Source organism: Nuphar pumila, chromosome 5, assembly GCF_984573655.1.
Source record: "Nuphar pumila chromosome 5, dmNupPumi1.hap1.1, whole genome shotgun sequence".
In the NCBI taxonomy this organism is placed as follows: domain Eukaryota; kingdom Viridiplantae; phylum Streptophyta; class Magnoliopsida; order Nymphaeales; family Nymphaeaceae; genus Nuphar; species Nuphar pumila.
This window is the reverse complement of record NC_143253.1, coordinates 15,192,687-15,481,044: the sequence shown is the minus strand read 5'-3', so window position 1 is coordinate 15,481,044 and position 288,358 is coordinate 15,192,687. Positions and strand designations below refer to the sequence as shown.

Here is a 288,358-nt window from a genome sequence, read left to right as displayed (position 1 = left end):
TGACCAAGAGAATGGAACTTGGATTTAAAATGTCTTGGAGTGGCATGATAGTATGATCTAGTCTGACCCATCCTGTCTAAATTTATTTCCCTTTAGTATTACATCTTTTAGACGCCTATTTTATTTGGATCTTGGTGGGTTCTTGGTGCAAGTGCAAGCATACTAGATCTAGTGGTTCAGGACTACTGTCCTATACTCTTCTGATTTTTCTTTTTCATATGGAACCTGGTGTTCACTAGGGTGTGTTTTCATTACCTTTAATTGGTTTTGGGTGTGATGCCTTTTCCCTTTTGTCCTTTATGTATCAGGTAAGTTTTACACCAAGGTGCTAGGGTGTTGGAGCTTTCTGCACATTACGCGGATGTGTGAAGAGTATATTCTATTTTAAAAAGATTTAATCTCCCCTTGCAATGATCTAGGGTTTTCCCATGCATTGAGTTTTTTCTTTTTTTTTTTAAGAATTGCAGTTATCTTTTAGATGCTTTTGTATCTAATGATGGTCATCCAATTTCTGTCACATAGTGAATTTTGGACATTTTATTTTGTAGTGCACACTTGTTGGATCATATGGTTGGTGCTGAAAGCAAAGTGACAGTCTTGCACCAGAGAGGAGGATTATAATTTTATTCATTCTTTATGGGTTTTGTTTGTAATAGTCAGTGATTTCATTGTCATTCTTTGTAATGGTTTTTTTTGTTTGGAAGAGTTGATGATTTTTGCTGTTGGTCTTCTGAACAGGAAAATGGTTGCATTGCTCATTTATGATGGTTCGAAGCAAGACCTAATCTTACTTTCTCGGTTTACAGTGTTTTTTAATTTTTTTTGTTTTATTTACAATTTTATTTTTCCTTCCTGTTCCAATCCTTTAATCTTTTATTTGGATTGTATTTTTTAGTTGATCTTTAGAATATGTGGATATTGTGGTTATTCCGCTGAGGGGTTCATCTTTGATTTCCTTGCAGTTGGACAATAAATTATATTTGGTTGGTCATGGTGTGCCTCGTCTGTTGACCGCATTCAGTTAGTGGATGGCTACATTTATTTATTTCATTTTATTTATTTTTTTGTGAAATTTTGAGAATTTCTTGATGGCTAGTCCTGTTTGACCGGCTATTTATTTTGGTATTTTGTTAATTCTTGGCACCTGCACCTGCTTTTAGGGTAATTGGACATATTGCTGCTCGAGGAATCATTTAAAGCTTTCCTGGCTGTAAGGTCGACCCCGTCACATGGCGTGGTTGGTTCTTTGTTCTGGACCTCTGGTTTTGTAAATTGCAAGCTTTTCTTTTCAATCATTGATAAATGTCTTATAAAGAGATGTTGCTGGGCAAGGCATTGACCTTCATAAATCTCTTGTATGATGGTCTGGGGCTTTTATTATTTTGTTTAGTACCCCTTCTCTCTTTCTTGTTCCAGGATTACAATTTTCTTATTTTCCTTTTCAAGGAGTTCTCCTTGGCACTGTGGCTTTTCTCTCAACGTGAGTGTTGAAGGATGTGTTGCTGGCATCTGTTGTTCTAGCTATCTAGTTTTTGTCTGTGGTGGGTAGTGAATAGTGGTGATGCCTATCTGCGGGATATAATCATTTCCAGCGTTTTGGTTTATTGGTTAGGTCTTGCCCCCTGCTTTAGTACTATCTTATATTTTCCCTTCAACTTTGAAGGGTCATTCTGGTGGATGTGGTGTTGGATGGAAATCGATAGGATCTGTGCCATCGGTATAGTATATCTTCATTTATGGGTGTTACATATATATAGCTCTATGAGTTTGGAGATATCTAAAGCATTTTTGTAGGCTTGTATAAACTCACTCGTTATATAAAGTGGTGTAAATAAACTGTGAGAAAATACAATTATCTAACCATGTTTTATCAGAGGATGAAATGCAATTGTTGGATTAGCATTTTTTTTATCTTCTTGATCCCAGATCTTTCCTTGATATTACATCTTTTCTTGTATTTCGTTGAGATCAGAATATTTTGTTGTCAATTTTATTGCCTCCTTGTCTCTTAATTTAACATTTCCGTGTTCCCTGTTTAGTTTGCCGCATCACCGTCTGTGCTATCTTCATGGTTCATTTTCATCATCTTTATCTTGCTATTTCAAGGCTTCAATGCAGGTTTGCTTTTGTGTGTTTCTCTGAGTAGTGAAGGGGCTTCTTTAGTGGATCCTTGATAGGTGGTTGTCTTGAAGGGGTTGATTTAGTGGATCTAGGATGATCTCGGTGGTTGTGCTTGCAAGTGAAAGCTATGCTGTCCTGAAGTTGGTTCCATTGGTCTCTTATACATGCCTTTTCTCTATGTTTTTTTCATTGATACTATTGGTAGTATGTGCTTTGTCAACCCTTGTGGTTTGTGTGTTTCTTTTTACGTCTCTCGATCGGCTCTTTTAATGCAGTGTACACATGACAATTGATTATGGGGTTAGAGATTCATGAGTTCATTCTGCACTGATCTCAGGCGTGTTTTCCTAGCTTTCATGACCTTGTGTCCACGTTTTCCATATTTGGATTGATGGCTTGAAGTGTGCGACACATATGCCTAGGATTTGAAGGTCTGGAATTTGCTGGAGCAATTTTTTTTCCTTTTTTTGTGGTGAGTGTCGGCACAGTTGTGGAGCGATGTTTTGTTAAGCAGTGCCAGCAGATCGAAGGATGTTGATTTTGGAGTTTTGGTTAAGGATCTCTCGACTTGCAGGAGTTTTTCACGTGCAATGTTTGGATGCATGGGGTGCGTGTGGGTTAGGGCTAATTTTCTCAGGGATCACCTTAGCTGATTCCAACCAGTATGGTGACTCAAGGCTAGGCGAGTGAATGCCTAGGCACCAGTTTCTGTGTGGTGTTCTTCGGTATGGTGTTCAATCGTCAACTGGTCTTTGGATTAGGGTCCGCAAGGTTTTGTTCTAGCGTGCGCATGGAGTCTCAATACATTCTATGACACACAATGCTAATGCAAGTTTGCGCCCTTTTCAGAAGTGATAGCAGTTATGAGACAAGTATGCAGTAAGTGGGTATGGACTAGAAGATGCGTTTGATCTGCTTTCGCTAGGCAGCTGTGTACGAGGTGATGTGCAGGGCTAATGAAATGATTCAGCACATGGAAAAGTGTTGTGCGCGGCCTTTGGGCGTTAGGTTGGCGAGATTGAGCAGTTTGACCTGTCGCGGGTTTGCGAAAAATTCTATGCTCGTGGCGGTGATTCTGATGGGATGCATTTCATTTATGTTAAGGAATGTTAGGATCTGATCAGAATTTCAGGAGTTGCTTTCTACATACAGTTCAGTTTGGGTTTTGGCAGGTGTTGCCTTTAATGAACTGTGAAGTCCGTGTTTCTCCTGCTTTATGCGTCTATCTAGAGATTAGAAAGAATGGATTCGTGTACTGGGATCTGCTGGCTTGTGCCCGGCACTTTTATGGAGATGTTTGACCCTTGCCGTGGATTTCTCTTGAACAGTTGCTTCGTATTTCTAGCTTCTTGTTAGGCTCCTGTTTTGTTGCTTTTACCCTTGGTGGACTTGAGGGAGCTGAAGATTTGTGCTTTCTTTTGGGGCATTTGTGTGCCTTTTTCTGTTGGATGAATTATTGAGGAGCTGTCTGGGTCGAAATTTAAAACATTGTTAGTTGGGTTTCACATGCTGCTGATTTTGGGCTTTGATTTGGTTAAAACTCTCCTTCCACAATGGATTTTCTTTTTGTTGTAGTAGGGCTGAGGAGGAGCAGTAAGTGACTCCCGTTATGGCTCTCTTCTAATCACGTACATCCTGCCCTAGATCACAGCTTATGAGTTTTTAAGTGACCCCTGTTCGATAGGCATAGCGAAACTGCACCTATTCTTACAGAGATTGGGAGTTTTTCTGTCATCATTTGTTGTCTCCATTAATTTGGAATTGGGGCCTAACATCTTTAGTGTGGTATATTTCATTAATGTGGAATTGAGGCCTAACTTCTTTGGTGTACAATATCGTGACTAATAATTTTTAAGCGGAGAGGAAGATTCTTTTATGTTCAAGATCTGTTGCTTCTTTTGTGGTTGTCCACTTCGAGATTCTTTCATGTAGGACGTATAGTGGCATTACACTTCTGCTGGCCTTCTTTGTTGATTATGCTTATCGTCTATCAGTCTTGTGCAGCGGCGTCCAACTTCTTTTGGTCTTTTTTTTTCTGGATAGATAAGACTTACGATGTTCGTGGAGAATCTTTTTATCTTTGCCGGTTGCTAATGCAAGAATTGAAACCTGCGTTGCTCATTCTCATTTGATGTTATGCTATGCATTCAGAATGCTGTCTGAGAGCTGATTGGAATGCAAGAGCCAGCATGAGATTGGATCTGCTGAGCCATCTTTATTGGTCCCAGAAATAGTAGAGATACCTAAACTTTTAGGTATGGAGGCAAGTTGTTAATGGGGCGAATTTCTGCCAGTGATTGGACATCTTTGTTGGTTCCATGGATATCTCTATCATCAACCGACAGACTTTTTTGTTGCATTTTCGGCTTCTGGAGTTGCTTGTTAGGTTATATTTTCTATTGGTCTTTCTTTGGTTTCAGCTGTATTGGGGATATGCTGCTCTTGTTCTGACTTGGTTTTAGTGACCATGTATGTTTTATTTTCTATTGGTCTTTCTTTGGTTTCACCTATATTGGGGATACTGCTCTTGTTCTGACTTTATTTTAGTGACCTTATATGTTCTTTCGTGTTGTGTCCTCTTTTGATAGGTTTACTTTTGTCAGGTCGATACTAGTTCTTGATGTGAATTTCTGTTTATCATTTACATTGACATCTGATGATTTACCCCCGTCAAAATGAGGTTGATTTTTCAATTGTAGAGAAAAAATGTTTCGAGAGTTTACGATATGTACTGAATTTCCTGTGATTGAGATTGATCCTTGTCTCGTTAGAAAAAATGATTTTTTATCCTAGTTTGCATTTTGCAAGGCTTCGCATCTCAATAATGAATTCACTTTCATTTCAAGGGGTTAGTTTTCTCTTGATCGGTGATGCAATTATAGCTCCATTTGATTTCTAGTGGTGTAGCTTATTTATTGTTACAGCGGTCAATTCTGGATGTTAATGGTTTTGTTGGTAGGAAAATGTTTTACTGGAGTGTAAGCCTTGGTTTATCTTATATTTAAAAGACCATCTCGTTCCATATGGAAGATTAGCATCGCTACTGAAAAAACCATCTCATTCCATATGGAAGATAGCATGACTATTGAAAAGCAACTATATGAATGAAAATTAAAAAAAAAATTGCAGGTTTGAGGGCGTGGATAAAACCGACAATTTTTTAAGGTATATGGAAAAGGAAAAATAGAAAAGTATGTTGATAGTAATATGCACCATGTTTGGTACATGAATGTGTAGTTTAGATGCAAATCTAGTGGCGAGGGGATAGTGGGAGTTAAGAACAAAATTGCCGGTAACAACGGGAGATGCAAATCTAGTGAAAATGGGATCGTGGAATTAATGAATGTGTTTTTTGGTTTCTTTCGTGAAGATTTGTAATTTCAGAGCAACAATGATAGTACCATTGGGATTGTGAAGGCAAGAAAAAAATTTCCAGTGATGGTATCACAAGCACATCAAAGATGTGATAATTTTGTGGAAAAGAACATGCATTGCTCATTTCAAATGGCCCTTTTGTTGAAAACATGTATTGAGATATTTAGTTGGGTTCGTGAAAATATATATAATATAATGTAGGTGTGATGAGAGAATCGTTTACGGTGGTTTGGATATATTCGATGAAGGTCTAATGATGCTCTAGTTAGAAGGATGGAGAAATGGGAAAATATATTAGTTAAAAGAGGTCGGGGTAGGCCTAGGAAGACATGGATGGAGGTGATAAGAAAGGATATGAATGCTTTGAACCTCACCGAGGACATGGCATTGGATAGAAATGAATGGAGGAGAAGGATTCATGTGGAAGACCCATAATGATTTTCTTTGTTGGTTCATATCGCCGACCCCAATTGTTTTGGGATGAAGGTGTAGTTGTTTGTTGTAGGTGTGATACAATTCACTAATGCTAGTGCTTTGGGGAATGTGATTTATAAAATTTGAGAAATTGATTGAAGGTATCAAAATTACATCAAAGATGATGTAGGAAAGAATTTCTTGGTTGAAAATTTCTTGTGCATTGCTGCTTCTGATTGACACAATTTTGACTGACAAGCGTACAATTAAAATTAATGGAGTAGAAGGATTCATGTGGAAGACCCATAATGATTTTCTTTGTTGGTTCATATCGCCGACCCCAATTGTTTTGGGATGAAGGCGTAGTTGTTGTTTGTTGTAGGTGATACAATTCACTAATGCTAGTGCTTTGGGGAATGTGATTTATAAAATTTGAGAAATTGATTGAAGGTATCAAAATTACATCAAAGATGATGTAGGACCGAATTTCTTGGTTGAAAATTTCTTGTGCATTGCTGCTTCTGATTGACACAATTTTGACTGACAAGCGTATAATTAAAATTAATATTGTAAATTTGTTGCCAACGCTCAACTGTTTTTTCTGATGACCGGATGGTATGAGTTGTTGATACTGCACAGTTGAGTTTATAAACAAATTGTGGTAAATTAAAGTCATTGTCACAACATCTCATATAGTGAAGTTCATTGAAAGTATTGTATTACTAGGTGTGCACCCATTGAATGGAATTTTAAAAATATAATGCCACTCAATTGCGAACGTTGGTATTGCAAAACTTTGGCAACTATTCAGAAAAATGATACTGAGATTATTTTAACATAATTCTGTATATGGGACCTGCTTAAACTCTCAGTTATATTCGACAAAAAGAAAATTGTTGATTGGTAATAGACTGTACTGTGTTTATTGAAAAGTATCAATCTTGCTATTGATCTGAGGTGTGCTACGACATTAACTTTTAATAAACCACACCGTTTCTATTGATTAATATTTCTATTAATACCAGGGCCGCAATTGTATTGAAAACTGTTTTCAGATCTACAACTCAATTTGTGAGTAATGATACTTCAGATTCTTCAAACATAAATTGTTTTGTGAATCTAGCTTAGCCAATTACATTTGAGAAAAAGAAAAATGTTGAATGGCTGTTAATAAACTGTACCATGTTTATGGAATAATATTGATATTGATCCGGGGTGTGCTTCCTAATAAAATGTACTTTGTACTGGTTGGTCAACGAGAACTTGTTAAAAAAATGTTTTCCTTTCTCACGTCAATGACATTTTGGGCCAGTCTAGCTTGATCGATTGGTAACAAGCTGCAGTGGGTCTTCTACCTAATATATACACTTGTATTGGTTGGTAATAATCCTGAGGGCAAATCTTATCTTATTCTCGTGTCTTGAATAGCCATGAAGGGTTGCTATTTTGTTTGGATTTCTGTTTTAAAAAGTTTTATAGTGCATTAGGAGATGCATAAGCTGTGTATTAAGTAGTTTTGGGAGCACAGAAAATAATTTGATGCTAATCTGTGCTGTTGGTATTTTTCTAACCTTTTCTGTAAAAAGGCTTTATGCTTTTTGGCGAATCTGCTATAGATATGCTTTAGCCCCCTCCCCCCCCCCCCCCCCCCCCCGCATTCTCAACGTGTGTTGTGTCTTCTTTGGAGTAGTGTTGATTATTGGGTCTTGCAACAAATATTTCTGACCCTCCTATTCGTTCAAGTGCTCTTCTAAGAAATGTTATTGGTGGTATTAGAATGTAATATTATCTCATTAAAGTATTATTGATATTTAAAATGTTATATTCCTTCAAAAAGCTATTAAAAAGATTATAAAAATAAAAATATTAGGTAGAATATGTTAACTCCGCCATTGGTTGGGTTTTCTTTTACTCTATCAATGCCAGTCCCAAGCCTGGACAAAGGAGGAGGGCGTCCGATGTGTTCTCAGACAATATTTAATATTTTCATTGTGTTGTTGTCCAGGAATATGTTCACACAATATTTACGTTGGTGTCATAAAAAACATGCTCTTATGTTGGTGTTTACGGCTATAGTATTGTAAATGGCTAAAGAATATTATTGTTTTTAATTGTGGTGGCCATTTCGGATTTTACTTGGGGGTTATTGTCCAGGATCATTATGTCTTCATTGTCAACATGTTTATTCTTTCCGGTAAAATTGGTTATACGTGGAACTGTGGAAGTGTTGAAATCAGTGTTTGCATGTAGTAGGATGATGTCTTTGTAAACTCTGTCATAAGTGTTGGAACCGATTGTTGTGAAAATATTGAAATGAGTTTTTCATGTATAATGAATGGTTTTATTAGCGGTGAATAGTGCCCATTTTCCAATTTATCTGTAGGTTTTTCCTTGGTTTGTGTTTCCGCCTCCCCTCCCCCCTGTGTTCATCTTGAGCCGGGTTCAAACTCTCCTTTAGTGGTATCTGATATTAATGTTTGATGCTGATACAGTGGGACTGGCATTTTAAGTGGGTGCACCCATCTGGTGCTATAGATCCACATTTGTTCAGGTTTGGTTAGAGTATTTGCATCTTCTCAGAACCGTACAATTGTTATCCCATGCCCACTGCAATGGATTAATCTCAATGCACGTTCATCTGTTGGTCAGTGATTTTCGCTAACCTTGCCCGTGCTAGCATTATCCTAATTCTTTGCTATCTGGTGCATTTTGGCATGAATCTAGTGGTTGACTAGTTCCTACTTATGGGACTAAACCGTTTGGCATTCTCAGATGAAGTGCTCGACCTTTTATTAGGACTGTGACCAGATGCCCTTCTCCTCAACAGTGTTCCAAGACTTTTCTAGGGATGTGCTGTACATCCGCTGTAAGTATTGTCGTTGGGTTTTCATCACTGCCCAGTCAGTTTGCTGCCCTCACCAATTCATAGTTTCATTTGTCTCAGCTGGGATCGTGTTCTTGTTTTATTTAATGATAATATAGTGATTCTTTGTCTTGGGTGGATCTCTCACCTGGTTCATGTAACATCTTCAGTTATTGATTAAGATGAAGACGGATGTAGAACAAGTTTCTAACCCGAAGCAAGGCCATGATTTTTTTTTGGGGTAAAAGAAATCTGGCTGTAGAATCCAATAAAATTATGGCGTCTGTTGACGCTAAGTCTCTGGGAGCCATAGTTGTGATGGTCACGGTGATGGGGTTTTCACTGAGGTTTTCACTGAGTCTCACATCTCCATCCATTGGAGCCACCCCAGAGATGAGAGCGTGGAGGTGCTGTTATAATTGGTCAGATTTCAACGTCTTCCTTCTCTTCTTCAGGATGTTTAATCTGCCAATTTCATCACTGCTTCTCAAACAGAGACTAAATGTGTTTTATCACTAATTATTTGCATTTCAAGATGATTTAAACTTACGACCCTTTTATTTGAGATGATGTATCATGATCCTTAAACCTTAATTATCAAACAAGAAGCAAGAAGCACATGCAAGAACCAATATGCAAATGTTAAGCAAGAACTGAGAATTGAAATGTTCATTACACTAGTTTTGCTATACTATTAACAACACTTTTTACTCCCTACATTTTAGGGAAGGTAATCCTTCTATCCAAATCTTTTGGTATTGTTTTTTCTGATACTAGCTATCATCAAAGTATTTGTTCTTAGTTGGCTCATTAAAATTAAAGTATTGTCAAAACTTAAATACATCATATAATTAGTGTTTCAACGATTATACGTAATCAAATGTCATATCTTGTCACTCACACTGTTACATTTCATCTTATTGTATATGAAAATATGATTTCTTGTTGTCGATCACAACATCATGTACACATTGACATAATTTTTTAGATTATAGCTTGCCATATTTTTTATTTCACCATTGTAAAGTCATGTTATTTATCTTCTTATGCATGGTTTAGTCGCATATTGGCTGTCATCAAATTACTTTTCGAACACCATAGACTTAGCTTAATTCACTCTAAAATCTATATGCATCATATAGTTGGAGTTTCAAATATTATACGAAATTGAACATTGTATCTTGTCACTCACACTTTTACATTACATCTTGTTGATCATGATTATTAATGTTTCATTATCATTTTCTCTAATTTTATAAGGTAACCTTTAATAGTAGCTAGCGCTGAAAATCATATCTTGTCATTCATAGTTTCATACTTGTGTTTACTGAACACTGTAAAAGTATCTCCGACAAGATACTAAGATCAAGACTTTAATATTCTTGATAATAAACCCGGCATAAATGCACAATAAGAACACTTTAGAACACTTGTGCACAAAAGCACAACTCACAAAAACTCACAAATGCACAAAGGCATAAAAATAATGGAATCACTTTATTGAGCACTTGGGCTTTGACTCAAAGCCATGAAGAAATACGAAGGGGAGAACCCCTATTTATAACACAAAGGGGGCCTTGGAGGGGCTCCACTCATAGACGTTGGAGCCCCTCCAACGGTCACAAATGTGACCATTGGAGGGGCCCAACGTCTATGTGAGTGGCCCTCAAGGTACCTTTTGGTACTTTAAATAAAAGAAATAAAAAATGAAAAAGAAGAAAAAATGAAATAAATTTACAATCACATTCTTAAAGTGAATATGCGTAAAACAGAGGAAAAGACTAAAGTACCCCTATGGTTAAACAAATAGAAATATATATTTTATATATATAATAAGTAGATACATATACATATAAAATATATATATTACATTATATGATTAGGTACATAATTTAACACCCCCCTCAAACTTAGGGCAGGATGATCGAGAGTTTGCTAAGAAGGAAGTTGAAACGCGGAGCACACAAGGCTTTAGTGAAGAAATTCGCCAATTGATATTCGGACGTGACATATGGAGGGTCAATGATTCCTTTGAGGTACGCCTCCCGAACATAGTGACAATCATCTCTATGTGTTTGGTCCGCTCATGAAAAGTGTGATTTTTAGCAATATAAATCGCACTTTTGTTGTCACAGCATAGCTTGTTAGGTCCTTCAATTGTGATCCCCATGTCTTTCAGCAACTGATGAATCCAAACAATTTCCATGGTAGTAGTCGCCATGGCATGATATTCGGCTTCAGTTGATGATAGAGACACATTTTGCTGCTTCTTGCATCTCCATGAGATCAATGAGTCTCCTAAGAATACACAAAAACCAGTGGTGGAGTGACGATTATTTGGGTCACCTTCCCAATCAGAGTCAGTATAAGCAATTAATTTTAACTCAGAAGAGGAAGACAGAAAAACTCCCTTATTAAGAGTGTGCTTTAGGTATCTTACGACACGTAAGATAGCACCCATATGAACAGAAGTTGGTGCATGCTGAAACTGACTTGCCGTATACACAACATGTGAGATATCTGGTCTGATAATACTTAGGTACATCAACGATCCTACTAGTTGCCTGTAGGGAGTAGGATTGGAAAGAAGACCATCATCAATCTTCATTTTAGCTCCTATTATAGTAGGAATTTTATAAATTTTATCGTCTGTAATACCTGACCTGTCAATAATCTCAGATGCAATCTTAGTTTGAGACAAAAAATATCCTCTATGAGAGTATATTACCTCAATACCCAAAAAATAAGTTAAGAAACCCAAGTCAGACATTTCAAACTTATCATTTAAAATGAATTTTATGCTTTTAATTCCTTTAGAATCGCTTCCAGTTACAAGCATGTCATCCATATATAGTAGCAGAATAACAATCCCTGCATTAGATTTTCTAACAAACAAAGCAGGATGAAAAACCATTTTCTAACATTACGAAGTTAAACCTATCATACCAAGCCTTGGGGGCTTGTTTCAAACCATAAAGTGTTTTTCGAAGGCGAAACACTTTACCTTTAGGAGACTCCATTCCAGGAAGAGTATCCATATATACTTTTTCGTTTAGATCTTCGTTTAAAAAAGCATTCTTAACATCCATCTGATAGATGTTCCACTTATTGATTGAGGCAACAGTTATAAGACATCGGACGGTGACCATCCGAGCTACAGGGGCAAAGGTCTCCTCATAATCAATCTCATATTTTTTATCATATCCTTTTGCAATTAAACGGGCCTTGTATCTCTCAAGGGACCCATCACTCTTAGTCTTGACCTTGAACACCCATCTACACCCTATTGCTTTCTTGTCTTTAGGGAGGTCTTGAAACTCCCATGTCTTTGCTTTCCTTAGAGCTTCAAGTTCATTATTAATAGCGACTATCCATTCCAGACATTTTCGTGCTTCCTCGAAGTTCCTAGGTTCTATGTAAGAGTGAATGACGTTTAAGCAGACTCTATATTTAGGTGAAAAAGACTCATATGAGATTGAACCTAGAAGGGGGTTTTCTTTGTCTTTCGGTCCTACGAAGGTTTTCCTCACTCGAGGGAGTATTCACACTATTATCATATCTTTCGAGGGCACTTCTGAAAGTATTCCTATCTCTATGAGAGTAGGTTATGGGATCTCTGTGCGGTTCTTCGTTGATATGTTGATGAAGCATGGAGGGATCAGAATGAGTTTCATTATTACTTAGGTCATTTTGATTTGATTCGTCATCACTAGTATCATCATCTTCAGTCAATAAATCAAACAGAAAGGAATAGTCTATATTCTCGTCATTAAATTCAAGTTTTTCGAAACCACTAATATTTTTCAAGAAGCTTACATTTCTGAAAACATATAATTTATCACTTTTAATATCATAACAACGAAAGCCTTTTTGAGTTTCAGAATAACCAAGAAAGGCACAAGGAATGGCCTTAGGGGAGAGTTTGTCATTTTTATCAGTAAGGACAAAACATTTATATCCAAAGACCCTTAACCTGCTATAATCAGGTTCTTTTTCGTATAATTTTTCAAATGGGGACATCTTGTTCAAGTTTTTAGATGGAAGTCTATTTATGAGATAAACAAAGGGCTGCCTCAGCCCAAAGTTTTTTCGGAATATTTTGTGAAATGAGCAAAGTTCGTGTTGTTTCAATAATATGCCTATGTTTTTGTTCAGTCAACCTATTTTGTTGGGGAATTTTAGGACAAGACTTTTGATAAAGAATACCATGATTTTCAAGATAACTTTTGAATTCATTGGAAAGATATTCGCCACCCGAATCGGTTCTAAGAATTTTTAAATTTCCATTGAATTGATTTAAAACCATCATATAAAATGTTTTAAAAGTTGAGAAAACTTCATGTTTATGTTTAAGAAAGTATATCCAACTAAATCTAGTGAAATCGTCCACAAAGATAACATAGTATGAGAAACCTCCCTTAGATATCATGGGAGTCGGACCCCATACATCGGAGTGAATAATTTCAAAAGATTTTGTTGTAAATATGGATCTTTGAGAAAAATGAAGACTTTTCATTTTTTCAAGAATACATTCATTACAAACAAATTTTTTATTACAAAGATGCTTAATAAAAGGCAAATAAGAGATTTTAACAATGTTGGGATGACCCAATCTCTTATGCCATACATGAATATCTTTGTTTTGAGCAACATTACAAAATTGATTCTTGGGAATTTTGAGAAAATCAACATAGTAGAGGTCTCCTCTCCTAGGGCCTTTCCCAATCAACTTCCCGGACTGGCGATCCTGTATCCATCATTTATCAGAAGAGAATTTTATATCGCAATCATAGTTCGAGAGTTGAGAAACGGAAAGTAAATTTAAGTTTAGTTTTGGTATAAGACGAATTTTTGGAATAAAGAAGTCTTGTTTTTCAAAATTGCCCATTCCTTTGATTTCAAGGGGTGTTTCATCCACCGTTGGAGAAATTTTTTAGAATAATCATAAAGAAAACAAGGACTTGGAGTCATATGAAATAAAGCACCAGAATCTAAGAGCCAAGATGTCTTACTGAGAGAGGAGGAGGATGACATAGCGGCTCCAGAAATGCCTCCTTTGAGAAGAGGTTGAAGAGCATCCACAATTTGTTGAAGCGAAAGAGACTCATTTGATGAAGAAGGTCGTTCCTCTGGTTGGGATGCTAAAGCCGCGACAAGAAATTTCTTCCATTTGGGACAAATGAGTTTGATATGCCCCGGTTCTTTACAAAAATGACAATTTAATTTGCTATAGTCCCTTTTTCCATATCGATCATTTCCTCCTTGTCCTTGATTTTTGAAGTGGGGCGGTTTGTAGGTCTTCAAATTATTTTCGGGTCTTGACACAGCATTAACCGCTTCATAATCATTTTGAGAAGGTGTAGCAAGGATGCTCGGATTATTTTTACTAATCCCCATACGGGTTTCCTCACCACTTAGCTTGGTGATAACATCTTCAATAGAGGGAGATGTGAAGGCGGATAGAAGAGAGGACCAAATTTGCTCAAATTCGGGTCTAAGTCCATTTAGAAAGTTGAAGAATCGATCTTCCTCTAGTTGTTTGTGTCTTAATTCAATAGCTTCTCCGCTCTATTTTGGTTCGAGCATAGCAAGCTCGTCCCAAATAGATGATAGTTCGACAAAATATTCCCGAATAGACAAATCGTTTTGTTGAAGGGTCAAAGCTTTCTTTTGAAAATAATATTTGTGAGATAAGTCCCTTGAAGTATACATTTTCTCAAGGTACAACCAAGCTTCAAAGGTCCTTTTAAACTTAATGATGTTGGCATTGATCTTGGTTTCAACGGATGAAAAAATCCAAGACAAGATTTTGAAGTTCTTCATTTTCCACTCATCATGCCTTTTGAAATATTCTTCTAGGGCCTTTTGTCTATCTTCACCTTCAAGAATCTTAATATCCCCTTTCTCTATGATAGTAAGTTTGGGTTCGGGTTCCGATATGGAACCTTGAACGTATCCCCAAAGACCTTTCCCTTTGATATGGGCTTCCATATTGCCGGCCCAAACATGGTAATTCGAACCACTAAGTTTAAAACCAAGGGAGAAATGGGAGTCTTTTTCACCCATTAGAGAGGAGGGAAGATAAAAAATAATGTGTACCTTAAAGGATTTTCAAACCTTTCTTGACAAAAGTTGCTTCTAAAATATTGCCCGAAGGAAATGGTTAACTTCAAAACTTCACCGACTTGAGGGCACATTTTTCGAGGTACTTCACAAGTGAAGAGATGCACGATCCTCCTTCTTCAACGAAGCTCTGATACCATGTAAAAGTATCTCCGACAAGATACTAAGATCAAGACCTTAATATTCTTGATAATAAACCTGGCATAAATGCACAATAAGAATCACTTTAGAACACTTGTGCACAAAAGCACAACTCACAAATGCACAAAATCATAAAAATAATAAAATCACTTTATTGAGCACTTGGGCTTTGACTCAAAGCCATGAAAAAATACAAAGGGGAGAACCCCTATTTATAACAACACAAAGGGGGCCTTGGAGGGGCTCCACTCATAGACGTTGGAGCCCCTCCAACGGTCACAAATGTGACCGTTGGAGGGGCCCAACGTCTATGTGAGTGGGCCCCCCAAGGTACCTTTTGGTACTTTAAATAAAAGAAATAAAAAATGAAAAAGAAAGAAAAAATGAAATAAATTTACAATCACATTCTTAAAGTGAATGTGCGTAAAATAGAGGAAAAGACTAAAGTACCCCTACGGCTAAACAAATAGAAATATATATTTTATATATATAATAAGTAGATACATATACATATATATATATATTAATATATGTATATGTATTACCTTATATATATATAATATATATATATATATATATATATATATATATATATATATATATATATATATATTACATTATATGATTAAGTACATAATTTAACAAACACGGCACCTCGTATGCATAACATAGTTATCTTTTATAATGGTAATTTTATTTTTTTATCATCATTGTGCATGTTGTGATATTTATCTCTTTTTGCAGGTTTTTTTTTCATTTTAGATATCATAAAAGTACTTGTTGGAGATGAGAATCCAACTCAGTTTACTCATTAAATTTAAAGTAAGGTGAAAACGTGTGTTATGTTAAAGTTTCACGGATTATAAGTGATTGAGCATCGTATCTTATCACACTTTTACAATTCATCGTGTTGAAGATCACATTATCAATAACTTATTATTATTTTGTCACATATTTGTCACACTTTCACAATCTATCGTGACAAGTATTTGTTGGAGACGAAAGTTTATCTCACTTTACTCATTAAAATTTAAGCATGGGCAAAACCCACTTGTAATGTTGTTAGAGTTTCATGAATTATAGGTGATTGAGCATTTATTATTGTTTTATCATAATTTTTTTTTACGAATTAAGTATGGGCAAAACACACACTTTCATAATCCATCGATGGCATTTATTATTGTTTTATCATGGTTTTCTTTTTACCCCGCCATGATATAGTTTTCCATTTTCCCTCATTTCATTTGGTCAAACTTTAGCATTAGGCATCACCAACAAACTTGTAATTGAACATCATATCTTATTATTTATACTTTCACACTTGTTCTTGATGAACATGACATCATATACACAGTTTTTTATTTAGGGGTAGTTTTATCATTTTACCCCTCCATTGCGTAGTTATGTTTACTAGTTAGTACTTATTAATTTTTCAAGGATTATGCGTGTAACTGAACAACGTATTTTGCCATACTTTTTACATCCATTTTTTTGTAGATAGAACTATGAATGACTTGTTGTCGAATATGGTACCATGTACACATCGATATAGTTTTTTAAATTATAGGTAGCTTTGTTTTTTTAGCCTATGATTATGTAGTCATGCTATTTATCTCCTTGTTCATGGTTTAATTTCAAACTAGATGTCATCAAAGTAGTTCCTGAGACCCACTCATTTTGTTCATCAAAATTAAAGTATGTTTAAAACATATATCATATAGTTGTAAAGGTCATACAATTATGAATGCCTCATTGTCATCTTTTTCTCATTTTGTAGGGTCAAACTCTAATAGTAGCCATCACAAGAACACTAGTTGTTGGACATCACATCTTGTCATTCATACTTTTATAGTTGTTCTTGCTTAAAATGACACCCAGTATGCATCAACGTAGTTATCTATTTCAGTGGTAGTTTTGCTTTTTTACCCTGTCATTAGGTAGCCTTACGGTGAAAACTTGCATGTGTTGTGTCGTTAGAGTTGTAGGGATTATCGACCACTGAGCATCGTATCTTGTCACATTTTCACATTTCATAGTATTGAAGATAGCATCATGAATAATTTATTATTGTTTTTTTACATAAGGGTATTTTTACTCTGACAACATATAACTTTTTTTTTTCATTTCGTCTGGTTAAATTCAAACAATAACTATCATCAACTTTCTTGTTGAACATTATATTTTCTTATTCATACTTTCATAATTGTGGTGGTTGAACATGACATCATGTACACATCAATATGGTCTCTTATTTTAAGGTTTATTGTATCTTTTTACCTAACCATTGGATAGTCGTTCTATCCATATTCTTTTTACCAGACTCATATTTTATCGTGTTGAAGATGACATTATGACTGTTTTCTTATATATGGGTATGTTTGTCTTTTTATCTTGACATCATATAGTTTTTTTATTTTTTGTTATTTTTGTTCGGTCAAACTCAAACAATAGTCATCACCAACGTACTTGTTAAACATCATACATTATCATTCATACTTTCACACTTGTTCTTGTAGAACATGGTACCATATAAGCATGGTTTCTTATTTTTAAGAATAATTTTTTTTTATCATTACTTAGTCGTTTTATCCATATTTTTCTTACTATACTTTTGCATTATTGTCGAACACAACAATTACATATACTTATCTTTTTACTCCACCAATTTGTAGTCCTATTTTTTCTTTTTTTTAGCATTAATTTGCTAATGTTATTGATCCCTGGAGTACTTCTTGAGCATTGGAGGCCCACTTAGTTTGCTCATTAAAACTCAAGCATAGTCAAAATCCACATGCACTATTTTATTAAAAGTTAAAATACTATAACTAAATAAACATCATGTTTTCACTCTTCTTCCGTTGAAGACGGTATTATGTATATCTTAGTATTATTTCTTTTTATAAGGATAGTTTTGTCTTTTTACTATTTTTATGCATACCAACTATTTCTCTCTTTTCGTAGGCATCTTTCAGTCTACGAACCATTGTGACATAGGTCATAACTACAAGTGTTTGTGGACGTGCATCCACACACACACACACACACACACAATCTCATTTGAACTGCATGTCAATCGCCTTTGCAAGTCACGTTTCTCTATTGTTTTCTTTCCCACCTCTATCAATCTACAATCTTACATCCTTTATTGCTTTTCTTCAAGTTTTCAATAACCTTTCTATTTCCCATTCATGTACTTGCATCATATCAAACTCTTTTTTTGCAGATGTTTTTTACCAGACGTCCAAATCATCTTGAACAATATTCTCTTCATAAGCAACATTAGTATTCTCAAGTATCATTAATATATGCATTCTACTTTGGATCAGTGCATTTGGTTGGATCTAATACAGATCCAACTTCTTTTGTCTTTTCAAGTGTGAAGAGCTTTGTTTTTATTGTTTTTTACTAGATATTTTGGATGAGGATTCAACTGCACCACATGGGATCCAACAATTTTATATTGTACATTTCAATTGGGATTCTAACATGATCTACTCTTACCAAATCCATTTTCAGCTACAAACTGATCTCCTTTTGTTATTTTATATATGCATAAACAAGGTACACAAAAAAGCTGTGACCTGTGAGTTTTGTTGGCTTTAGCTCACATGGCCAGCTTCAAAACTGTTATCTACATGTAAGTTGGATCGGGCCAACACAAAATTGAGCCAAATTTCCAGAGTTCACCTGTGCCTGACCCATATCCGAACACATTGAGCCCTTGACAAACACGAGAAATCAGAATGCTTCAAGGTCCACCAAAGAGAGGAAGTTATGAGAATTTAATAAGCACCACACATGCATGGATGCATCCAATAAATGAGACGCACCAACTGAGCACTGTCCAGCGTGTCTCATATTGTCCAGTAGTTGTGTGCCATTAAATTCTATTTATGGCATATCCATTGGGCATCATGGTCCATGAGGAGAATTGAACTAAGCCATAATGACAAGAAGAAGAAGAAGATTTAAGGGCCCGGTTGATTCATCCCCATTGCAGGGAAAAGCCTTTCATGAGAAAGGGCATGGATAAAAAAAAAATTGCCACCTCATGGAATGCTTTCAATGGGGGTGGAGGAGAGGTATGGAACACCGTCACCAATATCGGTGATATTTTGAAAATATCATGAGAAATGCCGTTATTTTATGGTAGCCTATATTAACGACAATATCTCATGATATTATCAAGATAATATTGTGATATTTTTGAGAAAAACTCCTTTTTTTAACTTGTATTTTTTATTTTTTATTTTATATTTTAAAACCTTTAAAACATAAATTTTATAATTTTGAAAGAAAAATAATGCAAAACTTATTATTTTCTTAGCTTTTTTATTGTTATTTTATATATATTTTTTAATTTTTAAACTCAAAGAGTTTTTTGAGATATTCTCAAGATTCATCAACTTTTGATAATCTATCGGAAAAATACCCTCACCGAGAAATTACTAAAGAATCTGTAAATAAAAAGTGGTAGGTGTTGGAAAAAGTGATAAATTAAGATCAATTAAGCTATGTTTAAGAGCTTTGCAACGATATGAAAACATGGTTTCACTGTGTTGCCAAAATATTGTTTGGCTAATGTGTGATGTTGAGAGATGGAGTGAAAAAAACATCCTCTCAGGAAAGGTTTTTAAATATCCAACACCAATCCCAATGCATTGTTTCGGCAACGCCCCTACTCCCAAACAACACCAGAGTATGAGAGTATGGTGGAAACCACAACACAACCTCTAAAAAAACGCTCCCAAACATAGCCTAATAATATGTATGGTCAAAATAAATTTCCACTATTTATTTATATAATTTTGGTATAATTTTAAATGGATCATAACATTTAAAAATAATGTTTGATTTAGTATGAACCGTACATGTCACAATGTAGTCATCCGGTATGCACACATTAAAGTGACACACTATGGATAATAGAAATATCTTTCCATGTTTTCAATAAAGATATGTGCATGGTTTATCATAAAAAGAATTACAAGCACATGATGATAGTAAAATAAAATAATAAACTTGTAACGGTGGAACATGATTCAATTAGTGATCAAGAGATTATTCCATTCAATGAAACTAAGTACATGAAAATTGTAAGGTGCCTCTTAACATAGGTCATGTATTGCCTACCTCATAATCATATTATGTATAAAGTACATCCTAACTTATTCAGCCACAAGGATTTATGTAAGGTAACTTCACCAATGTTCTCAGTATAGATGCGTATAGTATAGGCCAACACGTATGGTATAGTCAGAAAATCGATACGCATCGCTTCTGAATCGATTTATTTTTTAATAAATATAAAAACACTAAAAATTATTTTTCATTATATTTTAATGGTTCTAACATGTGTCATGTTTTGATTGACAGGTAATGTTTTTTTAATATTTTTTAGCTGATACAGAACGATTAAGTCTTTAATTTAATAAACATAAAAACATGAGGCTATTATGAAGTTAGAAAAATACAATAATGACAGCAACATTGTTCAAAATAAATAAACATTATACATGCTAATAAATAGGGCTGACATACGGTTTACACCGTGCCCACATATGAATCAATTAGTCTATACACCACCACAGGCTTAAACATGGTTTTACCATGACCACAAAAAAAAAAACATTTTATTTATAATAAATCTATCAAAACATCTAAGACCTCTACCAATGACAAACAAGAACATAAAAAAAAAACTCACAAAAGACAAAAAAACTAACTTACTTTTACCTCAAGCCACCGTCAAGAATTGAATTGAGCTCAAGGTATTGTAGCAAACCAAATGAGGCTGACCTTGAGCTTACTTCTTGGCTTAATTGCATTAGACTAATGTTATTTGGTCAGCAGAATTTTGAGGCTGATTTAGCTATTTTTATAAATATAAAAATACAAAAAACTATTTTTATAATATTATTTTTAAATTATTTTAATAGTTTTAACACGTCATATGACTAACACATATTAATTGTTTATTATTTTGAGCCGATACACTATTCAACTGAGTATCAGTATCGACCAATGCAGCTGAATCGGCAGCCTAACGATTTAGGGTTGATACCGATTCTGACAACATTGCATTAGATTACACAAAAAGATTTTCAATGTTCCCCCAAGGGTGACACCCCTATTTATGGTAGTGGGGATCCCTCTAGTTAAGACAAGAATCTCAGTTAGCTTGAACTCCAACCATACGTTTTAAAACCAAGACAAACTCCCATTAAATAATATTAATTAATAAAATGAGACTCCTTTAAAAAAAATTATAGAGAATTTGGGGATACCAAAATAATAACTAACAATTGCCATTTTTACAAATATGCTTTCAAAAACATGATTTATATTAAAACTTGTTTTTTAAATCACCATCTTGACTCACTATAATTATTATTATATATTAATATAAGTCACATTAAAAAATGTACTAAGGTTCGACTTGTATGTGCTCACCTGGGGTATCTTAATAAATATTGGAACCCTGCTTACCCACAGACATACAAACAAGTAATTGTCACATTAATTGTCCACAACCAAAGTTCATTTAGCTAACTCTAAATCGAAAGTCTCCAGGAGTGTGGTTGTTCATCGTCATCTCTTCAGAAGGCTACTTGCCCTTCGCACACCAAAATGTCTAATAAAGATAAAGAGAAAATGAAGGTCCCTTGCAAGCATGTGTGTTGCATGCTCTATGGTTTTTTATTGGGTCCTTGAGTGATTTCAGATTGCATCACCCTAACTCATTGAGATATGTGATACATCAAAAGCAGTGAAAAAAATTCTAAGCTTGCTGTTTTCACATGTCAAAATTGATAAAAAAAAATCATATTTAATTATATCCTACAAACAATCGGTTAGTACGATAATATAATCTTGCACAAGTCATAATTGCATGTAATAATACAAAATTATTCAAGAATAAAATATAATTTTATTCATTTAAATATCCATAAATTTTATTAAAAGATTTTGCTAGGCCATGCAAAATTCCAATGATAAATGATATAAAAACGGGGGCCTAACTTGTGCGAACATGACCATGATTATTTGATGTTTGTTTCACTTATGATGGGAAAGGAAGGAGAAAAAGGGGGTGTTTGAACACTGGATTTTTGGGAGATCTGCATACAGGCAGATCAAGGGGTGTGCTCCCTAATTTGATCTGCCTCCCTCTGAAATGTGAGGAACTGTTTCAACTGGAACAACATTAGGAATATTAGATCACAAGTGGGGGAGATTGATATTTTTGAGTCCCTTGTAGGCGTGTATGCTACGTATGGATGGGCACGATCATGCTCGCTCCGAATCCAAAATCTGAAATATGCATAATAGAATTGAATCCAGGCCTGGATCCAAATGATACCGGAAGGTGGAAGGGGAGGACCAAATTAAGTTTTCAGCTGATGGGCCATCCCCACTAATAGCACGGGGATACACATCCCTTGAATTGAGTCTGGATCCAAAATGTAGATGCTAATACTGGGTCATAAAAAAAGAGTGAAAGCGAGCAATTTACATGTAAAAGGTATGGAAGTCTTGGATTTGAACCAGAACTGAACACTGGTTCGACAGAGTACTAATATGAATCCAAAAACAGTCTGATCAAATGAATCCGATTCTGATCTTAATACAAATTTGGATCTTATGTAACGGTCCGTATCCAAAAATAAAGTGTCAGATCAAATATCTGACCAAGCTCAATCGTTTTGCACCCCTAACCCTTCTGGTGCAGAGCCTTGGGTCGATTTGAGTCAAGAACTAAGTATCAATTTGGATACATCAACTTTATCGGATCCAAACCACAATCTAAATTGAAATTCTCAGACTTGGTTACATTCGTATCAACTGAAGACTCAAAACACATAAGTGAAAGCAGATCCACTTAGAGACGGGACAGGTTTGGGCAGCATGTGCAGTCCGAAACCCGATTGAAGTCGGGCTTAAGCCAGCCCAACTAGCCAGCAGGTTGGATTCAGGCATAGATGAAAAGTTATGTCTATGGAGCCTGCCCAACCTCGCCGAATAATAGTTGGGCATGAAAGGGCCGAACCCGATGCGACCTGACACTATAGCTTGATGAAACCCGGACTGAACCCGAGTCCAACAACAATCAAGTCCAGTTTCCACCGTGTTAGAGAATGGGTCGAATCTGTTGGGCCATAGCTGGCATTAGGCTGGGCCCGGTTGCTCAAGCCCAATGTTCACCTCTAATAGTACGGGACCACTAGGTTTGGGTTTTCACTTCTGAAATTGATATAAGAATTTCATGAGTCACTTGCCGAAAGGTTGAAGCTAGCTGGGTTTACTCCTGGTGAGCAAGGGAGGACCTGGGGTTTATACACCAATGGCGTCCATGAGTGATGTGGTTTTCCCCATTATGAAAAAAAAATCATCAGTGATGTAGGAGTGGAGCAGAAGACCCGGGTTTATAAGAATCTATTTGGATCCAATTTATATTTTAGATTTTTTTATCATTTGGACCATTTTTTAGTATTTGAATCATTTTGTAATGGATCTTAATATGATATTCAGATTTTATTAAATTAGAATAATTAAAAAGAGTTAAAAAAAAAACACAGATTAAACTGGGAACGCCCAATTTAAGAGAAAATTATACCAAACTACGAAATTATCTAAGAAAGCAGTAAATTGCAAGAAATAAACTATAAAACAAGTAAATTGCATGAAATTTAATTGAAAAACAAGAATAATCAAGCATCCAAAAGCTTTCATCTTTTTTATAGATGAGGTCTCCCAAATCTCAATCCAAGTTAACAAACTCTTAAAAATATAAAACTCTTCTTAATTATCTTAATCTAACAAAATCTGAATATCAGATTTAAAATCTATTATAAAATAATCCAAATACTAAAAATGACCCAAATGATAAAAAAAAGTTTAAAATATAAATTTGATCCAAATAAATTCTTATGAACCCGCCATCTGCTTTGCACATGCACTGGGTTACTTACATTTAGATTCAGCTAAGGGTCTCAACCAAATACAGGTCTGGCAATGTTCAAACCATATTAGGCCAATCTGATTAATTGGTATCACAAATCTCATTTTCAGGTTTTTCTTTGGCATGTAAAAAAACTTAGGAGTTAAAAAAATAACTTTTGGGTGAAAAATAAAAAAATACAACTGTATAAATCTACAAATGAGGATATAATATATATAGAGAGAGGGTGTTAAAGTTGGCTACAATTGTTTGTATGTACAAATTACTTAGCAAACTCTATTTTTCTTTTTTCTTTTTTATTCTTTTGGTCCAAATGGCCCCATGAATGTGATCTACGTGCTGTTTTTAATGAAAACAACTTTTGAATTGCCAAAATCCTATGTCATGTATAGGATTCGCTGGTGATTCAAAATTCTATGATTGTACATGCACTGATTTTTTTCGTCTTTGTCACACAAACATGATTCAAGGGATCTTTAGATCAAGTCAAAATAACAAGAGTCTAAATTGTGCATGTAACTACAATTGAATATATATATATATATATATATATATATATATATATATAGAGAGAGAGAGAGAGAGAGAGAGAGAGAGAGAGAGAGTACACTACAAGAAAATTGTTAATTAGCGACAGATTAGCTAGAGATAGAATCTGTCGCTAATTCGCGACGGATTAGCGAGGAAACGACTTTTATCGCTAATCTGTCACTACTTAGCGACGGATTAGCGACTGCATTTTTTTGTCGCTACTTTTTATTACAAGAACACCATTTTAGCGATGGATTTAGAGAGGGAACTCTGTCGTCGCTAATCCGTCGCTAATTAGCGACGGCGTAGCGACAGAATATATTCCGTCACTTTTTTGGTATTTTGGTTTAGCGACGGCTTAGCGACGGAAACATTCCGTCGCTAAATGTCGCGTAAACCCCTAATCCCATCCCTCTTTCTCTTTTCCCTGTTTCGCTGTATTGCTCCCTCCCGCCGCCCGTCGGCTCTCGCCACCGTCCGGCCGCCGCCGCTCGCCAACCGCCGCTCCCCGTCCACCGCTCGCCAGCTGCCGCTCCCCGTCAACCTCCCGCCACCGTCCGGCGACGCGCAGGTAATCACTTGCATCTTCTTCTTCTTCTTCTTCTTCACGCTGTACGCCCCTTCCCTGCCGGAAACGCAGGGGGTTTAACCCCCTGTCGTGCTTTCCGGCAGGGGGGGTCGACCCCCCCTGCCGTAAAGGCACGGCAGGGGGTCAACCCCCATGCCGAAACTGCCTTTCCGGCAGTGGGTTTAACCCCCTTCCCTGCCGGAAAGGCAGGGGGTTTAACCCCCTGCCGGAAAGGCAGGGGGTTTAACCCCCTGCCGTGCTTTCCGGCATGGGGGGTTGACCCCCTGCCGGAAAGGCATGGGGGGTACCCTTCCTGCCGGAAACGCAGGGGGTTAAACCCCCTGCCTTTCCGGCAGGGAAGGGGGTTAAACCCCTTGCCGTAAAGGCACGGGGGGTTGACCCCCTGCCGTGCTTTCCGGCAGGGGGTTAAACCCTCTGCCTTTCCAGCAAGGGGTCGACCCCCCGTGCCTTTACGACAGGGGGTTCGGCAGGGGGGGTCGACCCCCTGCCGTGCCGTTGCCGTAAAGGGATGACGGCACGGCAGGGGGTTTAAACCCCCCTGCCTTTCCGGCAGGGGGTCGACCCCCCATGCCTTTACGGCAGGGTGTTTAACCCCCTCCCTTTACGGCACGGCAGGGGGTTTAACCCCCTGCGTTTCCGGCAGGGGGGGTCGACCCCCTGTCTGAAACGCAGGTGGTTTAACCCCTGCCTTTCCGGCAGGGGGTTAACCCCATGCCGGAACAGGCAGGGGAGTCGACCCTCTACCGGAACAGCAGGGGAGTCGACCCCTTGCCGGAACAACTGCCTTTTTTTTGTGGCGAGTTTTTTTTAAAAATGCATTTTTTTATGCAGATTTTTCAACGGAATCAACTCGTGCTCGGCCACTTGTGGTAAGTAAATGACAAAAACAATGCAAATCGGGTAAATACCCGTGGTGAGTAAGTGATTCAAACGTATCACATGTTATTTAATTTATTGAATGCAACACTTTATTGTTCACACACTCACTTAGTTGTTGATATCTAGGACTGCTTTGTTGGAGTTCGGAGATCATGCTGAGCATGATTTTAATGTAGGAATATGGAAGTGTTCTTATTTTTGGAGTACGGAGTCCATGCTAAGCATGGTAGTAGTTAGTGAGATATTGAAGTGTGTTTGCTGCAGATACATGTTTGCCATTTATTTGATATGAATGATTATGATGTATTGCAATGTTTGATGTAATTGTATCCATGCTTGCATGTAGTTACTTTCAATTTGATTTTGACTTCCATGTGAAATTTTATAATAAAAGCATGCTTCAAATGATTGTATCGTGTCATTAATAGTTTGCACATGAAAATATTAAGTTATCAATGCATGCATCAAAATTCTTTTTATTGTTTGACATAGTATATTGCATGATAAATTTGATATTTTCTTCATCGTAGCATTCTGATTGTTTTTTCTTAATTCGTTAGGATACTATTCGTAACATCATACGACAGAATGACTGCAAACCGTGAATGGATGTACCGTAGGATAGTGAACAATGAGTTATCGCATGAATATATGGATGGTGTTGACAGTTTTATTGAATTTGCAACGGCGAGTGTCAGTACAGTAGATCCCACAGGTCGGATTAGGTGTCCCTGCAAGATTTATAAGAATAATCGATTTGTAGAACCTCATGGCGTTAGACATCACCTATACATGAAGGGTTTTGTGAGTGATTATCAGAACTGGACGTTTCATGGAGAAGAATTTAGAAACGATTTTGATGCACGGGTGAATGTGGTACACGATAATCTATATACGAATTTGATATTTGATGCTGCAGGAACAGAACTGGGTTCTGCTATGAGTTCTAGTGATGTAAGAACTGCCGTAGATGAAGAATCACCAAACGATGCAGTTAGTAGATTTTATGATTTACTTAAAGATGCTGATGAGCCACTTTAGAACGGTTGTGAGAGTCACACTATCTTGTCTGCAGTTCTTCAACTAATGAATTTGAAGTCCGAGTATAATTTGAGTCAATCATGTTTTGACCGTTTGTGCATGATTGTGAAGAGTATGTTGCCTAAAGATGAGAAATTGTATTGTAACTCACATCAAACTAGTGACGATGAAGAATTCTCAAGCTAGTGAGCAAAATCTTATACTACAAACCTCTATTTAAATGCATTGTAATACTTGATGTGAGTTGTATTGCAATACTTGGTGTGAATGATCATAAATTTTATTTGAATGTATTGTAATACTTGATACGAATGATTCGAATGCATTGTAATACTTGATGTGAATGATTTCAATTATCTGAATGTATTATAATTTATACAATTAACGAATGATTTGAATTAGTGCAATACTTGATGCCAATGATTTGAATTATTTGAATGCATTGTAATGCTTGATGTGAATGACTTGATTGCATTGTAATACTTGATGTGAATTATTTGAATTATCTAAATGTATTATAATTTATGCAATTAACGAATGATTTGAATTAGTGCAATACTTGATGCCAATGATTTGAATGATTTGAATGCATTGCAATGCTTGATGTGAATGACTTGATTGCATTGTAATACTTGATGTGAATTATTTGAATTATCTGAATGTATTATAATTTATGCAATTAACGAATGATTTGAATTAGTGCAATACTTGATGCCAATGATTTGAATTATTTGAATGCATTGCAATGCTTGATGTGAATGACTTGATTGCATTGTAATACTTGATGTGAATTATTTGAATTATCTAAATGTATTATAATTTATGCAATTAACGAATGATTTGAATTAGTGCAATACTTGATGCCAATGATTTGAATTATTTGAATGCATTGCAATGCTTGATGTGAATGACTTGATTACATTGTAATACTTGATGTGAATTATTTGAATTATCTGAATGTATTATAATTTATACAATTAACGAATGATTTGAATTAGTGCAATACTTGATGCCAATGATTTGAATTATTTGAATGCATTGCAATGCTTGATGTGAATGACTTGATTGCATTGTAATACTTGATGTGAATTATTTGAATGTATTGTATGACATATGTTATTTGTTAGAATATGGTTCATGGAGGTTATAGTGGTCGCTCATCTAATAGTAGTCAGACTCAGCCTTCATCTTCACGGGCTCCTGTGATAGGTATATCATATAACTAATTAGATGCTTGATTAGTTCAAATGCACATTCTGAGAATTTCTAATGTATTTTTTTACAGATGATGTTGCGCCTGTACACGACCCACCTACACCAGTTGATCACACAAGTCAACAGGCAACACAGGAAATAGGGTCTTCTCGGCTGGCACAAGAAGACTCATTCGAATAGTGTATATCGATAATCGACCGTAAGTATTTTGTTTTAAATTATTGCATATCTTTTAAATATTTTATATTGATATTTATTGTGTAACAATTCATGTGCAGCACGAGGTTTGAGCCACAAGAAGTAGTACGTGAGATTATGAATTCACTTCTTCAACATCTACCAGGACCAGTTGCTCAATAGAAAGAGTACCCAAAGGAGGTGTTAGACAAATTGTGGTCCACATTCATGGTATACAGTTGTTCCTCATAGTTAATGTGTTTCATATTTAATTTATTTAAGCAATGTCTACTAACTTTCTGAAAATATTTGTAGGCTTCGAATCGCTTCGCAACTACGGTGGAAGAAAATGATGCAAGGAAGGTGTGGCAGAAGGTGGCTGCCAATCGATTTGCAGACATGCTGCACACTATGAAGACTGCAACAAAAAAAGCATCTGGCGTAGTAGATGATCCATTACTGTGGAAGGGCCATGGTCCTATTACTATCAGGAGAGATTACTGGGATGAAATGTGCGATAAGTGGGCGGGAGATGCATTTAAAAATCGCTCTGCGAAGGCTTCACAAAATCGATCGAAGATGCCCGAAGCCCATCTACACACAGGTGGATCTAAGACATTTGGGAGCCACCTAAAGAAAATGGTAACTCATTAATATATAATATTAATTTTATAAGTATTGTTGCAAACTTGTGTACTAAATCTTTTGTCATTTAACTTCGCAGGAAGCAGAAAAAGGAAGCAGTGTACCATATAAGGATGTGTTTGTAGAAACACATAAACGGAAGACCACGGGAGTCTTCGTATCAGAGAAGGCGAGAACGACAACGGTATGTATTAATTCTATTAATAATCATTGCAATATATATGCAAGTTATCATAATGTTATCATTAATTATTAATGAATACTTTAAACATTATTTTGTAGGAGGCATATGAGCAACAGATGGTAGAGCGATATGGCGAAGACGCTACTCAGCATCCATCATTTGATCCTACAGCATGGGTGACTGCAGCAGGTGAACCAAAAAAAGGTCGCGTGTTCGGGTTTGGGAGTAATATGAACACTTCACCAGTTATTGGTTCTTCCAGTTATGGATCACCGACTTCTTGCGCCGACATAAGCTCCAAGCAGCCGACTATTCTTTCTGGTGATGATGTACGCGAGATCATTAATGAATCACTGAATAACTACTTTCAATACATCGTCGCCCCCTTTCTCCGAAATGAGATCAAGGCCGCTGTTCAGGATAGAGGATCTTCGATTCCAGGTCCCTCTCAGGTATAATCACATATTCAGTTTTTTGACTGCCTTAGAGCACATATGAGCATGTTATATTCACATATTCAATTTTTTGACTGCCTTAGCACACATACGAGCATGATCGAATCACATATATAGTTTTTTGCCTGCCTTAAAGCACATCTGAGCATGGTAGAATCACATATAGAGTTTTTTTAAATGCCTTAGAACACATATGAACATGCTATAATCACATATTCAATTTTTTGACTGCCTTAGAACACATATGAATATGTTATATATCATTTATGATAGAATCACATATAAAATTTTTGGCTTTGCCTGCCTTAGAGCACATATGAGCATGCTATATTCACATATTCAATTTTTTTACTGCCTTAGCACACATATGAGCATGATAGAATCATATATATATATATATATATATATATATATATATATATATATATATATATATATATATATAACTTTTTGTCTGCCTTAGAGCACATATGAGCATGATAGAATCACATATAAAGTTTTTTTGACTGCATTATAACACATATGAGCATGCTATAATCACATATTCAGTTTTTTGACTGCCTAAGAACACATATGAGCATATTATAATCACATATTTAGTTTTTTGACTGCCTTAGCACACATATGAGCATGCTATAATAACATATAGAGTTTTTTTACTGCCTTAGAGCACATATGAGCATGCTATATTCACATATTCAATTTTTTTACTGCCTTAGCACACATACGAGCATGATCGAATCACATATATAGTTTTTTGCCTGCCTTAAAGCACATCTGAGCATGGTAGAATCACATATAGAGTTTTTTTAGATGCCTTAGAACACATATGAACATGCTATAATCACATATTCAATTTTTTGACTGCCTTAGAGCACATATGAGCATGATAGAATCACATATAGAGTTTTTTTATTGCCTTAGATCACACATGAGTACATGATAGAATCACATATAATGTGTAATTTATTTCATTATATTTTGTTTATCAATACTGACTGCTCTTTTCGTGTATAGGCTGCTAGCGATAATCAGGGTAGTGGAGCTGAAGGGACAGATAAAGACAATGAACAAGAAGACGCACAAAATCTTGGCGATGATTAGAGGACTGTGTTGAAGAAGTTCTATTTTTTTTATTTTTCCTAATTGTAATTGTTGAATTGTAAATAATTAAACTTCTTAATTTTAAGGTGGAACGATTAATTGTTGTAGATTCTTGTTATATGATTTTTTTTGTGTGGTTTGTTTTTTATTTACAGGAAATATAAATTATACAGGAAATAAAAATTGTACAGTTCCCGGTAATTAATTTTCAAATAATTTTTTGTTGATTTTTTTTTCGTGTTTGCGACGGAACCATCCGTCGCTATTCATATTAATCTAGCGACGGCGTAGCGACGGAATTAAATCCGTCGCCAAGCGGTGGTCGACGTTGAGTACCGGCGGATTGGCGACGGAATATAGCGCTCGTTATTCCGTCGCAATTAGCGTCGGATCTGGCGACGGAATAATTCCGTCGCCAGTTAGCGTCGAAATATTCGCGACGTAAGCATACTGTCGCCTCGTTGTCGCTAATCCGTCGCTAACCATGTTAGCGACGGATTAGCGACGGAATGTGGTCGTCGCTAATCTACTGCTTTGTTGTAGTGGTAATGGGTAGGTTCCAAATTATATGGGATAAATGAGTTTTTCAGGGGGTTTTCTTTTTATTTTTAAATTCTGGTCATACCGATGGGATATATTCATTTGATTTTATAGGGACCAGCTTGTGAAGTATTCGATTCTGACTAGGGGTGGCAATCGGGTTGGGTTGACGGGTCAGCATACCTCAATCCAAACCCGACCCGTTTATTAAACGGGTAACCCGACACGACCCGCCAACCCGTTTAATAACGGGTTGGGTCGGGTAAACGGGTTGGCAGGTCGGGTTGGTGGGCGGGTTGGCGGGTTGATCCGCCCGCCTAACCCGTTTATTAAACGGGTCAGCCGGGTTGGCGGGTTGGCATACCCCTAACACGAACCCGACCCGTTTAATAAACGGGTTAGGCGGGTCGACCCGTTTATTAAACAGGTTAGTTTAAGCCCAACCCAAACCCGTCTAAGAGGCGGGTTGGCGGGTCGTGTCAAGTTTTGCCACCCCTAATTCTGACACATGGGTGAATTTTTATAAAGTTTAAAAAATCAATGGTCCAGAATCTTTATAAAATTTTGAGGCTCTAAATATCATTTTTTTCATCGAAAACACATGATCTAGCTGTGGATTCCTTGTAAATCGACCATGCCCAAAACATTTATGGGGTCAAAACTGTGAAAAAAATACCCAAAGGGCAGAAAAACATATTTATCATGCATGTTTGAATTTCTCACCTACCCATTTCTCTCTCCCTCTCTCTCTCTATATATATACCTACCACTTTTTTAGACTACACCAACTTACCAGGCTTTTAAAGTTTTTTTTTTTATAAATCTGACCGTAGAGAAGTGATCTACATGCTTGATTTTATAAGAATTGACTCTTGGATCATCCCATTCCCATGTACAGGTGAGTTTTTATAAGATTAGAAATTATTTCCTAACAAATCAACCATGCCAAACACATTGCCAGGTCAGATTTGTGAAAAAACAACATGAAAACTCCTATTAGTTGGTGCCACTACCTCTCTCTCTCTCTCTCTATATATATATATATATATATATATATAGAGAGAGAGAGAGAATGGTGGTTCTGCACCATGATAAGATACGATGATACACACTCTTGGTTGCAATAGATTTAGCCACCAAATGGTAAATCTAGCCATCCCAACGTTTTTATTATGATTTATTTAATATATTAGAAAGTTCAATACACCATAAGACCTTGTTTTTGAGATGCTAAAAATCAAGGGCTCACAATTCATGAAATGAGGGTGGTTTAAAAAATGGCATAAAACATTGTATTTAAGTGAACTTTTAACACATGAAAAGAGAGAGAAAGGCGGTCGGTGTGGTTTCGTACTGCCTCCTTTCTGCCCTTTGAGAGAACAGGCGGTGGGTGGTTGGGTTAGTTTTGTACCCTTCTCTTTCTCTTTCTTCGAGAAATAGTGTCCCATTTTTTCTCCTTTTTGGATGAATAATATGGGTTGGATTTGAATTTTAGCTGAACAAGATGGGTGGGGCTTGGGCTAGTTTTCTTAAGAAGGCCCGACCCTAAGCAGCCTCAAACCTGACCCGACAAAATCACAAATTGGGTTGGGTCGGGTCGGCACAGGCCAGTCTGCGGGTTATATATATATATATATATATATATATATATATATATATATATATATATATTCAAATTGGGTCAAGTATGTGATTCAAAAAAATGAATCCATCTTGAATCCTGTCTAGTCCTTTTTTTTAATTTTCGTTAAAAGAACCTATAATTCAAGGACATGAATGAGAAATGTTGTAAATACATGATGACTTGCAACCCAGTCCGAATTAGGCTCATGGGCCTAACAGGTGGTCCATGGGTTTTCTATTAGACCTGTGCCCGACCCAGTTGGTCAAAGGGTTGGCCTTGCCAGGTCAAGCCTGTCCACTAAACATGCCAGCAGGCCTGACCCGCCCATTGTCCAGCCTTAATTTGAATTATTATCCAATCCAAACCCAACATATAAGTTTGGATTGGATTGTAATCCAAACCTCACGTACCCATAATTTTAGAAATCGACCAACTGGAGCTCCACTTGTCTGGCCGGAGAAGTTACTGGACGTTGCAAGTTCGAATCCAAATGGTATATGGCTGTATAACTGGTAGGGGTATTCCTAACCCAGCTTTCTCTGTCAAAAAAAGAAGAAGAAAGTTTTAGAAATTGCGGTGTGAGACAATCGTACCTATGTAACATAGCTCATGACAAATTGATACACGTACCTACGTGCAAAGGACATGCATGCATGTGACTTATTCACCTTTACCACGTCCTGTTTAGTAGTTAGTACCTGTTGACTTGCTTCAATTATCACAAGGAAAAAGAAAGGGAAAAGAGTGATAAATATCTTTTGGTAGCGACCATGACATTGGTGAAGTCATATGATCCCAACTGCCCACTTCATCTTACTTCCTTTCAGCTTTTTATGTGCATAAAAGACAAGGAATAAATGCCTATCAACTACTTATTGCACGTACTACATTGCATTTTAACCATTGGAGCTAGAGGTGTCAACGGGTTGGGTTGGGTTTGAAACCAAGTGGAATCAGACTTGGATCAGATTTTTTAGTATGGTATCGGGTCTAGACCCGGGTGTTATCGGGTCTAGTATAAAAAATCATACTCGAACCTGAGAAGAACTACATGAACCAAACCCAAACCATACACGGTAAGACCATATTTTTTTTTTATCATTTTTTACAATGAAAATTTATGGGTCTTAATCGGAACTTGGGTCGGGTCCGGGTCTGGTATAAAATTTCACAAACTATACCCGAGTCCATGTATTAATTGGACCTTTGGGTCCATACCCGGGTCTTAATCGGGTCTTCTTATTTATCACCATACCTGGACCCTATAGGGTTTGGTTCAGGTCGGATCTGGGTAAACTAAACCTGATGGCACCCCCTAATTGGAGTAGATCCAGTGATCTGTCCCGAGTACTAGTCTAGGAAAAACTCAAGCTGTACAAAACACATAAAATCGCTAATGACGAAGTGCCCTTGTGAGCAAACTTAGGTTTTGTTTGAGAGCCAACCTTCGGATATTCACCATCAAAGTGTGTCAAGGAAAATTGAGGATGTGGATATGAGTGTAAGATTGATACATCCAACTCCTTCAATCATCCAAATTAATCAGCAAGGAGTCGCTCCAAAGATATGGATGCTACACCTTAACAAGAATCGAATGAGATCAAAATTCCAAAAAAGATTGTAAATTATTCCAAACTCAAGGCAACTGTAAGGGAAGAGATAGAGAATGTAAACACCAAGGATTACTTAAAGGGAACCTCCTTACGTGAGTAAAGAGAAGAGAAAGACTGTGTTGGAATAAAATTTTAATTTTGAATGTTGTTTAAATGATGGATAAGGAAACAATTGGATATGAACATCGAGTTTTCAAGAAAGAAAAGCAAGGAGATATCTTCATATTGTGAAAGGTGGGATTGGATTCTCTCAACGAACTCACCCATTGTTGTATTTTGGATTCAGTTTTATCTTATTGTTGAAAGTTACCTAGTAGAGAGATGGGGCCTAGATCGTTTGGCAGGCAGTCTAGGTTCAAAACCCACGGGTGTCACCCCGTGTAAGCCAAAGTTTAGCGGCTCCCTGCGGTCGGGGTAGGCCCTCAGAGTTTTACACCGGCATGAACAATGACCATAAGTATGGCAAGCTCAGCCAGCGCAGCTAGGTTTTGGAGCCTGGAACGGTTTCTCCGAGTAAAAAACAAAAAAAAAAGAAAGTTACCTTAGTAGAAAATCACTACAAGAAAAATGTTAATTAGCGACGGAAATTTGCGACGGATTTTTTCCGTCGCCAATTAGCGACAGATTAGCTAGAGAAAACTTTCTTCATGAATCCGTCGCTAAGTAGCGACGGATTAGCGATAAAAGTTTTCTCTAGCTAATCTGTCGCTAATTAGCGACGGATTAACGACAACAATTGTTTCGTCGCTAATTCTCAATACTAGAAAAAAAATTTAGCGAGGGAATTTTTCTGTCGCTAATTAGCGACAGAAAAATTCCCTCGCTAAATCCCTCGCTAATTTTCGATTTAAACCGAGCGCGAAATTTTCCCTCTCTCCCTTTCGAAATTTAAATCGATCGCGCTCGATTTAAACCGACTTATTCGGAGGACGTCGGAGAGTGCATTGGAGAGCATGTACATGAGAGTGGAGGACGGCGATGCCGGAGGACGTCGGCGCCGGTTCACGGAGGACGGCGACGCTGGTTAATCACGGAGGATGACGGCAACGCTGGTTCACGGAAGATGACGACACCGGTTCATGGAGGACGGCGACGCCGGAGAGCACCGATTCACGGAGGAGGGTTCACGGAGGACGGTTCACGGAGGACGGCGACGCCGGAGGACGGTCGGCGATTGCTGGAGGATGTCGGCGCCAGTTCACGGAGGAGGACAACACCGGTTCACGGAGGGCGGCGACGCTGGTTCACGAAGGATGACGGCGACACTGGTTCACGGAAGATGATGGCGCCGGTTCATGGAGGACGGCGACGCCGGAGAGCATCGGTTCACGGAGGACGACAGTGACGCCGGTTCACGGAGGACGACGACGCCGGTTCACGGAGGACGACGATGCCTGTCGGGTGCGGTATAAGTCCGGCTTATTGCTGCCGGAATACCGCCCGACAGGGATCATTTTTTTTTATTTTTTTTTTAAATTTAGCGATGGATAATGTCCGTCGCTAATCTGTCGCAAATTAGCGACGGAATTAACGACAAATAAGGTTTTCCGCTAATTAGCGAGCAAAAATTCGCGATGGCCTCTATCCATCGCTAATCCGTCGCTAAACTGTTTAGCGACGGATTAACGATAGATATAAGCCGTCGCTAATCCATGATTTTCTTGTAGTGAATGTAACTATATAAGTTTGTTTTATTGCTGTAAATTAAGAGAAAGAAATCATGTTTTCCTATTCCTCTCTCTCTCTCTCTCTCCCCTTTAACATGGTATCAAAGCATAGAAAGATCCTGTATTCACAATATTGTTGCAGATCATACTTGATTTGTACTATATATTCTCCATCCTACTGGTCCGTGACAACGGTTGTTATTATTTTAGCATTCAGCATTGCAACTGATCCGGCCCAACTGCACATGTCATCCCTGATCATCTTGGTTCATCGACATTGATCATGTGATCAGTTCATGCAGTCTTTGTAATCTGTAGTGTATTCATTCTTTATCACCATGAGTGGAGGGAAACATGAACAACAAAAACACAACCGTAGGATCTGAAAACCAACTCAATTTAGAAGTGAGTATTGACAACCCTTTCTTTCTACATCATTCTGATATCCCAGGATAGGTCAGGTGCCGAGTCCTCTTGTTGAAGACAACTACGCGTTTTGGAGTGGAGCAATGACGGTAGTTCTTTTAGCCAAGAACAAAATGGGTTTTGTTAATGGATATGTTTCCAAACTAGATCCTAGTACTCCTAATTATGTTGTGTGGATTCAAAATAACAATATGGTATTCTCACGGCTCTTAAATTCATTGAACTGAGAGCTTTCTAAGAGTGTCATATATGGGGAGACTGCGGCAGATGTTTGGAAAGATCTTCTGGAGAGATTTTTTCAAACTAATGGGCCACGAATTTTCCAAATCCATCGTGCCATTGTGACCCTTCATCAAGAGAATCTCTCCATTTATGGGTATTATACCATTTACTAGAGGAGCACATTATTTTCTCACTGTAGTAGATGATTTTAGTAGGTCCACTTGGGTGTTTTCAATGAGATTCAAATTTCAAAAAAAAGAAAGAAAATTTACAAAATTTGATCATGATGATCAAAATTTGATTTCAAACCTAAGTTAAATGTGTTTAATCCAATAACAAAATCAATTTTTTCATGGGGTCTAGAGCTTTTAAATAAAAATGGGATCTCTCACCAACATAGTTGCTAGAGTTTTGCAATTTCAAGCAAATTTGCCTATAAAGTATTGGAGAGAGTGCATTCTTAGACAGTGTACCTCATTAATAGGGTTCTTACAACCATTTTATACAAAGAAATGATAAAACCCCTCATAAAGTCATGTATCGTTCAAAGCCTAAATATGAACATCAGAGAGTGTTTGGTTGCTTATGTTTTGCTCACAATGTGCATTATAAACATAAGTTTGACACCAGATCTTGCATATGCATATTTGTCGGATATCCTTTCAAGCAAAAAGTTTACAAAGTGTTTGATCTTGAAATTCAATCAATATTTGTCAATAGAGTTATTTTTCATGAGAAAGAGTTCCCTTTTCAAAACCCCATCAATCTTCAAGACAATGAGCTTATTTTTACCCATTCCCACATATGAGGACCAAACTCACCAAAATCAAGGTAAATCTCAACCAGATGAAAATCAAGGTGAATCTCAATGCCAAGAGACACATGATGAAAATGAAGGTGAATCTCAACCAGATGTTCAAATCGATCTTGGAACTTCACTTGAGACTAGAGAAAGACAATCCAATCAGGAAATTGTCCAACCTAAGACCTAACTTAGGAGATCCAATCAGATCAAAGTCCAAACCCATCCAATTGAATGATTGACATTGTGATTATGCTGCACTCTATGCCAATCCATCAACCTCCTAAATCAAGGGTACATCCCACGCTCTTTATAATTATTTAGCATTTTTTTAAATTCATTGCTAGCCATTAAGCTTTTCTTGTTTACATATCCTCTTATGATGAGCCAAGAAATTATCAATCTGCCATAAGATGATAAGTGGAGAACTACCATGAGAGTTGAAATTAAAGCTCTTGAAGATAACAATACTTGGACCATCACATATTTTCTCTTGATAAGAAGCCAATTGGCTCCAAATGAGTTTTAAAAGTTAATTATAGCTTCAATGATACTATAAAACTTTACAAAGCTAAATTGATTGCAAAAGGATACACACAAAAAGAATGACTTGATTATCATGACACATTCACACCAGTGACAAAAACTTGTATCTATGTGATGCTTGTCATCCCTTGCCGTGTGTTTCTAATGGTCATTGCATCAACTAAATGTTAATAATGTATTTCTCGACAATGATTTAGATGAAGAAATATATATGAAGTTGTCACCTAGTTAGTGTCATCTCAATAAATCATTATACCGTCTAAAACAACCTTCTAGGCAATAGTTTGCCAAGTTTTTTAATGCACTTGAGTAGGCTGGTTTCAACGCGTCATTGATAGACTATTCATTATTTTGCTTAATTTAAGTGGAAGGAAGAATATATGTTCTAGTCTATGTAGATGAAGTCATCACAATTGGAATTGATGACAATATGATAAGAAAGTTGAAAGAGTTCCTTAATAAATATTTTTGTATCAAGGATGTGGACAAACTTAAATATTTCTTGGGCATATAAGTTGTTTGGTTCAAACAAGATATATTGTTAAACCAAAGAAAGTCTACCCTAGAATTACTTAAAGATGTTGGGTACTTAAGATCCAAACCTTTTGAAATACCAATGGGGCAACAGCTCAAATTGGATCATTCATGAGAGATTCTCAAAGATCCAAGTTCTTATAAAAGATTAGTGGGTTATCTCATTTATTTGACCATCACAAGTCTTGACATAGTCTATTTAGTGCATATACTTAGCCAGTTCATGCAAGAATCAAGGCAACCACATTGAAAAGCAACCATGAAATTACTAAGATATCTAAAGTCCACTCCTGGGCAAGGGATTTTACTTAGCAACAACAATGCAGTTCAACTATCGTGTTATTCAAATTCAGACTGCACCAGTTGTCCAATCACAAGGCGATCCACTACATGATATTACATTTTTTTTTTTTGGGAAAAGTCCTATATCGTGGAAGACTAAGAACCAGACTACAACTTTCAAATCCTCAACTGAAGCCGAGTACAGGGCCTTAACTACAACCACCAGTGAAGTTGTTTGACTTACATATTTACTTCATGAATTGGGATTTTTACATACTCGGCCAGTTGATTTATATTGTGAAAATCTATCTGCATTGCACATTGTTGCAAATCTGTTTATAAGTGAAAAGTTGGAACAAGGGTTAATCTTGACTATATAAGTTCATTCCCAACAAACTTCAGAGCACATATGTATTCACCAAGGCTCTTTGGCATAGAGCAATTCAAATTCCTTATTGCAAGCTATGCATGATCAATCCACAAGCACTAGCTTGAGGGTGAGCTTTAGAATAAAATATGCTTTTTTTTAATGTTGGTTAAATGATGAATAAGGAAAGAGTTGGATATGCACATCGAATTGGAAGGAAAGAAAAACGAAAGGAAATCTCCATACCGTGAAATGTGGGATTGGATTCTCTCAACCAACTCACCTATTGTCTGTATTTTGAATTCAATTTTATCTTATTGTGGTAAAGTTATCTTAGTAGAAAGGTAACTATATAATTTTGTTTTATTGCTGTAAATTAATTAAGAAAAATAAATCTCATTTTTTCTATTTCATTCTCACACACTCTCTCTCTCTTTATCTATATATATATATATATATATATATATATGAAAACTAGAATATGTTTATCAACCAAATATATTTGTTGGTATGAATCAAGATTTTAATAGGGTTTTTTTTTTAAATCAAACCTAGCAAATGCATTCAGCGTGGTCCATTTGCTAGGAATCTGACTATTGAATCATTGTAATCGGATATAAATGTAATTCTTTACGCTTGAATATTTATGAAAATTCCAAGTCATTGATTTTCAACCCTTAAAAAAATCCTTCAAAATCCTTTTTATACATAGTAATTGGATGATCCAAGTTTCTATAAAACCAAGAATCTAGATCACTGTATGGTAAAATTATAGAAAAAAACTAAAAAAACTTATGAAAATCTTGATTCATACCACTAAACATATTCGGCTGATAAACATCCGTACCCTATATATATAACGTCTCGTGGGCGTGGGTCTCCAGAATGAACCATATCAATTAGGCTAATTTCTTGAAAGGGACGTACTGTTTACAGATATTCCAGGTCGTGGACCATTTTTTCTGAATTTTCTAAAGAGGACCCAAGTTTTTCTAACAATGGTCAAACAAGGACCTTGGCTTACACCCTCACGTAACCGTGGTAAACATTTTAAATTATTTTGAAGTTATGGCTTTACCCTTATTAAAGATACATGATGGCCCCCAACTACCCTGTTATCTAAGGATGTCAACCGGTCGGGTTTACCAAATCCTATAGGGTCCAGGTATGGTGATAAATAAGAAGACTCAATTAAGACCCGGATCTGGACCTGAAGGTCCAATTAATACATGAATCCGGGTATAGTTTGTAAAATTTTATATCATACCTGGGCCCGACCCAAGTTCCAATTAAGACCTGCAATTTTTCAATATAAAAATGATACAAAATATTATTTTACCAAATGTGGCACGGGTCTGATTCATTTAGTTCTTATCGGGTCTGGGTATTGTTTCTCTTATGGTGGGTCTGATTAGACCCATGTCTGAACTGGATACCATACCCGATAATCGGGGCCAGGCCTAGTTTCACCTGGGTCTGAACCAAACTGGACCCCTTGATACCTCTACTGTTATCTACTTATATCCACAACAATTTTTTTTTCAAGAAAATAAACTGCAAGAAGGCTGTACCAGAAAAGTCAGGTGAAGGTGAAGGATTTGGTAGACGATCGAATGCTCATATGGGTATGGAGGCAGTTCTAGTAGCTCTTCATGTGGCTATGGTGGAAGAATGGGGTCCATGGATATGGTGTATACGGATATGTGCTTGGGGTTGGTGGATATGGCTACAGGCTACTCTCATGATGCTTTCGGCTACCACCTAGCTCTGGTATCACCAGATTTATAAAAAATCTTGCGATAATATCAAGAGAAATTGCTTGAAAGTTTAAAACGGCAATTTCTTGTAAGATTTTCAAAGCAGGACAAATATAACAATATTTAAGGTTTTAACAGATATTTATCGTGAAAACGCTCAAGATTTTTATTTTTAAATGTATTTTATTTATATTTTCTTATAAAAAGTATTTTTTAATTTATTTTTTATTACTGAGATTTTGCTAAAAAAAATGCATGATTTATAAAAAATTTAAAAAACTCCCAAGTTTTTTTTACTTCCGAGATTTAGCTGTTTTTAACTTTTGACAAAGGAGTATAGATTGCAGCCTCCTCCTGAAGGAAGCATAAAAGCTATGTCACCATGATTCGTGGACTCGAGGACGCCAGGCTCAGATTGGGCAAGAAAGTTAAAAAAAAAAAATTCAAGTGTGATACGAGGACACAATTTTTAAATTTTAAATAGATAAAAATACTGAGATGGATGTGTGGAAATACAATAAAAGATAAGATTCAGAACGAGGAGATACGTAAGAAGGTAGGCGTTGCACCCATTGAAAATAAGATGAGAGAGAATCGTTTACGGTGGTTTGGACATATTCGACGAAGGCCTAATGATGCTCCAGTTAGAAGGATGGAGAAATGGGAAAATATATTAGTTAAAAGAGGTCGGGGTAGGCCTAGGAAGACATGGATGGAGGTGATAGGAAAGGATATGAATGCTTTGAACCTCACTGAGGACATGACATTGGATAGAAATGAATGGAGGAGAAGGATTCATGTGGAAGACCCAGAATGATGTTCTTTGTTGGTTCATATCGCCGACCCCAATTGTTTTGGGATGAAGGCGTAGTTGTTGTTGTTGTATAGATAAAAATAATTACTTGAATATTTTAACATTAAAAAATGGGATTTTATTGAAATAAAATTACAATATAATAAGATATCATTCAAAAATATTAAAATAATGTCAAAATGGTGTGTCTCTGTTAGATAGCATAAAAGTCTTCATTTATAGCCTTTGCTCCAATAAATGGCAGGTGTGATACGCAATTCATGATCACAATGGCGCATTTCTATCGCTTGGATGGATCTTTAGGGGAAAAGCATTCAAAGAATGATGAATGGTTGTTATGGTATGAAATTTTACATGCCTCAACACAAACCTACAATTCTTGAAGCTTCACGCATTGGTGGCTTTGTTATCCTTAATGGTGGGGATGGACAACGGGCCGGGCTGGGCTGGGCTGGACTGACCTGGTTTTTGGACAAGCTTGTTCAGCCCGTTGACAAGACAGGCCTGGTCAAGCTCAGACAGTGGAAGTGGTTTAAGCTCGATTTGAGTCACGCCCAGGCCATGGACTGTTTGTTTGTGCCCATGAGCCTAATCTAAACCCCGACAGTCAAATTGGATTTTTGGTATTTTTTTTCAAAATTCTGACCCTATAGATGTGTTCAGCATGATTTATTTACTAGATATCAACACTTGAATCGTGCATTTTGGGTGAAAAAAATGGTATTTAGAGCTTAAAAAAATTTACCAAAATTGTAGACCGTTGAATTTAAAACCTTATAAAAACCTATTGAACATCAGAATCAAATGCTCCATTTCTATAAAAGCAAGCCCCTGTGTGGTCAAAATTTTGAAAAAACACTAAAAATCCAATAACATGTTTCATTTAGTAAGGTGCCCATTTTTGTAGGTTTTAATTTCTCTCTCTCTCTCTCTCTCTGTATATATATATATATATATATTTATATTTGTGCAAAATATGACACGGTGCTAAATTAATCATTCAAGCAGATTCTTGGGGTTTTTTGGTGATCTTGACCCAAAGACGTGTTTGGCATTATCAATTTACTAGGAATCGGCACCTGGATCATGCATTTTGGATGAAAAAAATTATAATTAAAGCCTGAAAACTTATGAAAATGTAGACCATTAATTTTTTGAAACTTTACTTTATAAAAAACTAGATATGCATCAAAATTGAATGCCCCAAGAAACGATTCCTATAAAAACAAGCATAGATTACGTCCGTACTGTTGGAATCACAAGAAAACCTAGAGGATATGTAGCATACTTTATTTAGCACCGTGCCATATTTAGCACAAATGTTCTCTCTCTATCTATCTATCTATCTATATATATATATATATATATATATATATATATATATATATATATATATATAAAATCTAAAGGATCCGTGCTAAATATGGCACGAGCTACCCACGGGCCGCCGAACCTCTTGTCCAGCCCTACTCAATGGTATAGAGAGAGTATTGGAACTACCAAAGGACACCAAACAGCAGTACAACTAATAAATGCCACCCGATTTAATGAAGGAGAGATGTTAAGACAAAATATCAACCAACAAGCAATAAATGGGACACAATCAAATAAAATCTACTGAGCAAATAACCACTCTCCTCACCATAAGAAAACGACTACTTCCTACAAGGGGAGGGGGCAAAACCCAGTCTTCCGTTCAACAGATCAAACTCCCACAGGTATCGCTGCTGAAGTATGTTGCCGATCACAGACACGCCCGGCGAAGCCCCCGATACGATCCCCACGCACCTCACCTCCTTCGCCACGTCAACGACGTAGCTCTCGATATGTGGCACGAAGTTGGCCCCACCTACAAAATGCAACACCATTCGGGGCCCCACCTTCACCTTCTGCTCCCCTGTTAGCTCCGTTGTGTTGAAACACAACCCGAACGGCTGCAGCTCGAACGTGTTGAAATCCTTAAAATACCCTTTGAACGCGGCCATAATGACATCATAGGCCGGCCGGACGAACGACGTTAGGGTCATGCCCGAGTCGATTATGAGTCCTCCATTGACCGTGCCGTCAGAAAAGCTAAATTTCCATACCGAATCGGGTATCGGAAGCATCACGCCGTCCAGCGAGATCCCCTCGACGGCGAGTCCGTAGAACGGCTGGATCTCCGCGTCGAGGACGAGCTGCGCGAAACGGAAATCTGGTCGTTTCACGCGCGGATTGTCGCCAAAGACGAGGTAATTTTGCGCAGTCCTGCGGCTAAGATGGTCCACCAAACAGTAGGAGAATTTTCCACCGTAGATCGGTGCCACCTTAATTGTGAATGATGAGGCGCTCTGACCCAGCCCGAGTACCCCGTCCGACGTGTTATAGCTCGCGCCTTGGAACTCCGAGCTGCACCCGACAACGACGTCTCGGATCACCGAGTCTTTCCCGTTCGAGTCCGAGACGGTCACCGTATCGTTCCCGTAGACACCCTTCGTGAACGATCCGTCCACGTACCTGAAGTCGTACTGGCAAGGGCTCGCGGGCGTGGGGCATTCCGTGAGACTGAACGGCAGGCCCTTGCACGTATCGGACGAGCACTGTAACGGGAGAAACGACGGGGAGAGGGCGGCTCGGAAGACCTTCCTCCTCCTGGTGCTGACCGGTCCGGCAATCTGGCATTTCGTCCAGGTCAGATCGCTCGCCGTATCGGCGACGAGAAGGAACTCCCTCGCCGGAGTTCCCAGCCGGAGCTTGACGAAGTACTCTCCGGTTCCGACGAAAGCGCCCGAGGAGATCGGCGCCTGGAACGAGCCAGTTCCGCCGGAATCCGCGTCGAGCTCGGCCGTCCTCCGGCGTGAAGAGGACAGCGTCTCGGAGATCCTCTTCTGGCGGAGGAGGTCCCGTCTGGTGAGGTCGTTCAATCGGCGAAGGGCGTCGTCGTCTCCAGCGGCTGGCCAGAATTCGAGCTCGCTGCGGTGGAGGAGTCGGAAGTGCATTGTTTGCGGAACGGCCTGAGAGTCATCGGAGACGGCCGGAAGGGCGAGAAAGGCGGAGATCGTGCAGAGGGAGATCAGAGAGACGAGACGGAATCGAGAAGCTTCTTTGCCTCTCGAATCCATCGTGAGAGCGAAGCGAAGCGGGGAGATGAAGGAAGCGCGTGAAAGGCTAGGGTTTAGAGAGGGAGGAACGACGTTCGGGGGTCATCGTGGGGTGGGGAAGGTCGCTGGGTTTATGTTCCTCTGGATGGAGGGAAGAGAGAGCGTGAAAAAGGAAAGATTTGGCGCAAACTGGGAAAGGAAAATGGACGGTTTCCCGACGAATCTGTGTCAGGGAAACGGGCAAAATCTTTTTTTAACTTCTCAGGAATTGCTCATCCCTCGTTTGGAAAGTTGTTTCCCGCGAATTGTGCGCGACGTGTCCGGTTTGATATCGAGTCAAATTTTTTTCCTTATTTATTTTTTTGTTAAATAGGAAGGAAGAGATTTACCACAAATGTGGATTTGATTTGGGATAATTACATAAATGACCTTCGGCGAGCTTAGTTCAGTAAATCTTACTGGGTTCGGCTCGGTGTGGTTTGGTTGTAGGGTGCGTTTGAATGCCTTCATCTTGAACCTACCTAGCCAGGTGTACGGCACCCTTTGTGGGTTTGTTTAATCATTTTGATTGGGTCACAATGAGGGTAAAATACAAAATTAATTGCAAAATTCAATTAGGGAAGTAAATTAGTAATTAAGTAGGCTAAACATGGACTCATCTTGGCTCTGGATATATATCAACTTTTTCAAGCCATGGCTTAGTCTAGCATTTTGCTGGCGCAAGCCAACCACCGAAGAATCCTTCTAGTTCTGTTGGTACACATTAGGGGTGTCAACGGGTCTGGTTTGGTTTGGACCTAGCTGGATCTAGACTTGGACTATATTTTTGGGTATGGTATCAGGTCTGGACCCAGGTCTACTATAAGAGAAACCATACCTGGATCCAATCAAAACTACATGAAGCAGACCCAGTAAAATAATAATTTTTTTACCATTTTTACATTGAAAAATTGTGGGTCTTAATTGAAACTCGGGTCAGGTCCGAGTCTGGTATAAAATTTCACAAACTATACACGGGTCCATGTATTAATCGAACCTCCCGGGTCTTCTTATTTGTCAACATACCTCGACTCTATAGGGTTTGGTCTGGGTAAACCAGACCTATATATTGACACCCCTAGTACACATATATGTGAACCCGGGATCCATGATTTTTCTATCTTGAATCCAATCCTTATGAGTCATCACCGGCCAATAAACCCAGTTAGACTACCCATACTATAGAATGGCAAACACAATATGCTAAGGCTAGTTAATGAGCTGGAAAAAGCCAAAGAAAGGATTCGAACTTTCATTCTTGTAACACACAGCTGGATTCAATGTGAGCCGAGGTAAACCAGCCGAGCTCGAGTTAGCTTGTTAAAAATAAATACATTGAAAAATAAAAATTAAAGCTCATTGACAAAATAAGTACGTTATTTCAAAGCTCTTAGCAACAGGATTTAAATTCTACACTTATTGCTTGCAAGCCAAACTCTTCAACCATCTAAATTTGACGTTTCAAAAAATATACATAATATATTTATTACTAGTTAAGCCTATATAAGCCAAGCCGAGCCACTCATTAATCATTTTTTGGCTTGCCAAACTTATTTCGCGAGTTTAAACTAGGGGTGGCAATTTCTGACACGATCCGCCAACCCGACCCGCCAACCCGCCTCTTAGGCGGGTTCGGGTTGGGCTTAAGCCAACCCGTTTAATAAACGGGTCGACCCGCGTAACCCGTTTATTAAACAGGTCGGGTTCGGGTTGGGGGTATGCCAACCTGCCAACCCGGCTGACCCGTTTAATAAACGGGTTAGGCGGGTGGGTCAACCCGCCAACCCGTCTGCCCGACCCGTCAACCTGCCAACCCGACCCGCCAACCCGTCAACCCGACCCGCCAATCTGACCCGCGAACCTGAAAACCCGTTTACCCGACCCAACCCATTTATTAAATGGGTTGGCGGGTCGTGTCGGGTTACCCGTTTATTAAACGGGTCGGGTTCGTGTTTGCCACAGCTGACCCGTTTAATAAACGGGTCGGGTTCGGGTTGAGGTATGCTGACCCGCCAACCCGCCAACCCGACCCGATTGCCACCCCTAGTTTAAACGAGGTCCTTATGAGCCAAGCAAGAAAGGCTTATGCTTGTCTCCTAGCCCTTTAAGTTTCACATATGGGATTCTTGGCCAAGTTACAAGAGCTATGATATGGGCAAAGTTAATCAAGGGTCTTATTGTCATTTTACATGGAAAAATAAAATGCTCATCTTTGGTTGTTAGTACCTTGGTTGAGGGTTGACTTACAGCTTTCATTCCCACGTAATTTAACAATTTTAATAAGATCAACTTGAAGAAAAGCCTCATGTAGTGGAGGTTTTTAATTGTCTAGGAAATATGCCTGGCTGACATCCAACTACTTTTTTTTTTTTTGAGTCAAGTGGTGGTTGTAGGTTGCAGGGGAAGTATGTGATGGCCTATCCCTTGGCTGTTTATGTGGGGCTCGGTTCGTGACAGCTTGAGAATAGGGATGGCACTAGACTTGGGGAAAAATGGAGCCCCATCCTGCCTTGCCCCGTGAGGGCATGAAACGGGGATGAAAGTTAAAATCAAAACCAAGTGCGGGGATAGACTTACACTTTTTCCCACCGGCCCCGCCCCGTCTCCGAGCCCCGTTAGTAAAATGCTAAAATACTCTTTAGGGATGATAGTAGACCAAGGAAAAACGGGGTCCCGCCTCGCCTTGCCCTGTTTGGACAAGAGATGGAGGACATGAAGCAGGAATGAAGGCAGAAATGAAGGTTAAAATCAAAACCCATGCACAAATAGAAGCAAGGATGGAGGGCAGGATTTTGAGATGGAGCGGGGGGCGGAGACCTTGTCCCCCACCTCCGCACTGGTCCACTGCCATCCCTACTTGAGAAACAAGACCAAACACAACTTATATCATTTAAAGAGCGTTTAGAAAATGCTAATATTTGTTTATGTCATCGTCAGGTACAAACACTTATTTTTTTTTTATTCTGTTGTTTTTCATGAAAGCTTTTGGAGAAAAGCTTTTCATCGGCGGTGACCTTAATGGACATGTAGGCATTAGTAGGGATGAATTTGAGAGTATCCATGGACACTATGCTATAGGAGAAAGAAACGAAAGTGGAAAAAGGATTTTAGATTTTGGTTTGTCCTATGATATGATCTTAGCAAACACTTGGTTTAGGAAGAGGGAGTCTCACCTAGTAACATTTAAAAGTGGGGTTAATACGAGTCAGATAGATTTTTTCCTACTTAGAAAGAGAGATAGAGGTTGTTGTATCGATTGTAAGGTTATATCAGGAGAAAGTGTAGCTACACAACATAAAGTCTTAATTTTAGATCTTAGAATTAGACAATGCCGCAAAAGTGATAGACATAGGATAGATCCTAGAATTAAGTGGTGGGCACTGAAAGGAGCTGAACAAGGAATGTTTGTAGAGCAGGTAGTTAAGGAAGTTGATTGGTGTCTCGAGGAGGATTCAGAATCAATGTGGAATAAGATAGCGTGTGGCATGAGAAAGGTGGCTAAGGAGGTATTGGGTGAGTCTAAAGGCGGTGCAAACCCTAGATAAGGATACATCATGGTGGAACGAGGATGTCAAATTAGCTATTAAGGTTAAAAGCGAGTGTTATAGAAATCTAAGTAAGAGTCGTGATAATGAGAATTTGGAGAAGTATATGATAGCAAATAAGAAAGCTAAAAAAGTAGTTCGAAACGCGAGGGATAAGGTATATAAGAAGGTTTATGACAAGTTGGATACCAAAGAGGGCGAGAAAGATATTTATAGGCTTGCAAAGATGAGAGAAAATCGAGAGATCTGGGTACGGTTAGATGTATCAATGATGAAACACAAAGGGTTTTAGTCAAAGATGAGGAGATTAAGGAGAGATGAAAAGATTATTTTGATAAGCTATTTAATGGAAGTCATGCTCAAGATCTTGGTAACTTGTCCATTCCTTTTCATGAGATGAATCGTGACTTCATGCGTAAGATTCAAAAGAAAGAAATTGTAGAGGCTTTGAAGAATATGAAATCAAGAAGGGCAGTTGGCCCAGATGGTATACCTATCGAGACTTGGAAATGCTTGGAAGAGAAAGGTTTAGAATGGTTGACAAATTTTTTTAACAAGATTTGGCGGACAAATAAGATGCCTAATGAGTGGAGGAAGAGTACGTTGGTGCCTGTATATAAAAATAAGGGTGATATACAAGATTGCACAAACTATCGTGATATAAAACTCATAAGTCATACTATGAAACTTTGGAAGAGGGTGATTGAGTCTAGGTTGAGAAAGGTTGTCATGATATCGGAGAATCAATTTGGTTTTATGCCTGGAAGATCAACTATGGAAGCTATACATCTTCTTAGACAACTTATTGAGAAAAATAGAGAGAGGAACAAAGATTTGCATATGGTTTTTATTGATTTAGAGAAGGCATACGATAGAGTACCTAGGGACGTTCTCTGGTAAACATTGATGAAGAAAGGTGTTTCTCTCAAGTACATTAGTATAATTAAGGATATGTATAAAGGAGTAGTAACCAATGTTCGCACTTGTGGAGGGGTGACAACCAATTTTCCTATAACGGTTGAGTTACATCAAGGATCTGCTTTAAGCTCTTTCCTATTTGCTATAGTGATGGATGAGCTTACGAGATCAATTCAAGAAAATATGTCGTGGTGTATGTTGTTTGCTGATGATATTGTTTTGATTGATGAGTCTAGAGCTGGGGTTAATGCTCAGTTAGAATTATGGAGACAGACATTGGAAGCAAGAGGTTTTAAGTTGAGTAAGAGTAAGACATAATATATGGAATGCCGGTTTAGTAAGCAACAAAGTAGTGATGGGAGTGTAGTGAAGCCTGGTGAGCAAGAAATATCGGTGGATGATTGTTTCAAATATTTAGGATCTATCATTCAAAAGTATGAAGAAATTGATGAAGATGTAAATCATAGGATAAATGTTGGGTGGATGAAATGGAAAAGTGCAACTGGGGTGTTGTGCGATCGTAGAATGCCATTGCGGTTGAAGAGAAAATTTTATAGGACGACTATTAGGCCCGCTTTACTATATGATACGAAATGTTGGGCTGCCAAGAGACATCATATTCAAAAAATGAGTGTAGTTGAGATGCGTATGCTTAGATGGATGTGTGGAAAATACAAGAAAAGATAAGATTCGAAGCGAGAAGATACGTAAGAAGGTAGGCGTTGCACCCATTGAAAATAAGATGAGAGAGAATCGTTGACGGTGGTTTGGACATATTCGACAAAGGTCTAATGATGCTCCAATTAAAAGGATGGAGATATGGGAAAATATATTAGTTAAAAGAGGTCGGGGTAGGCCTAGGAAGACTTGGATGGAGATGAGAGGAAAGGATATAAATGCTTTGAACCTCACCTAGGTCATGGCATTGGATAGAAATGATTGGAGGAGAAGGATTCATGTGGAAGACCCAGAATGAATTTTTTTGTTGGTTAATATCGTCGACCCCAATTGTTTCGAGATGAAGGTGTAGTTATTGTTGTTGTTTTTCATGAAACTAACCTTACATATGCGATGTTCATTAAACTAACCTTACAACTGCGATATATATATATATATATATATTGCTTAGTGAGAATGGCTCTTGAATCATCAGTCAGATTATGACACATAGGCATATTGTTATAAGGTTTAAAAGTCAATAGCCTATAATGTGCAATATTTTCTTGATTCATAAAACCATATTGTTTCTTTAAAAAAACAAGATCCAGGAGCGGATCCCTAGCATTTGGAATATGTTTAATACATGTATAAAGCCCCATTGGTCAAAAACATGCACCTATGATTTCTAGGGGTAATATGACGTTATGGTGCCATTACCAAATAATTAACCCCTTTAAAAAATACATTTTTACTTGAAAATACAATATAAAATATAATTTAAAAAGCCTTTAAGATATACATACAATTTTACTTTATATATAAGGGGGTGTGCATAGTCATAATTTTCTATTTTTAGTGTTTTGTTAATGTGACATTACAGATGTAATTTACATGGTTTGTTTAGTATGGATAGGCTTTTTGAACGTCTAATTATGACATGTGAGCAAGTTTTTATAAAAGCTTTCATAATTGTTAACTCAAAAAATTTATGAATTTAAAGACAAAACTATAATTTTCAAAAATTCCTAACAAATGAAGCATACTAAAAACATCTGCATGGTCAGATTTACCAATCAGAGCCTAAAGTACAAAAAATCAACACTGTTCACACTTTATGGATGGTTAAGAGGAACACCTCTCTCTCTCTCTCTTTCTAGAAGTAAAGACCAAAGGTTTACTTCAGTCGATCATAGTTGTTCAATAGGTGTTGCAATTTTTGTTTTTGGATAATCCAAGTGAAAAATATTCTGTCTGCACATTGGCTGGCTTCCGGTTGGTAAAACCCTCGAGGTTCCCCCTGCGTCCCTCACGCACACCGGGGACTACGCCCAGTTTTGACCTTGCAGCAAGGAATGCCATCCGTGAGTACCAAAACTTAGGTATGTTTTTTATTAAAGTTTTAGGTGAATTTTTTAAAATAAAAACAATTGTCGTAGGGATAAATATGAGCTTTATACTAAGCAACTTAATAATTTGGTTAGTGATAACCCAAGTTAGATTGAGTGGGAGTGTGTTTCTAATTAACGGTGCCTAAACTTGGTGTGTCTTCTATTTTCAGGTATATTTCTTAAAATTTTCCTCCAAAATATCATGAGATTTTCCATTACCAAGAAATTCTTGGTAAAAGAAACTTTTGAAATTGGATCATATATGATTGGAGGACCTTGTTTGTTGGTGAAACATCAAATAATTAATTAGTTTTTTTTAATTAGTTGACCTCTAAATTATAAATAAATAAAATTAATAAACAATATATTGGCCCACTGAATTGATTCTCCTCGTAAAAATAAAAAAACAATCATTCATCCTCGTAAAAATAAAAAAATAAACGAATGGACTGTTGTAATTTGATTTGTAATTTAACTTGAGTTAAAGAACAATAATAAATGCAAACCCTTGTTGGGCAGTTTCCAGGAAAATAGAGTCTCCAAGTTAAAAATTCAGAAATGATATGCCAATATTTGAAATTAAGGGTAAAAGGTTGGCCCATATATAAAATTTTCCCTATATAAAAAAACTATCAAGTATAAATATAATTATAGTTTATCACCTAACTAATTCCTAAAAAATGATTATTATATGAATTATTTACGTCCAACTCTTCCTTTGGAAACACTCCTTTTTGTTGGCAAAAGTACTTTCACATACCATGCAGTTGTCCTTGCAGCAACTACGTTGTATGTTCTCTGATAGGGACCTGTCTAAACCCTGCTTGTCTGTTTTTTTTTCTTGTCTATTTAGCAATTTAGTAGATAATCCTTTACATAAGATTGAGATTTTTTAAACTCTCTCTCTCTCTCTTACTTGCATACCCTGTGAATAAGACTTTGATTGCATTCGCCAAGGCAAAAAGGCATGTTAGCTCTAAAATGTGAATCATGAGTACATGAATTTGATATTGGATCAAACATTTTGTTGATTCAAATAATTTAATGCTGCATCTAGTACATTTAAATGTGCATTTTTTTCCTTTTTTATTACGAGGAACCCTCGCCTAAGCGAGAAAAACCCCGGGTGGGACCCCACGGCTACCCTGCCTTACTATTTAAATGTGTATTTCATTCATCTTAAAATAAAAAACTTAGATTTTCAACTTATCATAGCATAAAACAAGCATGACAAACGAATCATATAGTGCAAAACAAACATAAGAATTGAATTGGCATGTAGGGTTCTAGATAATATGATTAATTCTCATACATGAAATGTTTTTCTTATACGAAAATGATTTCCCTTCTCTTGAGGTCCTCAAAAGAAAATGAATGATTAAACTTTGATGAACTTGCACTCTGGAAAATTCGAGTAAATTTGGTCCAATCCATGCCGAAGATCAAAGAGCAATAGAAGCGTTTTCGCCATCAAGAAAGGAAATCTTCCCAAAATAAAAATGTTGAATCCATCATCACAGTGGCGTTAGGCTCCCAAACATCAGAATGCACAGTAATCAGACCAACTGGGCCGGTGGAAGCCAATTAACTGTCACCTATGCCCCGGGAGCAGGGGTCCTAGCCTTGGAGTTTCACGCTTCCGGCACAAAGACAGTAAGTATGACAGGCTGAGTCAGCACAAACCTTTAATTTTTGAACAACTTCATATATAAACATCATACATGTATTTAGACCTTTTGTTTTTTCAGCTAGGCCAAGAGAAAACCACACACCTTGATCTTTTTCTTTTTTTACTAGGCCAATAGAAAACCACACACCATGGTAAAGCCACCAGTTGGTAAAACCCTTGGCGTCCCCAGGGTGTACATCCAGCTTGGACTTTTCGGCAAGGGATGCTCTACGTCAGTTTTGAACTCGTGATGTTTCGTCAACTTGGTAATGTGCTACTATATCAGACCTTTGTAGGCATGCTTGGCATGTATATATAGACTTTTAAATTTTAAATTTAACAGGAAAATTAAAAATTAAGTATATATGTGCGTGTGTGTATATATATAAGAATATAAGAACTGGAAATATGGTAACTCATGTGTGAATCAGGATTTTCATAGATTTTTTGTTCTTTTACTCTTGAATCTAACCGTACGGATGTAATCTACATGATTGGGTTTATAAGAACCTGCTCTTGAATGATCTTATTTTGATGCATAAAAAGAGAGTTTTTTAAGGCTTTAAAATCAATGGCTCATAATCTTCATAAATATTCAAGCATGCAAAAATTACATTTTTCATCGAAAATACATGATCCAATGGTTGATTCCTTGCAAATTCAACATGCCAAGCACATCCACATGGTTGAAAATGTCCATATTTCTAATTCTCATATTCTAGTGACTTTATATATATATATATTTAAGCTAAGGTAGGTACAAATGCACAATAATTTCCTGATTCACGTATATATAAAAAAAGGTAACAAACAGTGGCAGAATCAGGAATTTAAGCTAAGGTTGGTACAAATGCACAATAAAAAGAAAAAATAAATTTTATAACAATAAACTATACTAGCAAGTGCAAAAAAAGTTGAAGAACTACAGTGTTATATTTATAATTAGAAATTTTGATTGAAACTAAACAATATATTTTTATTAATAAAAGATTATTTAAGAACCACATAGTATCATAATAGCATTCACACAATTTAACTTTGTTTGATATAAAGACCAAAGAAAGTACCTATGAAAGCTCAAGTTTCGATCTTGAAATGCGTTCAGCAAGACATGACGAAGGAACACAAACATCCTACAAATAAATAGTTAATTAATTAATTTTAAAAAACAATAAAAGATATCATAATTATTTTATAAATAATTAGAAAAAATACAAACCACTCACAATGAAGAGGAATATCAAACATATTTAATAAAATTTATTTATTTCACCAATTTATCTTTATCATTAATTATATACTCACTTTCTAATAAAAAACATTAATTTGCATTTGTATATTAACATAGTTAAAATGTAACCTATTTAATTATTTCTCTAATCAAATCACTAACCTATTTAATTGAAACAAAAAAATAAATGCATGATAATTAAAACAAAAAAACCTAAAATTCTCATCTGCGTGAATTGAAACAAAAAAACTAAAATTCCATTTCTAACCAAAGTCAAGTATTAATTATTTATATTTTAATTCTAATTAAAAAATATATAAAACCTTAATAGCATAATCCAAAATTCATGTTATTTAAACAAATATAAAATTAAAACCTTAATTCTTACATCATCAATTATGCATTTATGTTAATCAAGCATGGAGAATCCTAATAAAAAAATGCAAAAATACCTAAATTAAATATTTATCTTATTTAAAAATAAAATAAAAATCTAAATCCAATTCAAAAAATACAAAAAATTCTAAAACCTAATTAAATATTCATGCTATTTAAAAAAAATACTAAATGAAAACCTTAATCCTAGCAAACATCATTCATAATTTTCACACATAAGCTAATTAAAATAAAAAATAACAAAACCTTCAAAGGTATAACTAAAATCAACCATGTGAATCATGTATAATATTGATTAAAAATACAAAAAAAAACTCATTTATATCAATCTCATTAAAAACCTAAATGCTAGTTGAAAAAAACACAAAAACTCTAAACCCTAGTTATTGAAATACAACTATTTAAAAAAAAGTAAATCAAAAACCTAAATCCTAATTTGACAAACAAAATAAATTTCATATATTAATTGAAAAAACGTGAAACCTAACCTTTTGATGACAATTAATTATAGTCATTTGATTTTTACTCATGTTTGTAAGGATTTTAAAAACCTAACATTGTGATTTTTACTTATGTTTGTCAAGATTTCAAAATCTCTCACGAGGTTCGGGAGAGCTGGGCTGTCAGGGAAGAGAATTAGGGATTGCGTAGAGTTTTTGGAAAAACGTATAGGAAGTGCAAAATAGTAATTTTAGATGATATTTAACTATGGTCAACATTTAACCATGGTCAGTTAGACTCCATCTTAACAGGACCGTTTTGCACGGTAAAATATGTGAGGACCCATTTTGCAAAACGCCACAAGGTGGGGACTGATTTTAAAATTGCTGAAAAGGCAAGGATCATTTTTGCAAAAAACCCTTACTATTTTCACGTGTTAAAGTATATGTCACAAAGACACGTGAACAAGAGGACACATGACACGAGTTCAATTCAAAAGTTCAAAAAAAAAATAGAAAATGCGGCAGAAGGGTTCAATTCAAAAGTAAAAAAAAAATTAGAAAATGCGACAAGAGGACACAGAATTTTCAAAAATTTTAATCAATAAAAAATATTATTATAATATTTTTAATGTTAAAATGTATTTTTTATTAAAAATAATACAATAATATAAATATATAGTATGAACGTGTCAGTGTCTATGTCCAGGTGTCGGAGTGCATCTGCTCATGTCACTAGAGACACTTCACCAAAATGTGGTGTCCCTATGATGGGTTTAAGTTGACATTTCTAAACCACTTTATTTTCATAAATTGTGAGCCATTGATTTTCACCATATCCAAAATGAATCTGATGGTGGATTAGATATGAAAGAACCTTATAACATATTAAATACATCATACTAAACACATCAATCAGGTTAGATTTACTATTTGGTGATTAGATCCATTTCTATTTCTCATATTCTAGTAACTATATATATATACATATATATATATATATATATACTCATATATTCGCTTCCGTTTGGCTCGTTGATCAGCAATATCAAGGTTGTTAAATGCGATGAGGCGAAGCGAGGCGTTGAGCCTGCGCTTCTCCTCTGAGGCGTACGCCTCAGGTACTGAGGCGTACGCCTCAGGTACTGAGGCGTACGCCTCTCACAACTGGAATGGAAGTGAAGCGGTGGGAGGGGAGGCAGTAAGAGAAGGACCACCCGCCCAGCTGGTACGGAAGCGAGGGATATGCCGGTCGTCCGGTGGTCGGAGAAGACTGAGCAGCAGCTGCAGCACAGCAACTCCGGTGGTCGGTGGTCACAATTGGTCGGAGGTTGATGAGGGGCGCATCACAGCAATGCCTCAGTACCTTGACCGTGCGCCTCGCCTCTGAGGTGTACGCTTCAGATACTGAGGCGTACGCCTCTCACAACACTGAGCAATATACACTCGTTTTTTAGAAATGCTAAGTATGCAAGAATAGGATCCAGAAGTAGATTCAATGGGGGATGGCTTAGTTGGATGGGGCAAGACTATTTGATGGCCAGCCTAGGTTCTAATTCCATGGGCATCACTCCCGGCATAAGCCAAAGCTTGGTGACTCGATCCCTGGGATCGAAGGGTAAGCCCTCGGAGTTTTACACCGACAAGACAGTGAACCTAAGTACAGCAAACTGAGCCAGCACGACTAGGTTTCTGCGCTTGGGGTGATTTCTCCGAAAATAATATCAAAAAATGTTAAACTGTTATTTTAAAGAGTCAACTGGAGTTAAGTGATAGAAAAAACAACTTAAGCTGGTCATATGAGCCATTTGTTGAAAAGATAGATGTCTATCTGAAAACTATTAAAATGTGGATAGTTAAATGTAATTTTCCACAAGTTAAGCCACTATGTGTAAATTTACAAAACAAAAGAATGGCAGGAGATTCTGATAATTTTAAAGAGTTAATTTTCTAAACGCGTCCAAGTCAAGAGATTCTTTGTATATTAGTTGGTCAAACCAAAACAAACTTTTCAAAGCCAATTGGAGTCCTTATAAAGAAAAACAATAAGTGAATTTAAAAAATAATCTGGTCTAAAATATTCCAAATAAGTTTTTCTGAATGATGTCTGCCACTGATGGTCTCTTTTTCATTAAAAATTTTCTTGTCTTCCAAAATTTCTTGTGCAATCCTATGCTTATGAGATCTTTTCTTTGTCTTGTTTAATACGAACAACTTTGTTCGGCAAGAGCCACACAAAGCTTAGGAGACCCTCGTGTAGGGATGGCAGTGGGGCGGGGCGGGGGACAAGGTTTCCACCCCCGCCCCACCTCAAAATTTTATCCTCCACCCCCGCCCCGCCTCCGCGGCGGGGATGGATTTTATCCTCCACCCCGCCTCCATCCCCGTTTCATACCTTCATCCCCGGTCCAAACGGGGATGAGGCGGGGCGGGGCGGGGATATTGCGGGGAAAAGTGGTCGGGGCGGGGGTTAGGCGGGGATCGTGGCGGGGCAGGGAAAAGTGCACGTCCACCCCCGCCCCGCCTCCGCGGCGGGGATGGATTTTATCCTCCACCCCCTCCTCCATCCCCGTTTCATACCCTTCATCCCCGGTCCAAACGGGGCGGGGCCCCGCTTTCCCCCGGTCCACTGCCATCCCTACCCTCGTGTAAAGCCACACATGTGCCTTGAGGTACAGAGCACACTCCGATGGCTGTCTGTCAAAATGACTGTGGGGGAAAAGGCTTTATGATTGTCAAGCTCTTTCAAAATTATTTTTTGTGTTTCAAAATAGATGGGTCTACTTTTTTGTTATCGACCAAATTTTCCACGCTCGACAACAAAGAAGGGCATTTGTAGATACTTCAATTTCTACCAATCATATCCTAAAGATTTTTGTCAAAATGACTGTTTTCTCAAAACATTATTGTCTTTTGTCTAAACTATTAGTAGATCTACTTCAAATACATTTTTTTGCCTAACAAATAATGTTTACAAGATTTTTTTATCGGAAAGAGAAGTTGAAGAGGACATTATAAGTTTTTCAATGCACCAAAAATCACTTCAATTTTACATCGATATCAAAAGTTATGGTCAAAAAAAGGTTTTTTATTTGTTTAGATCTATTCTTGAATACGAATCCATTCCAAATTGTCACTTGAACCCAATTACCGCCCTGCAGTTTCGTCCAAGCCTAATTGTGGCCCAATCTGTTTGGATCTGGATCCAACTTGTTGTCCTCAGTTGGATCTGAACCCAAGTTATCATTTGAACTGAACCAGATCTAGATCATATTCTGTTTAGTTGTTGCTCTTGCTATATGAATATGAATAAGATCCAAGCCAAGTTGTTGCCCAAGCTAGGTTGTAGCATGTGCTATTTGGATATAGATCAAATCCAATATGAGTTGGCGCCTGTGCAGCTTAAGTTGTTGTCCTCAAGTATAGATCAAGATTGAATCCAAACCCATTTTGTTTAGATGACAACCTAGATTATCTAGGGTGACACCTAAGCCAAAACATACCATTGTGGGCCTAGCTAGCACTTGCAATGTATTTTGGATATAAAATCTTGCCTCAAAACCACATCGGATCCGCATATTCACGTACCTTAAAACTCTAATTACATACATATTCATGTCCTTTAAAAAAACTCAAATCAATACCCAAAGTACTAAATAAAAAATATTAAATTTAAGATAATTAAAAAAATCCTAATATTCTAACTAAAATCAAGCATTTATAAGTTGCCTAATGCTAATTGAAAAAAAAAACAAAAACCTTAACTAAACATTCATAATATTAAAAAGAAAAAATGCTAAAAAACCTAAACCCTAATAATACATTAATCTAATTGAAAAAAACAAAACCCCGAAATCAAAATCCTATCAAGTTTTAAAAAAAAGTTTTGAAAGAAGAAAAAAAAAGGTGATTCATCACATCAACCACCAAGGCTAGAGCCATGTGCCAGAAAGTCCACCAGATGGTGGACGACACGGGATGCAGTCCGGCGAAGTTGAGAGAGAGAGAGGGGGGGAGGGGTCGGGGTGCCACCCTCACCCGGCCTTACAAAGAGTCAGGGTGAACACAATACCCACTCCACCCTGATCCGACCTTACACAGAGTCAAGGTGAACACCACACCCTGATGTGAACCCCCCATTGGAGAAAATTTTGGGTTAGGTGGCTCGGACCATGTAGGGTCCATTATAAGGCCACTAGAACAAAGTCAGAAGTAGTGGGTGGTGGTGGGCATAGTCCTGGACAATTCCTTGGTGATTGCCCTCATTGGCAAACCGTGATTAATCAGGATAAAAATCAGGGATGCAGGCTCCTTGCTAAATTGCGAATAAATGGTAAAATTGTAAATTGTGATTAATCATTAAAATTCCACATAAATGTTAATAACTATATCTTACATGGATTGAATTCCACATGCATGTTAAGGTTTTTTCCCAATGTTGTCAATATCGTATGGGCCTTTAATCATTTTGAAAACGATTCAGGTCAATTGAGCTTGTGACTCGGCTCGTGTTCATGTGAACAGAGCTGGGCTCGTGCTTGGCTTATCTCATTCTTGGCTCATCCCTGAATGAGATGAGCCAAACACGACCTAACTCGTGTAAAAATATTTCATATTATTTATACATGGAATATATATATTTTATATATTACACTTAATATTTTATATTCTTATGTATATATTTTTTATGCATCTTTTTTTGTATATTTATTTTATACATTTGTTTTTTATATATATAACACTTGAAATATATATTATATATAAATCTATATTTTTTACAAGCTCTCTTGAGCTGCTCATGTCTCAGTTTGCCAGCTATTAGAACCGACCATGAACGAGTTTGTGACCAGCCGAACCAAACCGAGTCATGAGCTGATCGGTTTGTTTACTAACTTATTCTTCCAGCTTGCCTATATTAAAAAAAATAAAAAATAGAATATAAGAAAGCTAAAAACTTTAGCAGTCAAGCTAGGGATGGGGGGCGGGAGCGGAGGACAAGGTCTCCAGCCCCACCCCCTCTCAAAATCCTACCCTCCATCACTGCCTCCATCCCCTCACGGGTTTTGATTTTAGCCTCCATCCCGTTTCATGTCCTCCATTCCTGGTTCAAAGGGGGCGAGGCGGGTGGGTCCCCGTTTTCCCTCGGTCCACTGCCATCTTTAAAGAAGGATGGGGGACGAGGCGGGATGGGGACGGTGTGGGGGAAAGCATAAGTCCATCTCCGCCTCCATTCTCACACGGGTTTTGATTTTAACCTCCATCCCCGATCCAAATTGGGCAAGGCGGGGCGGGGCTCCGTTTTCCCTCGGTCCACTGCCATCTTTAAAGAAGGATCGGGGACGAGGCGGGATGGGGACGGTGTGGGGGAAAGCATAAGTCCATCTCATCCTCCATCCTCACACGGGTTTTGATTTTAACCTCCATCCATGTTTCATGTCCTCCATCCCCGATCCAAATTGGGCAAGGCGGGACGGGAACCCATTCCCCCCTGGTCCACTGACATCCCTAGGTCAGGCCAGAGCTGTGCCTGATGAAACCTTGATCTTTAAATGGATATGCCCTTTTAGGCAAGAATTTGTGTTGAAGAAAGGAATCATAAGGGGAAAAAATATGAGATGCTGCCTTGCAGGCCCTCCATTGGATATAGGGGTCTCAATGGGTCGGACCTTGATTAGACCCGGTGGATCCCAACCTGGATCTAATTATGAGATGCCTGTATCGGTTCAAATCTAGGTCCAAGTGGCCCTGCCATAGGAAAAGTCAAGTGTGGGTCCTAAGGATAACATAAACCAGACGTGATCCGTACTTGGTAAAAGAATAATTTTTCAATGTTTTTACATAAAGAAAAAAGAGATTCAGATCTTAATTGGAACTTGAATTGTGCCTACTACCTAGGCCTGTGCGAATTCATAAACCATACCTGGATCCATATACTAACTGGATCCTATCGGTCTAACCTGGAATGTTACCAAACCCAGATCCTAACGGTTGACACCCTTAATTGGACTGTTTCACACCCTTGATCGGATCCTCTTTTGAGCATACTGAAAAAAAAAAGGTTATATAGTGCAAGAATAACAGCAGTTAACTTCAGGTGAGAAATTGAAAATTTTATTTTCTCCACACTTTTATCATCAAAATAAAAAAAATTACAAATTAGAAACACATAAAACTAAAAAAAATGTACACATAAAAAAAAACAACTGTTGTTGTCCATATCTATTAATGAAAACGTAAATATTTTGATAAATCACAACGTCTAAAAAAATCATCATAGTTCTAGTGTTTTAAACAATTGAGAAAACATCGTCCTATACTTTAGGAAATATACATTGCTTATGAGTCCACGAGCTTTCTCTAGGGCTGGTAAACAAGCTGAACAATCCGGGCGAGCTCCACTTTTATGGTTAAACCTGCTGCCAAGTAGATGAGAACATGGTCTAAAAAAAAAATTGCAAAACCACAGCAAGTGCGGGGACGACTCGACGTTCTCACTGCATAGGCAGCAAACACTAGGCAAGCAGAAACCCCTCTGTGACAGGTTCTCGTGAGTCAAAACGCTGTTGTTGATCACCAACCACACGAAAAACGTCGATCGGGGAGATGGCCCTTTGGACTAGACGCACTCCACCGGCAAGGGGTCAGCCCCAACTTCGTCAAACGCTAGGCAAAAGGAAACCACCGAGAATTCCCTTGGCGCCAAGTAAGACCATATGCTGACACCCCACCCGCTAACTGATGGGGCAAGCCCAGTTGCTAACCTGAGCCATACACTGCACCAATGCTGCCACAACTCGAAAATGGCTCGCCACCCCCACGTTTGAGGACCAGTCAAAGAGTGGGGCCTCGCCACCCATACTTTGAGCAAAAATACAATGTAAGGTCCCCTTCGTTGCAGCAAACAAACCACCACCATTTTGAAATCAATGCCTCTCAAGGGAGGGTGTTGTGTGTTCTCCCCTGAAGACGCATTGTTTGCTACCGTGCGTGTTCGAGAGTCCGAATGAGCGCCACGTATATAAGCATGTGGGGCTCTTAAACACAAAGCAAAGCGAAGCGACACCCTTCTGAACTTGTGCGACGTGTCATTCATATATAAAGGAAACGTCATTTCACCTACCGCCCATTTTTAAAAACCGCACACAAATTACTTGCATTGCGCATTAATTAAATAAAAAAATATTGTTTCATCTACCTTTTACATAACTAGTCAATGCGATAGGACGTATCAAGCAAATTGTCATAACACTTATCGTTACAGTGAAATCGATTTGCAACTAAGTCTCCAATTGTAGTTTACTAAGTCTAAACATTATGTTGATTTGTTTATTATTTTTCTTTCCTGCATTTTATGAATCTGTAATTATGTAAATCGCGATAGGATAAATCGTTCACATAGACAAAGCTCACCAATGCAAATCACGATAACATAAATCGATTCACAATTGTTACTTAAATCAGTATCAAGTTGTAAAACGATTTGTATTTATAAAGTTACCTCGATTTTACTTTATCTAGTCTGAACATTGTCTCGATTTGTTTATTGTTTTTCTTTTCTGCCATATATGAATCAGTCATTGTGTAAATCATGATAGAACATATCGTTCACATTGACAAAGCTCGTAACAGAAAATCGTAATAGGACAAATATTGTTAAATTATGAAACTTAAAGTATTTTGGTTGTAAGTCAATTTGTATTTATTAAGTTACCTAGATTTGTAGTTTATCAATAAACATCATGGTGATTTGTAAATCGATTTGTATTTATGAAGTTACCTCAATTTTTACTTTATCTAGTCTGAATAATGTCTCAATTTATGTGATGGGTTTAGGTGGAGGAGTGACCGGACCCGATCCGTTGTCCAGGTTTAAAACCCTAATCTATTGAACCTATCTTCCTCTTCTCTGTGGCAATGCGACTTTTTCTTTTTTTCTTTTTTCTTCTCTGCCTTCGTCTTCTTCTTCTATTCCTTCTTCTTCCTTGTATTTTTCTTTCTTCTTTGTTCTTTTGTATTCCTTCTACTTGTGCTTGATGGATGGAGGATTGATGCTGATACCGTAGTTGTTTCATGCCGTGAGAAAATATCTGTATAATCTTTGATGATGATTATAGTGGTTATCTTCTGTGGATACATCGATATATTCATGACACATGCAACTATGTCGTATTTGTCGTGAAGCATATCGAAGCTTACGCAAAATATAATGACCATAATCATCTTCAATCTTTGCCGCCATACTGAAGCAAGCACAAATATTCTGCATGATAGACAGGGAGATGCTGATGACCATCTATTTGATCTATTCCTACTGTCGGACCCTCCATCGTTCGCAAACCATACTTTGTAGTTAGAAAAATATCTACCTAATCTTCGATATACTTCATGACAAAAAAAACTTGTAAAGAGATAAGGACCTCCATTGGTAGATAGATTTGCCTTCTATCGTTCCCAGTGACTAGCGAAGGCCACTCAGTAAACTGAAGGTGTTGATGCTGATGATGATATTAATGATGTCTGTTTTAAAACACATCACTATTTGGACATGGGGTTGATGCTGCTGATGATGTTTGTTTTCTTTGATGATGATGGTCATATATTGTATCTAAGTCAAACCATTGGTCATGACGTATTATAACTAAATACTCATGTAAATGAATGTGGTTGTAATGTATCATTGAAGTTAACTCGATTTGTATTTATCAAGTTACCTAGATTAAGTTAACTTGATTTGTTCTTTACTAAGTATAAACATTATGTCGATTTGTTTATTTTTATTTTTCGCCATTTTTTAATGTCATTGTGTAAATAACGATGGAACGTATAGTTCGCTAGGACAAAACTCGTAAAGGAAAATCGCAATAGGCTATTCAAACAAATTTGGTTAGATTATTTGATGGGTTTAGGTGGGATGACTGTACATATCATGATAGAACACCTTCTATAAAAAATAAATCGTGATCTCTTATACAACTGGTTGCAAGCCAATCATGATCTCTTATAAAAAATAAATTGCGATCACTTTTATTTATGAAGGCCAAACATTACAACGATCTGTTCAGTGGCACTTGTGTGTTACACTTATTAAAAAAAGAATCAAACAATTAAAGAATGACACGTTATAAAAAAGAATTATAGAATTACAATAAAGAATTATAGAATTACAATAAAGAATTATAGAATTACAGCAAATAATTATCAGGATAAAAAAAATCGCTATTGTTTATTCAGTGGCACTTGACGACTCAAATGGACTATGACATATAAATTGTCTCTTTTTTTTTTTTGATGGACTCTCTATCCTCGGTGGCCTCTTGATTCCCTCAATCTTATTATAAACACTGATCATCATCTCTATCGGTGTATCATATTGTGACCACATTTGTCTCCCCAAATTCCTTACCTGCTTTCGTAAGTCCTTATTATCCTTCTCCAACATCTTTAACCTTATGGCAGAGACTACCTTCTTTTTTGTGAGTTGTGTTCGTTCCTCAACGTGTACTGCAACTGAGGTAATTGTTGTTGTAGCCGAAGGAAGACGATGAATGTGTTTTCTATGTTGGGATGCGACATGATGGGGGAGAGGAGGGAGGCATGGGTTCCCAATATTCTCAATCTGAAGATTTCGATGCATGGGTTCCCAATATTTTTGATAATAGTTGGGATCATATTGTCGTTCTTTATAATCATACACTATGGCATGAACACCTCCTTTGTTCCAACTATCCAATTGTTCCCTATAGCGTTCATGTCAATTCACGTTCCTGGCCCCACCACTATTCATCTTTCTTCTCACTTCCACAGGCTTCTTTGGGGTAAACTGTCCCAAGCCAGATTATAGAAGAACTTGACTACCATACTGCAACTCGACTTCATAATTGCTAAACAACCAAATATCACAGACAAACAGTCTTGCAGCCTCAGCAACTACCTCTTGGTTCTCGTCCTCCCCATCTACATACGATCTCCACACAACCTGTACATTAGAGCTTATGGTTTAGGTATAAAAAATTATTCATGCTAATGAATGCTAAATATTAAAATTAGTTATACTAATGAGTGCTAAATATCTTATAATGATTGTTACTAAGAATACTAACGATTGCAATGACTTACACTAACGAAAGTTAAATGCCCAAGGGATAATGGTTTGTACTAAGGAATACAAAATCCTGCAACGATCATTACTTAAGAATGCAAACGATTACAACGATTTACACTAATGAAAGTTAAATGCTAAAGCGATAACGATTTGTACTAAGGAATACAAAATCCTGCAATGACCATTACTTAAGAATGCTAACGATTACAATGACTTACACTAACGAAAGTTAAATGCTCAAGAGATAATGATTTATACTAAGGAATACAAAATCCTGCAACGATCATTACTTAAGAATGCAAATGATTACAACAATTTACAATACTGAAAGTTAAATGCTAAAGCAATAACGATTTGTACTAAGAAATACAAAATCCTACAACGATCATTACTTAAGAATGCAAACGATTACATTGATTTACAATACTGAAAGTTAAATGCTTAAGTGATAACAATTTATACTAAAGAATACAAAATCCTGCAACGATCATTACTTAAGAATGCAAACGATTATAACGATTTACAATACTGAAAGTTAAATGCTAAAGCGATAACAATTTGCACTAACGAAGACAAAATTCTGCAATGATGATTACTTAAGAATGCTAAAAATTTCAATGATTTGTACTAATGAATGATAAATGCTGAAGCGATTGTAAACGATTTTAAACCATTTACCTCATTTAATTGCAGACCATCTAAAATGAACTTAGCATTATCCTCCTTAACATTTATTCTAGCCCACTGACCGATCTTTGGAAAACCACAAATCACAGAGCCACAACGCGATAATATGCTCCTACGCCCAGGCCTACAAAATCAATATATTAGTAAGACTATAACCTTCAATGATCTTAGTCTACAACTACCAAATATGTAATAAACAATTACATGGATAAATGGTCAAAACCCTGCGATGATTTTTGTACCCTTACTCGCACGGTAAAGTTGACTGTATAAGTGTGAGAGCATAGCAACACTCCATGCATAATTGTCGACTTCATCAAAGTCTTCAAAAAATTGCAGCCACAAGTAACTTATTCTCGAACCAGACAAATCAGAAAATAAAGTAACTCCAAAAAAATAAAGAAGAAAGCCGCTCAACTCTTGGTCAGCTCTTTCATATGCACATGTAGCGGACCGACCTTCCCATTTATTACGAAAAGAAGAAACTTTCATTGATGTGAAATTGCTTCTACCAGAAATACATTGATCCCAGTCCTCTATCGACATTCTTAGAAGGGTCGTGCACTTGTCCCTTGCATTGTAGTTTAAATTCCGTAATAGAACAACACTTCCATGACACTTAAGACCCGTAATCTGTGCCACATCTTCTAGGGTCATGGTGATCTCAAAAGAATCAAACTAGAATATATTCATCTTATGATTCCACTTATTTACTAGGTGGGTCATGGTGTTCCAGCACGTTTCAAAATAATGTTGGTCCAGAAAGCTAGCGAAATGCATATTTTGTAATCGATTCTTCTGATATTCACTCAGTTGTCCATACCATGACAGAACTACAGACCACTGACACTGCCCTCTGAGCTTTTTACCTTGTGCTCTACTTCTCTTCTGACCTTCCCGTAACACAAAATAGTATATTATTCGTATCAATTATGAATTAGTCTCATTTGTACTTTTATACGTTATTGTACACAGTAATCGCTATAAATAATAATCGTTGCATACGCACTATCACAATAATCGCTATACATAGTAATCACTATCACAGTAATCACTATACAAAATTATACCTATAACAGTAAATCGTTCACAGTAATCGCTATCAAAATAATCGTTATACATAGTAATCACTATCAAAATAATCGCTATACATAATACTACCTATCACAGTAATCGCTATCACATTAATTGCTATACATAGTAACCACTATCACAATAATACCTATCATAGTAAATTATGACAGATAGGATCAATTTGCGTACCTGGTCACACTTTTCTCATCTTCATCCCCTCCTTCCATCCTCTACCTTTCTTATTGCTCCGTCGCCTCCCTATGCTTTTCTACTTCTTCTTTCCTTTGCTTCTTCGCCTCCCTTCTCTGCTTTTCAATTTCTTTGTTCATTTCCATTTCCTTCTCTTTCTCCTCCTGCTTTTTTCTTTCCCTTTCGTTCTCTTTCTCCTCCTGCTTCTTCCTTTCTCTTTCCTTATCTTCCTCGTCCTCCTCCTTTCTTTGCCTTTCCTTTTCTTTCTCGTCCTCCTTCTCCTTCCTTTCACTACAAGAAAATTGTTAATTAGCGACGGAAATTAGCGACGGATTTTTTCCGTCGCTAATTAGCGACAGATTAGCTAGAGATAGAATCTGTCGCTAATTCGCGACGGATTAGCGAAGAAACAAATTTTATCGCTAATCTGTCGCTACTTAGCGACAGATTAGCGACTAAATTTTTTGTCGCTACTTTTTATTACAAGAACACCATTTTAGCGATGGATTTAGAGAGGGAACTCTGTCGTCGCTAATCCGTCGCTAATTAGCGACGGATTAGCGACAGTATATATTTCGTCGCGGTTTTTGTATTTTGATTTAGCGACGGAATGTTTCCGTCGCTAAGCCGTCGCTAAATATCGCGTAAATCCCTAATCCCATCCCTCTTTCTCTTTTTCCTGTTTCGCTGTATTGCTCCCGCCCGCCGCCCTCTCTCTCCCGCCGCCCGTCGGCTCTCGCCACCGTCCGGCCGCCGCCGCCGCCGCCTCGCCGACGATCCTCGCTGCCGACCTCCCTGCTTGGCTAGCGGCTGCGCCAGGGACTCCGAGCACTGGCGACCCGCCGCCGACCTCTTCCTCCTCCCTGCTGTTCCTCTGTGGCTGCTGCCGGGAGGTGTTGTCTCCCCTTCGCCGGCGACTCGCAACCGGCGTCCTCAGCCGCCGACGACCGACGATCCTCCCTGCAGCCACCTCTTCGCCTCCGCTCTGAGTTCCGGCGACCCAGTGGCCCCCGAGCTTCGCTCCAGGTCTCCCCCTCTCTGCTGTCGACTGCGCCGGCCACCGGCGACCTCGCCAGCCGCCGCTCCCCGTGCTTTCCGGCAGGGGGGTCGACCCCCTGCGTTTCCGGCAGGGGGTGTCGACCCCCTGCCGGAAAGGCATGGGGGGTCGACCCCCTGCGTTTCTGGCAGGGGTGGTCGACCCCCTGCCGGAAAGGCATGGGTGGTCGACCCCCTGCCGAAAACGCAGGGGGTCGACCCCCCCTGCCGTAAAGGCACGACAGGGGGTCAACCCCCCATGCCGGAACTGCCTTTCCGGCAGGGGGTTTAACCCCCTTCCCTGCCGGAAAGGCAGGTGGTTTAACTGGCTAGGTTGAGATTTAAAATTCAAAAAAAAAATTAATTATAAAAAAAAAATTCAAATCGAAATCAACTGGCTAGGTTGAGATTTAATCAACTGTGGTTAGTTAGAGTATTTCATAAATTTTTATCAATTTGTTAGTTTGTTCTAGTTAGAGTAGTTCATAAATTTTTATCAATTTGTTAGTTTGTTAATGTCTACTGGTAGTTAGTTTTACTTCAATTTGTTTTCTTGAAATCTGGTTAGTTAGAGTATTTCAATCTATTAGTCTTTTATAATTATATTTTTCTTAGATAGATTGGTATTTAATGTTCTAACAATCAGTTAGTTAGATTAGGGCTATTTGAATTCTTTATGATAGTGGTGGTTAAACGGAGTTCACATCTTTTCTAGTAAACTAATTGATTGATTTACTATTCCTTTGCTAAGTAGTTCAGATTAGAAATTGTCTATGACTTTATGTTAGTCGACTGGTTCAACATGTTATAGCTGGTTTGTTAAATTAGCATCTTCTAGTTAGATTTGGCTTAACATATATACTATTTTTCTTTTCTCTTCTTTCAATTAGTTAGAGTTGTTTTAATTTGTTTTAATTTTTTTAGTTAGTGTTTCATCTTGTTTCATGATTAGTTAGTTTGTTACTTAATTTGTTTTGTTTTTGTGCAGATTTTTCAACGGAACCAACTCGTGCTCGGCCACCTGTGGTAAGTAAATGACAAAAACAATGCAAATCGGGTAAATACCCGTGGTGAGTAAGTGATGCAAACGTATCACATGTTATTTAATTTATTGAATGCAACACTTTATTGTTCACACACTCACTTAGTTGTTGATATCTAGGACTGCTTTGTTGGAGTTCGGAGATCATGCTGAGCATGATTTTAATGTAGAAATATGGAAGTGTTCTTATTTTTGGAGTACGGAGTCCATGCTAAGCATGGTAGTAGTTAGTGAGATATTGAAGTGTGTTTGCTGCAGGTACATGTTTGCCATTTATTTGATATGAATGATTATGATGTATTGCAATGTTTGATGTAATTGTATCCATGCTTGCATGTAGTTACTTTCAATTTGATTTTGACTTCCATGTGAAATTTTATAATAAAAGCATGCTTCAAATGATTGTATCATGTCATTAATAGTTTGCACATGAAAATATTAAGTTATCAATGCATGCATCAAAATTCTTGTTATTGTTTGACATAGTATATTGCATGATAAATTTGATATTTTCTTCATCGTCGCATTCTGATTGTTTTTTTCTTAATTCGTTAGGATACTATTCGTAACATCATACGACAGAATGACTGCAAACTGTGAATGGATGTACCGTAGGATAGTGGACAATGAGTTATCGCATGAATATATGGATGGTGTCGATAGTTTTATTGAATTTGCAACGGCGAGTGTCAGTACGGTAGATCCCACAGGTCGGATTAGGTGTCCCTGCAAGATTTGTAAGAATAATCGATTTGTAGAACCTCATGGCGTTAGACATCACCTATACAGGAAGGGTTTTGTGAGTGATTATCAGAACTGGGCGTTTCATGGAGAAGAATTTAGAAACGATTTTGATGCACGGGTGAATGTGGTGCACGATAATCCATATACGAATTTGATATTTGATGCTGCAGGAACAGAACTGGGTTCTGCTATGAGTTCTAGTGATGTAAGAACTGTCGTAGATGAAGAATCACCAAACGATGCAGCTAGTAGATTTTATGATTTACTTAAAGATGCTGATGAGCCACTTTGGAACGGTTGTGAGAGTCACACTATCTTGTCTGCAGTTCTTCAACTAATGAATTTGAAGTCCGAGTATAATTTGAGTCAATCATGTTTTGACCGTTTGTGCATGATTGTGAAGAGTATGTTGCCTAAAGATGAGAAATTGCCACAAAATTTCTATCGTGCGAAAGTTATGGTCAACGCTCTAGGTATGGGTTACAAAAAGATTGATGCTTGTCCAAATCACTGCATGTTGTATTTCAAGGAGCAGGAAAACGACATATCATGCCCGTCATGTGGGCATCCTCGGTTCAAGCCAAAGACAAGAGGCAATGGTAGCACGAGATCAAAGGAAGTTTCATACAAGTCACTCCGCTACTTTCCTATCACTCCTAGATTGCAGCGATTGTATATGTCTTCAAAGACAGCTAAACACATGAGATGGCATGCAAATAAAGTTCGACACGATGAAAACAAGATCACGCATCCTGTTGACGCTGAAGCTTGGAAGCACTTTGATCGTACTCATCAGAACTTCGCAATGGAAGTGCGAAATGTTAGACTCGGTCTATGTACAGATGGATTTAATCCATTTGGGGGTAGATCAACTCCATACTCATGCTGGCCAGTATTTGTAACTCCATACAACCTTCCACCAAGCTTGTGTATGAAACATCCAAATCTTTTCTTGTCTCTGTTGATCCCTGGTCCGACCTCACCTGGCCAAAATCTTGATGTATATCTAAGGCCATTGATTGATGAATTAAAAGTACTGTGGGATGACGGTGTTACCACGTATGATGCCCACAAAAAACAAAATTTCAACATGAAGGCCGCTGTTCTATGGACAATCAGTGACTTCCCTGCATATGGTATGTTATCTGGTTGGAGCACACATGGGAGGTTGGCCTGTCCGTACTGCATGGAGGATTCCAAAGCTTTTAGATTGAGGCATGGAAGGAAGCCTTGCTGGTTTGATTGCCATCGTCGATTTCTACCCAGCGATCATCCGTTCCGACGTCAAAAGAATGCATTTACAGCAGGCACAACTGAAATGGAAGGTCCATCCTCAAGATTGTCTGGCATAGAGATTTTAAGAAGATTGCGATACTTTCCAGATGTATTAACAGATGCCCGCAGTCCTACACCCTTCCGTGGATTTGGGAAGGAACACAATTGGACGAAAAAATCTATTTTTTGGGAACTACCGTATTGGCCGACCCTATTGATACGACATAATTTGGATGTGATGCATGTAGAGAAAAATGTGTTTGATAATGTGTTCAATACAGTAATGAATATTAAAGGAAAAATGAAGGATAATCCGAAGGCCCGTATGGATTTAAAATTAATATGTAAAAGACCAGAATTGGAACTCAAAGAGTATAATGGCAAAGTACTGAAACCAAAGGCGAAGTACGTGCTCGGACCTGATCAAATAAAACATGTATGTCAATGGTTGAGACAACTGAGATTTCTAGATGGATATGTCTCTAACATTGCTCGGGCTGTGAAGATTGACGATGGACAGTTATATGGGTTGAAGAGCCATGATTGTCATATCTTTATGCAACGATTGATACCCCTAGCATTCCATGATATGTTAGACAAACCTATATGGGGGGTATTGTCTGAGTTGAGCGGATTTTTCAGAACATTGTGCGCATCGGAGGTCATTGTATCAGATGTAAAGAATCTCGAGGACTCTGTCATCACCACTGTTTGTCTGTTAGAAAAGATATTTACGCCAGCATTTTTCGATGTTATGGAACATTTGATCATACATTTGCCATATGAACTAAGGGTTGGTGGCCCTGTGCAATATCGATGGATGTATCCATTTGAAAGGTATATGTTTTTTTATATTTGTCTCTTTAATGACAGATATTTAAAATTTGAAATGTATATTCTTGTCAGATGCATGTTCGACCTAAAAAAAAAGGTTCGTAATAAAGCAAGAGTAGAAGGCTCTATTTGTGAGGCGTACACTTTAGAAGAGATTTCAAATTTCTCATCTATGTACTTCGAACCTCATATTTCAACACGTTACACATGCCCGCCCCGTAACGATGATGGAGAACAAGTAACTGTAGCTGACAAGCTGTCGATATTTCAACGACTTGGGCATGCATTTGGTAGTTGTCGATCAAGGCTATTGACAGATCGAGAGCAAGATGCAGCACACATCTATATTCTTTTTAATTGTTCAGCGATCGACCCATACATCGAGTAAGTATATGTATATGCAACTCAATTATAAATCCGTTTATGTTCTATATGTGGATACATGGCTCGGTAATATAAGTATTTGTGGTTTGCAGACGATTTGATCTGGAGTTGCAAAGCAAAGTTTCACATCTCACTAATGCAGAAGTACAAAAAGAACGTGAAACTAAGTTTGTGGAGTGGTTGAAACAGTTGGTAAAGAAGCTAACATAAATTTTGTACTTATAAACAACACTAAGTTACTTAATTGATCGTGATCACAATAATTGTTTATGTCTGTGCGTAGGTTCGCCATGGTGATGTTAAAGATCAAGGAATATGTGATTTAGAAAATGGTCCGACCAAAGTTGTGCAATGCTACAACGGGTATATCGTAAATGGTTATCGATTCCATACAAAAGACTACGGTATAAACAAATCAACGATAAATAGTGGCGTGTGTGTCAAGGGTAGCAGCTACGGTGAAAATAAACATGATTACTACGGTGTTATAGAGGAAATAATGGAGTTGACTTACTTAGACATGAATAACAGGGTTACGGTATTCAAGTGTCATTGGTTTGATCCAACTGCAACAAGACTCGACAAAGCTTCAGGCATTGTGGAGGTGAATCATAAATCCAGGTTTGGAACATATGAACCATTCATATTAGCCTCGCAAGCTCAACAAGTTTATTATACTTCATATCCGAGTATAAAAAAGTCAGATAGAAATGAATGGTGGGCAGTTTGCAAGGTGAAATCCAAACTATACCCCGAGTATGATCAGTTACAAGAAGATGAGTTAGCTGAAGACAGTGATTACTATCAATCAGATGATGTCTGTGACTTCGCTTATGGTCACGATGTTGCGCATGATATGCATGTCATATCTCCATTGGCTGATGAAACATTCATAGAGGAATGTGATCCAAATGATGTACCAAGTGGATGGGCAAACAATGAAGAAGAAGAAGAAGAAGAAGAAGAAGAAAGTCAAACTAGTGACGAGGAAGAATTCTCAAGCTAGTGAGCAAAATCTTATACTACAAACCTCTATTTAAATGCATTGTAATACTTGATGTGAGTTGTATTGCAATACTTGGTGTGAATGATTAAAAATTTTATTTCAATGTATTGTAATACTTGATACGAATGATTCGAATGCATTGTAATACTTGATGTGAATGATTTCAATTATCTGAATGTATTATAATTTATGCAATTAACGAATGATTTGAATTAGTGCAATACTTGATGTCAATGATTTGAATTATTTGAATGCATTGCAATGCTTGATGTGAATGACTTGAATGCATTGTAATACTTGATGTGAATTATTTGAATGTATTGTATGACATATGTTATTTGTTAGAATATGGTTCGTGGAGGTTATAGTGGTCGCTCATCCAGTAGTAGCCAGGCTCAACCTTCATCTTCACGGGCTCCTGTGATAGGTATATCATATAACTAATTAGATGCTTGATTAGTTCAAATGCACATTCTGAGAACTTGGTGTGTATTTTTTTACAGATGATGTTGCGCCTGTACACGACCCACCTACACCAGTTGATCGCACAAGTCAACAGCCAACACAAGAAACAGGGTCTTCTCAGGCTGGCACAAGAAGACTCATTCGAATAGTGTATATCGATAATCGACCGTAAGTATTTTGTTTTCAATTATTGCATATCTTTTAAATATTTTATATTGATATTTACTGTGTAACAATTCATGTGCAGCACGAGGTTTGAGCCACAAGAAGTAGTACGGGAGATTAGGAATTCACTTCTTCAACATCTACCAGGACCAGTTGCTCAATGGAAAGAGTACCCAAAGGAGGTATTAGACAGATTGTGGTCCTCATTCATGGTATACAGTTGTTCCTCATAGTTAATGTGTTTCATATTTAATTTATTTAAGCAATGTCTACTAACTTTCTGAAAATATTTGTAGGCTTCGAATCGCTTTGCAACTACGGTGGAAGAAAATGATGCAAGGAAGGTGTGGCAGAAGGTGGCTGCCAATCGATTTGCAGACATGCTGCACACTATGAAGACTGCAGCAAAAAAAGCATCTGGCGTAGTAGATGATCCATTACTGTGGAAGGGCTATGGTCCTATTACTATCAGGAGAGATTACTGGGATGAAATATGCGATATGTGGGCGGGAGATGCATTTAAAAATCGCTCTGCGAAGGCTTCACAAAATCGATCGAAGATGCCCGAAGCCTATCTACACACAGGTGGATCTAAGACATTTGGGAGCCACCTAAAGAAAATGGTAACTCATCAATATATAATATTAATTTTATAAGTATTGTTGCAAATTTGTGTACTAAATCTTTTGTCATTTAACTTCGCAGGAAGCAGAAAAAGGAGGCAGTGTACCATATAAGGATGTATTTGTAGAAACACATAAACGGAAGACCACGGGAGTCTTCGTATCAGAGAAGGCGAGAATGACAACGGTATGTATTAATTCTATTAATAATCATTGCAATATATATGCAAGTCATCATAATGTTATCATTAATTATTAATGAATACTTTAAACATTATTTTGTAGGAGGCATATGAGCAACAAATGGTAGAGCGATATGGCGAAGACGCTACTCAGCATCCATCATTTGATCCTACAGCATGGGTGACTGCAGCAGGTGAACCCAAAAAAGGTCGCGTGTTCGGGTTTGGGAGTAATATGAACACTTCACCAGTTATTGGTTCTTCTAGTTACGGCTCACCAACTTCTTGCGCCGACATAAGCTCCAAGCAGCCGACTATTCTTTCCGGTGATGATGTACGCGAGATCATTAATGAATCACTCAATAACTACTTCCAATACACCGTCGCCCTCTTTCTCCGAAATGAGATCAAGGCCGCTGTTCAGGATAGGGGATCTTCGATTCCAGGTCCCTCTCAGGTATAATCACATATATAGTTTTTTTGACTGTCTTAAAGCACATCTGAGCATGGTAGAATCACATATAGAGTTTTTCTAGATGCCTTAGAACACATATGAACATGCTATAATCACATATTCAATTTTTTTACTGCCTTAGCACACATATGAGCATGATAGAATCACATATATATATATATATATATTTAACTTTTTGTCTGTCTTAGAGCACATATGAGCATGATAGAATCACATATAAAGTTTTTTTGATTGCATTAGAACACATAAGCATGCTATAATCACATATTCAGTTTTTTTACTGCCTAAGAACACATATGAGCATATTATAATCACATATTCTGTTTTTTGACTGCCTTAGCACACATATGAACATGCTATAATAACATATAGAGTTTTTTAACTGCCTTAGAACACATATGAACATGTTATATATCATTTATGATAGAATCACATATAAAATTTTTGGCTTTGCCTGCCTTAGAGCACATATGAGCATGCTATATTCACATATTCAATTTTTTTACTGCCTTAGCACACATACGAGCATGATCGAATCAGATATATAGTTTTTTGCCTGCCTTAAAGCACATCTGAGCATGGTAGAATCACATATAGAGTTTTTTTAGATGCCTTAGAACACATATGAACATGCTATAATCACATATTCAATTTTTTGACTGCCTTAGCACACATATGAGCATGATAGAATCACATATAGAGTTTTTTTATTGCCTTAGATCACACATGAGCACATGATAGAATCACATATAGTGTGTAATTTATTTCATTATATTTTGTTTATCAATACTGACTGTTCTTTTCTTGTGTAGGCTGCTAGCGATAATCAGGGTAGTGGAGCTGAAGGGACAGATAAAGACAATGAACAAGAAGACGCACAAAATCTTGGCGATGATTAGAGGACTGTGTTGAAGAAGTTCTATTTTTTTTATTTTTCCTAATTGTAATTGTTGAATTGTAAATAATTAAACTTCTTAGTTTTAAGGTGGAACGATTAATTATTATAGATACTTGTTATATGAATTTTTTTGTGTGGTTTGTTTTTTATTTACAGGAAATATAAATTGTACAGTTCTCGGTAATTAATTTTTAAATAATTTTTTTTTGATTTTTTTTCGTTTTTGCGACGGATTAGGGACAGATGATTCTGTCGCTATTCATATTAATCTAGCGACGGCTTAGCGACGAAATTAAATCCGTCGCCACGCCGTGGTCGCCGTTTAGTACCGGCGGATTGGCGACGGAATATAGCGCTCGTTATTCCGTCGCAATTAGCGACGGACTTGGCGACGAAATTATTCCGTCGCCAGTTAGCGTCGAAATATTCGCGACGTAAGCATACTGTCGCCGCGTTGTCGCTAATCCGTCGCTAACATGGTTAGCGACGGATTAGCGACGGAATGTGGTCGTCGCTAATCTACTGCTTTGTTGTAGTGTTTGCCTTTCCTTCTCTTTCTCATCCTGATGCTTCTTCATTTACCTTTTCTCTTCCATCTTCATCATTTGCCTTTCCTTCTCTTCTTCTTCCTCCTTCTTCTTCAATTGTCTTTCCCTCTCCTCCTCCTCTTCTTTATTCTTTTTTGCCTTTCCCTTTCATTTGCCTTATCTTTCTTTGCTTTTCAAAATATTCCTGCTTCATCATTTGCCTTTCATTCTCTTCCTCCTCCAGCTCCTTTTTCAATTGCCTTTCTCTCTCCTCCTTATTCTTTTTTTGCCTTTCCCTCTCCTACTCCTTTATTTGCCTTTTCTTCCTTTGCTTTTCATTATCCTTCTTCTTCCTTTGTCTTTCCCCCTCCTCCACCTTCTTCCTTTGCCTCTGCTTTTCATTCTCCTCCTCCTTCTTCCTTTGCTTTTTCTTATCTTCATTATTATTCTTCTTCTACTTCATCTTTAGTTCTTCCTCATTCTTTCTTTGCTCTTTAGCCTCACTATCTGATGGATAATCCTCTGCATAATACAATTCCTACACTTTGTTCATGTTTTTATCATTCTCAATCTTCATTATATTTTGGTACCTTTCATAACGCTCGTATAGATGGGACTGACGGATAACTTCTCTAATAATCATCCCATAGAACAATGGGGGATTTCTTGTCTGACGATCTTTAGACATAGCTAACATGCACAACACATAAATTTAACCGCATCATTATATGTTACAATCGCCTCCCCAAGTATATAATAATACAAATTATCCCATTCGTTAAACAATCACCAACATTACAAATCATCACAATATTTGGCTTCATAAGTAAACATTGTTATAAGATTTAGCAAACTTAAGTACAAATCGAAATCACTTCATAAATACATAATAAATCGTTGTTGCGTCAAACTTACAAATCATTGTATAAATCACAACCTTCATAAGTATATATCATTGTAACGTTTGGCTTTATACGTAAACATTATTGTGTGATTTATCAAACTTAAGTACAAATCGTGGTAGTTTCATTAAATCATTACTGTTTCAACCATATAAATCGTTGCTGCATCGAACGTACAAATCACTACTAATTTAAATGTATAAATCATTCATGCTTCAAACATACAAATCATTATAGAAATTTAGCCTTCATAAGTACATATAGTTGAAATATTTGGCCTTCATAAGAATAAATCGTGCTAACTGTTTTTCGACGCCAAGAAGGTGGATAGGTACAAATCGATTTGTTTCAGTATGAAAATGAGTGTTATTTAGCATAAAGATGACCACCCAGTTGTAAGATTTAACATTCAGATTTACAAATTGATTTATTTGCATAACAAAACCTTGATAATCCGACAATGGAGAAGAAACACTCAGAAGGTAGACGCAAACGATGGTGGCAATGATGCTGCCACTACGCTGATGACGACAAATGATGCTCCGACGGCAACAAACGATGACAAAGGGTGCTCTCGCGACAACAGACGATGGCAAAGGGTGCTCTGGCACAAACGATGGCAAAGGATGCTTCAACGACAGTAGGCGACAACAAAGGAGGGTCTGGTGGCATCAAATGACAGCAAAGGATGCTCTGACGGCAACAAACGACGACAAAGGAGGATCCGGTGGCAGCAGACAATGACAAAGGGTGCTTCGATGCAGATGACGACAAAGGATGCTCCGACGACAACAGACGATGACAAAGGAGGGTCCAGTGGCAGCGAACGACGACAAATGGTGCATCGTCAAAGGGAGCTACTGTTACAACAGATGGTGCAAAAGTTTACTGCTTAGGGACAAAAAAGAACGTTTGGACTTTGAAGAGTTAATATCATTCTCGAACCAACATTTCACTTTTCTAGATAGAGGATCTCAAACCGTCGTTTCCTTTTTTTGAATTAAGGACATTTTTGTCCTTTTCTCAAACCGTCGTTTCATGGCAAGAATGGCTCGAACTGGCATTTCGGTTTTCTAGATGGAGGATTTTGCACCGTCGTTTCATGGCAAAAATGACGAGAAAGGGTACTTAAGTCTTTGCAATCACATTGGATTCCGATGCTAAGGGATGCCGACACACACAGAGATACGAGCCCCATGAGCTTTTATATGTGGCGCTCATTGGAACCCCCAAACACGCACTGTAGCAAATTGTGCATCTTTGGGGGGGGACATATAACCAGCTTCGCTCAATAAGGGCGTGACCCCAGACCTCCCCTCTCGGTCAGCCTAGCAACCTGAGTCCAAGCTATTAGAGCTATTTTAGATCATTCGTTGTCACCACACCCATAGAAAATTATGCATGAGCCGCTCAACTTGCTTCTCGATACTTGCAAGCATCTTATACACCGACATGTAATGGTAAGGGAATAGTCTACACCATTGATTTGATCAAGGTCTTCTTACCAGCTTGGGATAAGTACTTAACTCGCCATGACTGCAATATTCTGGACTCCACTACCCGATCCAAGACCAGTGACTAGTGCGATGCTCTTACTAGCCCGTTGTTGAGATCAGGAAGGCCGAGGTAAGAAGTCGGAAGCTTGCCTACACGATATCCGAAAAGGTGGGAGGTTACCACTGTGATTAGAGGATCAATGTTGAAGACGAAGACCTCACTTTTTAGCATGAACTATGGCTTTCTCCCCTTGATGAATGCCTTCTGTGAGGGACTAATGATATTAAAAAATGACACCCTGCAACCGGCTTGCTAGGACCTTAGACAGAATGCGATAGGGCACGCCAATAATGGATATGGACCTAAATGATGAGATGTCCAACGCATCTACCACCTTCGGAAGAAAGTATGATCTCGGATCTGCCAAGCACCTTTAGCAAGTTTGCATTGTAGCAAAAGTTGACAAAGAATAAGAACACGTCAAATTGAACTAGATCCCAAAACAAAAAGGATGAAATCCATGTAGTACCCGTCAAGACCCAGCGACTTCAAGCAAGATAGGCTTTTGACAGCTTCTAGTATTTCTGATAGTTGGATTGGGGCGTCCAACAAAGATGACTGCACCTGGATGAGCCCACAATATAATGAAGCTGTCTCTGAACACCCGTGTCATCGAATAAATGAGAAAAGTAATGTGTCACCGCCGGTAGTAATTCAGGGGCCTCAACCACCTCACCCTCGATCGATCTGCATGAACTCGTACTTGTTGAAACACTTCCTGTCGTTGGTGTTTGCATCCACATCCTTTAGCCAACGCAATGTTATGAGGAATTCACTAATCACCAGCTGTGAATATCCTCCCGATAAATATTGCTAACTGGATCCTGATTCTGATTTGGATAAAAAAAGTTAGTATCCAACACGGATTTCAGATTTGGTTTGGATTGGACGTTGGACATCTAGAAACAATTGAAAATAAAATTACTTAAAAAAATTGATGATAAGAACGAAAAAAATCTCGAAATTTTCTCGTAACTTAGCTTTGAACTTCTTAATCTTTTTATATCTCTCATCTATTTATAGAATAAAGGGTTAAGTTATATAGACTCAAACTTTGTAAATTTGATAAACTTTTGGATAAAATATAGTTAACCTGGTTTTAAATATATATAAGATATATAAGTTCAATATCAAAATAAAAAGAATCCAAAATTCCAAACAGTAAAATGGATCCGAATGAGTTGAGAATGCATCCCGTCTTCTAAAATTAGAGAAAGACTTGCCCTCAAGCTTGCATCAAATTTAAATTCAATTATTAATTAACTATTATATTTATTATTAAATTTGAATTAAAATATGGATGTTTAGTAAAATGTCCGACCTAAACTTTTTTTTTCGATTTATTCTTTAAAAAAAATTGCATATGGGATCAAAGACCCAACCTGCCATATATACATACGGTTGTCAACCCAAAGGCATAAAACTCCGAGGTTAGGACCCATGCAGAGCCAATGCTAGGCATCAGCTTGTGCAAATAAGTGATGTCTGCAGGAATCGGACCTCGACGGCCGATCCAACAGAAACTTCAGACATTGACATTTCAACCTGCACAAGTGCCCTTGTTCCGACATGTATATATCACATCTAGGCCTGCTAATGAGTCAGGTTTGATCTTATACCAATCTGAGTCAGATCCAACATGGCGTAGGTTCAAATGGTTATTCAGGTCGGACTATAGGATGTTAAGAAGTATATGAACCCGTGTCTGATTTTTGAAAATTTAAATTAGACCCAAGTTTGACATAAGTTCCAACTTAGATCCACTAATTTCAATATATAAATTATAAAAGGATTATATTTTATGAAAAATGACTGCACTATATGGCTAATTTGATATGTTTTCTTAAAAATCCTATACTTTTCAATATTCTTATCATCTAAAATTACAAATATCTGAATTTAAAAAAATATTTTTACCCTTCGCACATGTGAACTTCCTCATATATATATATATATATATATATATATATATATATATATATATATATATATATATATATATATGCAATCTTCCTTCTAAATATGTGATTATTTTTTACAGAAAAACTTTTGTTCTTAGATTTGTTTTTATTTTTATAGTCGTTGGAAAGTTGAGAGATAGGCCTATAACTTTTATGTTTTGAGTCAGAATTGAAAATTCCTTTAAAGTTTCTGTTTATGAGTTTCAAAACTGGAATAGAAACATGCTTTGCAGACTAAAACAATCGAACAATCTTTCTTTCAGAAGACATTTCGATCCAGAAAAATATAAAATAAATAAATAAACTAGACAAAAATACATTTTCAATGATACATGATTCACTAAAAATGACAAAACAATGCTGAGATAAAGTCTCGACAATATTCCTAAAACAGAAGATGAACAAGAGTGACTGCACTTTTTCCATCTATCTTATACTATTTTCTTGCCACCTGCATCAGAAATTTGAAAAAACAGAAAAAAAAAATTGTTAGGGACGTTAGCTTTTCATTACTACCAAGATCACCTTGATCTAATGAGAAGTTGAAGATAAATGTCTTCTAGATGATAGATTGTTCCTCCTAAACATGCGAACAACAAACATATGCGAAGATGAGAAAGTCCACATAAAATGTATGCGAACTTGAGGAAGTTTGCGTGAAATATAAGCAGACTTCCTCATTTTGTTCGAGTTTAACAGGATATTCGCAAATATTATGTAAACTTTATAAAGTCCACAAAAAAATAAATGTGCAAACCTCATTTTAAGTTGGAGTATGCGACATCCGATGAATGAAGCGACATTGCGTGCAAACTTTGTGAGTTCCGCACATGCGAAGGATAAAAGAGATATTCCGAAGCTGACTATTTGTGATTTTGGACGAGGAGAATATTGAAAATTGTAAGGTTTTCAGGAAAATACATCAAATTACCATGCGGTATAGTCATTTTCCATACATTTTAGGTCTGTTGTATGTGATATGTATATGTACAAGGGCGTAGCTAGGGGGGGGGGGGGCAGGACTGGGCTGTAGCCCAGTCCTGCCTCCCGAAACAATTAATTTTTTTTTGTTTTTTTTTTTAAAAGCCCAGTCTTGATTCCATATGAAATAGATTTTTATCCATTTTTGTAGCCCAGTCCAGTCCTAGTCGAGCCCTGACTGCAGCAAATAGTTTGATTTGTCCATATGAAATAGATTTTTATTAATAATTGTAGCCATTTTTTATTTTATCTCAAAAAAAAATTTCGGGGGCGCTGCCCCCGAACCCCCGACTATCGCACAAATAAAAATTTTTTTTGCTACACACCTGTTTACCCCCCCCTCACATGAATCCTAGCTACGCCCCTGTATATGTACATGGATATGGATCTGCTTGTACAAGGTTGGATAGCAGTACCCTTATTTAAAAGCACAAACGCTGGTAGACTAGTAGATAGGGATGTAAACGGATTGGATTCGGGTTGGATCTTGGCATTACCAAGTTTGACTTAATCAGGTTTGGTCTAATAGAATTTGGATTCATATGAAAAAAGATAAAACCAAACTCAAATCGACTTGATTAAAACCTGGTATTTGCACATAATTGGGTCGGGTTTTTAGTCAAATTCAGGTTTTAATCATATTTGGGTTGGGTTTTGGTAGCCAATTCTAGATCTGATTAATAATCGGATCCTGGTTTGGTATTAAGTTTGCACCCAACCGTTTACATCCCTACTATTAGTGGTACCTCGAACCAGGAGTCTTCGCCCAACCGGATCCGGATCAAACCTGATCCATTGACAGGTCAGGATTCGTGTATCCAATTAGAAATAAGGGCATTTCCTCTTTCACCCCGCGGCGTTGCATTGTTTTGGTAAAAAAAGATGGGATCGCATCGGTAGAAGACAGAATCCTCACCCCCCCCCCCCACTCTCTCTCTCTCTCTCTCATTCACTTCTTCAGAAATCAGGAGAGAAAGAGGAACACTACTACACAAACTAGTTAATTTGGGGGGGGGGGGGGCAGCCATGATCCTCCTTCAACCGCGCTCGAGGTTTCTTATGCAGATCCTGCTCAATCGCGTCCAAAAGTTAGTATTCTTTCCTTTTTATTCTCTCTGGATTGGTGCCTTTTTTATTTTTTCTCCCCCTTCAATTATGCAGATACATGTTCGATTTCCTTGTTTGGTTCCCTTTTTTGGGTTGATCTGATCTACCATTATTTCCTTATGTTCTATTCCTTGCCAATTTCCCTTTCCTTTCAAGGTCTCTTGCCAGCCCACTGTTCATTTACCAAAAAGAAATTGTTGGGTTTTTCTTAATTTTAGCTAATGTGATCCTCGAAATATTGTTCTTTGAAAGAATTGTGCCTTTTCTCTGCAGCATGTTGCTGTATATTGCATAACGATTCAAGGATATACGACATAACCCCAAGAAAAATTTGTTGGGTGTTGGCTAAACCATGGTTTATTTTGTTCTTGGACATGTTATTTGCTTCGAAATATTGTATTTAAACAGCAGCTTATGAATATATGTTATACCCCAAGAAATAAAACCAAAATACTGCCAAACTTGTGTCGTAAACTCCTATTCATCACTATGTTTTGAAGAATGCAAAAGCTGACAGTAAAAACATATTGGGCCAAGCCTGGACATTGTTGAATGCTGCATAAGATTCACTCCTCTCCCTCTTTGCATTGGATGCTGCCTCACCCCAACCAATTGCAAGTGCCTAACTATAGAATTGAAATCTTCATAACATTTACAAGATAGAATTTTGCTTGAACTGTAAGTAAAAAGAGAGAAGATTCGAGTCTGTCATAACACATACAAAGCTGTGGTTCAATTCTTTATATGAATTAGCTTTTCACGGTCTACAGTTGCTAACTCAAGCAGAACACTGTCTCGTGTGTTTAGAAAAGATTAGCTTGCCTTATGTAAGAATTATATCTCATTGGTGCCACTAAGTGAAAAAGACAGAGGATTCAAGTATTCTAACACATAAAAGTTGAGGTGCAATTGTTTATATGAGTTAGTTTTCCTAATCTACTGTTGCTAACTCAAACAGATAACGTGATATTACGTGCTTGGATAAGATTAGCTTGCCTTCTGCAATAATTAGAGATCCTAGGTGCTAATAGTGGAACACAATCTGCTCTTCTGAATTGTTTTGACCTTAAAATTCCTAGCAACATTACCAACAGCAATCCGATACCAATTTTATCTGAGAGGTGCATCTGGTGCGGAAAGATTAATCCACCATATGCAACAGGCTGAACTATAAGGCCTTTGTTAGTGATCTAGTAAAGCCTTGTATTATAACAGATCATAGTTGGCAAACCCGGTGATCCTACTCGGGAATCGTCCGAGTCGGATCGGATCGCCCAATAACTGGGCCACCGATCCAGCCTAAACCTGTTAGCTAGGTTCGGGCGTGGATCAGCTAGGAATCGGCTGACTCGGGCCGAGTCAGACGATTCAATCCTGAATCGGTCGATTCAGGACTGAGATACGACTCAGTGAATCGACACAGATTCACCGAGTCTTCGCTTATTTTGAACCGGTTCGTTTCGATACGAACCAGTTCAATGCTTTAAAAGTAAGTTTTTTTTCGGCCCTTCTCGTTCTCTCTCACCTCTTCTGCAACTCCAACCCTAGGGCGACGGCTAGCAACCACCGACGACCATCGGCAATCACCATCCACCCCGCCGGCGGCAGCTAGGTGCTCTCTCTGTCTTTCTGTTCGAGGCGAGGCGAGCCCCCCCCCTCTCTCTCTCTCTCTACGAGGTGAGCCAATGCTCGCCGGTCCCCTCTCTCTCTCTCTCTCTGAGAGGCGAGAATCGAGCTCTTTGAGAGGCGAGCCTCTCAGACAGGCGATCCGAGCCCAAGTCATGGGTTTGCCAACTATGCAACAGATTACCCACCTGAACGATAAATCTAAGTTCCAATTACTTATGCATTTTATAAGGCCTATGCCAATGATCTTAAAATTCACCTGAACTGTAAAGCTAAGTTCCAACTACTAATGCATTTAGAAGGCCTGCGTCAATGATCTCAAAATTCACCTGAACTATAAAGATAAGTTCCAATTACTGATGCATTTTAGAAGGCCTGTGCCGATGATCTTAAATTTCATTTTCATTTTCATTAACTTGGAGACTGGTCGATGTAGAATGCTTTATATTTCAGCTAATTCAGCTTTTAATATTATGATATAAATTATTTGCGCTGCTCCTTGGCTTTGTCTTTCCTCAATAAACGCAACGGACATTGTTGAATGCTTTCACTGACTGTTTTTATCCCAAATACAATACAATCTTATAAACATGTTCTAGCTTGGTACCATCTTCTCAGTCACTTCCTTTTTCTTTAATTAGTAGAAAGAGAGAGGATGTATGTTAACTGCCATGTCCTATTAACATGTCCACCAGAAATTTATACTGCAAACAAATATAAAAATGATATGGTGGTTAAATGCATTAACTGTCACTTCTATACCTCTACAGGTATTTTAGTAATTTATAAAGAATAAATGTTACATTCATTAGCTGTACATGGAAATCCACAAGTATTTTTAATATGCTTTTCTCTAGGATTACTGAAGTGCCCATGGTGGTGGCAGTAAATGCATGAAATCACCATGTGATTATTGTATTTGTTAGTTTTGTAAATTTGTGGCAAAACTTGTTAACATCTACAAACTTCTGTGGAAGTTAACAATTCCCATATATATCTATGCATCAGTGTCACACATATTGCCGAATACAGTATGTAATGATATAATGAAAAATTATTAAAGAGAATGACCATTGTGCTATTACTGGATAATATGCAACAATAGTGAGATGACTACATTTCTTTTTTTTTTTACAAAAAATAAACTACCTTTTCTTGTCATTTTTTTTACAAAAAGTATTACTAAAACTATTTTATTATTTATTTATATTATAATAATTTTGAATGTCAAATTTTTCCTAAGACTTATCAGAACACCTCAGTATCTTGAGATTTTGTCTTGCTGAGATATAGCTGACACTGATACACACCACCATGATATGTACACAATACATAATTACATATTAATACTTAGATACATACATGACCATATCGTTTGAGTTCTGAAATTATTTATGTAAGAAAATTGTATATACTAAAATCTCTTGCTGATTAGTCCTGTTGCAACATTTGTCTTGCAGTCCAGAAAGAGTTGTTGAAATGGATTGCCATTCAGTTGAATTTGATGATGTCCGCTATCACATTCAGGTATTGTATACCTTTAGATGTAGGTGTTTTTTTCTTTTCTGTTTGTATATATTGTTATACTTATGGAAACCAAGAGTATACTTTCTAGGCATTTCATTATGAACTTTTGCTCTCTCTCTCTTTGGTCAGTGTTGTATCTGTTCCTTCTAGATCTAATTGATGCTATAAATTGAAATTTCCTGAACTGGCTTCACTTAATCCTGAAATTCTTTATTGCAGTTCTATATGAGGGATCCTCATTCAATTCTGCTATCAGTGTCATTGCCTGCTCCACCTCCAGAAACTGTTTTCTTTGGTGGGCTTCCTTTTGGTGCAATTGAAGCTATAAAAGCAGCATATGGTGGCGTTGTACAAATTCATGATCCTCCAAAGGATGGATATAACCTTACAATGAAACTAAATCTGTCAAAACTTCCGTCAGATGAAGGTCCAAGAAGTTTCTAACTCAAGGTTATAATGAGCTTGTTATGCTTTGTCTATGAGAAGATTATAGGCTTGATCCTTAAGACTCCTGATCTTGGACATTCTTTTTTGCTGTTTCAACTTCTAGACGATTATATGTCTTCATCTCGATGAGTGTTGTCTTTCCACAGCATTTCTGGCTTTGTATGTCACAGGAGATCCTAATCTTCTGGGATTCTCATGAGACCTTATTATTGCAGAATTTCCTTAGGGACATCTTGATCTGCCCCGAGAGATCCCAGAATAATGGCATCTTCAGATTTCCTATTAGATGTTGGATCTTGAAAGATCCCCAAAAGTCGAGATCTCTCCAGAGATGCCCTTAAAGCTCATTATTGAGTAAAGATACTTTAGCTTCTCTTTTTTTTTTCTTGGAAGACCCTTTCTACGGACACACGTTGTTTGGTATTATTTCGAGATCCTAGGATCTCAGATCTGACTGCATGATAAATAAGCTGCAATATTGTGAGAACACACATGAAAATCGGTTCAGACTGTATTTTACTGTTCATCACTGGAAAAACGACAATTCTGAGTTTATTGGGCGATTTTCCGGCCACCTGAGAACCGATCAGCATGATCCGACCATAGATCTGGGATCTACGGTATTCGGAGGTGTGGTTTGAACATTTGGAGCGCCATTGAAGTTGTTTTGGAATTTCGGTGATGGATTCCGGTCAACTCCAGCCGCCCCTGTGCATCTTAGACACACCGCAGCACACAGCGGCACATTGCCACTCTTTTCATCATTTTCCGGTAGACTTGCTCCACTTCCACTTGCAGACCTTCCAGATCCTTCCTGCCGATCACCATTGGAGGAATTCGTCGTCTGCCGCCGGAACGCCGATGACTCTCTCCTCAACCGCAGCAGCACCTGCACCTATCACAGGCGGTGATAGGCGCCAAAATCAAAGATGGTCGGCACTCGGGCCGACCGTTACCACTTCCGTTGGCAACGCCTCCACTTCCGTCGACAAACCCCCTGTGCTCCACCGTTTGGAGCCATCACCTCTAGAGGAATCATCTCCGGTGACCCTTAGCACCAGAGCCCACCCGTTCGGTCTGTGCACAGGCGCCGCAGGCCACCTGCGGCAGGATTGGCCGGGCCACTCCCAATGCATAGGCGGTGCACTCGGTCAACGCCAGCTCCGCTCGCGCACAACCAGTGTGCGTGCATAGCTTCCAGTTCGTCACAGGCAAGCATTGGACAGAGTCAGTGCAACAGGTGTGCACCTGCACACGGTGGACCACAGGCCCGGGATCGTGCAGTGAACTCGCTTAGTCGCAAACCCCTTTTTATTGTATTGTGAGTTTTCTTGATCGTGATCGAGGAGACACATTTAAGGGTTGTAACTAATCGGGTCTGCGTACCCTTGCTTGGCCTATAAGGCTTGTACACCAGTCTTGCACGATCGAGTATTTGTGCTTGTACTGTGGCCTTGTGTGAGCCAACACCCGACTCGCAACCCGTGTGATTGTTGTGGTTTTCTTGTGTGGTTTGGCCGAGGATCCCAGCTAGGTAAGGCTGGACCCGTATGTGATTGAGCGACGCAACCCACACACACGACTTTTAGACCACCGGGCGCTAGACTGATTCGATTTGCGCCTTGATTTTCACTTTGCACACCATAATTTTGACGAGCTTAGTAGCTGCTCTATGGAGCTTCCTAGAGGTTCGTGTGGGGTCCCACCAGATACTCGGCCTATGCGTATGCAGTGCATAAGGCCCATGTGACGTACACACTGTGAGGTCTCGGATCGAGATAAAGTGCAACAAGCCCTCAATGGACTTGGGCCATAATACAATGTCCTCTACATGACTTTAAGTTGTTTCCCTACATTACATCCTAAGCTACTTTTGTTTGAGATGAATTTATCTAGTGCAACAGAAAGTTCCTCAGTCGGAGCAAATAACCATAATGTTCTCATTTATGGAATGCAATACGAAAGAGGCCAAGGGGGTATGTGAGGAGGATGAGGACGTGAATGTGCAGGAAACCAGGGAGGTTGTGGACTTCTTCCTCTTTCAAACGTTCCACCATTAGCCAGTCAATGTAAAAAGATTCTGACCTGCTTTATCTGCAAAAAGCCAAGTCATATCAAGGCCAATTGTTAGTTCAAGGACGATTCGATATATAACACTGAGGTCAATGTGCAAGGAAAGCCTTCTAATAAATAAGGAGAATCAGGAGCATAGGCACAAGTGTTTGTAGATAAGCAACTTTTGCTTGCAGATCTTGCAGGGCTGAATCTGAAACAAAATGATCAGGGAGTTTGGTATGTGGAATCAGGAGCAACAAATCACATCACCGAGGATGAAGGTAAATTCAAGAACTTGATCCCTTATTTTGGAAAAGATAGAGTTATCACGAGAGATGACACTCGGCACCCCATCACACACATTGAAAAAGTTTCTATTCTCATGTCTAATTCTAGTCTTTAGTTATCCAATGTCTTTTTTGTTCCCAGCATTAAAAATTTTTGTCTTTGTTTCTAAGTTAGTTGATAATACCAATTCGTGCATCATTTACTCATGTTTATGTGAAGGATATTCACATGAAGAGGACGTTCGCTGAAAGAGAGAAACAAGAAAATATGTATCTTTTCAAAGAAGATCCATTAGAGTCCACTGAAGAGTCTAAGAGTCTTTCTTCTTCTTCTTGTTTTGTTAATGAGTCTGAGTCAAATAAGTCGCATGTCTGGCATAGTCGTCTTGCACATGGTAATAAATCTTTTATTAAAAAGCTTATTTCTAGTAATTTGATTCCAAATTCAAGTTTGAGTCAAGAGTCGGGCAGTCATGTTTGTCCAAGTTGTCAGATGTCCAAGAGTCATGTATTACCCTTTTCATTAATTAATAAAAGAGCTTCCAAGTTTTTTGAAATAGTTCATTCTGATATGTGGGGACCAACTCCCAATGGTTTTTTTTTTTTTTTTTTCTGGGAGTCAATATTATGTGACTTTTATTGATAACTACTCGCGGTATACTTGGATATTTTTCATGAAGCACAAGCATGAAGTAAACATTTTTTAAAATTTTCATGCTATGGTTAACAATCAATTCTCTTTTCCTATCCTAAAGTTTTAGTGTGATGGTGGGGGCGAATACTCTTCGAATGACTTTATTGAATATCTTAAGAAAAATGGGTTCAATCGGAGAGTGTCTTGTCTCCGGACACTTCAACAAAACAGCCTTGCTGAGAGAAAGCATAGCACATAGTTGAAAGTGCTTTAGCTATGATGCACGAGGGACATGTTCCTTTATTCTTTTGGACAAAGGCCTTTCATACCACAATCCACATCATTAATATGCTGCCTATTAAGATACTTCAGGATAAATCACCATAGTATGAATTATTTGGAAAGCATCTTGATTATCATTTCTTAAAGTCCTATGGATGTATTTGTTATGCTCACATTGATGTTCTTCTCCGTGGTGCAGCCCTGATTTACATAGGTATCATGCCTTATGGGCATATAGATCTACTTAAGTAGGAAATAAAAGTGTGACTTTATGCCTCAGCTGTCTATATATAGGCATAGTTCATTATATATATATATATATATATATATATATATATATATATATATATATATATATATGTGTGTGTGTGTGTGTGTGTGTGTGTGTGTGTGTGTGTGCGCGCGCGCTATACTTTTCAGTATAATACAGTAATGGAGTTAAATTTCATGCCTTTTAGATGTTAATAAGTTCACATCAAATTTATACTTACAAACAAAAATGGCAGTGGTTTCATGCATGATTTGTCTTCACCATGGGCCTTTGTACTTTGGAAATACACAATGACATTTAATATGTTGGGCTTCCAAGAGACATCATTTTCAAAAAATGAGTGTAACTGAGATGCGTATGCTTCGATGGATGTGTGGAAAGACACTAAAAGATAAGATTCGGAACGAGGAAATACGGAAGAAGGTAGGCGTTGCATCCATTGAAAATAAGATGAGTGAGAATCATTTACGATGGTTTGGGCATATTCGGCGAAGGCCTAATGATGCTCCGGTTAGAAGGATGGAGAAATGGGAAAATATATTAGCTAAAAGAGGTCGGGGTAGGCCTAAGAAGACTTGGATGGAGATGATAAGAAAGGATATGAATGCTTGGAACCTCACCGAGGACATGACATTGGATAGAAATGAGTGGAGGAGAAGGATTCATGTGGAGGACCCAAAATGATTTTCTTTTTGGTTCATATCGCCGACCCCAATTGTTTGGGATGAAGGCATTGTTGTTGTTGTTGTTGTTTGAAAAGCACAACTAAAGAATTCCCATGGCTGGTGACATCTAATGCATCAAATGACTAACATTTTAATTTGTTAGGGGTGTGTGATAAATGTGTTCACACCCACTAAAGGCTGTCATGGATGTTAACAGCTCCCTTAAAGATTAAAATTATAGCTATTTGACTATATGCTTGGGCTTTGGCTATTCTTCTTAAAATTGATCATGATATAAACACTACTGAATATCATAGAGAAAACTCATTTTGTTATTTATAAGGCTTTTGGATGGGGTTTACTCTAGCCCCTGCCTGTTCCACCAGAATGACTCTAGGGTTAATGCACAGGGTCATCAATTATCATTAGTAAAGAAGAAAAAGACTCCTGGCATGATAAGCAACGCCTCACCACCTTGTTGCTCATCTTGGTCCACTAAGTTGAGTAAGTCTGAGTCCTCGCCACCTTGCTCACCTTGGTCACGTAGGTTGACTAAGTCTTGACCTAGTTTTTCGCAACTAAGAGGGCATTGCCTAAGTTGTTGCCAGCTCCCAGGTTGCCTATGTTGGCTCAACTCATAACTTTAACTGCAGTCTATATGTCTACCCTTATCAAGCTAGCTGCCCTGATGCTTATTCAGCAACATTATGTACTTAAATTTCTCCTTCAGTTGTGATTAGATATTTTCAAATCTTAAAGGTTAGTCTCATTGGCATTGTGGGACATTGTTTTCCTGGTTATGTTTTTGCTTCTGTTAACAGAGCTCTTTGATGTTGCTTATATCATCTTTAATAGTCTTTGATGGGTATACTTTTTTCTTTTTGTTCTCATTTATGTTTTTGTTTCATAATTAAACAGAACAAAGATATGCCTTTTTGGTAAAGATTTCATCAGTAAGAGAAGTGGTACTAGGAGCTGCATTGAGATTGGTTCTGAAGCACCTAGCATCCAAGACTGTTGCTCCGGATGTTGATAGACTCGTGGCTCTTGTGCATAGGCCCAAAGAATCTTATTTCCTGATTCCTGAGGTGAAGATTTAACTTTTTCTACTGTGCATTAATGATGTGATTCTTCTTTCATATTATTGTGATGGCAATGTCTTTGAAATAACACCTATTTCTAAGATTGATGTATTTTTGTTTAAGAAAATATATTTGTAGCCATTGCTGGAGAAAATCTTCTTGAAGAAATCTTGTTCTGCATGTGTAATAGACCATGTTATCCCTTCAATACAAAAATGATTTGTTATTGCAGCAAATAGCAACAACAATCTCATCGGATTATGTGCAATTTTTTTCTTTTCCAATGATTTTTAAAAACTGTTGGCTATGTACCATGGAAAAAAAAAACTTTTGCTATGCGACTATGCACTAAAGAAGTTGTACTTCATTAGTAGCTTTACAAAGCACTTTTTTCTATTTTAGCTCTTATTTTTTCATTGTTATTAGTTCTTAAAAATCTCCTGCACATGAAAATTTAAGAGAACCAAATTGGTGATGATATCAAGAGGGGATATGTGTACTCATACAAGAGCATACATAAATAGGGATGGACATCTGGCTGCGTAGTATGATACTATGATGGGCTTGGTGGACAAAATCCAGTAGGCCCTTGGATTTCCAACCTGAGCCTGGCCAAGTTCATGCTTGCACACAAATATTCCAGGTTCTTAAAATAGGCATGTCCCAATTTAGTTAGTAATAAAAATAGAACATGGATTCTTTGATTAGATTTAAGTCAAAAGACTCAAAACTGATAGTCTCATGCCACTCCTCTATGTCACAGGGACTCGGCAAACCGGGTGCCGCACCCGCGTCGATGCGACACGGGTGCGCGTGCGGGTGCGGCACCCGGTGCGGTCAACCCGACCCTGGGTGCGTTGACCGCACCCAGGGTCATTTGTGTCCAATTTTTTGTACAACAACAACAACAACTACGCCTTCATCCCAAAACAATTGGGGTCGGCGATATGAACCAAAAAAGAAAATCATTCTGGGTCTTCCACATGAATCCTTCTCCTCCAATCATTTCTATCCAATGTCATGTCCTTGGTGAGGTTTAAAGCATTCATATCCTTTCCTATCATCTCCATCCAAGTCTTCTTAGGCCTACCCCAACCTCTTTTAACTAATATATTTCCCCATTTTTCCATCCTTCTAACTGAAGCATCATTAGGCCTTCGCCGAGTATATGTCCAAACCACCGTAAACGATTCTCTCTCATCTTATTTTCAATGGATGCAACGCCTACCTTCTTACGTATCTCCTCGTTTTGAATCTTATCTTTTATTGTATTTCCACACATCCATCTAAGCATACACATCTCAACTACACTCATTTTTTGAATATGATGTCTCTTGACAGCCCAACATTCCGTACTATATAGTAAAGCGGGCCTAATTGTCGTCTTATAAAACTTTTCCTTCAACCGCAATGGCATTCTACGATCGCACAACACTCCAGTTGCACTTTTCCATTTCATCCACCCAACCTTTATCCTATGATTTACATCTCCATCAATTTATCCATACTTTTGAATGATAGATCCCAAATTTTTTGTATTAAAAAAAAATTCTTCTGGGGCACGCTGCCCCCCTGGACCCCCGCCTGCTTTAAAGGTACCGGGGGGGGGGGGGGAAGTCCTTGGACCCTTTCTGCAAGGGTAAAAACTCTAAATCAGGCTCCACAACTCATCAGCTCGACCCCTTCCCTGCACAAAGAGGGCGCAGGGAGGGGGCTCGACCCTTCCCTTGCACAAATTATATATATATATATATATATATATATATATATATTTATTTATTTATTTATTTTTTTTTGCCGCACCCCCGCACCCAAGTTTTTTTAAAGTGCCACACCCCGCACCCGCACCCATGTGACATAGCCACTCCTCATGTTTCTCCGATATCAATGTCCTTACTTTGATAGTTTTAAAGATATTTTAGCAACAAAGGTGAGCATGGTCCATTTATATGGTTTGCTTTCAGCATGCTGAGTTAACCAAAACTTTTGATATACTATTCAATTCTTCTTCTATGCAAATGTTCGTGTATGGGGAGTCCATGTTAAAGCAACAATAGTCAATGGGGATTACCAAGATTGGATTTCTGCTGTAATTGTATTGATTGTTATGGGCATATTTGATGATGAAAGACATTGCTGTAGGGGTAATGTTAGTTTTAGTGTTTGATGAAAATGCCTCATGGAGTAAAAGAGGAAGTTTGTGCAATATAAGGGACTTACATTATCAGCAGCAAAAAAAAATTCAGATACCATCTTAATGTATGAGTTTTACACCTATAGGGCATTCTGTCCTTTACTGAGTTGGATCAAACATTATTACTTTCTTGTGTTGTGATTTACATTAATTGTAATACCCGTGATTTTTATCAGATAAATAAACTTAAAATTTATGTCCTTAAGCTGGTACAAAGATATTTTATTGTTTTAATTGTTTATTCGCAATTGGATCTCGGATATCCTATTTGGATCTTCAATGTTGGATCCTTAATACCTTGTTCAGAACTTCGATTTTTCATTCGGATCTTAGATAGTGGATCACGAACATTTTAATTTAATAGCAAATAAGGGATTTTAGGCAAATGGATCAGATCTCTAATATTGGATCCTCAATATCAGGGTCATATTGGACACTGGATCCAGGAAGAATTTAGGGGATCCGCGAAGTTTAAATTAAATGTTAATGAGAAAATTTCTATTTTTGTACCTATAACACTTTAGAGGGGTTCATAATAGCATATGTGATGGGTGGATCCACATTACTGCATTTGGATCCTGGACCTCGGAGATTTAAATGTAGTATGGATCCAATTAAAATTTTAATGTTGGATCTATAATAATTTGCTTGAATCCATGATTCGGATCCCGGACCCATATCAATTAGGGTTCATATATATAATATCATATACATATATTAGAAAAAAAGAAAGAAATAATAATAGTAATATAATAGTAAACACATTAAATATATATAAATAATTTTAATGAATCTACGGTTGGATCCATATGGATCCAACTTATGGATCCACATCGTGAGAGGGACGCGGATCCAACACGCGTTTGGATCACGTGTCTCGAACCCGGACCCGGGCTGCGCCCCCGTGTAAGGAGTTAAGTAAAAAAAAAACAGTGCTGTCCAATAAATTGGGCGTTAGGGTTCTGAGTGAACTCTAACGCGAGCTGATAGTGTAAGAGGTGAGGGGAGTGTGTAGCCACCGGGGAGGAGGGGGTAACTGCCTCCTTCCTTTTCGGGGGAGGGGACACCCTCCTACAAAACACCCTCCCACACCCCTCTTCCTCCTGAGCTCTCTCGTCCTCTTCCTCTTTCGATTTGCTGTCGGCGATCGAAGCCGCCCCGACGACCCTCCGCCATCGTCACTCTCTTTCCTCCTCTCTACCTCCCACTCTGCTAGCCTTGGCCGACGTCCCTGATGCAGCCCCAGTTGGCTCTGTCGCTCCTTCAGCTCGCCCTGCATCCGACCACCTACCGCCAGCAGCCCAACGACAATTCCCCTTTCCCGAGCACCTCCTTTGGTTTCGGTGCGGTTGAGGCCGGCAGACCCATCCACTCGCGGCAACAACCACCAAACGTCGGAAAAGGTAGGATTTTACTGTTTTGTTTCTCTGTTCGGTATGTTGTGGATTCAAGTAGGCGGTATGGGTTGCCGTAAACTCCAAATCGATAGATTTGGAGATTTCGGTTGTGATGAATCCCTAATCGTAGGTGTCTTTGTGATTTGAGCATATGCACTCATGTGCAAGCGTGCAGAGGGTTGTTGTAGAACCCAAATCAAAAAAATGGGGATTTAATGGGTTGTCGCAGAGTTACCAGTCGAGGAAGCGGGAGAGTTACCAGTCGAGGAAGCGGGAGCGGGAAGCGAGGCACTTTCAAAAATTTAGGAAGCGGGGAAGCGTGGGACCACTTAGAAGAAAATTCCGAACCGTCTCGGAAGCGACCTAGGAAGTGAACCGGAAGCGAGGGGGAAGCGAAAAAATGAAAAAATGGGGAAGCGAGGGGGAAATGTGGGGGAAGCGCGCTTCCCATAAATGGGAAGTGTGTTTCCCATAAAAGGGAAACACACTTCCCATAAAAGGGAAGCACGCTTCCCAAAAAAGGGAGATGCTTCCCCTCACGCTTCGGAAGTGCGACGTTTCGCGCTTTGGAAACGCGCTTTCCCTTTTACCTAAGCGCTTCCGGTAACTCTGGGTTGTCATAAACGCCAAATCGACAAATTTGGGGATTTTGGTTGCTTTGAATCCCTAATCGAAAAAACAAAGAACATAACGAGGGGATTTTGATTTGTTTTTGTCAAGAATGCAATGATACATTGTACTCTTTTTTTTTTTTTTGTGGCTGCTGAGTTAGGGACCGGATAGTGGTCCCCTCTTTGCCTCTGTGTATTTGTATGCAACCATCACATACCCTCATGTCTGCACATCACCTGTATTAGATGCACCATGAAACTCATTCGAATAGCTATTTGAAGAATTGGGGTTTTGTTTGCTAAATGATGAGTCAAATTCCTTTTGTTATTTGATTAATCAAGCATGTCGTTATAAGATTTATCCTAACATTATATTTTTCTCATTTGATTAAGTGGTGTTTCCTTGTATTTTTACTTTATGGACGTTACTGGTGCTCATCAATTCTTTAACTTTCTATCTTCTGTGTCTGCAATGCACTGTTCTGAGTATACCATTTGTTTAAGTTTAATAGTAAAGAATTAACAATTTCTGATTTGTTTTAAGACACCCTGACGCCAAATGCACCCATGCACACATGCAAAGCCAGTTCAGATATATTTGGTTGAACTATTTTCTGAACTTTAGTACAGTAAAATCATGGATTCCTGTTGATTTTAATGAACCCTTCACTTTTGCATGTAAGGATGGGTCTTAAGTATCTGTTGGTGACTATTCAGGGGAGAGCTCTTCTCGTGGTCCTACTGTTCCCCTCCACACCTTCCTTTACTTTGTCTATTATGTTACTATACATTGTGGATGCATAGTTCATTGCATTTTTGTTTGACAAATAATTTATGCTTTCCAATATGAGGTAGCAAACAAAGGGCTTAGCTTATATTGTTAGGGTCGACTTGGATAACCCGTCTAGTATACACTTAAGAAAATGGATATAGTGGTTCCTGTATAACCTGAGTTGTTGTATGTTTTTATATACACATGTTGTTTAGGGAATGCTTCGTAATGAATCTGTAGTCATTCTTATGGTGGGATTTATATAACTTGAACCGTGGGGAATAGTAGTTCATATGCACATTCTCTATGCATAATGGGAATTGCGTTTTGGTTGCTGCATAAACTCTGCGTTTTGTGCTGAAAATGAGTTGGTATTTTAGAACATCCTCGTGTTATTACCTATGTCACATGGGTGCGGGTGCGGGTGCGGGGATTCGGCACTTCCAAAAAACCCGGGTGCGGGGGTGCGACAGGGGCAAAAATGTAATATATATATATATATATATATATATATATATATATATATATATATATATATATATATATATATATAAAGGGGGTCGGCGGTTCCCTTTTTGCTGACAGCTGTTGTCTGTCAGCAGAATTTAAAAAAAAAAAAAATCGCAGCTGACAGACAACTGCTGTCTGTCAGCAGAATTTTTTTAAAAAAAAAAATCGCAGCCCTGACAGACAGCAGTCAACAGCTGCTGTCAGCAGAAGCAGCCCATTTCAGCCCTGACAGACAACAGCTGTCTGTAATTTTTTAAAAAAAAAAATTCGCAGCTCATGGACCTAAATGATCCTGGGTGCGGTCAACGCACCCAGGATCGGGTTGACCGCACCCGGTGCTGCACCCGCACCCGCACCCGCGTCGAGTCACGTCGACGCGGGTGCGGCACCCTGCTAGCCGAATCCCTGTGACATAGGTTATTACACATGAACTTCATCTTTAAACTCTACTTCTTGCAATTGAATGTAAGACACGTACTATGAATTACATTTGTAAATCTCATCACTTACAAACGAAAATAAGCAACAAGTGCCATGAATTTTACATAAGGTTGTACTTAAAATGATACTCCTTTTTCAGCATAGTGGTACAACATTAGGTGACTGCATTTATTGTTTGTATGTGCTTACTTCTTTCCATAATCATACACTATAAGGTGTTTATGAGTTTATAGTTTGCTTATACCATCTGGTTAATAATATTGATGACTTGGCAAAGATGACACTATTCTGTTGATACTATTAAGCTGCATATTCTTTTATGTTCAAATGCCTATTAAGCTGCTTATTCTCTATTGTGCAAATACCTGTTAAGTTGCCTATTTTTCTGAGGTGCAAAGGCCTAATAAACCACATATTTTCTGGAATTATCAAATGCCAACTAAGCAATATATCTTGTGGAATGTTCAAATGTGAACGTGTTTGGAGAAAAACATATAGTTGTATTACCAAGACATTGAGATTATACTGCATACTCTCTAAAGATACCGAGGCTTGTCTGCTTGACTGGTTTAAAGGCACCGAAGCACTCTGAATATGAGTTTGAGAAATCTTGCATAATGGGCAATACGGGTTGGGTACCTGATGCGGGTACTTGAGTTGATGAGCTTACACTCAATGTCAACAACACTAGTGAAAAACTTAAATTTAAATTTTGTGAGTCTGACTGGTTTAAAGGTACCGGGGCATCCGTGCTTGATTGGTTTAAAGGTACCGGAACACTCTGAGTAGGTCTGTGTAATCAAATAGACAAAAATTGGCTTGTATACCCTTGTAAGATCATAAAGGGTGGGGATCTACTACGATGGTAGTAAATGTTGGGGAAACGTCCTTGTACTTTAGGAAATTTAAATAAATGAAAAGATCAACCAACTCAGATTCGGGCTTACCTTGGAGAGGATAGGTGGTACAAAACTTTGGGAAAAATGACTCGTTGGTCCCCAGTTCTCGGAGTTGGGAACTCGGACTACCAAACTGTGTCCTAGGTGATAGCTCCACGTTTTTCTGCAGAAGTTAGGGATGCATCATGTTTTTTGTTGGGCCTTTGAGAGGTTTTCTCGGTCACTGACCGCTTCCTTAGGATTTACAGTTTCAGTTAGAATATTCGGGTAAATAAAACACCAATGAATAATAAACCCCTGAATATTCTCTTCTGAAATGGTTGCCTTGGCCCGCGTATACCCGTGGGATAATTAAAGATATACATTTGAATTAGATCATCTTAGGTATCACATCTGAGTAGGTAGTGTCAGATTTACAATTGTATACATAAACAGTTACTTTTGACATGTGGGCATTTATTTTTAAAATACAATGAAATATGTGATTATGAGAGATTTATATTTTGCTAATGTTGTTACCTGTTAGATACTTTTATAACTGTGGCTGTCGTAGTGTAGATTCTATACTTGTTCTTGTATTGCTGAAAATCATACACGGCACCCACATCATATACTTGACATATGATATACCTGCAAGAAAAATTACAGTATTTTCTACTTAGACAGTTGTAGTTTAATTCCTATAAATTTACCAATTTTCAGGTGAAAAATAGAGTTATGAGCAACTGTGGGATGGAGTGCTGACCGAGATGCTTGATTTATTGTGTTCTCAGGACAATCTCAGATTGAATTTCAATTTATTATTATTCCTGTTATTTGGAAACTCTGATGTCATTATTTATTTGATATAGAATGGTTGATATTGCTGTGATCACTCCTCTAATGCACCTGAATGCTTAACCCAACGAAGTATTCTGTTTTCGCTGTTATATATGTATATAAAAAAAATTCTCTAAATTTGGGTTAAAATTTTGGGGCATTACATTAATTGCAACATCTGGTGAAGCAGATGACATGATAAAGAGGCTTCCTGTTGATCCTGACTTGATTCATGTATGATGTCAGTGAAATACAGATAGTAGGTACCTGAGCCATCCTTTCCACCAGTGACACTATATATTTTGATAAGTTGTTGCCATAACATAGGAGATAAATGGGACTCGAAAGTTTTTCACTAGTGGTTTTGTCCTTGCAATTTGTTATAATTTACTTTGTCAATAATATGAAGAATCTGATTATTATTTCTAATTATCTGGATGAGGCTACAAGAGATGCATTGTTATACAAAAAAAATAAATTTTGTGCCGATTATTTTTTATGCTTTATCGTTATGATGATTTATATCTGTTTAGTGGATAGTATGTCAAGCCATTCAATAGCTATATCCAAAAATAAGTGTTAGAATGAGACATAAGAAGCATCTACTAGTGTATATAGTTATCTGTATGGTTTTTTCTTTCCATCTTTTTAAACATCTTTACAACTTTGAAGCATGAGTCCATCACCATGATCATAAAAGCTTGAAACCACTTAGAACTCTTACCACGTGAAATAGGAATGCAAGTAGCTAAACAATTTAAGGTTATCAGTTTAGTCTAAACTGCATTTTCACTGTACCTTCTCCTTTGAATCATTTATTTCACAAATGTATGCAGTTACATGTATCTGTGTAGATTCCATTGGTGTGATTTGGCTGATTTACATGGGTTAGATAACTTAGATTCAATTACCAGGAAAGCTGCTTTTGAAAATTTATGAAATTTAATTCTTTCTAGACTAAGATATGAAGGGAAAAAGTTAAGGCAAGAAGGTCAAAATTAAAGAAAAAGAATCGATCCAGAAATAGTTTTTTTTTTTTTTAGAATGCATGTTCCTCATTGTTTGTTACTCAAGAATCATGTATTTGCCAAATGTTTGTTGCTGTTGAGATGATTCATGACCCCTACTTTCTTATGGCAGCCGGAAAAGGTAACTGTTGTATTCCCAATGAGGTTTATAGATTCAGTTGACACACTTTTGGCGACATCCTTCTTGCGGGTAATGATTTAATGTTTTTCTTCAACTGCATCTCATAACAATATTCGAACTACAAATTCCCATTGGGGAAGTTTATATATCATACCATGCCATAAAGCGCTGACCTGGTTGACTCTCAACCATGTCCTGAATCCCTAGTCTGGTTATTTTCATTATTTGAAAGCAAAATGCTACTATGTACAAGTGAATCAATTTTTTTATCGAGAGATATATTTGTAGGAATTTGTGGAGGCACGCCGTGCAGCTGGACTTAATACTGCACCTTCCTGTTTATGGTCACCATCTCCTCCAATGGAGTTGAAAGGAGCTCCCGAACAAGCATTAGCTGCTAATGCAGGATTTGTTACTTTTGGTAACAATATTCCAATTTCCTCTGTGTTACTTTTCTTCTTCTTTGTTTTGTTATATAGAGTAACATTTCTCTATTTTCAGTTATTTTTCCTCGTCATGTGGAAGGCCGCAAGCTGGACAGAACTGTTTGGAGTCTATCTACCTTTCATGCCTATGTTAGCTACCATGTTAAGGTGAGTTTTCCTTTCAACCTGATTTGGAGTAAATACTTGCATGGTAAGAATGGGTCGGGTGTCGGTCAAGTCAAGTATTTGCGGCTGTATCCTTTATCTGCAAAGGTGGTCTATATCTGGAGCTGGATCTGACTCAAATCTGAGAGGACAGATTAAGAGTCCTGTCTAAACTTGTGACACTAATCAGGCAAGATAGAGTTAATCATGATTTGATCCATCTAAAAGGATCAGGCAGTTTAGTTTTGACTTGATTCCAGCTTGGGTCCTATTTACTTAATTTATCTAGATCTGGAGTCAGATCTGACAAGAACTGGTCATATATACACTTGGACCTGACTTGGACTTGGGAAAGGGCTTCCTGTATCTGAGAATATTGTTGGATACTTGGAGCTTGCCTGGGCTTGGGGCAGGGCTCTGAACCACTTGTATACTTAAACAATTGCCATTTATTTTTTTGAAGAATGAAGGGTATTTTTCAAGCATGCAGTTGAGGTCTCATTTTTTTTCGTATTTGTTTCTTCAGTGCTCCGAAGGTTTTATGCATACCAGAATGAGACGGTGTGTAGAGTCACTGATTCAGGTTATGTTGACTACAAAGTTTAGGGATATATTTTACATTTCTATTGTTTTGCCATGAATCCGAGTGTGTGTGGTTTAAAACAGTTTTCTGAAATGGATGGATAAATTGGGAAGGGGATCAAACATACTCTTTTTTGCAATACATAGTAAGAAAATGCATATTTATGGTTGGAAATTTTTAAAAAGCGTTGCAATTATTAAAATCTTAAAAGGAAAAGCTTGATTCCAGTGGCTATTGATTTATTCTTCAATCTTGAGCCTGAAATTAGTCTGTTCCATTAACTTGTAGTTCATGTCTTTCAGGGACCAAATTGTCAAACATATTTCATGGTCCTTTTTTTAAAGGAATTCGAAGAGTAGAGTCATCACACTGATGTACTCATGTTGTTTAATATGGAGGTAATAGAAATGCTAGAAATCGTCGGCTTGAAAGTTTTGACATGTCAATTTTTACAATGAACAAAATGTGAGTTACACTCTCATTTATGGTCCCTTCTTTTCTAGAGAAACCTCTCTCTCTCTCTCTCTCTCTTGTAAAGGGAACCAAAATAGTTGGGTTTGGAAGTTTAAAAGTTTAGAATTTGGTTTTTTCTTGGCTTTTATGTTTAAAGTGTTTTCAGCCATAATTTTAACAAGGCTCATCACCTTATGATCAGAAGAATTTATGAAGAGAAGTGATCTGGTGATTTCTCATGCAATTAGCAAATAGCTAGACTGAGTTCTGAAATAGAAGAATAATAACCTTCATATAATAATAATATGCATATGATCACCATGATTCAAAAGATAATGTGTTCTTGTACCAAAAAAAAGTGGGATCTTGATAAATGTCAAACTTGAAAGCTGAATTTAAAATTTGAACTTCATCTTGGATGTCCACCGAACTGAATAATTTGGTGTTTCATTCAGCTTTCTGTTTTATTTAATTTGTAAAATGTTGCATGAGTTGAAGTGATATGTGTAGGAGAAAGATTGATATTTTATGTCTACAAGAGACCAAATGGGTAGGTGAGAAAGCAAAAGTGATAGGACCTTGGGGATATAAGATTTGGTATACAGAAATAAATAGGAATAGGAATGGAGTAGGGATTGTTATGAGTCGTGAGTTTATAGATAATGTAGTTGAGGTCCGTAGGAAGGGTGATAGGATTTTACTTATTAAATTAGTATTAGGTACGGATATTATTAGTGTTTATGCACCTCAAGTAGGTTTAGACGATTCCATTAAGCGTCAATTTTGAGAAGATTTAGATGGAGTAGTACAAGAGATATCTTATGGAGAAAGGCTTTTCATCGACGGTGACCTTAATGGGCATGTAGGCATTAGTAGGGATGGATTTGAGAGTATTCATGGAGGCTATGGTATAGGAGAAAGAAACGAAAGTGGAGAAAGGATTTTAGATTTTGGTTTGTCCTATGATATGATCTTAGCAAACACTTGGTTTAGGAAGAGGGAGTCTCACCTAATAATATTTAAAAGTGGGGTTAATACGAGTCAGATAGATTTTTTCTTACTTAGAAAGAGAGATAGGGGTTGTTGCATCGATTGTAAGGTTATACCGGGAGAAAGTGTAGCTACACAACATAGAGTCTTAATTTTAGATCTTAGAATTAAATAATGCCGCAAAAGGGATAGACATAGGATAGATCCTAGAATTAAGTGGTGGGCACTGAAAGGAGCTAAACAAGGAATGTTTGTAGAGCGGGTAGTTAAGGAAGTTGATTGGTATCTCGAGGAGGATTCAGAATCTATGTGGAATAAGATAGCGGGTGGCATGAGAAAGGTGGCTAAGGAGGTATTGGGTGAGTCTAAAGGCGGTGCACCGCTAGGTAAGGATACATCGTGGTGGAACGAGGATGTCAAATTAGTTATTAAGGTTAAAAGAGAGTGTTATAGAAATCTAAGTAAAAGTCGTGATAATGAGAATTTGGAGAAGTATATGATAGCAAAGAAGGAAGCTAAAAAAGTAGTTCGGAACGCGAGAGATAAGGTATATAAGGAGCTTTATGACAAGTTGGATATCAAAGAGGGCGAGAAGGATATTTATAGGCTTGCAAAGATGAGAGATAGGAAATCGAGGGATCTGGGTATGGTTAGATGTATCAAAGATGAAACACAAAGGGTTTTAGTCAAAGATGAGGAGATTAAGGAGAGATGGAAAGATTATTTTGATAAGCTATTTAATGAAAGTCATGCTCAGGATCTTGGAGACTTGTCCATTCCTTTTCATGAGATGAATCGTGACTTCATGCGCAAGATTCAAAAGAAAGAAATTGCAGAGGCTTTGAAGAAAATGAAATCAATAAGGGCAGTTGGCCCAGATGGTATAGAATGGTTGACAAATCTTTTTAACAAGATTTGGCGGACAAATAAGATGCCTAATGAGTGGAGGAAGAGTACTTTGGTGCCTCTATATAAGAATAAGGGTGATATACAAGATTGCACAAACTATCGTGGTATAAAACTCATGAGTCATACTATGAAACTTTGGGAGAAGGTGATTGAGTCTAGGTTGAGGAAGGTTGTCATGATATTGGAGAATCAATTTGGTTTTATGCCTGGAAGATCAACTATGGAAGCTATACATCTTCTTAAACAACTTATTGAGAGAAATAGAGAGAGGAACAAAGATTTGCATATGGTTTTTATTGATTTGGAGAAAGCTTACGATAGAGTACCTAGGGACGTTCTCTGGTGGACAATGATGAAGAAAAGTGTTTCTCTCAAGTACATTAGTATAATTAAATATATGTATGAAGGAGTAGTAACCAATGTCCGCACTTGTGGAGGGGTGACAACCAATTTTCCTATAACGGTTGGGTTACATCAAGGATCTGCTTTAAGTCCTTTCCTATTTGCTATAGTGATGGATGAGCTTACGAGATCAATTCAAGAAAATGTGTCGTGGTGTATGTTGTTTGCTGATGATATTGTTTTGATTGATGAGTCGAGAGCTGGGGTTAATGCTAAGTTAGAGTTATGGAGACAAACATTGGAAGCAAGAGGTTTTACATGAAATGTCGATTTAGTAAGCAACGAAGTAGTGATGGGAGTGTAGTGAAGCTTGGTGAGCAAGAAATACCGGTGGATGATTGTTTCAAGTATTTGGGATCTATCATTCAAAAATATGGAGAAATTGATGGAGATGTAAATCATAGGATAAAGGTTGGGTGGATGAAATGAAAAAGTGCAACTGGAGTGTTGTGCGATCGTAAAATGCCATTGCGGTTGAAGGAAAAGTTTTATAAGACGATAATTAGGCCCGTTTTACTATATGGTACGGAATGTTGGGCTGCCAAGAGACATCATATTCAAAAAATGAGTGTAGCTGAGATGCGTATGCTGAGATGGATGTGTGGAAATACAATAAAAGATAAGATTCGGAACGAGGAGATACGTAAGAAGGTAGGCGTTGCACCCATTGAAAATAAGATGAGAGAGAATCGTTTACGGTGGTTTGGACATATTCGACAAAGGACTAATGATGCTCCAGTTAGAAGGATGGAGAAATGGAAAAATATATTAGTTAAAAGAGGTCGGGGTAGGCCTAGGAAGACATGGATGGAGGTGATAGGAAAGGATATGAATGCTTTGAACCTCACCGATGACATGGCATTGGATAGAAATGAATGGAGAAGGATTCATGTGGAAGACCCATAATGATTTTCTTTGTTGGTTCATATCGCCGACCCCAATTGTTTTGGGATGAAGTCGTAGTTGTTGTTGTTGTTGTTGTTGTTGTTGCATGAGTTGAAGATGGTAAGCCCAAAGTGTAACCTGGTGATAGAAATTCAGCTGTTTTTTAAGTCTATCTTTTCGTCACACACACGCACACAACCCTAATGGCCCCTCCTAGTAGTGTTAGAAATCAAAGGAAGGTGGTTTGATAATTGTACTGCCAGATATATTGTGATAAGTTTGTTTGATCACTTGGATTTTACAGTAAGCTCATAATTTTCAGATTAAAGTTGAATGCGTTCTGACTAACCCTACCTGTCAGGCTTTGGATCGAGCAAAACCAGACGTGGAGAAAACCAAGAAATCACAATCAAAGTCATTGAAGCGCCTAGGCTGATGTAATTTGATAATTTTAATGGTGCATTTCATTCTAGGCCTTTCACTTCTGATGCCATGCTAGCGGCACATACAATTTCAGATGCATTCAGATAGCCCCACATAAGATCATAACGACCATCGATGATGTTGATGGTGGCTTGGTAGCGAGGATTCATCATCATGGGCCTATGAATCGAAGAGGAAGACATTTTGTTTGACTTATTGCTATACATGAGTGTCTAATGTGGCTAAACTGAGCTTGGATAACCCTAGCTGTTCTGGCGTGATTGTATTTGGCAGGCCAGAATAAAAAACTACTGGTTTCTTTCATACCATTTTCAAGTCTTTGTCTATGTTGCACTCGTTAATTTATGCATCTTCATGGATGGATGGTCTTTATAGATATGTTTATTGGATGAATTTGAAGTGTTTCCAGGGCCCTTAGCAAGGTCAAGATTCAGGTGAATATTTCTAACAAGGCATGGTTGGGTCCGAGTTGGACAAGAAGTTTGGACTTGACAATCATCAATTCTTGGACCAGGTCCTGAGAATTGAGGCACGTGTGGAGCTCAAATTGGTCATTGTGAAACATCATTGCGGGAACAAATTGCATGAAATTGCAGAACCTATAAGCCTGTTACTTGTTTACATTTTAGGGCCTGCTTGATTCCTTGTCCAAGATTGGATAGAATAGTAGAACAGAACAGAACAGACAGAACAAATGTTGTTCTGTAACAACTGTATTTCGTTACACATTTGTTTAGACTTAAATCGGAAATCCTATTTTTTGATATAAAAATTTTAAGTATAGAAAGCCTAATCAAATCAAACTCATTCAAAAACCCCTAATTGAAAACCTAAATTGAAAAGCCTTGATTAGAAACTCTAAATCTAAAAGCCCTAATTAGAAAAAATCCCCTCCCTTTGGATTTTTTTTAACGGGTGAAAACACTGTTCTTTTTTTCCCTTGGGGCTATTGACTAATTTGACTTGGCGGTAATTTCTGATTACCAATCATAGCTCAATATATGTATAATCCTTCTGATGTAACTTGCCAAATTTGTAAAAATCCTATGGGTTTTGAAGAGGATCTTCTTAAGCTTCACTTTGATTCAAGGCTCAAGGTTAATAATATGTGCGGCTGACAATTACATTTAGAAAAATGACCATGGCAAAAAATGTAAATTTTTTAAAAATCCTACAATTTTAAAAAATCCATCAGTCCAAAATCATAACTTTTTATTATAAAAGGACCTTTTCACCACCATTCACTCATGCAAATTTCCTCCAGATACCCAAACTTTCCTCTCAAATATCCAAATACGCAAATTTTCTCTCAAATTATGAGAATATGTGAATGTCCTTTCAAAATATGCAAATATTGTATTTTGTGATTTCCCAAATATACACTTTTGAAGTGTTGCTAAAGGCTTTAGCAGCGCTTTTGAAGTGTCACTAAAAGCCCACCATGCTTTTGAAGCATTGCTGAAGCTTTAGTGATGCTTTTGAAGTGTCACTAAAGGTTCATTACGCTTTTGAAATGTCACTAAAGACCCATCACACTGTCAATTTTTTTTTAAAAAAATCCTGCCGTTACAAATCACATAAGGGGCACATGCAGGACATTCGCAAACGTGTGAGACTGAGAAGGTTAGGACATTCATAAATGTGAAAGCATGCATGAGAACATTTGCAAACTTAAGAAAAAATTTATAAATACAAGAGAAAATTTGCATATTTAGATATTTCAAAGAGGTCGCACGTGTGAAGGGTAAAAAGGTCATTTTACAGCAAAAAAAAGTATGATTTTGAAAATCACCAGATTTTAGAAAATTATAAAGTTTTTCGAGAAATCATTTTTGCCGTACAAATGTCATTAGGATACAAATAGAAGATTATACTGGTCTCTTCTAAATGTCAAGTTAAAAAAATGTTTCCAAGTTGATAAGAGCCCAAGGCAAGCGTCATCCCATTCGATCCTTTAGATCCCTAATTTACCTTGACAATTATGCCATTTGGCCTTCTAATAAAAATAGGATAATTGTTTCACTCATTCCAAAAGAGAAAGATCTCTGAGAGTTTTTTCACAGATCCTAAAGAGAGTAATTGGGTTCTCCCAATAACTAAAACTGTGCAGCGCAATGACGCATTTGATTTGAAGGCCTATTTGATGGCACCAAGAAAGTTGGATGAAAAAACTCTTCAAATCGTGTGGAGCTGCCGTTTTCTGTAAACTGTTACAAACATGCTTAATTGTCAAGGAGAATTCTCATATTGGAGAAGATTTTTGTACAATACATGAAGAAAAGATTACTAATTTTAGGAGGATATTTTGCATAGAAAATTTGATAGCTTTACAAATTACAGTGTGGGGCTTAGTTTCAAACTGTATTTGTCAACATATTTTGCTTCAATATTAAAATAGTCAGAACATGCAAAACTGTTTCTTTTAGGCACCGGTGGTCCGACACAGGGCCTAGCATGCAAAACTCATGCTCCAAACAGTTTTCCATGGAAGCATCTCGTCCAAAATATGCAAAATTGCAAGATTTGGTTGAATACAAGGCACCAAAAGCCAAAAACTGCTAATCAACTCAAAATCGTTCAGCTGTAATGACAAGCGGCTGTGCTTCATGTCGCTTGTTTCCAAGATAAGGCCCTCTCCTAACTGCTTCCTCCACCTGCACCAGTCACCATTCCATCATGCAACAAAGATCTCAAACCAAGTTTTAAAACAGGCACGGACAGATGCAACATACATACTGTAACAATATTCATAACAGGCGCAGACCGATTCAATAACAGAGTATATTAGGGTTGCAAACGGGTCGGAGTCAGGAAGCCAAATTTGCAAAATTTGGCAGTCCCAGATCCAAACCAATCCGAAATCCGATAGGTTGCAACCCTAGTGTGATATATATAAGTCAATGTTTAGCTTTGAGGACTTGGCTTTTGTAGAAATCAAGTGTGATCATTTAATTTTATTCTCATGATACTCTTAGGATTACTATTGTTCTAGTCTATGAAGATGACAATGCTATAATAGGTAGTAATGAGAAAAGAATTGAAAGCCTGAAGCAAGTTTTTCATCAAACATTTCGTATGAAACATTTAAGCTATTGCAATATTTCCTGGTAATACAGGCAGACCAGCAAGATGCTTTGGTATTGATACAAATGAAATATGCACAAGAATTCTGATATTGAAGTTGAATGACAAACTGTAAGTCGACCAAGACACCTTTGCCTCCTGACACAAAATTAGGAGAACAAGATGATGATCGACTCATAGAGAGGCCAAAAGAGTTAAGAAGTATTTTAGGCGTGCTACAGTATCTAACATTCAGTAGACCAGACATGGTATTTGTTATCCACGAAGTTTCTCAGTTCATACATGTATTAAAGACAAGCCACATAAAAACAATTAACAGAATCTTGAGATATGTGAAAGGAATGATTTGAGATGGGTTTCACTTACAAAGAACAAGAAAAACATATACAATATTTACATGATTAACATTGACATACTCAGATGTTGATTGAACAAGTGACTTATCCACCTGACGTGTCAGTTATTGGTTATGGTGTGTTTTCTGGACATCATCTTGTGTCTTAGTTTAGCAGGAGACAGAGAAGTATAGCCAAATAAAAGCATAAAAGCCGAATATTGAGCCATGGTTGGTGACAACATAAAATATTATAGATACCATATCTTCCTTTTTGCTTGCATCAATCCGTTCATAAATCAATGTTGTACTATGATAATGAGTGCCATAGACATAATCCAGTCCAGCATGGTGAAATAAAACATGTAGAGCTCGATCAAAAAATTTGTACATGAGAACTTTGAAGACAAAATGATGCAGACTTTAATTCATTTTTGGAGGGCCAAGTAGCCAACTTGTTCACAGAACCTTTATCTATGAACTGACATTAGTTTCTCAAAATGGTCATATCCCATGCACAGTTTGAGGGAGTGTGTTAAGGATAGATAAGATACATGTTTGCGAACGTTGACATCAAACCCTTAAAAATGCATGAGATAGGATGTCCCTCCCATTAAAGGTCCTCTCTCTCTCTCTCTCTCTCTCTCTCTCTCTGTTTAGTGCACATCCAAGGTCAACAATTATAGTAGAGCCTCTCAATTCCTGACAAGTACCTCCTTCTAGGCCACATTAAATATGCTTGAATGATAATTTCAACCCTAACATGCCTTAGGACAATCAACTTTGATCATAAGATAGGGTTTTAACTAGCACCAAACATAACTAGCTGGATGATGGTAATCAGACCCCTTAGCCACTGGAAAGCCTTTCAGATTGCCTACCATCCTCATATTAAGGTCCACAACAACTAGAAACTGTATTATCACCCACATTAAGATGGATTAGACTTCAATAAAACTAAGTTACTAACTGAAGAAAACCACTTCCTGGCAAAATTCTTTCAGGAATTGAAAGCAAATTATATCTTACCTTAGAAGCTATTCCAGAAAGTGATGCATCTGGACTGGATTGAGCTGCCAAAGCATCTCTTATAGCCAAACAACACTGGTGTCGAGCTTCCATACCTGGAAATCAGAATTGAATATGGTCAAGAGAAAGGAAAAGAAATGATGTAAGAGCCTAGCTTCTAACAAGATAACAGTTCAGTCCTCAACAGATTAACAAAAAATAAATAAATAAATAATAAAAAACAGAATCTAATGACTATACAACTCATAAAGCCCAAAAACATGCTAACCGCAGAAGCCTCCATATAAATATAACTCTTCTTACTTGCAGTACATCTAGGGTCCAAACCATATAGAAAACACCTTGTAATATGCTTGTTGGGCATATATCTTGGAAATGATCAACTTCAAACAAAACAAATAGATGCACAAATGGATTATGTAACTAAAATGGTTCTGGTATGGATTTCCTAAGAGATGGAAATGCAAAAATGACAAGCAACTGCTCTAAGAAAGAAGGAAAGGTGAACAGAGTTCAGACGAAAAGAAAGAAATGCATCTGATTCTATTTCTTCATCCTGTCATTCTGTTTCTGCCTATCACCCTAAATGTTTTGAGAGATCAAGTCACCTGATGAAGAATGAAAAGCAGTTTTATCTTTTTCAGGGACACTACAGAATTATAAAAAAAAATAAGTTAGAATTCAAGAACAAAAAAGTGTAAGCAAGATGTAAGTAGGATTAACATAATCTCCAGATCTCCTCACAGAAACAAGAAACAGAAAAACAAATAAAAAGGGAAAAAACCATGGCCATCATGAAATGGTTATTCCATAAAATGATGGAAGGTACTTGAATATACCATATATCCCGTGTGATCAAGAATTCTGTAATTTCATTCTAGTGCTACAAATGCAACAATCATGAGACTAGAGTCTGAATGGAAGGGAGGAACTATGGCCACCTTTCAGTCCTTGTCAACAAGGGAAACTGCTTGATTGTGTTGTTACATAGACATGGACATGTATGGGATACAACATGCACAAGATTGGCGCAACACCATAGTTTTTTAAAACTAGAACCTAGGGCGGTTAGTTATGTACATTGAACATTCTTAAGCTAAAGCAATAAAGCTATGTTATATGGAGCGGGCACAAAGGGTGCAACATGTCAATTTCAAGAAACTAGGGTGTGAGGGTGAGGCTATAAATACATAAATAAATAGATAAATAAATATATATATATATATATGGATTAAATATTTTGTGCTATTGAAGGCATGGAACTCTTGAGCTGGAACTCATAGCTTCAAGTTTTTAAGTCATGAAATTTTAGTACATTGTGGGCCATTGATTTTTGAAGCCCTTAAAAAATCTGCTACATGTCACAATCACATGATTTAAAACTCATTTTATACAAAACAAATCTTGTAGATCACATCCATAAGGTTAGACGTACAAAAAAAATCCAAAAAATATGAGATGATTTATACTCAATAATTTTGTGCCTCCAATAGCACCAAATATCAAACCTGTATATATAGATAAATATGATTCATTTATTTATTTATATTTATGAATGCATTTATAATTATGTAATTATACTTTTTTAAAGTTTTTCCTTTTAACTTGGACAATTTTGGACCTATGTTCCGCAAGTGTGGGTGTGACATAGGTGCTCTGGGGTGCAGAAGCACCCATATCACCTAGTAATAAAGCATGAAAATCTTATTAAGTGCAAATTATTGAATGAATTCTAAAGTACCATGATTTATAAACCATCAATCACAAATCCAAGTTAAAAATTGAAGTGTACATTATCAACCGTCTACATGAAGTGTCATGATGTTCCTATTGTTAAAACAGATCAAACTGATTACTATTGAAATGACTGTTTCACATACCCATCCAGTACCTTGTGTTGGCATAGGACATGCACGCTAGGTGTCCACATGATTACGCTGATTGGAAGAAATGGAGTCATGATGTCACAGTTTTGGCATTTCACAGTCCACTATGAAAATATTTCTCATTTTTCAGGAAATATGAAAACATGAACCAATACCAAGATTGAGATAAAACAAAAAGAGAATACAATGAACAGATGGAAATTATAAAACAATACTTTCTACAAGTGATAACAATAGAGTCCATATAAAGGCAAACCATATTTAGTTGTCTCAGAGAACGCATCAGTGACAATGTCGATAATTTCCTGCTTCAAGCAGACCTCCAAAAGACACCATTGCCGAACAAGAAGTCCAGCAATCACTCTATAGGCCTGTAACCAACATTACACATTTAAAATTTGGTAAATCTTTTGATAGAGAATATATATAAGCAGTGTATTTTATGTCGTGTTATGTATCAGTTTTGGGCATGCTTATAATTTTTACAGTCAACCTGCCAAACAGCTAGTCAACCTGGTCAAAAAATAAAAATTACAACCACCTATATACGAAATATATTTGAATATATATATATATATATACTGTCAAGCATATATGTATGTACAAAAAATGACTTAAAATTCTAACATGCACCTGTTGCTAGGATGACCACAGTTAGAACCGTAATAGCCCTTGCCTCTGTGAAGAAATGACCTATATATCAAATGGATGTTAAGAATGTGTTTTTCAATGATAAATTGGCTAAAGAAGTCTATATACCGTCTGGTATAGATATTCTTAAAGGAAAAACTCTTCGTTTAGATAAGGCTTTGTATGACCTTAAACAAGCTCTAAAGGCTTGGTATGACATGTTTAGTCAAGTTATATTTGGTGTTGGATTTCAATCTTGTTTAACTGATACAATCATGTTTGTTAAGATTTTTGATGCAGGTATTCTTCTTCTTCTTCTTCTTCTTTATGTGGACGATATGACCATCACAGAAGGCGACAAACAGAGAGTTGAAAACATTAAAAGGCTTCTCAAAACACATTTTGAAATGACTGATTTGGGGTTTTTAAAGTATTTTCTTTATATAAAAGTTTTTTCTTGAGGCTATTTGCTTACTCAATCTAAATTTGCGTTCGATATTGTTGTCAGGTCTAGCATCTCATATGATAAGAAGGTTGACACTCCCAAAGTTGTAAATGTCAAAATGAAGATTGATGATGGGGAACCATATGAAAATCTAACATCATACAAACAACTTGTCGGGGCACTATCATATCTTTAAATTACGAGATCTGACATTGCGCATGCAGTTCACACAACAAGCTAGTTTCATCATGCTCCCACCACTGTTCATATGAGAGCAGTTTTGAGCATTATTAGATATATTAAAACTTCTGATTTTATGAGTGTTAAGATAAGTCGACCTCTTAAAGTTTTATTTATACTTAAGGCTGTTTTGGTATTTTCTAAATAATGAGGGACCCATATGTAAATTTATTCTTTTGGCTAATCTCTATTTAAACTAGAGGAGATTAGACCTAAATATGATTAAGACGCCTCTCTCTCTCTCTCTTTCTACATGGTATCAGAGTCATCGACCTTGGGAGCGTGACTTCGAGGTCTGCGCCAAAGCTTGTGTGAAGGGTACTAGATCGCGTGAAGGGGATCAGACCTAAGGTGTGTCAGGTAAATATTTTTTTTGGAACCAAGTGGTACAGATCTGATAACAGATCTGTAGTCTGAAAAAAGTCATGACTCAAATATGTAATCAGATCTAAAAGTCGTGGTGGAAATATGGGTTTCGGTCGACCAAATCTAGTGGATACAGGTACGGGTGCAGTAATGTCGTCGTGAAGTGGGTGACAACCAGATTTGTCATGGGTCAGAATTTTTTTATGTTCTGGTTGTCGAAAAAAAAGGGATTCTTATATCATCGTGGATCTGCATATTCTTTTGGATCTGATTGTATGTTTAGGTTGCTGTGAAGATTAAAAATCTTATATCGACATTTTTTTTCTGTATGTTCTGGTTATCGAGAAAAAAAAGGGATTCTTATATAGTCGTGGATCTGCATATTCTTTTGGATTTGATCGTATGTTCAGGTTGCTGTGAAGATTAAAAAGCTTATATCGTCGGGTTTTTTTTTTATCATATGTACCGTGGATCTACATATGGTTTTTATCTTATGTCCTGGTTGATTCAGATCTGATCACAGATTTGGGTGTCGTGGTGAAGGCAAATAACCATAGTGGATCTGTATATTGTGGAGCAGATCATTTACGAACTGTGACTAAACGTGGACATCTATTGCAGCAACGATATTGGTTGTGGCTCCTTGGTTCGTGTTATTCATTATGGGTGAAGTTCAATTACAATACGACTAAACAGATGTGGGACACTCTTCGAGATACATACTCTCAAGAGACTAATGTGAGTCGTATTCTCCAAGTTGAACATGAAATATATAATTTGCAGTAAGGTGATCAATCCTTGGCCCAGTACTATGCCTCTGTTAAGGCTGCCTTTGAAAGACTGAATGTTCATAGGCCTCTGTGTTGCTTAAAACAAAAGGATCATCAATAACAAACTATGGTTGCTCGGTTCCTCTCAGGCCTATCGTCAGATTTCTCAGTTGCAAAAGTCCAAATGTTGACCGGGTCTGATGTTCCTACTCTTGCCGATGCATACAATCGATTGAGTAGACTTGCCATCTCTCTTCCACAATCTCAACCTGCATCTCAGTCATCTGCTTTAGCTGTACCATCTAGTTATGGACGAGAAAATAATATGAATGTTAGAGGCAGAGGTCGTGGAAGAGGTATGGGAGGTAGAGGTAAACTCCAATGTACCTATTGTAGAAAATCAGGACATTTAGAAGATCATTGCTGGGATAAACATAGACGGCCTACATTTTCTCCATTGAAGCCAAATGTTCCAAAAGCTAATGCTACAAAACTAGAGGTGGAGCATGAAACCAATTCTCCTAGTGAATCTATCACTCTTAGTCGTGCAGAATATGAGGAGCTGGTCTCTCATCGTCCTTAAGTTCCTCTTCTCCTGTAGCTGGTGTGGCCTACTCTATTGGAGACCATCTTTCTCCCCATGATAGTAAGTGGATTATTGACTCTGGTGCATCTAGACATCTATGTAGAAACTCTAAAAAAAATTCAAATCTAAAGGCTATTACTGCACATCAGGGAGTCTCATTAGCTGATGGGAGTTCCTCCCCGGTTATTGGTCAGGGAAATGTCTCTATATCCTCTTTCTTGCAGTTGAAAAATGTCCTTCATTCTCCTTCATTTCCTCAAAGTTTACTCTGAGTGAGTTGCCTTAGAAAAGAGCTAAATTGTAGAGTGATATTTGATCCTGTGTGTTGTCATTTTCAGGATTTGCTGACGGGGAAGAAGATTGGTGGAGGCTATGAAGAAAATGGAGTCTACTATCTACATCACCCTGTGAGAAACATTTATGCTGCAGTCGATTCTTCATTGTCGAAGCTTCGTCGTGTCATTCCTCAAATTTTGTCTACTACATCATTCCAATGTGAAGCATGTCAGTTGGGCAAGCATCATCGGAGTTCGTTTTCTTCTAATCAGAGTCAGTCCAGTCATAAGGTCTTTTAACTTCTTCATGCGGATGTATGGGGTCCTAGTAAGATTCCTACCATGACTCAATGTCGTTATTATCTTGTTATTGTGGATGATTTTTCTAAATTTTATCGAGACCATGGCATTCAACCTCAAACCTCTTGTGCCTATACTTCTCAACAAAATGGGGTGGCTAAGCGAAAACACAGGCACCTCCTTGATATAGCCCACACCCTTATGATTCAATCCAATGTTCATGCTTCATATTGGGGTGATGCGGTTATCACAGCTTGTTATTTGATTAACCGCATGCCTTGGAAGACCAAATTCCTTTGCAAATCCTATATCCTAATGTACCTCTCTTCTCTCTTTCGCCCAAAGTATTTGTGTGCGTTTGTTTTGTGCACAGACTCTGACCTGACCGTGATAAATTAGCCACTAAGTGTATGTTTATAGGCTATCCAAAAAATCAAAAGAGGTATCGATGTTATGATCTGATTTCCCGTCGGGAGTATGTCAGTGCAGATGTATCCTTCTTGGAGTCTCTTCCATATTATTCCAGTACTGGTGCTCAGTTGCAAGCGGATCAAGATGACTCCTTTCCTCTTCCTGTTCCTTTTCCTTTGGAATCAGTGCCCCCATTACCGAATCCAACTCCACCTACCTCACGGTTTCACAATTCTCCATTGGTGTATGTGCATAGAGCTCCACCTCCTCCAGTGTCTCCATCTTCTTCTTCTCTTGAGGTAAGTGCTTCTGATAGCAATGACATTCATGTTGATGATAACAGGTCAATAGCTCTACGAAAGGGGACACGGCAATGTACCTTATATCCTATGTCTCAGTTTGTGTTAGATGCTAGAATTGGTAATCAGATGAAAGCATTTGTTTCAACCTTATCTGCTGAAACTATTCCTCTGAGTTATCAAACAGCAGTACTCGATAGCAAGTAGAAGCAGGCTATGCAAGATGAAATGGATGCTTTACTATCTCAATAGACATGAGACCTTGTTGATCCCCTAGTGGATGCAGACATTGTTGGATACAAATGGGTATATACCATTAAGTACAACTCAGATGGTTCAATTGAAAGACACAAGGCCAGGTTAATAGCAAAAGGTTATACTCAGACATATGGTGTTGATTTCTTTGAGACATTTTCTCCTGTCGCACGAACGGGCACCATCCGTCTTGTTCTCTCAGTAGTTGTTCACCATGGATGGAGTTTGTGTCAACTAGATGTGAAAAATGCATTCCTATATGGGGATCTGTCTAAGGCAGTATACATGCAACAACCTCCTGCGTTCGAGGTTAAGAGGGAGTGTCAGAAGGTGTGCAAATTAAGAAAGGCGATATATGGTCTGAAGCAAAGTCCTCGTGCATGGTTTCAAAAGTTGTTTGATGTGATGTCAAAGTTTGGTTTTAATAGGTCAGCGTCAGACTGCACATTATTTATTAAGAAAACTAACTCAGGCCTAGTCGTTATGGTGGTATATGTGGATGACATAATCTTTACAGGAGATAACATGAAAGATATTGCAGCTACAAAGGTTCATCTTCAAAAACTTTTTGTTACAAAAGACCTTGGTCTACTTAGATACTTTATGGGCATAGAAGTGGCCAGGAGCAGTGAGGGCGTGGTTTTGTCTCAACGGAAGTATGTTCTTGATTTATTAAAAGAGACAGGAATGTTGAAAGCTAAACCAACAAATATTCTCATAGATCACAAAGTTCATTTATTGGATAAGGGGTCAAAACCTGTTGATAGCAGGAGCTATCGCCCATTGTTAGGGAAGTTACTATATGTGACAGTGATTAGACCTGATATTGCTTTGGTTGTAAGCAAGGTTAACCAATTCATGGACAAACCAACTGAGGTACACTGGAATGCTACAATGATGATACTCAGGTACTTAAAATCTTCCCCTGGAAAAGGGTTATTATTCAAGGGGGTACCCTGGAGGTAGTTGCTTACTCTGATGCTGATTATGCTGGGTCTGTAGAGGATAGAAAATCTACCACAGGATTCTATGTATTTGTGGGAGGTAACTTAATTTCTTGGAGAAGCAAGAAACAAACCGTGGTTGCTAGGTCGAGTGCCGAATTAGAATATAGGGCTATGACCCAAACCACACTTGAATTGATGTGGGTTCGAACTGTGTTGATTGATCTTCAAGTGAAGGTTTCATCTCTTATGGTGATGATGTGTGATAACAAGGCGGCTACATATATAACCAATAATTTGGTATTTCATGAGAGGACAAAACATATTGAAGTTGACTGCTACTACATAAGAGATATGGTTCAAGCTGGACATATCTCTACCAAGCATGTAATCTCTGAGGATCAAGTTGCAGATATTTTTACAAAGCCTCTTGCCAGGTCCAGTTTCTCAAAATGTTGTGGCAAGCTAAGCATGATTGATATATCTATGCTCCAGCTTGAGGGGGAGAGTCGACCTCTTAAAGTTTTGTTTATACTTAAGGTTGTTTTGGTATTTTCTAAATAATGAGGGACCCATATGTAAAATTATTCTTTTGGCTAATCTCTATTTAAACTAGAGGAGATTAGACCTAAATATGATTAAGACGTCTTTCCCTCTCTCTCTCTCTTTCTACAATGAGGACTTTTCTTGTTTGTTTCTTCATCATTAGATCTAACTGCTTATACTGATGTTGATTGGGGAGGTGATCCCAATAACCGACACTCAACCACTAGTTTTTTGTATTTTTAGGCGACTCATTGATTTCGTGGAGATGTAAAAAGCAACAGAAGGTCTCTCTTTCTTTAACTGAAGCAAAATACCGGGTCATAACTATAACCACTATGGAAGTGGTCTGACTACGAAGATTGTTGGTTGACATGGGAGTCCAGATTAAAGGAGCATCAAGGAGGGAAAACAGGGAGGGGTTCGGCCCCTTCCCTGTGTATAGAGAAGGCAGGGAGGGTCGACCCCTCCCCTGCGTACAATGAAGGCAGGGAGGGTCGAGCCCTCCCCTGCGTGAGTACAGAAGAGACAGGAAGAAGAGGACAAGAAGAAAGAGAGGGGAGTCGGGGGTTACCTGTAGGGGGGCGACGAGAGGGACCGAGGTCGCCGACGTCGACGTCGGCAGACGAGAGAGGGAGCTGTGGGTGAGGGGGTTTGTCGAACAGGAGCTCGCTGGAGGTCTGTCGTCCGGAAGGAAGGTGAGAGAGGGAGAGAGGATTAGGCGAGGGTGAGAGAGGAGACAAAAGGGGGGGTGAGAGGGGGGGGAGCTGGGTGTCGAGGTCGGGGAGAGAGAGAAACCGAGAGAGAGCTGAGAGAGAGGGGGAGGGTTTCGAATGAGAAACCCTTCCCCTCTTCGTGCTTATTTATAGGCACGAGGGGGGTTATCAGGTTTGGATCCGGGCCGGATCCAGATCCGACCCAGGTCCAAATTTTTTCTTTTCTTTTCAGATTTTACAGGTTTATAACCCGATACGACTCAGTAATTTTGTACAAAACTGGTATACATTGTCTCAATCGAGCAATTCTAGACCAATTCACACCGGATCCTGGGTAAACCAGGATTGGGGTGACTCAGTGGCCCAGTAACCTACCGATCCAATCTGACTCGGGTGATTCCCGAGTCGGATCGCTGGGTTTGCCAACTATGAACACCGCCCTTGAACAACCAAGTTGGGAGGAATATTTGGTGTGGGAAGAATACCCTGGCCTCCCTGATTATTTGTGCGACCATGTCCCCTGCATCCTCTGAAAAATCCTCCTCTTCCATGTCTCTATATCAGTATCACTTATGGACGCCGCTCTTGAACAACTGTGTTGGGAGGAAGTATTTGTAACTAATACTTCCTAAGTGTCACTGGAAGTATCTGTATCACCAACAAGAGTCATCTCGTAATGTAATATTTTGACCCTTAGATCTTCAAAGGAAGGAAGCAATTGCGAATACTATAGGGTAGGGGCAAGGACATGATAATTAGGGCCAAGTCCGCTATCTTTGTCTGATACTTCATAACCAACCATGGCGAACTGATTTGTAATGGTTTTCATCTTGTTTTCATAATTGACATGGAACCCTTTATATATATATATATATTGAGATTCTGAAATTCGTCAAAAACATGACCCTGGATTCTGAAATGTAAGAGTACGTTTGAACTAATCTGTTCCAGAGTTGCATGGTTGTGCAATCATCAAGAATCCTGATAAGAACCTCCTGCAAAAATGTAGAGGTGATATATGTCACCAAAGCCTGATCTCTCTTCGTCCAGAAAACAAATTCTGGAATTCTAACCAGAACTGATAAAACCACAACCTCTTTGTCATCCTTTTCTTCTCTGATAATATAAAAGAGTTATTTGCCTCTTCTAAGCTAGGAAATTTGAGTTATTCAGTTTTTCATAATCGAGTTGAGGCAAAAAGGTAGAGGACAAGGATGGTTGTGAATTGGAATCCATGCATAAGAGAAAGGAATAAGTGAAAAACAAAACTAGTATGCAAGAACAGCCTCACTAATTATATTGCCAAACTAGAACAAATAACACAAAGGCTGACACACACAGATCTGTGTTTTTTTTCTTTTTCAGGTCAGGATATCACAGGAACCAGATGCAACAGAAACTTAGAGCAATTCAGTATTCAGATCACCCATATCTTGTTATAATAGGGTGGGTATGTGGTGATATGAACAGTTAATGGCTAAGGGAACCAGAAAAAACAAATCCATGATGGGTCTGATTACACACTATAAATATCAGAAACAACAACAAGAACAATAATATCAGGCTGAGTAATGACGTCAAACAAGAAGGTAAGATAAGAGGCAGTCTTGGGTAACTAGGGTTAAGAAAAATATTGACATCAAAGGAGAAATATGAAGAACAAGGCAGTTGGAAGAAAACAGCAATACCAGAAAACGTGATGTTGGATTGGGAAAAGAGAGTTGAAAAGATTATCAGCACTAGAAAACGTGATGAAAACAGAAGGAAATATTGGGTAAAGGTATTTTGAAGAGACACAAAGGTAAAGAAGAAAACTTGAAGAAGAGGTATTTTGAAGAGGCACAAAGAAACAGAAGAAAACTTGGAGAAGAAGCAAACTAAGGAATCAAGATCTACAGCATACCTTGATAAACCCAATCAGTCGATCTCCGCTCTAATACCATATTCATTTCTTATATCCTCTATTGTTCCAAAGCAATCACAAGAGAAGGGAGAAGGAGACAGTGCAATAGGGCTGTTGTTGCTGTACGATTCCCAATAGGGAAATCATTTGATGTATACCTCTTTATATTAAAACCAGTTACAATACCTGTAAAATTACAAGCATACCCAAAACTGATACATAACACAACATAAAATACAAGGGCACTATAAGAAATAATAAAACAGTAATAACACAGCAAATAAGACACGCCCAATATCATGGATCTGGATCCAATCTGAGATCCAGACCCCAAATCATAATCTCTTAATACCATGGTCAGCAATGTATCCCAACTAGCCCATTAAGGCAAAAGAGGCTGGAAAAGAAATATTAAAACTGGAGAAAACATAAAACTACAGAAAACTCAGGGCCCTTCAGATTCAACAGGCTCCGCCATTCTTTATAATGCCCAGAAAAGAAATATAAAGCTGATATTCAATAATATATGCAGCCTATCTAACAGAAGATTATATGAAGTCTCGAGGTTCTTACTGCCAATCGAATTTCTGTATCCTGTTGCAGAACTGAAAGAAGCAATCCCTGTAAAAGTACAAAAGAGAAACAGGGAACCTTAGCGTGCAATGCTGTTGCATGCAGACAAATAGACATGCATGCATGCTTGTGCAAACAAATGCAGTAATAAACTGGTAGTAGCAAAGAATCAACCGATGGCGTCAATTTTGAACTAGTGGCAGCTGTCTCATAGATCAATTGGCACAGACACTCTTCGGAAGGATCGCTTAACAACATTTTGTCTGTTGATCTACCTTCACCTACAATGCTTCCAAGGGCATGTAAAGCTGCCTGATTATAAATAAAAGCAGCAACAACCATTACAATGCTAATATTTACAGAGACAGCAACTGTAAAATGGGATGATGAGAAAAGATGAATCATGCACATAATCCAGGTGATATCAAATAACACAATAATCTGAGAAGAGAAAGCCATGTAATAGAAAATACAGGGCACATCAAAATCTCCAGCTATTGCTAAGTGAGTGTTAACACATATATATATAGTGAGTGAGTGGTAGTTGTGCAACCCTCAGGTGTACAGCTACTGCACAATTGCGCTGGCCGACCATCACAGGGCGTGATGAATGGCCACAAAAAAAAAATGTGAAAAGGGGAAAAAACATCCTATTTGCGCATGTTTTCCCCTTTAGCGGCAGTTTTTGACCACTGCTGAAGGTCCCAGCAGAAAATGGGACCTTCAGCGGTAAAAAAATTGTCACTAAAGGCTCCAGCAGAAATTGGGACCTTTAGTGATAGTGTTTTGACCGCCGCTAAAGGTCCCATTTTCCGCTGGGACCTTTAGCGGCGGTAAAAAACCACCGCTAAAACCTCTAAAACGCGCATTTTAGCATTTTTTAACGTTTTTTGCATTGGCCATCCATCAAGCCCTGCGATGGATGGCCAGCGTGATCCCGTAGGTAGCTGCGCACCTAAGGGTTGTGCAGCTACCACTTTATATATATATATATATATATATAGGTAACGCCCATCAGGGGCATTTTGGGCTTTTAATGACCATTTGGGGGCTAGCCCAACGACTAGTTGGGCTCCTCCCTTCTCTCTCTTTTGTGGTTATAAATAGGGCCTTTTCCCTTTGTAAATGCTAATGCTTTCTAAGCATTTTGTGAAGTGAATAACATATATGTTTTTTATATTGTTCTCTTGTTTGGCTCTTTGTAGACTTTGTATGCACTTTGGTGCTTGTCTATTGGCTTTGCCTTTTGTATTGTCCCTTAGTGGACTCATATTTGTGCATAAGCACATTGTTCTTGGGTTCTTGGACTTTGGAACGTGTTGATCGTAGTGATCAAGGGAACGTGTTGATCGCGGTTGGAGTGTTCGTGGTCATCTTTTCTCTTTCTCTACCATTCTCTCTCTTCCTTTTCGTCATGGGCCTGAATCAAAGGTTGAACTCGCCTTCTAACTCAACGGAACTAACCATATGATGTGGAATTCAGCAATGGAGAATCATTTCAAAGGGAAGAAGCTTTGGGGGTACGTGATGAGCACCTCTCGAACCTCTACTAAAGCCCACCAAACTTGAAGGAGGCGTAGAAAAGTTTCTTGAAGGAGAAGATCGAACCAAAGCAATTTATTATCATAAAATGAAGGTAGAGGATTGAAAAAGCAATCATGCTAAAATCTTAGCATGGTTTATGAATAATGCAAACATTAAGATATGTGCCAACACTGCCAAATTTCAAAAGGAAAATGAGATATAGTTCTTTATAAAGGGTATGTATACCCAAAAAAACCTTGTAAGACAATATTTCTTGCAAGAAAAGATTAAAACTAAACAAGAGGACATAAGTGTCCGGGATTATTTTAGTGTTTTGTGCTCTCTATGGAATGAGTTGGCACTCCTTGAACCTCAACAGGTCACCGTTGCGCACGTGGAACTTAGGCATGAACAAATGAAAAACATTTTTTTCAATTTTTGCATGGTCTATGCCCTGAGTTTGAACAAGTTAGGTCATCCCTTCTACATAGATCATCCGCAATGCCTCTTGAAAAGGCTCTTGCCGAAATATGTCAAGAGGAAACTCGTCTTGGAATGACCATCAAAGGAGGAGATAAAGTTTTGGTTGTGGCTAGACCTGATAACAATGTGAGGATATACAATCCTTCACATTTTGAGAGGCAAAATTACAATAAAGGATCAAGAAAAATCATTTGCCACTATTGTAATGGACTAGGACATATCAAACTGGCATGCCCAAAACTGAACAAAAAGGTGGCTTCGGTTGCAGAATCTACATCAAAGAAAGGTAAAGAGACAAATGGAGATCTTAAAATTTTCATTTGTCAAATAAGAGAGGCACTCTAACAATTCCTCAAGACATCTTCAACTACGGGTGTCGTTATTACTTCATCATAAACTCCATGTCTGTGCTCTTGGATTCTTGACTCGAGAGGCTTCCTTTCACATGACTTCGCATGAAAATGTTCTTTCTGATGTATGCACTAACTCAAAATTATCATGTTTCAACCGTCGATGGGACATCTTTAGAAATCAAAACAGTCAAATCTGTAGATTTTCAAAAATTCTTTGTTTAAAAAATTAGAGTTGTTCCTAAATTAATTTAAATATTTTCTGTTTCCCAAATTTTCGACCATGGATGTGAAATCTCCTTCTTATCTAAATGTTGCTTTGTGCAGGATCTCCAATCAGGGAAGCTGATTGGGAAAGGGCATAGGAAAAAAGACCTTTACTTTATGAATTTTTTGTCTCTTTCATTCAAATCATTTTGTAATTATATCCAAGATAAATATATTATAACTTGGCATAAAAGACTTGGACATCCAAGCTTATCTAAGATATATCTTTTCCCTTTTGCGGAGAATTTTTTAAATGAAAAAGATATTTTTTGCAAAGATTGCATTCTTGGGAAAATGAAATCATTTTTTTTTCAAATAAAATCTTTATTTCAGAAAAGCCATTTGAGTTAGTGCATTCGGATGTGAGGGACCCATAGCTATTCTTATTATGTTACATTTATTGATGATTTCACTAGATATGTATAGGTCTACTTTCTATACTTCAAATCGGATGTTTTCTCGTGTTTTAAAGAATTTCACATGATTATTAAAATTCAATTTCAATGCAATATTTCTATACTTAGGTCGGATTCGGGTAGAGAATATATATCAAAGGATTTTCAAAACTATTTAAAACAAAATAGAATTTGTATTCAACGATCTTGTCCTAGAACTCCCCAACAAAATGGGTTGGCGAAAAGAAAGCATAGACATATCATAGAAACCACTAGAACCATACTTATCTCTAAAGATATTCCTAAAAAATTTTAGGCCAAAACCGTCTTGACTTCAATTTATTTGATAAAAAAAATGCCTTCGTCCTCTTTACAAAATACTTCTCCATTTGAAAAATTATTTAACATGACACCCAGTTTCAAGCAATTACGCATTTTTTGTTGCAAATGTTTTGTTCTTTCTTATAAAATGACAAATTGTCTTCAAAAGCCATTGAATGTGTTTTTGTTGGGTATGGTGAAACTCAAAAAGGTTATAAGTGTTTTGATCTTAAAAACAACAAATTATATGTTTCTAAATATGTGACTTTCATGAAACATGAGAATGGTTTTGATAAAAAGGATAAAGAAGTATACTACCTTTTTATTTGATCTTTTACCGAAGGAAGAACACAGTTCTTATGAACCAAATGATTGTGAGGTAAATGATGATAATTTTATTTGTGATAACTCTTTAGATCATGATGATAATGATAATTTAGAGTCATCTCATAATGATGATAATGTGATTGAAAATTCTTCTAATGATATGCATGTCTATACCTGTCGCGAGCAAAGAGATCAACCTTGTGCTTATAAAAAGTATTTACAAAGTTTACCCATAGAAGCGTCAACCACCAAATAGGTTTGTGTCCTATGATTCTAAACTATAGAGCTTGTTTAATGACACTTCATTCTTATCATAAACCATCATATTTGTCACCGGCATAGAATTTTTCGCAAACCCAGCACTTTTTCATGTGCCGAATCATTTTATTGGCCCTGTGCACCGCTTCATGCATAGCTACTTAGCGGAAGTTGATCAAGCGCATCTCGAAATGCGTATTCTACCTGGTCCATGTCACTTACGTGCATAGTTGTCTCATACCGGCCAACAACTCCAAACAACACACGGACGCCTTAACCTCTTGTGCCATAGAGCGTATAGCGACCCCATGGGCATGCCCCCAACATAACCTCGCCATTGAAGGGTCAAGGCCTTGCAACCCCCAATCTGAAGACCAATTGATGATTGCATGACATAGCGAAGAGACCCATAGGGATTCAATCACCTAGCCCCGAGTCACCATACTCGATTGGAACCACCTAAGGTGATCCTTGGAGAATTAGCCCTAACCCATACTCACCCCTATGCGTTCAAATGCTATGCGTAGGACACTCATCCAAGTTTAGAGGTCATTAACCAAATCTCCAAAAGCAACATCTTCTGATCTGCTAGCACTGCTTAATCAAACAACGCTCCACGTCTGTGCCGCCACACCGTCGCACCAACGAGAATATTATTTCCTATTGCATGCCATGCTACCACCACATGTCACCAATCAAGCCAACACATACCACATGTTCCTACACTCAATGCATTTTTTACTCAATAGAGCTCCGCACTGCACATGCCCCCATTCTGAAGGCTCAGTCTGGGACATTCTCCCTCACCCAAACCATTGTCGTCCTCGACAATGTCGGGGCAGGTAAGAACACAGCCTTTACTAACATGTCAATTTCCCTTTGCACTTATCTTTGGCCTTCTTTTCTTCAACGTACTCAACTTGTTCTGGTTTCCATCCGCCATCGCCGCAACCTTTAGCATACTAAGTCTCATTCCTCAACACGCCTCAAATCACTTAAACAACGATCGTCCGCTCCATCAACATTGAGCATTCTTCGCTCGCGGAGCCCCAGTGTAGTCCCATATACAAACGGGTCATCCTCGCCCGCACAACAAACTTGCTATCTTCACGCTCATGACTGGGGCGACTTCTGACCCCAGTAAAGGGCAATTCCAAGACCTTTGTGGTTCTCACAGAGAAGAGCGACCACCAACGCGTGCCATAGAGATATCAACTCCCTTAAAGCACCAACGCGTAGTTTTCCAATGGTCCAAACTAGTCCTCAAGTGGGGAATGTCTACTTGCGTTTCACCCCAAAATGGTCCTTCAAAGTGTCTTCTGTGTCACTCGTCCACACAAGGGGCAACTCACGGCCCAACATTGCAACTCACATCTGAATCTAGCACGATGCAACTCTCATCCGAAGCCAGCAAACATGTTCCCACAAGAACCAAACCGACGAGCCACGAACGACTTTTTCCGCACACACAATCCACAAAGGAACTGCCAAACTCAAATGACCAAAACAACAAGTATTATGCTCAAGATGGGCACTCTGTTAACCCACAATCTCGAGAAAAAACATAGAAGTTCAATTGAGTCTCCCATACTCAAAGGTGTAAATCCATTTAGTTGAATCTAACGTGCATTTCCTGGAAGGCAAATGCCACGCTCCACCTGCGAGCTTGACGCACAAGTGGTAGGAATCTTTGGCTTATACACGCTTCCTTAGCCAATTAAACACCAACCTTACACTTTTACTTACCATCGACAAGATGACCCATAACACCCTGCCAAAAAAATTGCTTCTATGCTCGATCAACCACACTTCAGCTGCACAAATTCGCGTAAACAAGACAAACCATCATTGCCCTCTTCAATGTTGCACTCACCGAACAACAAGGTATCCGTGAATCTTTCTGCTCTGATGCTAATTTGTCACAAGCATAGAATTTTTCGCAAACCCGCAATGCGCCAGACTGCCCAATATGGCCAACCTAACAATCAAATGTCGCACACCAACACTTTTCCATGTATTGAATTATTTCATTGGCCCTACGCACTGATAGAAATCGTGGGTTCCTTGGTTCCTTCTCTCATACACAAGACTAGGCACAAGATGAAGGGAGAATACGTGAAAGCTGCAGAATCCTCAATAGGAGGTTGCGATATTGGCTTCCCACTAAGTATATGTTGTTACAATTACTAGGGTATGAAAATACCCATTACACAACAAGAGAAATTTACAATATGCCATTAATGAACATGTGCTTAAATATGTAATTAAATAAACTTGAATTGGGTTTGGATACCCAGTCGTGAATGGTGACTTCTTTTCATCCTCTCTCAAGTTGTACATGGTTTTGAACCATGAACAACTTGCCTTTCAACATCCAAAATTTGTCCCTGATAAGCCCTTTGGTAAACAAGTCAACAACTTAATCAGCAGTCCGAACAAATTCTGGTTCAATTTTCTTTTCCTCGACTTTTTGTCTTACAAAATGTTGATCAATTTCAATATGCTTGGCATGACTGTGATGGATAAGATTGAATGACATGTTGATGGCACTTTGATTGTCATATAAGAGAATACATTTAGATATGGATTCTCCTACTTCTGTCAATAGACGTCTGATCCATGTTACTTTAGCTATAGCAGTTGTCATTGCTCTATATTCAGCTTCAGTGCTCGACCTGACAATAGCCCTTTGTTTCCTACTGCTCTAAGAGACAAGATTTAGGCCAACAAAAACACAATATCCTAAGACTGACCTACACTCATCTGGATCTCCTGCCGAGTCTGCATCTGTGTAAACAAGAAGTTCATGCATGTGACATTCATTCATACTCTTTCTGTACAGAAGACCATCCCCAATAGTACCCTTCAAATATCGAAGAATGCGTTTAACAACTTCCGCATGTCCAATGCACGATTCATGCATGAACTGAGATACCTGATTGATTGAATAGACAATATCAGGGCGAGTAAATGTGAGATATTGAAGCAGCCCTACTATCCTACGATATCCTGTAGGATCCTCGTACAAATCTCCATCTTAAGAACTGAGTTTCTGATGAAGTACATTGAGCATGCTTAGAGGCTTGCAATCTTTCATACCTGCCTTGTTGAGAACATCAATAGTATACTTATGTTGTGTAAGTGCCATGCCTTTAATAGTTCTATCAACTTCTACTCCAAGAAAATATCGCAGTTGACCAAGGTCCTTCATCTTGAACCTGTGGTTTAGGAGTTCTTTGACCTGCTCAATATGTTCATTAGAGTTACCTGTAATGATTATGTCATCTACATATATAAATAATAAGGTAACTGTGTCTTTACATTTGAATATGAAGAGAGAATGATCAAGAAGAGATCGACTAAAACCATATTTCTCTATTTCAAGAGAAAAACTGTCAAACCAAGATCGAGAGGCTTGCTTCAAACCATATATAGCTCTTTTTAATTTACACACATATTCTTTAGAGTTCCCATCCGCATACCCAGTGGGTTGCTCCATGTACACTTCCTCCATCAGTGTTCCATGTAGGAATGTATTTTTTACATCCAGTTGACTGATGATCTACTGATGCTCAATAGCCAATGATAATATGATTCGAATACTGTTCATTTTCACAACCGGACTGAAGCTCTCATCATAGTCTTGTCCTTGCTCCTGGGTGAATCCCTTGGCAACCAATCTAGCCTTATATCGCTCAATAGTACAGTCTGACTTATACTTTATTTTATACACCCACTTGGACCCAACCATATTTCGATCATATGGTATGCGAACTGTAATACCCGTGAATTTTATCCGATAAATAAACTTGAAATTTATATCCTTGAACTGGTATAAGGATATTTTTATTACTGTATGTGTTATTCGGATATCGGATATTTTGTTTGGATCTTCATTATCGGATTCATAATATCATGTTTGGATTTTTGATATTCCCTTTTTGGATCTTCGATATCGAATCACTAAATTTGATATTTAATAATGGATTGGGGTCAAATGGATTGGATCGCTGATATTGGATCCTCATTATCAGGATCAAATTTGATATTGGATCCAGGATGAATGAAGCGGATCAACGAAGTTTAAATCAGATTCTTAATAAGAAAATTTCTATATCGGATCTATAACACTTTATTGGGATCTGTAATAACCTATGCAATGTTTGGATCCACATTACTTTGTTTGGATCCTGGACGTCGGAGATTTAAATATAGTATGGGTCCAATTAAAAATTTTTAATGTTGGATCTATAATAATTTGTTGGAATCCACGATAGAGTCTTTTGGATCCATGAATATTAATTTGGATCCATAGTTCAAATTCATAGTATAAAGAAAACCTTGGATCCTTAGATTCGGATCGCTTGTAGGGAATTATAAATAGATTGGATCCAGGATCCATATCAATTAGGGTCTATATATATTAGAAAAATGAATAATAATAATAGTAATATAATAATAAACATATATTAAAAATATAGAAATAATTTTAATGTATGGATCCATAGTTGGATCCATATGGATCCAACATGCGGATCCACATCGCAAGAGAACCGCAGATCCACCTCGTTGCTGGATCCCGGGTCTTGGATCCGGCCCGTACCCTACGTAGTGAAAAAAAAACAAGTAAAAAAGGCAACCCGATATGGGTTGCCCGATAAAACAAAAAAAAGAAAAAGAAAAAAGAAAGTTAGGGTTCAGCGTGAACCCTAACTGATAGCGCATGGGAGGGGGTGAGCCGAAGCACAGCCGTCGGGGAGCGAGTAACAGCCCCCTCCCTTTTCGGGAGGCCACCCTCCTACTAAAAGAGGGATTCCGGACTCCTCTTCCTCCCTCGGTACCTCCCTCTTCCATCTGCCTCCCATCTCTGTCTCGTTTTTGCACGCGCCAGCACGGGCAACTGACGCCCCCTACACCTCCCTTTGCCTCTTCCTCTCCTCTCTTCTCCCTGTTCCTCCCGATCGTGCTCGATAGTGGAGCAGTCAACGCCGACGACCTCCCAATCGCGGCAACCTTCTCCCTCTCGCCGGAACAGGTAGGATACCTGTACTTTTTCTTTTCAGTATTGAGGGTGTTCGAGCATGTTGGGGTGGGTTGCAGGGAAGCCCTAATTCGAGCGACTGGGGTCCTTCTGGTTTTCGGTTGCTATGGAACCCTGGCTCATGAATGTCGAAAACACCAAATCGGCGAGTTGGGGGTTTCGACAGCTACCAAACCCAAGCGTTGGAAATTTGGGAATCCGAAATCCCAAATCTCTGATCTGGGGGATTTCGGATTGTCCCACAGTTAAAAGGTATTTGGATCCGGTATTCTGCTAAGTATGGAGGGGGGGGTTCCCTTGATGAGTTCGGATTTCTGAAGAGAGCAGATGTCTTGAAATCGTGGAAACTGAGATTTCCCGGTCTCCCTGAGTGGTGGTCTTCGGCGAAATTTTTGCTTGATAGGCCGAGGGGTAGCCGAGCTGCTTGGTGATTTCTGCGTGTGCTTTAATTTTTCCATGCACATTGGATCTGAACAAGCCGTTATTATTGTCTGTGCCTCTAAGATTTATCTGTGAAGGATAGCATGCTTAATGAAATCCTAGTTACAATTGGATTCTGTATTTTTTTATATGCTTCAGTTCAATCAGTTTTACAATGTTCCCATCAGTAGTTTGTCATGTTTCCTTTTGTGTTTCTAAATGATTTGTCTTTTACTTAAGGTACATAATCAAACTTGCTTAAATAGTAAATAGGTTCAGTATAAATTCTAAAGTATGTATTGCTATATTATTTCTCCTCAAATCCAATGGAGAGTGATGAAATACAACTAAATCAATAAATAAAGTACCTCTGAATCCTAAGATTTGCTACCTGAGAATCTTGTGGTGAAATTAGAGTTCCTGGTATATTGCTTAAAGGAACTCATAATGAGAACAATATTCTGTGTGGGATGTTTTAATCCTATGCGGAAATAATTTGAAATTTAGAAAAAAAAAATATGGGCCTGGCTGTAGAAATAGAACTATTAAACCAAACTATCAAATTTCCTGTTTAACATGAGAGGGTAATGAACCAAGTAATTGCACTAGGGTACGATTAGTTCTGTTATTTCCATGAGTAAATGTTGGGTGTACTTAGTATATCTCCTGAATGACATTAACCATGTATTTGTGTGTCTTAAATTTTGAAACGTCTATACATAGTAAGTTCTGATTCTGCATGCTCTAGGCTTGAATGCAAAAGTTGTTCTACTAATCTGCGTACTTGGCCTGGACATTAGGTTATAGTATTGTCTTAATCCTGACATGTGACCATAAAGATAAAACTTAAGTGATGAATGTTGTCTTCTTTGACTTAAAATGTCTGCAACAAATTCATTAGAGTACTTCCTGATTAGTATTAAGGGACGATATTGGTCCTGCGGAAGTAGGGGTATGAACAAAACCATTTAGAAGTTATATCTGCGGAAAAATTTCTGTAATTACTATGTTTGTCAAGATTTGGTTAACCCATTCACAGTCATGCATTAATTCCTGTGAACTTGTGTTACATACGACCCTGCATATATACATAAAGTGTGCTACAGACCTGTGTCATGCACAAGTTGCAGTAAGTTAAGTGAGAAGTGACAATAAATCTGAGTTAGTAGTATCATTCTTGCAATATGTAAAGTCTGGCGGTTGGAATTCAACATGTAAAATATTTATATTGAACATTGAAGTTTCTGGTTACTTACTTCCTTGTATTCGGTTGTATCGAACTTTCAATTGTTTTTAGCAGCATGAACATAAGGTTCCTTTTTGAGTAATATGATACATGAATATTTGCTCATTATGATACAACCATGGAATATACTTTAAAGCATCTGAATTTGTATGCATCTGTTGGACTATGTTAAAGGATTATTTTCCCTCATGTGTAATCGTTATGGTTTATTGCTGGTACCTGGGTTGCCAAGACAGGGTATAAAGGATTCTGCATTAATCCTCAAGTTTAACATGAATACATAAGTGCATTAAAATTTAATTTATGCCTAACTGGTTTAAAGGTACTGGGGCTTGTGTGCTTGACTGGTTTAAAGGTACTGGGGCTTGTGTGCTTGACTGGTTTAAAGGCACCGAAGCAATCTGAGTGTGTGTTTGGGAAATCTTGTCTAATAGGCAATATGGGTTGAGTACCTGATGTAGGTACTTGGGTTAATGAGCTTGCACCCAATGTCAGTAACACTGCTAAAAAACTTAAATTTAAATTTTGTGAGCCTGACTGGTTTAAAGGCACCGGGGCATTCGTGCTTGACTGGTTTAAAGACATTGAAGCACTTCGAGTGGGTTTGTGCAATCAATATGAAAAAAAATTGGGATGTGTATGCCTTGGTAAAATGACTAAGGTTGGGAACCTACTACTATGATAGTAAGAGGTAGTTTGGGGAAATGCCCATGTACTTTGGGAAATTTAAATAAATGAAAAGATTAACCCACTTAAATTCGGGCTTACCTTGGAGAGTATAGGTGATACAAAACTCTGAAGACATGTGTTTAATTGTTTCAAGCTAAAGTGACTTGTTGGTCTCCAGTCCTCAGAGTTGGGGGACCCGGACTACCAAATGTGTCCTAGGTGATAGCTTCATGTTCTTCTGCAGAAGTTAGGGATTCATCATGTTTTGATTTTGGCCTTTGGGAGGTTCTCTCGGTCACTGGCCGCTCCCTTAGGATTTACAGTTTCGGTTAGAACGTTCGGGTTAATAAGACATCCTTGAATAATAAACCCCTGAATGTTCTCTTCCGTTACGGGTGATTCAGCCCGCGTGTACCCGCGACATAATTAAAGATAAACATCTAATTAGAACATTTTAGGTATCACACTGAGTAAATTGCTAGATTTATAGCTTCATAACTCTTTCAGAATATAGTTTTGTACTTTTAGCATGCTTTAGAAATTGTAACATGTGAGATATTTGAATCATGTTGATGTGTAGCTAAATGTTATACATGCTAATGTTGTGGTTGTTAGTTGAATGATATACATGTAATTGTTGTTGAATAGTTTTTTTATTTAGTCCTGTATATGCTGAAAATCACACACGACACCCACATCACATACTTGACACATGATATACCTGCAAGAAAAATTACAGTAATTCCTAGTGAGACAATTGTAGCCTAATTCCTATCAATTTATCGTTTTTCAAGTGAAGAATAGAGTTTATGAGCTACTGTGAAATGAGGCATCGGATCGAGATTTTGAATTTATTGTTCTAGGGATAGTTTGAGTTCATTTTATGTCTTTAAGACTCTGATATCATTATTCATTGATAGTGAAATGAAATAAACGTTTTGGCTTGCTCTCCACTGTAATGTTCCAGAATGCTTAACCCTACGATATTACTTGTTTCCACTGTTATAAAAAAAAATCCTCAAAAATTTGGGTTAGAATTTCAGGGCGTTACAGGGAACAATCTCCCAAGTGTCACATTCATGAAGAGCCTCCATTTTTTCATTCATAACTTCAATCCATCGATTAGAATTTGTTGCTTGATAAAATGTTATGGGTTGATCTTCCTTACCTAAAGAGGTTAAGAAGAGTTGAAAATCCATAGTGAAATTCTCATAACTTACTCATCTATCAATAGGATGTCGAGGTCGAGTAGATCTTTTGGGAACAGAGGATGGAACAAAAACAGAAGAGGATTTCATCTCCTGATCAAAATTGGGGAGAGTCCGCTTCTCACGTCGAGAGTAAACAATGCCTTTATACATTTCGGGAGGCAAGAGTGGATCTGAAATGGCACCTGAGTCCTTTGTACAACATCAGACATGTTTTCCTCATCTCTTTGGTTACATTCTAAAGGACAAACATCATCAATACTACAATTTCAGGAAGAGTGTTAACATTGTGGTCAAAATTCAATTAATCAAATACAACATTCTTGAATATTTTGATACGCTTGCTCCCGGAATCATAGCATTTGTACCCTTTATAATCATCAGCATACCCCACAAATCTGCACTTCAAGGCCTTATCCTGAAACTTGTGTCGCATGAAACTGCCAACATGAACATAACATACACACCCGAATACTCGCAAATCAAGAAAAGTAGCGACTAGAGAAAGCTGATCAAGCGCATCTCCAAATGCGTATTCTACCTGGTCCATGTCACTTACGTGCATAGTCGTCCCATACCGACCAACACCTCCAAACAATGCATGGACGCCTTAGCCTTGCGTGACATGGAGCGTATCGTGACCCCATGGGCACGCCCCCATCATAACCTCACCACTGAAGGGACAGGGCCTTGCGATCGCCAATCCTTAGACCAGTTGATGCTTGCATGTCATAGCAAAGAGCATCACCCAGACTCGTTCGCTTGCCCATAGGCATTCACTTGCCTAGCCCCGAGTCACCATACTTGGTTGGAACCACCTAAGGTGATCCCTGAGGAATTAACCCTAACCCATATGCACCCTTGTACGTTCAAACACTACACATGGAACACTCATCCAAGTCGAGAAGTCCTTAACCAAATCAACAAAGGCAACATCTTTTGATCCGCTGGCATAGATTAACCAAACAATGTTCCATGCGTCACCATACACTGTCGCAGCAACAACAATATTGTTGCCTATCGCATGTCATGCTACCACCGCACGTCACTGATCAAGCCAACGCATACTGCACGTTCCTACACTCGATACATTTTTCATTCAGTAGAGCTCTGCACTGCACATGCCCCATTCTGAAGGCTCTGTCCAGGACAATATTACCATGAAGCTAAAACAATCCTTATTGGATTGAAGCCATGAATATAGAACTAGATGACCTTCATAAGGCCAACACTTGGAAGATAGTTAACCTAGAATTAGGAAAGAAACCCATAGGATGTAGATGGATATTTAAGGTCAAAACTAAAAGTGATGGTACTCTTGAAAGATACAAAGATAGGTTAGTTGCTAAAGGGTACGCTCAAGAATATAAAATTGATTACTAAAAAGACCTTTGCACTGGTAGCAAGAATGACTAGTCTAAGAACCCTAATATTTGTTTCCTCCACAAAAAAGTGGCCTATGTACTAGTTAGACGTCAAAAGTGCCTTTCTCAATAGAGGGCTTAATGAAGAAGTTTACTTAATAAACTTTCGGTAATCACATCGTAACTTTGAGGGTGTTAAAATATAGTTATATACTATGTCACAGGGATTTGGCCAACCAGGTGTCGCACCCGCGTCGATGCGATGCGGGTGTGGGTGTGGCACCCGGTGCGGTCAACCAGACCATGGGTGAGGTCAACGCACCCAGGGTCATTTTGGTCTAGTTTTTGAATTTAAAAAAAAAATATGCCCGATAAAATGGTCTGTAGAGGGGATTAGGGCAATTTTTGCCCTAATCCTCCCTTCGTCTCCTCTCTGACTCTCTCTGCTTTCCGCCGCCGCTGACCGCTCCAGGTATGCCCCCGACTCCCTCTGCCCTCCTCCTCTCTTCTCTGACTCCCTCTGCTCTCCTCTATGTCTTCTCTCTTAGAACGTCGGGGTCTCCGTGCGCACAGCTTGTGCTTTTTTGGGTCTTTGTGTTTGCTTTCCCTTTGTCGCAGCGGAATCGTGTCCCTACTCGATGCTAACGGCTCAACTGCAAGGTTCCTTGTGCATCTTGCCATAGAGCTTGGACATGCGGTTTGGCAGGCCACACTGCAGTGTTCTGTCGTTGTTGGTTCCCTTGCCACTATGTGGGCTTTCAGATGTTTGGTATGGGTTGGCTCAGGTGGGGAGTCGAAACAACTCCTTCTTGCACTGATATTTTCAATGTCGGAATCCTGGCAGTAGTTATATGCTTGTCTCAAAGATTAAGCCATGCATGTGTAAGTATGAACTAATTCAGACTGTGAAACTGTGAATGGCTCATTAAAACATATTTTTTTAACTGATAATTGATAAAACTTAAAAATTATATAATATATATATATATATATATATATATATATATATATATATATATATATATTTTTTTTTGCCACACCCCCGCACCAAACTCCGCCTGTGTAGTTATACACTGCCGGTCCCAAGCCCGGATAAAGGAGGAGGGTTGCGGTAGGCCTGTGACAGCCAGCATAAAAACTTTGTCATATCCTATGAAAATGAACCAATATGAGAATTTCGTTGGGGCGTTCCCTACTGAGCGACGCGCTGTACTCTCTAGGCCCGGAGGCAGTGATAAATGTGCAAGGGTTGCTAGGTCGTCGCCCAGAAGCGACGCGTCACACCGGCGCCCGGGTGTGGTGTCAAATAGGCAAGGGTTCCCTCACTTTGTTGGACGGGTGGGGGTAAAGAAGTTAGTCCAAGACCATAAAATTAGGTTAGCCACTTGGAACATAGGGTCTTTAACTGGTAAGTTGGTAGAGTTAGTAGATGTTATGTGTAGGAGAAAGATTGATATTTTATGTCTTCAAGAGACCAAATGGGTAGGTGAGAAAGCTAAAGTGATAGAACCTTGGGGATATAAGATTTGGTATACAGGAATAAATAGGAATAGGAATGGAGTAGGGATTGTTATGAGTCGTCAGTTTATAGATAATGTAGTTGAGGTCCGTAGGAAGGGTGATAGAATTTTACTTATTAAATTAGTATTAGGTACGGATATTATTAATATTATTAGTGTTTATGCACCTCAAGTAGGTTTAGATGATTCCATTAAGCATCAATTTTGGGAAGATTTAGATGGAGTAGTACAAGAGACATCTTATGGAGAAAAGATTTTCATCGGCGGTGACCTTAATGGACATGTAGGCATTAGTAGGGATGGATTTGAGAATATCCATGGAGGCTATGGTATAGGAGAAAGAAATGAAAGTGGAGAAAGGATTTTAGATTTTTGTTTGTCCTATGATATGATCTTAGCAAACACTTGGTTTAGGAAGAGGGAGTCTCACCTAGTAACATTTAAAAGTGGGGTTAATACGAGTCAAATAGATTTTTTCCTACTTAGAAAGAGAGATAGGGGTTGTTGCATCGATTGTAAGGTTATACCAGGAGAAAGTGTAGCTACACAACATAGAGTCTTAATTTTAGATCTTAGAATTAGACAATGCCGCAAAAGGGATAGACATAGGATAGATCCTAGAATTAAGTGGTGGGCACTGAAAGGAGCTAAACAAGGAATGTTTGTAGAGCAGGTAGTTAAGGAAGTTGATTGGTGTCTCGAGGAGGATTCAGAATCAATGTGGAATAAGATAGCGGGTGGTATGAGAAAAGTAGCTAAGGAGGTATTGGGTGAGTCTAAAGGCGGTGCACCACTAGGTAAGGATACATCATGGTGGAACGAGGATGTCAAATTAGCTATTAAGGTTAAAAGAGAGTGTTATAGAAATCTAAGTAAGAGTCGTGATAATGAGAATTTGGAGAAGTATATGATAGCAAAGAAGGAAGCTAAAAAAGTTGTTCGAAACGCGAGGGCTAAGGTATATAAGGAGGTTTATGACAAGTTGGATACCAAAGAAGGCGAGAAGGATATTTATAGGCTTGCAAAGATGAGAGATAGGAAATCGAAGGATTTGGGTATGGTTAGATGTATCAAAGATGAAACGCAAAGGGTTTTAGTCAAAGATGAGGAGATTAAGGAAAGATGGAAAGATTATTTTGATAAGCTATTTAATGATAGTCATGCTCAAGATCTTGGAGACTTCTCCATTCCTTTTCATGAGATAAATCGTGACTTCATGCGCAAGATTCAAAAGAAAGAAATTGCAGAGGCTTTGAAGAAAATGAAATCAAGAAGGGCAGTTGGCCCAGATGGTATACCTATCGAGGCTTGGAAATGCTTGGGAGAGAAAGGTTTAGAATGGTTGACAAATCTTTTTAACTTGATTTGGCGAACAAATAAGATGCCTAATGAGTGGAGGAAGAGTACTTTGGTGCCTTTATATAAGAATAAGGGTGATATACAAGATTGCACAAACTATCGTGGTATAAAACTCATGAGTCATACTATGAAACTTTGGGAGAGGGTGATTGAGTCTAGGTTGAGGAAGGTTGTCATGATATCGGAGAATCAATTTGGTTTTATGCCTGGAAGATCAACTATGGAAGCTATACATCTTCTTAGACAACTTATTGAAAGATATAGAGAGAGGAACAAAGATTTGCATATGGTTTTTATTGATTTAGAGAAGGCATACGATAGAGTACCTAGGGACGTTCTCTGGTGAACAATGATGAAGAAAGGTGTTTCTCTCAAGTACATTAGTATAATTAAAGATATGTATGAAGGAGTAGTAACCAATGTCCGCACTTGTGGAGGGGTGACAACCAATTTTCCGATAACGGTTGGGTTACATCAAGGATCTGCTTTAAGCCCTTTCCTATTTGCGATAGTGATGGATGAGCTTACGAGATCAATCCAAGAAAATGTACCGTGGTGTATGTTGTTTGCTGATGATATTGTTTTGATTGATGAGTCTAGAACTGGGGTTAATGCTAAGTTAGAATTATGGAGACAGACATTGGAAGCTAGAGGTTTTAAGTTGAGTAAGAGTAAGACTGAATATATGGAATGTCGGTTTAGTAAGCAACGAAGTAGTGATGGGAGTGTAGTGAAGCTTGGTGAGCAAGATATACCGGTGAATGATTATTTCAAATATTTGGGATCCATCATTCAAAAGTATGGAGAAATTGATGGAGATGTAAATCATAGGATAAAGGTTGGGTGGATGAAATGGAAAAGTGCTACTGGAGTGCTGTGCGATCGTAGAATGCCATTGCGGTTGAAGGGAAAGTTTTATAGGACGACTATTAGACCCGCTTTACTATATGGTACGGAATGTTGGGCTGCCAAGAGACATCATATTCAAAAAATGAGTGTAGCTGAGATGCGGATGCTTAGATGGATGTGTGGAAATACAATAAAAGATAAGATTCGGAACGAAGAGATACGTAAGAAGGTAGGTGTTGCACCAATTGAAAATAAGATGCGAGAGAATCGTTTACGGTGGTTTGGACATATTCGGCGAAGGCCTAATGATGCTCCAGTTAGAAGGTTGGAGAAATGGGAAAATATATTAGTTAAAAGAGGTCGGGGTAGGCCTAGGAAGACTTGGATGGAGATGATAGGAAAGGATATGAATGCTTTGAACCTCACCGAGGACATGGCGTTGGATAGAAATGATTGGAGGAAAAGGATTCATGTGGAAGACCCAAAATGAATTTCTTTTTTGGTTCATATCGCTGACCCCAATTGTTTTGGGATGAAGGCGTAGTTGTTGTTGTTGTTGTACCCCCGCACCAAAGGTTTTTGAAAGTGCCGCACCCCGGCACCCGCACCCATGTGACATAGGTTATATATATATATATATATATATAACAGAGTTACCGAAAGCGCCTAGGCGTATGAGGAAGCGTGCTTCCCCGAAGCACATTTTGGAAGCGCGAAATGTCATGCTTCCGAAACGTGTAGGGAAGCGTTTCCCTTTTATGGGAAGTGTGTGAAATGAAATGGGGATCTTCAAAACACGAGCTTAGATTAACAAGAGCAAGTGTCAAGAATGACACTAAAGCATAACCCTTAAAAAGGGTATAACTGGAAACAAAATAAAAATAAAAATGTATTCTTTATTGATATGAAAAACCAATTGCTTAAGAAGCATTGGAGTAAAATACAAGAGGGGTTGCACCCCTTTATATACACAGCTGAAAGAGGACTCAATAGAGCTGTTGGGCACAGTCCAACAGCTCTATTTAGAGCTGTTGGAATGTGTCAGTCCAACAGCTCTATTAATAGCTGTTGGACTTGGACTGTGTCAGTCCAACAGCTCTATTGCTAGTCAAGTCTGGACAGGACTTGACTAGCAACAGTCATTCTAGTTCAAACTACAGAAATGAAAGAATGAAAAATGTATTTATATATATATAATAATATAATATTATTATATATACATATATGTACAGTTTTACATTTTAACACTCCCCCTCAAACTTACGGTACAATGAGCGAAAGTTTGTCTAAGAGAAAGTGAAATCGGGGAGCAGCGAGAGGCTTTGTAAAGAAGTCTGCTAACTGATATTCTGAAGTGACATATGGCAGATCAATTATCCCGTGTAGATATTCCTCTCTGACGTAGTGACAATCCATTTCGATGTGTTTGGTGCGTTCGTGGAATGTTCTGTTACTGACAATGTAGATCGCACTTTTGTTGTCATAACACATTTGTGAAGCCTTTGTTGCTTCAACTCCTATGTCAGCAAGCAGTCGTCGGAGCCAAACTACTTCCATGGTCGTGGTTGCCATGGCTCTGTATTCAGCTTCGGTGGATGAGAGAGATACCTTCTGCTGCTTTTTACACCTCCACGAGATTAATGATTCCCCTAAAAAGACACAAAAGCCAGTGGTTGAGTGTCAGTTATTGGGATCACCTCCCCAATCAGCATCAGTATATGCAATTAAATCAAGAGAAGAGGAGGAAGATAAGAAAAGTCCTCGTGAAAGAGAGGACTTGATGTATCTGATAATACGCATGACTGCTCCCATATGAACAGAAGTAGGAGCATGTTGAAATTGACTTGTTGTATGAACAACATGTGCTATATCTGGTCTGGTAATGGATAGATAGGAAAGTGCCCCGACAAGCTGTCTGTAAGGAGTATGGTCTGCAAGAAGTTCTCCATCATCAATCTTCAGTTTAACATTAACAACTTCTGGAGTGTCGACTTTCTTATCATCAGTAATACCAGACCTGAAAACAATATCAAAAGCAAATTTAGTCTGAGATAATAAATATCCTCTAGGAGAATAAGCAACTTCAATGCCTAAAAAATATCTCAACAAGCCCAAATCAGTCATTTCAAAATGAGATTTAAGAAGTGTTTTGATTGTTTCAACTCCCTGTTTATCGCTTCCGGTGATGATCATATCATCCACATAGAGAAGAAGCACAATGATCCCTGCATCAGAATTCTTAATAAACAAAGCAGTGTCAGTTAAACAGAATTGAAAACTAATATCAATCATAACACGACTAAACCTATCATACCAAGCTTTTGGTGCTTGTTTAAGTCCATAAAGAGCTTTTTATAAGCGAAGGACTTTACCCTTAGGAATACTTAGACCAGGAGGGGGTTCCATATATACTTCTTCAACTAGCTTTTCATTTAAAAAAGCATTTTTGACATCCATTTGAAAAATAGACCATTTTTTGATAGAAGCTAAGGCAATTAAGGTTCGGACAATAGTCATACGAGCCACCGGAGCAAAGGTTTCTTCATAATCAATCCCATATTCTTGGGCATAACCTTTGGCTACTAAACGGGCTTTATATCTTTCAAGAGTACCATCACTCTTGGTTTTAATTTTATAAACCCATCGACATCCTATAGTTTTCTTCCCTGGAGGAAGATCTTGAATATTCCATGTAGAAGCCTTTTCAAGTGCATCTAATTCAGCTTTCATGGCTTCTATCCATTTGATATCATTTTTTGCTTGAAAATATGTGGATGGTTCTTCATATGAGTGAATTAATGCAATAACTGCCCTATATGTGGGTGAGAAAGACTCGTATGATACAAACTTTCCTGGAGGCCTCGAGATTCGGGTTGATTGTCTAGTTGGAATGTTAGAATATTTCTCAAGTGCACATGGAGGATTAGACTCTTGTCGCCTGGAATATTGAATACTAGTATCTCTATGAACTTCTTCATTTTCAACATTAAGATCAATAATTCTTTGATCATCATCAAAGTTACAGTCAAGGTCATATTCATCAGATGTTGATGTTAGATCTAGCAAAAAGGAGTACTCAGTGACGTCTTTTAATTTTCTAAAATCAAAGAAGCTCTCCTTTTCAAGAAAGGAAACATTTCTAGACACATATAGTTTATTATTTTTGAAGTCAAAACATCTATAACCTTTCTGGTTTTCAGCATATCCTAAAAAGGCACAGGGAATCGCACGAGGGGAAAGTTTATCATTTTTGTCAGTAAATATGAAACATTTGCACCCAAATATTCTTAGTCTAGAGTAGTCTGGAGAAATGTTCATAAGTTTTTCAATGGGAGTGATATTTTGTAACGAAGTAGATGGCATCCTATTAATGAGATAGGTGGCAGTTAAGGCAGCTTCTGCCCAAAAGTCTTTCGGGACTTGATTTGCTATTAATAAAGTCCTAGTGGTTTCTATAATATGATGATGTTTTAGTTCTGCCAGTCCATTTTGTTGAGGTGTATAAGGACAAGATCTTTGATGTGTGATGCCATGCAATTTAAGATAATTTTGAAAATCTGTGGATAAAAACTCTCCCCCTGAATCTGTGCGAAAAATAATATTATCATTTTGAAACTTGTTTTTAACCATATTATGAAAAGTTTGAAAGTATGAAAATACTTCAGACTTATGTTTGAGAAAGTACATCCACGTATGTCGGGAGAAATCATCGACAAAAATAACATAGTAAACAAATCCTCCTTTAGAAATTACTGGTGCAGGACCCCAAACATCCGAGTGTATTAATTCAAGTGGTCTTGAAGAGAAAAAGGTTCTGTTCTGAAATGGTAATCTTTTCATTTTGCCGAGAATACAATCTTTACAATCAAATGATTCAGAGTTACAAAATTTCCCTAGATTTGGAAAATATTGGATTTTGGCTATATGTGGGTGACCAAGTCTCTTATGCCACAGTTCCAACTCTATTTTTTGAATATTATAACAAAAAGCTTTCTTCGGCATTTCCAAAAAATCCATGTAATAGAGTCCTCCTCTATGGCCTTCCCCAATCAGCTTGCCTGACTGGCGATCCTGTACCCAACAACCATGAGAAGAAAAAGAAATATTACACCCATAATCAGAAATTTGAGATACAGATAAAAGATTTAAATTTAATTTAGCAACATGTCTAATTTCTGGAATAAAAAAATTTTTTGTTTTATAAATTTTTTCAAAATTTCCTATTCCTTCTATTTCAAGAGAAGTCCCATCAGCAGTAAAGACCTTTGACACACTTGTTTTATTTTTAACACATTTGGATAGACTTTGATTATTTGGGGTCATATGAAAAGATGCACCAGAGTCAAGAAGCCAAAAAATTTTACCTAGATCAGAAAAAGATGAGGCTGCTGCGCCGGTTGAAGCTTCAGATGAGGAAGAGGAACCTTTGATGAGAGGCTGAAGAATCTCCATTGGTTGGGCTAGGGAAACTGGTGCATCCTGATCTTTAGCCTCCGATCCAGCAATTGCAGCTCTTTTTTCTCTCAGCTCCTTAAGTTTGGGACATTGTGGCCTGTAGTGTCCCGGTTCATGACAGTGATGACAAATAACTTTCTTCTTATCATAGTCACCATTTTGTCGGTTAAAGTGAGGAGGCCTATATGATCGAACATGATTCCCTGGTCTAGACACGGCTAAAACGGAACCATCTTCAATTTTTAAAGAACCTTTCCGGAGACGATTTTCTTCCATTGTTAACTCTTCAATAGTTTCAACAATAGAAGGAATTTTTCCCCGGTGAAGTAGAGGGCCGATTTAGTGGTTTCAAATTCCGGCCTTATTCCAGTGATAAACTGGTAAAAATGTTCAGCATCGAGTTGTTTCTGACGAAGCTCGATGTCTTCGGTACAATGCCACTTTGGTTCTAAAAGGGAAAGTTCGGACAACCCATTGTAATATTCACGAATAGTTTTGTCTCCTTGTGTCATCATTCGAACTTTTTCTTGGAGGTTGCACACGTGTGCAATATCTTTAAGGGAATACATATTCTTAAGGTATTCCCATGCCTTATCAGCATGATCAAATTTGGCAAGACTTGAGCATTTTTTAATGTCAACGCTATTGATAAGCCATGACATTATCTTCGCATGAGATATTCTCCATTCTTTCCATTTCTTCTCGTATGAGGCAATAGCCTTGATTTTCTCTTCTTCCGATAGAGGGACCTCTTTATCTCCCTCCTTTTTAGTAAGAGATAGCTTAGGTTCCGAATCGGAACCATCCACAATCCCCCATAAGCCTTTTCCCCATATATGGTGCTTCATGATTGAAGCCCATGTTACATAGTTCGTATCGCTTAGTTTCATAGGCATGATGGTGACTTTATCATTGTCATCCATCGATTACCAGGAGAGAAAGAATAGGGATAAAAGAGAAACAAGAAGGAAAATGAAAAAGAAAGAAAAAAAAAATACAACAAGATGTGAAATCTTCTCCAATGAAGTGATAAAACACTTCTCTTCAAGTGGCGAACACTTTTGCAAACGGGCACAGAAATCGAGGCAGCTTTTCCTCAAGATTTAGTACTTCCGCGGCTCTGATACCATGAAATGAAATGGGGATCTTCAAAACACGAGCTTAGATTAACAAGAGCAAGTGTCAAGAATGACACTAAAGCATAACCCTTAAAAAGGGTATAACTGGAAACAAAATAAAAATAAAAATGTATTCTTTATTGATATGAAAAACCAATTGCTTAAGAAGCATTGGAGTAAAATACAAGAGGGGTTGCACCCCTTTATATACACAGCTGAAAGAGGACTCAATAGAGTTGTTGGGCACAGTCCAACAAGAGCTGTTGGAATGTATCAGTCCAACAACTCTATTAATAGCTGTTGGACTGTGTCAGTCCAACAGCTCTATTGCTAGTCAAGTCTGGACAGGACTTGACTAGCAACAGTCATTCTAGTTCAAACTGAACTAGATGACATAAAGACAAAAAATAAAAATAAAGGAAAAAAATTACAGAAATGAAAGAAATGAAAAATGTATTTATATATATATAATAATATAATATTATTATATATACATATATGTACAGTTTTACATTTTAACAGTGTGCTTCCCCGTTGCTTCCCCCTTTTTCATTTTTTTTTTATTTTTTTATTTTATTTTATTTTATTTTTCCTCTTTTTTCGCTTCCCCCTAGCTTCCGGGTCGCTTCCGAGACGGATCGTGAATCGCTTCAAAGTCGTCCCATGCTTCCCGCTTCCTAAAATTTTAAAAGTGCCTCGCTTCCCACTTCCCGCTCCCGCTTCCTCGACTGGCAACCATGATATATAATAATATATAAATATATGTTAATGTAATAGGTGATGTCCATCAGGGGCATTTTGGTCTTTTTACTGTTGTAATAGGGTCAGCCTAGTAGGGCTGTTTTACATTTTATTTTTATTTTTTTTATTTTATTTTTATTTTATTTTTATTATTATTTTTTTAAATCAATATGGCAGCCCAACTAGTCATTGGGAGCAACGGTCATGTTTATGACCGTTGGGGGCTAGCCCAATGACTAGTTGGGCAGTCCCCCTTCTCTCTCTTTTGTGGTTATAAATAGGGGTTTTCCCCTTTGTAAATGTTAATGCTTTATAAGCATTTTGTGAAGTGAATGACATTTTTTATATTGTTCTCTTGTTTGGCTCTTTGTAGCCTTTGTATAAACTTTGGTGCTTGTGTATTGGCTTTGCCTTTTGTATTGTCCCTTAGTGGACTTGTATTTGTGCTTAAGCTCCACTTGTTTCATTACAGTGAGAACAAATTAAAGCTCAAAAGACAAAGGGAAAATATATATATAAGGCAAAGAAACATACAAAATACAATCACTTTGTTAAACAAACTAAAGCTCAAAAGACCAAATTAGTGTCCAGTTATGGCTAGTAATGAGAAGAAAAGTTTCTAGTATGAAAGAACTCAAAATAATCAACAAAGGCACAAGGCATCATATATTATTAGCCATCTAAGATCAAGCCAGATGGCACACCATGCATTTACAGCCATGGGAGAGAGGGCTAAGATGGACTGGCCAACATTATTCAGGGATGACAAGTTCATGAAACTTGTCTTATGACAATTAATAGCTGATAACACTTGATGTCGCTATGCTTGATTGCATAGTGAAAGTAAGATTATGGCCTACATATACACAAGATCCAGTTACTGAACATAAATTGTAAGACTATCCACTCTATCAAGATCACAATATGCAAGTCACACATTTAGAAGTGATAGAGTTGCTAAAGTTTATTTTGAAGCCGCCTCTGCGGGCAATAGAAGTTAATGATGTTGGGTTACTAAGTGTCATTTTCCACACATCTTAAGGGCTCATTTGTTTCAGGGTGATGGAAGGGAAGCAGCTTTCAAACTAAAAGCATAACAAGTGAGTCTTTCATGTGAAGGTGCTTTCCTTAGGAAGGGTATCATTGCATTTTCTCAGAAAAACCACATGGTTTTGTAAGAAAACTCATGGGTCCCACATGGGCCCCACCTTATGACTGTTTGTTTTGTTGAAGGTGGGAAAGTGTCCATACTTCTAAAAGGAAAAAAAAACTACAAAAATGACATTCTGCCTTGGCAAATCTTGTAATTTGATGAATCAATAACTCAAAAAACATAAAGTCCAAAGCTACCAACAAAGCATAAAAACCAGAAATGGGAATAATTGCACAAAAGGGTGTATGCACTCACTAATTGTTTACTCCTGCCTTTTCGATGAAATGCTGCCTCTACTACATGCTTAACCATAGCGGGTGAACTTGAAAATAACAACTCAGCTCCTTTAGATGCTACAAAGTAAATATGTGGCTGATCAGAACAACACACCATAATAAAGTGCCACTGATTTTTTCAAAATTCCATGAAACAAAGAAACTCAGGGTCAAGATGAGAAATGAAAATCACACCAGAAGAAGTGATTGAAAAGTGATTACAATCAATATGTATGTGCAAGCACGTGTGTTTGTGTCATAAATTTTGTAATATTTTCCAAAAACTGAAAGAAACTCAAAAAATATAAAATCAAAATGTTCACCCATTCAAAAATATCAAAATATATCATGATATTATTGTGATACAAAATGATAGACAAAACTTGAATATGAGAGAGAGATTAGTCTTTTAACCCTCAACAATTTAGGGCAGGTGAAAAAAATATAAGAATATGTTTCAAGGAGAAGCCAACACAGAACAGAAACATTACAAAAGCTAACAGTTGCATCTACAAGTGAACTCCAGATGTTAGTTGCTTCAAAAGTCGATTACGTGGATGAATTTCCTTTCATCAATGTGAGGAAACCATCAACATTGTCCATATAAGTAACAGTTCATAGTGTTGAAAACAATCCAAAAAGGAGGCTAGAATGGACAGAGAAAAATGAGAATACATGGGAACTGAAAGATTTTCTGTGATCTCTGGTCAATGCAATGGCTATGCACTGAACGAGTCCTCCCGAATCGAAGCCATCAATCTGAGCCAAGAACTGCCTTAATTTCATGCAATCCAGGGGTTTCCGGAAATATTAAAAGCTCACTTGTTATACTTAACAACGGTCCTTCTCATGGTTAATATTCATTTTGGTATCAACTAGCAGCGAAATCTGCTGAAATTTTGCCTATATTCAATACTGTTCCATAAAAGCTCATGTAAGAAAGTTTCTTATAGTAAATCTTCATACAGGGCATACACAATAGCCTTCCAAAACTCCAAGAAGATGCATTCAAATGAGGTCAGGTGAGTACTGCAATTTTGTACTATACAACCCATACTATATTAGTGCAGATTATTCTAGCAAACTCATGATCATATTGAATATCTCTAACTATGAAAAGTGCAAAACCAATCAATGTTTCAACAAAGAATAAAAGCACAGCCATCTTAAAACAGCAATCATATAGAAGTATTACATAAATTACCAACTTCAAGGTGAGTTGAAAGCTGAAATTCATTCAGGAGCCATAGAATCATTTAAATATCAACTACAGAACTGTTTTACTTACGAGCTCCAATCTGGCCTAGGGCATCGATTGCACTTACAGACTCGTCTGAATCTTCATTTGTCAGATGCTCTAAAATTCCGTTAATGGCAGAGAGAGCATTTCCAATACCTGGTAATGTCATTGATGCAAATAAAAATAGATACTGAGGAAAACATGGATATCAAAATAACCAAATAAAATTTGAAAAAGACAAAATGAATATGAAAACACAGTTTTTGTTAAATATGTATTTCTTGTATATATATGTATATATATATATATATATTATATGTGCTTATGTATACATGCATATGTATGTATACGTATATGTCTATCTATAATATATATTTTTTATTCATTGTAATAATTTTATGTTTTTTATTTTTATTATTTTTGGTCAACAATGTTGACCTTGACTAGCTGTTAGAGCTGGTCTAACGGCTAGCTCTTCTAGCCGTTAGACTAGGTCTAACTGCTAGTGAGGTCCTCTCTCACTTGTTACTCTCTCATCTCCCTCTCTCAATTGTATATAAATGGGGGATCTCCCCACATTGAAAGTATGCTTCTTGCATACTTGATTCATTAATAAAAATATTATTTTTTACTTGTGCGCCTTCCTTTGGTGTGTGCCCTTAGTGGCATTTGTGAGTGTTCCCATGATGGACCCTTTGAGATCGTCCACCTTGGATTATTGGTGGACATATGTTTGAAGGCCCTTTTTCTCTTTACACGGTATCAGAGCAATAGTGCTCTTGACTTTTGGAGATTGGCAATCAAGTGTTCGTCAGTTTATGAAAAGTTCTCCAAAGTGTTAGTGGTCGTGGTGTGGTATTTGTAGTGACTCAAGTGGGTGTTTCTCTACATCAACCTCTCTCTCTTTTCTTCTCTCTTTTATTCTCTCTTCTCCTTTGTAAACATGGAAGACAAGGAGAGTATTACTGTTGTCCCCATTAAGCTAAATGATACTAACGAAGCATCATATTTGGGACAGGGGTTTGCGAGGATTAGTGGATGGGTACGATCCGGAACCTAAGCTACTTCTCACCAAAGTAGAGAATGGGAAGGGTGTTGCATTGCAAGATGGTGAGACGACCAAAGCCATAACCGACTATGAGAAAAAATAGGAGTGAAGAATAGGTCACGAAGAAATTATGTCTTGTCTCATTAATAGCGTAGATATTAAGAAGTGTTCTAGTCTAGCTAAATTTGAGCATGCCAATGATGCATGGGAATACCTCAAAAATATGTATTCCCTCAAAGAGATTCCACATGTGTGTGAATCTTCAAAATAACATTAGAACCATGTCACAAGTGGATGTGAGCATTAGGAAATACTATAATGCTCTATCTGAACTTTGAGAGGAATTAGCTAATTCTTGAACCCAAGTGGCATTGTCCCTTGGATATCGAGCTCTGTTAAAAACAAGTTGATATGGAGCATTTCTATCAATTCATAAATGAGTTGCGACTTGAATTTGAAACCACCAAATCGGCTCTTCTCCATAGAGAAAAAATTCTCTCTATTGTTGATACTATTGAAGATCTAAGCATGGAGGAAATTAGGTTGAAGAGACACACTTCCAAGAATGATGATGAATTCATCCTAACGACATCTAGGCTGAAAAATTATATTCACACATGCAAGCCACCTCACTTTGGGAGACAAGGCAATGAATACGACAACAAGAGAAAAATCACTTGTCACTATTGCCATGAACCGGGACACATCAAACCATTATGTCCCAAGTTGAGAAGCAGTGAGGAGAAAAATGTGGCTTTGGTTGGTCCACCTCAAGAAACTAAAGACATGAGCAACTCTCAAGACACATCTGTTAAAAGCATGTCTTTATCTCAATCGGTGGAGGCTCTTCAACCTCTTCTTAGAGTGTCATCTTCCTCAACCAGAACGGCAGTTTCATCTTACTCCTATCCCAGTAAATCATCTTGGCTTCTTGATCTTGGTGCATCTTTTCATATGATGCCAATCCTAATATTTTTACTTTATGTCATACTAACTCAAGAATGTCTAATGCCTTTACTGTTAATGGTACATCTTTTGAAATCAAATGAATAGAAAATTTTGAAAGTAATCTTTAAAACTCAAAAAAAAATTAATTCCAAAAATTAGATATATTCCTAAACTGAATTTAAACCTTTTGTCTATTTCTCAAACTTCAAACCACGGATGTAATATCTCCTCATCAAATGGTTGTTAGGTGTAAGATCGCCAGTCAGGAAAACTGATTGGGGAAGGGCCATAAAGGAGGCCTCTACTACATGAACTTTTAGAAATACCCAAAAATACATTTTGTTGTAATGTTTGGAAATTACATTTGGATTTGTGGCACAAAAGATTAGGCCATCCAAATGTATCTAAAATTTTTTAAATTTGAAAAAAAATTGTGATGTTGAAAATTTCACTTGTAAAAATTGTATTCTTGGTAAAATGAAGAAATTATCATTTCAAAAGAGGACTTTTATTTCTACTAGACCACTTGAGTTGGTACATTCAGATGTTTGGGATCCAACACCCATTATATCATAGATATACTTGGATTTACTTCCTTAGGCATAAGTCTGAAGTTTTCTTGCATTTTCAAATCTTTCATAATTTGGTTAAAATATATATTTAAAAATGATATTTTTATCATTTGCACTAATTTAGGGAGAGAGTTTTTATCAAAAGAATTTAAAGACTATCTTAACTTGCATGATATTATACGTCAAAGATTTTGCCCACACACACCACAACAAAATGGTTTGGATGAAAGAAAACATAGACATATTATGGAAACCATGAGAACCTTAGTCATTGCAAGTCATGTACCTAAAATTTATTGGGCCGAAGCCGCTTTAACCGTTGTGTATCTTATCAACAAAATGTCATCTTCGTCATTATAAAATATATCATATGTTGAAAAACTTTTCAAACTTACCTTTGATTATTCTAGATTAAGAGTCTTTGGATGCAAATGTTTTGTCTTCACCAACAAAAACGACAAACATTCTCCCCGGGTCATTCCTGTTAAAATATATGGATGTTATATATATATATATATATATATATATATATATATATATATTGTAATGCCCACTGGGGGCACTTTGGTCTTTTCATCTATTTGCAAATAGACATGTCCATTAGGGACATTTTTTGTATTTTTATATTTTTGTTTTTCTTATTTTCTTTTTTATTGATTAAAGGGGTAAAAAGGGTATTCCCTTAAGAGTCGTTGGGACTCTCCCCAACGGTCACAAATGTGACAGTTGGGGAGCTCCCAACGACTCTTTTGGGAGCTCCCCTTGGCCCCCTCTTGTGGTGTATATAAAGGGGTCTTCTCCCCTTCTCTCTTCAATGATTTTTCAAGCATTTCAATAATAGATTCCTTATTATTTTAAGTTCTCGCGTCTCCCTTGTGTGTATTTGGTGTTTGCCCTTTGTGGCATATTGTATCTTGTCCATTAGAGACATTGTGCTTATGTGAATGTCCTTGTAGTCACTTTGTAACATTGTTTTTTGGCACTTGTATTTCATTATAATTACTTGTGCCTTTTTTGAATATCTAGATAACCAAAAAGGTCATAGGTGTTTTGATTTTAAAAATGGAAAAGTGTATGTTTCAAGAAATGTATTCTTTTTGGAAAATGAAAGTTTCTTTGATTTCAAAAAGCCTAAGGAAGTAACTAAGTATTCTTTCCTATTAGATTTTATTTCCAAGCATGATAATGATGTTTGTGATTGTGAGTTTGATCTTGATAATGACAATGAATCAAGAGATGATATGATTAGTTAAGAGCTAACCCATGGTGATAAAACCTACTTGCAATACTCTAGATGTAGGGTTTCAAAAACTCCATGTGCATTTGAGAAATATTCTAATGTTGAAAATGAACATGAAGAGCAAGAAAATTTTGTCTTATGAATATTTTTCATCCAAGTCCAAGGCATGCATTGCAATAATTCAGTCCCATGTAGAACCCTTGAGTTATGCCCAAGTCAAGGAACATCCGAAGTGGGTAGAAGCCATGAAAGTAGAACTAGAAGCTATTGAGAAAGCCAAAACTTGTGTCACGGGCCTATTTCCTTCAATAGGCCAGCGCGGCGCGACGGTCCTTCCTCACCGCCGCAAGCTTACTTATCGCTCGCTTGCCAGTCGCGAAAGCTTGTAATCAGAGTGCAAGATAGCAAGAGAGAATAGAGGGAGAAGAATTGCAATCACAAGAAGCAATCACAACGAGGGTGAACAAAAGAAAGCTCAACGCATTTGATTCATTCATAATTTTAGCACGTAGCCCTCTTACAGTTTAAGTATACAGGTTGTCCCTTCGGGGTATTAATTCACCTGAACTGGGTAGCTTACATCAGACTCAACAAAAGCAAAACAAACTCTAGACGCAACTTTACAATGTAAAACACAAGGGAACATGCTCCTCCCTTCAAATCATGTGTTGTCCTCGGTGCCATCTATTTCATGGTAAGCCCTGACTTCAGCCGGGTAGCGGTTATTCATCTGAAAAGTTGGCACCCACGTAGGTTCCGCTGTTTCCTCCCACTGCACTAGGTATTTCTTCGTTTCGCCCAAGTAGTTGACCTTGTGGCGAAGGATCTGACTAAGGTTCTTCTCAGCCCATTGTGTTGTCGGGGCCCTCTGCATGATGGGAGCGCATTGAGGCACACTACGTTCTGGATCTCCGTCATCTGTATGGAATTGTTTGAGGTTGCACACGTGGAACACCGGGTGCACCTTGAAATCTGGGGGTAACTCCAGTTTGTACGCCAGTTTGCCCACCTTCTTTATGATGGTGAATGGTCCTTCATACTTTCTGATCGGTCTGCGATGCTACCAGCAGAAGATGCCTGTGCGACTAGGATAAAGCTTCACCAACACTTGGACCCTAACTTGGAACCCACCGGGCCGACGATGCTTGTCCGCCCACTTTTTCATTCTCTTTGTCGCCTTGTGTAGGAATGTCTTCGCCAACTCATTCTGCTCGTGCCAGTCTCGAACAAACTGATAGGTGAAGGATGGCCTTCCCTTTTCTTGCGCGACAAGAGTATGCGGGGTCAGCGACTGCTGCCCCGTGGCTATTTCAAACAGGTTGTGGCCTAAAGATTCACTCTTTTGCAAATTATAATAGAATTATGCTACATCAATGAGCTTTACCCAATTTTTCTTATTGGCACTAACAAAGTGCCTAAGGTACTACTCAACTATCCCATTGATGTGTTCTGTTTGCCCATCGGTCTGCGGATGGAAGCTTATCGAAAATAGCAAATCATAGCCAAGTAGCTGAAATACTTCACGCCAGAACTTGCCCGTAAAGCGAGCATCGTGATCACTCACAATGTTCTTTGGTATGCCCTAGTGTTTCACCACATGCTTTACAAGCAACTCTGCAGGGCACTCCTTAGAAGCTAGGATAAAGGTGGCATACTTTGAGAAACGATCAACCACCACTAGGATAGAGCTGGTGTCATCTACCTTCGGCAGACTAACAATGAAGTCCATGAAGAAGCTTTCCCAAGGACGTTCTGGAATCGAAAGAGGCTCAAGGAGACCGGTTGTCTTCTGGTTTGTCCCCTTGTCTTGCTGGCAGACGAGGCATGTTCGCACATACCCCTCCATGTCGTCTCTCATCTGCGGCCAATAGTAGCCGCGCTCAAGGAGTGCTAAGGTTCGCTCCTGACCAGGACGGCCAGCCCATAATGTATCATAGCACTCCTTAAGCAATTCTCGGTGGAGGCTTCCCTATCGCGGCACGAAGACGCGTCTCCCTTTTGTCACGAGGAGGTCGTCTTGTAGCCAAAATTGTCGAGTCTTCCCTGCCTGCGCCAGAGAAACAAGGTATTGTATCGTCGGATCCTACTGCGTACCTTCGCGGATACGGCTCAACAAAACGCCCTCTAAATGCACTTCGGAAGACTCCGCACGTGCAACAACCAGTTTAGCCATACGGCTCAAGGCGTCTACAACTACATTGGTCTTCTCAACCTTGTACTCTAAGGCAAAGTCGAACTCAGTCAAAAACATCTGCCACCGAGCTTGCTTGGGCATCAGTTTCTTCTGTGTCTGAAAATAGCTCGTGGCAATATTGTCCGTCTTGACGATGAACTGAGCACCCAAAAGGTAATGTCGTCAGGTCCTGAGGCAATACACGATGGCGGTCATCTCACGTTTATGCACCGTGTAACGCCTCTCTGCATCATTTAGCTTACGACTCTCATATGCGATCGGATGACCATCTTGCTGCATAATAACTCCGCCGATGGAAAAGTTTGAGGCATTTGTGTAGACTTCAAAGGGTCTCGAGTGATCAGGCAGTAACAACACTGGCTCCCTCACTAATGTTTTCTTTAAGCCATCGAAGGTATCTTGGCATGCTCCTATCCAGAGCCATACCTAATTCTTCTTTAACAACTCAGTGAGAGGCACAACAATGAGGGAGTATCCTTCAATGAATCGCCGATAATAATTCGCCAAACCAAGGAATGACCGCAACTCTTGCACTTTGCTTGGCAAAACTCATTCTTAGATGGCTCTTATCTTTTGTCCATCCATACGCAGCACGCCACACCCCACAACGTAGCCGAGGAAGCTAATCTCCTCCTGACCAAAGAAGCACTTCTCTCGTTTAACATAGAAGTCATTCACCTTTAGCACCTGAAACACTATCTGCAAGTACCTGACATGTTCCTCCACGTTGTTGTTGTACATCACGATGTCATCCAAGTAGATTACCACGAACTTGTCTAAGTAAGGGTAGAAAATCTAATTCATTAGGGTCGTGAACGTGACTGGATCATTCGTCAGCGTGAATGGCATTATTAAGAATTCATAAGCACAATAGCGGGTGATGCAAGTTGCTTTCGGCTTATCACCATCTGCAATCCTCACCTGTCAGTAACCCGATCTCAAGTCTAGCTTTAAAAAGATTCAGACACTGCCCAAATGATAGAACAAGTCAGTTATTAGTGGCAACGAGTACTTGTTCTTTACTATGACCTTGTTTAGCGCACATTAGTCCACGCATAACGGCTTGGAGCCATGATGTTTCATCTGAAGCAGGACCGGTGTGCCAAATGGTGCTTTTGATAGACGAACGATGCTTGCATCCGACATCTCGTCAAGCAGCTTTTTCAGCTCAGTTGGCCCCATGCGGTATGGAACTATTGCGGGAGGCTTCGCTCCTGGGGCCAACTCAATCTTATGGTTGACCTTTCGTCTAGGTGGTAGACACTTCGGCAATTCCGGAGGCAATGTGAGAAAACAACGAGAGAGGAGAGAGAGGCTCTGATGGTTGTAGAAGAAACCCCAATAGGGTCTACGGTTTTTGCTTCACATTAAGTATGCACAGGTACAATAATTAGGATACGAAAATATCCATTACATAATATACTAAAATTACATGCCATTAATGAGCATGTGTTTAAATAAATAAAATGAATTGGGTCTGGATCCTGAGATCCAGGCCCAATCGTGAATGACGATATCTTTTCACCCTCCCTCAAGTTGTACATGGTTTTGAACCAAGAACAAGTTGCTTTTTAACATCCAAAATTTATCCTTGATAAGTCCTTTTGTAAACAAGTCAGCAACTTGATCAGCAGTCCGAACGTATTCTGGTTCAATTTCCTTTTCTTCGACCTTCTGCCTTACAAAATGTTGATCAATTTCAATATGCTTGGCACGACTGTGGTAGATAGGATTGAATGACATGTTGATAGCACTTTGATTGTCACACAAGAGAACGCTTTTAGAAATCGATTCTCCTACTTCTGTCAACAGGTGTCTGATCCATGTTACTTCGGTTGTAGCAGCTGCCATTGATCTATATTTAGCTTTTGTGCTTGACCTGGCTATGGCCTTTTGTTTCCTACTGCTCCAGGAGACAAGATTTAGGCCAATGAAAACACAGTATCCTAAGACTGACCTACGCTCATCTGGATCTCATGCCCAATTTGTATCTGTGTAAGTAAGAAGTTCGTGCATATGATGGTCATGCATACTCTTTCTGTACAGAAGATCATCTTCAATAGTTCCCTTCAAATATCGAAGAATGCGTTTAACAGCTTTCATATGCCCAATATGTGGTTCATGCATGAACTGAGATACCTGATTGACAGAATAGACAATGTCAGGCCGAGTGAAGGTAAGATACTGAAGCATTCCTACTATCTTGCGATATCCTGTAGGGTCCTCATATAAATCTCCATCTTGGGAACTGAGTTTCTGATGAAGTACACTGGGTGTGCTTAGAGGCTTGCAATATGTCATACCTGCCTTGCTAAGAACATCAACGGTATACTTATGTTGAGTAAGTGTCATGCCTTCAGGAGTCCTGTCAACTTCTACTCCAAGAAAGTATCGCAGTTTACCAAGATCTTTCATCTTGAATCTATGGTTCAAAAGTTGTTTAGCTTGTTTGATATGTTCATTAGAGTTACCTGTAATGATAATGTCATCAACATATATCAATAACAAGGTAACTATATCTTTGCATTTGAATATGAAAAGAGAATGGTCAAGAAGAGACCGACTAAAGCCATATTTTTTTACTTCAAACGAAAAACTGTCAAACCAAGATCGAGATGCCTACTTCAGACCAAAAATAGCTCTCTTTAACCTGCACATGTATTCTTTAGAGTTTCCTTCTGCATACCCAGTGGGCTGCTCCATGTATACTTCCTGCTTCAGAGTTCCATGTAGAAACGCATTTTTCACATCCAGTTGGCTGAGAGTCCACTGGTGCTCAACAGCTAATGATAGTATGATGCGGATGTGCTCATTTTCACGACCGAACTAAAGTTCTCATCATAGTCTTAGCCTTGCTCCTGTGTGAAGCCTTTGGCAACCAGCCTAGCCTTGTATCACTCGATAGTACCATCTGGCTTATACTTTATCTTATAAACCCACTTTGACCTAACCACATTTCGATTGTATGGTCTGGAAACAATATCCCAAGTGCCACATTCATAAAGATCCTTCATTTCTTTATTCATAGCTTCAATCCATCTCTTAGAATTTATTGCTTGATAAAATGTTGTGGGTTGATCTTCCTTGCCCAAAGAGGCTAAGAAGAGTTGAAAATCCATCCTGAAGTTCTCATAACTAACCCACCTATCAATTGGATGTCGAGATCGGGTAGACCTTCTGTGAACAGGTGATTGAATGGAAACAGGAGAATTCTGCTCTTGATTAGAGCTGAGAGGAATCTCCTTCTCACGTCGAGAGTAAACAATACCTTTATACCTTTCGGGGGGCGATAGTGGTTCAGAAATCACACTTTCCTGAGTTCTTTGCGCAGGAGTAAATACATTTCCCTCATCTCTTTGATTATATTCAGAAGAACAAACATCATCAATACTAGAAAAGAGATCTGAGTTCAACCAAGGATGATAAACTTCAATTTCAGGAGTGTTAGCATTATGACCAAAATTTGATTCATCAAACACAACATTTCCGGATATTTTGATGTGCTTGCTCACGGGATCATAACATCTGTAGCCTTTGTAATCATCAGCGTACCCAACAAATCTGCACTTTAAGGCCTTATCCTGAAACTTGTGCCGCATTGAACTATCAACATGAACATAACATACACACCCGAATACACGCAAATCATGATAATTTGGATGCACACCATGCAAAGAGAAATAGGGTGATTTGTTTTCCAAGATGTTTATGAGCAATCAATTTATGACATAGACCTTTGTATGGAAAGCCTTTGTCCAGAAGGTAACAGAAAGATTACTATCATGCATCATGCTCATTGCACTCTCGACAATATGACGATGCTTCCATTCTGCAATCTCATTCTGTTGAGGTGTATGAGGGCAAGACACATGCCTACTTATCCCATTTGTCTGAAGGAAACTAATAAAGTCATTTAAAGAGAATTCACCCCCTCTGTCACATTGGAAACAAATGATATTATCAGATAATTGATTTTGAACAAAGGAATGAAAGTTCTGAAATAACTTAAAGGTTTCAGATTTATTTTTCATAAAAAAGATCCATGTATATCGAGAATAGCTATCAACAAAGATGAGATAATATCTAGTGCCAGACATGGAAGGAACTGGAGTCAAACCCCAAACATCAGAACATATAATCTCAAATGGTCTTGAAGTTCTTTTATTAATGGAATGAAAAGGAAGAACATGACTCTTACGCTGAAGACAACTAGAATATTTTTTAGTGTCGACACTTAAATTTAGACTTGACTTGGGAATAAGCCTACTTGAAACAAGCTTATCAATCAAGCGACTACTACAATGACCCAGACGACCATGCCAAGGATTCGGCTCAATACATTCAGAAAGATTAAAAACACTGTCAAGAGGAACTGAAGATGATGATGTGAGCTTCAAGATGGAATCAACAGGCTGAACATGAGAGAAAGGATTCTCTTGGAACACATACATATTCCCTTGACGTTTTATTTTAACGAACGTTTCCCTCGTGTGAAGGTCTTTAACACAAACAGAAAAAGGAGTAAACTCAATTGAAGCATTAATGTCATCTACAAGCTTAGAGATAGAAACAATATTTTTCTTGATATTAAGAGCATGAATGACATTTGAAAGAGCAAGAGAAGAGTTGGACATAGGAATTACAAAATTTTCAATGTGCGAAATATGGTGGTGAGACCCATCTCCAGTGACTATACTATTTCTACCAACATAAGGAACAAGATTTAGGAGCTTACCAGCATCACCAGTGACACGAGTGGTTGCACCAGAATCAACATACCAAGTGCCTTGATCATTTTGTTTGATATTCAATTCAGCCAAGGCAGATAATAACAGTTCTTTGACTTCTCTACCATTCTTCAATGTATTTGTTCCCCTTCTTGTCTCCAATTGCTTTCCTCTATTTTGAAGGTTAAACCAGCAATTTGCCTTTATGTGCCTCCTTTTGTTGCAGAGAAAGCAGGTAGGTATTGTCTTTTGCCTTTGCATATTAGGAGGCATACTGGGAGTAGGTAATATTCCATGAGCTCCTTGTCCATTTCTCTCTTGACCTCCCCTTTCTCGAGATTCATACCTGCCACGTCCTCGACCATAGGTAACTCTTGTGGCAAAAACGTTGTGGGATCCTATGGGGTTGTGATTACCTTCAGAGAATCCTTTCAAAGTCATCTCATATTGTAAGAGCTTAGCATGAAGATCTTCAAATGTAGGTAAGTCTGGCAAGCACAGCAAGAAAGTAACCATCATATGATAATCGGGTCTCAGCCCGCTCAAAGTTTATTGCACCATATCTTTGTCACTGACCCTGCAACCCACGATGGCCAACTGATCTGTGATAGTTTTCATTTTGTTTAAGTACTCAACGACAGACATGGAGTCCTTTCTCAGCATTTGAAACTCTTTCTTTAAAAATAAAACTCTAGCCTGAGAAACTTGAGAATACGTCTAAACAAGACGATGCCATAACTGCATAGTTGTGCAGTCATCTGGGATTGCCACAAGCACCTCTTGTGACAGGGTGGAAGTGATGTAGGCAACCAAAGCCTGATCTCGCTTCATCCAGAATATATATTATGGATTTCTGACAAAAGTAATCGAAGTGCCACCCTCCCCAGTCTTGCCATCTTGTGATATGAACTTTGGAAGAACAGAAATAGAGTCATCTAGATGTCCAGAAAGATCCTGACTTCTTATGAATAGGATGATTTGTCTTTTCCAGGTGAGAAAATTGGAGTTGTTCAGTTTTTCATATACATGTTGGCTAAGAAAGTTGGAAGAAAGGCTAGATTGAGAAGAAGAAAAAGAATCCATAGGCGATTGAAGGCGAAAGCAAGATAGAATTAGAAACAAGACTGGAGTAGAACAAAAGAAGTAAAAGACCAACAAATAAAAGTCAGAACCAATACGTAATTTCAGAGAACTCGGCTGCCCCTTTTTTTACAGCAGACCCGAGACAGAAATCGAGGTTATGCAGTAAACTGATCTGAATAAAGATTAGTCAATGAAAGGCAAAACAAAAACACGTTATTTGTATGTAACGTGTTTTTCTTTTCAAAAAATGCAAAGAGGAATAAAAGAAAGGAAATCTGAAAAGAAAAAGGATCTGATATTTTACTCAGATCTAAATATGACCTTACTTTTCTGAAGAAAATGAGGAACAATATGGACGTGATATCAACTTATGAAATCACGCAAAAGATCAAGATTTGCTCTTGCATGATCATATGAAATCACATCAAATAGTGTGAGAAAAAAAAAGAATAAGGAGGATAACGATTAGATGTGAAAAGAGAGATATTAGATGCAAATTTTAGAAATAGAGATGCAGATTTTAGAAATAGGGAAAATATGCAGAAGGGAAATAGAATACGTTGACTGGAAAGAGATATTTTGCAGAATACGTTGTCTTAGAGATTCAGAAAGAATAAGAAAAAAAAGAATATCTTGGAAGAAGACATTGGAGAGGATCAATGCTCTGATACCATGTGAGAAAACGACGAGAGAGGAGAGAGAGGCTCTAATGGCCGCAGAAGAAACCCCAATAGGGTCTGCGGGTTTTGCTTCACATTAAGTATGCACAGGTACAGTAATTAGGGTACAAAAATACCCATTATATAATATACTAAAATTACAACATGCCATTAATGAGCATGTGTTTAAATAAATAAAACGAATTGGGTCTGGATCCTGAGATCCAGGCCTAGTCGTGAATGACGTCTTTTCAGGCATCACCCCTCGAAACTCTGCCAACAATGAGGCTAGGGTCGACGACACTACTACTTGCACCTTCCCTTCTTCTGCGCGCACGGCAACTAAGAATGTCTGCTCCCTACGCTTGACACCCTTCTTCAATTGCATTGTCGATAACACTGAAGTCTTGCCTTTCTGAGTAAGACATTGAACTGTGTGTGACATGTTTGGCCCGATAATCGTCAACGAGTTAAACTTTGGTAGCAGCATCACATTCTGGCTACGCAGAAACTCCATACCCAAAATCATCTTAAAATCGTCCAGGGCACCACAGAGAAGTTGGCCCTGTCGACCCAACTCCCAATTTGGATAGCCACATCTCTTGCTTCACAAATGATGGGCTTAGCCTCAGAGTTTACCGTTTTGATGGTCCTCTACTTTGGCCCAGGCTTCATGCCTAACCGCTCTACCTCTTCCCGCGAGACGAAATTGTGTGTGGCCTCAGAGTCTACCATTGCTGAAGTAGACTTTTCTTTCGTAATGATTTCCAAATACATGAGTTCCTTACTGACGTGCATGTTTTCAGCTGCGCAACTTCTAGTTGCGTTAATCGATCGCATGGCCCCCATCTTTGGTTGCATGGTCTCAGTATCAGTGCATTCTGCCTGCGTCGCATTGGCTTGCCCATCGTCCTTTATAATGTGTTTCGGGCACTGCTTGGTGATATGCCTATTGCTACAGAACCAGCAAGTAACAACTGCTTCCTTGTTGTTGTTATGCTTCTTGAAGTTCTGTTTCTTATCAAATTGGTGGGATGTCGACGCCTCACCTTTGTTGTCGCGTCGCTCATCCTTCTTACCACCATGGTCAGACTTCTTTCCGACCTTAATTGATGGAGTGAAGGGCTTGCGCTGAGTGTCAGTTAAGCGCTCGACCATCACGTATGCATCTTCCAAAGTACTGGGGTTGCTCCTTTCCACTTCGGATTGTGCCCATGGTTGAAGTCTCATAATGAACCAGTTGAGCTGAGCTTTTCCTTATCTGGCATGTTAGGCACCTCAAGCATAAGCTTTCGGAACATTCTGACATATTCTTGCAACAAATCAGTATGTTTAAGATCTGACACCATCTTGTAAGCCTACCTTTGCGTATTCCTCGGCATAAAGTAGTTACGCAGTTCCATTTTGAAGTCGTCAAATGTGTTTATCACACATTGACCCCTCTCCATGTCACTGTGCTTCCGCCTCCACCAAGCGATAGCATCTCCATCTAGTAGAGTTGTTGCAGCCTTAATCATGAGATCTTCAACTGTCACATTCTGAATATCCAAGTAGTCTTCTACTTGGAATAAGAAGTTCTCAATAGCCTTGATGTCGCGAGAACCACTAAACTTTGTTGGTCTTGGCACATCAATCATTGATGGGCTCTCATCATTTCTCCCATTTAGGGTTATTGTCTGTTGCAATGTGTGGTTCTTCAACTGAAGCTCCCCTACTTCAGTCTGCAAGTCGACCATTGTTGTCATCAACGAAGTGACCTGTTCCACCAGTAAGATCACCTGCTCTTGCAGGCTCGCCACCACATCATTCAGTCCACCGAATGATTCAATTGCACGTGAAATCACTTCTTCGTGCGAAGTCACATCTTCCACCAGCTTGTTGACAGTTGCAGTCATCTGCTCTTGGCCTCGAGGTGAACCCATCTCCTCAACGTCGGCAACTGTTTTGCCTTTGGTGTTACGCAAGTTTTGATAGAGTGACACGATGTTTTGCTCACAAATCGTAGCCTGTCGGCGCGTATGTCCACACTGACTCCAGAGTCCCTTCTCCAACACGAGAACGAGTTCTGCTACCACTTGTTACGGGACTATTTCCTTCAATAGGCCAGCGTGGTGCGACGGTCCTTCCTCACCGCCGCAAGCCTACTTATCGCTCACTTGCTAGTCGCGGAAGCTTGTAATTAGAGTGCAAGAGAGCAAGAGAGAATAGAGGGAGAAGAATTGCAATCACAAGAAGCAATCACAACAAGGGTGAACAAAAGAAAGCTCAACGCATTTGATTCATTCATAATTTTAGCCCGTAGCCCTCTTACAGTTCAAGTATACAGGTTGTCCCTTCGGGGTATTAATTCACCTGAACTGGGTAGCTTACATCAGACTCAACAAAAGCAAAACAGACTCTAGACGCAACTTTATAATGTAAGTCACAAGGGAACAACTTGAACACTTCAAGATATTCCACAAGGAAAGAAACCTATAAGATGTAGGTGGGTACATAAAATAAAAACTAAGAGTGATTGGACCCTGGATAGATATAAAGCCAGATTAATAGCGAAAGGATATTCCCAAGAATATGGGATAGATTATGAGGAAACCTTTGCTCATGTTGCCCGAATGACCAATGTTAGGATTCTTATAGCAATCGCTTCTATTAGGAACCGACTCATATACCAAATGGATGTTAAAAATGTTTCTTAATGGGGAACTTGTTAAAAATGTGTACATAGAGGCACCATCTGGTAAGGCCCTTTATGGATTGAAGCAATCACCAAAAGCATAGTATGATAGATTTAGTAGGGTTATGCTTGATATTGGTTTTAGATCTTGCTTAAGTGACACAACTGTGTTTGTTAAGGAATCCAATGCAGATACTATCATTCTTCTTTTGTATGTGGACGACATGATCATCACAGGGAGAGACAAATAGGGAGTTAAAAATATCAAAAAACTTCAAAATAATTTTGAAATGACTGATTTAGGTTTTTTAAGATATTTTTTTAGGAATTGAAGTTATTCACAAAGATGGTATATCTCAATCTAAATTTGCTTTTGATATTGTGTTCAAGTCTGACATTACCTATTATAAGAGAGTTGATACTCCCAAGGTTACAAATGTCAAAATGAGGATTGATGATCCCATGCCTTATCGACAGTTGATTGGAGCACTCTCTTACCTATCGATCACTAGACTGGACATAACTCATATTGTCCACACAGCTAGCCAATTTCATCATGCTCCTACATCCATTCACATGGGAGCAATTTTACGAATCATTAGATACATTAAGAATTTTATTTCTAAAGGCCTTTTTTGTCTCTTTCATCAACTTTGGATTTAATCGCTTATACTGATGTTGATTGGGAGGTGGTCCCAATAATAGGCACTCAACCACGGGTTTGTGTTTTTATAAGTGAATCTACGATCTCGTGGAGGTGCAAGAAGCAACAGAATGTCTCGGTTTTGTTGACAGAAGTCGAGTATCGGGCCATGACCACGACTACGATGGAGGTGGTTTGGCTAAGAAGATTGTTAGCAGATATAGAAATTCAAATAACATGAGCTTCGAAGATGTGTTGTGACAACAAAAGTGCAATCTACCTTACCAGCAACCATACGTTCCACGAAAGAACAAAACATATTAAAATGGAATGTCACTATGTATGAGAGAAATAGCTTCAAGAAAACATTGATTTGCCCTATGCCACATCCAAGTACCAATTGATAGACTTTTTCACCAAACCTATCTCGGCTCCTAGATTTCACTTAGCAAACTTTCGGTCATTATACCGTAAGTTTGAAGAATGTTAATATATATATATGGGTGACTGGAATATGTAAACCAACAAAATATGTAAACTGGTATACACCGAGATTTTCATAGGTTTTTTTATTTATTTTTTAAATTTCACCGTACGGATACGATCTAGATGCTTTGTTTTATAGAAATAGACTCTTAGATCATCCGATTACGATGTATAAGGATCTTTTAAGGCTTGAAAATCAATGGCTTAGAATTTTTGTAAATATTCAAGCATACAAAATCACATTTCTTGATCAGATTATGATGATCCAATAGTCGATTCCAAGCAAATGGACCACGCCGAATGCATCTGCAGGGTTAGATTTGCAAAAACCCTATGAAAATCTCAGTTCATACTAGTTTACATATTTTGCTGGTTTACATATTTCAGTTCATATATATATATATATATATATATATATATATATAATATTTTGTTCATTGTAATATTTTTATGTTTTTTTATTTTTATTATTTTTAGATATGTATGAAGGAGTAGTAACCAATGTCTGCACTTGTGGAGGGGTGACAACCAATTTTCCTATAACGGTTGGGTTACATCAAGGATCTGCTTTAAGCTCTTTCCTATTTGCTATAGTGATGGATGAGCTTACGAGATCAATTCAAGAAAATGTGTCGTGGTGTATGTTGTTTGCTGATGATATTGTTTTGATTGATGAGTCTAGAGTTGGGGTTAATGCTAAGTTAGAATTGTGAACACAGACATTGGAAGCAAGAGGTTTTAAGTTGAGTAAGAGTAAAACAAAATACATGGAATGTCGATTTAGTAAGCAACAAAGTAGTGATGAGAGTGTAGTGAAGCTTGGTGAGCAAGAAATACCGGTGGATGATTCTTTCAAATATTTGGGATCTATCATTCAAAAGTATGGAGAAATAGATGGAGATGTAAATCATAGGATAAAGGTTGGGTGGATGAAATGGAAGAGTGCAACTGGAGTGTTGTGCGATCGTAGAATGCCGTTGCGGTTGAAGGGAAAGTTTTATAGGACGACTATTAGGCCCGCTTTACTATATAGTACGGAATGTTGGGCTGCCAAGAGACATCATATTCAAAAAATGAGTGTAGTTGAGATGCGTATGCTGAGATGGATGTGTGGAAATACAATAAAAGATAAGATTCGGAACGAGGAGATACGTAAGAAGGTAGGTGTTGCACCCATTGAAAATAATATGAGAGAGAATCGTTTACGGTGGTTTGGACATATTCGACGAAGGCCTAATGATGCTCCAGTTAGAAGGGTGGAGAAATGGGAAAATATATTAGTTAAAAGAGGTCGGAGTAGGCCTAGGAAGACATGGATGGAGGTGATAGGAAAGGATATGAATGCTTTGAACCTCACCGAGGACATGGCATTGGATAGAAATGAATGGAGGAGAAGGATTCATGTGGAAGACCCAGAATGATTTTCTTTGTTGGTTCATATCGCTGACCCCAATTGTTTTGGGATGAAGGCGTAGTTGTTGTTGTTGTTGTTGTTGTTATTTTTATTATTTTTGGTCAACAATGTTGACCCTGACTAGCTGTTAGACTACATCTAGTGAGGTCCTCTCTCACTTTTGTTACTCCTATCCCTCTCTCAATTGTATATAAATAGGGGATCTCCCCCCATTGAAAGTATGTTTCTTGCATACTTGATTCATTAATAAAAATATTATTTTTTACTTGTGTGTCTTTCTTTGGTGTGTGCCCTTGTGGCATTTGTGAATGTGCCAATAGTGGCCCCTTAGTGCTCATCCACTTTGGATTATTGGTGGACATTTGTGTGTGCTTGAAGGCTCATTTTCTCTTTAAAGTTTTATCCTATTGAAACAACAGGAACACTGAACTGGTCAAGAAGAATGTTCAAACATAAGCACGAAAATAAAGTCACAAGTACCATTTGTACAATTTGATAAAGTAAGCAAACTCTAATATTACCACTGCAACTAGAAATGAACATATTCCAACTGATGAAAAATGCATCGTTTGCTCAATGAGAAATTTTAAATGGTTCAAGTCATGCCGAAGACATGTCATCTTTCTTGTGTTTCAGGGCAATACTAGCCTCTAGAGCCACTAATAAAATAAATGGTTCTGGATGAAAGTGTGATAAGGGTGAAACATTATCAATCACATATCAACAAGAATTGTGTTATTGAACAGGATATTCCAGCTGAGTTACTAGTATAAGAAAAGCAGTGGTTGATCAGTGTATATAGTAAATCATTAGGATGTTTAGAGGCAATCACTATGATGGAGATTATTCAAAAGAGAGCTGATGCTTCTCATCACAAAATCCTTAAAAATAAAGTTTTTATAACCTAAAAACACTAGCTAAATTAACCTAGAATTTGTGTGAAGCTTCCATACTCACCATCTCATTTAAGCCCCATCCCCAGTCACTAAAATCAAACAGTATTGCTTTATTATGTTTGAAGAACCATCAGAGTATGCTCCATTTCATTTTAACGAGCACATGCCAGACAATTTGCTCAGTTATCATGTCATATGGCTACAACCAACACCTATCATTCATTAATGCCTACCCCTGGGGGAGAGAGGGGGGGTCTGGAAAAGTTTCATTTTTGTCATTTCTGGATTTGCTTTTCGTATGACATATGACTCGCCTTAAGTTTGATTGGCACATCTTGCATCTGCCTAACCTTGCAACTTGTTAAATAAATAGCCCACACGCTTTCCTTTATGGCCTTGAACAATGCTGCTCACAAAATTTTGTCAGAAATCATCCATGAAAACCAGATAGCACGCTTCTTGTCTATCAAAAGAGACAAGGATTTATGTTGCATTGCATTGCACAGATATAAATGTGGATACATGGATTTTTCCAAAATTAGGACAGGATGGACCAGACTTTTAGATATTTAACTTATAAGAATGTGCGGTTTAACTTATTTTTTATAGATTAATCTCTTTCAATTATTTTTTATTCATTTCCTAGAGCAAAAGAATAGAAAAGTGCAAGTAATTATTAACTGGTGAATAGCTTATTGGAGAAGTGGAAGCCATACCCCAGAAAACCAATACTTACTAGATTCACCAATGATTGTGAACGTATCATCAGAAGAAAGCAATCTTCCACATATCATAATTGCTATTGATCGTAGTACAGACTCGGTTGAGTTTCTGCATCAGAGATAACTCCATTAGCTTGTACATGTAAAAAAGAAGTCCAGAAAGAAATACGAGTTGCAAGCTGTCAAATTTTCATTATATTCAATTAGAACCTGATCAGAGACGTCAATAATTGAAGAAGAGTGGTTCTTAAGAGACACTCTGTACCATGTGGTGATGATGCTAACTGATTTCACAAAAGACACATCAGATACATAAACTTTTGAGTAACAAAGAAATTTTGAATGAGAAAAGGTGCAAAAGCAAAAAGCTTTTCATAGAATAAAAATAACTATTCAAAACAGAAAGGTTTCCTAAACGTTGAGTCAGGAGGAGAATAAAAAAATGCATTAAACATTCATAGTATCTGGTTATGTCACATTAGTGCGGGTGCGGAGGGTGCAACGCGACAATTTCAAAAAACTTGGTTCATGGGTGTGTGTACCTATATATACCTATATATATATATATATATATGTGTGTGTGTGTGTGTGTGTTATGCAAAACCACAACAAATACGAAGCAAACCACATGATAGAGAGAAGAAAGAAAACAAGAGAAAACATGAGATTTGTGTGGTTTGGACACAGACCTACATCCACAGGCGAAGGAGCAAAAAAATCCACTAGCAAAATATGAGAAAAAAAAGAGGCGAGATACAAAACTCTCAAAACCCGTCCCCAATACACTCGAAACTCTGATACCCATTTCTCAAAGGAGGCGGCTATATATATGACAAAGGGCATAAAACCCTTGTCGGTACAAAAGGGAAAATTACAAAACTGGACAGGTCCATATTGTGGGAGCTCCTTTTCATGCACTCAAATCTGTTTCAAGACCTAACCACTATGAATGTGTGTCATATATATATATATATATATATATATATATATATATATATATATATATAGAGAGAGAGAGAGAGAGAGAGAGATTTCTATTTCTATTTTTTCTATAAATATTTATTTTGTAAATATGTAAATCATTGTTTCCTTTTTTGTATTTTTATTTTCTTATATTTTTTGCTCATTTGACCAGCTTTGACTAGCCGTTAGGACTAGTCTAACGGCTAGTTGTGGCCACACTTTTGCATATAAAGGGGTTCTCCCCCTCTTGTAACTAATGCATATTTTGTGCCTCTTTAATAAAATATTAATTTTTCAAGTGTCGTGAGTGTTCTCTTTGGTGCCCTTAGTGGCCTATGTTTGTGAGCCCATAGTGGCTTTTTGTGAGTGCCCTTGTGCCTTGTGTTTGTGCTCTTGAGATTCGTGGACGCATGTTTCTTGGACTTCTCATTACAAACCACTAGACATTACTGAATCATAACCCATGATGCTATTGTCAGCTGTGTCCCTTCTATCTCTAAAACCAGTTACACGTGTTGCTAGAAATCAGATCAGTAGAGAAATTTATTCATCTGCATTCTGGATCAATACCTTTATCAGAAGGATACAGGCCATTAAAAATGTTTCATCATGCCCTACACCAAAGTTTCCAGATTTGGGCAGGGACGTAAGGGGTTTCAGGTAGGGGTGGCAATCGGGTCGGGTTGGCGGGTCGGGTTGGCGGGTTGGCGTGTCAGCATACCTCAACCCGAACCGTTTATTAAACGGGTCAGCTGTGGCAAACACGAACCCGACCCGTTTAATAAACGGGTAACCCGACACGACCCGCCAACCCATTTAATAAATGAGTTGGGTCGGGTAAACGGGTTTTCAGGTTCGCGGGTCAGATTGGCGGGTCGGGTTGGCAGTTGACGGATCGGGTTGGCAGGTAGGCAGGTTGGCGGGTCGGGTTGGCGGGTTGACGGGTCGGGTTGGCGGGTCGGGCAGACGGGTTGGTGGGTCGGGTTGGCGGGTTGGCATACCCCCAACCCGAACCCGACCTGTTTAATAAACGGGTTACGCGGGTCGACCCGTTTATTAAACGGGTTGGCTTAAGCCCAACCCGAACCCGCCTAAGAGGCGGGTTGGCGGGTCGTGTCAGAAATTGCCACCCCTAGTTTCAGGTATCTTACCCAGATTGGCAGTAAAGGCCACAGTTATGGACTTGAAATCAACTGTTGGTGCTGAACAAACTGGAAGGTAACCAGGTTGGGCTTGACTTCCAGAGAGTCAGTCCTGTGAGTATTTGGGACCTCTACATAAAAAAAGAGCACATGGGGGAAAGGGTTTTGTCTAACCCACCCAATGTTGTGGCTGAATAAAAAAAGATACGCTTGAACTCATACAAAAAACAGCATTAAATAATTCTGTGTAGAGGTGAGCTTGCTATAAAAGAAAAAATAAACATGCAAGCTATATCTACCAAATGATTTTCGAAAGAAACAGATGAGACCTTCACAAAATCATGTCATTGCTGATGAGAAAAGAATGAGTAAAAGGTACGGAAAAAGAGAAGAGCAAACATGCTACCTCATATAAGACCTCAAGGGTGCTTAGGGTCATAAGAACATCATGTGAGTTATTGACTTCAGCCACTAATAGGTCAAGAAGACTAGAATCGTGAACAGCTGAAGCAGCAGCAGCCGAAGTAGAAAACAATTTTGCAATGAGCGACAAGACCCGTATACGTGCCTAAAAGAACAAACATATCAAAATGCCATAAGTTGTCAGCTAAATAAAGATCATCTGGCATAGTTGGTGTAATTTCATTATGAAACAAAAACCATGAGAGGATATAAAATATCAAATATGAAAATCCTGAACTGCAGTCAATGATTTATTTCAGCATGCCACATCATACAAAACAAGCGAACTTGGCAAGCCTACAAAACAAAAAGAAAAGCAATTCACAGCATTTCAATTATCATGAGAAAAGGCCTGCAAGTTCACACAATAACAATCTTAGATCCATTCTTCTCAATACAGGAGTCATATCCTCAAGCAGCCACAGAGTCAATCCATGAACTTCCCATCACACACTGCAACGCCTCATGTGCCTGCCCCATGCAGCATTCCACTCCACATGCACAAGCTCCATAGTGCTCTTGCGGTTTGTCATCAAGCTTGCCACTGCCCCCTTCTTGCTCTTGCGCAGGTGTATGCCTATCACGTGGCAGTTGTCTTGTTGCACTCAACAGCAGTAGGTAACAAGATGGCATCTATTCTTTTGCATGTTCTCTTCTTTTGTTTAGTCTAGACAAGTTGAGTAAAGAAGTCGAGTTATGGTTTATGAGATTCGGCCATTGTAACTCAGCCCTTTTAGAAATTCTTTGTAATGAAGGGCTTAGTCCATCGAGTAAAACATCTAAAATGTAATTTTCTTATTAAAGTTGTCACATTTGTAAGTAAGGATGCACAACGAGCCGAGCTAGCTCGGGCTCGGCTCAAGCTTGACTCGTTTAAGCTCAGCTCGAACTCGTTCAGGTAGATAAATGAGCCAAGCTTGAACACAAACTCAATCTCGGTACACAAAACGAGCAGAGCTTGATCAGGCAATCAAGCTCAGTTGAGCTTAATTAGCCCGATTAAGCTCGCTTTGCGTAGTTATATAATGCACATAATATAGTATATGTATATTTTACGCTTGCAAATTTGACATAGTAAGCAGCCTTTTTCAGACGGGGGTAAGGTGTTAGCCTTCCACGGAGAAGGTGGGTAGTTCGAACCCACTGTTTTCATTGCAGTTCAAAAAAAATTTAAATAAAAAATGCTTGGCACGAGCTCGAGCCGAACTTGAACATCTAGTTTTTTTATTCGAGCCCAGCCAAGCCATCCTAAGCTCAGCTAGTGTGCATCCCTATTTGTAAATCATGAACTTCTATTTGGTTTATCTAACAAAAGAGTTTCATGTTGTTTTAAATCAATATACTTTGGTGTTTGGATATGAGCCCTTGTTATATTTATGTCAAAATCTTGATACTATGCAATCTTTGTGGATTTATAAATGTTAAACTTGGATCTTCTTTGTGAAAACCAAGGACCAAGTCTAGTTTACTTTTCAGAGGTGTGAATCATATGTTGAAATTCAGTTTCCGAAAAACAACCTTCCCCTACAAAGTGATGGTTGTGGTAAGTACCTAAATGATAATGGCATATTGCATAAGATGTCATGACTAGGACGCTCAAAATTGCATTGCAAAGAGAAAGCATTGTCATATTACTGATGGTTAGAATTGCCATGTTGATTGAGGGTCAGTATGAAGCTAGATCTGTAGATTGAAGCATTTCACTCATTGGTGTATCTCATAAATCATATGCCTTTGATGTCTTTGGAAGGACAATCCTTCTCAGTGATGACTACAAAGGCAACTAATGACATTTTGCATGGTGTTTATCCTGATTATTGTAGATGTGCTGTTGATATCCTATGCCTTATACATGTTGATGCTACTAATGACAAATTTTCTCCTAAACCACATGTGTAAATTTATTAGGTATGATGATGACTACAAAGGCAACAGGTGCTACAATTCAGAGATAAGTGTGCAGTCATCTCAAGGCATGTCACAGTTCATGAAGATAAATATAATAAGATTCCACTAGAAAAGAAATGGCATTGAGGCTGGAACGCTTATCAACAACTTGGCCATCATTGAGAGATGACATCCTTGGGGATATGGAGCACTTGACATGCTGATGCACCTAAAAATGATGAGAACATATCATTGCCCAGTACATTAGAAGGGGTCTCGTTCTTATCAAGAGGTATATGGTAGAAGGAAAAGCACCATATGTGGTGCACAGCATATTATAAGGCCTCAAAACACTTGTATACATTGGAATATCATCATTGGAGCCTCAGAATTTTGGGCAGCATGCTGGGACATCAGCTATGGATGTAGTGTCAACTTCAAGACAGCCTAGTGTTCTTTTTGCAGGTGATGATTTGACCATGTAGTGGCCTAATGATTCACATTCATTTGTCCAATTGAGAAAATCCATGCATATAAAACACCCACCAGAGTGTTGAGTAAGGGATGAAGCATTTTCCACATATTTTAAGTCATTTGCAGCAATGTTAGAACTTAGAAGTTGGGAAAGAGCCTGTAACATCCCATGAAGCACGATAAGCACTGGATATAAGCCAGAGCTATGTCACATGGGTGCGGATGCGGGTGCGGGTGGGGTGCAATTCCAAAAAATTTAGACACGGGGACTCGGCTATATATATATATATATATATATATATATATATATATATATATATATATATATATATATATATATTGAAAAATATATATAATTATATATATAACAATAAATTAACACATAAAGATTGTAAAATTTAAAGCAAAAATAAAAAAGCAATTCTTAACACAAACTTACCAAAATATAACACATAAAGAAGCTTGTGAGTGTGATAAACAACAAAACTTATCATAAATCTGCCTCATCGTCTGAATTAGAGGGAAGAATAGGATCGAGGTAGTCTATGTTGAGAGTATGCAAATTATGTTCTCCCTCCAAATCAAAATCTTCTGTATTTACATCCCAATTCTTGGATGGTCCACAACTGCATCAAAAAATGACTATATTAGTATCTAACTTAAAACTTTGAATACAAATATTTAAACACAAACTTTGAATACAAAGAAAAAAAAAGTATCTATACTCTTCTTTGGTGCGGCGAGAAATTAATCATAGATTTGAGTGAACATAAACCAAATTCTCTGTTCTTTTACTAGTGAGTTTGTTTCTTTTAATGTTGTGAATTTGAGCATATGTACTCCAATTTCTTTCACAACAAGATGATGTAGCAGGTTGGGATAACAACTTCATTGCAAGACGTTGCAGATTTGGTGTCTCTGATCCATATGTTGCCCACCAATTAAGGGGATCTTCCTCGTCCCTTGCCACGAGTGCTGCTAAAGAATCAAATCTTCCAATAGAAAACTTGCCGAACTCACTATTTACAACCTTAAACATGTGAGGATCATTAAAAAGTCTTCCCAAACATATCATTTTATTTCTTGATATCTCAGGATCTTCATTTGGACAAACACAACCAACACATGTTGTCAACCATTTTTTTACATAGTATTTTGGATTAAGAGAGTGTGTCATGCAATGCAAAGGTGTATTGCTTTTATCCCATCTTCTCACTAAAACTGAATTTACATGATTGTAAAATTCTGAATCATCAAGTACAATATCTTTCTTCTCGTGTTTAAAAATGATACTTTGAATTTTTTCAATCATATTGTCCCACATTTCATAAATTCTATGAAGCATGGGTACATCTCTGTCAACTTCTCTCAACATTTCCCAAATAGGCTTTGTAAATTCAACAAAATATGTAATTTTATCCCACCAAAAATCATCACAAATGCATTTTTTGATAGCTTGAGCCTTGACATCATCTTCAGTACGATAAAAATCTCAATCTTGATCAGCCACCATCATCATCAATGCATTCTTGAGTTGCTTAATTTTTTTCATCATAACAATGAGAGAAGCAAAACGAGTTTCAGCAACTTTGTAACTTGAGATCAGAATGCCTATTAAATATAGAAAGAGCATGATGATGGTTTACAACAAAATTTCTAATATTTCGAACATCATGCTCTATTTGCTCAATTCATAAACATATTTCACGTGCATGTGTATCATCTTTTAATAGATTGCATATACTCTTAAGTGCCAAATTTAAACTGTGTGTTGCACAAGGAGTCCAAAAAATATGTGAATATGTATGTTCACTTGCCAAATTCATTCTTGCACGACTGCAAACTGGAGCATTGTCAGTAATGATTTGCACCACACTTTCTTCACCCACTTCTTTTATCACTTCGACAAATAATCTCTTTAAATATTCAGCATCTTTATACTCTCCAGATGCATCAACAGTCTTAAAAAAGATTGGCCCATTAAGTGAGTAAGCAATGGAGTTTATCAGTGGTCGCCTTTGTATATCAGTCCACCCATCAATCGACACTCCATGTCGTTTCCATGCACATTTTTGGGTCTCAAACAAGTCTTCAATTCTATTTTTTTCCTCTGCAAGAATGTCTGTTCTTAGTTTTTCTGAACTAGGAGGCACATAACCACTCAAATTACAATTAGCCAAAGATGTAATAATATCTTTCCAATATGGACTTTTAGCTACATTAAAAGGAATTGAGTTTGAGTAAAAGAATCAATCAATCTTTTTATCAATTTCTGCTCTTGCCGTGTTTTTTAATGACGCTTGTATTATTTTATTGCTTTCCATCTTTCTTTTCTTTAAAAGCTCTTCTTGTATATCACTAGCAATAGGAAAAGACAAATTAATCGAATCGCTTCTCATCTCTGCAATTTTCTTCTTTTCAGCTTCTTCTTGTTCTTTTTTTAATTGCTTTAACATGTCTTTGTCAACCCCAGAACATGTCCTAATTCCTTGACCACGAATATGCAAAAGATGTGCTTTCACACGCGTATACGAACCTGTGAAAACAGTCTTACATAGATTACATTGAAACTGCATATTTCTACCACCACCACTACTAGCTTTTACCCCTTTTGTCACAAGCCTCCAAAGTGGTTGAGAAACTTCTAATGCAGGGTTAGAACTTGAACCAAATGTATTGACATTACAGCTAGAACTCGTCATTATATCTGAAAAGTGAAAACTGAAAAGAAAATAAGTAAATAAAATAAAGTTAATAAACACTTCAAAATAATAGTAATAGGAGCTCCAGATTCGTTCCCCCTGTGCAAATCAGGTTCAAACCAGGCCCTCCTCTGCAAACCAGGTTCGAGATAGGGGGCCTACCCCCTATCTAATGCAAAAAGGAGGGGCAGGGCAAGCCCCTGCTGAACCTTATCAGTGCCAAGGGCTTTGCCCTTGCCAAAAAGCCAAAGGCAGCAGGGGAAACGAGGAGGGGCCGAGCCTCTCCTCATTTCCCTTTTGTTCGGCAGGGGTAAGAAGGAGTGGGGGAAGGAGGGGGCTCGGCTGACAGGCCGAGCCGACCCCTCCCCCCCCCCCTCCCTGCACCCTCTGCTCGCAGAAGAGGGGCTCGGCCGCTCCCTTTGTCTTCGATTCACAGAAGAGGGGCTCGGCCCCTCGTTTCCCTATTGTCCGGCGTGGCAAGGCTCGGCCTGTCAGTCGAGCCCCTTCCTTCCCCCACTCCTCCTTACCCCTGTCGAACAAAAGGGAAATGAGGAGGTGTAAAACCTATGTCACATGGGTGCGGGTGCGGGTGCGGGTGCGGGTGCGACACGGGTGCGGCACAATTTTAAAATTTTTGGACACGGGGACTCGGCAAAATATATATATATATAATTTTATTTTATTTTTAAAATGCCACAGCTGACAGCACAGTCTGTGTGACTGTGCACAGTCACAGTCACAGCACTGTGCACTGTGCACAGGCACAGCACTGTGCACTGTGCACAGGCTCTGTGACTGTGCACACTGCACAGACTGTGCACAGTCACAGTCACGCAGCACAGTCACAGTCTGCACTGTGCCTTTTTTTATATATATTTTTAAATAAAAAATATAAAAAATTGGTTTTTTAGGGACATTTTTGGACTCGGTCAAAGTTGACCGAGTCCAAAATGTGGACGGACTCGGCCTGGACTCGTTGACCGAGTCCGACTCGGCGTTGACTGAGTCCGGGCCGAGTCCGAAGCCGCACCCGAGTCCGCACCCGTGTCGGGGTGTGTCGACTCGGGTGCGGCACCTCCTTAGCCGAGTCCGTGTGACATAGTGTAAAACCCACATTTAAAAAAAAAATTGTGTTGGACCCGGGCTTTAATAAACCGGCCCCTCTTCATTAGGGTTTTAATAACCCGACTCAGGAAGAGGATTTTAAATCCTCTTCCCGAGCGCCGCAACACCCTTACCCCCCCCCCTCTCCTGCGATTTCGGGAGGATAAGGGGAAACCCATCGGGGTTTCCCCATTCATCGTCCCCCTCTGAGGCCTTTAAAAGCACTGCAGGGGGGGCAAGGGGAGGCACACAACACTTTGCCCCCATCGCGCCGACCTCCCCCTTCCCTGCGCACGCCACCTACGCCGTCGTCGTTGCGCCCCACGCCGACGCCGACCACCGCCTCCCAGGTACGCCGTTCTCCTCCCTCTTCTCCTCCTCACCCCCCCCCCCCCCCCTCTTTGTCACCTCGCCGGGAGGCCGACAGGCGGCGCATGGCCCCTGTCGCGCCCTCCCGCCTCTCTTGTGCTCATCAGAGGCCCGACAGGTGGCCTACGAGGCCCCTGTCGTCCCCTCTTCCCTCTGGGGGTGCGTCGGAGTGTCGGCAGGGGACCAATGGCCCCTGCGACACCCCCTCACCCCTGTGGGTGATAGGGAAACCGACGGGAGGTCGGTTGCCCCCTGTCACCCCGTCCCGAGCTCTCTCCCTCTCTCTGTCGACAGGGGTTGGCCCCCTGTCGCCTGTCGACTGTCAGCAGGGGCTGGCCCCTACCTCCTTGTTGCTGTCGGCAGGGGGCTAGCCCCTGCCGTCTCTTGGCTGTCGGCAAGGGCTCAGCCCCTGCCGCTTCAATGTTGTCGGCAGGGGTTGGTCCCCCCTGCCGCTTTGATGCTGTCGGCAGGGGTTGGCCCCCTGCCGCTTCGATGTCGTCGGCAGGGGCTGGCCCCCCTTGTCGTCTCGTTGTTGTCAGCAGGGGCTCGACCCCTGCTGCTTCGCTGCGGTCGGCAGGGGCTGGCCCCCTGCCGCCTCGCTGTTTTCGACAGGGGCTCATCCCCTGTCACCCCGCTGTTGTCGGCCGGCAGGGGCTCGCCCCATGTCGCTTTTCTGTTTTCGGCCAACAGGGGCACACTCCTGCTGCCTCTCTCTTTTTCGATCGACAGGCCTGATTTTCTTTTCTTCGCATGATAAATAATGTAGCACTGAATACTCATACTTTTGCAGACTTCGTATCGAACCCCGCTCTGGCTCCGCGGCCTGAGCCTCGTATCATCTACACCCGTGCTAGACATGCTTAGAGTTATATTGCTTCTGCATTGCATATTTTCTTGTTTGCATGCTCTTGGATCGAGGTACAATTTCATTCTTCGATCATTATTTTGCATAGTTGCTTATGAGTTTTAGGTGTGGTTTCGTACTTCGTGCAATACCTATGCTCTTGTTTGCTTGCATACGATTTTGCCTGTACATTTCCTTTGAGTGAGTTACGTCTTCGAGTCTTATGTATTACTTATGACCTTATGTGTTTGCCTATCTAAGTGACCAAGGTATGGTTTTGGTACCTCGTGTATTATTTATGTGCTTTTTCCCTCGATGTGTGGCATCGCAAGTCGAGAGTTGCTTGTCATGTTATAACCTGTATATGCTTACCTTTATGGTAAATATGTACTTACAAAAATGTAGTCTTGTGCATATCCTGTTATCACTTGTTTTCAAAACACTAAAAGTTGTGTTTGTGCATTGCAGTTCTTTAAAAGCGAGTTTTCTTCTGCCAACCCAATGCTCTTCAAAATGCACAGCTTTTGCAAAGTTAAGTTTTAAGACTCGCAGGATTGCGAAATCACATTTGGGCCTTCCCAAGTCCACACTTGGGAGAAATGTTTTATAACCTCGATTCAAGTTGCGGCTCAATTTGAATAACCCCGATTGGGGGCAGGAGCCTGTGATCGAGTGAGGTTCTGTTGAAGGACCCATTCTTCATTTATTAAACTTAGTGTCATGTGCCGTGTGAATCATGTCGATATTAAGATAAATTTTGTATGCAAGATTGATAGTGTTGTGCCTTGTGTGAATGACTTAATGGGGCATTGTGGCTTTCAAGGATGAATCGTGCCAAATGAGTACTCCTATATTCTTTGGATCTTTATGAAGTTGTGTGTTGGGTGTTCCTTTTGAGAAGCCTACGCACGCACGCACCCCCCCTTTTGGTGTTGCGTACTTTTAGTCATGCATGACGTGTTAAGTACTTTGTTGATCGGACGAGAGATCCGAGACGACCACGTATCATGAAATATGCAAAATATTGTTGAAATGAATTCAAGACTTACCTTGTCAAATTGTGTTGTGTTACTTCTTATGCAGATAATATCTGTTGGGGTTTCTTTGGTAAAACCATATCCCTTTTATCGTAGTCGTACTTTTGACAAGTACGTCCGTACTTTTGGACAAGTACGTCTTCTTACGTTGCGATGATTGGATGAGTAGGTTGTGGCAACCTTGATGAGTGCAAATAACAAAATGTTGAGATCACCTAAATAAGTGATGATTTCCGCCTTCACCGGCAAGATGCTCGAGTTGGGTCGAAAGACCAGAGTATGTAGAATGGGTCTTCAGTTAACTACCCCTGATGTACTCATTCGAACCGCTAACTCCTGTCAGGAGAGAGGACAGGAAGGTAAAAAAACTTCGATGGACAAGCCATTAATGGCAGTTACGAGCAAAAGACTCGGTTTCCCTAGTCATCGGAGTTAGGGGAAAGGGACTACCATAATTATCCTAGGTGGTAGCTCTCCATGTTCGGGATGCATCCATTGTTTATGCTGCTTTGGGGATTTCTCTCTTGGTCACTAACCGTCCCCTTAGGTGCGGACTCAGTCAGCTATCCGGGTTATCATAAAATACATAGCATAATAAACTCCTGGATCAGTCTAGGTTGTTTCTAGAGTCGTGCCTTGTGCATACCCACTTGGTCAGTTAATATCGAAACATAATTTAAATCCGATCACACAATTTGTTGAGTTATGCACGTATGAAAGCTATAGCATGCAACGGGTTTCAATACTTATGGAATTGTGTGTGTGGTTGATGTAACATAGTATTTTGCTAGTTAAATTGCTTATGCAGTGCTTTGCTTATAATAATTAGCCTACTTGTGTCAGTGAAATGCTTGTAATAGTTTTAGCATTTTGCTCATGATAGTTACTCCATGAATCTATTGAAATTAAATTGCTATATAATTGTCTGTCTACTTGACATATTAAATTATTTTGCTTAACTATGTTCAATATCGTCCTGTATGTGCACCGACCAGTTTTTAGTGAAACTGACCCATTTTATGGGCAGGTGATGTATAGGTGATACACTCTGCGATGACACGATGGCGCGATGAGTTCAAGATAGAGCTCTTTCCTTGACGTTTCGCTCCTGAGGACATGTTGGTAAATTTGGTATAAAGTGTATTTCAAAATTTCTCTTTTTATTAAACCTTGAGTTACTAAAATTGTTTTAGTAAACTTCTTGGTTTCAACAAACAAATTCTAAATCATTGAAATTGCATTTTAAAACCCTTTGATTTCAATAGTTGTGCGGAATTCGGTAAATGAAAGTTTACGTTGTAATGCGCTCAAGGTCCATCGACTTGTTGTTTTAAAAATATCATTTTCCGCTGAAGTACTATTTAGACTCTGATAATTGTATGATTTCAAAGCTTTCTAAACTATTCTAAAAGTTACAAGTCCTGGATTTTTGGGGCGTTACAGGAGGGGCTCGGCCCCTCCTCGTTTCCCCTGTTGTTCGGTGGGGCAAGGCTCGACCTGTTAGTCGAGCCCCCTCCTTCCCCCACTCCTACTTCTTACCCCTGCGATAAAAGGGAAACGAGGAGGGGCTGAGCCCCTCCTCTATGAATCGAAGGCACAGGGAGGGACCGATCCCCTCTTCTGCGAGCAGAGGGTGCGGGGGGGGGGGGGGGGGAGGGGCCTGCCTGACATAAGCGAAACGAGGAGGGGCCAAGCCCCTCTTCTGCGAGCAGAGGGTGCAAGGAGGGAGGCTGCGAGCAGAGGGTGCAGGAGGGTCGGCATACCTGTTGAGCGTTGACGGAGGGGGAGACGGTGGCTGGGACCTGTGCGTATCGTCGCCGGAGTCTGGATCGCCGATGTGGGTGTAGGAGAAAGCTGCAGTGGCTGAGGGGGAGAGGCAAAATCAAGAGGGTAAGCCCCTCCCCATGTCGATAAACCCCTTTTAGGGTTCGGCTGCAGATAAAATTTGGATCTGGATCGGGTCCGGACTCTACCCGACCCGGATCCAAAACGTATTTTAAAAATCAAAATGGACATTTTTGGACTCGGTCAAAGTTGACCGAGTCCAAAATGTGGACGGACTCGGTCTCGACTCGTTGACCGAGTCTGACTCCGCGTTGACCGAGTCAAAAGCCGCACCCGTGTCGGGGCGTGTCGACTCGGGTGCAGCGCCTCCTTAGCCGAGTCTGTGTGACTTAGAGTCAGAGTTATCGGAAGCTTCTTAGGTAGGTGGGAAGCTTTCTTCCCGGAAACTCACTTCGGAAGCGCGATACTCCTCACTTTCGAAACTTCATGGGAATCTCGATTCCTCCACGCTTCCCACACACATGGCCTATGCTTCCTATATGCTTTTCTCATGTTTCTTTTCATGTTTTTCATGTATTTTCTCTCACGCTTTCACTCACTTTTCATATACTTTCTTTAAATCAGTAACCATCATTGTTAGATTTTAACAAAAATTTAACTCTTTTACTGAAAAATCATGAAATATAAGAATGATCAATTTTATTTTAGTTTTTATTTGTTTCTTGTTCGATTCCTATTCAATTACCATATTGCTTCATTTTTTTTAATATTTTGCTTTTAAATTGATACTTCGCTTCCCGCTTCCTATAAATTTTAAAATGCTTCGCTTCTCGCTTCTCGCTTCTCGCTTCTCGCTTCCGCTTCCGCTTCCGCTTCCGCTTCCCGTATCGTTTCCTGCTTCCGCTTCCTAGTTTGGCAACCTTGATATAAGCTGAATAAAGATATTTCAACCTTATATGAGTGCAACACAAGGAAGGTTATTCCATGTCTTGTAAACAAGATTAGTGAGTATAGTTGGTTGTACAAAATCATATACAAGACTGATGGAAGTATAGAAAGGTACAAAGACTTTTAGTGGCCAAAGATATACCCAGAATACAGTTTGGATTTTAATGATATATTTAGCCCAGTTGTTCAGGTGGGCACCATAAGGGTGGTACTTTCTTTGGCTACAATGTATAACTGAAAACTTTACTAGTTAGATGTCAGGAAAGTATTTCTATATGGAGACCAACTTGAAGAGGTGTATAAGAAATATCCACCCGAATATGAAGAGAATGATGCTTGTAGTACTATTTTGTGACTTAAAAAGGCGACATATGGGGGGTTGAATGAAATAGATGGATGGTTAGGTTGCACTATCATAACCGAGGGGTCTTGAGTTTGAATCCCACAATGGCTATTCCCCAACTTGCCTATCAAAAAAACTTATATGGGCTTAAACATGCTTCCCAAACTTGGTTTTCGTGATTCGTGTTTTGGGGTCTTTAAGGAGTCCTTGTGATTTTTTTTATAGGAATACAAAGAACAATTCTGAAATGATGTTATGTTAGTATATAGTTATGCCACTAGCTTGCTAGTCTCATTAATCCTACGACATTCTAAATTGAGCAATGTTTGTTCAGGATCATCTTAATCATATGGAAATGGACATAACATGGATCGAATACAATTTACTCTTCAATAAAATGGGATAACTAAAGTTTAAAATAAATCCTACTATAAGAAAACAAGTGAAAAGTGAAAAATACAAGTGCACATGAACAAATACAAGTCCACTAAGGGACAGCACAAGGCACCAAGGCACTACACAAGCACAAAGTGCAAATACAAGTTTCAAAAAGCCAAGACAGAGCACAACAAGATTAAAAAAATAACTATTATTGAAGGCCAAATGCTTAGAACAAGGATTGAAAATACAAGAGAGGGAGTGGGAGTGGGAGTGGGAGTGGCTTTAAATAGGCACTCCAAGATAAAGGGGCTGGTCCAACAGCTAGTTGGACCGGTCCAACCGCTATATTACCAAAAAAAATATAAAAAAAAGGAAAATTGAACAAAATAAGGAAACAAAAAAAATAAGTCAGTCCCTAGAGGACTGCCACCTATTACACAACACAGAAAACAATATATATATATATATATATATATATATATATATAACCCCTCAAACTTAAAGTGTGATCACTGTAAGTTTGCTAAGAGATAAAAATTGAGGTGAGGGCAAAGCCTTAGTGAAGAAATCCGTCAACTGACATTCCGAAGTCACATAAGGCAATTCAATAGTTCCTCGCAAAAAAAACTCGAACATAATGGTAGTCCATCTCTATATGTTTGGTTCGTTCATGGAAGGTGTGATTGTTTATAGTACTCCTATTGTCACAACATATCTTTGAAGGACTAGAGATGGCCAAGCCCATATCTTTGAAAAGACTCCTCAACCGAATGATCTGGATAGTTATTGTCATGGCACAATATTCAGCTTCGGTGGATGATAGAGAGACCTTATGTTTCTTCTTATACCTCAAAGAAATAAGAGAGTCTCCTAAAACACACAGAAACTAGTAATTGAGACCCTATCATTAGGATTACCTCCCAAATCTGCATTAGCATATGCAATTAAATATAAAGAAGAAGATAATAGAAATAGCCATTTGGTTATAGAATTCTTGATATATCTGACAATTCGCAGAACACTTATATGCTTAGTAGATGGTGCATGTTGAAATTGACTAGCTGAGTGAGCTGCATGAGCAATGTCTAGTCTAGTGATGGATAAGTAGGTCAAGGATCCAATTAATTGTCAGTATTGAGTTGAATCTTCAAGGGGCTCATCTTCCAATCTTAATTTTGCATTTATAACCTCTGGCGTGTCCACCTTCTTATCATCAGAAATTTCAGATTTAGCAACAACATCTGCAACCAACTTCAATTGAGACGAGATATATCCTCGAGGTGAATAAGTCACTTCAATACCTAAGAAACATCTTAGATAACCAAGGTCAGACATATCAAAATGATTCGTAAGAATATTTTTAATTTCAGCAACTCTCTTTTTGTCACTCCCTATAATGATCATATCATCAACATATAATAAGAGAACAATGATGTTAGTACATGTGTCTTTGACAAAAAGAGCATTATCATTATAACAAAATTTATAACCCAAGTTTTTCATAACTTTAGTAAACTTATCATATCAAGATTTTGGGTTTTGTTTAAGCCCATACAAAGATTTTTTTAATCGAAGAATTTTTCCTTTCTCGATCTCAAGACCAGGAGGATAATCCATGTATACTTTCTCATTTAGGTCACCATTTAAAAAGGCATTTGTGACATCAAGTTGGTAAATGGGCCACTCCTTAATGGATGTTAAGGCAATGAGGGTTCTAACACTAGTCATACGAGATACAGGAGCAAAAGTTTCATCATAGTTTATCATACTTTAAAGCATAACCTTTAGCTACTAGCCTAGCCTTATAACTTTCTAAATATCCATCTCCATTGGTTTTGACTTTATAAACTCACCTACAACTTATGGTCTTTTTTCCTAACGGTATCGATTGGATTTCCCAAGTCTTGGCCTTCTTGAGAGCTTCTAGTTCTAGATTCATGGCATCAATCCATTCGAGAATATCTTTAGCTTCATTGTAGGTTGAGGGTTCATGAAATGAGTGGATAAACATAAAGCAAGCTCTATATCTAAGAGAAAAGGTTTCATAGGACACAAACCTTTTAGGAAGTCTAGAGACCCTACAAGATTTTCTAACACTAGTTTCACTTGAATATATCTATCAAGTGCACATGTTGGGTTCTCAACAGTTCTTCTAGAATAAACTTGAACATCAAGATTTTGGGTATCATCCATGGGAACACCCGAATCATCAATATGCATATCATCAACATGTATAACTTCATCGGAAGCCATTTTAGGCAACAAGTCAAATAAAAAGGAATACTCAGGATCATCCTTAGGCTTATCACTATCAAAACCATCTTCATTTTCAAGAAAATTTACATTTTCTGAAATATATAATTTGTCATTTTTTATATCATAACATCGATATCCTTTTTTATTATTGGCATAACCAAGAAACACACATTCAAGGGCTTTTGGTGATAATTTATCTTTTTTTTTAATAAGTACAAAGCATTTACATCCAAAAACACTTAATCTACTTAAATCTGGAGAAGTTTGATAAAGTTTTTCTATTGGATACAAGTTTTCAAGAGAAAATGAGGGCATCCAGTTGATAAGATATACAACAGTTAAAGCACCTTCAGCCTAAAACCATTTTGGAATATTTTTTGAAATAAGCAAAGTCCTTGTAGTTTCAATGATACGGCGGTGTTTTCTCTTAGTTAATCCATTTTGTTGAGAAGTATTTAGACAAGAACTTTGATGTGAAATCCCATTTCTTTCAAATAATTTTTTAAATTATTAGACAAATATTTGCCTTCATAATCTCATCGAAAAATGACAATATTAGTTTGAAATTGATTTTGCATAACTTTATGAAATTCTTTGAAGTATTAAAAAACTTTAGATTTTTGCCTAAGGAAATAGATCCAAGTATACCAAGTATAATCATCAATAAATACAACATAATAAAATAACCCTACCTTTGCCATAACTAGAGTTGGTCCCTATACATCTTAACGCACAAGTTCAAATGGTTTGGTAGAGACAAAAGAGTTTTTCTTCATTTTTCTAAGAATAAAGTCTTTACATATGATTGATGGAGATGTAAATCATAGGATAAAGGTTGGGTGGATGAAATGGAAAAGTGCAACTGGAGTGTTGTGCGATCGTAGAATGCCATTGCGGTTGAAGGAAAAGTTTTATAAGACGACTATTAGGCCCGCTTTACTATATGGTACGGAATGTTGGGCTGCCAAGAGACATCATATTCAAAAAATGAGTGTAGCTTAGATGTGTATGCTTAGATGGATGTGTGGAAATACAATAAAAGATAAGATTCGGAACGAGGAGAGACGTAAGAAGGTAGGCGCTGCACCCATTGAAAATAAGATGAGAGAGAATCGTTTACGGTGGTTTGGACATATTCGGCGAAGGCCTAATGATGCTCCAGTTAGAAGGATGGAGAAATGGGAAAATATATTAGTTAAAAGAGGTCGGGGTAGGCCTAGGAAGACTTGGATGGAGATGATAGGAAAGGATATGAATGCTTTGAACCTCACCGAGGACATGGCATTGGATAGAAATGATTGAAGGAGAAGGATTCATGTGGAAGACCCAGAATGATTTTCTTTGTTGGTTCATATCGCCGACCCCAATTGTTTTGGGATGAAGGCGTAGTTGTTGTTGTTGTTGTTGTTGTAAAGTCTTTACATATGAACTCTTTAACACGAGTTTAAAAAAAAAAGAAAATAGTCAATTTAGATACATTGGGATGGCCTAATCTTTGATGCCACAAAGAAAAAAAAATTTCTAACAAAACTACAAAAGAAATTTTTAAGAAGATAAAGAAAATTCATGTAGCAAAGATTTTCCCTCCTATGGCCTTCCCCCAATCAGCTTCCTTGACTGACGATCCTGCACCCAACATTTTTTTATGAGAAGGAAACCTCATACCCATAATAAAAAATTTGTGATACTGAAAACAAATTTAGATTGAGTTTTGAAACAACTCTAACTTAAGAGACTTGAAAATCTTTTGAAGTATTTGGATAAGAGGGATTCTAAAGAAGTCATGTGAAATGAGGAACCCAAGTCAAGAATCCAAGAGAGCGAACCTGGAGGAGAGAAAGTGGATACGGCGGCACCGGAGGTAGAAGTGGAGGATGTCTTAAGGAACAGCTGTAATGCTTTTGTTAGATGATGAATGGAATCCTTAAGAACTTCTCCTTCTACGCTGGCATCATCTCCCTTTTTGGGTGTTTCTTCAAAGGTTGCTACCTTCTTTTTGAGCTTAGGGCACTCTAGTTTGATGTATCCTAGGTCTTGGCACAAGTGACAAATAATCTTCCTTCCTCCATTGTTATTTTTCCAAAATTGAGGGGGTTTGTAGGCTCTAACGTTGTTTCCGGGTCTTGACACAGCGAGAACCTCCTCACTGCATATGCTAAGTCGAGTCTCAGTTTGGTACACCTCTCCAAGAGCATCAACAAGAGAGGTTTCAGTGGTCCTATGCAAAATGTTGGACCTAACTTGCTCAAATTCGGGTTTTAACTCATATAAAAAGGTAAACAAATGTTCCTTATCAAGTTGCTTTTGCCATATTTCAATAGAGGAGCCTTCTCATTTAGGCTCAGGCAACAATAACTCATCCCAAAGAGGTGAGAGAGTACTATAATAATCTCTCACGCTCTATCTCCTTTACTTGGTGGTTCGAATTTTCTCTTGAAAAAAATATTGTTGTGCCCAATCTTTTTTCACAAACAAGTGCTTCATGTGCCTTTTTTAATTTAACTATGCTTGCGGTAATTTTTTTTCATGCTATTTAGGAACCAAGAAAGAATTTGGGCATGGTTGGCTTCCCAATCTTCGAATTTATCGTTGTATTCGTTGATTGTTTTATCTTTTTCTTCTTCATTAAGAGGTGTGATTTGATCACCAACCTTTTTGGTGAGTATGAGTTGTGGTTCACACATAGAACCACTTACATACCCCCATAACTTTTTACCTTTGATATGATATTCCATGGTGCCGGCCCACATCAAATAATTGGAGTCTATTAGCTTGAATGCAACCACTGTCATAGATTCTTTTTCGACCATTTTGATTTGAGAGAAACTAGCTTGTGATGATCCTCCTTTAGAAATCACGAACTTTAAAGAAGTTTCCATGTAAGAAAGCAAGCGGAAAGTGAAAAATACAAGTGCACAAGCACAAATACAAGTCCACTAAGGGACAACACAGGGCACCAAGGCACTACACAAGCACAAAGTGCAAATACAAGCTTCAAAGAGCCAAGAGAGAGCACAACAAGATTAAAAAAATAACTATTATTGAAGGCCAAATGCTTAGAACAAGCATTGAAAAATACAAGAGGCTGGTCTAACTAGCTGCTGGACCAGCTCCAACTAGTTGTTGGACCAGCTCCAACGGCTACAATTATAGCCATTGGGACAGGTTCAATAGCTGGTTGGACCAGTCCAACAGCTATATTACAAAAAAATATAAAAAAAAAAAAAGAAAACAGGAAAAAAAATAAGGAAACAAAAAAATAAGTCAGTCCCTAGAGGACTGACACCTATTACATGAGAAATGACTGAAACACCCTTAATGGGTATTTCAGTTTACACAACACAGAAAACAGAAATATATATATATTTACAAAGATGCATATAATTTAACACCTACCACTTCATGATTCTATAGAACATTTAAATGTTGAATAAGTTCATTAGGCAGCTCACCGATGATGAACTATGTTCAGAAACATTTTTGAGATGTGTAGCGTCATCACAGTTTGTTGGAAAGATGATTCCCTGGCACAGTTCATAGCGGAGTAGTTTATATGTTTATATGATGCAACTTCCAAGCAATAACACAAGTTAATAGCAGTTTGCAAAAGAATTTATAAGAGGTACTTACAATCCCAGGAGCAGTCTTTGCGAGATTGGTGATGGCTTTCATAGAAGATGCAGACACTCGTTCATCCCTGAAATGATAGAAGAAAATGAGATGCATAAATACAAGCTTCCTTTTCCAAAATTACAAAGAAAAGAAGTCAGGACACTGAAATTGGGTCGTGATGCCATGACATCTACATGATACCCAAACTATTCACACCACACCCATGAATATGCTTCACAAAATCAGAAAAGGCTATCTAATTAACAGCTGAATGGACACAAAAGCAACATTACAAGAGATTGCAAAACATCAATGCACCTTGGAGATAAAAGCGCAAGCAGCAAAAAGTTGAAAACACGAAAAAATTGTAGAATTTAATGAGATTTTGCCACAAAAAAAATGTCATAAAGGCAGCAAATGTGGAAAGATCGCTTCAAGAAAGAAATAAATCAGCCACCAAGTCATCTTAGCATGACAATCCACCTGGACTTACTAGGCAGAGGATCATATATAGAGTTGGCCGCAGAGTATCTCATGAATGACATGTTATATAATTATTAAGAATGTGATTCCCTGATGTTGACCATCAGAAAAGCCATTCATGCACTGCGAAAGAACGGCCTTAAAGGTAGTACTAACCTCAATTTTTCACATCTTTACTTTTCTCGAAGGTACTCAAACCATCATTGGCTTTAAATCAATGTTGTGAAAATCATATTCATCATATTGTATGATAGAAACATAGCTTATCAGATTCTCATACCAGAACTTGGTAAGGTGCATCATGAAATATCATTTAGAAGATTTTGGAAGAAATGGACTAGTTTTAATATATTAAAAAAAAACAAATACATAATGTTAGAGACAAGCATTCCCTTACATCATGATAATTAAAGTGCTACACACATTGCCAAGAACCCAGAGGTTCATGAGGGGACTAAGCATATGGAAATAGGCTGCCACTTCATATGACAAGCATACTTATACGGAATCATAACATTGTCATTCATTGGTTCAATAGATTGCAAACTTTTTCACAGGTCTTACATCATCTTGAGTTTGAGGGGACTTGGATGGGATCATATCATACATTATGTTAGGTGTATGAACATATGTTGTTGAGTCATAAGGGTATTGTAGTCGTTCTTTGTATTCTTCAGGGGCTATTTTGTCTTTTAAATCTGCTCAAGACTTAAGCCAAATAATGACTTGTACAGGTGTGTTACTGCCCAGAATGTAAATAGGCCATTAAGGGTATTGGCCCTCAAGAGGATTTGTTGTTTCAACCCTAAAAGAGCATAATAGCATTTTGCTGCCTTCCTCTACTTCATTCTCTCTCTCTCTCCATAGATTTGTCTACATCCTGTATATGAGTTTCCACATAATCTCCCATCAATTTTTTTTCCTTGCATGGAAAAATATGAAGAAAAATTTTAAACGACATGTACATCAAGAAGGTGATAATCACATGGTCACGTCTATGTAAGCAACAAGGAAATTTGTGACAAAGTCCATTATGAACAACAATTTATTACCCAGTCGAGTTCAGTTGCATGCAGGTCCAATGATCCTAAATATGCGAACCAGATGAGTGATGTGGGCTCGTGTTACCAAAAGAAATCACAAAAGCTAGCATGTTCATTACCATTTTATCTAAAGGAAAAAAAGAGTTGTGGTCTTTGGACATCTTGTTCCATCCATTGAAGTACTAAAACTTCAATTAGACTGACAAATAATCATCGAAACATGTCAAGGCATGATGAAGCCATTGCCACAATTTCAGCTGAAAGAGCCAGGCCTAGAATAAAAACTAAAAGATGAAAATGGCATTAAGATAAAACCTCAGATTTAATAGACAACAAACCAACTTCTATAAATAGCCTCTTTTTTATTGAACATGAAGGAAATTGATATCAGGAAAAGGACAAGTTGAGGGCATGCAAGTAATCATGAAATGCCAAAGCTAAATAAAGGCACAGGTTTCAATATTTTTCTAAGATAAAACTACAGATTTAATGTTTTTTGAAAAATCAACTTTGATAAATAACCTTTCTTTACTGAAAATGATCAATATAGATATCAAGAAAAATTGAAAGAGCACAGGATATTGATGGCTGGACCTTCTTTTGTTCAACCTGCAAGGAGGAGAACATAAGCCAGCATAATCTCAATGAATGACAACATCAAGAGTATGCTGTTGTTGGCACATTTATTTCCATTCTTCAATTTCTTACCGAATAAGAATTATTAAAGATGAGATATTTTGAAAGATCAGATCAGTCGTGGATCTTCTTCACAACACAGTCTATTAAACTATTCAAGGACAAAGAAAGAGGAGAACGACATCTGAGAATAAGAAAGATCAAAATTGATGAGACTCAGTGTACCTTGGGTCAAGTTCTCCATCATCAACAAAGAAAAACAAGAAAAGAGGAGGGAAAAGTTTAGGAAAAGATCCCATGGTTATTCAAGAAAGAGAAAGAGCAAGATAAAAAGCTTAAATACATACACAGTGGCATATGAAACTCCCTAAAAATCATTTTGGCTAGAAATTCACTGCTCTGAATATATGCCTTAAATAATCACAAGGCAGACAAGTCTCTACCAGGATACCTCATTTTGGCCCACGTACCCATCCCAAAATGATGTGCAGAGAGAGTAGTCAAAGGCATGTCCCACATGCATTTGGCCATGTCTGTGTTAAAATATATACATATATTCATATATGTATATATTTGTTTATATACATACATGTAAATGTATATATATATCTTGTTTATGTATATATATATTATGTTCCTATGATTGTAAATTAGTAATGCCCACCAGGAGCATTTTCACAATTTTCTCTCTATGTAATAGGAGCTGCCCATTAGGGGCAGCATTGTAATCTTTCTTTTTCTTTCTTTTTCTGTTTGGTGTCCCTTTCACTAATGTGAAAGGGCAATTTTGTAAACAACAAATAGAGCTGGACATATTAGATCCAATATCAGATACTAAAATGAACTTTGACTAAGGTCAAAGCAAGAGGTCAACGTCAATATTCAAAGACCATATCGATCAAGAGTGTCTTGACTGATAAGGTATAAGTATCCTATAACAGCAAGAATCTTCCTTTTCTTATCCTTCAAAAATGTCCATAGTTAATACTCTCCAAAAACCAATAAAACAAGTATATGACAGTATCTTGACACAATTCTCAGACATTAAACTAGATGAGGATCAATTTTGTTGGTTGGTAACCAACTGCATAGTCAGTGATTCTCCAAAACCTTACTTTTTGTTCCCCATTAGAATAGTTTGGGATAAATTTGTACCACCATTGATTCAAACCATATCTAGGCAATAAAACCAAGAGACACTAGAAGACTAAAATACTAAACTCCAAAGACCAAGGCAACATCCGCTGGTTCATATGTCAGCAGATATATGCAACCACAGTTATAACACAGATCATAAGCTTAAAATCTGAAGATCATATTCAGTAGATATAGTATGAAACAGGAAGATGTTCTAGATCTTCATTGTTTGACCAAAGGATCATAATAATTGAATAGCAGATATTGACTCCATACCCATAAAGAAGACAATCAATAAGCAATGGGTATACACCAAAGTTGATAAGGAGCTCTGCAGCTTTACCACTATCTGTGCCATCATTCTCCAAATAGTTTGCAACCTGAAGGTAAGATTTACCTAATTATTGCACACAAAAAATCTAAAAAAGGAAAAAACTTCATGGAATATGATGACATAAAAGTAATTCCAACAATACAAATAACTGCAGCAGCAGAGACATGTGAGAAAGAATGGTGGCCAAGCTCAGAATGGTTGGTTAACGCATAGAGTACCTTAACTCAGCACATATATGTGAAAAAATTATGCCTTGATAATCATCAGGCTGGTTTTTATTTTTTGAAGAAGTCTTTCATTCAGAAAGTAGGGTAGGTGACAAGGTGTCATCACAATAAAGCAAACATATACATAGATTAAAATATTGGGAACTTTTCAATCACACACCTAAAGTTTTGATGATAATAAAAAACACACCTGGGTTTTGAATATTGTTAAAAATACATTTAAAATTATGTTGAGTTAATTAAAATGACATTTTGGTTCATTTAACTTGGGTTATCATTAACCAAAGTTGAGCTAATATGTTAAAGTTGCATACTTACCTTCAAAGCAGTCTTTTCCTCTTTGTTATGGTTTTTCACGTTCATTCTTCCCCACCTATGCCTACAACAGGAACTCTTCCCCACTGCATCAGTGACCATGATGATGATGCCCAAATAAGGGCAAGTAACCAATTCCTCTTCTTTGCAATTTCTTTTAAGAGTAAAGAAAACCCCAATGTTCTGATGAGTCCTTGAAGGATGTAGATAGCTGTTGGCCTTCTGGGTATCGATAATGGAGTTCAACGGCTTGAATTGGAGAGGTGTGGATTCGATGGTGAAATTGGAACATCACATTAGACCCACAGAAACCTGCCTTCGGAAACCATTTGGGATGGATGACGGTCAGTGCTGCTGGCTCAATGGATCCAACTTCTTAGCTTCCACAGCTCCCAAGCACACACAGAGATGTGTTTTTTGGAAACACTTCTTGAGGATAAAATGGTAAATTGCAGTATACATTTGATGGCAACTCTGATGGAACTAAACGTTGAGCTTTTTTAATTAACCATGAACAAGCTTAGGTGTGTTTTTAACAATTTTTAAAAGTTAGGTGTGGTTTTGATTTTTGACAATAATTTAGGTGTGTTTTTGAAAATTTCACTAAAATATTGATAACAGATTTAGATATCACAACATACTCCTTTCAACAAAGTTCAACCATCCAAGTTGAGGTCACAGATATTCCACCAGTAACAAACATATATACCCAAGTGGCTTAGCATTCTCATGTAAACCACAGCTAGATCACATTTAGTGCCCTACAATACATTTTTGTTCCATCCTAGCCACATACCACCAGGACAAAGTTCCATCATTGCCATACCCAAAAAACTGCAGTATCCACTTCGTTAAAATCACCTGTCATAGAACCTTACTGAGGTATCAACTTCCCAAACATCCCATGCCAAAACAAATGATATGATGACTTCCTGATGCAAGCATAAATCACATGGATTGGCCAAAACAATCAATAGAAATTAACCATGAAAAGATTGTTGCTTGTAGGCTCAGATCTTTGCCCTGTATTAATTTCTTAGGAAAGTATGCAATGAATGGTTCCAGCAAAGAATAATGGCCTGATTTTACTGAAAATCTTAACCTCTCTAAACAATACCCATTTCACTTTATCTGGTCATGCAAAGTGCTTCTTCCTTCTAAAATGCCCTTTATCCTCATGCATTCAGCTATTTCAAAATCTATAAGATTCCTTCTAAGTTGTGTATCCCAAACACCTCTACACAAGTAGCAGTCGTCCACCAGCAGGCCTTCACCGCTCGTAATACAGAAAAGTGATGGGATTCACCTGTTGATATAGTTTGGTTCAACCATGGATCAGTACAAAAAAACCTTGTTTTAGACCCATCTCCCACAGCTATCGCTGATCTTTTCTTTGAATTTGTCCAGAACAACTAACCACCTGCTCTACAGTCCAGATCAAGGTTGCCAGACTAGGAAGCGGAAGCGGGAAACGATACGAAAAGCGGAAGTGAGAAGCGATGCATTTTAAAATGTATAGGAAGTGGGAAGCGAGGAATAAAAAAAATAAATATAAGAATTGAATGGGAATCAAAATAATACACAAATAAAAACTAAAATAAAAGTGACAAATATTAAATTTCATGCTTTTTTAGTGTAAAAATTATTTTTTTTAACAAAATCTAAAAATGATGACTACCAATTTAGAGAAAGCACATGGAAGTGAGTGAGAAGAGTGAGAGAAAACACATAAAAAACAAGAAAAGTTGAGTAAGAGAACATATAAGAAGAATAGATGAAGTGTGTGGAAAGCATATGAGAAGCGTGGGGGAATCGAGGTTCTCATCAAGCTTCGGAAGCAAGGAGTATCGTGCTTCCGAAGCGAGTTTCTGGGAAGCGAACTTCCCACCTGTCTAAGAAGCTTTCAGTAACTCTGGTCCAGATCCATTTCTCTAAGCTTGAAAAGAGGTGCAGCTACCTGGCAATCCATGAATCCATATTTTGCTTTCATCGTTGATACCCACCACCTATCTTCAGAGTACATTTGCCACCAATATTTCTTCAGCATTGCTTGATTCAGCGTTCTCAGCCTTCTAATTCCTAATCTACCAAATGGTAATGGTTTACATTGGTTCTCATTTACCCTCTCACACATCAAATTATTATAGTCTCTGTTTATATCTAGATTTTCATGACCTTCAAATACTTTACATGCAGGGTTCTTATTTTTCACGATGCATGAACCATAGAACGCATAGCATTTACCATAGCAATATTACATTATCCTAAGTTTCTAGCTCTAGCATCAAGCAACAAATATGTTGCTTCTATTCCTAGAACATAAAATCAATTCTAAAAATATTATATAGAATATCCCACAAACAATTCTACAAGATTTGACCGCAACATCTGGGTATGCTTCTAATGCCAGTTATCTTTAGTCAACATTTGTGACATAGTTCAGTTCCCACGCCAGAGAACCTGATAACTTTAAGATTACCACCAACCCATGCATGACTAGTTTTAATGTGATGACTAACATTCTCTTTGGTACCAATATCCATGATTAACATAAATAGTGGAAAGTTTCACGTGCAAATTGTCATCCATTGGGTAGAATGTGCACTAAAGAATTCAAACTGTAGTATACAAAACAAATATGTGGAAGTTCATATTTTTAGAAAAACAAGAAACTTTGTTAACCGAATAAGTCCACAAAGGAGGACAAGATACAACAAATGGTTTGGGGGCTTTTTAAGGAAATCCTTTCCCTAAGGAAACTTGAAGAAATGCTCTTCTCACTAGTGGGAGTACTTCCTATTCACTTCTTATTTGTTTTCTATTGTTATAGGGAATGTTTATGAATTTGTAGTTATAACTCAACTTCATATTCACTTCTTATTTGCTTCCATATTGCTTCTTATTCTCAACTGTAATGAAACAAAAGAATGCACAAATACAATGCCACAAAGTGGCTACAAAGGTGCACACTCACAAGTACAAAAGCCTCTAATGGGCCAAATACAAAGAGCCACTAAGGGCCAACACACAATCTCTCAAAGGAGAGCAAGAACACATAAAAAATAATGAGGCATTTATTCAAATATGCTTGGCAACAAGCATAACAAATACAAGAGAGTTCATGCTTAAGCTGGCCGTTGGACAAGCTTCCAACACTTGTTACATATACACAACAAAATAAAAAGATAAAAAAATAAGAAAATAAGAAACAAAAGTCATCAATCCTTAGTGGAATGACACCTATTACACACCAAAATGACTGAAATACCCCTAACATGTATTTTAGTTTACTACACAGTGAAATATATATATATACAAAACACAAATATCATATACACAATACATTTTAATACCCCTCTTCAAACTTACGATGTGATCACTGAAAGTTTATCAAGAAGAAAAATAAAATCAAGGTGACGGAAGCGCCTTGGTGAAGAAGTTTGCTTCTTGATACTCGGAGGTAATACAAGGTAGAGTGATGGTGTACCTCAGAAATTATTCACGCAAATCGTGGCAGTCTATTTCGATATGCATGGCTCTTTCATGGAATGTAGGGTTGCCAGTTATGTATATTGCACTTTTATTATCACAATACAGTCTGAAAGGTGTCTGAAGATGAATGCTCATGTCTTCAAGTAATCTTCGCAACCAAATGATAAATGATGTTGTAGTCATTGCATGGTACTCGGGTTCAGTGGATGATAAAGATATTTTTTGTTGCTTTTTGCACTTCCACGACACTAGAGAATCACCTACAAAAACACAAAAAATAGTAGTTGAGTATTGATTGTTTGGATCTTCTCCTCAATCTGAGTCAGAATAAGCAATCAACTCAAGAGAGAAAGAGGAGGATAACAAAAGACCTCTAGAGGTAAAGGTTTATAAATATCTAGCAATTCTCATCACAGCACTCATGTGAACTGTGGTGGGAGAATGTTGGAATTGGCTAGCAGTATGAACTTTATGTGCAATATAAGGCCTAATAATAGTTAAATAAGGCAGGGTGTCAATCATTTGGCGATATGGAGTACGATCATCCAGAGGTGTCGCATTGTCAATTTTCATCTTGGCATTAATAACTTTAGGTGTGTCCACCCTTTTTCATCACTATTGCCTGACATGTCAATAATATCATTAGCAAATTTGGTTTGAGAAAGCAAGTAACTCTTACAAGAGTAAGAAACCTCAATTCTAAAAAAAAATCTAAGAAATCCATGATCGATCATTTTAAAATATTTTTAAGGATACATTTAATATACTTTACTACCTCTTTGTCTGCACCTATAATGATCATATCATCAACATAAAGCAAAAGTATAACAATCTCTGCATCAGATTTCTTAGTAAACATAGCAATATCAGTAATAACAAGATTTAAAACCAAGCTTTAGCATAACAGAACTAAAGTGATCATACCAGGCTTTGGGTGTCTGTTTCAAACCATAAAGAATTCTTCTCAATCGAAGTACCTTACTAGAGGGGACTTCATATTCAGGATGTGAATCCATATAAACTTCTTCTTTTAAATGTCTATTTAAAAATGCATTTTTTACATCCATTTGGTATATAGGTCAACCTTTAATAGCAACAACAGCAATAAGGGTCATAACTGAAGTCATCCTAGCTATTGATGCAAATGTCTCATCATAGTATATCCTTTATTATTGTGTATACCCTTTGGCAACTAACCTGGCTTTGTTTCCTTCTAGAGTACCATCACTCTTAGTTTTGACTTTATACAGCCATTTACAACATATAATGTAATATCGTGTGTTTTTCTACCATTTTAAATTCTGAGATTTCTAAAAAATTGACTAAGTACTTTGAAAGTCGATAGAAATCCTCGATTTTAGGTGGCGTCAGCTGAGACTGGGCGTGACCCATGACCCATTGACAAGACTTAAACGAGCCAAATAAGTTTTGGTCAAAATTTTTATTTTTTACATTTAAAATCAAGAGAAATTCGGGTTAAATTCAAAGGCGAAATTTAAGTAATATATCATTTGATGCGTCTCAAAATTCTTAAAACATTGATATTTTGTTTTTCTGAATTCGAGTTACGGTTGACCCGAAAATCACATTTTTTCAAAAATGACCTGCTTCGATATGACCAATTCTGGATTGGATCGAATATGATCTGATCCGTTTGATCTAAGTTGATATGGATCTGGACCCAGTTCAAGATCCATATTAATTAGGATCTGGTCCAGGCTGAGATCCATATGGATATTGGATATGAATTTGGATCTTGGATCCGGATCTAGATCTGAAATCAAATTTTAACCAAATTAAAGTTTTAAATTCAATATATAAGTTAAATTGAGTAAAATTCCAAGTTAAAAAAACTCTTAGAGGGAGAAGATACCCTCTGGAACTTTCTAAAAATTTATTATTTAATAAATAAATAAATAAATAATAAATTAATTATTAAAAATTAATAAATTCTGAAAATTTATTTTGGATATGGCAGAGTTCTACATTTGTGGAACTCTACCTATTATGTAAGGATTCTAGAGGGGGGCATCACCCTCTTGAAGAGCCCACAAGTAGTTAAAGTAAAATAGTAAAAATAATAAAATAACAAGGAAGCTAGAAAAAGGGGAAAGGAGGTTAGAGATAGAGTTCTAGAACTCTATCCCTAACAAAATGGGAATCCCTAGAGGGGCGTCACCCTCTAGAGGAGCCCACAACTATTTAAGACTCAAAAAAAAAAGAGAGAGAAAGAGGGAAGAGAGAGAGAGAGAGGGAGAGAGAAAGGAAAGAGGGAAGGAAAGAACGAAGAAGGAAAATGAGGAAAAAGAGGAGAATGAGGAAAAAGATCTCCTTCCGTTCTGGGCATCCGACGATTTTTTTTTGCTTTTTTCTGTCTCTGATTGAAGGTATGGGTTCCTCTATTGATTAGAATGGGAAGAAATAGCCTAAATCAGGTTTATGTGATGTTTTTGTTGAAAAAAGAAAAAAAAAGGAAATCTGATTTTATGAATATATATATATATATATATATATATTTGATCTATTGAAATCATGTATTGAACATGTAGAGGCTATTTCATGTTCAGGTTTGATAGGCATGTCGATTTTCTGTACATGCATAGCAAAGATACAAATGGATGCAATAAAATCTGATTTGTTGAACTCGTGTGCATACTATATATATATATATATATTCATCAGTTCAGACCTGCCGCGTGTACCTGTGGACAGATCTGCCGCCAGTACATGTGGACAGATCAGCCGATTTTCATAGGTGCGCAGTTCTGGTCCAGATCTGCTGAAAAAAAATTATGCGAATCTGACGAGACCTTGTTCAAGCACAACCGATTCGAATCAGATCCACCAAGTGAAGGAACTAGGCAGATCTGGTCTGGATCTGCTGAATATATATATATATATATATATATATTTTTTTTTTTTTTTTCTAGACTTCGATTCAGATCTGTCTAATTGTATGCACCTGCATTCAAATGTGTTTCGATGTTGTCTTATTGAACGTGTTCTTAAGAGCTGTCTATTGAATGTGTGTTTTTTTAGATGTCATATTGAATGTTCTTTTTTTAGGAACTGTGCAAGAACTTATAGGGTGCTGATCAGACCCAAAATATATGCAGAACTGGGTGCTGATCAGACCCAAAAATATATTATTTTCGGGTACTGATCAGACCCAAAATATGTGCAGAACTGGGTCCTGATCAGACCCGAAAGTATATTGTTTTCGGGTACTTATCAAACCCAAAATATGTGCAGAACCGGGTGCTGATCAGACCCAAAAATATACTGTTTTTGGTTACTGATCAGACCCAAAATACATGCAGAATTGGGCGCTGATCAGACCCAAAAATTTACTGTTTTGAGGTATTGATCAGACCCAAAACACAGGCAGTAATGGGTGCTGATCAGACCCAAAACTACACAGTTTTCAGGTACTGATCAGACCCAAATACATGTGGTATTGAGTGCTGACTAGACCCAAAACATATGCAGTTTTCGCGTGACTGATCAGACCCGAACGCATGCTGATCGGACTGGTTTACACGAGGATGTTGATAACTATGTTTGCAAGACTGTCACCAAGTAGTGTTTATATATGTGCAGGAAATCAGTGATGGTTAAAAATTGATGTTTGAATAGTTGAATGCGTGTATGTTATTTCTCTACATAGATATACAATAGCCATGTATTTTTCCAGGATGATGTTCTCTGCATGATTATGCATTAGCAGAGTATTTCCAGCATGTTATTTCTCTGCATAATTATGTTTCAGCAGAATATTTTCAGCATGTTATTTCTTTGCATAAATATGCATCAGCAGAGTATTTTCAGCATGTTATTTTTCTGCATATATATGCATTAAACATGTGATTTGTTTGGCTTTAGGTGGGCTGTTGTAGGGTAGACCAATGCTGCACATTTATGTGCAGCATTGTCAGTTGTCCACCGCCTTTGAGCCGCATATTTTCTGCATGAGAAACATGCCGCCAACAGCATGCTAATGTTGTCCCGTGCATCGTGGCAGCATAAATAAGACTCAATGGTTATGTATGCTCATGCAAGTGAATACTATGTTGGCAGAGATGTGCATATCATGAACACAATTTCTGAAGTTGTTTTGATGTTGCACTAAAATGATCATGTGCATGTTGAGATGTTATGCATACAATGAATCAAGAAAAATGCATGTTGCAAGCATTTGTTCATATGCATAGGCAAATTGTTTATATGAACATTCTTGTCGTGTGAATGAATGTGCATTGTGGACATGTTCTAATGACGGTGTGTGTATGTTCACTGAGAATTTTGTATAAGACGCATTGGTGGTCTGAACCACCATAGGTCATGTAGGTCAAGAGCATGCGTTGCTCTAAGATTAGTGTTTATGCATTGCAAAATTCACTCTTGAAATTATTGGCTTTCTAAATTAATTACACTGTTAAAATTGTAGCAGGCCAGGTCTCGTGTTCTGTTTTGCATGTTGATTTGCAAAATGATTCTTTGGTAAAAAATTTGACTTTTGTTAAAAAGATAAAAGAGATAAACAGTATAATTAATATTTTTTTCTTCCTGAATGTCCCTTTCACAGTGGGAATCCTGGATGGCGGTTTTAGAAAAATCGTGAGGATACTAAAACTATGTGTATGTTTGTGCCCCTGAACTCGATATGGTGATTCGCCTTCCGGCCATGATTTTAAGGAGTTTTCAGCCACTTTACCTGGGGGTGGTGCTATGACGCAGTTGTTATTATTGGTATACCAAGAAAGTGGCATCAGTGGATGTTGATTTCCCTGGTGTCTCGACATTAGATGTTGATTTCTAATATTTTGATAAATGGTGCTGATTCCTGATATCAGTCGAGAAACAAGTGTGGAACCAAGTAATAAAATACAAATTGTGTGTTAAGCTACAACTAGGAACCTAACTTGGACTTCAAGAATTGTTGTACCCATTTTGAGTATATACGGGTTTAATGAAAAGTTAAACTAAAACTTGTGTGCATTTAATAGAGACATACATGCAAAAGAAAACTCTGATAATAACTAGATAATTTGTTCCTACACGTGCATTGAATCATGCATCTTTACTGTCCTGCATTAGTTTATGCATTCTTACTTGTTTTGTTTCATGTAAGAAATTGTTATTGCATGATACTTGCTTTGAAATGCTTGAATGGTAAATGAATTATGAGATTGTTATTCTTATATTTCTCTCAATAGTTTGCATGAATTTAATGTATGCTCTTTCTTGCTTATTTGAATTTTTAGAGGAATTCGTATAAAGAATCTTTGATTCTTACCCAGTACTTCGACAGTTTTTCTCAGGACCTAGAGCTCAGTGATGGGGATGACTGCCACAGGGAGCATGCAAGATCGCATGACTTACTTCTGTTATTTTTGGACAGTGTGGATCTATGATTTCATACTTTAATTTAATTTTGTTTTCAGACATTGATTTATTGATTAATAAAGTTAGCTATTTGATTGGTTGGTTCAATGTAAAGATCACTTGTGGTTTAGAAGTTGTTAAGTTTGTGAGGCCTTGAATCCTTGGATTTTGGTTTCCGCAAATGTTTTAAAAAAAAATCTACTTTTCATGGGGATAAGTTGGAGTCGTTACATATAATCTTCTTACCTTTAGGAAAATTATATACTTCCCAACTTATAGATTTTTCGAGTGCTCCTAATTCTTCATTCATAGTTTTTACTCATTTGGGATATTCCTTTGCTTGTTTATATGTGGTAGATTCAAAATAGGCCAAAATTTTAGCTAGACAAGCCCTATATTGTAGTAAAAAGGATTCATATGAAACAAATCTATCAAGGGGTCTAGAAGTCCTATTTGATCTTCTGACTCCTTCGAATCGTTGATTTTCTAAGGTAGAGTATCGTTTTAAAGCATTTGGTTGACTATTATTTTCACGCCTTCTATATTGAATTATGCTAGGTCCTCCAGTTTCAATGTTTTTACTATCCTGATTTGATTGAGGCTCTTTCATCTCTATCATTCTCATACGACGAATCATCCCTATTTTGAGGCAATAATTCAAGTGAAAAGGAATACTTAGTCTTTATCAAGCACATTTTGAAAAAAACTTTCATTTTCCAGAAAGCGAACATTCTTAGATATATATAGTTTGTCATTTTTTAAATCAAAACATCTAAACCCTTTTTGAGTTTTTTTGTATCCAAAGAAAGCACACGGTATGGCTTTAGGAAAGAGTTTATCATTTTTGTTGGTGAGAATAAAACACTTGCACCCAAAAGGTCTTAATTTAAGATAATCGGGAGAAATTTTAAAAAGTTTTTCATAAGGAGAGATGTTTTGAAGCTTAAATGACGGAAGTCGATTGATAAAATATACGACTGTCAAGCATGCTTCAGCCCAAAAAAGTTTTGGAACATCATTTGGAATTAAAAGAGTTCTAATAGTTTTAATTATGTACCTATGTTTTACAAACAACAACTACGTCTTTGATGAATACAAACAACAACTTCATCCCAAAACAATTGGGGTCGGCGATATGAACCAACAAAGAAAATCATTCTGGGTCTTCCAGATGAATCCTTCTCCTCCATTCATTTCTATCCAATACCACGTCTTTGATGAATAATTCTATTATTTTCAAAATAGGTTTTGAAATCATTTGACATAAACTCTCCCCGAGAGTCGGGGCGAAAGATAGAAATTTTTGTTTCAAATTGGATTTTGATAAAGTTATGAAATTTTTTAAAATTCTCAAAAACCTCATTTTTTTTTCCTAAGAAAGTATATCCATGAGTATCTTGAGTAGTCATCAACAAATATTACATAATATGATAAACCACCTTTAGATAAAATAGGAAAAGGTCATCATACATCTGAGTGCACTAATTCAAATGGTTTTGAGGAAAGGTTCTTTTTTAAAAGGAAAGAACCTTCATTTTGCCAACAATACAATCCTCACAATAAAATTTTTCATTACAAAATTTGCTTAAATAGGGTACATGAGATAATTTTGACAAACTAGGATATCCCAATCTTCGATGCCATAAATCTAAATTTACATTTTGAACATTATAACAAAAATTGTCTTTTGGAAGAAGAAGACGATCCATGTAGTAAAGGTCTTATTCTCTATGTCCTTCCCCAATTTGTTTCTCGGACTAGAGATCATGCACAAAACACTTTTTGGATGAAAAGGAGACACTACACCGATGGCCGGTAATTTGTGAAACAGAAACAATATTTAAATTTAGTTTTGAGACAAGTCTAACTTTTGAAATAGAGAATTTTGAAGTACTTTCAAAATTTTCAATGATTTTAATGCTAAGAGAAGATCGATCAGCGGTAAAAACATTTTTTTGTTGTATTAGTGTAATACACTAAAAGTAAAGAGGAATGTGGAGTCATATGAAATGAGGCTCCAGAATCCAAAAGTCATGAAATCTTATCGGAGGGTGATAACGTAGAGACCGAAGCACCGGAAAGAGAAGAGTTTTTTATTAGTGGACGAAGAGCTTCCATGATTTGAGAGAACATGGTTCCAATAGATTTTGAATATTTATTGGTTCCACTTCTTTTGTGAGACGCTCCAATAGATGCCACTTTTTTGTCTTCTCTTCCTTTGAACTTGGGGCAAAATAGCCTAATATGACTTGTTTCTCCACAGTTATGACAAGTCAATATAGTTTTTTTTTGTCATCATATCTAAGCTTCCCTTGGTAAGGCTTTGAAAAAATGTGGTGGTTTATAAACATTTGTATTGGCACCCGGTCTTGAGACGGCCAAGACATTATCCTTTGTCTTCTTACATTCAAACATAGATTTTAGTCTTGTCTCCTCCATGGATACTTGAGTCAAGACTTCATGCAAGGGAAGAGGTTTTTCCCTATGAATAATATTAACCTGAACTTGTTCAAATTTGGATTTAAATCCACTAAATAATTGGAACAATTGTTCTTAATGTTTGTATTTCTTCCATTCTTGAACATCATTTGGAGTCTCCCATATAGGCTCAAGTTTAGCCAACTAATCCCAAAGTCTTTTGAGGGTACTATAGTATTCCTTCACGGTCTTATCACCTTGTTTGCAATTAGGTACCTTGTCTTTGAGATCCCATTTGTGTGCCACATCTTTTTTGGTATATGTTTGCCTAACATATTCCCAAGCCTCATCTACTCTTTGAAATTCAAGAATATCAAAGCAAGGCTCCTCATGAATACTACCCATAAAAAGGGAAAGAACCTTGGCATGGCCTACTTCCCACTCTTTATAGGTTTTTTTGTAATCAAGCATAGCCTTTTCTTTTTCAATCCCCTTAAAGCTTTCTTCTTTGGATCCACCATCGGTTCCAATAACCAATTTTGTGAGAATTGGTTGTAGTTCCAATGCGAATCCATCAACAAAATGCTATAAATCTTTACCCATAAGGATTCTTTTCACCGTCGCGGCCCGCATGTTGTAGTTTTTCCCATCAAATTTGATGGGAACCGTTACAATTTCTTTATTAGCCATAGTGGGGAAAAGAATAGAGATAAGAATGAGAAGAAAGAAGAGAGGAAAGCAAAGAAAAAGTGTTGAAGAAGTTTGATGGCATGCTTTCCAAGGCAACGAACCAATGCTCCACCAATCCAACGAATCTCTTATTCAAGCTTTTGCCCAAGAGCACCAAAGGTTTTGATACCATGTAATGAAACAACAAGTACACAAATACAATGCCACAAAGTGGCAATAAAGGTGCACACTCACAAGTACAAAAGCCTCTAATGGGCCAAATACAAAGAGCCACTAAGGGTCAACACACAATCTCTCAAAAGAGAGCAAGAACACATAAAAAAATAATAAGGCTTTTATTCAAATATGCTTGGCAACAAGCATAACAAATACAAAAGAGGGAGTGTCTTTAAATAGGCACTCCCATGCTTAAGGGATTGGCCCAACTAGCTATTGGGCCACTAGCCATTGGGGTTGGACCAGCTCCCAACATCTGTTACATCAATCAAAGATACAAAATAAAATAAAAAGATAAAAAAATAAGAAAATAAGAAACAAAAGTCGTCAGTCCTTAGTGGACTGACACCTATTACACGTTGAAATGATTGACCTACCCCTTATGGGTATTTCAGTTTACATACACTGTGAACTATATATATCAGGGTTACCGAAAGCGCCATAGTATATGGGGAAGCGTGCTTTCCCAAAGCGCGTTTCGGGAGCACGAAACATGGCGCTTCCAAAATGTGTCGGGAAGTGCCAAAAAAATTAGGAAGTGTGCTTCCCATTTTAAGGGAAGCTCGCTTCCCCTTATTTTTCATTTTTTTGTGTTTTCATTTTTTTTCCCTTTTTTCGCTTCCTCGCTTCCGGTTCGCTTCCTATGTCGCTTCTGGTTCACTTTATAGGTCGCTTCTGAGACGATTTCTGGTTCGCTTCTAAGCCGGCCCACGCTTCCCGCTTCCTAAAATTTTGTAAGTGCCTCGCTTCCCGAATTGCTTCCTGCACCGCTTTCCCAACTGGCAACTCTGATATATATATAACACAAATGTCATATACACAATACATTTTAACATCAACCACTTCTGCTTCCATGTCACTTCCTACAAGCTTATACACTATTCACACTTCATGCTTCAGCACTTCTATTTGATGCTTCCACTTCCATTTCAACATTCACATAACAAGTTAACAACTTCCACTACTAGTTAGTGGTATCTACTGTTTGACAATTGTGGCTATTTTCCAATTTTAATCTCCTCAAAAGGGGAAGTCAATACTTTAAGTTTCTTTTAACAACTATTATTTCATGATTTCATAAAAGTAGCAGGTTCCAAACGCAGGAAAATTAAAAAAAAAAAGATACCAACAAATTATGATGTTATTCATGTTTTTTTATTCACCATCACTATGATCATTCATCCATGCTTCCATTTACATGAGATCACCTTCATAAAATTCTAATTATACATCCAGTCTTGTGACAAAGATTACCATTTTCTTCCATGTTCCCACTGTATCCTAAAAGTCAATCATATATTCTTAGATTATTGGGCCTTTTAATCTGTTTCTACCATGCATATTTCCTAACATTAATGCTTATCATACTCTATACTGGAGTCAGAATTGAAATGCAAGGTATATTCTAAATATAGTGATGCTTAATGTCATAGTTTGATAGTCATTGCAATTGATAAAAGTTGCCAAATTAGATCCAGAAATTCATATAATTGTTACAAATAACCAACAAAGTATCGTTACAGATTCGCAAACTAAGAAAGGAAACAATAATACAAATTCAATAGTACTGGCATAGACTATAAAGGCTTCAGTCTTCTTTATAGAATAGAGTCCAAATGAAGCCATAGATTTGACTCTGGCTAAAAATGATAAAAGATAATTAAGAGCTATCCAAAAGAACATATTTTCAGAAATAATGAACCAGACAAGTAGGTTAAAATAAAACCAAGGTAGTATGAAGCATAGTCACAAATATCGGTATCAGCTATATCTCGGCGAGGCTATTTCTCGCGATATTATAGGTTTGGTGATAAATCTCGGGAAAATCTCGGGCATGAAAAAATAAAAATTATATATATAATAACAAAAATAAGTAAGAAAATATCATGTTTAATTAATAAAGTACATATATACTAAAATAAATAAGTAAAAAATACAAAATAAATAAGAAAAACACATTTAAGATGTAGAAAATAAGTAAAAATAGTAACAATAATTGATGATATTGTGATAATATCAAAATGGCGATATTTTCAAAATATAGTGATATTTTACCTATAATATCGTTTGATGAACATAACGTGAAAATATTGCGATATTTTCAAAATATTGCTGATATATGTGACTATGGTATGAAGTACTTACCATTTGTTTACATAACCCCCACAAACAGTCAGCAAGGCAGTCCTCAAACTGCTCCCAATTTGTGCCCTTCTTATCATATGTGTGTCTATGTGTTCAGAATATTATTTTCCATATTTTTATGCTTTCTCATTCACATAGTAAAGTAGTTTTAGATATCGTCACTTTGTTCATTTCTATTTATAGACACTGCCACCAATGTCTGCAATCTTTAGTGACACCCAACAAGTTTAGATCTCACTTGTCTTTAATAACCTTTGCTAGACCATACTGCCTTCTTAGTTATTTACAACCAAAAACTGATTTTAAATTTTTTTTAACAAATATGAATAATATGTGCATTATTCCCTAAGCACAACAAATGATGCTGTTTATGTGGAACATCTATGGCATATTAAACTTTGTTAGGTGCAAGAAGATTTGGTGAACTTGTTGACAACCATTATGCAAAGGTAGTGTCTTACATATTTATGCTATGTATATATAAGACGCAGTCTTTCTTTTCCTTATACACTTTATCTTTCATTTTCTATATAAGCTTAATTTCAGCATTTTGTCTTCAAGGTCTTCAAAGGCTTATGTAAACTCTTGGGTGGTATTTCTATTTCTTGCAAGAAACTTGTCACATTGTGCAACGCAGCAATTTCAAAAAACATGGAGGGTGCTGTGTAACGCCCCAAAATTTCGAACTTTATAATTTCCTTGAAATAGTTGAAAAATTCCTTTTCTTTACAAAGTTTATTTTTAAAATCAGCGGAAACGATTTCTTTAAAAGAAAAAGGACAAGTTTGACAACTTTAGGCACGTTAGCGAGAGAACAAAGATTTACCATAGACGATCTGCAATAATACTTAGGAAATCATTTCTTCTATTTAAAGATAGTGTCAGGTTTGTACAAAAATTTGGATTTCCTCTAGGGAAAACCGTATCAAAAACCAAAATGTCCAGGAGAAGAACTACGAGCAGAAACAGTGGATCCTGAAGTCATCTCGCAGTCGCGCCATCGCCTGTGATGCACCTATTCGTCACCTGTACCCATGAAATGGGTTAGTTTTGCGAAAAACTAGTAGGTGAGCACAAAAACAGAAAGAACTAAATGAGGCATAAATAATTTATGCAGCAGGTAGTAACGATTAAACTAAGCAGATAGACTGGAGAAACAAGCTAAGTACAACAAACTGAAAATGTGAGCATGCTCAAATTAGTTATTACTTGTTAATCGGTCATGCGGGTACATACATGGCACGTGAGTCGAAACAGCCGAGACTAAGTCGAGTATTCATTATGTTAAGTATTTTAAGATACCTCGGTTGGCTGACTGAATCATATTCCTATGTAGACGACCGATGGTCGAGAGAGTAAGTCCCCAAGGCCTAATAGGGATGCATCCAAACTTCTGCAGAAGTGTTAGGCTAACTTATGTAGCCCCTATCCCCCCTAACCTCCGATGACTGGGGAAGATGGGTCTTTTGCCCCAAAAAAAAACTATAAATGGTTTGTCCATCGGAGTTGGTACCCTTCGTCCTCTCTCTTGACGAAGCAAGGTTGAATCGAGCGCGACGGGGTTTCTTAGTCGTTGCCTTATTCTTCATGCTCCGGTCCATTAGACCAAAACGAGCATCTTGCCTATGAAGGCGATCCCATTCCTTTTTATATATGTTTTCAACAACGTACACAAAGCACTAATCGAGGTCATAAGACCATCTCATCCAATCGTCGTAGTACTAACATGCCTCACATGTTCAAGAGTACACTTACGAGTAAAGGGATATAGGTCCTTAATAGGAGCCTCGGGAGTGTGTTTCGCAAAGATATAATGTTTTAAAAAGCTATTTTAACATTTTAAATCTTTCGAAACGACCCACAACTTGCCAACATATGGCATGTGATTTTCTCGAATCTGACATCCGATGACGCAGTGTCTGGGTGCTATGCAAGTCACGACACTGGTTTTGGTAAATGGGCTTCGCAAAAGAACCCATCACCCAACAACTTGATCTTGTCCTAGATCAAGGATTTTCTCAAAATAGTGGAAGAAGTATTCCTCCCGAATACGTTGAGTCAATGGCAAGGCATAATCGAAAGACGATAATGCGAAAAGCAAGAGCCTGGGCGCGAAGCGCGACGGCAAACAGAAACAGGAAATGCGAAAGCAAAGGACAAGGATCGCGAAACCGCGTCCTTGAATTAAAAGACAGTAAGTAGTAAATACGAAAGCAAAAGCCTAGGCGCAAAGTGTGACGGCAACAGAAACAAGAAATGCAAAAGCAAAGGAAATGGATCGCGAAACTGCGTCCTTGAATTAAAAGGCAGGAAGTAGTAAATATGAAAGCAAAAGCCTGGGCGCAAAGCGCGACGGCAAACAGGAACAGGAAATGCGAAAGCAAAGGACAAGGATCGCGAAACCGCGTCCTTGAATTAAAAGCGTACTTATATACGTATATGTATATAAATATATAATTAAGTCCTTTCAACCTTTAATTATTTAAGCTTGATTTAATTATTTAAGTCATTGTGTAACTTCTCCTACCTTGAGGTATTGCGAGGAAGAAGTTGTCTACGAGCGTAGGTGATCGTTGGTTTAGCTCGCGGGGCGCAAACGGGCTTCGTTGCGTGAACTGCAAAAATATGACTTTTAGAAGGCATAAAAACGAGCAAAGGTAGAGAGGAGACTCAGCTTCTCCTACCTCGAATGGAATGGGGGCTTCCCACCCCCTTCCGTTGGCCTGTCGGAAGGCAAAATGAGAGAGAGATGGGGTCGCAGGGGCCAAATGCACACATGCGGCCCTCGGAAGATAAGGCAGGGGCCAAATGGCCCCTGCCGAGCTTTGCTCGACAGGAAATGGGACAGGGGCCAGAGGCCCCTGTCGGTTAGAGGGGCAGGGGCCATCGGCCCCTGCTGGGTCTCCAAAAATAAAGGGGCAAGGGCCTTAGGAGGCCCTTGCTGGGTTTTAAAGAAAGGAGGGGCAGGAGCCTTCGGCTCCTGCCAGGTTTTAAAAGAAAGGGGCAGGGGCCAGGAAACGAGTAGGGAGAGAGAGCGCAGGGGCCAAAAGGCCCCTGTCGAGCCTTTGCTCGACAGAAAGAAGAGACAGGGGCCAGAGGCCCCTGTCGGTCAAGAGAGGGGCAAAGGCCATTGGCCCCTACTGGGTTTCCAAAAAAACGAGGCAGGAGCCGAAGGCTCCTGCTTCCTTTCTTAAGGGAAGGGTAGGGGCCATCGGCCCCTACATGAATGAGAAGGACAGGGGCCATGGCCCCTGCCAGAATAGTAAAAAGGGCAGGGGGCGGAGCCCCCTGCCTGCTAAAAAGATGAAGGCAAGGGGGCGGAGCCCCTTGCCTGACGGAAAAAGGGAGGAGGAAGAAAAGAGGGGGGGGGGGGGGGAACGAGAGGAGAAGGGGGGGTTTACCTGGGCTGCCGAGGAGTGGTGCCGTGAAGGGGGGCTCGCCGGAGAGGTGATCGTCGTGAAGGGGGGGCTCGCCGGAGAGGTGATCGTCGTGAAGGGGGGTTGGCCGGCGTCGGCAATGAGAGAGAGACGAGAGATAGAGTCGGGGGGAGAGAGAGCAGAGACAGAGGGGAGAGACGAGAGATGAGAGAGAGAGTCGGGGGGTCGGGGGAGGCTCGTAAGCCCTCCCCTCTTGCCTTTTTATAAGGAGGGGGGCACACAGGGCCCGCCCCCTGTGTCGCCGAAGATCCCCCCCCCCCTTCTGTGGGCTGCCAGCCCCTCGAAAACCCTTTTCGAGGGGTTGGGCATGAGATGGATCCGGGTCGGGTCTGGACCCGACCCGGGTCCGAGATTTTTTTTTTGTTAAAACCGGGTTTTACATGCTGCTTGCACAACTCCACACATGCATGTACGAGTGCTCACACACGCATGTGCATGCAGACACACACACACACACACACACACAAGTTTGGTCATTTTTTCAAGTGGGTACGGTTGACTTTTCTCCCAAGCTCCCTTGTTGTCCACAAAAAAAAAAACTGAATCACAAATATAGCTCATAAAAGATCAAAATATTTGGTTAGCAAATTTTGAGCTAGAAAACATGCAGCTGAATACACACTTCATAATTTCCACACAATAATGAATTGATAAAAAACAGCAAAACTAGTCAAATATAGGCAATTGTATATTCGAACTGGAAAAGGTTTACTATCGTGTACGTACAGCTTCACAAGAAATACATCTGACTATCTGAGATTCTGCATTAAGACCAATGCAAACAACAGACTGCAAACAGAAATAAATAAAGGAGCATGATCAGCAATAGGGTAAAAAAATATTAGCATGACTTTTCAAGCTATGACAAAAAATTCAAGATTCTTTATTAAGATCAATGCATACAAAAGACTGCAAACAGAAATTAAATAAGACCGCTACTGAGTAAAAAAATATTAACATGAAATTTCATGCCATGGCAAAAATTTCAAGAAGCTTTCAGATCAACCAATGAATGCCCTCACAGTAAAATAGATTTTTTTTTCTGAAAATCAAGAGAAGAAACTATCAGAAACTGAAAAGTGTGGGATACCAAACAAATATAGGCATATCCGAAACAGGAGAGAGATAGAGAGATCAGCAATTCCTAACCTGTCCATTGATTTTGCCAACGATGTGTAACACTAGTTTCACATTAAGGACATATTACAATTAAAACAAATATGTCAAGTGATAGTTTATCACTGCAACTTAAGGGGGCGAACCAAGCTAAAAGTAACCATTCTATCAGCTGGAAGGTAACCACATTATCGCAGGGATGTGGAGGGCTGAGAATTAAGATACTACATCGATTGGGAAATGGTGGTGGGCCTTGTGTTCAAAGAAAAAAAAACCACGGATTAAGCTTCTTAGAGCAAAATGTGAGCAGCAGCAGTGAACCTTGGAATTGATCCATTACAAGGGAATGGAAGTGGCGCTTAACGATTTGGATAGATTGAAGGTCATTTTCTTCTAGAGTTTAGTGGCCGCTATAAGTATGAAGCTTGGAAAGAGGACAACATCCAATTTCAGTATGACAAATGGTGTGGACTGCTGCCATTGGTTGAGACATTCCTTGTTCCATACCATCTCTCTAAGGACAAACTGATCAAGGTAAAAGACAGCTGGAAGTATGGTGAACGGTGGACCTTAGTTTTTAGAAGGAATCTCAAAGACTTTGAATTCGATCAATGGCTGGAGCTGCTGCATTCGCTATGTTCATAGCACCAAATGGATGAAGAGGACTCATATTGCTGGAACTGTGAAGGGACTCACTCCTTTACCCATGGCTTTCTTCTACGGCTCGCTTTTGGAGCCTTGTGTCAAGCCTTTACCAAAACCGACCATTTTGGGATTTGGCCCATCTCCCAAAGCTAATAGTTTTGCTTTGCTAGTTGCATATGAGTACTGAAGATCACTTGAAGAGAAAAGGGATTTGTCTAGCCAACTGGTTGCCAACTTGCCACTCAGCAGACGAGCCGACACCTCGTATTATGTAGCTTTGTTCTTTGCTTAGGAACTGTTAAAATGTGCATGGTCAAACATCTCATCAAACCTCTTAGGAGATGCCTGTTGAAATATATATATATATATATATATATATATATATATATATATATATATATATATATATATATAAAATCTACTTTGTATTAGTTTGCCCGATAAGAGCACTTTTGTCTTTTCACATGTAATTATAGTTGTTTTCTAGAAACAACTATATTTTAGCTTTTCCCCTTTTTTATTAGTTTATTTTTTTATTATTGTTATTTGCCATTAGGGGGCCCACTCTTAGAGTCGTTGGGAGCTCCCCAACGACTCTACAAGGAGAGCTCCCAATGGCCTCCCCTCTCTCTCTCTTGATGTATATAAATAGGGGTGTCTTCTCCCTACTTCTTTCATTGTATTCCAAGCACCTCTTCAATAATATTTATATTTCTTTTACTTATTGGTGTTGCCCTTTGGAGGCTTTGTGAATTGTCACATCGTGGACTTCTAGATTATGCACTTTTGTGCCTATTGTGCCTTTGTAATTGTCCACTATTGGACTTGTTTGGTGCTTTTGTACCTTATCCTTGTAATTCTGCATACTTCATTACATGGTATCAGAGCAAGGTTGTGCTCTTGGCCTCTTAAAGAGTGAATATTAAAAAGATCATGATTTGAGGATCGACGTTCTAGTGGCAACTTAAGTGAAGGAGCTCTTATGTGTTCTTCCATACTCCTTTCTTCTCTCTAAGCCACAATGGAGAATAAGCAAAAGATTGATATCTCCTTCAAGTTGAATTATGCCAATTACATGATGTGGGCATCCACCATGAAAAATAACCTCTAAGGCAAGAAGCTTTGGGGATATGTGATGTGCTCTATTCCGGAACTTCAACTCAAACTCACCAAGATGGAAAGAAGGCAAGAAAAAACTTTAGAAGGAAATGCTCACATAAAAGCTATTGAAGACCATCAATCCAAGATAGAAGATTGGGAAAGTAAACATGTCAAGATTCTCGCATAGTTTATGAACAATGTTGAGTTCAAAATATGTGCCAACATCGCTAAATTTCGCAAGGCAAACAAGGCATGAGTTTTTATGAAAGGTATGTATACGCAAAAAGATCTTGCAAGACAATTTTTTCTCCAAGAAAAAAGGTGTATCATCAAACAAGGAGACATGAGTGTCCGTGATTACTTTAGCACTCTTAGTCCCTTAAGGGATAAAGCATCTCTTCTTGAACCCAAGTGGGTTGCTAGTGAAGATGTTAAACTAAGAAGAAAGCAAATGGAAAAAGAGTATTTTTTTTAATTCTTACATAGGCTTAGGCCCGAATATGAACAAGTTAGATCTTTCTTCATAGATCTAATCTTCTTCCTTTGGAGGATGCTCTTGCCGAAATATACTAAGAGGAGACTCGTCTTGAAAGTTTTCCTTTTGCACAGCACCTGCGTTGAGAAAGAGAAGAGAGAGAGAGAGGGAGAGAAAGAGCAGTTACGGCTGTCACGATTTCAGTAATGAAATCGTGACCTAACTTAGGTATTTAAGTTACATTTCAGTATGGGTCCGGGTCTGGTGTATCCAGACCCGATAAATGAAAAACAAAAGTTACATTACATGTTACATGGATTGGATACATGGATCGGGTCAGATCCAATGCACCTTTTTCACCCTCCCTCAAGTTGATTATGGTTTTGAACCATGAACAACTTGCTTTTAAGCATCCAAAAGCGGTCCTTGGTTAACCCTTTGGTAAATATGTCTGCAACCTGTCTTTCAATGCTGACAAACTCAGGCTCAATCTCTTTTTCTTCAACCTTCTGTCTCACAAAGTGTTGGTCGATTTCAATGTGCTTGGCACGACTGTGATGTACGGGATTGAAAGACATGTTGATGGCACTTTGATTATCGCAGAGCAAGGTAGTATGGGAGATTTTTTCTCCTACTTCAGTTAGAAGATGCCTGATCCATGTGACTTCGGCAGTGGCAGCAGCCATGGATCTATATTCAGCCTCAGTGCTTGATCTAGCGATAGCTTTTTGTTTTCTACTGCTCCAAGAGACTAAATTTCTTCCAATGAAGGCACAATATCCTGATGTAGATCTTCGTTCGTCAGGATCCCCTGCCCAGTCTGCATCACAATATACAGTAATTTGGTGCTCGTCTTGGCCATATGACTGTGGTAAATATATCAATTCATCTCCAATAGTCCCTTTCAGATATCGAAGGATCCTCTTGACTGCTTCCATATGTCCAGTACGTGGCGCATGCATAAATTGAGACACTTGATTGACTGAATAAACAATATCAGGTCTAGTGAATGTGAGATATTGTAACATTCCTATTATGCTACGATACCTGGTGGTGTCATCACACAGATCTCCATCATGAGCGTTAAGTTTTTGATGAAGTACACTCGGAGTTCCCAGAGGTTTGCAGTCTTTCATGCCTGCCTTGCTGAGAACGTCTACGGTGTACTTGTGTTGAGTGAGTGTCAAGCCATGAGCCTGGTTATCAACTTCTACACCAAGAAAATAGCGTAGAATTCCAAGATCTTTCATTTTGAACCTTTGACCTAATAAGTCTTTTATTTCTTGGATGTGGTCCGCAGAGTTTCCTGTGATGATAATATCATCGACATAAATTAATAATAGAGTGGTCACAGGCGGGCTTTTAAAAATAAATAATGAGTGGTCCAGCATGGAACGTGAAAATCCATGTTTCTGAATCTCCAGCGAGAAGCTATCAAACCAAGAGCAAGATGCTTGCTTCAGGCCGTAGATGGCTCTTTTTAGCTTGCATACATGGGTTTTACAATTTTGTTCTTGATATCCAGAGGGTTGTTCCATGTATACTTCTTCCTTCAAATTCCCATGTAAGAATGCATTTTTTACATCAAGCTGACTCAAATTTCATCCATGTTCAACAGCCAGAGAGATGATGATTCGAATCGTTCTCATTCTTACAACCGGACTGAAAGTCTCATCATAGTCTTGGCCTGCTTCTTGAGTGAATCCTTTTGCTACAAGCCTTGCCTTATATCGTTCAATTGTTCCATCTGGCTTGTACTTGATTTTGTAGACCCATTTGCATCCGACAACATTTTTATCAGGTGGTCTGGGAACAACTTCCCATGTTCCACATTCATGTAAGGCTTGCATTTCATCATTCATGGCTTCTACCCATTTCATAGAAGCGGCTGCCTGATAATACATGATGGGCTCTTCATCCTTATTGATGGCAGTTAAAAACAGTTGAAGATCCAAGGAGAAGTTGTTATAACTGACCCACCTGTCAATAGGATGTCGTATGCGGTTTGATTTTCTGGCTGCAAGAGTATGAGAAGGCACAGGATTGGCGACTGAGACATGATCTGAATGGCTTGATGTTGTCGGCCTCTGTCTAGAATAGACAATACCTTTGTATTTGCCCGGTACTTCTTCTGCATTCTGTGACTCCGACGTCCCAGTGTTCTCAAACACCTCTCCTTCTTGTTGCACACAATCTGAGGAACATGCTTCATTGGAGCCAGCAAAAAGTTATGAGCTCAGCCAAGGATAATAAATTTCAGTTGGCATATTCGTTGTGTCAGCTCTGTGATCAAAATTTTGTTCATCAAAGACAACGTTTCTTGAGGTTCTGATGCGTTTGTTGGTGGGATCATAACACCTATATCCTTTGTAGTCATCTGCATATCCCACAAATCTGCACTTTTGGGCCTTGTCTTGAAACTTGTTTCTCAGGGACTGATCGATATGTACATAGCAGACACATCCAAAAACACGCAGATCATAATAACTAGGATGAGTTCCAAAAAGGCAGTGAAAATGAGACTTATTTTCCAGAACAACCATAGGCAGTTTATTTATCACATGCACGGCAGAATGAAAAGCTTATGTCCATAGGTTGATGAGAAGATTGCTGTCATGAAGCATACTCATGGCACTTTCAACGATATGCCTGTGTTTTCGTTCAGCAATTCCATTTTGTTGAGGGGTGTGAGGACAGGACACCCTTCTTCCTATTCCGTTATTTTGAAGAAAAGAAATAAAATCACGGGATGAGAATTCCCCACCTCCATCACATTGGAAAAATTGAATGGACTCAGAAATTTGATTTTTGACAAGGGAAAGGAAATTTTGAAACAAAGAGAAGACTTCCGACTTATTTTTTATGAAATATATCCAAGTGTATCGAGAATAGTTATCAACAAATATTAGGTAGTATTTGCTTCCAGATCCAGAGGCAATTGGAGCGGGTCCCTATACATCAGAACAGATTATCTCAAAAGGTTTTGAAGCTCTCTTATTAATGGAATGAAAAGGCAATACATGACTCTTGCAGGAAAGACAACTGGAACATTTGTGACTTTTCTCATCCCTATTGAGACTTTCTTTGGGAATGAGATTATTAGATACAAGTTTCTCAATAAAATGACTCCCACAATGTGCTAACCGACTATGCCATAAGAATGACTTATTACATTCAGAAATACTAAAAACATTAGCAGAAGAGGATGAACACGACTCTAATGAGGACTTTGAATTCAGGTGGACTGGGCGAACAGCATGACAAGGAGCTTCTTCAAAGACATACATATTGCCTCGTCTCTTTCCTTCAGCGAATGTTTCCCTCGTGCGTAGGTCCTTGACCTGCACAGAGAAGGGAGTGAATTCAACTGAAGCATTATTATCATCAATAAGTTTGGAAACAGAGACAATATTTTTCTTAATGTCAGGAGCATGAAGAACGTCTGAAAGAGTAAGAGTGGAATATGACATGGGAATGACAATTTTTCCAACATGAGAAACAGGATGGTGGGATCCATCTCCAGTGACAATCTTACTTTTTCCAAAATAAGGAATGGGATTAGAAATCTTACCTGCATCACCTGTCACATGAGTCGCTGCCCCTGAGTCGACAAACCAAGTACATTCATCACTCTGCTTCAATTTTAACTCTGGCAAGGCAGATATTAGCAGATCTTTAATCTCTCCACTATTTGATAATTTCCTTTTGTTTTCTGTCTGTGGACTTTTTCCTTTATTCTCTGGATTATGCCAACAATTCGCCTTGATATGCCCCTTTTTGTTACAAAGGAAGCAAGTAGGAATGGTTCTTGATCCCTGCGCATGAGCTGACGTATTTGGAGTGGGAAGCAGACAACGCCCTCCGTGTCCACTGCGCCCTTGTCCTCCTCGTCCTCTACCATAAGTCACTCCTGTGGCAAAAACTTCTTGGGAATTTGTGTGAATGTGAGATTCCTCAGAGAACCCTTTCAGAGTCATCTCATACTGAATCAATTTTGCTCGCAACTCATCAAAGGTAGGAAGGGCAGGGAGACACAATAGTGAAGTGACGATCATGTTGTAGTCGGATCCCAATCCACTCAGAGTTTGTTGCACCATATCACTGTCATTCACCGCGCATCCTATAACTGCAAGTTGGTCTGTGATAGTCTTCATCTTGTTTAGATATTCCATGATGGTCATGGAATCTTTTCTCAGCATTTGAAATTCCCTCTTGAGAAAAATCATTCGTGCCTGCGAAACTTGTGAATATGTTTAAACCAGTTTTTCCCAAAGCTGCAAAGCAGTACAATTGTCGGGAATTGCAACAAGGACCACTTGAGACAAGGTGGAAGTGATATATGCAACAACCGACTGATCTTTCATTTCCCAGTTGAGGTACTCTACATTCTTGACATACACAATTGAACTTACTCCTTTGTCATCTTTTTCTTCTCTCGTAACAAATTCGAGTGGAGCGAGAGTGGTTCCATCAAGGTGACCTAAGAGACCTTGACTCCTTATAAAAGGAATGATTTGTCTCTTCCAAATCAAGAAGTTTGAGGTAGTTAACTTTTCAGAAACGAGTTGAGTGAGAAAACTTGAAGAAAGATTGGATGAAGAGGAATGAAGATCCATGAAGAAGAGTTTTAACAAAAAGAACCCCTTTTTGTGTTACCAGAGTACCCACAGAGTGCTCAGTCTGCAGCTAGAAAGATTTGCTGACCTTTTTTTTTTTTTTACGACGACTGAGAAACTTGAAAATTGGCGACCAGAGGCTGTCAGAAGAAATGCAGACTGTATCCCAAGACTGAGTTTTTTTTTGTAAGGTCGGATGTTTAAGCAATGAAAAGAAACTCAGACTGTAATTTTAACGTGGAAGCAATGAGGAACGGAAGAAAAAGAAGAGAAATAAAATCCAGACTGTATTTTCAATGTGGATCTCACTCGTAACAGTCAAAAGGAATATAATACGAGAAGGGGTTGTGAGAGTCGACTCAAAAAGGTTGTCACACAGCAGGCTGGACATCAAAGGGGTTTAGAATCCCAGATTTGATGTCGCAGGTCTGCCCCGAAAGCACGATCAGACTTGGATATCCAGTCCAGTAGAAGAGGGAATATCGTGAACCAGAATAAGGGGTATCGTGAACCAGTTTTCACGTGATTCCCTTACGTGAACAGCTTAGGGATTCACGTGAGGCGTGAATCCACTAAACAGGAGAAGAAAAGACTGAAGAGAAACAGAAAAAAGAGAAAACGAGAGGTAGAAATTGGGGATGGAGGTAGAAAAAAATCTGAAGAAGAAAAGAAGATGGGAGATGAACGAAACCTCAAATCTTGATCTGTCGCACCTTTGGAATCACCTTCGATCCCTAGATGGATCTAATGCTCTGATACCATGAAAGTTTTCCTTTTGCACAGCACCTGCGTTGAGAAAGAGAAGAGAGAGAGAGAGAGGGAGAGAAAGAGCAGTTACGGCTGTCACGATTTCAGTAATGAAATCGTGACCTAACTTAGGTATTTAAGTTACATTTCAGTATGGGTCCGGGTCTGGTGTATCCAGACCCGATAAATGAAAAACAAAAGTTACATTACATGTTACATGGATTGGATACATGGATCGAGTCAGATCCAATGCACCTTTTTCACGTCTTGGTATGATAAAAGAAGGAGACGATGTGTTAGCCATGTCTAAGCTCGGCAATCATGTAAAAACCTACAAGCCTCCACACTTTGAGAAGCAAAATAGCTATAATGAAGGCTACAAGAAAGCTATTTGTCATCATTGCCATGAACCGGGTCATATACGACCTAATTGTCCTAAGCTATATGACACCCCTAAGAACAAAGTAGCTTCCATTGAAGAAACTACACCAAGGAATGAAGAACCAATCAAAGGAAAATATTCTTTTTTCTTACTCAATTATCGGAGGCACTTCAAATGTTACTCAAATCTTCATCTATATCGAGTGTCGCAATAGCCTCATCTTCTCCTCCAGGTATGTCTTCTTGGATTCTTGATTCTGGGGTCTCCTTTCATATGACACCTCATGAGAATGGTTTATCTGATTTATGCACTAATTCAAAAACCTCTTAAGTTTCAATTGCCGATAGAGCATCTTTGCAAATTAAAAGTATTGGAACCTTAAATTCCTCTAAAAAAAAATTGCCAAAAGTAAGGGTTGTTCCTCAACTAAGTTTAAACCTTCTTTCCATTTCACAAATTTTTTATCATGGATGTTGAATCTCCTTATCTAAGGGTTGCTCCATGCAGGATCTTCGGTCCGGCAAGTTGGGCAAGGACATAGGAAGGGAGATCTCTATTTCATGAACTATCTAAACCTTCCTCTAAACTTTTTTTGTAATTATGTCCAAGATAAAGATATTGAAACTTGGTATAAACGATTTGGACACCCAAGCTTCTCAAAGATGTATCTTCTTCCTTTCAGGGAAAAATTTTGCAATGAAAAAAAATTAGTTTGCAAAAATTGTATCTTTGAAAAGATAAAATCCACTCCCTTTCCTAATAAAACCTTTGTCTCTAAGAGACCTTTTGAATTAGTGCATTCGGATGTTTGGGGAGCTCTCATCATATCAAAAAGAGAATATTCATATTATGTTACCTTTATTGATGATTTAACTAGATATGTATAGATATGTTTTCTTAATTTCAAATCCGATGTATTCTCTTTCTTTAAAAAATTTCATATGATTATCAAAAATCAATTTCAAAGCAACGTCTCTATTCTTAAATCTGATTCGGGTGGTGAATACTTGTCAAATGAGTTTCAAAATTATCTAGAACTAAATGGGATTTGTCACCAAAAGTCATGTCCTAGAACTCCCCAACAAAATGGATTAGCCGAAAGAAAATAGACATATTTTAGAAACCATTAGGACACTAATTATTTCTAAGGATATTCCAAAAAGTTTTTGGGTTGAGGCCGCTCTAACATCAACTTATTTGATAAATAGAATGACCTCATCATTCTTGCAAAACACATCTCCATATGAAAAATCATTTGAAAGAACACCTGATTTTAAGAGGTTGCGAATTTTTTGTTGTAAGTGTTTTGTGCTTTTGCATAAAAGAGATAAATTGTCTCCAAAAGCCATTGAATATGAATTTGTGGGTTATGGAGAGAACAAAAAAAGATATAGATGTTTTGATCCTAAGAGTAACAAACTATATGTTTCTAAAGATGTAACATTTTTGGAAAATGAAAATGGTTTTGAGATAACCAAGGAAAACAATGAAGTCGATTATACCTTTCTATTTGAGCTCTTGCCTCAAGAAGGGTTGAATTCTTGTGATGCTTCTTTGAATGACATCGAGGACAATCCCTTAAATGATAATGAAAATGGTAACGATAATGTGCATTCAATTAATGAGAAAGAGGAATCATTTATAAATAATGATATTGTTGATAAGAAATCCTTTAAATGCTTTAGAAAAATATTCTCAAAATTCATCGTTAGAAGAAACCTCACTTAGAAGATCCAATCGTATCTCCAACCCACCAAGTAGGTTTGTATCTTATGACACATTAACACCAAAATATAGGTCATGTCTAATAGCATTACATTTCTATCATGAACCATCACACTATAATGAAGCCAAAAATCTTCCACAATGGGTTGAAGCTATGAATATAGAACTCAAAGCTCTTGAAAAAGTTAAAACATGAAAAATAACTTCATTACCCATAGGAAAGAAATTTATAGGATGTAGATGGGTTTTTAAGGTTAAAACCAAAAGTGATGGGTCGCTATAACGATACAAAGCTAGGTTAGTAGCCAAAAGGTACTCTCAAGAATATGGTATTTATTATGAAGAAGCATTTGCCCTGGTAGCTAGAATGACTAGTGTTAGGACCCTCATAGCCGTTGCATCTATTAAAAAATGGCCCATCTACCAATGGTGAATTAAATGAAGAGGTTTACATGGATCCTCCGTTGGGATTTTGTATTGAAAAAGGTAAATTTCTTAAACTTAAAAAGGCTTTATATGGTATAAAACAAGTTCCTAAAGCTTGGCATGATAAATTTAGTAATGTAATGACAAATCTAATTTGGGTTTTCATTCATGCTATACTAACACTGCTCTTTTTGTTAAAAGTACAGGTTCTATGGTTGTTATTCTTCTACCTTACGTAGATAATATGATTATCACTGAAAGTGACAAACAAGGAATCAGTGATATTAAAAATATTTTAAAAGAAAATTTTGATATGTCCGATTTACGCTTTTTAAGATACTTCTTAGGTATTGAAGTTATATACTCTCCTGGAGGGTACATCATTTCTCAAATGAAACTTGATGATATTTGTACAAAGCCTGGTATTACAGATGAGAAGAAGATAGAAACCTCAGAAGTAATTAATGCTAAATTGAGGTTGGAAGATGGGACTCTACTTGAAGATCTTACTCCTTACCGCCACAACTTGTTGGGTCACTCAATTACTTATCCATCACTTGGCCAAACATAGCTCATGCAGTTCACTCTGTAAGTCAGTTTTAGCATGTTACTACCACTGTGCACATGTGTTGTCTTGAGAATTGTCAGATACATCAATAATACTATAATCAAGGGGTTTTTTTATCCTCATCTTCTTCATTTGATTTACATGCCTATACTGATGTCGATTGGGGTGAAAATCCCAATGATAAGTCTCAAGACTCTCAACTACCAGTTTTTGTAGATTTTTAAGTGACTATGATTTCATGGAGATGCAAGAAGCAGTATAAAGTATCATTATCTTCAAATGAAGCTAAATATCGTGCAATGGCTATAACAACCATGGAGCTTGTATTGCTTCAAAGTCTTTTTAGTTATATGGAAATAATCTTCTCAACTCCTACAAAGATGTGTTGCGACAATAAGAGTGCAATTTACATCACAAGCAACCACACCTTCCATGAGCGAACTAAACATATCGAGATGGATTGTCATTATGTGTGTGATGAATATCTGAGAGGAACTATTGCATTTTCATATGTCACATCAGAATACCAGTTGGCTGATTTCTTCACAAAAGTTTTTCCTACTCAATTTATTTTTCTCCTTAGAAAACTTTCGGTTATTTCCTCGTAAGTTTGAAGGGGAGTGTTGAAATATATATATATATATATATAATGTACTTTGTATTAGTTTGCCCGATAGGGGCATTTTTGTCTTTTCACATGTAATTATAGTTGTTTTCTAGAAATGGTTGTTTTATAGAAACAACTATATTCAAGCTTTTTCCCTTTTTTATTAGTTTATTTTCCTTTTTATTATCTTTTTTATTAGTTTATTTTCCTTTTTATTATCTTTTTTATTATTTGCCATTACGGGCCCCACTCTTAGAGTAGTTGGGGTGGGGCCCCAACGGTCATAAATATGACCGTTAGGAGCTCCCCAACAACTCTACTAGCGAAGCTCCCAATGGCCTCCCCTCTCTCTCTCTTGATGTATATAAATAGGGGTGTGTTCCCCCTACTTCTCTCATTATATTTCAAGCACCTCTTCAATAATATTTATATTTCGTTTACTTATTGGTGTTTCCCTTTAAAGGCTTTGTGTATTGTCCCATTGTGGACTTCTTGCTTATGCACTTTTATGCCCATCATGCCTTTGTAATTGTCCATTATTGGGCTTGTTTGGTGCTTTTGCACCTTATCCTTGTAATTCCGCATACTTCATTACAATGCCTAGGGAATTTGCAGGGACCAAAGAGATTAAAAAAAAAACAAAAAAGTGGACTTTCCAGTGATGGCTATTTTGGACAAGCTGGTTCCTTTGGCTTGAAATGAACAATAGAATCTTCAAAGGGAAGCCATCTCACCCAACTGTTATTCATTAACTTATTTGTAGGGATCTACAGGAATTCATTGGCCATCTTGTAAGGAGTGTTCTTTTGTATTGGTGATCCTCATCATTGCCTCTTCCTTTATTCTCAATGAAATTTTTACTTCTCTAAAAAAATTAAAACAAATATATCAAGTGATAGTTTACATGGTATTGTTCGTTATCTCTTGAAGGTATAATTTACTGCATCATAATTACATATGTTAGCACACATGATACACGAGCATCTTGGTAGTTAAAATCTTACCTGGGCTACCTAGACACAAGCCTACTGCCTAGCAGTGCCCAGGTGCCTAGAGGGGCACCAAGATTGGCATTTAATATTGTTTTTTTTTTAATTTTTAAAAATTATAATATCATTTTGGTTTTATATTTTAAAATATTTAAGTTTTTCAGTGTTTTCCTTATTTTTATGATGTTTTATATTTTTTGTTTAAATAATTATATTCTTTTGTACCGCTCTAGACAATGCAGCTAAGCAAATGTTTATTTAGATGGATTTGAATGTTAGAAAGTAATTATGTAATAATTGTTTAGCTTGATTCATGAATTATTGAATTATGTATTCTTTTTTTAATTTTAGTTGCTTAGCTTCATAAATTGTGTTGATTATGTTTTTCTCTATTGTGTGTGTTTTTTTTCTTTTTGCCTCGACTAGGACAACTAGCCTTGCCTAGTCACCAACCGGCCTTTTAGTGGACTGGCACCTAGGCGCCAACTAGCACTTTTGACCAATGATGTAAGTATCATACCATATTTTATTACTATGGAGAATATCGATATGATACACTTATTTCGTGATACGAGTGCATCGTATGTATCGTACGATACAGCCATTTAATGTATGTCGTAGCTTGCCCGTCAAGGAAATTGTCGGATGTCGTGAAATGGCAATGCCAGCAATTACTCACTGATCTAAGAGAAGAAAAACTAGAAAAATAAATGAGGCGGAAATGAGGTATGCGCAACCCTGAGAGGAGGAATATAAGCTCCCTACTTTTGATCCTACAGCTCCTAACATAGCAACTGAAGTAGGAAATTTTATAGCGAAGGGAAAATGTGTGGTTGGTGCTAGTAGTAGTGTTGCAGGCACAAAAACAAGAGGAGAAAGAATAGGAGGGAATTTTTCAAGAAGAGGTAAAGCTAGAGACTCTATTAGGAGCTTTTTTCCACTTAAGATTGCCCCTTAGGTGCAACCTGACATTTGTACTGCTACAACTCTTCAACATTTAGTCGAGTAGCGAATGTCACAGTTGAGAGATGGTTTTTGATGCCTGCATTCCTTTCAATGCAATAAATTCTTTTCATTTTCAGGCCATGGCAGATACCATAACCAATGTCGGGTCTGGATATAAAATGCCTATATATCATGCTTTGAGAGGAAAAAATTAAATACTAATGCGAATGAAGTGAAGGCATATTGTGATGAGATAAGGCCGTCATGGAGAGAAACTGGGTGTAGCATCATGTCAGATGGGTGGACAGACAGAAAGTCAAGGACCTTAATAAATTTTCTTATTTATTACACCAAAGGAACTATGTTTTTGAAGTCAAATGATCTGTTTGATACGCCCAAGACAGCAGATGTATTGTTCAGGGTATTTGATCAAGTTATGGAAGAGGTTCAACCTCAGAATATTGTTCAATTCATTACTGATAATGCAGCAAATTATAGGGTATCATGTAAAGAATTAGCAGAAAATTATGGGTCATTTGTTTTTACCCCGTGTGTTGCCCATTGCATAAACATCATGCTTGAGGACATCGACGGCATGGATGAGATAAAGCACACAGTTGAATATTATTGTCAAGAAGTTACTAAATTTATTTACAATCATAAGTGGATTTTGAACTTGATGAGAAAGTACACTAGTGGTGTTGAGATGATTCGTAGTGCAATTACTGGATTTGGTACAATTTTTTTTTAACAGTGCAAAGTCTAGTAAAAATAGAACTGCATTAAAAAAAATGTTTTCATCAGATGAGTGGAATGCATATTCCCATGCAGAAAAAAGAAAGTCAAGAGAAATTGTAGATATTGTATTTAGAAGTAAATTTTAGGATTCATGCGTAAAGTTATTGAGAATCACTATACCCTTGGTGAAGGTGGTTTTATTGGTTTACAGTGAAGACAGACCAGCTATAGGTTATTTGTATGAGGTCATAAATAAGGCAAAAGAGGCCATTAGAGATAATTCATGGAAAGAAAAAATTGTGCATCCCTATATGGAACATCATTGATCATAGGTGGATCGGGCAACTTCATCAACATCTTCATGCTGCAGCATATTATTTAAATCCTCCATTTAAATACTCCCCTACATTTAAAATGGACAGGAAAGTTAACAAGGGTCTGCTGGCTTGCATTGGAAGATTAAACCTTGATTATGGCGTTCAAGATCAAATTCATAAAGAAATGAAAATTTATGATAATGCATTGTATGATACAGTGTGAAATCGTGCCACGATAAGTCCAAGTAATTTATTTTGTTTATTTCAATTTTAATTTCATATTGTCATTTAGTTATGATGTTTTGTATGATTATTTTTGTTATTGTCTTATTGATTTCTCATTTTCTTATTTTTTTCAGACATGTAGTGGACCAGGTTTAGAAGTAATGCTCCAAACCTGAGAGCTTTTGTCATTTGCCTTCTTAGCCAAACGTGTAGTGCAAGTGGATGCAAGAGAAATTGGAGCATCTTTAAGCAAATGCACACAAAATGAAGAAATAGATTGGAGCACAAAAGGCTGAATGACCTAGTCGACGTTCGCTACAACTTACGATTGAGGGAAAGGTATATAAATTTATAAAGATTGTGTCATTTTTGTGTGTTTATTTAAAGTTTTTTTATATCATACAAAACTCAACTAAGTTTAATTTTTTCATGTCATCTTTTTAGGCAACTAAAAAAGTTATCATCAAGGAGGCACAAAGAGCAATTTGATCCCATTAGTTTGAAATTTTTTTATGTATTGGGTACATGGGGTTCAAGAAGAAGCAGATATTCTAAATGAATAGGACATTCAGTAGATAAACGTAGAAGGAGCTCAGGGCGTAAATGATGAAGAGCCCACGTACATTGGAGATGATGTGAATGTCGAAGGAGGAGAAGAACAAGAAGAAGATAATGATGATGATGATTGATGGTATATTTTTAAAAAACTTGGTTATTGTTTCATGTGTTATTTTTAAAAAACTTAGTATGGTGTCTTAAGCTGCTCATAGAGACATAAATGCTTTATATGTGATTTTATATTTGTATTTTGTGTAATTCATTATTGTTTCATGTGTTATGATTGTTGTTTTCTTTCAGCCCTAGGTTCGATTTCAAGGAGACGAGAGAGAGAGAGAGAGAGTTATCGATTCATTAACCCTAATCACCTATTTAAAGAGGTGATTAGGTGTAACACAATTACAAGTAGGCATACATAATTATGCTTAATTACGTATGACCACCTCAAAACATATGAATATTACTTTTAACACTCCCCCTCAAGCCGGAGCATATATATCTATCATGCTCAGCTTGCTGCAACATCTTGAGAAACCTGCACTTGAGAGAGGCTTGGTGAAGACGTCTGCAACTTGGTCTTCGGACGTCACATGACTAGTAGAAATATGCCTCGCCTGCACTAAGTCACGTATATAGTGACAATCAACTTCAATGTGTTTCGTTCTCTCATGAAAAACAGGATTGTTAGCTATATGGGTAGTTGCTCGATTATCACACATCATCAACATTAGGGATGGAATCAACACTTGTAGGTCTTTTAGAATGGACCTAACCCACATCATTTCAGCAACAGTTTGAGCCATAGCTCTATATTCTAATTCAGCACTGGAACGAGCTACCACAGTTTGTTTCTTACTTCTCCAAGTAATTAAGTTTCCTCCGACAAACACGCAGAACCCTGTGGTGGACTTTCTATCATCGATGGCCCCTGCATAGTCTGCATCTGAGTATGCGATTATATCAAGGTTGGAGCCTTGTTCATATAGCAATCCCTTTCCAGGAGAGGATTTCAAATACCTGAGAATCATCATAGCTGCCTGCCAATGCACTCGAGTAGGTTTGTCCATGAATTGGCTTATCTTACTCACTGCTAAGGAGATATCTGGCCGTGTTATAGTGACATATAAAAGTTTGCCAACCAGGGATCTAAAACTTCCACTGTCAATAGGTTCTGCTTCTTCATCATACATATGCAGTTTAGGATCCATTGGTATATTGGCTGGTTTGGCGCCTAACATCCTTGTTTCCTGCAGTAGATCAAGTAAATACTTTCTTTGTGATAGGACTAACCCCTCACTCTTTCTGGCCACTTCTATGCCCAAGAAATATCTAAGAGAACCGAGATCTTTTGTGACAAAATGCTTCTGAAGATGAATCTTTGTGTCTGAGATATCCTTTGCACTACTCCCTGTAAGAATAATATCATCTACATATACAACCATAACCGCAATACCAGCAAAGGTTTTCTTGATAAACAAGGAGTGATCTGAAGATGACCTGTTGAAGCCAAATAAAGACATAATTTCAAATAACTTCTGAAACCATGCACGTGGACTTTATTTGAGACCATATATAGCTTTCTTTAGTTTGCACACCTTGCTACACTCTCCCTGGACCTCAAACTCGGGAGGTTGTTGCATGTACAGTGTCTTAGATAGATCTCCATATAAGAAGGTTGTTGAGAATAGGTGGTTTTAGGTTAAGTTCTCTTATATTAGAGGTTTTCTGAAATTTTGTTCTCATAAGGACTTAGATGTAATTTTTCCTTTTTGCCTCTCTCTATTTAATATAGAGAGAAGCCCTAATCTAAACAAACGTGATTTAGTTTTCTGTGCAGTCGTCTCTCTCTCTCTCTCTCTCTCTCTCTCTCTCTCTCTCTCTCTCTCTCTCTCTCTCTACACAGGTGGTTGCTCCCTTCTACATGGTATCAGAGCCCTCGATCTTGGGAGCGTGGTCACGAAGAGTATTGATCTTCACCAACGAAAAAAAAAATTCAGCCTGCGTGAAAATCAGGTTTGCTGTTGCACTAGTGTGGAAGATCTGATAACAGATCTGGGATGTTACCCAGATCTGTCGTCAGATCTAAGGATGGAGCTCTTGTCGTGATTTCCTGGAGCCGTAACCATTTCTTTTGAATCTGGTTTCTTTTTTTTTCTCTCTTCGTGGGGTTTTTTTTTTGTCATCTCCTGTCGTGATTCTCTGGAGATTGACGAGTTCCTGCTGGTGCGTGCCTGCCGTGATTGACGTGCCGTGATTGACTAGTTCCTGTTGTTCCTGTTGTTTGGGTCACGCAGCAGGCTTCTGTGTTGCTGTGTGCCAGCCGTGAGCTGTTAGTTGTTCCTGCTGTTGGGGTCACGTAGCAAGTTTCTGTGATACTGCGTGCCAGCCGAGATTGTCATGTTTTCTGTGCTGATTGCGTGACTGCCGTGATTCTGGAATTTTTTTTATGTGTTTGCTGTGTGTGATCGAGATATGATTGATCTATTTTATTGTCTTCTGAAGACTTATTGGTCGTTATGCTTTATATGTTTGGGGAACAGCAGTTGTCGTGTTCATCTGTGTTGCAACTGAATATTATTGTTGGTCGTGGTGTGTTTGGGTGCAGCAATGGTCGTGACTCCCTGCTGTGTCGAGTTTTGTTTCGTGCTGTGTTAGTTTCAGCTATCCCTTTGTCGTGAAAGCAGCAGGAGTGATTACCTGCTGGTTGTGGGCTGTTTTCTTTTTTGGAAACAGCAGGGCTGATTCCTTACAGTGTTGGAAAATTCTACTTGAATACTTGTTGTTCTAGTGAGCAGTATGGCTGAAAATTCGAAATGTGATTCTTAAATGGAACAGATTGGGGAGTATAAGGCTTTTGCCAACCCCTTCTCGTATGGCTCTTCCATAAGGTTGAATGAAACCAACTATGCCAGATGGTCCAGAACTTTTATGATGTCGGTATCTGGACATCGTCGAAAACACATTTTGTTGGAAGGCGAACCCACTGAGAAATTTGGAAAATATGTTACTTGGGATGAAGATAATGACATAGTTATGTCATGGATCATCAATAGTGTCGAACCCCATATTGCAGATGGATTGATCTACTATAATACAGCCAAACTGATGTGGGACAATCTTCGTGATACATACTCACAAGAAACGAATGTGAGTCGTATCCTGCAAGTCGAACAGAAAATATATAATTTGCAACAGGGAGATCAGACCTTGGCCCAGTACTATGCCTCTATCAAAGTTGTGTTTGAAAGACTTAATGCTCACAGGCCTCTTTTTTGCTCGAAGCAAAAGGATCATCAAGAACAAACCATGGTTGCTCGTTTTCTTACAGGTCTTTCTTCAAATTTTTCTGTTGCAAAAGTTCAAATGTTGACTGGATCAGATGTTCCCACTCTTGCTGATGCTTACAATCGTCTGAGTAGACTTGCGATCTCTCTGCCACAATCTCAGCCTGTGACTCAGTCATCTGCTCTTGTTGTCCCATCTAGTTATGGGCGTGGAAATATTCAGAATATCAGAGGACGTGGACGTGGTATGGGAGGCAGAGGAAAGCTTCAATGTACATTCTGTGGAAAATCTGGACATTTAGAAGATCGTTGTTGGGATAAGCATGGTCGGCCAACCTCTTCTTCATCAAAGTCATATACTCCTAAAGCAAATGTGACTACTATTGAGGCAACAAATGTACAAAAGAATATCGCTGAAAATGAAAGTAGTATCACCCTTAGTCGTGCGGAATATGATGAGTTGATAGCTCTTCGACCTTTGAGTTTCACTCCTCCTGTAGCTGGTGTTGCATATTCAACCGAAAATCATCTTCATCCGACTGATAGTAAGTGGGTTATTGACTCTGGTGCATCCAGACATTTGTGTGGAAATTCACGTGTTTTTTCAGATCTAAAGGATATTAAGGCTCAACTTGGAGTCTCTTTAGCCGATGGGAGCTCCTCCCCGGTTGTTGGTCAGGGAAATATTTCTATATCCTCCTCATTACAGTTGAAAAATGATCTTCATGCTCCAAACTTTCCTCAAAGTTTACTCTTTGTTAGTTGCCTTATAAAAGAACAAAACTGTAGAGTAATATTTGATCCAATGGGTTGTCATTTTCAGGATTTGCTGACGGGGAAGAAGATTGGTGGAGGCTATGAAGAAAATGGAATTTACTACCTACATCATCCAATGGGTACTGTTCATGCTGCAGTGGAACATTCATTCAGTCTTGTTTAGTGGCATCGTCGTCTTGGTCATCCTTCATTGTCAAAGCTTCGGTCGGTCTTTCCTCAGATTCCTTCCACCACATCATTTCAGTGTGAAGCATGTCAGTTAGGCAAGCATCATCGAAGTTCGTTCCCTTCGAGTCAGTCTAGTAATAAAGTTTTTGAACTTCTTCATGCAGATGTATGGCGTCCTAGTAAGATTCCTACTAGGACTCAGTGTCGTTATTATCTTGTTATTGTTGATGATTTCTCTAAGTTGTCATGGGTATTTTTAATAAAAGAACGATCTGAAGTTCCAAGTATTATCAAATCCCTCATTCTTGAAATAAAAACTCAGTTTGAATCTATTGTCAAGATTGTTCGCACTGATAATGCTCTCGAGTTTAAATCAAAAGGTTTGTTACAATTTTACCAAGATCATGGCATCCAACCCCAAACTTCCTGTGCCTATTCATCTCAACAAAATGGGGTCGCTGAGCGAAAACATCGCACCTCCTTGATGTTGCCAGGACCATTATGATTCAATCCAATGTTCCTGCGTTATACTGGGGTGATGCGATTACCACTGCTTGCTATCTGATCAACCGCATGCCTTCGTCTTCTGTGGGTGATCAAATTCCATTACATATCCTAAAACCTAATGCTCCACTTTTTTCTTTATCACCAAAAATATTTGGATGTGTTTGTTTTGTACACAAACTTGGCCCTGACCGTAATAAATTAGCCGCTCAAGCTACAAAATGCATATTTATCGGTTATCCAAAAAATCAAAAGGGCTATCGATGTTATGATCCTATTTCTCGTCGATAGTATGTCAGTGCGAATGTATCTTTCCTAGAATCCTCTCCATATTACTCTATTTCCGGTTCCCCGCTGCAGGTTGATCCAGCTGAGTCTTTTCCATTACCTATACCTCCTTTTCCTTTGGAATATGTGCCCTCATTACCGAACCAAACTTCATCCTCTTCCAGATTTAATAATCCTCCATTGGTATATGTGCGTAGAGCTCCACTTCCGCAAGAGCCTTCATCTTCTTCTTCGCCTGAGGTAAGTTCTACTGACAATCGTGATCTTCAGGATGATGATAACAGGCCTATTGCTCTACGAAAGGAGACAAGACAATGTACCTTATATCCCATATCTCATTTTGTCTCACATGCCAGAATTGGACATCAGATGAAGTCTTTTATTTCAGCCTTATCTGCTGAAACTATTCCTTTGAACTATCAACAGGCAGAACTTGATACTCGCTGGAAGCTGGCTATGCAAGAAGAAATGACAACTTTAGTATCTCAGCATACCTGGGATCTAGTTGATTCCCCAACAGATGCTAACATTGTTGGATGTAAATGGGTATATACAATAAAGTACAAATCTGATGGTTCTATTGAAAGGTACAAGGCCAGATTAGTCGCGAAAGGGTATACTCAGACATATGGAATTGACTTCTTTGAAACTTTTTCTCCTGTTGCACGGATGGGTACCATCCGTCTTGTTCTCTCAGTAGTTGTTCAGCATGGTTGGAGCTTGTGCCAATTAGATGTGAAAAATGCATTTCTATATGGGGATCTATCTGAGACCGTTTACATGCAACAACCTCCAGGATTCGAGGTTGAGGGGGAGTGTCAAAAGGTGTGTAGATTGAGAAAGGCGATTTATGGCTTGAAACAAAGTCCTCGTGCATGGTTTCAAAAGTTGTTTGAAGTGATGTCAAGCTTTGGCTTTAATAGATCAGCAGCAGATCATACACTTTTTATAAAGAAAACTAGCTCTGGCATAGTTGTTATGGTGGTATATGTAGATGACATCATTCTTACAGGAGATGATGTGAAAGCTATTGAAGCCACAAAGGCTCATCTTCAAAAACACTTTGTTACAAAAGACCTTGGTTCACTCAGGTATTTTCTGGGTATAGAAGTTGCTAGAAGCCGTGAAGGGATGGTTTTGTCTCAACGGAAGTATGTTCTCGACTTATTAAAGGAAACGGGCATGTTGGGAGCTAAACCAGCAAATATTCCCATGGACCATAAAGTTCAGTTGTTTGAAGAAGGGTCAAAACCAATTGATAGCAAAAGTTATCGCTCCCTAGTAGGGAAGTTATTATATGTAACTGTGACCAGACCGGATATTGCTTTAGCAGTAAGCAAAGTTAGCCAGTTTATGGACAAACCAACTGAGGTACACTGGAATGCAGTCATAATGATTCTCAGATATCTAAAATCCTCTCCTAGAAAGGGGTTATTGTTCAGGAAAGGTGGAACTCTGGAGATAGTAGCTTATTCTGATGTTGACTATGCTGGATCTGTAGTAGATAGAAAGTCTACCACAGGATTCTGTGTGTTTTTGGGAGACAACTTGATTTCATGGAGAAGTAAGAAACAAAATGTGGTTTTCAGGTCGAGTGTAGAATCAGAATATCAGGCTATGGCCCAAACAGCTGCTGAATTGATATGGGTTCGCACTGTTCTTCATGATCTCCAGGTGAAGGTTTCCTCTCCAATTATCATGATGTGCGATAACAAAGCGGCAACATATATAGCAAACAATCCTGACTTTCATGAGAGAACAAAGCACATTGAGGTTGATTGCCACTATGTAAGAGATATGATTCAAGCTGGTCATATCACTACCAAATACCTAAAGTCGGAAGACCAAGTTGCAGATATGTTTACAAAGCCTCTTGCTAGGCCAAATTTCTCAAAATGTTGTGACAAGCTGAGCATGATTGATATCTATGCTCCAGCTTGAAGGGGAGTGTTGAGAATAGGTGGTTTTAGGTTAAGTTCTCTTATATTAGAGGTTTTCTGAAATTTTGTTCTCATAAGGACTTAGATGTAATTTTTCCTTTTTGCCTCTCTCTATTTAATATAGAGAGAAGCCCTAATCTAAACAAACGTGATTTAGTTTTCTGTGCAGCTCTCTCTCTCTCTCTCTCTCTCTCTCTCTCTCTACAGGTGGCTGCTCCCTTCTACAAAGGTGTTTTTCACATCTAACTGACATAAACTCCATCCATAATGGACAGCTACAGATATGACCAACCGAATAGTCCCAAGACGGGCTACTGGAGAAAAGGTTTCAAAAAAGTCAACTCCATATGTTTGAGTATACCCTTTAGCGACCAACCGGGCCTTGTACCTTTCAATTGAGCCATCCGAGTTTTACTTAATGGTGTAGACCCACTTACATCCAACGATATCTGCATCAGTGGGAGGAACAACCAAATTCCATGTGTCACATGATAGCAAGGCATCCATCTCGACCTGCATTGCTTGCTTCCACTTAGGATCTAATAATGTTTGTTGATGATTAAGTGGGACAGAAGTGGCAGATAAAGCAGAGATAAAATTCCTCATGTGAACCCCAAGTCGTGCCTCAGTAACAAACTTGGAGATAGGATGTAATGTGCATTGCCTTTTACCTTTTCTGAGAGCAATAGGTCTGTCATCATCAACATTAGACATCGTAATATTTTCAGGAGAACTCACTTCTGAAGAAGGCGATGGTGTAGGTGCTAATTCAAGTGGTGATCTGCGAGTGTACACAAGAGGAGGATCCTGGTATCGAGCAAATGTGAGAGACTAAGAATGAGAGATAGACTTAGAAAATGACACCAAAGGAAGAGGAGGAATGGGAAGAGGCAGGGTATCACCCTGTTCAACATGAAGTCTGGATGCAGTGGTAAAAAAATAAGGAACAGATTCAAAGAAAGATACATTTGCACTAACATACTCTCGCCGGGAGATGGGATCATAGCACCGGTAGCCTTTCTGATTTTTCGGATATCCAAGAAATACACACTTGATAGCTTGAGCAGACAATTTATCACTGTTAGGTCCAAGTTTATGAACAAAGGAAACACATCCAAATACTTTGGAAGAAATTGGGAACAAAGGAGCGTTAGGATAGAGAATGTGCAAGGGAATTTGTTCTTCCAAAGATGAAGATGGCATACGATTAATGAGATAACAAGCGGTGAGAACAGTGTTCCCCAGTATGAGGGTGGCATATTTGATTGCAACATAAGGGTGTGAGCTACATCTAGAAGATACCTATGTTTTCTTTCAGCAACGCCATTTTGCTGAGATGTATGGGCACAAGTAGTTTGAGGACGAATGTCACGGCTTCGATAAAATTGTAACAATTCATTGGATTTGAACTCAAGAGCATTATCTGTGCGAATAGTCTTGACGAGAGACTGAAACTGAGTTTTTATTTCAATAATTAAAGATATAAGAATGGAGGCAACCTCAGACCTTTCTTTTATTAAGAAAACCTATGACAATCTGGAAAAATCATCAACAATAACTAAGTAATAACGACACTGAGACCGACTAGGTACTCTACTAGGTCCCCATACATCAACATGCAAAATCTCAAACATTGTTTGACTCGATGGACTCTGACGAGAAGGAAAGGAGCTTCTGTGATGTTTGCCCAATTGACAGACGTCACACTGGAATGAATCAGATGGAGAAATCTGAGGAATAAGTCTACGAAGCTTTGGCAAAGGAACATGACCAAGATGGAGATGCCATTGATATGTACTGGAAGATGGCTCAGACACAGAATTCATGGATCCAACCGGCTGATGTAGATAATAGACACCACCTTCCTCATGGCCTCCACCAATCTGCTTTCCTGTCAGCAAGTCCTGAAAAATGCAACACACAGGATCAAATATCACCCTACAATTATTCTCCTAAGCAATACGACTGACCGATAGTAAGTTCTGAGGAAATGAAGGAGCATGAAGGACATTAGTCAATTGAAGTGTGGGAAATATAGGAATGTTTCCTTGGCCTACAACAGGAGAAGATCTCCCATCAGCAAGTATAACATTGCGAGGTTCTGCAATAGGATGTAGCTTAGAAAAATTATAGGAAATCCCACACAAATGTCTAGAGGCACCAGAATCAATAATCCATCTACTACCTTGATAACTCAGGCTATCACCTGTAGAGCATGCCACATCAGCAACAGGCATAGGGGCACTCAAACTGGGAAGCTGGTGAGACATCAGTTCATTATACTCTGCATGACTGAGAGTAACTGAATCGCTGGAGGAGGTAGTTGTAAAAGTATCTTCAACAAGATACTTTAGTTGATAACGCAATAACCTTGAGAATAAATGTGTGAACATACACACCCAAGAACACTTGTGCACAACAAGCACAACACACCGAATCACAAATGTGCAAATGCACTCATAAGATTCATAAACAACTAAAGAGGTTGGGCTATAATCCCAAATCCCTTGAGAAAATACAAGAGGAGCTGCCCATATATATAGGGCTTAGAGAAGGCCTTGGGAGGGGCTCCACATAGTCGTTGGAGCCCCTCCAACGGTCACAAATGTGACCGTTGGAGGGGTCCAACGACTAGTGGGTTGGGCCCCTCCCAATGCAAGTACAGTGCATTAAATGTAAAAAGAAAAAGGAATAAAGAAAAAAGAAAAAGAAAATAAATACAAAAACATATTCTCGAAAAAGAATATGTGTAAAATTCTTAAACTACCCTTACTAGGAATATATATATTTTATATATATAATTGGTAAATACATATACATATATTATATATATGTATATGTATTACCTTATATATATAAAATATATATGCAAAATTACAAGTTTGATTACATAATTTAACACCCCCCCTCAAACTTAGGGCAAGATGACCGAAAGTTTGCCAAGAAGGAAGTTGAACCGCGGAGCGCACAAGGCTTTAGTAAAGAAATCTGCCAACTGATATTCGGACGTGACATAAGGGAGATCAATAACTCCTCGGAGATATGCTTCACGAACATAGTGACAGTCCATTTCGATGTGTTTAGTCCGCTCATGAAAGGTGTGATTCTTTGCAATGTAGACTGCACTCTTGTTGTCGCAGCATAGCTTGGTGGGTCCTTCAATTTTGATCCCCATGTCTTCTAGCAGTTGGTGAATCCACACAATCTCCATGGTAGTAGTTGCCATGGCACGATATTCAGCTTCAGTTGAGGAGAGCGACACTTTTTGTTGCTTCTTGCATCTCCACGAAATTAGTGAGTCTCCTAAGAACACACAGAAACCAGTGGTGGAGTGACGGTTATTTGGGTCACCTCCCCAATCCGAGTCAGTATAAGCAATCAATTTTAAGTCAGAAGAAGAGGACATAAAAACTCCCTTATTTAGAGTACCATTTATGTATCTTACAACTCGTAAGATGGCACTCATGTGAACAGATGTAGGCGCATGCTGAAACTGACTTGCAGTGTGGACTGCATGGGATATATCTGGTCTGGTAATACTCAGATACATCAGAGATCCTACAAGCTGTCTATAAGGTGTAGGATCCAAAAGGGGAACCCCATCATCAATTTTCATCTTTGCTCCTACTACCGCAGGAGTTTCACAAAGCTTCTCATCTGTAATACCTGACCTGTCAATGATCTCAGAAGCAAGCTTAGTTTGAGATAAGAAATATCCTCTAAGAGAGTATGCTACTTCAATTCCCAAAAAAATAAGTTAGAAAACCCAAGTCAGACATTTCAAATTTATCTTTTAAGATAGATTTTATACGCTTAGCCCCATTAGAATCACTCTCAGTGATGAGCATGTCATCAACATACAGAAGTAAAATTACAATCCCTGCATTGGATTTTCTAACAAATAGAGCAGTGTCAGTAAAACAAGAGGAAAAACCATTTTCAATCATAACAGAGTTAAATCTATCATACCAAGCCTTGGGAGCTTGTTTTAGGCCATAGAGTACTTTCTGAAGACGAAGCACCTTTCCCTTAGGAGTCTCCATTCCAGGAGGAGCATCCATGTAAACTTCTTCGCTTAAGTCGCTATTTAAAAAGTCATTTTTCACATCCATTTGATAGATGTTCCATTTGTTGATAGAGGCAACGGTTATAAGACATCGAACAGTGACCATACGAGCTACAGGAGCAAAAGTTTCTTCATAGTCAATACCATATTCTTGACTATATCCTTTTGCAACCAAGCGAGCTTTATACCTTTCAAGGGATCCATCACTTTTAGTTTTTACTTTGAAGACCCATCTGCACCCTATTGTTTTCTTGCCTTTAGGAAGATTTTGAAATTCCCAGGTTTTGGCTTTTCTTAGAGCCTCAAGTTCATTGTCCATGGCATTAATCCATTCAGGGCACTTTCGTGCTTCTTCAAAATTTCTAGGTTCTATATAAGAGTGGATGGCACTAAGGCAGGCTCTATATCTTGGTGAAAAAGAGTCATAGGAAATGAACCTAGAAGGAGGCCTTCTACTTCTCTCAGTTCTACGAGGGATCACTTCATTCTGAGGGGCACTGGAACTGGCATCATTATATCTGTCAAGAGCACTCCTAAAGTTGTTTTGATCTCTATGAGAGTAGGTGATAGGGTCTCTAGGTAATTCAATAGGTTGATGTGACGAAGGAGGCAAGGAGATGTTTTCCTCGGTTTCAAATTCATTTGGGTTACTTTGATCTGACTCATTATCACTAGTATCATCGTCCTTATTCAGTAAATCAAATAAAAAAGAATAATCCATATTTTCATTATGGGGGTCACAACGTTCAAATCCACTAATATTTTTCAAAAAACTCACGTTTCTGGAAACATACAATTTATCACTTTTGATATCATAACAACGAAACCCTTTTTGGGTTTCAGAATAACCAAGAAAGGCACAAGGAATGGCTTTAGGAGAAAGTTTGTCATTCTTATCAGTGAGAACAAAACATTTACACCCAAAGACCCTTAACCTGCTATAATCAGGTTCCTTATCATACAGTTTTTCAAAGGGAGAAATTTTGTTTAAATTTTTCGATGGGAGTCGGTTTATGAGATAGACAGAAGTAAGGGCTGCCTCAGCCCAAAGATTTTTTGGAATGTTTTGAGAAATGAGCAAAGTCCTAGTTGTTAAAATGATGTGCCTGTGCTTTCGTTCGGCTAACCCATTTTGTTGAGGGGTTTTCGGACAAGATTTTTGGTGAAGAATACCAAAATTTTCAAGATAACTCTTAAATTCATTTGAGAGGTATTCTCCTCCAGAGTCAGACCTAAAGATTTTTAAACATCCATTGAATTGATTTGAAATCATCATGTGAAAACTTTTAAAGGTTGAAAAAACTTCATGTTTATGTTTAAGGAAATAGATCCAACAAAACCTAGTATAGTCATCCACAAAGATCACATAATATGAAAATCCTCCTTTTGACATTACCGGAGCCGGTCCCCATACATCGGAATGGACAATTTCAAATGGTTTTGTCGTAAACATGGATCTTTGAGGAAAAGGCAAACATTTCATCTTCCCAAGAATGCATTCATTACACAAAAAGTCACTTTTACAAAGATGTTTAACAAAGGGCAAATAGGAGATTTTAACTATATTGGGATGACCCAATCTCTTATGCCATACATGAATATCTTTGTTTTGGACGACGTTGCAAAATTGACTCTTGGGAACTTGAAGAAAATCTACGTAGTAGAGGTCTCCTCTTCTAGAGCCTTCCCCAATCAATCTCCCGGACTGGCGATCCTGTATCCAACATTTATTAGAAGAAAATTTTATATCGCAACCATGGTCCGAGAGTTGGGAAACGGAAAGAAGATTTAGGTTAAGGTTTGGGATAAAACGAATTTTTAGAACAAAGAAGTCTTGTTTTTCAAAATTACCTATTCCTTTAATCTCAAGAGATGTTCCGTCTGCGGTTGATACAAAGGATGGAAAAGAATTTTTAGAAAAAATTGAAAGAGAGTAATAGCTAGGGGTCATGTGAAAGGATGCCCCGAAATCTAAAAGCCAAGATGACTTACCGGGGGAAGAGGATGACATAGCGGCTCCGGAAGTACCTCCCTTGAGAAGAGGTTGTAGTGCTTCTACGATTTGTTGAAGAGAAAAAGACTCACTTGATGAAGAAGGTCGTTCTTCAACTTGAGATGTCATAGTCGTTGCAATCAATTTCTTCCATTTAGGACACAAAGGTTTGATATGTCCGGGTTCTTTACAATGATAGCAAGTCACTTTGCTATAGTCTCTTTTGCCATACCGATCATTTCCTCCTTGACCTTGATTCTTGAAATGAGAAGGTCTATAGGTCCTCATATTATTTCCCGGTCTTGACACGGCATTAGCCATTTCACCATCTTCTTGAGTAGAGGAAGTAACAAGAATGCTAGGATTATTTTTGCCAATCCCCATACAGGTTTCTTCACCACTTAGCTTGGTGATAACATCTTCAAGTGAGGGGGATGTGAAGGCGGAGAGAAGAGAGGACCGAACTTGTTCAAATTCGGGTCTAAGGCCATTTAAAAATTTGAAGAACCGGTCTTCTTCAAGTTGTTTGTGCCTTAATTCGATTGTCTCACCACTCCATTTAGGTTCAAGGATTGCGAGCTCGTCCCAAATAGAGGATAATTCAGCAAAGTACTCCCGAATGGTCATGTCATTTTGTTGGAGAGTCAAAGCCCTCTTTTGGAGAAAGTACTTGTGGGATAGATCTCTTGAGGTGTACATTTTCTCAAGATATACCCAAGCTTCGAAAGCCCTTTTAAATTTGATGATATTGGCGTTTATCTTGGTCTCAACAGATGAAAAAATCCAAGATAAGATCTTGAAGTTCTTCATTTCTCAATCATCATGTTTCTTAGAATACTCTTCAAGGGCCTTTTGTCTTTCATCCCCTTCAAGGATCTTAATATCCCCTCCTTCAATAATGGTAATTTTGGGTTCCGGTTCCGGTATGGATCCATGAACGTAACCCCAAAGCCCCTTTCCTTTAATATGGGCTTCCATATTACCGGCCCAAACATGATAGTTTGAGCCATTAAGCTTAAACCCAAGAGAGAAATGGGAGTCTTTTTCGCCCATTAGAGAGGAAAGAATGCAAGGGATAGTACGTACCTTAATTACTTTTCGCGTCTTTCTTGACAAGAGAGGCTCCTAAAATATTGCTCGAAGAAGGTGATCCTCTTTGGTTTTAAAAAACTTGAAGGCACGCTTTTCGAGGAATGCAAGAGAAGGCGAATCGCAATTCTTCTTCTTCAACGAGGCTCTAATACCATGTAAAAGTATCTTCAACAAGATACTTTAGTTGATAACGCAATAACCTTGAGAATAAATGTGTGAACATACACACCCAAGAACACTTGTGCACAACAAGCACAACACACCGAATCACAAATGTGCAAATGCACTCATAAGATTCATAAACAACTAAAGAGGTTGGGCTATAATCCCAAATCCCTTGAGAAAATACAAGAGGAGCTGCCCATATATATAGGGCTTAGAGAAGGCCTTGGGAGGGGCTCCACATAGTCGTTGGAGCCCCTCCAACGGTCACAAATGTGACCGTTGGAGGGGTCCAACGACTAGTGGGTTGGGCCCCTCCCAATGCAAGTACAGTGCATTAAATGTAAAAAGAAAAAGGAATAAAGAAAAAAGAAAAAGAAAATAAATACAAAAACATATTCTCGAAAAAGAATATGTGTAAAATTCTTAAACTACCCTTACTAGGAATATATATATTTTATATATATAATTGGTAAATACATATACATATATTATATATATGTATATGTATTACCTTATATATATAAAATATATATGCAAAATTACAAGTTTGATTACATAATTTAACAGTAGTGTGGTTCTCTGCCTTGAGATTAATAACTTGAGCCTTGGATGCATTCGGTTTAGGTGATGGAATAGGAGGTCGACCAGTCTTATCCCAGCACCTATCTTCAAGATGTCCAATTTTACAACAATATGTACATTGAGGTCTTCCTCTACCTCCAGCGCTACGACCTCGACCTCTTCCTCGAAAACTCAAGAAAGTACCTCTTCCACGACTTGAGGTGATTGTTAGGTCAGATGCCTGTGATTCAGAATGAGTTTGAGGAAGAGTGATGGCAAGCCTACTCAGACGATTATAGGACTCTGCTAGAGTAGGAACATCAGAACTCGTTAGCATTTGGACTTTGGCAACCGAGAATTCCGATGACAACCCTGTAAGAAAACGAGCAACCATAGTCTGCTCCTGATGGATCTTCTGTTTGGTGCAGCATAAGGGTTTGTGTGCATTTAGCCTCTCAAAAGCATATTTAACTGAGGCATAGCATTGCGCTAAAATCTAATCTCCTTGTTGCAACTGATAAATCTCCTGCTCAACTTGTAGAATACGACTCACATTAGTTTCATGAGAATATGTATCACGGAGATTGTCCCACATTGTTTAGCTGAGGTGTAATAAATCAGTCCATCAGCTATATGTTGTTGTACATTGTTCATTATCCATGACATCACGGTGTCATTGTCTTCATCCCAGGTGGCATATTTTCCTATTCTTTCAGTAGGCTCCAATTCCAACAAGACATGCTTTTTCCGATGACCGAAAACAGACATTATGAAGGTGTGAGACCACCTCGCATAATTTGAATCATCTAGCTTAACTGAACATCCATATGAAAATGGATTTGCAAAGGCCTTATATTCACCAATGGCCTCTCCTTTTTTATGATTATCTAAAGCACGTGACTCAGCCATGTAAAATTTATTTATTTTTTTACCCGGGGCAACCAAAAAAAAAATAGTCAACCAACTATGTTTGTGAAACAATAATCTCCTGCATACTTTGTTTCAGATTAGAATAGTGATCAGATCACTACCACGACACCAAAGGTTAAACGACTATCAATTTGAGATTGAAAACAACTACCATTTAATCTTTCAAAGCAAATATTTGTTCCCAGACATTCAACAGTGACTGATCCCCATTTTTAAATCTGATCGCCGACTGCAATATTTCAACTGTGTCCATTAAAAATAATTCTAAACCCAAGACGATATCAAAACAATCTAACCTTGATCTATAAAATTTTTGGTCCAGTCGATGTCTTCAGACGCAATCTACAATCAGCAGTTGCAGCGTCTTCAACCCACAATCAGTACACAATTTCAACAGCTTCTCCACGATCAACACCATCACACGATCACGATCGGTAAGTGACCTCCACGCCAAAAAAAAACACGATCACAGTTTCAACAGCTTCTCCACGATCAACATCAGCACACGATCACGATAGGTAAGTGACCTCCTCACCAAAAAAAACACGATCACGGCAGCACAGTTTTTGTTTTTGTTTTTCTCAACAGCATCGCCCCATCTACAGCATCCAGTCCTTCTTCATGTTCAGCGGCAGCAGCGTCATCCCAAAAGGGAGACCCGCTCTGATACCATGTTGTTTTCTTTCAGCCCTAGGTTCGATTTCAAGGAGACGAGAGAGAGAGAGAGAGTTATCGATTCATTAACCCTAATCACCTATTTAAAGAGGTGATTAGGTGTAACACAATTACAAGTAGGCATACATAATTATGCTTAATTACGTATGACCACCTCAAGACATATGAATATTACTTTTAACAATGATTTTTTTAGAATTTTTTCTGATTTCTAATAATTTCTTGAATTTTTTAGAAAAAAATTTATTAAAATTTTACGATTTTTTTACAATACGATACAATACGTATCTTATTTTAGACCCGACCGATATGGGTAACGATATGATACAACCTTGCTTTTGACTACTTAGATGGAAATAGCTTAATCCTATAACCTCATTTTTTTCTGCATATCAAGGTTCTAGTGCAGTTAAAAGTATACCAATAAAAGGTGTGCATTACCCAAAAGTATCCTTCTAAATTTTCATAACCTGACACAACTTATCTTTTAAGTTGCATCACTGATATCGGCAATATTTTGCAATTATCGCCAAAAATTCTGATATTCTAAGGTAACCGATAATATCAAGAAAATCTCACGATATTTTCAAAATATCACTAAAACGAAAATGTCATGATAATTTTGCAATATTTAAAAAAAAACTTATTTTTATATATTTTAAGTTCATTTTTCTATTTTTTGTTTCTTTTGTATCTTTAAAAACTTTTAGAACTTGTTTCTTTTTATTTTTATAAGAAAGATAATAGAAAACATATTATTTTTTACTATTATTTATATTTTTTCAATTTTTTAAGCTCTGAGATTCCCTTCCACCTTTAGAAATTTCTCGGAGAAAAACCTTCGCCGAGAAATTACCTTGAACAATATAGGTGACTATGCTTTTAAGTGTTGGGCTTTTTGCAATTCTTAAATGTTCTAGGGGTGTTTTATAAATTTAAACTCCAGGACATTGGTAATATTTGATATTTATTGAATAATTGTGGATAATTTCAAAAATTATAGAGGTTCCTAACAATTTTCATAGTTTAATAAATTGAGAAACACTAACACCAATTATGCAAGAATATACCAACGGAAGCTCCGCTTGTTTGGTAGGAGCGGTTAGTGCACTTCACCTAGTGTTCAGATGTTGCAAGTTCAAAACCCAATGGTACATTTTATAACTAGTGGGGGTCTGACTGGTACCCAGCTAGACTATCAAAAAAACATTATGCAAGAATATGATGGGGCTGAAGTCATCACCTTAAGTGATCAATGAAACTGCTACTAAGCTTTTAAAACTGTTAAGAAGAAATAAACTTTAAAAAAAAAAAGTAATTAAGAGAAAATATGACAAAAATCTGTTTTTTTTTTCTCTTTTTTGTTTACAAGAGGGGGAAGGTTGATTTGTGTGGAAGCGTGTCAAAGAGGGACATAAAAATTATCTTGGTGTCGAATTGGAGATGATATGAAGAACCCACATCACGAGGGGAAAAAACAATCATGGTAGCACATATTTATATATATATATATGGGAAAATGTTGGCTACTGTACGTGGGTTGCACAGCATGGTCAAAATAGTAGAAATCGACCCTTCTATCACTTGTTTTTATGTAAAAAGATGACTTTTTGAGGGTTGAAAAATTTTTACATTTGGTTTTGCAACCCCTGGAAAATCCAATATACACATCAGAAGAAAATGATCCGAGTGTCGGTTTCTACTAAACCAAACATGTAGATCACATTTGGAGGGTCAGATGTACCCCAAAAAATAATAAAAATAGTAAAAAATTAGAGTTTTCCATTAGGGGTTTGGAACCCACTAGGTTAGCCACTATTTTTCTTACACATATATAAGGTAAACATTTAGTATTAATGACGGTAAGAAATATTGAACTGGAAATCATAGGTGCAAGCCAGATTGACTCAATCCGATTATATATGCATTCAATATTGTTTCTTTGCCAAGGATCAAACTTTCAATCATGCTGATTTGTTAAGTTTTGGTACATTGTGGGCCGTGGATTTTTGAAGCTCTTAAAAAAACTACTTACATGTCGCAATTATATGATTCAAGTCATTTCCTATCAAACAAATCATGTAGATAGCATGTATAGGGTCTACTCAATAGTTCTATACCTTTATTAGTAGCAATATTTACCCATATATATATAGAGAGAGAGAGAGTGTAGAGGGTAGCTGCCTACTCTGTTTCCTGCCTACCGTGAGCGAAAGGGGGGGGAGGGGGGGTTCCAGGTTGTTTTTCACAAATTTGACCCTACAAATGCGTTCGGCATGGTTGATTTGCTAGGAAACAACACTCCGACCATGTTTTTCCAATGAAAAAACATGATTTTTTATGCCTTAAATATTTATAAAAATTGTAAACGGTCAATTTTCAAACCTCATAAAAATCTATCCATGCGTCAGAATCGGACAATGCAAGAGTCGATTCCTGAAAAATCAAGCACGTAGAATGCATCTGTACGGTCAGATTAGAGGGCAGCTGCCTACACCAATCTATGCTACCGCAGCCTACAGGGCTTTTGAAGGATTCTTTTTCGTGTTTTTCTTAAATCTGACCATACAGATGCGTTCTACGTGCTTGATTTTGTAGGAATCGGCTCTTGCATTGCCTGGTTCTTAAAAAATCATGCTTCTTCATTGAAAAAATATTGATTCCTAGCAAATCGACCATGCTGAAAGCATCTGCAGGGACAGATTTGCAAAAGACACCCAGAAAACCCCCATGTGCTAGTGGTAGGTTCCCAACTTTGGTAGACACCTACTCCTCAATCATACATACATACATAGATATACATGAATACATATACATGCACACAGGCACCACGCATCAATCCTCTAAAACTCATGGTCTGAGAAGGAGAAAGTGAAAATTAAAAAATATATTGTTAACTCAACTAGTGTATAATGCAAGAATAGTGGCAAAACCATCAAAAGTGTCAATCGCAATATTCTTTGACAGCTCCTGGAAAATGATGTTGCTCACAACATACATGATTTTTTTTGGCTTTATAAATAGATGATGTGCAGAAAATAATCAGAACCATCATCACTGCCGTAACCAACAACAGCCCATGAAATCAAAAGAAACCAAGTATAGTCATAGACCCCCTAATGTACTAAACAATGTGAAGAACAATGAGCATGTACAGAAGTGGCACTAAACTGAAACCTATTTGTGACATGAATTAGGGGTGGGGCAACAACCCGGTTGCCCCCTGGGCATTCATTTTCGACCCCACCCAGGCCCAAACCATCTCGGCCCGACCCGAAGTGGGCCAACACAGGCTGGCCCGAATATATATATATATATATATATATATATATATATATATATATATATATATAGAGAGAGAGAGAGAGAGAGAGAGAGAGGAATGAAAACCTACCCGCTAAAAAACAAGCCAAACCTACTCAGCACACGTTTTATTGGATTTTTAGTTTGTGTTTTCAAAATTCCAATGTACAGATGTGATCTATATGCTTGTTTTTATAGGAATCAGTTCTTGGAGCATTTGATTCCGATGCATGGATAGGTTTTTATAAGTTTCAAAAATCAACGGCGTACAATTTTCATACATTTTTTAGGCTCCAAATACCATTTTTTCTATCCAAAATTCATGATCCAAGTGTCGGATTTCTAGTAAATCAATCATGTTGACCACATCCGTACAGTCAGAATTTTGAAAAAAAAAAACACCAAAAATTTTCCATTGGGTAGGTTTGGCATGTTTTTTAGTGTGTAGGTTATATATATGGTGGTTTTGTACCATGATACCATACGGTGGTACACACTCTTGTCTGAATAGATCTATGCCACCAAATGGTAAACATAACCATATAGATGTGTTTAGCATGATTTATTTACTATATAAGAAGGTTTTATCATATTCAATAAATCATAAGATTTTATTTTTGAGACGGTGAAAATCAACGGCTCACAATTCATGAAAATAAGGATGGTTTAAAAATGGCATAAAACATCATATTTGAGTCAACTTTAACACATGAAAATAATAAATAAAATATGTCAAACATGATCCAACGGTTAGATTTTGTTGTTAGAGCTTAGATCTATCTAAATCAAGTGTCTACCACCATAAAAGTACCACATATATAGTCACTAGAATATAAGAACTGAAATACGAGAACTAAAAACACGTTCAACACTTTTTTTGCAAATCCAACCATGTAGATGAGTTCAGCATGGTAAATTTGCTAGGAATCAACGGTTGGATTGTGTATTTTCGATGAAAAATGTGATTTTGAATGCTTGAATATTTATGACGATTATAAGCCGTCGATTTTAAAGCCATAAAAAAATCTCATTTATGCATCATGATCGGATGATTCAAGAGCTGGCCCTTACAAAATCAAGCATGTAGATCACATCCGTACGGTTAGATTTAAGAGAAAGAAACAAAAAATCCATGTAAATCACACTTCACATGGTAGTTATCATATTTCCAATTCTCATATTCTAGCGACTATATATATATAGGAAAAGTGGTAGCTGCCTACTACTTTTTTAGTCTACCGCCAGCCTACCAGCAGTGAATAGGTGTTTCCGAGTTGTTTTTCACAAATCTGACCCTGCGGATTTGGTCAGCATGGTTAATTTGCTAGGAAATGACAATTGGACCATGTTTTTTTCAATAAAAACTATGTTTTTTAAGCATTGAATATCTATGAAAATTGTAGACCACCAATTTCTAAATCTTATAAAAACCTACCTGTGTGTCAAAATCGGACGATCCAATAGTCGATTCTTATAAAATCAAGTATGTAGATCACATTTGTATGGTCAGATTTTAAAAAAATAGAAAAAACCCTTCAAAAGCCCAGTAGGCTGGTGGTAGGCTAGAAAAGTGGTAGGCAGCTACCACTTACCCCTAGATATATATATATATAGGCCTGGCCCAATCAGCGGCTCGGTACATTAGCGGGCCGGCTCATTGCCCGCCCCTATTATAAATGAGCTATCTAGTCAAATATAATAACACAAAGCTAGGTTAGTTGTACCAAGGAGCTTTCCAAAAGGAGTCCTATCTAGAAGTGGCTCATCATTTATAAATATGCACCATTGTAATTAACTGTTGTACATCTGAAAAAGGTGCAAAAGGATCCAACCCGGGATCCGACCCGATCCATGTAAAAATAAATGTGTACAATATACGTTATTTTTTAATCGGGTCTGGATACACCAGACCCAGATCCAAACCTCTGTAAAAATTAAGTTATAAATGAATAGTTTAGGTCACGATTTCACACTGAAATCGTGACAGCCGCTCACCTCTTGCTTTCATCTCTTCGTTCCTCTCTTTCTCTCTTTCTCAACGCAGGTACGGGTGGATTTCTAACATGGTATCAGAGCGAAGATCTGTCTAAGGGCAAAAAAAAAAGGGAAGGAGGTTTCCGGCAGGTGCGACCATCGGAGTTTTGAGGTTTTTCCCCCTTTTTCTACTCTTATTTGTTTCCTTCTCTCGTTCTTTCCTCCTCGTTCTTTTCCCTTTTCTGAATTTTTTTTTTGTGTACCCACATCGCATGTGGGCTTGCTTCTCTCTTGGATCTGAGATTCAGTTTTTTTTTCCTTTTTCTACTTGTTTCCTTCTTCTCTCGTTCTTTCCTCCTCGTTCTTTTCCCTTTTCTGATTTTTTTTTGTGTACCCACATCGCACGTGGGCTTGCTTCTCTCTTGGATCTGAGATTCACGTGAACCCAGATCGTAAAAAAAAAAAAAAACAAAAACGAGTGGCTGAAACCCAGACCTATCAAGTGCCCTTCATTTTTTTTGTTGGATATTGCCTGCGTGACTCCTTTTATTGCTATCGTTTGTCCAATCCCCTCCACGCATATATTTCTACATATTCAAATATATTTGTTGTGAAGTTCCCTTTCCTGTTTCTTTTTTGCTACTTGTTTGAAAATATATTTAACGTGGGAAAGTTTCAATATCAATTTTCTCGAGTGCAAACAAAGGGGTTCAGTCTCTCTATTCTCTGAATCTAACAGCCTCTCTATTCTCTGAATCTGACAGCCGTAAAAAAAAAAGGGTCGAGCATTTCGTGAGCACTCTTGCTGAATTTCATTCTCTATGGATCCTTATTCCTCCCAATCACATATTTCTTCAAGTTTTCTCAATCAACTCGTTTCTGAAAAGTTGAATACCTCAAACTTCTTGATTTGGAAGAGGCAAATCATTCCTTTTATAAGGAGCCAAGGTCTCTTAGGTCACCTGGATGGAGCCACCCCAATCCCACCAGAATTTGCTCCGAGAGAAGAGAAAGATGATCAAGGGGCGAGTTCGATCGTGTATGTCAAAAGTTTAGAATTTCTCAATTGGGAAAAGAAAGATCAATCAGTTGTTGCATACATCACCTCAACCCTGTCTCAAGAGGTCCTTGTTGTCGTTCTCGACAATTGTACAGCACTACAACTCTGGGAACGACTGGTTCAGACGTATTCGCAGGTTTCTCAAGCAAGGATGGTTTTTCTTAAAAGAGAATTTCAGTTGTTAAGAAAAGACTCCATGACCATCATGGAATATTTGAACAAGATAAAGATCATTACAGATCAGCTTGCAGTTATAGGATGTGCTGTAAGTGACAATGACATGGTGCAACAAACTCTGAGTGGATTAGGATCTGACTACAATATGATAGTCACTTCACTATTGTGTCTTCCTGTTCTTCCTAACTTTGACGAGCTACGAGCCAAATTGATCCAATATGAAATGACTCTGAAGGGATTCTCTGAAGAAACACACATTCACCCAAATTCTCAAGAAGTTTTTGCCACAGGCGTGATTTATGGTAAAGGACGGGGACGAGGAGGACAAGGGCGAAGTGGATACGGAGGGCGTGGTCTGCTTCCCACTCCAAACATGTTAGCTCATTCACAATGACCAAGATCCATCCCTACTTGCTTCCTTTGTAACAAAAAGGGGCATATCAAGGCGAACTATTGGCATAATCCAGAAAATAAAGGAAAGGGTCCACAGACATAAACCAAAAGAAGATTCGCAAATACCAGAGACAGTAGAGAGATTAAAGATCTGCTGATATCTGCCTTGTCAGAGTTGAAATTGAAGCAGAATGACGAAGGCACTTGGTTTGTCGACTCAGGGGCAGCGACTCATGTGACAGGCGATGTAGGTAAAATTTCTAACCCTATTCCTTATTTTGGAAAAAGTAAGATTGTCACTGGAGATGGATCCCACCATCCTGTTTCTCATGTTGGAAAAACTGTTATTCCCATGTCATATTCTACTCTTACTCTTTCTGACGTTTTTCATGCTCCTGGCATCAAAAAAAATATTGTCGTTGTTTCCAAACTTATTGATGATAATAATGCTTCAGTTGAATTTACCCCATCTTCTGTGCAGGTCAAAGACCTACGCACGAGGGAAACATTTGCTGAAGGAAAAAGACGAGGCAATATGTATGTCTTTGAAGAAGCTCCATCTCATGATGTCCGCCCTGTTCATCTGAATTCGAAGCCTTCATTAGAGTCATGTTCACCCTTTTATGCTAATGTTTTTTAGTATTTCTGAATGTAATAAGCCATTCTTATGGCATAGTCGATTAGGACATTGTGGGGGTCATTTTATTGAAAAACTTCTTTAATAATCTCATTCCAAAAGAAAGTCTCAATGGGGATGAGAGCAGTCATAAGTGTTCCAGTTGTCTTTCATGCAAGAGTCATGTATTGCCTTTTCATTCAATTAATAAGAGAGCTTCAAAACCTTTTGAGATTATTTGTTCTGATGTATGGGAACCCGCCCCAATTGTCTCTGGATCTGGAAGCAGATACTACCTAATCTTTGTTGATAGTTATTCTCGATACACTTGAATATATTTCATAAAAAATAAGTCAGAAGTCTTGTCTTTGTTTCAAAATTTTCTTTCCTTGGTCAAAAATCTATTCTCTGAGTCCATTCAATTTTTCCAATGTGATGGAGGTGGGGAATTCTCATCCTGTGATTTTATTTCTTTTCTTCGAAATAACGGAATAGGAAGAAGGGTGTCTTGCCCTCACACTCCTCAACAAAATGGAATTGTTGAACGAAAACATAGACATTGTTAAAAGTGCCATGAGTATGCTTCATGACAGTAATCTTCCCATCAACCTCTGGACAGAAGCTTTCCATTCTACCGTGCATGTGATAAATAGATTGCTCATGGTTGTTCTGGAAAATAAGTCTCCTTATCACTGTCTTTTTGGAGCTCATCCTAGTTATCATGATCTGCGTGTTTTTGGATGTGTTTGCTATGTGCATATTGATCAGTCTCTGAGAAACAAGTTTCAGGACAAGGCCCAGAAGTGTAGGTTTGTGGGATATGCAGATGAGTACAAAGGATATAGGTGTTATGATCCCACCAACAAACGTATCAGAATCTCAAGAAATGTTGTCTTTGATGAATAAAACTTTGATGACAGAGCTTACGCAACGAGCATGCCAACTGAAGTTTACTATTCTTGGCTGAGTTCAGAACTTTTTGCTGGCTCCAATGAAGCATGTTCCTCAGATTGCGTGCAACAAGAAGAAGAGATGTTTGAGAACATTGGGACGTCAGGATCACAGAATGCAGAGGAAGTACCGGGCAGATACAAAGGTATTGTCTATTCTAGACATAGACCGACAGCATCAAGTCATTCAGATCATGTCTCAGTCGCCAATCCAACTTCTTCTCATACTCTTGAGGTCAGAAAATCAAACTGCATACGACATCCCATTGACTGGTGGGTTAGCTATAACAACTTCTCCTTAGATCTTCAACTCTTTTTAACTGCACTCAATAAGGAAGATGAGCCTATTATGTACTATCAGGCAGCCACTTCTACCAAATGGGTAGAAGCCATGAATGATGAAATGCAAGCCTTACATGAATGTGGAACCTGGGAAGTTGTTCCCAGACCACCTGACAAAAATGTTGTCGGATGTAAATGGGTCTACAAAATAAAGTACAAGCCAGATGGAACCATTGAACGATATAAGGCAAGGCTTGTGGCAAAAGGATTCACTCAAGAAGCAGGGCAAGACTATGATGAGACCTTTAGTCCGGTTGTAAAAATGAGAACAATTCGAATTATTATTTCTCTGGTTGTTAAACATGGATGGAAGCTGAGTCAGCTCGATGTGAAAAATGCATTCTTGCATGGAGATTTGAAGGAGGAAGTATACATGGAGCAACCCCCTGGATATCAAAAACAAAATGGTAAAACCCATGTGTGCAGGTTAAACAGAGTTATCTATGGTCTAAAGCAAGCATCTCGCTCTTGGTTTGATAGCTTCTCGCTAGAGATTCAGAAACATGGATTTTCACGTTCCATGTGGGACCACTCATTATTTATTTTTAAAAGTCAGACTGTGACCACTCTATTATTAATTTATGTCGATGATATTATCATCACAGGAAACTCTACAGCTCACAGTCAAGAAGTAAAAGGCTTGCTAGGTCAAAGGTTCAAAATGAAAGATCTTGGAGTTCTACGTTATTTTCTTGGTGAAGAAGTTGATAACCAGACTCATGGTTTGACACTCACTCAGCATAAGTACATCGTAGACGTTCTCAGCAAGGCAGGTATGAAAGATTGTAAACCTCCAGGAACTCTGAGTGTGCTTCATCAAAAACTTAGCGCTGATGATGGAGATCTGTGTGATAACCCCACCAGGTATCGAAGCATAATAGGAATGTTACAGTACCTCACATTCACTAGACCTGACATAGTTTATTCAGTCAATCAAATGTCTCAATTTATGCATGCTCCACGTACTGGACATATGGAAGCGGTCAAGAGAATCCTTAGATATCTGAAAGGGACTATTGGGGATGGATTGATATATTCACCACAGTCATATGCCAAAGATGAGCACGAACTTACTGTATACTGTGATGCAGACTGGGCAGGAGATCCTGACGAACGAAGATCTACATCAGGATATTGTGTCTACATTGGAAGAAATTTAGTCTCTTGGAGCAGTAGAAAACAAAAGGCTATCGCTAGATCAAGTACTGAGGCTGAGTATAGATCCATGGTTGTTGCTACTGCCGAAGTCACATGGATCAAGCATCTACTAACTGAAGTAGGAGAAAAGATCTCTCACACTACCTTGCTATGTGACAACCAAAGTGCTATCAACATGTCATTCAATCCAGTACATCACAGTCGTGCTAAGCACATTGAGATTGACCAACACTTTGTGAGACAGAAGGTTGAAGAAAAAGAGATTGAACCTGAATTCATCAGTACTGAAAGACAAGTTGCAGACATATTTACCAAAGGGTTAACAAATGATCGTTTTTGGATGCTTAAAGGCAAGTTGTTTATGGTCCAAAACCATGATCAACTTGAGGGGGGGTGAAAAAGGTGCAAAAGGATCCAACCCGGGATCCGACCCGATCCATGTAAAAATAAATGTGTACAATATACGTTATTTTTTAATCGGGTCTGGATACACCAGACCCGGATCCAAACCTCTGGAAAAATTAAGTTATAAATGAATAGTTTAGGTCACGATTTCACACTGAAATCGTGACAGCCGCTCACCTCTTGCTTTCATCTCTTCGTTTCTCTCTCTCTCTCTCTTTCTCAACGCAGGTACGGGTGGATTTCTAACAACATCATCAACCATAGTTACCACAATTGCCACCAGAAAGGGAAAGCACAGAGAATGGTTCCTATCCCAGGAGTGACTCTTCTTTCTTTAATAATTATTCTTCACCTTGTAGACATGTTCATGTGATGGCATGTAGGTTACAAGCTAAAGGAAATCCTCTCTATGTAAATCAACTGATATCTTGATCAATTTTAGAAGTTGGTTAGGTTTTCAAAAGGAGGGGTGTGGGACGATTTTTTTTTTTGTGTGTGTGTGTGGGGGGGAGGAATGTGTATGTTAGCTGCCCAAAAGAACAATTTCAATTTCTTTACAATGTGGAGTAAGATGGGACAAAGACAGGCATAGCTTCATATATTTGAATATACCATATGATTGCTAATAGAACACTTGTGTCACCCTCACAGAAGAGGGTGATACCACCATAATGTACAGCAATAACGCCAGTGGCAACATTATTGATACCCAACCAAATCATTTGAAATAAATAGAGAAAATGAAATAACAGATATGTTTATGAGATAATATCCAGGCTAGAAAAAAGCCCTTTGAGTTAATAGCAAAAGTGATATACTAATATACAACATACCATATACTGTGGAACATGTGAAATCCCATACTCTGTTTTGAATATCATTTCGAGACATGATACTAATGAACTCTCGAGCCCAGGCACATCAGCTTTCAGATTTAGTGCACTACAGGCAATAGATAAGAAATTAGAGGCTAAAACTGGAACATTCTTAAACTATAAGAAGGTAATATATCAGAAAAGAATTCAAGTGTGATATGATAAACCTGTAAAAGGTAATACAAACATCATAATATTTTGAAGATAAAAATTAAAGCAGGATAAAATGTCCTGAATGCTTTCTTATAGTAATACTATCAGCAATGAATAATTGCAAACCCCTTAAGGACATTATCTGTCAAATGCTTGACATATATGAACAGAAAAGTCACTGAAAACCACCCAATTTACAAAATGCATTCAAGTATTTAATCAGTCAACATCTAAATCATAGAAAAGTAAGAATGGTACAATTATATAATACGGACACATAATTCACGAAGAAGCAGACTAGACCACACCAAGGCAACTCTTTATAATATTCTACCATTTTTTGGATAAGTAAGCTGGGGGATAACCCTTGTGAGATTCAAACATGGACCCCTTGGTCCTTGGTTACAATCCATGTTACACGGACACTTCACTTATCACGTCTAATGATACTGGACAAGATACTGGACACACCACGATACTTCATGGACATGATGATACTTGTTTGGACACAATCAACACTATGTCCTTATCTTTATCTATTTTATTTTGGGATCTTGATTGTTTATTTTGTATTTATTTTTGTTTTTTTTAGTTTGTTATTGATTACATTACATCACTTTAAAACTTATATTTATTCTTAATATTTTTAATCATAATGATTGAGAATTGTTGCTCAAGAATTTGTAGTTAAGATGATATTCATTCTTTATTGCTCTAGTTAAGAATTTTGATAATTTATTTATTTATATTGTAAGGCCGCATCCCTGTGTGTGTTGTACCAAACATGCGTGTTGTGTCCCCTACTTGTATCCGTGTCTGTGGCATAGGCTATGACACTAGACCTTGTTAAGTTATATGTATAACTTCATATATAGTTATATATATTCAAGATATATGTAACTATAATTAATAATGTAATTTGTGTTGCCCACCAGGGGCATTTATTTTGTACAAGTTAGAAAATAGGTTTTTACTTATTCTTCTTTTTAAATTTTATATTTTCTATTTCTTTATGTAAAGGCATTGTTGTATATGCCTCCACATAGTCGTTGGGAGCCTCCCAACGTCTATTTTGGAGGCTCCCTCTTGACCTCCTCTTGTCTATAACTAAGGGCATAGGGCCTCTTGTATTCTAAGCTTCTTCGAAGCTCCTTGATGAATAAATTCATTATTTTTAAGTGTTGTCTCTCTTTCGATATTGTATGCACTTTTGTGCTTGTGTAAGCCTTAGTGCTTTTTGGCTTGTCCTATAGTGGACTTGTGCATGTGCACTTTGTGATTTGTGCCTCTTGAGTCAGATGTGTGAAGACTCCTTGTTTCTTTACATGGTATCAAAGCAAGGGTGTTCTTGAACCTTCAAAGTGTAATCACCATGTGATTGTGATACTTGTGTGATCGTGGTGCCCAAGAGGGTGTGTTGTCTACATCTTTCTCTCTCTTAGAATCTTTCAAGTTAAATGGAGCTACATGACGTGGGCTTTGGTATGTATTCTAAAATCTTTATATATATGACTATTTTGTAGTTCTCTATCTTTAAAAAAGGTATTTATATATTTTTGAAAATTTTGTTTGAAATATTATGGTTATTTCTTAATCATGTAAAATGTGTTTTCTTTAAAAATTAAATTGAAACTAGAGTTCGTGTTTTGACATTAACTCATAAGTAGCATATCGTTGAGCGCTTTATGATAAATCCTTCATTTTTACTTTTCTACAAAAATATATATTTTCAATGCTCTCGTACATTATCCATTAGTAAATTTTTGTACGTGTTCATTCAAAGTATATACATTTATTTGAAACAATTTAAACACTTTTATGATTATTGATAATTTCATGCATATGTCAAGGCATGTTCTTTGAAATCTTGGTAATCTCATACATATTGCATTTGGTGGTAAATGATTTGTTGGTGCTTAAAGGTGTTCAACCCCTTCTTGCATTATTTCATTGTCTATGTCACATAGGTGTGGGTACGGATGTGGGTGCGGGTACGGATGCAGCGATGCAGCACTTTAAAAAAACTTGGGCATTGGGGTGCGGGGAGGGTATATATATATAGTTTTAAGTTAGCATTACGTGTATGTGTGTGCATTTATGTATTTATATATATAATATAGATAAAAATGGACTTGATTAAGGTTAACTGAATCTGCTTTTGGATAGAAATGGACCTCAGTGTGGTTGACTTCACCTAACACAAAGAAAGTTGTGTCCAAGTGTTGCACCTGCCTGGGTGCGGGTGCGGTCCCCTGTTAGAAGAGTCTGTGTTACATAGTTCATCATCAATAGAATATTAGTGTTAAGCACCTTGGGTGGATTTGGTGTGTGAGCCCATTTTGTGGCTTGTGGAACTCTTGAGTGTCCACTTTGTTGATTGGTGAACATCTTTGGAGACTTTCATTTCCTTGCATATTAATTCAAAGTTTATTTTTGGTATATTAGTGTCTTTATGATTATTTGTGCATATTCCTGTAATATATTAAAAAATATGTTTTAAGTATGTGGTTTCTTAAGAACTCTATTTACTAATGATTATATGTTTTTTATACATCTTCCTTTCTGGTTGAACAAATGAAATTTTCATTTTGAGCCTTTTATGGATGCCCTTTTAGGGGCTTTGTTGGTGTGCCCCTAATGAACACTAATTTTCTTGATTAACGGTTCTTGTCATTTATAAAATATTAAATATTATAGTGAATTTTATGTGGCCTTAAAGTTATTAGATTATTGGATATGCATGAATTCTAATCTCTTTGCGAGTATCCATGATTGATTATGCTTGGATATGCTCTTGGTCTTGTGTATGGTTTGTTGAGAATCTTTGTATGTTTTTGCCCCCTTTATGTTGTATATCATTGTTGTCTCATAATAGATTAGATTGAGTTATCTCTCTATATAGCTTGTTTATATTGGTCATACCCATTCTTCATTGTTATTGATGTAATCTTGATTGTCTTTACTTAAAAAGTTTATGAAAAAATATAAATTAATATCTTGTGTGCATATTATTGCACAAATCTTTATAAGGTTTTTACCTAACTTTAATGGACTTGATTTGAAACTTGCTTTTTCAAATCAGATATTTGATATGAACTCACCTATTTAGAAATTGAATTATGTGAGTATGAATTGCCTTTTGTGGCATTTGGATTGTCCATCACAGTATTTTATATGATGCATCATTTTCTTGGCCTTGTCGTTTATTCAAAGATGTTTGTTAGGGTAAGTTGTGTACTCCTCGTTTTATGTTAGTTTAGATTATCAACTTGTAGTTTTGCTCTAACTGGCGGTTGATTGATCTCTGGATTTGTGAGTGTGTTGCATCACTCATTTGTTGATTGGCCATTGTTATTATTACGGATGCTTATAATTATGTTTGTTTGTGATGGCTATCTATTTTTGAAACCATGGTGTTTCGAAATATTGTTAAAATTGATATTCTTATTGGTGACATTAGTTTGTTGTCAATACAAGCTCTCTTACCTAGTGTGTCCTCTCCTTTTTTTTATGTCTTTTATTTCAGTGTCATTTTATATAAACAAGATATATTGTTTATCTGTGTGGTGAAGTATGTGCACCCGTTGAAACTGATGTTGTTTATAAGAGATCTTGGATAAACAGTGTGGTGAGTTACAGTTACATCATCGTAAGTTTTAAACACATTTAAACACATGGGTTCTTGTATATTTGCAAACTTACAGTTACATCATCGTAAGTTTGAGGGGGGTATTAAGTTATATATATTCAAGATACATGGAACTATAATGAATAATATAATTTGGGTTGCCCACCGGGGACATTTTGATCATTTTGTACAAATTATAAAATAGGTTTTTATTTATTCTTCTTTTTTTAATTTTTATATTTTTTATTTCCTTATGTAAAGGCATTGTTGTATATGCCTAGACATAGTCATTAGGAGCCTCCCAATGTCTATTTTGGAGGCTCCCTCTTGACCTCGTCTTGTTTATAAATAAGGGCTTAAGGCCCCTTGTATTCTAAGCTTCTTTGAAGCTCCTTGATGAATAAATCCATTGTTTTTTAGTGTTGCCTATCTTTTGATATTGTATGCACTCTTGTGCTTGTATAAGCCTTAGTGCTTTTTAGAGTGTCCCATAATGGACTTGTGCATGTGCAGTTTGTGATTTGTGCCTCTTGAGTCAGGTGTATAAAGACTCCTTGTTTCTTTACAGACCTAACCATCCAGCTATCTCATTTGAACTGATGTTCCAGATTTGCATTTGATTATCAAGTGTTTTACATGCTATATGAAATTCTACGTTTTGAGAATGAGTTGACACCTACAAACCTACAAGGGGCAATTTCTGCATGTCATATTCATATTGGAGCAGTCTTTATGTTACATGTATCACTCTTTTGTTTCGATCAGTAAAAGAGATCCATCTTGTCCACAATTAAGATACAACTTTATTATTTCAAGAGTAATGTTATATAAGACCCACAATTTTTCAGCAGAAGTTCTGAATAAATTCATGAGGCATTTTGAAGTGAAAATAGCATATGAATCCGAAATGTGAATCGAATCGATTTCTACGAACCAGTTATACTTAGGATATTCATATCTTTGCAAATATATGCTCAAACTGTCAGGGAGTCATAATTTCCTCCCTGAGTAAAATTAGAAGATTTGTACGAGCCAACTTTCTTAGTTATGTCAATACAAAGAGAATGGCGTACTCAAGATTTTTTGAAAAAAAAAATCGCCGAAAACCCAAAATGTTGGTGGGACCCACAAAAATATTCCTCAAAAAATATCGTGTGGGACCCACAGAATATTCCATGTGGGCCCCACACCAAAGGAACCTCCGATCTTTATTCGGAAAGACAAGGGCAAAAGGAGAAAAAAAACTTGGAAGCCAAGTTTCCTTGGCTATAAAAAGCCCTCCTCTCTCTCTTCTCATAAATTTCAGCCCTCTCTCTCTCTCCTCTTCTCTTTCTCTCTCTAAAACATCCCCTACCTAGCCTAGCCTGTCTGACTTGGTCTGAGCCTCCCTGACCTGGTCTGAGCCTACCTGACCTGGTCTGAGCCTACCTGACCTGGTTTGAACCCACTTGACTTGGCTTGAGCCCAGTTGGGTCTAGTCAAAGTCAAAGTTCATTTTGATCTTAAACCCAGGTTTGATTCACTTGACCTAGACCTAGCCTACTTGGGCTAAGTCTGAACCTGCCTAACCCAATTGACTTGGACCAAACCCAGTTTTGTCCAAACCATTTGGGTTTAGCAGCTTGACATGCTCTTCCTCTTTCTCAACTAGGTCGAACTCATCTGGCCTAGTTTAGCCTTTCGAAAAGAGGTTCGAACCCAGTTCGAAGCAAACAGAGTGTTCTAGAGTCGTTCTTCACCGATCAGAAAGTAAGTTTGATTCGTCGATCACTCTCTCTGAAGTATTTCATGATTTGTGTTGTGATCGTATACATTTTAAAGTAGTATCTGACTCTAGTCCATGGTTTACGCCCTCTGGGACACTCCGATGTTCACGCGGCTCTCCTTGCGACTATCGTCGGTTGTTTTACGATAAAAGTTTTTGCTTATAGCAGTATATATATATTTAAGATTGTCATCGCGTCAAACGATGCCAAGACTCCTACTTTCTGCATATTACATATATATATATATATATGCTTTTAAGATTGTCGTCACGTCGAACGATGACAAGGCTCCTGCTTTCTGCAATTTAAATTATGCTTTTAAGATTGTCGGTGTGTCGAACGATGTCAAGGCTCTTGCTTTCTGCAATTTAAATTATGCATTTAAGATTGTTGTCGCATTGAACGATGTCAAGGCTCCTGCTTTCTGCAAATATATATGTATTTGCTTTTTACAAGTTATTTAGTTCGGTTTTCCCGTTAAACATTAAATATGTACTCATTTACGTTGCCGCATTATAAAGCCCAAGCTCTTTCTTATATTACATATAGTACGCATAAATGAGTGTTCAAATGGAGATCAAACTCCAAATCGGCAGTGTGATTTCATTACCGCTCCTCGATCAAGATTTTGCTTAACGAATGAAGCCCATATTGGAAAGGATTCGCTTTTGCGCAAAACCGCTTTTTCATAAAAACCTAAGTCACTTGCACACGGCCTGACTAAGGCCCAAGATTACAATGAACCTCGATGGATGCAAAGTATGCACAACGGTGTGCATCCATCCCCGAGTTAAGAGTAGTGATTTTCCCGTCAAAGAAGAGAAATGCTACTGAAATTTCTGAAAAGATGTTCACTGAGTTTAAAAAAAAATGCACGCTTTCTCTATCAAAGAGAGGAAGTGCTGCTGAAATTTCTGAAGAAAGTCAGAAAGAGCGTAGCATGTTACTCTGTCATACAGAGGAGGTGTTGCCCAAATTTTGTCAAGTACTTTCTATAACGTAGAAAGGTCGTCACACTTATGCCATCAAAGCAGGGAAAGTTTTGTTTAAATGGTTGGCAAAAGAATTTCCTGAAGCGGTTGAAAGGCATGAGAATGACCTGTTGCCAGAATGGCTCGTTCCCATGTTTGCCTGTAAGGGCACTTTACTCGTAAGGACCGACGAGTTGTAGTAGTTGTTGCGCCTTGATTAGGCCAGGTGCTCATTACGGTAATATATGTCAAGCAGTCGATCCATTGATATCGTGTCATATGCATGCTCATTGAGATACTGTTATACAACTAGACTCGTAAGGGTCGGAGAGCCGGAGTACGTTGTCTACCCAAAAGAGGTGAGGTGCTCGTGATGGTCGTAGATGCCGAGAGCAGAGTCAAGCATGCATATGAATAAGACTTAAGGTCGCAGACCCCGCGGTTGTTGACTGCGCTGGGGAATACTGAATGGAGTCGGGTACATATTTTCTCAGTGCGGGATGCACTGGCTTGCCCGAATGGCATGCGAATATCCGACAAGTAACAGTTAGACCGACAGACCCCTTCAGGACTATTGTTCACCGTGGCATATGATGATGGTACAGCCGCGAGTGACATGTATTTGATTTTGAACCTGATAGAGTTCAAGGGGCCTCGCGTCACTCAAGGGATACAAAGGTCGTGGTTATCTTTAAATATCTAAGGATTGAACACAACTACTATATGTAATGAAATTGTGGTCTTCCACGAACGCCCTTGGAATGATCAAATGAAGTGTCTAAAAGACACTTTAAGCAAAGCCCTTAAAAAGGATAAAATAGGAACAACACACACATAAATAAATAATTTTATTTATGTAAAAAGGTTGCACCCCTATTTATACAAGAGCTAATGGGAGAGCTCATAAAGAGCTCTCCCTTCTAGCCGTTGGACTAGTCCGACGGCTAGAAATCTAGTTGTTGGACTAGTTCCAACAGCTAGTATTTGGTTAAGTTCCAAGTGGAACTTAACCAAACTAGATATTATCTAGTTCAATACGAACTAGATAATATTTATTGTACAATAAATTAAAAGAAAATAATCAATAATAAATAATAAATATATATATAATAATAATAATATATTATTATTATTATATATATTTATATTACATTTTAACACTCCCCCTCAAACTTACGGTATAATGAGCGAAAGTTTGTCCAAGAGGAAGTGAAATCTGGGAGCCGCAAGAGGTTTGGTGAAGAAATCTGCTAGTTGATACTCAGATGTAACATATGGATCAATGGTGCCGTGTAGATACTCCTCTCGAACATAGTGACAATCCATCTCTATGTGTTTGGTGCGTTCATGAAAGGTATGTCTGCTTGCGATGTAGATTGCACTATTATTGTCACAGCACATGCGCGAGGCTTGTGTTGCTTCAGCTCCCATGTCAGCTAACAGTCTTCGGAGTCAAACAACTTCCATTGTGGTGGTTGTCATGGCTCTATATTCGGCTTCAGTGGAAGAAAGAGAGACATTTTGCTGCTTGCACCTCCAGGATATGAGAGATTCACCTAACACACAAAAAACAGTGGTTGAGGGCCTATCATTAGGATCACCTTCCAGTCAGCATCAGTATAAGCAATTAAATCTAAAGAAGATGATGCAGACAAGAAAAGTCCTCGTGAAAGAGAACTCTTTAAATATCTAATAATGTGTAAGACTACTCCCATGTGAACTGAGGTGGGAGCATGTTGAAATTGACTAGCTGTGTGGACAGCATGTGCAATGTCTGGCTGAGTGATAGAAAGGTAGGAAAGAGCACCAACAAGTTGTTAAAATGGAGTAGGATCTTCAAGTCGTTCTCCATCATCAATTTTCATCTTAACATTAACTACTTCTGGAGTATCTATTTTTTTTCATCTGAGATGTCAGACCTGCAAACAATGTCAAAAGTAAATTTATTTTGAGAAATCAAATACCCTCTAGGGGAATAAGCAACTTCTATGCCGAGGAAATATCATAATAGTCTTAGGTCAGACATCTCAAAATGAGTTTTAAGAAGAGTTTTGATATTAGCAACTCCCTGTTTGTCACATCCAGTGATGATCATATCATCCACATAAAGAAGAAGGATAATGATACCTGCATCAGATTGCTTAATAAACAAGGCAGTGTCGGTCAAACAAGAACGAAAACCAATATTAGTCATAATATGACTAAACCTGTCATACCAGGATTTTGGTGCCTGTTTAAGACCATAAAACGCTTTCTCAAAACGAAGAATTTTACCCTTAGGAAGACTAATATCAGGAGGAGCTTCCATGTATACTTCTTCAACAAGGCTCCCATTTAAGAATGCATTTTTAACGTCCATTTGAAATATAGGTCATTTCTTAATAGAGGCTAAGGCAATTAAAGTTCGAACTGTCGTCATTCGAGCCACAGGAGCAAAGGTTTCCTCGTAATCAATGTCATACTCTTGAGCGTAGCCTTTGGCTACAAGACGTGTCTTGTATCTTTCTAGGGTCCCATCACTTTTGGTTTTGACTTTATAGACCCATCGACAACCTATAGGTTTCTTTCCAAGAAGTAGGTCTTGTATGGACCAAGTATTGGTTTTTTCTAAAGCATCTAGCTCTAATTTCATAGCTTCAATCCATTCTGCATGATTTTTTGCTTCAAAATATGAGGAAGGTTCAACATAGGATTGAATTAAGGCAAGAGCTGCTCTATATGAGGGTGAAAAAGATTCATAGGACACAAACTTCCCGGGGGTCTAGAGATTCTAGAAGTCCTACGAGGAGGAACTTCAGAAAATCTTTCTAACGCGCATGGAGGGCGTTGCTCTCTAATTCTTCGTCTTGAATACTGAAGACTAACATCCCTACTAGTTTGATCTTCAGTATCAAGATCAAAGCTAGTAGGCTTTGGTCATTGTCAAAACTATATTCAAAATCCTCTTCATCGGATTTGAAAGTTAAGTCAATTAAAAAAGAATATTCAGTAATATCCTTATGTTTTTCACTTTCAAAAAAAATCTCCTTTTCAAGAAAGGTCACGTTCCTTGACACATATAATTTATTATTTTGAACATCGTAACATCGTAAAATCTTTCTAACGCGCATGGAGGGCGTTGCTCTCTAATTCTTCGTCTTGAATACTGAAGACTAACATCCCTACTAGTTTGATCTTCAGTATCAAGATCAAAGCTAGTAGGCTTTGGTCATTGTCAAAACTACAGTCAAAATCCTCTCCATCGGATTTGAAAGTTAAGTCAATTAAAAAAGAATATTCAGTAATATCCTTATGTTTTTCACTTTCAAAAAAATTCTCCTTTTCAAGAAAGGTCACGTTCCTTGACACATATAATTTATTATTTTGAACATCGTAACGTCTGTACCCTTTTTGGTTTTTGGCATATCCTAAAAAGGCACATGGGATTGCACGAGGGGAGAATTTATCGTTTTTGTTTGTAAATACAAAACATTTGCAACCAAATACTCTTAGTCTGGAGTAGTATGGAGCTAAGGTATAAAGTTTTTCAACCGGAGATATGTTTTCTAAAGAAGAAGATGGCATTCAGTTTATAAGATAAGTAGCAGTTAAAGCTGCTTCTGCCCAAAACCCTTTTGGCACTTGGCTTGTTATTAGCAAAGTCTGAGTGGTCTCCATAATATGACGATGTTTGTGTTTTCTGTTGCGGGGTGTTTGGGCAAGATCGTTGAGGAATAATGCCATATGAAATAAGATAGTTTTTAAAGTCTCTAGACATAAATTCTCCCCGTGAATCAGTGCGAAAAATGGAGACATTACTTTGAAATTTGTTTGTGACCATTTTATAAAATATTTAAAAGTGAGTAAAAACTTCGGATTTATGTTTAAGAAAATAAATCCAAGTATATCTAGTAAAATCATCTATAAAGATGACATAATATGCAAAACCACCTTTAGAAATTACTGATGCGGGTCTCCAAACATCTGAATGTATTAACTCAAGTAGTTTTGAAGAGACAAAAGTTCTACTAGAGAAAGGTAATCTTTTTCATTTTTCCAAGAATGCAGTTTTTACAAGCAAAATTTTCAGATTTACAACACTTTCCCAAATTTGGAAAATATTAGATTTTAGACATATGAGGATGGCGAAGACTTTTGTGCCATAAGTCTGTTTTCAATTTCTGAACATTTAAGCAAAAAACATTCTTGGATAGCTCCAAAAAATCCATGTAATATAGTCCGCCTTCTCTATGGCCTTCCCTAATCAGCTTTCCTGACTGGCGATCCTGTATACAGCAACCATCAGAAGAGAAGGATATATTACATCCATAATCAAAAATTTGAGAAAGAGATAAGAGATTCAAATTAAGTTTTGGGATATATCTAACTTCTGGAACACAAAAAGTTTTGTGTTTTTCAAAACACTCAATTCCCTTTATTTCAAGAGATGTTTCATCTGCTGCAAAGACTTTTGAAATACTTGAGTTATTTTTAAGACATTCGGATGAGCATTTATAATGTGGGGTCATATGAAATGAGGCACCAGAATCTAAAAGCCAAGGAAAGTTACCTGGACCGGAAACAGATGCAATTGCCGCTTCAGTTGAGGCTTCAGCAGAAGAAGAGACCCCTTGAAGAAGAGGCTGAAGGATCTCCATAAGTTGAGTCATAGAAACAGGTGCATCTTGATCTTTTGATTCTTCAATTGATGCAACCTTCTTTTCATCTCTTTTCTTTAATTTTGGACATTGAGGCCTATAATGCCCCAGTTCATGACAGCGATGACAAATCACCTTTCTTTTATCAAGCTCGCCATTTTGCCTCCTAAAATGAGGTGGCTTGTAAGTGCGAGTGTGATTCCCAGGCCTAGATACAGCTAGGACGGAATCATCATCAGTTTTAGAGGAACCTTTTCGGAGACGATTTTCCTCCATTGTTAGTTCTTCAATAGTTTCAACAATGGAGGGAATCTTTCCCCGGTGAAGGAGGGCGGATTTGGTGGTTTCAAATTTCGGCCTTAACCTAGTTATAAATTGGTAAAAGTGTTCAGCATCAAGTTGATTTTGGCAAAGCTCAATGTCTTCGGCACAATGCCACTTTGGTTCTAAGAGAGAAAGTTTCTCCCAAAGTTCTGACAAACCATTGTAATATTCACGAATCGTTTTATCACCTTGAGTCATTATTCGAACCTTTTCTTGGAGGTTGCACACATGTGCAATATCTTTAAGGGAATACATATTTTTAAGGTATTGTCATGCCATATCGGCATGATCAAATTTGGCAAGGCTTGAACATTTTTTAATGTCAATGCTATTGATAGGCCATGACATTATTTTTGCATGAGCCATTCTCCACTCTTTCCATTTTTTCTCATAAGAGGCTAGGGCTTTGATTTTCTCTTCTTCCGATAGAGGAACCTCTTTATCTCCCGTTTTTTGGTAAGAGATAGTTTAGGTTCCGAATCGAAATCATCCACAATCCCCCATAAACATTTTCCCCATATATGGTGTTTCACGATAGAAGCCCATGTTACATAATTTGTATCACTTAACTTCATGGGAATGATGGTGACTTATGATTGGCATTCATCGATTACAAGGGGAGAGAAAGAATAGGGATAGAAGAGAAGAACAATAAAAGAATGAAAAAGGAAAGGGATACAAGACATGGGAGCTCTTCAAATGAAGTGATAAAACACTTCCCTTCAAGCGGCGAAACACTTTTGCAAAGGGCACGGAAACCGAGGCAGCTTTTCTCCAAGATCTAATATTCCCGTAGCTCTGATACCATGTAATGAAATGGTGGTCTTCCACGAACGCCCTTGGAATCATCGAACGAAGTGTCTAAAAGACACTTTAAGTAAAGTCCTTAAAAAGGGTAAAATAGAAACAACACACACATAAATAAATAATTTTATTTATGTAAAAAGGATACTTGAAAAGCATTACAAGAAGTGAAGTTTACAAGGGGGCTGCACCCCTATTTATACAAGAGTTAATGGGAGAGCTCATAAAGAGCTCTCTCTTCTAGCTGTTAGACTAGTCCAACGGCTAGAAATCTAGTTGTTGGACCAGTTCCAACAGCTAGTATTTGGTTAAGTTTCAAGTGGAACTTAACCAAACTAGATATTATCTAGTTCGATACGAACTAGATATTATCTAGTTCGATACGAACTAGATAATATTTATTGTACAATAAATTAAAAGAAAATAAAAATAATAAATATATATAATAATAATATATTATTATATGTATTTATATTACATTGTAACACTATAGTAGAGGATGCATCCGAACCGACCTGGTAGGGTTATGCCGGTATGAGTTCTACCGCCCTACCATGGATAGGGTCAACAGGCCTCTGGGGTATCTAAAATACATGAAATAATCAACCTTAAGAACCTCGCGTTGATGTCTGGACAAAACTTCTCTTGTGTATCAGGAGGTGAACCGCTAATATTGAAACAATGCATTAGTTTTAGGTTCAGCGATATATGAATGTATGAGTGAATGAACGTTGTTCTGTCAAGTCTTGCATAACATTTAGAAAGGTGTCATGATCAGTATACTACTGGACCGATTAGGCAAAGACTCATGTTGTATCTGCACGACTAAGCGAAGCTTGAGGAGTTCGTGCTTGGGTTCGTGGGATACGGATGTGGCAAGTCTTGGAGACTTGAGCTTGACATCCCAAATGAAGCCCTTAAGAGGTCAATACTAAGTCGTGGAAACTTGAGCGAGATGTTTAAATCACAGTCCTGAAGAGGCTCACGCCAAGTCATGGAGACTTGAGCGACGTTACGAATAGTGACCCTGAGTGGTCTTTTGGATGAGTTGATGCTTGATTGAATGTATGGATGAATGCTTGCTTACTAGACCAATAGTGGTTCTAACTCCGTTTAATGGGGATTTCAGGTGTTGAATCTGCGTTGCGATATGCAAAGCAAGGTGTCATCGAGTTTCAGGGTTTCTCTAAAAAGTGTTGTACTGCTTCCTTTATAAAACTAAATATTGTTTTTCCAAACAGTGATGTTTGTAATAAGCAAGTGGTTTTGATAAATGGAACACCTTGGTAGTCAATGAGTGTTTGGCCACATACAGGACTTGCCCGGAGTTTTCTAAAACCAATGACTCATTATCGTCTATTTTCGCTGCTAAAACATTTTCTAAGTTTCGCTGTAAAGAAAAAAAAAGAAATTCATAAAATTTTCGCTTTGTTTTGAAAATCCGGGGCGTTACATGTTATTTACAGGGACAACTAGACGTGACATTTGGATTTCTTTCTTAAATCAATAAATCATCACTTTACAACTTTTCCATGCTTTAAAATCTATGTTCAACCCACTTTTCCGAAAAACTATAACATTCAAGTGTGATGGTGATGGCACCAAAGTACATGAATCGTCTTGTTCTAACTTTATAAGGGAATATATATATGAAAAAAAAACAGATTCCTTGCCCTAAATGGATCGGTAAAGTGGAAAACTATCAACCCATGTAATGGACCATATGATGACAAAATTACATAAACAATAACTGATATGTTGACCAAAGGCTTCTAAGCCGGTACATATTTTACTCACCATTTGCCCCCAAAGTTTTGGATAAGGTTCTTAGGATGCATTAGACTACATTTTTTAAGTATTGGTGATGGGAAATAACAAAGAAAATAAATTGGAATAGAAGGAGACAGAGAGGAGAGATCGGCTACTTGAAGAGGTAGATGAAGCCAGCTAGGGAACAATACCCCTTTCTCATTCATTTAAACGAAAAAATAAATGCATACAGTGTATTTGAGGTGTTGAATGAAAAAGGATAAAACTACCCAAAGAATGATGAAATTATCATTTACAAGGGAAGTGGTTAGGGTGATTCTTGGGAAGACAGTGGAACACATCATGCGCAGGATCAATTCCCCCTGAGATCATACTCAGTGGCTTCACCAGTGATGTCCCTTATGGGCTAAGGACATTTACTTGGGGTTTACTATATAAAGAGGGGGTGGGAATAAGGGCCCCTTTGTTTCATGTAACTTTCATGGCAAAAAGTTGAGTTGGCATCATTTTCCCTCCCTTTCTCACCATGGGTGAAACAAACATCTAAGTAATAGTGGGAAGTGTCAAGCTGGTACAAGCAGTCCCTAGCTTTTCTGATGTTCCTCTTTCCACGTGAAAGTCCTCCATACCTCCCCTTATAAGAAAGAACTTTCATGGGAAGGCCATGATGGCAGGCCATTTTAGAAAGTTATGCCACTTCCGATGAAAGAGTATTCTCTCCCATGGGAATGAACCAAACAGGCCCTAAGTGATCCCATTCCTAGGTAGAGTCCTCACCATTATAAGAAACAAAATAAAAGCAAAATAAAACAAACAAATCATTTACACCCTACATACAGTGAAAAGACTAAAATGTCTCTGATATAGCGCTGAAACTGTATGGGATATGAATGATTGAAGTTCAAAAACGTTTTTGAGGAGCACAGTTATATTTTAAGAAAAAAAAATTGCCAATCCATGATGCTCTTTGGAAAGATGTTTTAAGAATGGATCATGGTTCAATGTGTGACCTTTATTTCAGTTAAGATATATATATATATATGTGTGTGTGTGTGTGTGGGGGGGGGGGGGGGGAGATGATTGAGTAAGACAGATCGGATTGGTTGTATGTATGTCGTGACATTCACGTGAATCAGATTCTATCATTTGTGCCTTGATATTCGCGTGATTCTGAAAATCCACAAAATCCGTAAAGGTTGTTGATGTAATGAAATGAGGATTTTCCACAAAAGCTTACAATAGGTGTCCATTGGAGACACTACAAATAAAAATTTTCATTCATATGAAATGCATGAAAGCATGCTTACAATGGAAAGGGGGATCACCCCTTATTTATACACAAATGAGAAGGAGAGAAAGGAGCTTCTAAGAAGCTCCATAGAGTCAGAGTCGTTGGATTAGCTCGAACAGCTACATTGACTAGTCAAATCTTGACTAGTTCAAAAATCTAGTTTAATGTTTATGTCACATGGGTGCGGGTGCGGGTGCGGCGCAATTTTAAAAATTTTGGACACGGAGACTCGACATTGTGACTGTGCATTGTGCACTATGCACAACAGTCTCTTTATATATATATATAATTTTTTAATATAAAAAAATCATTTCTTTTAGTTTTTTTACCCTAAAATAGACGAATATAGACTCGGTCAACATTGACCGAGTCCAAAATGAGGACAGACTCGGCCTCGATTCGTTGACCGAGTCTGACTCCTCGTTGACCGAGTCTGAGCCGTGTCCTAAGCCGCACCCGTATCGGGACATGTCGACTCGGGTGCGGCGCCTCCCTAGCCGAGTCTATGTGACATAGTTTAATGTGAACTAGACAAAAAATAAGAAATATAAAAAGGAAAAAAATTAAGTAAAAATATAATATATAAATAATATATATTATATTATATATAGTTACACTTTTTAACACTCTCCTTCGAACTTACGGTAGAATGAGCAAAAGTTTGTTTAAGAGGAAATGATATCTGGGAGCAGCGAGAGGTTTGGTGAAGAAGTCTGCTAATTGATATTCTGATGTGACATATAACAGATCAATGGTGTTGTGTAGATACTCCTCTCTAACATAGTGACAATCCATTTCAATATGTTTAGTGTGTTCATGGAATGTTCGGTTGCTAGCAATATAGATCGCACTCTTGTTGTCACAGCACATGCGTGAAGTTTGTGTCATTCCAACTCCCATGTCAGCCAGCAATCTTATGAGTCAAACTACCTTCATTGTTGTAGTGGCTATGGCTCAATATTCAGCATCAGTGGACGAAAAAGAGGCCGTTAGATGCTTTTTGCACCGCCACGAAATCAAGGATTCACCTAAAAAAATACATAAACCAGTGGTTGAGTGCCTGTTATTGAGATCACCTCCCCAGTCTGCATCAGTGTAAGCAGACAAGAAGAGGCCATTGTTGTAGTGAGAGCGTGTTGAAATTGACTAGCTGTGTATACAGTGTGTGCTATATCAGGTCTAGTAATGGAGAGATAGGAAAGAACTCCAATAAGTTGTAAAAAGTAGGATCATCAAGAGGTCCTCTGTCATCGATTCTCATTTTGATGTTGACAACTTCTAGAGTATCTACCCTCTTATCATCTGTAATTCCAAACCTGGAAACAATATCAAAAGCAAACTTAGATTGAGATAATAAATATCCTCGATGAGAATAAGCAACTTCAATTTTTAAAAAATATCTCAATAAACTTAAATTAGTCATTTCAAAATTATTTTTAAGAAGTTTTTTAATGTTTTCAACTCATTATTTGTCGCTTCCGATGATGATCATGTCATCCACATAAAGAAGAAGAAGAAGAATTCTTGCATCAGAAATCTTAATAAACAAATCAATGACAGTTAAACAAGTTTTATATCCAATATGAAGCATAACATGACTAAACTTGTCATACCAAGCTTTTGGTGCATGTTTAAGGCCATAAAGGGCCTTTTCTAAATAAAAATTTTACCCTTAGAAATATAAACTTCTTCAACTAAGTGTCCATTGTGAAAAACATTTTTGACATTCATTTGAAATATGGGTCATTTTCTAATAGAGGCTAAGGCTATCAGTGTCCTGACAGTGGTCATCCGGGCAACGGGAGCAAAAGTTTTTTTGTAATCAATGTCATACTCCTAGGAATACCCCTTAACCAGTAATCTGGCTTTATATCTTTTAAGAGTTACGACAATCTTAGTTTTGACTTTATAAACCCACCTATAGCTTATAGGTTTTTTTCCTTGTGAAATATCTTGAATGGTCCAAGTGTTAGTCATTTTTAATGCTTCTAATGTCTTCGCTACCCACTTTGTATGATTTTTGGCTTGAGTATAGGATGTAGGTTTTATATATAAGTGTATTAATGCAATAAATGCCTTATATGTGGGTGAAAAGGACTTGTAAGACACAAATTTTTCAGGAGGTTTAGAGACTCGAGAAGACCTTCTAGTTTATGCTTCGGAATATTTTTCCAATGCACATGGAAGGTTGGATTCTCTACGTCGTGAATATTGTAAATTGGTGTCTCTATGGGTTTGCTCTTCATTTGTAACATTATGTTCAGAATCAACAATACCTTGATCATCGTCGAGGTCATGTTCATAGTCATATTCATTAGATTTTGAAGTCAAATCTATTAAAAAGGAATATTAGATTACGTCCTTAGCTATGTCACACGGACTCAGCTAGAGAGGTGCCGCACCCGAGTCGACACGCCCCGACACAGGTGCGGCTTCGGACTCGACCTGGACTCGGTCAACGCCGAGTCGGACTCGGTCAACGTCGAGTCAGACTCGGTCAACGAGTCGAGGCCGAGTCCGTCCATATTTTGGACTCGGTCAACTTTGACCGAGTCCAAAAATGTTCATTTGTCCCTAAAAAATGAATTTTTTTTATTTAAAAAAAATAAATAAAAAGAGTCAGTGCATAGTGTTGTGTTGTGCATAGTGCTGTGTTGTGCACAGTGTTGTGTTGTGCATAGTGCTGCAGTCACAGACACAGATTGTGTGTCTGTGCACTTTTTTAAAAAATAATAATATATATATATATATAATATATATAGCCGAGTCCCGTGTCCAAAAATTTTAAAATTACGCCACACCCGTGTCGCACCCGCACCCATGTGACATAGGTCCTTAGTCTTTTTAAAATCAAAAAAACTTTCTTTTTTCAGGAAGGATACATTTCTTGACACATAATTTTCTATTTTTATTTTCTATTTTTAAAATCATAACATTTATAGCCTTTTTTATTATCTACATAACCTAAGAAGGAACAAGAAATGGTCTGGGGAAGAGTTTATCAGTTTTGTTGGTGAGATAAAACATTTGCATCTAAAAACTCTAATCGGAACTAATCATGAGATAATTTGACAAGTTTTTCAATTGGACTTATATTTTTCAAAGAAGAATATGGCATTCGGTTAATTAGATAAGTAGCAGTTAGAGCTGCTTTTGCCGAAAATTCTTTTGAAATTTGATTTGCTATTAATAAAATCCTAGTGGTTTCCATAATGTGTCTCTGTTTTCGTTCGGGCAAACCATTTTGTTGAGGTGTGTGTGGACAAGATCTTTGATGTGTAATGCCATAAAAGTTGAGGTAATTTTTAAATTCTTTTGACAAAAAAATTTCCCCTGAATCAGTGCGAAAAATGAAATATCATTTTGAAATTTATTTTTAGCCATTTTGTGAAATGTTTGAAAATGTGAAAAGACCTCTGATTTATGTTTAAGGAAGTATATCCAAGTATGCCTAGAGAAATCCTCAACAAAAATTACTTAATATGCATATTCACCTTTTGATATGATCGGTGAGGGACCCAAAACATCTGAATGTATTAACTCAAGTGGTCTAGATAAAACAAATGTTCTATCATTAAATGGTAATCTTTTCATTTTTCCAAGAATACAATCTTTACAAGTAAAATTTTTAGGATTACAAAATTTTCAAAACTTGAAAAGTGTTGGATTTTGTATATATAAGGATGGCTAAGTCTTTTGTGCCATAGATCCAAATCTAATTTCTGAGCATTATAACAAAAGGCATTCTTGAGTAATTCCAAAAAAATCATATAATAGTTCTCCTTCTCTATGGTCTTCCCCAATCAGCTTCCCTGACTGGCGATCTTATACCAACAACCATGAGAAGAGAAGGAGAAGTTACACCTATAGTCAGATATTTAACAAACAGATAAAAGGTTTAGATTTTGTTTAGGAATATATCTAACTTCTTTAATGAAATTTTTTTGGATTTTTGAAAGTTTTCAAATTTTCATATTCCTTTTATTTCAAGAGATGTACCATCTATGAAAACTTTTGGCACACTTGAGTAATTGTCAAGACATTCGGACAAACTACTGATATTTGGGGTCATATGAAAAGAAGCACTGGAGTCAAGGAACCAAGGAAAGTTACCGGGATCGGAGAAGGGTTAGACAGCTACTCCGGTTGAGGCTTTAGTTGAGGAGGATGGTCCTTTGAGAAGAGGTTGAAGGATCTCTATTAATTGTGCCATAAATACAGGTGCATCTTGATTGATTTGATCCTTTGATTCCGAACCAATGGATGCAACTTTATTTTCTTCTCTTCTCTTTAACTTAGGACATTGAGGCCTATAGTGCCCTGGTTCATGACAATGGTGGTAAATAACTTTTCTTTTGTCATAATCATTATTTTATCTACCAAAGTGAGGCGGCCTATAAGTGTGCACATAATTTCTCGGTCTAGATACGGCTAGAACGGAATCTTCTTCATTCTTTAGAGTATTCTTCTCGAGTCTATTTTCCTCCGTAGTTAGTTCCTCTATAGTGTCAATGATAGAGGGAACCTTTCCTCGATCTAAAAGAGCCGATTTGGTTGTTTCAAATTTCGGCCTTAAACTATTTATGAATTGATAAAAGTGTTCCATATCAAGTTGTTTTTTGCAAATCTCGATATCTTCTGGACAATGTCATTTTGGCTCAAGAAGAGTTGACTCTTCACAAAGTTTGGATAACTCATAATATTTTCTAATACTTTTATCCTTTTGAGTCAAAGTCCGAACTTTGCCTTATAAATTGCACACATGTGCAATATCCTTAAGGGAATATACATTTCTAAGATATTCCCAAGCTTTATTGGCATGCTCAAATTTGGCAAAACTAGAGCATTTCTTTATGTCAACACGATTAATAAGTCGTGACATAATTTTGGCGTGCCCTATCTTCCATTCTTTCCATTTTTTCTCATAGGTAGCCAATGCCTTATTTTTCTCTCCTTCCGTGTAAGGTACTTCTTTCTATTCTCAATTTTTATGAGAATAGTTTTGGTTCTGAATCGGAACCATCTACCATACTCCACAACCCTTTTTCCCAAACATGGTGCTTCATAATTGAAGCCCACATCACAAAGTTGGTATCATTTAATTTCATGGGCATGATGGTGACTTTATCATTGTCATCCATTTTTACAAGGGTTAAAAAAAACAAAGATAGATGAGAAGAGAAAAAAAAGGAAATGAAGGGAAAACAAAATAAAAAAGAAGAGAAGAAAGGACAAGAGTACAATCATGAATTTTGTGTAGCCAATCTATCCTCAAAACGTCTTCTTTCTTCAATGAAGATGGCACAAAAATCACTTGAATCACAAACAAGAGGATTAATCAACTTTTGCTAAGGAGGCATGGAAAACAAGGTGAAAACTCTCCAAAATCTAGAAGCTTCCAAGCTCTCATACCATGTAATGAAATGAGGATCTTCCACAAAAGCTTACATTATGTGTCTATTGGAGACACTACAATCATAACCCACAAAAGGGCATAAATGAAAGAACACAAGATAAAAATACAACAACAACAACAACTACGCCTTCATCCCAAAACAATTGGGGTCAGCGATATGAACCAAAAAAGAAATTCATTTTGGGTCTTCCACATGAATCCTTTTCCTCCAATCATTTCTATCCAACGCCATGTCCTCGGTGAGGTTCAAAGCATTCATATCCTTTCCTATCATCTCCATCCAAGTCTTCCTAGGCCTACCCCGACCTCTTTTAACTAATATATTTTCCCATTTCTCCAACCTTCTAACTGGAGCATCATTAGGCCTTCGCCGAATATGTCCAAACCACCGTAAACGATTCTCTCGCATCTTATTTTCAATGGGTGCAACACCTACCTTCTTACGTATCTCTTCGTTCCGAATCTTATCTTTTATTGTATTTCCACACATCCATCTAAGCATCCGCATCTCAGCTACACTCATTTTGAATATGATGTCTCTTGGCAGCCCAACATTCCGTACCATATAGTAAAGCGGGTCTAATAGTCGTCCTATAAAACTTTCCCTTCAACCGCAATGGCATTCTACGATCGCACAGCACTCCAGTAGCACTTTTCCATTTCATCCACCCAACCTTTATCCTATGATTTACATCTCCATCAATTTCTCCATACTTTTGAATGATGGATCCCAAATATTTGAAATAATCATTCACCGGTATATCTTGCTCACCAAGCTTCACTACACTCCCATCACTACTTCGTTGCTTACTAAACCGACATTCCATATATTCAGTCTTACTCTTACTCAACTTAAAACCTCTAGCTTCCAATGTCTGTCTCCATAATTCTAACTTAGCATTAACCCCAGCTCTAGACTCATCAATCAAAACAATATCATCAGCAAACAACATACACCACGGTACATTTTCTTGAATTGATCTCGTAAGCTCATCCATCACTATCGCAAATAGGAAAGAACACAAGATAAAAATAATAAACTTTATTTTATTCATATGAAATGCAAGAAAGCATGCTTACAATGGAGAGGGGGATCACCCCTTATTTATACACAAATAAAAAGGAGTGAAAGGAGCTTTTAAGAAGCTCCATAGAGTCATTGGAGCTAGTCCAACGGCTCTAATTGTAGCCGTTGGACTAGCTCCAACGACTACATTGACTAGTCAAATCTTAACTAGTTCAATGTGAACTAGACAAAAAATAAGAAATATAAAAAGGAAAAAGAAAAATAAGTAAAAATGAAAATATAATATATATTCCATTATATATAGTTACACTTTTTAACAGTTGACTCTAACAATCCCACAAGTCGAGGAAAAAATATCCATTGTCCCCAACTTGCTAATAATATCCTTAAGCATTGATCTTCCAACAGCCTTCCTAAGAATATCAACTAATTGAACACGAAAGTGCACATAAATAGCTTAAAATAGTTTTCTTCTATTTTCTCTCTAATGAGGTGGCAGTCTACTATATACTTTATTTTTTCATGATACATGGGGCTTGAGGCTATCTAAAAGGATGCATTGTTGTCACAATAGATATTTGTAGGTGAAGTGGCAATCTTTATTTTTTCATGATACATGGATCTAAGGCTGTCTGAAATGGTGTTTTGTTATCACAATAGAAACTTGTGGGTGACTTCACATATATTTGAAGCCCATTGATAATAGATTTGAGCCACAGGCATTCACAAACTCCTCCTGTCATACCCCTATACTCTGTCTTAGCACTAGATATAGAAACCATCAGTTGCTTATTACTCATCCATTAAACTAGTTTTCCAACCTCAAATAACCAAAAGTAAACCTCTTGTCCTCCAAGGAGCCAGCTCAATCTGCATCTTGGTGCACTTTAATGTTAAAATGATCATGATTAGTATGCAAATGATCTTACCAAGATTTTGTATGATATGAATCGACCTCCCTTGGGGGAGTACCTATGAACCCACTGTAATGAAGTGCCAAATGAGAGAGGCGATATCTCCAAGAGCAAGCACGAAAGCACGCTATTACACAAGAAGCCACTAATGGGCAAGATTGTAACAAACCACAAAAGTGGTAAAACACACAAAATAAGGTGAAAAAATATATTCCACTCACATAAGGCTTCACAAGAAGCTTAAAGAATACATGGGGCGAAGCCCCTTATTTATACACACTAAGAAACCCAAGGAGGGGCTCGAGTCGTTGGAGCCCCTCCAACGGTCATAGTCCAACGACTTTGTGTGGACCCCTCTCAACCAATAAAGAAAGAAAAGAAAAAAGGTAAAAAGAAAAAGGAAACAAAGAAAAAAGAAAAAGAGCATATCTTTTAGGATATGCGTGTATAATGTGAAAACACTAATTTGCCCCTATTGGGTATTACAAAAGAAATATATATATTTATATATCTAAATAGACACATAGACATATGTAATATATATATGTGTATGTGTCATAATCTATATATATAGATATATATATGTATAACATATTTTAACACCCCCCCTCAAACACATGGTGAGATCACCAAGAGTTTGCTAAGGAAAAAGTAGAAACGAGGCGATGGCAAAGCTTTGGTGAAGAAGTCTGTCAACTGATACTCAGTAGGAACATATGTCAGTTGAATGGTGCCCCGTAAGAACTCATCACGAACATAATGACAGTCCATCTTAATGTGCTTTGTTCGTTTATGAAATGTGTGATTGCTGGCAATATAGATAGAACTCTTGTTGTCGCAGCACAGCTTCAAAGGAGTTGAGAATGAGACGCCCATGTCTTTAAGCAAGCTTCTTAACCATACAATCTCAGTGGTGGTAGTGGTCATCGCACGATACTCTGCTTTGGTAGAAGAGAGAGTAACTTTCTGTTGCTTCTTACACCTGCATGAAATAAGTGACTCTCCAAGAAACACACAATAACCTGTAGTGGAAATACGATTATCGGGGTTACCCTCCAATCAGAGTCAGTATAAACAAGTAAAGTAAGACGTGAAAAAGAGAGTAAGAATAATCCTTTAGTTATGGTGTTTTTCAAATAATCCTCATGAAAGGAGCAGTCTGAAATTGGCTTGCACTATGAACCGCATGAGAAATATTGGGTCTGGTGATAGATAAATATGTTAGTGACCCAATCAACTAACGATAAGGCGTGGGATCTGCTAAAGGAGTGCCATCACTGGCTCTCATCTTGGCGTTGATCACTTCTGGAGTCTCCACCTTCTTGTCATCTGTCAGCCCAGACCGGGCAATAATGTCGGAGGCAAGCTTCATCTGAGAGAGAACATACCCCTTGGGGGAGTATGCAATTTCAATTCCTAAAAAATACCTTTGAAAACCAAGGTCAGACATATCAAAATTTTCTTTGAGAATATTTTTAATAAGGTCAATACCCTTTTTATCATTACCTGTGATAATCATGTTATCAATATATAACAACAAAATTGTTATGTACTCATTAGAAGCTTTAACAAATAAAGCAGTATCAGTATAACATGAGAAAAAACCATTATCGAGAACTACTTTGCTAAAAAGATCATACCAAGCTTTTGGTGCTTGTTTAAGACCATAGAGAGCTTTATTTAACTTAAGAATGTTTTTTTTTTACCAATTTCAAGACCTGGCGGAGGATCCATAAGAACTTCTTCACATAGAGTTCTATTTAAAAACGTATTTTTAACATCAAGTTGATATATCGACTATTGCTTAATAGAGGCTAAGGCAATTAATGTTCGCACACTAGTCATTCTAGCTACTGGAGCAAAGGTTTCTTCATAATCAATCTCATATTCTTGGGCGTAGCCTTTTGCAACCAAGCGAGCTTTGTATCTTTCTAGAGATCCATCACATTTGGTTTTGACTTTATATACTCATGTACACTCAATTGCCTTTTTTCCTAATGGTTGAAAAATAATGCTTCAAGTTTGGGCTTTGTTAAGAGCCTCTAATTCAATTTTCATGGCTTTAATCCAATGTGGATGATCTTTAGCTTCTTTAAATGAAGTAGGCTCATGATATGAATGTATTAACATGAGACAAGTCTTATAATTAGGTGAAAAAGATTCATAAGACACAAATTTTTGTGGTGGCCTACTATTACAAAAAGATCTCCTAGGTGAATCAATAGGTTCTTCTAAAGAGAAGTCATGAGAATATCTCTCAAGAGCAGGTTGATGTTCATTTCTTAACCGCCGGGTATATACATTTATATCATTAAGGTTCTCATTTTGAGAAACATTATCATGTTGTAGTATATCATTATGATGTAAAATGACATCACAAGTATTATCGCAAATAATTGCATCAAGGGACTCAATTCTAGGAGCTAAGTCAAATAGGAAGGAATAATCAAAGTCTTCTCTAGATGTGTGGATATCAAAACCATTTTGTTCTTCAAGAAAGTTTACATTTCTTGACATATAGAGTTTATTGTTTCGAATATCATAGCATCTATAGCCTTTTTTATTTTCACCATAGCCAATGAACGCATATTCAAGAGCTTTAGATGATCATTTATCTTGTCCTTGAACAAGTACAAAGCATTTACACCCAAAGATCCTTAGTCTATTAAAATCTGAAGTAATTTAAATCATTTTTCAAAAGGTGATACATTTTTTAAAGAAGAAGAGGGCATATGATTGATAAGATATGTTGCGGTAAGAAGAGCTTTGGCCCAAAAGTTTTTAGGAACATTTTTATAGACAAGAAGTGTTCTTGTAGTTTCAATTAAATGTCTATGTTTCCTTTCCGTAAGACCATTTTGTTGTGGAGTTTTAGGACACGATCGTTGGTGCAAAATTCCATTTATTTTGAAATAATTTTGAAAATCTTTAGACATGTACTCACCTCCAGAATCGGATCTAAATATAGCTATATTGTTTTGAAATTGATTTTGAATAAGAACGTAAAATTCTTTAAAATTAGTGAAGACATCATATTTGTTTTTAATAATGTATACCCATGTATATCTAGTAAAGTCATCAATAAAAGTAACATAGTAGGAATATCCCCCTTTGGACATAACGGGTGTCGGCCCCCATACATCAGAATGCACAAGTTCAAAAGGTCTTTTTGACACAAAATTACTATGCGAATACGGAAGCGAATGAATCTTTCCAAGAATACAATCATTGCATGTAAATGTATTTGTATTACAGAATTTTTCCAAAAAAAGAAAGAGATACAACTTGGAAATACTAGGATGTCCAAGCCTCTTATGCAAGTCTCAATATCTTTGGATTGAACATGATTACAAAATGATTTAGATGGCAAAAACAAAAAATTCATATAATAAAGTTCCCCTCTTCTATGGCCTTGCCCAATCCGCTTTCCGGACCAAAGATCCTGCACATAGCAATGGGTAGGTGAAAAAGTGACATCACATTCAAAATCGATAATTTGAGAAACGAAAAAAATTTTAAATTAAGTTTTGGAATAATTCGGATTTTGGGAACAAAAAAATCTTTGTTTTGGTCAAAAATTTTCTCAAGGTTTTCAATACCTTCAACATCCAAGGATGTTCCATCGGCGGTGGAAACATATGATTTGAATTTATTGAGACTTGGTTTTGACAAAAGTGATGCATTTGGAGTCATATGAAAGGAGGCACCTGAATCAAGAATCCAAGAGGTCATACCTGGAAAAGAGGAGATGGCGGCATCGGAAGTGGAGAGTGAGGAGGAAGATATAGAAGAATTCATCTTTATAAATTGTTAAAGAGTTTCGGTAAGATGAGCGATGGGCTCCTTTATGTCTCCATCCTTCTTTGAATCTTCATTTGTGCTTGGAGGAATTTCACCAACGGAAGTCACCTTCTTCTTGAATTTGGGGCAATCTGAACGAATATGTTCCGGTTCATTACAATTATGACAAATAATTTTTCTTCCTCCACCACCATTATTCTTCCAAAAATGGTGTGGTTTATATGATCTTACATTGTTGTTGGGTCTAGACACGTCATGAACTTCATCAACATCTTTTTTCAAGGCCAAACGAGTTTCTTCTTGACATAAATCGGCCAAAATGTCACTTAGAGGAGTAGAAGCCCTGAAGAAGGGATCCTCTAAGTTGCTCAAATTCGGAACGATGTCCATAAATAAATTGGAAAAAACTCTCTTTTTCATTTGCTCTTTCCTCGTGGCAATAGCACTACCTTCCCATTGAGGTTCGAAAAGAACAACTTCATCCCATAAAGAAGATAGAGCAATATAATAGTCCCTAATACTCATATCACCTTGCTTGGTAGCTCTTACCTTTTCTTGTAGAAAGAAATGTCTAGCAAGGTCTCTTTGAGTGTACATGTCTTTCATAAATAACCAAGCTTCATTAGTCTTCTTGAACTTTGCAAAATTTGCACAAATCTTTAATTCGACATTATTCATAAACCATGCTAGAATTTTAGCATGCTCACTTTCCCAATCTTCCATTTTTGAAGAGAAGTCAAGAATAGCCTTCTCTTTTTCCTCTTCGTTTAATGCTCTTTCCTCATTTCCTTCAAACTTAGTTAACTTCAATTGTGCTTCCGGAATGGTTTCACACACATAACCCCAAAGTTTTTACCTTTGAGGATATTTTTCATAGCGGCCGCCCACATTCGGTAATTGATCACATCCAATTTGAATGAGAGGTCGATTTCTGCATCCTTGTTGGCCATTTATAGAAAAAGAGTTTGAAAGCAAGAAAGAGGAGTGATATTACTTGTCAAGAGAGGATCCGATGAAGCTTTCTCAACCAAGGCTCTGATACCATGTAATGAAGTGTCAAATGAGAGAGGCGATATCTCCAAGAGCAAGCACGGAAGCACGCACATACACAAGAAGCCACTAATGGGAAAGATTGCAACAAACCACAAAAGTGGTAAAACACACAAAATAAGGTGAAAAAATATATTTCACTCACATAAGGCTTCACAAGTAGCTTAAAGAATACATGGGGCCAAGTCCCTTATTTATACACATTAAGGGACCCAAGGAGGGGCTCCCATAGAGTCGTTGGAGGGGTCCAACGACTCTTTGTGGACCCCTCTCAACCAATAATGAAAGAAAAGAAAAAAAGGTAAAAATAAAAAAGGAAAAAAAGAAAAAGAGCATATCTTTTAGGATATGCGTGTACAATGTGAAAAGACTAATTTGCCCCTATTGGGTATTACAAAAAGAAATATATATTTATATATGTAGATAGACACATAAACATATATATGTATATGAGTCATAATCTATATATATATATATAGATATAGATATAGATATATATATATATGTGTATAACATATTTTAACACCCACCTCCCCTTATGGATGTCGATACTCAAGACCCTTATTCCAAAAAGGAAACTTGAGGCAATCCAATCCATTAGCAAATGATTCTCTGTACCAGGATACCCAAACCCAATCCAAAATATGAACTAATGTACCTGGACGCATATTGACTTTACTAACCTACCGTACCGTAATATGATATCCCGTTAAGACACCCACTATAACCTTAGCTTATACTCTTGGTCACACGTTCAATATGTCAAAATCAGAAAGATGCTATCACTCCTCCCTCTTTCAAAAAGTTTTGTCCTCAAGGCATAAATTTCAGGGGCCAACTGGTTATGTCATTTTTGAGCTCCCATGGGGCACTGCCTTAATCGCTATCAACCCATTCAATTAATAGCTCTGTTCAAATTTCGCCATCAATGCAATGATGTCTTTCCTGTAAGCATCTTACTGGAAATTGTTGCTTGGGCCCTTATTCCTGAAGTTGAGTGGGATTTATGTTCGTGAATTCTCCCCTGTAATATTTTAATCAGGATACATTGAACATAAAATGCATCCGACTTCCTTCAGCCAACGCGAGCTAGTATGCAATAGGTCCTATTCGCTTTGTGATCATATAGGCTACACTATAGTTTGGGTCAACTTTGCAGTGCTGAAGAGTCCACAACTTTAATAGCACATGGTCCCTCACTTGGAATTTGCACTCCTTATGCTGTCTATCATATACTTGTTGAGTTGTTTCATTCGGTCTTAAGCCAGAAAGTGTTGTTGGAGCACTGCTAAGATTTTACTCCACTCCCTTAATAGTATGTCAACCATATTTTTGCCTGGCTTGCTGGAGTTGGTAATCAATGAGGATTGGTGGTAATCATCCGTACAAAACTGTAAACGGAGCCATGCCAAGAATGGAGTGGTGCACGATATTATATGACCACTTGACACAAGTTAGGTAATTAGCTCATTTCCTGGGTTGATCTCCAATGGCAATATGTCTGCAATGATTGACTATTTCAATTGTTCACCAGTTTGGGAGTGGTAGGCACTACTCATTTTTAACTGGATTCCTAGTATTTACAAACTCTTGCCAAAACCTTCAATGGTTGGCCTCCATATAATTTGTTGTTTGGAAGTCAACAAATTATTCCTTTTTGTGGGTGTTTGGGTGAGTGTGCTTTATACACGTTGACATGACTTCGCAATAAATTATCACCTCATGCAGAAATTTGCAGATCTTGTCAGCTATGACAACTTTCTAAAAGGATTCAGGTATTTCAACCCCTCAAATAGAAAGAATTTCTAGAGATGTCATATTTGAGAGAACAAGTTTGATATTTAAAACATTAAAGAAGACGTGATCAATAACCTTTGCATGGAAGATTTTCACCTTCGTGATCATGCATCATAAGGAAGTTGCTAGAAGTTGATAAGTGATGGATTGCATGCAGTAAAATATATTTTCATCACAACACCTGAACATAATCAAGGATTGAGAACCTTGTTGATGAACAGCAGTCGTACATGACAGATAGATTTCAGTATCTGAGGTTTAGCATGCAGTTGGACGTTGGTTTGAAACTATTTATGTCTATGTTCATAAAAGAGGCACTACCACTCTCAAGATAATAGCAGACAGATTGACAGCACAGATTCAGCATATGTAGTATCTTCCCAAGGGAATCAAATACAACATCAACAAGAATAAAACAAAAGAACAGCCAGTATTACAAATTCCCCAGAGATCTAGCAGATTCAAACTTCATGAACTATAATTGATTTTCTACTGAATTTCAGATATTCATGGCCGCAATTCAAGACATTGTTGAACCAAGAACATAGGAAGAAGCTAGGAAAGACCCATGATGGGTTGAAGCTATGAATAAGGAAATAAATGCCTTGCTCACTTGTCAAACTTGGTAAATTGTGGATCAGCCCACCAATAAAAATGTGGCAGGTTGTGAATGGGTATGTAAGATTCAATATAAATCTGATGGAGGTATAAAGCAAAGCTAATTGCGAAGGGTTGCACTCAGGAATGTGGTATTGATTATGATTAGACATTCAGCGTGATTGTAAAAATGAGCACCATGCATGTAGTTTTATCCTTGACTGTTAATTTTGGTTGCAAACTACAGGAATTTAGTATTAAGAATGTGCTTCTACATAAGGCTCTGTGCAAGGAGGTGTACATGGAGAAATCTCTCGGGTATAGTAAAGGAGATCTCAGTAGACCAGTTTGTTATCTCAAAAATCTATACATAGACTATAGCAAGCTTTTGGGGAGTAGTTTGATAGTTTTAGAGACGTTGCAAGCGCTCATGGTTTTGTTCACAATTAGGTTGATTATTTCTTTTTCATTTGGCATAGTAACAATCACATAACTCTCAACCTTTTATATGTTGATGATATGATTATAATAGGCAGTTCATTGGACCATATATGTGAAGTAAAGAAGCTTTTACATGACAAGTTCCAGATGAAAGAACTTTGCCACTTGCGCTACTTCTTAGAAATAGAAGTAGCTTGAAAGAAAGATTATTTGATGTTTTCCCAGCATAAATATACCATTGATTTGCTACAAAAACATGGCATGACTAGTTGTGCAGTGAGTGCCCTCTAATATTTGTCATTCACTCTCCCAAATATTGTATTTGTTGCAAGCCTCATAGTATAGTGGGTGCCCTACAGTATTTGTCATCCACTCTCCCAGATATTGTATTTGTTATTAGTCTAGCCTCACAGTTTATTCAGGCCTCCTCTGAAGCTATTTCCTCCACGACTACGACCGAATGAGAACCCAGTAGCTAGAACATCTTGAGAATCAGATTGAGCACCAGAATCTTTAGCAATGCCTTTCAACGACATTTCGTATTGTAGAAGTTTTGCCTGGAGGTCCTCAAATGTGGGAAGCATGGGCAAGCACAACAATGATGTTACCAATACATGATAATCTGGGCCCAAACCATTCAATGTCTGTTGCACTTTATCCTTGTCTGGCACTTCACATCCAATAATGGCTAGTTGATCTGTAATAGTCTTCATCTTATTCAAATAATCCATGATAGATAGACTGCCCTTTCTGAGAAGTTGGAATTCACGCTTGAGGAACAAAACCATGGCTTAAGATATCTGAGAATATGCTTGTGTCAACCTGTTCCACAGTTCCATCGTTGTGCAGTCGTCGGGAATAGCAACCAGTACTTCCTGAGAGATAGACTCACACCGAAGCTGTAAAAAGAATATTGATGACACAAATTGGGTAGGAGACCCAACTATATATCAGTCTACAACGAGATATTGCATATATCTGGGAGATAATTTGGTCATAGAGTAGTAAAAAGCAACATATAGTTGCAAGATCCAGTATTGAGGCCGAATATAGAGCTATAGCAATAGCCATAATAGTAATTTCATGGTTACATCATATTTTAACAACATCAAACCATATTGTATTGTGATAATAAAAGTTCCATGGAAATTTCAGAGAATCTCATTCTCCATAGTAAAATAAAGCACACGAAGCTTGACAAGCTCTTTGTTCATGAAAAGATAGAAGACCAAGAGTTGGAGAAAATAATTTATCTTTGGGGAAAATCAAATTGAAGACTTATTTACTAAGGTCTTGTCCACATCTAGATAAAGAGCAAGCTAACCATTGTCCTAGACCATGTACAACTTGTTGGGAGCTGTTAGAGGTTATCATCCCTTGATGTTTTGTGCTTAGTTGAGGTCTATCATGTAATTTTTGTATTTTCTTATGCGTTATGGTGCCATATGTGGGTGTAATGACAGTCATGTAATGTATGGGCACATCAAGGGCATTTCTAAAAGCTATTATAAAATTGTTCCAAAACCCTATTCCTTTAATGCAATGCCTGAGAAAAGGCCTAGGATTGTCCTCTATTGCTAGAAACAGGCAACCACACACTTCTTCTCTTTCTTCTCCCTTGTCTCATATATTCACAGCTTACGGCCAATAGATGGTAGATCTAGCAAGCAATGAGCAAATGCCTAGATGCAAGAGGGAAGGGCGTTTCAAGGTTTTGGGTGTGAAAATTGGGTTAAAACAACTCCTTTTGCCTCAAAAAAATAAAATAAAATAAAACTTAAAATGATTGGAATTTTTTACCATTGAAAATTTTAAGATCCCCATGATACAAGATACAGCAGAATACAACCCTTATCACGTGATATGGACCGATACAGCCCAATAGCCTTTATTTACCAATTTTTCAGCGCAGATGTATCGGCCTATGGGCTGATACTTCATATCATATCATATAATACGATGCAAAAATTATAACGGTTTTTCCCACTCAAGGGGTTCATGATCACTAAAACATAGAGCTATTGATTGGAATCATAATGCAAGTAACTTCAAGGTAACCTAGATTAGCGAAATTTTCCATTTAGGACAGTAGGAAAAAATCATGGTTATTATCGATAATCAAAGATTTATAATTCGTATCAAGATGCAATCAAAATATCTCCAAGGTATCCTAGATAAACAAAGTTTTTCCATTTATGTATTCTAAAACTTGTATTGACACCATAAGGACCTCAAGTTTCCCAATAAGGTAAAACTAGTGTTATCAATATCGTACCCTATCTTACAATGCGATAAGCCATATCCATGTATCAAGTATCTCCAAGTTCTAATTATTAGGTCATATGGGCTCGTATCGTATATGGTGATGCATCCGTCCGACTAATGTAGACACTTAAACATACAACTACAAAGAGAGGCCACAAAAGAGCTGGACCAATCATGCATTATCTCCAACCCCAACGGCTCGTCCTCTGTCAAAGGAACATATCAAGAAGAAACAGCAGAGATAGCAAAGCGAAAAACGGAAACAGCAAAGATGGTTCGCCTAACTCTCGAGGAAATAACACCAATGAATTCTTCAAAGGTACAAGGGGAAAGAAACAAAACGAAATTAACGACAACAATTCATCCTCAAAATTCGAATTCCTGGTCACGTGTGCTCTGCAAATCGATGGAGGAGGAGGACCAAGCAGATGAGTACCTGAAGATGAGAGGAAGAGGGAAGCGGTCGAGGAATTCCTTGACGGAAGCGTCGTTATGTTGACCTAATTAGGGCATCAATAATCACCGTTTGCAAGGAGACGTGAAAACTTTGGATAATAAAGAGCATAATCGAGGAGTTGATGAAGAAGAGAAGCGGGAAATACCAGGATATGATGCGAACTCTGAGGAAGCCTTCAGAAGGAGAGACAAATCGGGAATATCCTGCATTGTAGCATCCATGGATGACCCTCCTCCTCCAGAAGAAGAAATCTTACGCAGAGAGAGAGGGAGAGTGTGTATGTGTGTGGCAGGTGCTAATTTTGGTTTGCTTCGTCTGTTCGTCGTGTCAAGCACCGCGCAGGCGACCGCCTTACAAATAAAACAAGGGAAATTCTTTTGCCATGAGGGCTGAAATGAACGCCCCGCGAGAAAGCGCCTGTGCCCCCCTGGTTTTCACAAGAAACAATTGATTTCGTATGGAAACCTCATTTCCCCGCCCTCGGCTGAAAGTGGCATCCTAGGATCAGGTGCCATCACATGGAACACTTTGAGTGTGCCTCTGCACCTGGATGCCCTCCATCTGTTTTGGGCCCCACAACTGACAGACTGTCAGCCAAAGATGGAGCCTATGTAACTAAAACTAAGTGTGTCAATGGGTCGGGTTTGACCCGGACCACACCCATAACAGACCAGGATCAAGGTTTGGTAATAAAGAATTTAGTTCGATTAGAATCCTGGTCGAACACTAAAGGTCCGATTAATATATGAAACTAGGTATGGTTTGGGAAATTTCATACCAGAGCCGAGCCCAGTCTGGTTTTCTATTAAGATCTGCAAATTTTCAATAATTTTCTAATTTAAAAAAGATAAAAAATTTATTTTGCCAATTATGATCCGAGTCTCGTTCATGTAATCTTTATAGGAGCCGGATATGATTTCTTGTGTGAGGGGTCTGATTGGACTCAAGCCCAAACCTGGTACCAGTACTTCAAATCAGATCCGGGTGTTTGATCCCTCTTGTACCCAAACCAGATAATGTAACCAGGGATTTAATAGTTGCCAGAATAGATTGCACCTACAATCTACCAAGGAAAAAGTAACTTTTTTTTTACTTTTGCATCTTTTGATA

At 37.9% G+C, this 288,358-nt stretch overlaps 3 protein-coding genes and 1 long non-coding RNA gene across 5 annotated transcripts in view; 2 read left to right on the top strand and 2 right to left on the bottom strand.

Annotated features, from left to right (window-relative positions):
- The window catches only part of LOC149836906 (uncharacterized), an 11,695-nt gene extending 6,383 nt beyond the window's left edge, over positions 1-5,312 (top strand). The window contains exons 5-6 of the long non-coding RNA XR_016431859.1: positions 1-1,237; positions 2,971-5,312. The exon at positions 1-1,237 is cut by the window's left edge and continues 209 nt beyond it. This is a non-coding gene — a long non-coding RNA (uncharacterized LOC149836906). The remainder of the gene's footprint in view (positions 1,238-2,970) is intronic.
- Positions 5,313-43,668: 38,356 nt separating this feature from the next.
- On the bottom strand, positions 43,669-45,114 carry LOC149836905 (aspartic proteinase NANA, chloroplast-like). The gene has a single exon (XM_090007928.1). The coding sequence runs from the start codon at positions 45,112-45,114 to the stop codon at positions 43,669-43,671; it is 1,446 nt and encodes a 481-aa protein (XP_089864054.1).
- A 38,386-nt stretch (positions 45,115-83,500) lies between these two features.
- Positions 83,501-106,855, top strand: LOC149836904 (actin-related protein 2/3 complex subunit 2A-like). Its single transcript, XM_090005656.1, has 9 exons — positions 83,501-83,575; positions 86,681-86,747; positions 86,967-87,174; positions 92,307-92,476; positions 101,254-101,331; positions 101,551-101,683; positions 101,764-101,855; positions 102,379-102,435; positions 106,436-106,855. Exons 1-9 carry the CDS (start codon positions 83,514-83,516, stop codon positions 106,508-106,510), a joined length of 942 nt encoding a protein of 313 aa, XP_089861782.1. The 5' UTR covers positions 83,501-83,513; the 3' UTR covers positions 106,511-106,855.
- A 1,945-nt stretch (positions 106,856-108,800) lies between these two features.
- On the bottom strand, positions 108,801-287,748 carry LOC149836903 (ARM repeat superfamily protein). 2 transcript variants are annotated; one of them, XM_090005654.1, is made up of 17 exons: positions 287,394-287,748; positions 287,228-287,291; positions 254,098-254,206; positions 210,990-211,052; positions 191,881-191,984; positions 188,324-188,390; positions 188,146-188,217; positions 170,508-170,669; positions 168,207-168,280; positions 168,011-168,105; positions 148,739-148,846; positions 147,431-147,528; positions 122,282-122,419; positions 122,108-122,155; positions 113,108-113,222; positions 110,966-111,060; positions 108,801-109,172 (listed from the first exon to the last, which is right to left on the bottom strand). In XM_090005654.1, exons 1-17 carry the CDS (start codon positions 287,467-287,469, stop codon positions 109,086-109,088), a joined length of 1,575 nt encoding a protein of 524 aa, XP_089861780.1. In that variant the 5' UTR covers positions 287,470-287,748; the 3' UTR covers positions 108,801-109,085. The 2 variants fall into 2 exon arrangements, with proteins under 2 accessions (XP_089861780.1, XP_089861781.1); XM_090005655.1 differs by lacking the exon at positions 188,146-188,217.
- Positions 287,749-288,358: the final 610 nt, after the last annotated feature.

Excerpts from the sequence above, each read along its gene's own strand:
- LOC149836904 (XM_090005656.1), top strand. The coding sequence starts at position 83,514 with ATGATCCTCCTTCAACCGCGCTCGAGGTTTCTTATGCAGATCCTGCTC. Across the intron at positions 101,332-101,550 it reads TGGCGACATCCTTCTTGCGG|GAATTTGTGGAGGCACGCCG; the intron begins GTAATGATTTAA and ends ATATATTTGTAG. Across the intron at positions 101,684-101,763 it reads TGCAGGATTTGTTACTTTTG|TTATTTTTCCTCGTCATGTG; the intron begins GTAACAATATTC and ends CTCTATTTTCAG.
- LOC149836903 (XM_090005654.1), bottom strand. The coding sequence starts at position 287,469 with ATGGATGCTACAATGCAGGATATTCCCGATTTGTCTCTCCTTCTGAAG. Across the intron at positions 148,847-168,010 it reads CACAATCATTGGTGAATCTA|GTATTGGAAATGCTCTCTCT; the intron begins GTAAGTATTGGT and ends TGACATTACCAG. Across the intron at positions 122,420-147,430 it reads AAGGCAGGAGTAAACAATTA|GCAGCTTTACATGCCCTTGG; the intron begins GTGAGTGCATAC and ends ATTTATAATCAG.
- LOC149836905 (XM_090007928.1), bottom strand. The coding sequence starts at position 45,114 with ATGGATTCGAGAGGCAAAGAAGCTTCTCGATTCCGTCTCGTCTCTCTG.